Below are 288358 nucleotides of genomic sequence, written 5' to 3' on the forward strand. Positions count from 1 at the left end.
AAATCCACGACATGTGTCTGTAAGAAGGGGACTGACACCAAAGTGGTTTGGAGAGGAGAACAAGAGTGAGAGAAGTGGGTCTGATAACAGAATCTGTGGGAGCAATGTGGACTCAGCCTTGTGGAACTATAATCTCTGCTGGCTCACCCGAGAACTGCAGATGGGGTCAGGCCTTGCTGGGGAGCTAAGGGGGCACCCCAGTTGGACTGGGTTTCTACTGGTGAAAACAAGAATAAAATTGAGTGCAGCAGGCATGGCTGAACATGGTTACATATTGCATCAGCACAGGTGTGCACTGTGACAGTGGAGTGACAGACTGGGCTTAACTCCAGTGAAAGCCAGTTTGTATGTAGAACAGGCCAGACTAGGGCTTGACTCTCACTGAACTATGTGAAAGCTGTGTCTGGGCACAGACCAGGTAGCATTGGGCTATAACAACCAACAAGAACCAGAATGGGTGTGGCTGATTGAGCAAGGCCACTGTTCTCATCATGACAGGAGGTGGACAAAATCAACTTGGGCCAATGACCCACTGGTTTGCGTGAGAACTGCCACTGGGAAGAGACTCGATGGAGGAGCTTGGGAAACTCTTTCATTGAGACAGAGACCCTGCAGGTGAGTGCAAGAAGCAAGGCAAGGAGCAGCCCAGACCATGCCAAGTTACAGTACCCGCCAGCATCCATGTGGGTCAAGTCCACAGACAGACCAATCTGAGCCAGCACATAACACCCACTGGCAGATCAGAACCCAGGGCAGTGGTCAGGAGGAGCCAGATCAGGCTGTAACATCAACCAGTTCACATTAGGACCGAGACAATAATCATGCTGGGCTGGGATAGGCTGCAGCACCCACCAACAGGAGCTGGAACAGGGGGCAAATTAGACTAGGCCAGGCAGTGCAATAAAACTGCGGATGCTGAGGTGATAATTTGGGAAGAATAAAGTTCAGACATGCTGCAAAAAGGGATCCTACTAAATAAAAATGTGCAACATTCATAATTTTTGTTTCTCTCCAAGAAAAGACCTGAAAGAATGTGTGTGGTGATCAGTTATATAAATTTTATTTCCTTTTCTGTGGATTTTTATTCCTTAAGGTTAAAAAAAAAAAAAGATAACTTGGGACAGTTACCATAGCATAGTGTGCTAAGCTTCTATCTGTAGCTGTATGTCCTAGCTGCTCTATTTGAATCTACCTCCCAGTTTACGACCTGGGAAAGCAGTGCAGGATGGCTCAAGTCCTTGGGTCCCCACACCCACATGGGAGATTTCAAAGAAGCTCCTGGTTCCTGGCTTTAGATTGGCTCAGCTCAGGCCATTGTGGCCATTTTAGGGAGAGAACCTCCGGATGTCTCTCTTTTTCTGTGTCTCTCCTTCTCTCTATAACTCTGCCTTTCAAAAAAAAAAAAAATGCCCTGTTACCACTACCCTGGAATCTAGAGTATATCTAGTGAACATCATCCAAGAACACTTAGAATTCTTTATCATAAGCTGAATTGAAATATTTGGAAAATTGAGTTTATATCTTTTACCTATTCCAAACTTATTTGTCAGGTATTTAAAACATCATTTTCTAATTTGTATGATATTTTAAAATTTCTGGTCTGTTTTTAAGTGCTTATTGACTTGTTTGTATTTGCTTGATAGGCAGAGAGGGAGAGCCATCTGTCGACTCACTCTTCAAATGTCTGCAGCCATTAAGACTGCACCAGGTGAAGCTAGGAGCCAGGGCTGCCCTCCTGGAAGCACACTGGGTGGCAGGGATTCAAGTACTCTAGTTGTTACCAGCTGCTTCCCAGGCACGTTAACAAGAAACTGCAGTGTAAATAGGTGGCACTCAAGCCCAGGCACTCCAATATAGGCAGGGGTCCCAAGCAGCAACTTTAATTCACTGCAACACCACGCCTGCTCCTGCTCAACCATTTTTTAAAAATATCTTTTTTTTAAATTTTATTTTTAATGATGTTTAAATAGTTGATCAGGGTGGGAAGGGTCGAGGATCAGGGGATAGTGGGCAAGACCACTACACATTTTCGTTTTCTTCTTCTTGTATATGGAAGAGAGGAGGATACAAGAGGAGAAACCACGCCAAGTCTCCCAACCGCTGCATTACCTGGGGGATGGGGAACTGCCACCCGATGTCATCCCAGGGTCCCCATTGTGAAGCATTTTCTGAGGGTTCTGCTCATGTGGTTTCAATCGTTCTGAGATGCGGCTGATATTACCACTTCACAGATGAGGAAATCCTTCCAAGGTGGATTGATTGTCATAGTCCACCTCCAAGTCTTCAGTAGCCCAGGTATTTGCTGTCAAGCTTCACTGGGGTAGCTGATCAGCTCATTCTGCCCTCCATCCTCAGCAATCCAATGGGTGCTGTGGCCCAGCTCAGCCCCACCCAACACACACTCAGCCCAGACATACCACACAGGGAGCTGTAGCCCAGTCACAGCAACCTGCAATAACCCCCACAGGAGTGATCCCCTCAACTCTGGTTCCTGTGCCTGCCAGCATATCCTGCCCAACCCTTTTAAAATTAAACCTTACTCATGTCTTTTTTTTTTATTACATCATGAGTTTGCCCAAACCATTTTATTCTTTTTTCTCTTGGGCCTACCGAGATGGCTCGATGGCTAAATCCTCACAGTGTAAGCATCAGGACATCATATGATGCCGGTTGTTGTCTCACCTACTCCACTTCCCTTCCAGCTCCCTGCTTGTAGCCTGGCAAAACAGCTGAGGAAAGTCCAAGCCTGGGACCTTCCACGGAAGCCTCATCCACGGAAGAGACCCAGAAGAATCTCCTGGCTTTGGATCAACTAATCTCTGGCCCTTGCAGCCATTTGGTGAGTAAACGAGAAGATGGAAGATCTTTCTATCTCTTTCTCTCTGTAAATCTGCCTTTCCAATAAAAATAAATACATGTTTTTTAAAAAAATACATTGTATCTTCCCACCTCCACCCTAGCTTGCAGTCATTACCTAAAATGAGGATATCATAGGGAAATGATACAAAAGGATTTGCAAAGGATTTCAATAGAACAAAGGAATGAGTTGTCATTCCAATGTATTAGGGCAATTCATGCTGTCATAAAAGGTGTGCCCGGTAACCTTCAAGAGTGGAAAAGACTGTTGCTATGTGTTTCATGATGCCAAGGAGAAAATTGACATCTTTAAAAAGAAATATTTCTTTGCTATTTTATCTGTTGTAGAGAGATCTTCCATACATTGGTTCATTACCCACACTGGGCCAGGGTGAAGCTAGGAGCAATAAACTCAATCATGGGAAAACTCACCAACCTAAAAAGACGGACAAACTCTGGAATCACCAGTAGATGGAGCACAACAGACAGAGGGCTGGGTTCATGTTTAGAAAGTCAGTAATCAGTGATGTTGCAAGGAGATGCAACAGTCATCTGTTCCTTCAAGCATGATAACATAGAGAAGTATGAAAGCTGTGGAATTTCTGGTTTCTTGCAGAAAAACTGGAGTTCTAACCACTGTTGGCCTACCTTCATACATGTGACACCACCAGCCTGAAGCAAATAGCTTACTTCTCTGGAAAAGACAGGTATCCTTAGCTCACCACAGTCCTCATTTTATCACCTCTACTCATCATGCCCACCTGTCACTTGTAGGTATTTAGATACTGGCTTGAAGAATTCTGTGTAGCAGAGGTGAGGCAGTATTGGGAAATATGTCTCAGGAGGAAAAGGTCAGCTATGAAAAAAGAAATGCAGGCCTTTGAAGATCCACTGTGACAAAAAGAAATCACCTGCTCTTTACATCTTGCCAAAGAATATCCTGATCCTGACCCTCTGACCTCTGAGGGCATTGTGCCTTCATTATGTTGAAAGAGGCAAGATCCGCCAGCCCGAAATATGGTGCTACGGCATATGATGGCATATACCTATTTTTAAGTTTTCTTAATGCCCCGTAGGTTCAAAAGATCACTCTGACCTTGCAAACACCAGGATACCATATAGGCGTTAGTTTGTGTCCTGACTGTTCAACTTCCCATCTAACTCCCTGCTTATGACCTGGGAAAGTAATCAATGATGGCCTAAAGTGTTTGGACACTGCACCTGCATGGGAGACCAAGAAGAAGCTCCTGGCTCCTGGTTTCAAATCAACTAAGCTCTGGCTGAAACAGCCATGTGGGGAGTGAACCAGCAGATTAAGGATCTTTCTGCCTCTCCTTCTCTTGGTAAATATACCTTTCAAATAAAATTAAATCTCTAAAAATAAATAAATATTTACTTATTATCTTGGAAAGCCAGATTTACAGAGAGAAGGAAAGATAGAATGGTCTCCTATCCAGAAGAAATAGAAAGTTTGGAAACAATGATCACACCCACTTCTCCCTAATGCTAGATCCTTCCTATGCTGATCAACTATGTAAACATCATCTAAAATAATAATCAAAAAAAGAAAAAGAAAGATCTTACATCCATCTGCTGGTTCACTCCCCAAATGGCAACAATGACTGGAGCTTAGCCGATCTTTTTTTTTTTTTAAGATTTATTTATTTGGGCCTGGTGGCGTGGCCTAGCAGCTGAAGTCCTCGCCTTGAACACCCTGGGATTCCATATGGGCGCCGGTTCTAATCTCCTCTTCTCTGTATATCTGACTTTCCAATAAATAAATAAATTTTTTTTAGATTTATTTATTTATTGGAAAGGTGGATATATAGAGAGGAGGAGAGACAGAGAAGATCTTCCGTCCGATGATTCACTCCCCAAGTGACCACAACGGCCGGTGCTATGCTGATCCGAAGCTGGGAACCAGGAACTTTTTCTGGGTATCCCACACGGGTGCAGGGTCCCAAGGCTTTGGGCCGTCCTCAACTGCTTTCCCAGGCGACAAGCAGGGAGCTGGATGGGAAGTGGAGCTGCCGGGATTAGAACCGGCACCATATGGGATCCCAGTGCGTTCAAGGCGAGGACATTAGCCACTAGGCCAAGGCCTTGGCCCTTAGCCGATCTTAAGTCAGGAGCTTCTGGGTCTCCCAGATGAGTGCACAGTCCCAAGGCCTTGTGTCATCCTCTGTTGCTTTCTCAGGCCACAGGCGTGGAGCTGGATGAGAAGCAGAGCAGCCAGGATACAAACCAGAATTCATACAGGATTCTAGAGGTTGGAGGTGGAGTATTAGCCAATACAGCCATTGAGCCAGGCCTAATTCTGATTCTTAAAAACAGAAAATAAGATTCCTGTGAAAGATGTCTTCACTATAGAGCAACATTCATATCATCAAGGACAAGAACAACACACCTTGTTAACCTAAACTTTATCTTCCTAGTCATTTATCCACTCAATTAACTAACCCCAGTTCAACCTTCTTTTCCTCACCACACTTTCCCAGTTTACTGCTCTTTGTCCAACTCATCTGTACCAGACCTCTGTCTATCTTTCAAGTGATCCTAACTGGGTCTTCATTCTTTTAGGAGGGCTCCCACACCACGTAAAACTTGTGTTAAATATATATCTGTATACTTTCTTCCTATCAATCTCTCCTATATCAATTTAATTCTCTGGAATAGCAAGGACCCCAAGAAGATGCAGGTAGAGTTTTGCTGCTTATACAATATATTTGAGAGATTTGCATTCTGTGCATTAACTAAAGAATTAAACTAGATGGATAGCATTTTATTCATAAAATATTTTCCAAGAAAATTCATCAAAATGGGCATAATTTTCTTTATGTGTTATATCTGGTGTTCAATATCCTTGGGTCAGATTTAGAACAAATTTAATCACTCACAAGTAGTAGAAACTATAATGTCCCCAAAGGATCCGCAGCATCACCAACTTTGGGCATTTGTTGTTGGCACATCGTATTCCCCTTATTGCCCATATGCCTGGGTTCAGGAACTTCTTCCAGGTCTCCCACATGGGTGCAGGGTCCCAAAGCATTGAGCCGTCCTTGACTGCTTTCCCAGACCACAAGCAGGGAGCTGGATGGGAAGTGGAGCTGCTGGAATTAGAACCGGCACCCATATGGGATCCTGGCGCGTTCAAGGCGAGGACTTTAGCCGGTAGGCCACGCCGCTAGGCCCCATCCATTCATTTTTTGAACTCTGCTCTTAGATCAGTTGGTGGGTGGGTTGGTGGATGGGTGGATGGTGTTAAAGTAGATATCAATACAGGATCAAATATACAAGGAATTTTTAGTATAGGCCTATTGTGTTCCACACACTGTGGTAGGTACTAAGGCTTAGCTGGATGTGAGATGATTTGCTAGGAGCTGACACCACGCAGTGTCTTACTGCAGGGCCCAGATCCTCCTGTTGTAATTCATACTGTAATTAATACTCTACATTATTGTTATCAGATAAGTGTTCATAAATTTTCCTCGTGACATCATATTCTGCTTCAGCTCCTTAGGCCAAATTTTATTACATAATCACATTGTACATATTCCTGTGCCCCATCATGGCAGCCATCTGGGGGAATGAACTAGTAGATGGAAGAATTTAGTTTCATACGATTATGAAAGCTCTATCATACCCCTTTCTCTTGTGTTGGTAAGACAATATATACATTTTTGGCTAATTTGAGCTGCTATTATCAAGAAAGGCAGCAGCTAAGGCATAGGCCTATGTCCCCAGAGTATTCCTTTAACTCAAGAGCAGGGAACCCAGCTACATTTGCCAGCCTGGGACACTCCCATTTGCAGGGTGAGTGGCTACTGGAGTTCCCAGCAAGAGCTGAGGAAATCCTGAATGTGCAGAACCAGCCAAAGCTGCAAAAGAGAATCTGGGCTGAGATTCAAAGGCAGGGTGTCCATAAGGACTAGATAACGATGCTAGTCAAAAATTTAAAGATGATAGGAGCACTTATTATGTGTCACACATACATTGTGTACGTGTGAGAGAAAAGTTAGTTAAAACCTTACCAATGGGCCTGGCATAATAGCCTAGAGGCTAGTTCCTTACCTTGCATGCCCCAGGATTCTATATGGGTGCCAGTTTGTGTCCTGCCTGCTCTACTTCCCTTTCAGCTCCCTGCTTGTGAACTGGGAAAGCAGTAGTGAACAGCCAGAAGCCTTGGGACCCTGTACCCATGTGGGAAACTGAAAGATGGTCCTTGCTCCTGGATTTGGGTTGGCTCAGCATTGGTCATTGTGGCCACTTGGAGAGTGAACCTGCACACAGAAGATCTTTTTCTCTGTCTCTCCTTCTCTCTGTAAAAATCTGACTTTCAAATAAAAATAGAACCTCTATCAAAACAAAACAAAACAAAATTACTAATAAGCTCTCTTCACCCCTGGGCCTACATTTCCTCCCAGGGGATGAGCATGCATATACCCTGCAGCTGATAAAAAGTATTTGGCAGTTCTGATATAGAATTGCAATTGTATCTCCAAGGTGAACTACTAAAAGAGAAAAGAAAGAAGCAAGAAAAGTATGTAAGTCATGTTCCTATTTGTGAACACCTGCCCATCCTCCCGCTCAGCTACTGTGGATGACTCAGCCAACTCTTTAGTTTCTCAGTCCTTAATGTCTTGAATTATAATTACCTTATATAAATATGACTAAAGAAAAAAAATATATGTTCATGCTAACTGATCTCATTTTAATTATGTGACCACAATCCTCAAGTGGGCCCTCAGCCACCTAATTTCACTGGTTAAATACATCACTCACCACCCCCTAGAAAACCACTTCACCCCAATATCTAACTTCCCCTTCCACCCCAGCTTTAAGCTGATGAATCCTTTCTGTTTCACTATGAATATGAAAGGAACCCATCAGATTTACCACATCCTCACTAATTTAATCTACTGACTTTCCTCTCTCTCTCTCTTTCTCTCTTTGTCTCCCTACACTCTGTCTTCCCATTTACAGTAGATACTTCATTTAAGTTCCTGCTGAGGCCTTTGGGGTGGTGGCTCTCACCACTTTCACCTAAATGGCTGGATTTTGATTTTGAGAACCCATAAATTCAAGAAATAGAGAATCATAGAAAAGGACATACAAATGCAGAAGGGGACAACAGGCAGGCATAGTGGCCTCAAAGTTTTTCACAAGGAGATCAGGTGGGTTAATAAACAAGATGAGGAATGCTGGAGATCTTGATAATTGCCATGCCACTAGCTCAACCTGAGCAAGTTGCCTAGAGTCATGAACTTGGTAGGGGCAAAGGGAAGACTCAGACATGGCCAGAAAAAAAATTATCCACTGTTGGATGTCATCTATAACATATCCATGAATTAATCAGTGTTTTTACAAGGAACAGAACTCCAACTGAGGTAAGCAGAAAAGAATTTGATTAAAAACATACTGGTAGCATCTTCCGGAGGGCTTGAAAATCACTTTTGTATCCAAGAACCTAGCTTCAAATCGGAGATGATCACACAATAGGACTTTTTCACAACCCTAGCTCCATACTGTACACTGTCCTTTCCTGAATAAGTTGCCTTGTCCACAGCCCTTGGCTAAAGGAAGGTGTGGGAGCCAAGGCTATGGCATAAACAGAAGTGGCTCCAGCTGGGCAAGTCAGAGGGCCTGAACCAAGAACTGTAAATCAGGGCAGTTACTGTGGCACTGTGGGTTAAGCTACTGTTTGGGATACTTTCATCCTATACTGGAGTGCCTATAATCAAGTCCCTCATCCACTTCCAATCCAGCAGATAACGGCTCAAATGCTTGGGTCCTTCCCACTCAAGTGGGAGACCTGGCTGGAGTTCTAGGCTCCTGCCTCCAACCTGGCTCAGCAATGGCCAGGTTGAGGAGTGAGCCAGTGAATGTAAGATGTTTTTTTCTCTCTACTCGTTTCTTCTCTTTCTCTTCAAACAAAACTAAAATGAACAATAGAAAATAACATCATAAGTTGTGTTTTAAAACACATACATAGAATGAAAGATAGATTGACCCATAAACCTCTGAGTAGTAGGCATAATAAAAATTATTTAAAACCATCTGGCTTTCTGTATCTGAAATCTTAAGTCTGAAAATTGGAAAATGCACCTGTTGACAGGAGAAGATATGAAAAGATACATATATAGAACAGAGAAGCAAAATCCTATTAGCAAGGCAATAAATAACAAGGAGCAATAAGCTTGTGTTCTGTAGGAAGGCAAGTCTTACATGTCTATGAAACTCTCTTTAAAATTTGTTTATTTGCCTGTTTATTTATTTACTTACCATTTGAAAGAGTTACAAAGAGAGTCTTAAAGACATTGGGAGTTTTTCCATACACTGGCTCACTCCCCAAATAATGGCAATGGCTTAGCCTGGCCAGTCCGAAGCCAGGAGCTGGGAGCCAGGAGCTGCATCTTCCTCTGTCCCCCAAGGCTACAAACAGGAAGATGGATAAGAAATGGAGTATGAGCCAGGCACAATAACCTAGCAGCTAAAGTCCTCACCTTGCATGTGCCAGGATCCCATATGGGTGCTGGTTATAATCCTGGCGGCCTGTTTCCCATCCAGCTCCCTGCTTGTGGCCTGAGAAAGCAGCTGAAAATGGTCCAAAGCCTTGGGCTCCTGCACCTGCATGGGAGACCTGGAAGAAGCTCCAGGCTCCTGGCTTTGAACCAGCCCAGCTCCAGCCGCTATGGCCACTTGGGGAGTGAATCAATAGATCAAAGATCTCCACTCTGTCTCTCCTCCTGTCTGTATATCTGACTTTTCAATAAAAAATAAAGTAAATCTTTAAACAAAACATAAATGGAGCATCTGGGATTTCATCGGTACCCATATGGGATGCTGGCACTTGTAGACAATGGGTTAATTTGCTACCCCACAGCACTAGCCCCCAAATTCTCCCCCTCTTCACTGTTGCATGCACCCCGTCTGGGTGATGTCTATGAAAATTATTAACATTTTAGTTCAAAATTTTCCCCTTCTCCCACCTTCTATTAAGAGTTCATTTTTTTTTTTTTTTAGATTGGTTCCTAGGTTTTTGTTTGCAGAGTACAGCTGGATGAAGGATGAGGAAACAGCATCTACAAGACTGAAATTTTCTTGCTATAAAGAACATTGAAAAAAGACCAAAAGAAATGTTAAATGTAGAAGAGCTTTCAGCTATTCAAACTAGATTTCCATTGTTTCATGTTCAAAGTTGAGGATCAGGGCCTGGCATGGTAGCCTAGTGGGTAAAGTCCTCACCTTGCATGCGCTGGCATCCCATATGGGCAGTGGTTCCCATCCAGCTTCCTGCTTGTGGCCTGGGAAAGCAGTTCAGGATGACCCAAAAACTTGGGATCCTGCATCATGTGGGAGACCTGGAAGAAGTTCCTGGCTCCTGACTTCGGATCAATTCTGCTCCAGCTTTCACGGCCACTTGATTAGTGAACCAGTGGGCAGAAACCTTCCTCTCTATCTCTTCTCTCTGTATATCTGACTTTCCAATAAAAATAAAATACATCTTTAAAAAAACTGAGGATCAGGCAAAATCCAACAGCAGCTTCATAATGGTGAAGTATATGTACAAAGAGTGGCAAGATTTTTCATGTGCTTTCTTTCCAGTATTCATTACATTTGGATTGCTAGCTAGTTCTTACACTGTGACACAGAGACCAATTTAACTCAATCTAACTTGATCAACTGAGTGCATGATCAGTGGGCACAAGGCATAAGGGGATGGCAGAGGCAGTACCCACCTCAAATGCGCTGTTGTGGGACTGCAGGTGCCCCAGTAGACAAGACTGGGACCAAACCAGAGCAGCTAGGGCCCCTCCTCAGGGGGTGACACCCTGACTTCTGCTTTTCCAAGTTTCCAAAGAGACCCCAGAGCTAAAGCCCAGGAGTCCATCCTATTAAGGTTGGTCTTCTAAAAAGGTAAAATAGCCAACGGCATAAAAAGAAGATTTCTGCCCTGTCAGATCTTTCCCTTGCCCTTGTCTTAGAAAAGATCCAGACAAAAACAACAATCTTAATGCTCCAAATGCTGGTTTTCTAGGCTAGGAGATGAGCAATGCTAATGTGAAGACTGGGAGCCCAGAGGGGGAACACACTGGGGTGGGGCAGCAGAGCAGCGGTAGTCCAGGGCCAGGAAGGCTGTAGGGAACGGTAATGTGGCCTTAGCACCATGGGGTTGGGGAGCAGAGTGTAGATGACCTACGCCCTGCCCCAGCACCCCTGCCTTCCACTGGTTCTGGGGTGCCAAGGGCAGGTAATGTGCAGGTGTCAAGTCCACACACCATGCTGGGCTAAGTTCCCCTCCAGCTGTTAACAGCATATTTCTCAGGTAAGCATTTATAATGCCTTCGCTTGGAAGGGTAGCCATGGGATGTGGAGGGAAAGGGTGTTAACAGGTTGGAATGAGAAGACAGAATACTCTTGTCCCAATGCCTCTGTGGATGAGAAGAGACTAAATCCCGCAGACTTTAGCCCTGAGGCCTAGAAGATGACCAGATGGAGCCAGTCAGGGACAGACAGCTTGGTGGAATGCTCCTGGATGGAGGGAAGAGGCTGAGAGTGTAGCACAGCTTTCTGTCCTGGGCTATAGCCACTCGTGACTGCCTGGGCAGTGGGTAGGAAAACGCATATCTGGTTCCAGCCCTCAGGAAGATGGCATCCTTCCCCTGTGGCTACCTATGAGTGGGAAGGTAAAGAGTACAAGTGACAGATGAACACAGAAAGGGACACGGAGCTGTAGCACTGGTCTGGAGCGGACAATGGGATAAGACACTATGATTGGTCCTGCTTGCACCTTACCAACACAGACATCACACTTAGACCCATTACGGCTGAGCCAAGACTCTCCCTCCTATGGCCCACCTTTGCACAGATTCAAGGGAACAAATGATTTCTAAGGTTTGGAAACTCCTAGAACCTGGACAGTTCTAACAAACTTGCTGGCACTGAGATGCTGCCCTCTAGAGCCACTGGCAGGTGCAAGAGTTAAGAGGGAGGTGGGTTCTGAGGAAGAGGTGGACAATGGCTCGAGACCATTGGGCCCCTCGCATGGAGTCTGCTTACCATAGTTAGAGCTTACATTTGTGTAGGCCCAACTTCCACCTGCCTGTCTGAGTGCCTGGGTGGATAGAGGGCAAATATTGGGGTTAGGGAGAAAAGAGGAAGGGAGAGACAGGCACTTGGAGCTGGGAAAGGAGGCCCTGCCATCAAACCAGAAGGAGCTGCAGGAAACCAGGGCATAGGCAGGCTTCTGTGGTCTGCTGGGAACATGATGATACCAAGGGAAACACGAGTGGAAGCAGTACAGTCCCATTGAAAGCTGTGGACAGCAAGAGAAAAGGATAGGTGGAGGTGAGATGTCAGGGCCCTCTCACAGTCAAGCCTGACTGTGGCCATGGATGCCAGGGCATAGAGTTTGGGGACATTTTTTCTCCATTTGCTTGTGTGCAGGGAAGCAGCTGCCCCAATGGGAAGGCAGGGCAGTGGGCATAGGAGGAAAGTGCTAGAAAGGTGATGGGAACGCAGTCTGTGAGGAGGCGAGAGAGAGGAGGGCCCAGCCCTCACTGGCAGTTCTGCAGGGCCTCTGCTAACAGCACCCCCAGTCAGCCCAGGAGAGAAGACAATGCAGCCCAGGGCCCAGGAGAAAAGGCCAAGAGCAGACAGGGTTAAGATGGGCTCCATGTCCTGCTGCTCAATGCCTGATGCCCAGGGCCAAGGGGTTGCTGCTTTTCGTGGGACAAGACGGCCCCTCTTGGTCACACAACAACTAACTTTCCTCTCAATCCTATGTTGGCTTAGGTAAAACAAGAAAGAAAAATAAACACAGAACAAGCCCTCTCCCCTTCTCAAGAGGCCAGAGCAGAGAGAAGTGGTGCGGTTGGGTATTGGGGAGTTCCTTCCCCCAGGACTGGAGGGCGAGAGGAGCCCAGAAAGAGGGGTATTCTGGGCACCACTGCTTCAGGATTATGGGCAGTGGCAAGGGACACAGGGGGTAATTCTGAGAGGAGTCGCAGTTGGAACGCTCCTAGGGGACTACGCCCCTCTGTGTGCACCCCACACCTCCCTGCTCAGGACACATATGTTCTCCTCTGTAAGACATGTTGACACTAAGGGTGGGCACTGAAAGGGTGAGTCCCCAAGAGTGAGAGATGACTTGTCACAGTGTGTCACATTAGGTGGTATCATGACATCATGGGTGCAAAGGACACACCCTTCACTGCAAAGAGAACACAGGGGCAGCCAGTTCAGGACACCCTGTCATTGTGGCGATGGTCCGGATCACAGCATAGGGCCCTAAGCAGTGTGGGGGACACACCCACGCCCTGGACACTTGATTGTACATTGTGGGAGATGGTCCAGCAGGCAGAGGGCAAGGTGTGCTGACCTCCCAGGCACTTAGATACCCTTGAAAGACCCAGCCGTGGCCAAGACAGCTTCTCCCTAATAGAGCTTTGGGCTGGGGTGGCTATCCAACCATGTCAGAGTGCAGGAGGAAGCAGTCAACCTCCTATTCCTCCCTGTGAGTGCTGGTCAATCACAAATGGCAGCATAAGGAGCTGCTCCCCAGAGCTCTGAGTCCTGGTGTGGCCTGGGGCTTCCAGTAGCTCCATGAGAATATCCACAGCAAGTCTTCTCTGGAGTTCTGGGCAAACCATGGTGTCTTCCAGGTGGTCTGAGGCCATAGTCAGCACCCAAAGGAGCCTGGCAGTTTCCCTTTTTTCAGAGGAAACCCCCCTCGCCCCCCCGCCATATTCTCCATGGGGAGGCAGGCCTTCTCTAACTTGAATTGGGGAAGTCTAACTTGAATGACTGAAAGCTCACAGCCTTTTTTTTTTTTTAAAGATTTATTTATTTTTATTACAAAGTCAGATATACAGAGAGGAGGAGAAACAGAGAGAAAGATCTTCTGTCCAATGATTCACTCCCCAAGTGAGTGCAACGGCCGATGCTATGCCGATCTGAAGCTGGGAACCAGGAACCTCTTCCAGGTCTCCCACATGGGTGCAGAGTCCCAAAGCTTTGGGCCTTCCTCGACTGCTTTCCCAGGCCACAAGCATGGAGCTGGATGGGAAGTGGAGCTGCTGGAATTAGAACCGGCGCCCATATGGGATCCCGACGCATTCAAGGTGAGGACTTTAGCTGCCACTAGGCCACGCCGCCGGGCCCAAGATTTATTTATTTTTATTACAAAGTCAGATATACAGAGAGGAGGAGAGATAGAAAGAAAGATCTTCCGTCCAATGATTCTCTCCCCAAGTGAGCGCAACAGCTGATGCTGTGCCAATCCGGAGCCAGGAGCAAGAAACTTTCTCTTCCAGGTCTCCCACACGAGTGCAGGGTCTCAAAGCATTGAGCCGTCCTTGACTGCTTTCCCAGGCCACAAGCAAGGAGCTAGATGGGAAGTGGAGCTGCCAGAATTAGAACCGGCGCCCATATGGGATCCTGGTGCATTCAAGGTGAGGACTTTAGCCGCTAGGCCATGGTGCTGGGCCCGCTCACAGCCTTTGATAGCTGGCCCGCCCACCAACATCAGATACTCTGAACATCTGCCAGAGTGAACACAGCTTGGATGGTCAAGTAATTCATTGCTATGTTACTTGATTTGTAAATACCTAAACTCCCAAACTTTTTAAAAGTTAAATTTATTTTATTTTATTTTATTTGAAAGGCAGAAAAACAAACAGAAAGAGTGAGAGACTGACAGAGGAGATCTCTCACCTGCTAGTTCACTCTCCAAATGCACACAACCACCAGGGCTGAACCAGAATCAAGCCTGGATTCTGGAACTCTCTCAGGGCCTCTTCCTGCCAGCAGGCACCCAAGACTACTTAGGGGCACACAAGACTACTTTGGCTGCAAGAACCACCAGAGGCAGTCTGATCAAGCATGTTTGTTTATTGTAAACGAACACAACTTGTATAGACTAGGAAAGAAGGCAGAAGGACAGTCCTCCCACCCACCAATGACACTATAACTCGCTAGAAGGCATATTTTTATCTCTCTGAGCCCTCCAGCCTAGTCACAGATCACCTTCTGCACACACAGCTGGAAGCTGTGCCTCAGATCACATTCACCACATGTGGCTGGCACATAGACTGTGGGTAGCATTTGACTTTTTAGTTTTGCTTATCAAGAAAGTCCCAGCACAGCTTGTCCAAAGCCAGAGAAGCTGGGGTGCAGCCTACCTCTCTCGCCTGTACACCCAGTGATTAAGTCAGGTTGAGGTCTCAGTTAGCTGAAACCATTGTCAGGGGTTCCCCAGGGGACACTACGTGCCCCCCATAGGCTAAATCCCATAGGTTAATCAGGCAGAGACCCAGGGGAGATTTCCCACAGAACTCCATCTAGGTCTCCCAGGTAGATGACAGAGACCCACGCATCTGAGCCATCACCTACTTGCTTCCCAGGGCATACACTGGCAGGAAGCTAAATCATAAGTGAAGTAACCAGGACATAAATGTAGGATGTGGGTGTCCCAAGGGCTGACTTAATTGCTGCTTGCAACACACCAGGGCCAACTTCCTCATTCTGTAGAAATCTGTCACTGTCCCAGTTTCCCTCTCTGGGCATCTCTTTCCTTATCTGTGACACAAGAATAAAACCTCTCAGATTTTTGTGTGAGCTTTCCAGTGAAGCAGAGGTAAAACAGCACCAGGCACAAAGATGCCTGTGGTTGTGATCTCCTAAATGTGATCTCAATGTGATCTCCTAAATGTGATCGTTCTATACAGGAGAAATCCCAAGGACACAGGGTGAGGCATCCTGTTCCAGGGTGAGAGGCAGGATGCAAAACCAGGTCTCCAGCTCCAAAATCCACCTCTTTTCACGTTTTTTTTTTTCATGCTTATTTCTTTTCACCTGCTTGAAAGGCAGACTAAACAGAAAGGGGGAGAGAAGGAATAAGGAAAGAAAAAAGAGGTAGATTGGTTGATCAATGGATTGATTGATCTTTCAGCCAATGGTTTCCTCCCCAAATGCTTCCAACAGCTGTTGTTTCTGGGTGAAACCAGCACCCAGAAATTCCATCCAGGTTTGCCCCGAAGCAGAGACCCAAGCACTTAAGCCATAATCTGCTGCCTCCCAGAATGGGCCAGGCTCTGAAGGAGCACTTGGGTATAGAGTGTGTGCATTCCAACCAGCGACGTAACCTGCTGTGCCACACGCCTGCCCGCAGAGCACCTTCTGCATCACTGCATTTACTTTGCAGTGCTTAACCCAGTCCCAGCATCATGGCTGCCACTGCCTCCAGAGAGGAGTTCCAGAGCTCTCTGGTTACCGTTAGCTCCAGATTCAAACTCTTTCGTGCATCCGAATAGCTAACCCTGGGCATGTGTTGGAAACAGGGTCATCTGCTCTTTTATGCTTTTAGAGTCAAAAATGATTCCACTTCATTCAATTCTCACATTTCTCCTAACAAGTGAATGTGGAAGCTGAGCAGCCAAAAGAAGGACAAATGTCTTACTGGGTGTTTTTTTCTCAAGGAGGAAGTGAGCTTGGTGGCTAGGGGCGGTGTGGATTCAGGAGCACAGAGTCTGGGCTTCTGCTACTTACTGGCTACATGCCTGTAGGCAAAGTACGTACTCTCCATGCTCTGCTTCCCTCATTTCTAAAATGGTGATAACCATAGCTCCCTCCTCACTGAGTTGTCATGAGGATTAAAAATCTTAATAATATTTATTTGAAAGGACTTATAACTGCCTGGTCATACTAAGTGCTATACAAATAGTACATAAATATATATGCCATGGGAATTTTTAAAACATTTTCATTTTTGCTGATGCATAATAATTATACCTATTTATAGGGTAGAGTGTGGAATTTCAATGCGTATAAGTAACATATGAGAATCAGATCAGAGTAAGTGGCACAGTCATCCAAAGATCTTCTGTCCAATGATTCACTCCCCCAAGCGACTGCAATGGCTGGAGCTGCACCTATCTGAAGCTAGGAGCCAGGAGCTTCCTCCAGGTCTCCCAGGCAGGGTACAGAGTGCCAAGGCTTTGGGCTCTCTTCTACTGCTTTCCCAGGCCACAGGCAGGGAGCTGGATGGGAAATGGAACATCTGGGAGTTGAACTGGCACCCATATGGGACCCCAGCGCATGCAACACAAGGACTTTTAGCGGTAACACCGAGCCCAAAATCCTGAGATTTTTAAACGAGAATAATTTCACCATCTAGTTTGTGTTCAAGTAATATGTTCAGTTACATTAATATGAAGTATATATAACAACTTTAAAACTTTGTACAAGGGAGAAGGGTGGGGAGTGGAAGGTGTATTTATAAACACAATTGTTAGGTAGTTTTCAATACCACCCCTTCTACACACTCTGGTCATACAGAACTTCCATTGAGGATACTGGATGTCTCTACTCATGCACCTCTGTGGAGGTCTGACTCATGTTCGGCGTCCTTCTAAGATTTCCTTCCATGGTCTGCCTTGTCCTGAGATGTCCTTCCTTTCAGCCCCTCACCAAACACTGTGGGTGTTCAGTGTCCATGCTGTGCCTGGGCCCAAGACAGTCAGAGGATCTCATAGGTGCAAGCAGCCTGCCTTGCTACCCACACCAATGAACCAGGCAGGACCTCTGCTTTGAAGTCACTCACACATCCGGAGATCTCTGCCAGCTGACCCTGATACCAGCTGTTTTGTGATATATAACAATAGTTCTGCTTTCATGTGGTTCTCTAGCATAATCACCCACATCTCTGACCACAAACATTCAGTTATGACTTATATTGTGCCAAATAGAAAAAGAACCATTTCCATACAGTAAGTTATGTTAGCCCAATATCCTATGTGATTTATTTAGGTACATTTTCCTACTTAGAGCCAAAAAGTTTGTTTCTAGAAATATTTTAAGCTGCATGACATTGTGGAGAGTATCCCTAACCAGAAGTCAGATGTTTTAGAATTTGATCCTGGTTCTGCTCCTGTGACAGTGAGGATGAACTGTTTCATCCCTCTGGGTCCCCACCTACTCTTTGATGCTTTTGTTGGGGGCAGCTAGTTTTGATGTACTCTGGATGAAAAGCGGGTTTCTGCTGAATCATTGCAGCATCAGCAATGGACACCAACTAGCCCAATCCCTCACTTTACAGAGCAAAGCAATGAGGGTAGCTGCGATAAAGTGGCTCACCAAGGTCAGACATCCAGCTGAGTTCAAAGTAAAGAGTATGGGTTAGAGAATTAGGTTCCTTGTTTGCCAGAATCCAAGCCATTGTGTGCTTGTTGGTTATTAAGTAAAAGCAAACAATATCGTGTTTTGCCTAATACACAGCTTTTTCATTTAGACTGTTCCCTTTGAAGAAAATAAAGTCTTTATATTTCCTGTGATTTGCTTTGAGGTAATATAAGCTATTATATTAAGTTGTTTGTAATAACTAAAAACTGTGAAAAGCTTTCAAATTATTTGATGCAAAAAAATTGAGAAAAACTTCCTGAAAGATAAAACTTTCATAATTTTATAATTCAACAATAAGCTTAGCATGCAGAAAAAAAGGATCTAGAATATGAATAGAATATCCTACTCATAACAGGATTTCCCTTGTGAGAGAGAACCACAGGAGAAATTTTTCAGGAATGTTTTTTTCCTTTTTTAAGAATTAAGAGATGGTTTATTAACATAGTATAATTAAGGTTCCTCTGCCATACACTTTATTCCTACATAAATATTCTTCATCTAAAGATTGTACACAAACTTTGATCTTGTCTACAATTGGGTTTCACCTGAACCATCCAATTTATTTTTATTTTTATTTATGTTCAGACATAAGATAGTCTTGGCATCATGTGTTGTGGTGCAGCTAGTCAAGCTGCTGCTTGATGTCCATATCTCACAGCGGTGACCTGGCTGTTCCACGCTTCCACTCGTTTGCTGACAATACATTCAGGTTCTTGGCTTCAGGCCACCCACACAGGAGAACTGGATGGCATTTTTGGTTCTTAGTTTCAATTTAGACTAGTCCTAGCTGCAATGACCATTTGAAGAAGAAGCCAGTGGGCAGAAGATGAAAGTCTCTGTCTCTTTCCCCCTCTCCCTACCTGTCACTTTATCTGTCAAATAAATAACTAAAAGAACAGTCTCAAAGCTCTGCATGACCCATCCTTTATTTCAGCCAACCCACATCTGAATATGACCTACAAATGCTTCTAATTCAAATTCAGTCTCTTCTGTAGGGGAGTGATGATGCTATCATGTTAGCTGCTGGTAACAGTCTACTAGACCTGTCTTTCCAAACCAAACTAAGCTCCAGAGCAAGTTCTCACCATCCTCTCAGGTCTTCTCCCTGGTCCCCCAGCTGAATGGTGGGTTCACCATTCAGTCCCACGTCAAATTCCCTTTGCTTTGCCTTTGGGTCTCCTGTAAGACCTGTGTTCAACCATTCCCCTCTCTCCAGACTCACTCCAGCTCAAGCAGAATATCCTGCTTCAGGAGTCATTCCCCAGGGACCCCCTACTGGACCTGCCATGAACTAGTGATAAGGAGATTATTACATCCATAACTGCCTTATTTTGACCCCTGCCTAGGTATAAAGACAGGGGAAGCAAATCAAATACTTGTTTCAAGTCCCTAGACACAGCACTTGGAGAGCAAGCTTTAGGTTCTAAATTGGAAACCTATTCCCATAAGACAGAGGGTGTGACAAATGTGGTTGGCCTCTAATAGAAGTTGGAGTGTTACTACAGGGGGTGCAGGTTGTAGCTGTGCTGCTCCAAGGCTGATCTAGGACCCAGCAGCACCAGGGACCTAGTTAGAAAGTTACAACTTCAAGCCTCACCTCAGGCCTATTCATTTGAATCTACATTTGAGGAAGAACCATTGCCCAGGCAACCCTTGTGAGCCTCCTGTCTTAGCTGTCTGAGATGGTCATAAACAAAAAACCACAAGCCAGGTGGCCTGAACATGTATTTTCACAGTTCTAGGAGCTGGAAGTCTACAATCAAGGTGTCAGAGTTTCTTTGGAAGACCCAACGAGATAGCCTAGTGGCTAAAGTCCTCGCCTTGTATCCACTGGGATCCCATATGGTCACCAGTTCATGTTATGGCTGCTCCACTTCCCATCCAGCTCCCTGCACGTGGCCTGGGAAAGCAGTTGAGAACAGCACAAAGTCTTGGGACTCCACACCTACATGGGAGACCCAGAAGAAGCTCCTGATCATCTCAGCTCCAGCTGTTGTGGCTGCTTGGAGAGTAAAACCAGCAGATGGAAGATCATTGTCTCTCTGTAAATCTGACTTTTCAACAAAAATAAATACATTTTTAAAAAGTTCCCTTGGAGGCCTCTCTGCCTGCCTTGCCTATGTTCTCAGTGGTCCTTTTTCTATAAGCACACATCCCTGGTATCTCTCTGTGGGTCCCAATCTCCTCTTCTTGTAACATCAATCAGATTGGCTTGTGGCCCTAGTAACTTCCTTTTAATCTAATCACCTCTTTAAAGCCCCTATCTCTACACAGTGTTCTAAGGTCAACTGGGTCAGGCTTGAACATATGAATTTGAGAGGGAGGGTAACATAATTCTGCTCAAAATCCTAAGGTAGGGATGACCTGAACTGCTCTTTCCTTGAAAGTACTCCAGAGTGGTCAGAGTTTGTAAGACAGATTTTGGCCACCAAAAATGCACAGAGGCCAAATACCAATTTACTTATTGACATGGAAAGACACCTGAAGGGTGGATACCCTTCTTATTCCTCTGTTGGCTTACCTGGAAAGCCAGTGCCAGCCCAGGTCATCAGGAGAACTGGGCATGTTTACCCAACTCTCTAATGGCCACCACTTCTCTAGAGACCTTAATGCACCCTGCAGTTTCCACAGTGCTACCAGCCTGGGCCCCCTTCTATTCTCTGCTTCTACTTCCAAAAAGCCATTGTGTTTCTCTCATTTTGAGTAGGTCAGGAGGTGCTTCCTGAAACACACACACACACACACACACACACACACACTCCATATTGTGTTATAGCCATAGACATGATCTTATTCAATTTTCACAGTAACACTATGTCCATTTGATATATCAGGGTGCTGAGGTTCTGGGATGGTAACTTGTTTATCGCCACACATTTGGTAGTCAGAAGTCACAAGTTGAGCCTGCTCCACAGCCCTGTGGCTTTAGATGCTGTGATTCAAAAACCAGCCCTGGGCCCTTTCCTCAGGCAAGCTCCAAAGCTGCCTTTGCAGCCTGTTATTGGCAGATGTTGTGGCTCAGTGTTTTCCTGTTTCTGAGCGTGGTTCATACGCCATGTGTCAACCTCATCCTTGTGATTTCTATCTTTTTTCATCATCACTAATTAAGAGTTGTTCAAAAGCTTTCATGGTCTTAGGCATTTTAATTTTAATTCTCCACGTGCAGTCTCTGTCTGAATACTCTTCCTTAAATGACCACATTTCTAAGAATATCATATTTCCTTTTGAAAGAGAAGTAAGTCACACACAGGTGCTGAGGCATTTGTTTTAGTGCTGGAAGCCAAGGGGTGGAGATCCATTTTGCTCAGTTATTTACCAAGCACAAAATCTGAACAATCCATGCCCTGCTTTCACGCTTCACAGATCAAGATAAAATTTTTCAACTAGAATAAAAATAAATCACAGGGAATTTAATCCATGTGTCTATATTGCTCAGTGTTGAATGCCTACAGTTTTACTCTCTTTTAATGTCTTTGTAAATTTTAAAATGCTAAGATTTGAGAATTTTTGCTGCTTAAATTTCAAATCATGGACATGCATATCAGTTATTAAATGGCAATAGAAAAGAAATTTAAAAGTCTTGCATTCCAATTTTAGTTCAACCATTGACCAGCTAGGTTATTTTAGGAATGCTACTTAAATTTACTCAGCCTTGGGGTTGGTGTAGCGTGTCTCTGGCTGTTCTACTTCCAATCCAGCTCCCTGCTTATGAGCCTGGAAAACAGCAGAGGATGTACCAAATCCATGGGCCCCGGCACCTTTCTGGGAGACCCAGCAAGAAGTTTCTGCTTCCTGGTTTAGACTGGCTCAGCTCTGGCCATTATGGCCATTTGGGGAGTGAACCAGCAGATGGAAGACCTCTCTGTCTGTCTCTGCTTTTCTCTCTGCAAAATCTGTCTTTCAAATAAAAATAAATAACTATTTTAAAAGTTTATTCAGCCTTATTTCATTTTCCTAGTTAAAAACAAAATGGGTTAAGGAGAGGCTGTTTTGGCACAGTGGGATAAGCTGCAGTTTGGCACTTCCATCAGTCCTGCCTCTGTTTCCAAGCAGCTTTCTGCACCTGGGAGGCAACTGATGATGCCACCCATGTGGAAGGCCTGGATGAAGTTCCTCGCTGACTTCAGCCTATCCAATCCCCACCCCACCCCTGCCTTTGCAGGCATTTTATAAGCAAACCAGAGGATGTAAGATCTCTGTTCTTCTCTCTCTTTCACCATGCCTTTCAAAGAAATAAACAATCCAAAGAAATTTTTAATGAGTTAATAAACTGTCAGAGCAGAAGTTATCTTTCAGAGATTCATATTGAATAAAATCATATGATGACTAGGATTTGCTCCAAAATTATTCAAAGCAGCTGGGCATACAGTTAAAACAAGACTATGTATTGATAATTGTTGAAGCTAGGAGGTAAGCATACGGAGACTCATCATATTCTATTTTACTTTATGCTTAAAATTTCCAATTAAAAGAATTAAAAAATGCCTCCTAGATGTTTGTATTTTGTGTATTGAAACTCATACAAATGTGAGTTTTAAGCATTCATTATGTACTGTGGCTTGAAAATGATTTTGTTCCCAAACTCATACAAACAGTGTAAATCTCAAAGTCCTAAATTAATGGTAGTAATAGGGGGAAAACCTAATCCAATTATGGTGTTTAGGAGGCGAGTCTAGGAGGGGACCCTTAGGTCACTGGGGGCATGCCCTGGGAAGGAGTGAGAGATGTGGTTTCTCTCTCTCTCTCTCTCTCCCTCCCTCTCTCTCTTTCTAAGATTTAGTTATTAGAACAGCAGATTTGCGCAAAGAATGAGAGACAGACAGAAAGATCTTCTATCTACTGGTTCATCCCCAAATGACTGCAATGGCCAGAGGTGGGCAGATTTGAAACCAGGAGCCAGGAAGTAAAACCAGTCTCTCACATGGGCACAGGGTCCCACGGTTTGGGACCATTCTCCATTGCTTCCCCAGGCCACAAGCAGGGAGTTGGAATAGAAGTAGAGTAACCAGGACTTGAACCAGCATCCATATGGGATCCCGGCTCTGGCAGGGAGAAGATTGGCCAGTAGAGCCATTGTGAGAGACTTGGTTATTGACACCTGAGTTACCCTTCCTTCCATCCCCATGCTCTCTGCCTCCTGCCTCCCCATGTGATCCTCTGCATGTGTTCTGCCAAGCCATCTACTGCCAAATCAATGAAGCCACCCAATTTTGGACTTGAAGTTGTGAAACTGTGATCTAAATATATCTTTTCTATTTGCAAAGTTAGCTGCTTCCTATATTTTGTTGTAGTGACAAAAAGCTGGCTAATATACTATGCGTATGACAGATGGCCATTCAGAAGAGTGTAGTTAAGCTACCTAATTGTGTTCTCAGTCATTTTGAAGATAAGGAAAATGACAGAGAATCCAAGCAACTCACCCAGAGTTACACAGATAGTAAGTTCCAAAGCTAATGTTCAAACCCTCATGACTTCCAGAGCCCGAGCTATGTTACCTCTCACTTGGTAAGCATCTGAGTCATTAACCATAAATGTTTTTGTGTTCTAAGTACACCAACCATCTTCCTAAGTGTCTTCTGTATACTATCTATAGCTTATTTGTTTTTTCCTTTTATTCCTTACGTCCACCATTTTAAAATATCTATCCTAAAAGTTGCAGAAACAAATTAACAACCCTGAAGCATAAAAGAGTACTGGAACAAAACTAGATTAGACAGGGGGAAAGATCAGTAAGGCTGGAAGAGGCCAGAAGAATCATTTTGGATGAGGTGCTTATTTATCAGCCTTGAGAAGCTGATCAAATGTCTGGACTGTCGGACCAGAGAAAGCTCATCTACCATAACCCCTGCATTCCTTTTCCAGAGTACTGTGAACCCCTTGGAAGCCATCAGTGAAACCCCAGTCTGTGACCAGAGGCCAATTAGAAAGTAGGAGGATTGGGCCTGGCGCGGTGGCACAGTGGTTAAGGTCCTCGCCTTGCATGCCCGGGATCCCATATGGGCGCCGGTTCTATCCCCCGGTTCTATCCCGGCAGCCCCGCTTCCCTTCCAGCTCCCTGCCTGTGGCCCGGGAAAGCAGTCGAGGACGGTCCAAAGCTTTGGGACCCTGCACCCGCGTGGGAGACCTGGAAGAGTCTCCTGGCTTCGGATCGGCATAGTATTGGCCATTGCGCTCACTTGGGGAGTGAATCATCGCACGGAAGATCTTCCTGTCTCTCCTCTCTGTATATCCGCCTTTCCAATAAAAAAACAATAAAAAAAAAAAAAAAAGAAAAGTAGGAGGATATTCTGCTGTGCAGCCTACTCTGTGTAGGGAGGGAAGCCAAAATCTGGAATGTAAGGGAAAGGCACAGGGCTGTCTAAGGAAGACACTAATGGCCACACTGCTCTTATTCTGTGATCCAACCTGGGCATTTAGCTTTTTTAAATTTTTAGTCACTTTCAATTATTTTTTTATCATTTTAATTTTATGGTACAATTGCATAGGGTTTGGAATTTCCCTACCCCAACCCCAAATTCCCACCCCTGGCTGATTTTCCCCCATATTATTACAATAGTACAGTCCTTCATAAGCAGTCATAAATCCATCAGTCTGTTATTTAAATGTGTCCTGACATTGCGGGTATAGACAATGTTAGGCAGTCCAGCATCCTATTATCAAGATATATCCAACAGTTTCTTTGGGAATCCATTATTGATTTGGAAGTAGCAATGCATACTGCATTGTATCTTCACATCTGGATCTGATAATCTCCATTACGCCATCACCATAATTTCCCTTAAACAAGAAGCCATGAAAGAAATTCAACAACTGAAATGAAGTAAAAAGAAAAAATTTGCAGCACCATGTAGTTAAACAACATGCTACTGAATAACCAACATATCTGTGAAGAAATCAAAAAGAAAACACAAAATCTTCCTGAAGAAAATTATGCTACTGTGTGATCTACGAGTCAGTGAAAAATTTGAAAAGAGAAAAGAAACTATTTGGAAGAAATGAAAATAAGAACAAAAACATCAAAAAACATGGGATGCAGCAGAAACAGTATGGAAAGGGTTATTGATCTTACAATTTGCAATGAAGGCTGCCTTATATCAAAGAGACAAATGGTATTTGTCCTTTGGGGATTGACTTATTTCACTGAGCATAATGATCTCTAGTTGGGATCATCTTCTTACAAATGGTATAATTTCATTCTTTTTAATAGCTGAGTAGAATTGCATGGAGTAGATGCACCACAATTCCTTTAACCACTTCTCTTTGGATGGGCCTCTGGGTTGTTTCCATGCTTTTGCTATTGTAAATTGTGCTGCTATAAATATAGGATTGCAGACACCCTTCTCATATGCAGTTTTCATTTGCTTTTGATATATCCCTAGGAACGGGATAGCTGGGTCATATGGCAGGTTTATTTGGAGTTCTTTAAGCACTCTCCATACTGATTTCCATAAAGGTTGTACTAGCTTACACTTCTACCAGCGGGAAGAAGGATACTCTTCTCCTCATATCCATGCCAGCAGGTGTTGCTAGTTCTGAATGTAGGCCAACCTCACTGGAGTTAGGTTGAATGGGAATTTATCTTAAGACAAAATTCTTACTATCATTATTGGCATCACTAAAATATCTACCTAAGAGAAGGGTACTTGGCACAGCAGTTAGCTGTATTCTTAGGATGCCCATATCAAATGGTCTGGGTTCAAATATAACTCCTACTTCCTCATAGTGCGAACACTGAGAAACAATGGTCATGGCCCAAGTAAACTGGATCCTCGATGCCCAAGCAGGAGACCTGGATGGAATTCTAGGCCCCTGGCTTTACCCTGGCCCAACCTCAGCTTTTGTAGGTTATGGGCAAGTGAACCAGTAGATGGACATGAACCAACACCCATATATGATCCTGGCACTTGCAAAGAGAGGATTAGTAAATTGAGCTATAATGTTAGTCTCTTAGGGTTAGATTTCTAAGTAGTGCTCTTACTTTTCAGTTGAGTCACGTTTGGCCTGCTCTCTAGGCAACACATCAGCCAAGTCTGTAAGGCTGGCTAATTGCTAGCAAATAGCATTTAAGGAGAAGAGGGAAGCCTGGATCTGCAAAATTTGCAGGTGTAATTATTTCTCTCATTGCCAATTTTAGCCTGTCCCTGAGAGTAGAACTGGGTGGAGAAGTGCAGTTACTGCACACTATTATATAGAATTGCCTCCCTAGATAAAATAGAGTTAAATAATCCCCAGAATATAGATAATAGTAAAATGTTACAAAATAACTAGTAAGTGGTGAGATGTTAATTTTTTTTTTTAACTTGAGAGCACAGAAGTCAGCAGACAGACATCCCATGAACTGGCTCACCAGCTCAAATGCCTCTACTCACTGGGGCTGTGTCAGATCACAGCTGTGTCCCAATCCCAGAGCTGGGAACTCAAAGCTACATCTCCCAAATAGGTGGCAGGATTCCAAGTGCTTGAGCCATCACCTGTTGCCTCTGATGACACCCATCATTAGGAGGGTGGAATTAGGAGCAGAGCTGGGATTCAAATCCAGGCACTTCAACTTCAGATACAGCCATGCCAAACAGCATGTTAAGTGATAAACCAAATTTCTGACCTGGACTTAATCAGTTTGGCTCACTTTTTGGCTTTTGTTTTCAACATAAGTTATTTAACTTTGTGTTTGCCTAAGTTTATATTTAATATTGGTACCAGCTCAAAAAATTCCTGAAAGGTCATCAGTCAGCTTTTGGGGGACATTATGAACCAGCTCTAAGATAGACTAGAAGCTAAAGTTCTGTATACTCTACTATTTAAGTAACAGTGCCAGTTAAGTGGTTATACCAGCAGATATTACCAGACCTAGCTTAGGGATTTGTAGCAGTTTTATCATGACAGCCCATTTCATTCAGAATTAGCTTCCTATATATCATAAAGACAAAAACATACGTTGAATTGACACATAAATTGGGGAGATTTGTGAGTGCAACATACATAGCCTTAGAAAAACTGAGAAGAAAAATTTCTTCTCAATTATAAAACCAGTGGCTCGAAAATGCAGCCATCAATAGATCTGAATAGGTTAATCCTCTCTCTCCAACTTCCGACATCCCCTATAGGCTCTGGTTCATGTCCTGGCTACTCCAGTTCCCATCTAGCTCCCTTCTTATGGCCTGGCAATGCAACAGAGGATGGCTCAAGCCCTTAGGCCCCTATATCTATGTGAGAGAAGCTCCTGGATCTTTTTTTTTTTTTTTAAGATTTATTTATTTTTTTATTGCAAAGTCAGATACACATAGAGGAGGAGAGACAGAGAGGAAGATCTTCCTTCTGATGATTCACTCCCCAAGTGACTGCAAAAGGCTGGTGCTGCGCCAATCCAAAGCCGGGAACCAGGAACCTCCTCTAGGTCTCCCACACGGGTGCAAGGTCCCAAGGCTTTGGGCCATCCTTGACTGCTTTCCCAGGCCACAAGCAGGGAGCTGGATGGGAAGTGGAGCTGCTGGGATTAGAACTGGTGCCCATATGGGATCCCAGCGAGTTCAGGGCAAGGACTTAGCCGCTAGGCCATGGTGCCGGACCCAGTTCCTAGATCTTGGCTTCAGATCAGCTTGGCTCTGGTGATTGCAACCATTTGGGGAGCAAACCAGCAAATGAAAGACCTCTCTGACTCTCCTTTCTGTAAATCTGCCTTTCAACTGAAAACAAATAAATCTGGGCCCAGCACAGAAGCCTAGAGACTAACGTCCTCGACTTGAACAAGCCAAAAATCATATATGGGTGCCAGTTCATGTCCTGGAGGTCCTACTTCCCTTCCACCTCCCTAGTGGTGAACTGGGAAAGCAATATAGGATGGCCCAAAGCCTTGGGATCCTGCACCAGCATGGGAGACCCAGAAGAAGCTCCAGGCTCCTGGCTTCGCATCAGCTCAGCTCCAGTCATTGCAGCCACTTGGGAAGGGAATCATTGGATGGAAGACCTTTCTGTCTTTCCTCCTCTCTGTAAATCTGACTTTCCAATAAAAATAAATCTTTAAAAAAAATAGCAATAATGAGATGCTGTTACATGCCTGTAAGAATGGCAAAAAGCTCAAACACTGACAATAAGTACTAGTGGTGCAGGAGGAATCTTACTCATTGCTAATGAGTATGTAAAATAGTACAACCACTTTAGAAGACTGTGGTACAACAGGTTAAGCCACCTCCTACAATCTGGTGTCTCAATTGAGTTTCAGCTGCTCATCTTCCAATCCAGCTCCCTGTTAATGTTCCTTGGAAAGCAGAAGAGAGCCCTAATGCTTTGGCTCTGGTATCCAACTGGAAGATCTGGGACTCCTAGCATCAGAGACTGTAGCCATTTGGGATATCAACCAGGGGATGGGAGATCTTTCACTCTGTCTCTCTCTGTAATTCTGCCTTTCAAATAAATAAATAAATCTTGGACCGAACAATGACCCAAGTCCATGAGATCCTGGACCCACATGGGAGAGCCAAAAGAAGCTCCTGATTCCTGGTTTCAGATCAGCTTAGCTCTGGCCATTGTGGTCATCCAGTGAACCAGCAGATGGAAGATCTCTTTCTCCTTCTCTCTGTCTCTGTATTTCTGACTTTCAAATAAGCTGTCAAGCTATTAGAAGACACGAAGGAACCTTACATGTATATTACTGTGTGAAAGGGACTGATCTGAAGGACTACATACTGCAGTCATCCCTCGGTTTCCATGGGGCATTGGTCACTGGTCACAGGACACACATGAATACCAAACATTGGGGTCACTCAGAGTTTTACATAAAATGATGCAACATCTGCATGAAATCTATGCAATCTCCTCACATATTCTAAATCACCTCTACATTAATTACATCACCTAATAAAATGTGAAGTATACTGTATTCTTTAGAAAGTAATGAAAAGAAAAAGGCATGGGTCCGGCAGAGCAGCCTAGCGGCTAAAAGTCCTCAGCTTGCACATGTGGGGATCCCATATAGGCACTGGTTCTAATCGCAGTGGCTTCCCTTCCCAACCAGCTCCCTGCTTGAGGCCTGGGAAAGCAGTAGAGGATGGCCCAAAGCCTTGGGACCCTGCACTGGCATGGGAGACCTGGAAGAAGCCCCTTGCTTCTGGCTTTGGATCGGCTCAGCTCCAGTCGTTGTGGCCACTTGGGAAGTGAACCATTGGACGGACGATCTTCCTCTCTGTCTCTCCTCCTCTCTGTATATTTGATTTTCCAATAAAAGATTAGTTAATTAAAAAAAAGTTTGTACAAGTTCAATACAGTTCAGTACAGATGTTGGGTTTTTTTCTTAATATCTCTATCAGTGCTTCGTTCAATTCATTAATGTAGACTCATAAACAGAAGGGCAAACTGTAACTGACATTCTGGAAAGAGGTAAAACAAAGGAAACAGTAAAACTATTAGTGAATTGCAGGGCAAAGCAAGGTGGAGGAGGAATGAATAAGTGGAGCACGTGACATTTTCAGGCAGTGAAGATTCACTGCATGATACTAACGGTAGACATATGTCATAATCCATTTGTCCAAGCCCACAGAAGGTACAACATGAAAAAGTAAACTACAATGGAAATCATGGGTGTTGAATGACAATGATTTATCTGTGTAGGCTTACCAACTATAGCAAACTATAACAAACCAAAGAAACAAAACTATAACTAAACAAACTATAACAAACATCTCAATCTGGTGCAGGGTATTCCCAGTGGGGCAGTGTTGTGGGGTAAGGAGTTGACTAGCACTCGTTAAGCTGAGCACCTACAAGGAATGGGCTTGGGACTAGAAGCACCTGGTCTCAGCTGTACCCAATATGCGCTAATGAGGGTGTAGGGTAAAGAGAAAACAAGAAGTAGGTGAAAGATCAAGAGAGGAGGCAATAAAGGGAGGCCTCCAAGAGGCTTCCAGAGAGACTTTCACCATCACTGGTCTCCTGTCTGTGCTTCATCCCTCAGATCCTCCACCTGTCCACGTTACTGGCACTGCAGGTCGGAACAGGGCAGCATAAGCAGGTGTCAGGACAAAAAAATGTATAGGAATTCTGTACCTTTTGATCAAGTTTGTTGTGAACCAGAAACCTTCTTTAAAAAACAGTCATTTTGAAAAAAAATGTGCACCATGATGTGTAATGATAGACAAGCAAGTTAAAAAGCCATAAATATCACCTGCTAGTATGTAATTATCAAATAATGGAAAGTAGGACAACACAGCGTTGGTGAGACTGTGGGAAAACACAGTTGTTTATCCTGCTGGTAGGACTGTAAATTTCTATAGCTGCACTGGTAGATACTTTGGCTATATCTCTCAAAATTACAAATAAGTGCACTTTTGGGCCTGGCGGCATGGCCTAGTGGCTAAGGTCCTCACCTTGAACGCGCCGGGATCCCATATAGGCGCCGGTTCTAATCCCAGCAGCTCCACTTCCCATCCAGCTCCCTGCTTGTGGCCAGCCTAAAGCCTTGGGACCCTGCACCCATGTGGGATACCCGGAAGAAGTTCCTGGATCCTGGCTTCGGATCGGCATAGCACCGGCCTTTTGCAGTCACTTGGGGAGTGAATCATCAGAAGGAAGATCTTCCTCTCTGTCTCTCCTCCTCTATGTGTATCTGACTTTGCAATAAATAAACAAATCTTTAAAAAAAAAATAAGTGTACTTTTGACATATTTATCCTGGAAATAGGCTCTTCTGCACATTAAATAATGCATGTACAAAGCACCCACTGCAATGATTTTTGCAGTAGCAAAAGACAGAAAACAGAAATCTATGCCTTTAAAAATCATAGTACAAATAAAATAATCCTGAGAATTAGAAAACTTTGTTAATTGATAAAGAAGGATCTCCCAAATGCCCTTAGCAGAGATGTGGCATTGTGTGTCTACCTGTTTTTTTAAACTTTAAAAAAGAGCAATGATGAGAATATATTCACACCCCTATGTCTGAGTGTTATCTATGTAAGGAATAACTCAGGAAAGTTACATAAGAGATTAATAGTGACAGTTATCTGTCATGTATGAATTGAACAGAGGAGGGATAGGAATAGAAAAAATATATTACCCTTTACATTTTAAAAAATATATTTCTAAAACATGTAGATTTGTTATGTAGCCAATAAGATAAACCTATGACTATAAACATACACAGCAAAACACGAACATAACCTATTCTCAAGTAAGTATGTGCCATTCCTATTCAATAGAAAATTCCAAGTAGGTTTACTTTTCTCATAATCTTAGAATTGAAAATTCAAGTGATCTTAAAGATATGCATTTATACAGATGCACAAATGTGCCCACATACATATATGTACAGATAGATGGGACTTTAGAAAGAGGCATAGACCCTCTAACATCTGGGAACTGGCCTGGTTGTCATCAGCTAGGGGATCTTGGTGTCACTTTGAACTGGCCTCACAATCATAGCTCCTCCTGGCCATGAAGCTCACACAGAGCATCAACACCAGACAAGGCCATTCTCTGTGACCACGGCAGAAGCACAAAATCTAGCCTGAACATAGATGAAACATGAACTGTCTCAGCACAAAGTACCAAACACATTCTTCTCTTGTCTAATGAATGGCGGAAGCTGCTCTGACAATTGCAGTTCTAACCTCACGGTAGCCTCCCTTCCTGGTAGGTAGGATCTATTAAGATACGCCAACAGAATCGCTCCTGCTTTCAGACAGCACCCAATCCAAAAGGAACCTCCTCTTCTCTGCACCCTTTTCCCAAATCTCAAGTCCTCACTGAGTCCTTTAGTAAGCGAGTTTTTCTTACTGAAAGACACAACGATTCTCCATGGTGTGCGTTCTCTTCTGCAGTGAGTCATAAACCAAACTTGGCCAATTACAGGAATGTTCTTGATGGCCTGTGGCTGGAGGGCAGGCCAAAAAGTTCCTGGGATTTGTATATTTTTATAAATATATCTAGGATTTATATACTTTTTAAACATTTATTTATTTTTATTGGAAAAGCAGATATACAGAGAGGAGGAGAGACAGAGAGGAAGACCTTCCATCCACTGTTTCATTCCCCAAGTGGGCACAATGGTTGGAGCTGAGCCAGTTTGAAGCCAGAAGCCTGGAGCCTCTTCCAGATCTCCCACGTGGGTGCAGGATCCCAAGGCTTTGGGCCATCCTCTAATGTTTTCCCAGGCTACAAGCAGGGAGCTGGGTGGGAAGTAGGGCTGCCAGGATTAGAACCAGCTCCCATATGGGATCCCAGCATGTGCAAGGCAAGGACTTCAGCCACTAGGCTATTGCGCCAGGCCCTGATCTGGGATTTAAACATTTGGCTCAAATGCAGACTCAAATCTGTCCTAGCCAAATCAGCCTATAACCATCAGGGACAAGCTGCCAAAGGTAGGTGAATTTCTATTACTGTGAGAGCCATGAGGCACCTCATTAAAGGGTTTTGAAAGAGGGCAGAATTTGGGCATAACTGAGGGAAGTAGAGCTTTGTACAGGTTCAAAGTCAGACAGGGCTACTTACAAACTGGTAAAGTGGGTGTGGACTGCTGATAGACCAAGCATGCAATCCTTGGATACTGTAAAGATAAGACATGGAGGGCCCAGAGGCGTGGCCTAGCAGCTAAAGTCCTCGCCTTGAACCCACCAGGATCCCATATGGGCGCTGGTTCTAATCCCAGCAGCTCCACTTCCCATCCAGCTCCCTGCTTATGGCCTGGGAAAGCAGCAGAGGACGGCCCAAAGCCTTGGGACCCTGCACCGTGTGGGAGACCTGGAGGAAGTTCCTGGATCCTGGCTTCAGATCGGCATAGAATCAGCCGTTGCACTAATTTGGGGAGTGAATCATCGAACAGAAGATCTTCCTCTCTATCTCTCCTTCTCTGTATATCTGACTTTGTAATAAAAATAAATAAATCTAAAAAAAAAAAAAGATAAGACATGGAATGCTGTGCCCAGAATTTATTCAAATCTTTGTACCCAGGTTGGAAATCAAGGCAGCTTCCCTATGTATAAAAGATCAGAACCTCTAGGAAGAAGCAAGATGTTTCCCTTTTACCAACACAATTTCAAGCAAACTGTTGGGTTGTAATTTTGGAAAACAAGGTCTCACAGTGAGTAAGAAAGCATAACTACTCAAAGTAGTATGATTACAATACTGCCACAGCAGTGGATCTTTGACGTCCTTGAGAGAAACGCTAGTTCCTGCCACATTTGCAGCTGGGCTTATCTGGGCTCCCAGCTTCATGAATGGCACGACAGATTTACTGTCTCGAGATTCCATCCATGTCTCTCTCTGTGTATTTTTACACCTTACCTACCTCAACTATAAACTGGAAATAATAACAATACCTATGATATAGAAGTATGGTAAGAATTAAACGCTTGTATCATTCATAAAGAGGCTAAAACAGTACATGGACAAAATGCATGCTCAAAAAATGCCATGGAGGAGGTAGGGAGGAAGAATAAAATCAGGTCCAGAGAAAGGCTGGGCTTTTTTGTGATGTTTCAGAAGGTAGATCATATCCAAGCTGTTAATACTGATAAACACTTATTTGATCCTTCCTGTGGTGTCTGAGTCATTTCATTCTGAGCATTTTCTAAGGCTTTTCACAGTCTTTCCCTTCCTGTTGTGCTATGAATAATTGAATCTGAATGATTAACAATCTAATCCTCATTTACTGTCATAGGTTAAAGCTGCATTCAAATGGAGCCAGTTAAGTAAGATATCTATTATGATCATTTAGGTAGAAGAGTTTTAGTCTCTGATTATGCATCCTTGAAGAAAAATTATATTTCAGCCTTAACAGTATTCATATCCTTTGACCACAAAATTCTATTGAGGGAAAGGTTCCCATTAATGTTTTTTTTTTTTGAGAGTTTTCTGTTTTGTTTTTAATTTTGACAATCTTTACATATTTAATTGGGGTTAAAAAAAGGTTCAAGGCCTAAAGGGGGATATAGAGGAAGAAGCCCCACCCAGTTTCCCACCCACCTAAGTCCTGGATGTGGGGCATGCTCTGAGATACTCGATCGAGTGGTTCCAATAGTTCACCATTCATGGGTCGCTGCCAGTCTCGCCACTCCAAGCACGATGTGGTCGTTGAAGAGTCCATTGATTGACACAGTCCCTTCTAGAGTCTCCATTTGCCCAGTTTTTTGCTGCCAATAGATAGCTGAGGTTGTTGCTTGACTTGTTCTGTCTTTTCTTGGTTAGGACTCTGAGTCCGGTGTCTCGAATGGGGAGATCCTCAAAGAAATTTTGAGGTATTCCCAGTCCAGATTCCTGCGTGTTCCAGCAAGCATAGGGCCCAGCACAGTCCATTGCCCCGATCAGCTGGTGGTTGCAGTTGCTGGGTCGGTTCGGTCTCCACCCATGTCCTCTTGTAAACCGGCCTGGTTCCACCCTGGACACACTTGGCCCTTGCACATACCAGTAGGAGCTGCAGCCCAGTCAGGGCAGCCCACAGTAACCCCAACCAGGCCCACCCCCTACCCTGGCTTGCCAGTATGTATGGCATACTAGTCCAGTCTGTCCCAAATACCCTTCTGATCATATACTTGCCAACAGGTGTTGCAACCTACTTCCATCCAACCATCTCATCCTACCGTCCCTAACGGATATTGTTGGGTGTCTATCTAGCCACCCCAGCCCCTGTCCTAGTTCCCATGCCCTCCCGTGGAAGGTGATGACCCACGAGGGAGGAGCCCACTATTTCCCTCCCAGGTCGCTCCCATTCCAGTTGTGCCCTCTCCAGTTGACCCTGTGGTTCAACTCGACATGTCTAACCCTTTGTACCAGCTTCCGCCAGCTGATGCTACAACCAAGCCCCAACATCCCTCTCCTACTCTGATTGTAGCTTGTACCAGTGGGAATAGTCAGCCCAGCCTGGCTTTAACCCAATCTGGTCCACATGAGGTGCGCAGGTGCTGTGTCCCTGCCTGGTCTGGTCTACCCCCTACCCAGCTCACGCTCCACAGTGTAAGTTGCTGTTCAGCTAGGGAACCACCCCTTATTCCCCTGTCAGCTCTGCCTCCTCCCTTCCTGGTTCTCACGTGTGCTAGTTGGGTGCTGCGGCTGCATCCGGCTCAGGCTACCTCACCTTGGCATTCCAACTTGTGTGTTGCTTTTGTCACGACCAGACCTGGTTCGACCCACACTCTGTTCTGGCGTTCAGATTTACCAGTGGATGACATGAACAGATTCAGCCTGGTCTGCCCCCGACCCATGCCAAATGTATGCCAGTGGGACACTTTCCATGACCTCTTGGCTGTTACCTTCCATGTTTCTTGCGCTGACCTGCGGGGTCTGTGTCCTGCCAGAGGAGTTGCCCGGGCTCCTCCATCAGAACCCCTCCATGTGCCAGGTTTCATGCATACCAGTGGGTCCATGTGCCAGTTCGCCTCTTGTCCTAGCAGGAACAGTGGCCTTTCCTAACTGGCCATCATCCCATTCTGGTTCTTGCTGTAGGGTGTTTCAGACCAGCCACGGTCGTCCACACTCCCATATAACTCGTATATGGCTCAGTTGGGGTTGGGACCTAGCCTAGTCTGTCCCACATCTACCCTGGTACTCCAAAGCGCCAGAAGGTGTTGCGGTCTGGCCTGGCCCGGTACGTCTTTTTCCAGTCCACACTTGTGCCAAGGGAGACGACGACTGTGTCCAGACCCAACCTCAGCCCCATCCACCTGTCATGACCCCTGCCTTAGACACCGTGGCTCAACTCTGTGCTTAATGTGGATCAGTTAGAGCCAAAACCAAGCTGGGCACGTCCTGAGCTGCACCCTGTGTTCCAATCATGTTTGTGGACTAAGGTTTGCTTACTCCGAACATTTAGGTCTCAGTCCCACACTTGCATTAAGGTTTCATGTCCCGGTTCCTGGGAATCACCAGAAATTAGTGTCTCACCTACGCTAACGCTGGTCTTACTTATGGGTGTCCCTAAGCAGCTATATCATATCATCAAAACCCCAGAGCTCGCCACTGGGTGGCCAGCAGGTGGAGCCTGGCACCACTTGGTGCACTGGCCGCCCAAGGCCTGGGTCTCTGTCCCCACCTTGTGGCGGGGACTGTGGCTGAGACCCCAGCGGGGTTCCATCCGGCAGAGGCGCCCCCAACAAGTGCCACCTTGATGGGGGGTTAAGCCTGCCCCTTGTCCTGAGACTGGACCCACCCAGGTTCCCATTAATGTTTACACTATCTACCAAAACATTATTTGTAATGGTGGAAAATTGGCATCAACTTAAAATATGGTGCAAGATGATTCTATTAATTATCGTATTCAAACGAAATGGGCTATAACTGAATGGGAATCTTTTTTGTTTGTTCCTTTTCATTTTTTTAACTTCATGTGGCCATTTTTTTAAAAAAAGATTTATTTATTTATTGCAAAGTCAGATACACATAGAGGAGGAGAGACAGAGAGGAAGATCTTCCATCCAATGATTCACTCCCCAAGTGAGCACAACGACTGATGCTATGCCAATCTGAAGCCAGAATCCAGGAACTTCTTCTGGGTATCCCACATGGGTGCAGGGTCCCAAGGCTTTGGGCCATCCTGCTTTCCCAGGCCACAAGCAGGGAGCTGGATGGGAAGTGGAGCTGCTGGGATTAGAACCAGCGCCCATATGGGATCCTGGTGGGTTCAAGGTGAGGACTTTAGCTGTTAGGCCACACCTCTGAGCCCCTCACGTGGTCATTTAAAAAATATTTCCAGAGATGAGTTTTTGACCCAGAAGTTTAAGTCTTCTCCATTTAAAATACCTGCACCCCATATCAATGTACCTGGTTGGAGTCCTGGCTACTCTACTTCCTGCCATTGTGGGAGGCAGCAGATGGCGGCTGATGTGCCTGGCTCCATGCCATCCCTTTCGGAGATCCAGATGGAGTTTGAAGTTTCTGCTTCAGCTTTGTGCAGTTCTGGCTGTTGCTAGCATTTGGGAGATGACCAATAGGTAAAAGATTTCTGTCTCTGTCTCTTTGTCTCTGCCTCTTCGTCTATCTCTTTTTTAAATAACATGAAAATCAATCAAAAATATTCGAGATAAAATAAAAAAGATTTGAATTTATAAGCTCCTGGAAAAACACTTATACAACACTTTCATTTTTAAAATCTAAGCCATAAAATTAGACCTATAACATGATCACAACAAATAGGCACACAAAATCTAGGTATGAAGCATAATGAGAATAGACAAAAACATTAACGGGCTGCAGTGGGGAGGGCGCTGTTTGACACAAACAGAATCACTTCTTGAGGACTAGCTCAATTGGCTAATCCTATGATTGCATGTGCTGGCATCCCATATGGGCACTGCTTCATGTCCTAGCTTCTGTATTTCCCTGCTTGTGGCCTGGGAAAGCAGTCGAGGATGGCCCAAAGCCTTGGGACCCTGCACCCATGTAGGAGCCCTAGAAGATACTCTTGGCTTCTGACTGATTCAGGTCCAGGTATTGTGGCCACTTGGGGATTGAACCAGTGGGTAGAAGCCCTTTTTGTCTCTCCTCTCTGCATATCTGGTTTCCCAATAAAAGTAAATACACCTTACAAAAACTCACCTCAGACTGCCTGCATTCCATATCAAAGCGCCAGAGTTCAAGTTCTGGCTCTACTTTCATTCTAGCTTCTGGTTAATGCACACTGAGAGGCAGCAGGTGACAGCTCAAGTACTTAGGTCCCTGTCATCCACATTAATTTCAGTCTCTCCCAGCGTCAGCCTGGCCCAGCTTCAGCCCCTACAGGTATATTTGCAAAATGAACCAGCAGATAGAAGATTGATCTTTCTCCCAATCCTCTCTTTTCCAAATAAAATGAAACTAAATTTTTTTTTTCAAAATGTTAATAGGGCTGTCTTTGGTTGTGGTGTATGAAAGAGATGGAGTTTTTTTCCTTTATTCTTTCCCCATTTTTGTATTTTCCAATTACCCTGTAAGGAGCCGGCTGTGTTATGCTGTGTAACTCTTAGAACCCTGAGCAATAGCACCTTCATGAAGAGTAGCTGTGCTGTGCAGGAAGGAACAGAATATCAAAGGGATGGCAGCCACATTGTCCCAAGAACTACAGCGGTATTCATCCAAAGCTAATTGATGTCAAACAATGTTTTTCCAATGAAATTATTCCCTTGCTTAGAATTTGGAAAAGTTACTGAAATTCCAAGTCCATGAAAGTTGAAGAGAAGGCCATAGCAAGAAACTAAAAATCAAAAGGATCTGCCAAGCTTTTAACCTTCGGTTTGACAATATGCATAAGCAAGGGCTAACACCAAAGAAAGTGCTGATTTCCACTTGGTTCATCTCCCCTCACCCACATTCCAGTAGAACAACAAAGGTCAGAACCCTAACCTGTAGGGGTCAGGGGGGTTAGCTGTCTTATTGCCAAGGAAGTCCTGAACAACTGACTCTGGCACTTTAAGTACTCTGGGATGGAGCAGGAGGGAAGGAAGTCAGAGCAGAAATGTTCTTGAGAACCAAATGTTGAGTCAAAGTGGAGAGAATATCTTCAAGTTTCTCTTCACTTCCCTTTTCTGGCTCCACAGAGGCCCCTACAAAAGGCCACAGAGACTTCTGAGGGCCTAGCATTATGTTCCAAGTGTCAGGATTCCATATGGGTAATGGTTTGTGTTCTAGCTGCTCCACTTCTAATCCACTTCCCAGTTTACAGCCTGGGAAAGCAGTGGAGGATGGCCAAAGCCTTGGGACCCTGCACCCCCTTGGGAGACCCAACAATTTCAAAATTTTTTGCACTAAAATAAATTAAACATTTCATTTTTTTTTTCATGAAATTCTCAAAGTCTGCTTGAATGTTAATTCTATCTTCATGAAACAGTTTGACGGGATTCAAGGATAAGCCCACATTTCACATCAGAGTACTTGGTTTTGACACCTGGTTCTGGCTTATGACTCCAATATCTCAGACCAGCTTCCAATTAATTCAGACTTTTCGAAGCAACATTGATGATTTAAGTAGTAGGGGTTTTGCTAGTCATATAGTGACCTGGGTTGTGTTCCTATCTCCTGGCTCCAGCCACAGTTCAGCCCTCAACATTGCAGGCATTTTGAGAGTGAACCAGAGAATAAGCTCTCTCTGCTCTCTTCTCTCTCCTTTCTTCTTCTCTCTTCTCTCTCCTCTTTCTTCTCCTTCTTCTCCTTCTCCTCCTCCTCTTCTTCTCTCTCTCTTTTCTTTCTACCTTTCAAATAAAATAAATCTTAAAGAAAAAACTCAGCACGGTGTGATCCCTTCTCTCCCTCTCTCCCTCTCTCTAACGCTCAAATAGACTTCTTAAACTATCAATTCAAATACACTTCACCTGCAAATACATCTGGGAACTATTGCTACAGATAGGCTCATAAGCGTGGGAAACAACATACACACTGGAGTCTTTATTCATTGCTATTCCATGTAACAGCAAACAAAAGATTAGAAACCACTTTAAAAGTAAAGGAGCAACTAAATAAAGTATGGGGGTAGGCATCACGGTGCAGTGAATTACAACACAATGTAGGATGCCTAAATCCCACAGGGAGTTCTGACTACTCTTCACTTCCAATTGTAGTCCCTTGCCTTTGTGCACCTTGGGAGGCAATAGATGATGACTCAAGCGCTTGAGTTTCTGCCACCATGTAGAAGTCCTGAATGGAGTTCTTGGTTCCTGGCTTCACTTTGGCCTGACTATGACTGTTGTAGACATTTGGGGAGTGAACCAGCAAACTTGGTACGCCACTTGGCCTTTTTATTAAATAAAATTTAAAAAGAAGTTTGATATAAACACCCATACACAAATACTATGCAGCCATTCAGAAGACATGTCAATAAAGATTTTTTAACAGAATTTTTTTTTCCTTTTAAGTTTGAGAGACAAAGAAGTTCCCATCCCCTGGTTTGTTCCTCAGATGTCTACAGTCGCTGAGGCTGGGCTAAGGCTAAAACTGAGAGCTGAACTCAATCCTTCCACGTGAGTGGCAGGAGCACAGGAGATTCACCGAACACTGCTGCCTCTCAGATTCTGTAGAGCAGGAAGCTGGAACCAGAAGCCAGAGCTGTGTTATGTACCCAGATATTCTGATATGGGATGCCACTGTCTGAGCCTGTATCTTTACCCCTCGGGCAAATACATCTCCTTATTGTCAGATTTTAAAAGCAAAAGTAGAACAGTCAAACTTTGATAGTAAGAATAACATATATCTGTTTTTGTTTAATAATAAAAGGATACTGGGTGCCTGTTAATATAGTTTTTTCTTTATACATGTTTTGAGATCGTTTGAACTTTGAACTAGTTTGAATGTGTTGTGGAAGTTAAAAAAAAAACAAACAATAAAAAAAATAGACAAATCAATATGGGCTCTGGTTCCAGACTGGCTGAGTTTAAAGCCTTCTGCATCACTTGTTACTTGTGTGGTCTTAGGGAAATGATACTACCTCATGTTTGTTTCCTCATAAGTAACATTAGTGGAGAGTGATGGTACTGATTTCAGAGAATTAAAGGAAACCATGCAGATCAAACACTTCAATAAACTGCTGAGATTCCGAGCCACACTTCAGGGCTCAAATCCTGACCCTACTTTTCTCAAGTTTTGTGATCTTAGGGAAGTTATTCAGTCTCACTTCCCTCATTTTGAAAATGGGGATAAAAGAGTATAAGAGAATTAAACTAGTAAATACTTGTTCCGTGCCAATAATGGCACTTGGGACACCGTAAATGTTATTTGTTAAACACTGTATCTTTATTTAACACAAATATGAATTGTTACTACTACAATGTCAACATTTTGAAATAAACCCCACTTTCTCACTACCTTCCAGAATTTCCTTACCTACTTTATTCTCTTTCTTTTTCTTTTTTAAAGATTTATTTATTTTTATTGCAAAGTCTGATATACAGAGAGGAGAGACAGAGAGGATGACCCTCCATCCAATGATTCACTCCCCAATTGACCACAACAGCCGGTGCTGCGTCGATCCGAAGACAGGATCCAGGAACTTCCTCCAGGTCTCCCATGCGGGTGCAGGGTCCCAAGGCTTTGGGCCATTCTCTACTGCCTTCCCAGGCCACAAGCAGGGAGCTGGATGGGAAGCAGGGCTGCTGGGATTAGAACCAGCGCCCATATGGGATCTGGTGTGTTCAAGACAAAGACTTCAGTTGCTAGGCCACCGCGCCGGGCCCATTACCTACTCTGTTTTCAGCCATGTTCTTATACTATCTATAATCCTACTAATATACTGCATCTGTGGCTTGCCTTGTTATACCCATGGTCTGGAGTGCCAATTCCAATCACGGCTGCCTGAAGAATGCTAACTGTCCTTTGAGATCCTACTTAAAGCCTTCCTCACAGAAGGTGGCTGTCCTCTCCTCTTGGCTACTGCACCTCCTTATTCCATTCTGGCTCCGCCCCACCGTGGCTGTTCCTGCTCCTGTAGCTGCCAGAAGACAAGGAAGGTAGTAAGAAATGCTTAAATAGAACACCAGCATTTTGTGCCTGTGAAGAGTTTCCAAAACATAAGCACTTTCTGTTGTGATCTACTTCAGTTAAAGTCTCAAGAAAGCACAGATCAGGGATGCTAAAGGAAGTTAGGAATGCAATATTTGGGTAGTTGGAAGGTACTTTCTTTGAAAAAGCAATCTCGGGGAGAGGGTTTGGGGAGGGGTAGGGGCAATCCCAGTACCTATGGAACTGTATCACATAATGCAACGTAATAAAAAAAATAATAATGAAAAAAAAAAGAAAGGAAAAGCAATCTCCTTTCTCTTCAATGTTCTGGACTGTTAAGCATTCTTTTTTTTTTTTTTTTGCTTTTGTTCTGCCTTCTACCAACATGGACCTAGCTCCCCCTGCTGGATCTAAAGTCATACAATTTTTTTAAAAAAGATTTATTTTCATTGGAAAGTAAAGAGAAAGGAGATACAGAGAAAAAAAAAAATGTTCCATCTGCTGATTCACTCCCCCAAGCGGCCGCAACAGCCGGAGCCAAACCAATCTGAAGCCAAGGGTCAGGAGCCTCTTCTAGGTCTCCCATATGGGTGCAGTGTCCCAAGGCCTTGGGCCATCCTCTACCGCTTTCCTAGGCAACAAGTAGGGAGCTGGGAAGGGAAGTGGAGCAGCTGGGACATGAACTAGAGCTCCTATCAGATCCCGGTGCATTCAAGGTGAGGAGTTTAACAACTAGGCTACTGCGCCAGGCCCAAAGTAATTTGATGCTTTAAACATCATTGTAAAGGCAGGAAAACAAAAGTTTTTGACATATTTAAAATGCTATCTAGAGGCAAGTATCTGATCCAGTAGTTAAGATGCATGTTAACACATGAGCACACACCTCAAATTATGAGGGTTTGATATCTGGATAACTCCTGAATCCAGCTTCAGACCCATGCAGACCCTTGGAGACAGGGGTCATGGGTCAGGTGTTTGGATTCCTCCCGCCTCCGTCGAGAAAGATCTGGATTGAGTTTCCAGCACTGGTTTCCAACCCTAACTGGGGGTTTTTGTTTGGAGAAGTGAATCAGCAGATGGAAGCTTGCTTGCTCGCTGGTGCACGTTCCCTCTCTGCTCTCAAATAAATAAAATAATTAAAATTCTATGCAGAGTTTTCATCAAGGTTCTTACTACAGATGCCATAGCTGTGGCTAAGATGATCCAACACTGCCATAATGACTGGCTGCACAACAATTACAGTTACCTCATATATGTGGAGGAAGAGGTGTGGCTTTGAAATCCAAGTTCAGAACTAATGGCCAGAAAGTCCAATTTGATGACAGTTGTAAACCTGGCTCTGTTTGATTGTTTTACCATCTGTGGTAGGAATGTGAGAATACTACCAGTTTCCAATTATCACTGAATTGTTTGAGTTATCAGTGAGCAGTTAAGGACTAAATTCTACATGTATGGCAATATTCCAGGCTCTGGGAAAACCAAAAACATTACAGTGTTCCTCCTTCAGGAGTCTGAAGTTCTAAAGAGAAAACGGAGGTTACACACAGTGTTTACATGGCACCTGACATACAGCAAGGGCGCTACAAGCATTTATACATGTTTTCATCCAATAGTTGAGCTTCTGCATAGAGCTCGACTCTGTGATTCCAGGCCCTATAGAATATTTTTTACAATGGATTTTTTTACTAATCTACCAACACCATGAGAACAGGGATCAAATTTTATCTATGTCCCATCCCCAGTTCTCAGGATTAGCATATCTGAGACAGGAAAGGTGCTCAATACATTTTGTTAGGTAAATAGTATTGCTTTCTCTCATTCTTTTTTTTTTTTAAAGCTTTGTTTTTTTTATTGGAAAGTCAGATTTACAGAGAAAAGGAGTGGCTGCAATACCAGAGCTGAGCTGATCCAAAGCAAATTCTTCCGGGTCTCCCACACAGGTGCAGGATCCCATGGCTTTAGGCCATCTTCTATTGCTTTCCCAGGCCGCAAACTGAACACTGGATGGAAAGTAGAGTATTTGGGACACAAACTGGCACCGATACAGGATCCCGGGGGAGAAGAGTGAGGACATTAGCCACTACACTACCACACCAAGCCTCCTCTCTCATTGTTAAAAAAAGCAAACTTATATATACCTCCTCAGGTCTGGCACAGTAGTGGCTAACATCCTCGCCTTAAGGAACTGATGGCTCTGGGCATTCTGATGTCAGCAAGGACACTGTCCATTTGCAGCCACCTGACATGCCACCAGCAGTGTCCTCTTTTACATTGCAACCAAGTAAGAGCTTAAATCTTAGAAGGTTCTAGTACTAGGAATATGACACTTGAAATACAACCAGGCACTAAATGGTTCTGAAAAGCTGTGTAAGCGATAGCCTAGTAGCTAAATCCTTGCTTTGCATGCACCAGGATCCCTTATAGACAACAGTTTGTATCCTAGATGTTCCACTCCCCTTCTGGCTCTCTGCTTGTGACCTGGGAAAACAATGGAGGATGACCCAAAGTCTTGGGACTCCACCTGCATGGGAGACCCAGAAGCAGCTCCTGGTTCCCGATTGGCACTGCTCCAGCCAGTATGGCCACCTGAGGAGTGAATCAACAAATAGAATATCTTTCTTTCTGTCTCTCCTTCTCTCTGTAATTGTGTTTACAATAAAAATAAATAAATCTTTATATGTATATGTATTTATATATATCCTGCAGACTTGCATTCACTGATTTGCGTAATCTAAGTAAGCTCCCTGTCTACCTTCTCTCCTCACCTTTCTGTGATCATTGCTCTTGCAGGGGAGAAAAGTTCTTCCTTCACCCTTTTGTGTTTAGCTGCTGGAGATACGCAAATCAAATCAAACCAACAAAGGATACACTAGTAAGGCTAAGACAAAGAGCAACATGCATACATTCTGGAAAGCCCATAGACAAGGAACTCAAAGTTGAGGTTTGAATGTGGGGTTTACACAGCTAATTCACTAGAGGCACAGGAGGAGGAAGAAAACTCTTAGGAGAAGGGGAAACTTTTGGGGGAGGGTCTGGTTGTAAAGCAGAGGCAAATGGGTTTTTAGAAATACAAATGGGAGGTAACAAAGTTTGTTAGTGTTCACGCTCACAGCTATGAGTGGTCTTTCTGTTTTCGTCAGGACCCTAGCATTGCCCCAAAGATTCCTTGTTCTCAGAACTTCTGCCTTCAGTCCAGTAAGGAAGGCTCTGAGAAGGCTTCTTTCTGTGTCTACTAGATCTCAAATGTCTCCAACATAAATATCTCATCCTCATGAATATTGTAAGAGACTCTAAATCCTTTGCTTAAATCCAGATTTTTACTAATCCATAAGCTAAATACGTAAAGGCTTAACAATATAATTGAGGAAATCCATCCCAAAACATGAAACAAAGAGGAGTGAAAGGCCCGGCGCAACAGCCTAGTGGCAAAAGTCATCGTCTTGAATACAGTGGGAAAGCAGTCAAGGACGGCTCAATGCTTTGAGACCCTGCACTCGTGTGGGATACCCGGAAGAGAAAGTTTCTGGCTCCTGGCTCCGGATTGGCACAGCATCAGCTGTTGCGCTCACTTGGGGAGTGAATCATTGGACGGAAGATCTTTCTTTCTATCTCTCCTCCTCTCTGTATATCTGACTTTGTAATAAAAATAAATAAATCTTGGGCCCGGCGGCGTGGCCTAGTGGCTAAAGTCCTCACCTTGAATGCGCCGGGATCCCATATGGGTGCCGTTCTAATCCCAGCAGCTCCACTTCCCATCCAGCTCCATGCTTGTGGCCTGGGAAAGCAGTCGAGGATGGCCCAATGCTTTGGGATCCTGCACCCATGTGGGAGATCTGGAGGAAGTTCCTGGCTCCTGGCTTCGGATCAGCACAGCACCGGCTGTTGTGGTCACTTGGGGAGTGAATCATCGGATGGAAGATCTTTCTATCTCTGTTTCTCCTCCTCTCTGTATATCTGACATTGTAATTTTTTTTCCTTTTTTTTTTATTGTTATTAACATTGTATTATGTGATACAGTTTTATAGGCACTGGGGATTCCCCCCATCCCTCCCATACCCCTCCCCCCATGGTGGATTCCTCCACCTTGCTGCATAACCACAGTTCAAGTTCAGTTGAGATTCCTTCATTGCAAGCATATACCTAGCATAAAGTCCAGCATCTTATTGTCCAGATAAGTTCAGTGGCCTCTTGGGGAGACCTTCTCTGGTCTGAAGGTAGAGCTAACAGAGTAAAGTTCCGGTCAGTTAAAAGCCCCAACAAAACCTCAGCATCAATATACAACATTATGGAATTAATTGACATAGCTGACATTGTAATTTAAAATAATAAAAAAAAAAAGAGGAGTGAAAGCTTTTGAAAGTGCTGAGTCACTGTGGTCAATGGGAGTATTTTCAGGAATTGAGAAAAGGGAATTAATGTTACATAGGAGAATCAGAAGAATTTTATGCAGTTTTTGAGTAAAGTCATTTACTCAGACATCCTAGAAGATGGAAAAAAATCCAATAACACAGTGCTTGCCCTCAGAGTTCATAATATTTTAGGGGAAGATGGACAACTAGCAGGTGAAACATTTTAAAAAATTGCAAAATGTTGGGCTATAAAGAAAATAAGGAGGGTGCAGTGAGAAAGAATAATGAGGTAGGGTGGGCAGGGAGCAGTATCAACTTGGGGAGGATGGGGAATAAGGTTAGGATGTCTCTAGGGAGTCATCGAGAAGAAGCTAATGAGAACACACCTATCAGAGAACATTCCAGGCTAAGAGAAGAACAAGTGCAAAAGCCCCTGGAGAAAACTTGGCAGTGGTACCAGGAAGCATTGGGGAACAGCTTAAGAAAGAGTAAGGGTGGGGCAGGTTTGCAGCAGGAGTTGGAGGACAAATGTTAGAAGCAGTCGAGTATAAACATGAATTCCAAAGCGAGTCTTGTTTATGTAAAAAATAGTCAACAACAGTACTTACATAAACATCTATTTCAACACGTTTTGTCTTTTATGTTAAAAAATTAAGTACCACTTTATATATGAATATATGCATGCAAACATGTGATCAAGGATATAGTTTACAAGTTTCCAGAAGACTCATCTATTTATAGAAATATATAATGTAATAAATTAGGGAGTTAAGTAATTGGGGTAGAGGTGAGGAATCAAGAAGCTAAAGAAAAGTAAAATAAGCTAAAGCCAATTCTTTTGAAGCAAACCAAAGAACACACTATACTAACATACATTAAAACATTGACAGGGAGATGAAATTAAAGGATGATCTTATTTAGGCACAAAATATTGTTGAAATCCATGCATAGCTTTTTCATAAATTATATTTTGTGAAAATTATATTTTTATAAAGATTTCTTGTATGCATTAATTTCAAAATATTTTTGCATCAAAAGAAAATTATCTTATAATTCAATTTTCATCAATTTTTTTTGAAGTACCCTCATATAATCTTAAACACATTCATAGCTGTATATATGATTCTGAACTCCCAGGGATAAAGTTGTAAGGGAGTGTGGACAATGTTAAGATTCAATCTCTGATAAAAATGAAGTTCTTCTTTCTTTTTTTTTAAAAAAATTGGAAAGTCAGATTTACAGAAAGAAGAGACAGAGAGGAAAGATCTTTAGTCCACTGATTCACTCCCCAAGTGGCTGCAATGGTCAGAGCTGAATCAATCTGAAGCCAGGAGCCAGGAGCTTCTTCCAGGTCTCCCATATGAGTGCAGGGTTCCAAGGCCTTGGGCTGTTCTCATCTGCTTCCCCAGGACACAGGTAGGGAGCTGGAAGTTAAGTGGAACAGCCAGAATGCCCATATGCGATCGTGGCGGATACAAGGCGAGGAGTTTAATAGGCCACTGCATCAGGCCCCAAATTATGTTATTCTTAAGAGAAGTATAGTCCTTTGGTAATGAGTCCCAAGAGAAATTCCCTCTGTTACTCTATGACACAGTGGTCAAAGTCCTCAACACTACCCCTACAATAAAGACAATAGCAAGATTCCTAAGGCCATCTCCTGTAACTAGTTTCACTGCATAAAGTCAAAACACAAGTCAGTAAAAACCATTTTTTTTTGTAATTGTTTTGTTTGTTTCTTTTAATGGGAAAGGCAGATTTCTCTCCTGCAGGGAGGACGGAAAGATCTTCAGTCTGCTGGTTCACTCCCAAAAGGCTACTACAGCCAGAGCTGAGCTGATCTGAAGCTAGAAGCCAGAAACTTCCTCTGGGTCTTCCATGAAGGTACAGGGTCCCAAGGCTCTGGGCTATCCTTCACTGCTATCCCAGGCCTGTTGCAGGCAGCTGGATGGGAAGTGGAACAGCCAGGACACAAACCAGTGCCCACATGCGATGCTGGTGCTTGGAGGTGGAAGATTAGCCAATTGAGCCATTGCATCAGCCCCAAAAATAATTCTGCGAAGACCAGAGGCAATGCTTATTCTAATAGGTTAAATCAGGGATATTTCAATTATTTAGAGAAATAGATGAATTAGTTATTCTTCATGCAATTCTCAATGCATATTATTTCTTTCACTTGAGTTTGTGAAGAATAAAGAACAGCAGATAATTAAATTTCATTTGGTAACTAGAATGGAATACAACAGGCTTTGACAAGCAGTGGACTGCTACCTTTTCAGAGCAGTGAAGAATCCAACAACACAATAGCTCAAAAGAAAGTCCTTCTATTGTCCCTGGAAAATGAGCCTACGTTAATACGTGTGAAGGCAAGATTTTCCTTACAAAATAGACCAGAACACATTTGAACACAGGGCAAATGATGATTCAGGCCCCAAGTGTCATCAAGGTCATTCTAGCCCCAAGTAGTTATAAGACCACCTTAGGGGACGGTCTTTGAGGTTAAGATGACATTTGGGAAATCTACATTCCTTATTAGGGATGCCTGGGATCAAGGCCTACCTCTGCTTCAAACTCCAACTTCCTGCTAATGAACATTGTAACAGACAGCCTATGATGACCCAGGGATTTGCATTTCTGCCACCCCTGCAGAAGGATCAGACGGAGTTCTGGGCTCCTGGGTTTAGCCGGGCTGCATGAGCTGTGGTATTTGGGGAGTGAGCCAGAGCATGGAAGATGTTTTTCTCTAGCTCACTTGAGATTTCTCCCTCTGTAATTCTGCCTACAAATAAGCATTTAGAAAAGAAAAAAAAAAAACTGACTTTCTGGATAATAAATGCTATACAATCTTTTTGACAATCTGTCAGCTAAATATTGGAGGACAGTTACCAAATGCAACATTGGAATGCAATAATTGATTTCAAGCCATGCTTTCTGCTAATAATTACACGGTGCCTGCTGAGTGGTGATCCACAACATCAAGGCAAATAATCAATACAAATGGTCTTCTGAACAAAAGACCACTAAGGAAGTTCATCCACAGGTGATTTCAATTCATGAACAGCGCATTTTGAAAAAAGAAGAAGCTTTCTGCCTGAATCAACAGTTACCTGATCGGTTGACAAGATAAGGACTGACTGGCTGGTTAACCAAATTTGCTGTGGGTTCAATCAACTGCATTTCCCGGCCTAGGTAAGGACAAGTGTGTGCAATTATCCATATTTCATCCTTGGGTGAAAGGGACCTTAGAGTCATCTTGACTGTATTGAGAATGACACATCTTCTGTCAGAATCCTGCAACACCCAGCCTCTTAGCATGTGTGAGGGGGAAATAATCCACTGGTTAAGCCATTGAATGTCCAAGTTCATGGTCACAGCAGGCTGCATACAATCAAAACAGCCTTTAACTAATGCAGTCAAAAATATATTTGTACTTCTCTGTGACTGAGATTTTTTTATTTGTAAGATAAAGCTATCATGAGCACTTACCTAAAATTGGCTCTAACAATTAAATACGTTAATACATGTAAAGTGCTTCCAGCCACGTCTGGCACAGTAAATTCAATCCATGTTATTTTCCTTTCTTAATTCAAGCCTTCCTAGGCAACAAAAAGCAAACCCCATGCAGGTAAGTCAAACTTCTTTTCAGCATTCCAACTGTAGTTAAAAATGATGCCACATTTGCGTGACAGTCAGCACTGTGCTGACACACACCCATTATTGTAGTTTCAGTATGTTCCTGAGTCATTTGGGTGGTCCTACACATACTCTAAAATTGTTCTGATTCTCCAACCTCCGTAGCAATGTTTGGCAAACACTTTTGAAGCTACTAGAGAATGGAGTGGAGGGGGTATAGAAGGGTGAAGAGGGCCTGCCACTATGCATGTGCTAATCCTATCCAGGGATTCTTGTTCTCATTTGTCATCCTAAAGGTAGACTCTATTCACTTGTAATTGGGTTTTTCCAAGTTTGGTTTCACAATAATCTAGTGCATTTAGGGACATGTTAGAAACATATTTGCAGAGTCATTCCTAGAAAGCAGAAAGACAGGAGAGCCAATGTCATGGCATAGTGGGTTAAGCTGCCATCTGTGATGCCAGCATCCCTTCTGGTCACCAATTTGACTCCTACCTCCTCTTCTTCTGATCCAGCTCCCTACTAGTGTGCCTGAGAAAATCAGCAAAACATAATTCAAGTGTTTAGACTCGTGTTGCCCACAAAGGAGCATTGGAAGAAGCTCCAGGCTCCTGCCTTCTACCTGACCCAGCACTAACCAGTACAACCATTTTGAGAATTAAAACAACAGATGGAAGATCTTCCTTTCAGTCTCTCCCTCTCTCTGTGTAACTATGACTCTTTTTTTTTTAAAGAGAGATTTATTTTATTTTTATTGGCAAGTTGGATAAACAAAGAGGAGGAGAGACAGAGAGGAAGATCTTCCATACATTGATTCACTCCCTAAGAGGCTACAATGGCTGGAGCTGAGCTGATTCAAAGCCAGGAGTCCAGAGCTTCCCGCAGGTCTCCCATGTGGGTGCATGATCCCAAGGTCTTGGGCAGTCCTCAACTGCTTCTCCAGGCCACAAGCAGAGAGCTGGATGGGAAATGGGGCCACAAGGATTAGAACTGGCGCCTATATGGGATCCTGGCGCATTCAAGGTGAGGAATTTAGCCGATAGGCTACCATGTTGGGCCCTAACTATGACTTTCAAATAAAGAAATATCTTTTTTTTTTCTTTTTAGGTTAGAAAAAAAGCAGATAAACATTTCATTTCATCTATTTTTGCATTCTTCATCAGTCATCAGGTTAATGGGCGATGTTCAGTCCACATCACTGAATTCCACATCCCAGGAAATCCTGATCAGTTGCCTAGGTTTCCTCCTCCTCTGCTTGTTGTCCATACTTTGGGTAACTGCCCTCTCAGTTTGTTCAGAAACCACTCCTAGGATGGGCCAACAGGAATCCAGAACCAGGACTCCACAGAGCTGATCTTCCAAACTGAACCCCTGAAGAATTCCTTGGAGAGCGGGGTTGGGTGTGTGAGGAGTGGAGGGAAATAGCTTCAGTCTTTTAACCCTCTACTTGAACTTCTTTTTTAAGATTTTTCTTTTAAAGTCAGATTTACAGAGAAGGAGAGGAACAGAAAGAAGATCTACCATCCTCCAGTTCACTTCCCAAATCACTGTAAAAAAAAAAAAAAGTTGAGCCAATCCAAAGCTGGGAGTTAGAAGCTTCTAGATCACCCACAGGGTGGGCACAGGGTCCCAGGGACTTGAGCCATTTTTCGCTGTCTTCCCATGTGATAAAGCAGAGAGTTGAATCAAAAGTAGAGCAGGCAGGACACAAACCAGCATCCATATGGGATGCTGGTGCCACAGAGTAGAGGATTAGCCTGTTGAGCCATGGCAATGGCCCAAATTTAGCCACTCTTACAAATGTAGGAAACAAGTCATACTTGTATTAGCAATATCTGTAACTTTGTCATCAACAGGCATCTCAGATATTTCTGTGCCAAATTACATAGTTAAGGGGTGAGAATTGCAGGCTAAGCATCTGCCTGCAAAGCTGGCATCCTACATGGGAACCAATTCAAGTTCTAGCTGCTCCAATTCCAATCCAGATCCCTGCTGTTGCAGGGAAAGCAGGAGAGGATGACCTAAGTCCATGGAAACTTGGAACCATGTGGCACACTGAAATGAAGTTTCTGGATCCTGGCTTCAGCTTGAATCAGCCCTGGCAACTTCCAGTCACCTGGGAAGTGAATCAGTGGATAGAAGTGCTCTCTTTCTCCTCTCTGTAACTCTTTCAAATAAACAAATCTTTACCACTCCCCCCAAAAACTTAATATTTAACTCATGTTTATATTACTAGGAACCATGGTTGTCAATCCTGCCATTTGATCTCTCTCTATATATATATATAAATAGATAGATACATTTTTCTAAAATTGGAAAGGCAAATTTAGAGAGTGAGAGAGACTGAAAGATCTTCTGTCTCCTGGTTTACTCACCAAATGTCCACAATGACTAAAGCTGAACTGATCCAAAGTCAGGAGCCAGGAGCTTCTTCTGGGTCTCCTACATGGGTGCAGGGTCCCAAGGCTTTGGGCCAACCTCTATTGCTTTCCCAGGCCACAAGCAGGGAGCTAGATGAGAAGTGGAGCAGCCAGGACACAAACCAGTGTCCATATGAGATCCTGGCACTTGCAAGGGGAAGATGTAGCCATTGAGCCATTGTGCTGGGCCTGATCTTTATACTTTTATTTATTTTATAATTTTTTAATTTAAATTTTAGTTTATTTGAAAGAAGTATCATCTAGACATAGAGAGATCTTCCTTCTTCCATATCCTTTAGCTCACTTTACCAATACCCACAGCAGCTTAGACTGAGCCAGGCTGAAGCCAGAAGCCCACACTTTCAAGCAGGGCTCCCACTTGCAAGGAAGGGAATCCAACTGCTCAGAGCCATCATCTGCTGCCTCTCAGGATGCACATCAATAGGATGCTGGACCAGAAGCAGAGGAGTCATTTACATCAACCCATCTGATACGGGATGCAGCAGTCTAAATGCTTGTGGGGAGCAGCCGACCCCACGTGTATGTTAGGTCGTCACAAGATGGCGTGGCTGAGGGCCAGGAGGTGGGATTTGTCCCGCCAGCAGGTAAACAGGAAATCACAGGGATAGGGTAGTGATTATGTCATTGCTACCGGCCTATCAGGTAGCACCCAATGGACCCACGGGGAGAAGTGATTGGTGGAGAACTGTATATAAGCAGCCCGCTTTCGGCAATAAACGTTTTCGTTGGCCTGCCCCTTTTCGTTCGTCTCTGCTTTCTTGTTCGCCTGTTCGTTTGTATGTGTGTCCGTGTGTTCATTCAGTGTGTGTGTGCCAGTTGCAGTGGCGGTTCCAGGCCCTCGAGATTCCTCATCATTTTAGGGTCGCCGCAGGAAGGTGACAAATGATGATTTAACTGCTATCCCAAATGTCTACTGAAGATAGTTTTACTTTTAACATATTAATAATGGGGACACAGTGCAGTGGCCTAGTGGCTAAGATCCTCACCTTGCACGTGCCAGGATCCCCTATGGGCACCGATTCTTGTCCCAGCAACCCCACTTCCCATCCAGCTCCCTGCTTGTGGCCTGTGAAAGCAGTGGAGGATGGCTCAGAGTCTTGGGACCCTGGACCTGCATGGGAGATCTGAAATATACTCTAGGCTCCTGGCTTCAGATCGACTTAGCTCCAGCCATTGCAACCACTTGGTTAGTGAACCAACAGGTGGAAGGTCTTCCTCTCTGTCTCTTCTCTCTGTAAATCTGGCTTTCCAATAAAAGAAATAAATATTTTTTAAATGTTAAAAAAGCAAGTTATTATATTCCACAAGCTGATTTAATATTTTAAGAACTATATTGCAATGTAATTAGTTTCCAGTTGTAGTTGAGCTTTGCATATGAAAACAATCTACCTAGTGAATTTGTATACTTCGTGTAACTGCCGAATAAGTCTAAGGTACAAAAAAGGGAAGCTTCCAGGTTAATAGTTTTGACTCTTGCCTCATACTATTTTTTTTCTTTATTCACCCTCATCTTTAATCGTACAACAACTAAACTGATTACAATCAGACTCATTGAGATGCCATTCCTTAGGATATGATGGTAGGATGATTAAAAGCTCAGGCAGTTGAATCAGCTTGCCCTGTTCCGCCACTTAGTAACATGTGACCTGGCCAGATTGCTTAACCCTTCTGTGCCTCCTATCTTTAATTCCTAAATGGGAATTAAAGTTATTCCTCGTAAGGTGGCTATGAAGATTAGATGAATTAATATTTTAAATCTCTTAGTGCCTAACCTGCAGTAAAGCTCCAAATATTCTCTACCTTGCCAAGTATCTGTCACAGCTGTATGATATTTCTGGGGACTGAAGAGAGAACAGAATACACTAGCTATTCCTCTTAGGAGTCACAGCCTACACATATTACTTTTAAGATACATGAAATAGATATCTTATTTTAAAGCACATAAAAAATATAATTGATAGTTTTCTCATGAAAATTTTCCAGTTTAATTTTACATTTTATGCAGTAACTTTCAACTGAACTTCAGGGGACCTGGCATAGTAGCCTAGTGGCTAAACTTCTTATCTTGCATGCACCGAGTTTCCATATGGGCACTGGTTCATATCCTGGCTGCTCCACTTTCCTTTCAGCTCCCTTCTTTTGGTTTGGGAAAGCAGTAGAGAATGGCCCAGTGCCTTGGAAACCTGCACCTACATGGAAGACCCAGAAGAAGTTCCTGACTCCTGGCTTCTGATCGGCTCAGCTACAGCCTTTGCAACCACTTAGGGAATGAACCAGAGGATGGATGATTTTTCTCTCTGTCTCTCCTTCTTTCTATAAATCTGATTTCCAATAAAAATAAATAAATAAAATAAATCTTTTTGAAAAAAGAAACATTTGAAAATAAATAAATAAACACTCCAGAAGGCCAGAACTGTGATGTAGTGGGTAAAGCTGCAGCTTGTGTCTGCGACACTGGTATTGACACTCGTAGTACAAATGTTTGCCAGCTTGTGTGCTGGCAGCTCCATTTCTAATCCATACCCTGCTAATATCCTTGGAAAAGCGTGGACCTTTGGTACCCCCCCTATGAAACCCTTAGGAAGCTCCTAATTTATAATAGCTATCTATAGTAGCTCAGTCCTGGCTATTGTAGCTTCTAGGGGGTTGGAGTGAAATGTAAACCAACAGACGGAAGACTTTTCTCTCTGTGTGTCTCCTCTTTCTCTCACTCTGTAACTCTTTCAAATAAATAAACAATTCCTACATGTATATATATGTATATATACACATATATATACACATATATACATATATATACATATATACATATATATATATACACACACACACAATAGCTTCAGTAGCAATACAACTGATCTTGCCACTGGTCTGCAAAACAGGGTTGTCTTTCATAATTCATACTCATTTCTAAACCCTTTAAGAGGTGAATGTTTGCTGTGTCATTTTAATGGAAAAAGAAAAATATAAAATGTAAATGCAAGCCATTACACTCTTTCACTCATCAATGATTAACTTCCTACTGTGCTCCAGGCACTAAATGCAGAAGAAAAGTTAGTGAACCAAAGTCTCTGCTGTCCTTGAACTTATAATCTATTGTGGGAAGGCAAACAACTAAAATAAGAAGAAAAAGTATCAGGTCAATGGTCAATATTCACAGGGCATCAAAAAAATTTCAATAGGGTAGCCGTTTTCAAAAGTTTACTTCTTAGGCCTGGCAGCATGACCTAGTGGCTGAAGTCCTCCCTTTGAGCACACCAGGATCCCATATGGGTGCCATTCTAATCCCGGCAGCTCCACTTCCCATCCAGCTCCATGCTTGTGGCCTGGGAATGCAGTAGAGGACGGCCAATGCTTTGGGATCCTGGACCCATGTGGGAGTCCTGGAGGAAGTTCCTGGCTCCTGGCTTCAGATTGGCATAGCATAGGCCATTGCGCTCACTTGGGGAGTGAATCATCGGATGGAAGATCTTCCTTTCTGTCTTTCCTCCTCTCTGTATATCTGACTTCGTAATAAAAATAAATAAATCTTTGAAAAAAATAAATAAAATAAATTGTACTTCTTTTATTATTATCATTTTATGATACATTTCCATAGACCCTGGGATTTCTCTTACTGCTACCCCAAGTCCCCTCCCATTCCACTAAATTTCCCTATATGATTACTGCAGTAGAGTTCTTCATAAACAGTCATATGTCCATCACTGTGGGCATGGACAATGGCAGAGAGTCCAGCATCCTATTGTCAAGATATTGTTAACAGTTTCGTTGGGAATCCATCGTTAGTCTGGAAGTAGCAATGCATACTGCATGGTATTCACATCTGGATATGATAGTCTCCATTACACAGTTACTATACATTCCCCTTAAATGAAAAGCCACAATATAAAATCAACAACCGGTAGAAAAATAGAAGTATACAACACCATGTAGCTAAATAACATGCTACTGGATATGATAATCTCCATTACACATTTACTGTACATTCCCTTAAATGAAAAGACACAAGACAAAATCAACCACAGGAAGAAAAAAGAAATTAACAACACCATGAAGTTAAATAACATGACACTAATTGACTAATGTGTTGCTGAAGAAATGAAAAAGAAAATCAAAAACTTTCTTGAAGAAAATGCTGTTATTGTATGATCTAGAAGTAACTGATTTTAATGAGAGAAAGTGTTTTGAAGAGATGAAACTAAATTAAAAAAAAAAAAAACCCATGAGCTATAGTTTCCGCTGATCTTTATTGGTGAGAAATGTCTCCTGTAGGCAATAAATAGATGGATTTTGTTTTTTGATCCAGTCTATTAATCTATAATGTTTGACTGATGAGTTTAAACCATTTACACTAAGGGTTAATATGAATAAGTGGTAATTTGGTCTTGTCATTTTAGCAATGGACTGTTCATTGATTTAGTCTTCTGATGTTATTTTCCTGTGATGTTCTTCACATTTGCCTTTGGTTTTGGTTGGTGCTATTCCTCTTCTCTATCAAGAGAACATCCTGAAGTATCATTTGTAGGGCAGGTTTGGAAGAGGCATATTCTTTTAACTTTATTGTGGGGGAATCTTATTTCATTTTCAAAGACAAAGGAAAGCTTTGTTGGATACATTATCCTAGGCCAACAATTTTTCTTTTCTTTTAGAATTTGGAATATGTCATTCTCTTCTGATCTGTAGAGTTTCCTATGAGAGGTCTCCTGTGAGTTTAATTGGTATTCCTTTATATATGTCAATTGATTTTTTTCATGAGCATATTTGAGGATCTTTTCTTTATATTCTATTGAAGAGAGTTTGATTATCATTTGTCGTGGTGAAGATTGCTTTTGGTAAACCCAGCTGGGAGTTCTGTGTGCATTCTAGATTTTATTTCCCAATTCTTTCTCTAGATTTAACAAAAATTTCCCTTATTATTTCATTAAATACACCGTTAATCCCAGTTTCACTTTCTGCACCTTCTAGTACTCCCATAACTCAGATTTGGCCTATTAATAGCGTCATTCAATTCTTGAATCTTTTTTGGCCTGATCCAGTTCTGCTTCCAGCTTCTTGTTTGTTTTCCTTAGGTGATAGGAAATATCTTCTGAGATTTTTCTTCTGCTTGCTTCATTCTATTTTGGAGACTCTCCACTGCACTTTTAATTTGCTCCCCTGTATTCTTCATTTCTAATTTATCAGCTTTCATCTGATTCATTTCCAGTGTGACATATTTCTTTTTTTTTTCCTTTATTGATTACATTGTATTATGAGATACTGTTTTATAGGTACTGGGATTCCCCCCACCCCTCCCCTAGCCCTCCCCCTATGGTGGATACCTCCACCTTGTTGTGTAACCACAGTTCAAGTTCAGTTGAAATTCCTTCATTGTGAGCATATACCAAGCATAGAGTCCAGCATCTTATTGTCCAGATAAGTTCAACGGCTTCTGGGCAGACCTTCTCTGGTCTGAAGGTAGGGCCAAAAGAGTAAAATCCCGATCAATTAAAAGCCCCATCAGCAGCAATATATAACGTTATGGAATTAATTGACATAGTGTTGAGTAAACAATATGTTAAAATTACATGTAAGTTCTTAATAACATCCTGTTACTATTTCAATGACATTTTAACAATTGAGGTGCAAAACTGTTTTAGGAAGGGTATGCAGAGAAATCTTTCATACCGTGGTGAAGAGTACTTAATCTTTGTGTTCTACCTAGTAAGGTATCTGTGAGTCCATGCTGACCAATCTTTCCTTGTTGTTCTCTGCTTATCTATTCCAATTTGTGTGTGTGTGTGTGTGTGTGTGTGTGTGTTTGGAGCGACCCTGATAGTCATTGCAGAGGGTGGGGACGCAGAGCTGGAACTAAGTAAGGACCAGAGAAAGCTCCTCTCCCTTGTCCTGAAGGAAGTTTACTGTTCTTCTGATTCTGAGGACCACTCAGGGTTCCTGGCTGTTGTTCCAATGACCCTGGATCCTATGAGGAAGGATTCGGGCTTCTTCCATCCCATGTAGTATGTCCAGAAATGGGGGAGGGATGTCCTCTGAGTTCTCGGCCTCCGAAGGCATTCCAGTTCCCCGTAGTCTCTTTGGCAGTTGTGATGTAGTCGTTTGTGCCCATTCTGATAGTCCTTGTTGGGAATCCAGGAGTCTCTACAGTTGGGATACAAGCCTCCTCCTGTCCTGCTGCTCCACTCTGGGGCTCTCCTTTATTCTGTGCAATAGATTATTAGGGTCGCTCATGATTCCCCCTGTAGTGTGTAACATATTTCTTAAACTCCTTAAATGCTTGCTCTACATGCTTCTCATTGTTGATAAGAAGTTTTATAACAAGTGTTTTGAATTCTGTATCCTTCATTTTCTTGATGTCTTCCTCAGTTAACTCTGAAGTTGTCAAAGGCTTTTGCTCCTCTGCAGGGGAGCGTTCAGTAATATTCATTGTGCCTTTGTCTCTTCTTTTGCTCTTGGTCATTGTACTTCTGGTCAGCAGATTCTTCTCCTTTGGCACATGTTTCTAAGCTGTGTCACCCACAGGTCTACAACTCAATTTCACTTATTGTTGTTGGCACACAGCTCTTTGTTTGCAGTCACTTGTGCCACTCTCTCCAACGAGTTCCAGGTCTGGGTTCTTATGTTAGATTTCTACCTTGGCCTCTGTAGTGCCAGCTCCTGGCTCACCACTCTTCATCTTCTGTGATACCATGCTGATGCTGCACTGTTGTCTGCATAACCTTTCTTCCACTTCCTGTTAGAGCAGTTCTCAGGATTAGGGAGATACCAGGAGTCTTATATAGCTAGGTTGGTTGGTGGTGCTGATCTGGCCGTTAGGTGTGAGGGCCACACGGACCTATTTTGCTTTTTTTTGTTTGTCTGTTTGTTTTTAAAGATTTATTTTATTTTTATTGGAAAGGCGGATATACTGAGAGGAGAGACAGAGAGGAAGATCTTCCATCCGATGATTCATTCCCCAAGTGAGCACAACGGCCGGTATTGTGCCGATCCGAAGCTAGGAGCCTCTTCCAGGCCTCCCACGCGGGTGCAGGGTCCCAAAGCTTTGGGCTGTCCTCGACTGCTTTCCTGGGTCACAGGCAGGGAGCTGGATGGGAAGTGGGGCTGCTGGGATTAGAACCAGTGCCCATATGGGATCCTGGCGCGTTCAAGGCGAGAACCTTAACCACTACGCCATCACGCTGGGCCCCACACGGACCTATTTTGACCTGTACGATGCCACAGTATTTTCCCATGGGACCAGTGCAATGCACTGAGCTCATTATTTTGCTCCCAGCTCAGCACATGTGCAGCTCACTGTTGTCCCTGCAGTCTCACAGCCTTTGCCACGCTGCACAACATGTTGCCTGATGTGCCACTACTAGAATTCTTGATCTGCTGGCTCTCAGGTCTGACCTGAAAGACCTATTTTGGGTGGAACCTGTACAATGCCACAATGTTGCAGTTCACCGAGCCAGAAATGAGTTCACTCCCAGCTCAGTGCATGCTCAGTGTTGTTCCATAGCCTTCGTCTCCCTAGACAAAATGATGCTCAATTCCCCTCTAGGGGGTGGACTGGGCTGTGAAATCCACCCTCTTCCTGCACCACCCATCTGGGACTTGCTGCATGAAGGGCAGTTCTTTGTCTGGGTTCACCTTCTGAGCTCCCAGAGAACATCCCTTCCCACCTTGTTGCTGGTATAGTTTGGCTGCTGGTGGAGTTCTGATTACTGTTCGCTGAATGTTGCTGGGGTATCAGTCACTGCAGCACCACATCGTTGTGTCCACTGTTTTCCTGTTTTGTCAGTCTCCAGGTGCCCCTCTGCTGTCGTTCTGTCCTCTCCTATTTCCTGGAGTGTGCCCTGTCTGTTTCACCCTGGCTAATGTTTCTCCCTCTGTTTAAACATGTCCTTACCCTTTTCTACCATCTTGATTTTTCCTAGGATAGGTATTTGATGCAGAAGTTAAGCAATTACACTCATTCTATATTAAAGCACATGGTTGGAGTCCTAGGTTATACCATTTCCAATCCAACTTCCTATCAACATAGTGCATGTGAAGCAACAGATGATGGTGTGACTGTCTGGGTCCCTAAAACCCACATGAGGGACTGGGCCTGAGGTCTGGACTCCTGGCTTCTGCCAGGCATAGCTCCACCTGTTTATAGCATTTAGAGAGTGAACCAAGGGATATTAGATCTCTATGTATCTGTTTCTATGCTTTATAAATTAAAAGGAAGAAATGAATTTTTAAAAATAATGTTGCTAATTTTAAAAGTAATATGAGAGGTTTTCAGAAAGTTCATGGAAATATGAAAATATACATAAGTTTCATTTTTTTAATTGGAAAATCAGATTTACAGAAAGAACAGACCAAGATAAAGGCCTTCTATCCTTTGGTTCACTCTCCAAATGGCCACACCAACTGGTGCTGAGCCTATCAAAAGCCAAGAGCCCAGAGACTCTTCTTGGTCTTCCACATGGGTGCAGGGTTCCAAAGCTTTGGGCCATCCTCTCCTGTTTTCCCATGCCACAAGCAAGGAGCTGGAAGGGAAATGGTGAAGCCTGGATATGAACCAATGGTGGTCTTATGGGATCCAGGCACATCCAAGGCAAGGACATTAGCCACTAGTCTCTAGTGCTGGGCCCAGATTTCCTTTTTTGACAAGCAAATAATCTTTTAACTATTTTTTTTTTCCCCCACAAGCTTTATAAAGTAGCCTCATACAGAGAAATTAGTAGTGATAGATTAGTTTCCAGGAACTAATATCTAAGTAGAGTTCTGAAGGAAAAAAAGGAGCCAGCTAGACAAAGGACATTCCAAGTCAAGGAATAGAGAACAGAGGTCATCACAGCATGACTGAGCTCCTGTGTCTCAGCTGTTTGGGACTGGCCAGAAGGCTGCTATTGTCCAGAATACAGCAAGGAAGTGTCATGGTGATCCAGGAGAAATCAATAGGGTCAGATCTTACAGGGCTCTGTGAGCAAAGAGAAGATATGTCTAGGAGCAAGGGCAAGTTCTTGGAGAACTTTAACCAGATAGTCAGGTGATATGATTTCACACCCCAAATCACTCCATGTTCTGCATGGGAAACCAACTTAGGAGATCAAAATTAGATGCAAGAAGATCAGTTAGATGAGGGTGTGGAATAAGGCCCCAACAGGGAGATGACAAGTGCCAGTTGAGGCTTTACATTATATTTTGGAGGTAGAGCCAACAGGATTTGCTGATTGGAATGTGAAAGAATGAGAGGAATTGAGATGACTCCTGACCAATGTAACCAGGCTGACCAACGGTGATGATCACAAAGATGGGCAAATCTTTTGGGGATAAAGGGAAGGAAGGGTATGGCACAGGTACATGGCAACACAAAGTTCTCAATTTGTACACATCTAATTAGACAGATTGAGTAGCCAGTTACATAAGTCTAGAGTTCAGAGAAGTCAGGAAGTGAAGATGTAAATTTGATAACCATGGGCCTAGAAAAGGTACCTAAGATAAGATCTCATGAACCCACCTAGTAGAGAAAAGTTGGATGAAAACAAACAAACAAAAAAACAAAGGAAAAAGGATGAATTCTCTCCTATCTTTGCAGGTCTGATAAAAGGGAAGGAGCAACTGAAAGGGAAGAGAAGCAAAATAAGGTAGAACTGGTGTCCTGGAAGCCTAGAGAACGAAGCACTTCCAGGAGGAAGTGCTAGCTAAAGTTAAAACCTGCTGAATACTGATAGAATTATGATTCCTTATGAAGGACTACACTATTGTAACAAAATGGGAAAAATCTGACGGAGGGTGGGAGTTTGGGAGGGAATCCCAGCCTATACAAAATTGTACCACATAATTCAAAATTCAAAATAAAAACATATTTTTAAAAAAACCTGCTGAATGGTCTGAAATGATAAGGATACAGAAGGGCCCTGACTGGCAAATTGTGGGTCATTACTGACTAGATAGGAGACATTCAGTATATAAAGGAGATGAAGCCCTAATGAGGTGAGTAAACACAGTCAGCAAACACATGGGCAATTCTTGCGAATTTTGTTAAAATAAAAAGAGAAGCAGGCAGAATCTGGAGCAGGTAAAAGGCCATGAAACAATGGAAAGTTGTGTGAGGAGGGGAGATTTAGTGAGGACAAACAATATAGGGAAACTGTGAGGACAGAAACTTTGCTGTCCACTCTCAGGAAAGTCTCTCAGGGAGAAACTAAGGACACTAGCGGTAAAAAACAAAACAAACAAACAAAAACACTAGTAATGTTGAGCAATATGTCTGACATTGAGAAACAGCTCAGTAAATAAAAGGAAACTGCAATTACAAAACAATTGGAAAATACTCTGAGAGGTAATTTTGAATGAAATTTAGCAACCGGCTGTTACTATTTCATAAAATGTAGATATTATTGTTGACCACAGTAACCACTTTTTAACATTAAAAATCAAGACCCATGATAAAGACAAAGTTAAAAACAAATCTGCTACTGTATTGATGTGAAAGAATCGACAAAACTCTACAAATTTAAATGACTTTCAGTTATTTATTTATTTAAAAGATTTCTTTATTTTTATTACAAAGTCAGATATACAGAGAGGAGGAGAGACAGAGAGGAAGATCTTCCGTTCAATGATTCACTCTCCAAGTGAGTGCAATGGCTGGCAAGGTGCCAATCCGAAGACAGGAGCCAGGAACCTCCTCCAGGTCTCCTATGCGGGTGCAGGAACTCAAAGCATTGGGCCGTCCTCGACTGCTTTTCCAGGCCACAAGCAGGGAGCTGGATGGGAAGCAGGGCCATCGGAATTAGAATCGGTGCCCATATGGGATCCCGGTGCACTCAAGGCAAGGACTTTAGCCATAAAGCCACCATGCCAGGCCCTCAGTTATGTATTTAATCTGTCATTACTGCAAATATTCAATTCCACTTCTTCCTAACATGTATCCTTAACTTCTGCCTGAAGCACCGTTCACTTTCATCTTTATCCTTCAGGGCCACTCCAGGAAGTTGCCCTTGCCTTGTCCTCTGCTATGAGGGCAATTGCTCCTCTTCCGCTGATACCAAGTCCAGGTGTAGTACACCTTTCTGTCACAGTGTACTGACATCTGTTTGTGTATCATTTGTATTTTCCACTCAGAGTCAAGACTCTATGCATTGGGCCTGGCACAATGGCCAAATGGCTAAATTATCCCTTGCAAGGACCAGCATCCCATATAGGCACCAGTTCATGTCCCAGCTGCTCCACCTCCCATCCAGCCCCCTGCTTATGGCCTGGGAGAGTAGTGGAGGAAGGCCCAAAGCCTTGGGATCCTGCAACCATGTGGAAGACTCAGAAGAAGCTCCTGGTTCCGGATTGGCTCAGCTCCAGCCATGTGGTCACTTGGGGAAGATGGACTATCTCTCCCAGTCTCTACTTCTACACTTGATCTTAGCCAAAAGGCTGAGAAGCGATTCTCAGTCTCTACTTCTATCTAATCTGCCTTTCCAATAAAAATAAATCTTAGTTTAAAAAAATATTCAGGTTTGACACAGTAGCCTAATAGTTAAAGTCCATGTTTTACATGTGCCAGGAATCCACATAGGTTCGTATCCTGGATGTTCCACTTCCCTTCCAGCTGCCTGCTTGTGGCCTGGGAAACTAGTAGAGGACAGCCCAAAGCCTTGGGACACTGTACCTGCATGGGAGACCTGGGGGAGGCACCTGGCTTCAAATTGCTTTGGCTTGGTCATTGTAGCCATTTGGGGAATGAACCAGTGATAGAAGATCATTCTCTGTCTCTCCTTATCTCTAAATCTTTCCAATAAAGATAAATAAATCTTAAAGAATAAAATGTTCCCAGGATCAACAAGAAGAAATAGCAAATTTGGAAGCAATGAATTCACCCAATTTTCCCTAAACCTCAATCCTTCTTACCCTGATCAACCATATAATCATTATTTAAACAATAACAATAATAAATAAATAAAATGCTGCACACACATCTTGCTTCTGCTTAAAAAGAGGTTCTATTCATCGTTTCCTTTGTACCCAGCCCAGATCCTGGCGGATTTCGGTTGGTGTTTATTGGACTTAACTGAATCAGAACTGTGTTAAAGAATTCTGGACTCAAGTCCTTGAAGGATTGACAACTTAAACAATCCACTGCAGCTTTATAACAGGTCTGTGACATGAGCTGTACATCAGCATGCCAGCTTTCACCAGTCCCTTGAGTCTGTAAACTCCATGCACTTCTTGAGTTGCTTCATAGACTTTGCAAATGAAACTTTTTCATCTATTTTATTTTATACGTACAGTAGCAGATATGGAGAAATGGAGTTCAAGATAGAGAGCACTTCACTACCGTTTCAGTCTTTAAATGCCCACAATGGCTGGGACTAGGTCAGGATGAAGCTAGGTACCAGGAACACTATCATGGAAGTGGTAGGAACCTGTTTGAGCCATCGCTGCTGCTTCCAGTATTAGCAGGAAGCTGGAGCCAGGAGCCAAAGCCAGGAAGCAAACTCATGAACTCTAATACAGGAGGCAGACAGGACAAACAATGTTTGCTCCTCTCTTCGCCTCCAGCCCCCCTCCCTTTTTTTTTTTTTTTTAATCATTCAGCTTTCTAACCAAAACATGCTAGCATTCAGTACAGTATGCTTTATGTTGAAGAGACTGAATTCTCTTGTACTTCCTTGTTGTTCAGTTTGAAATTAATGTGTGCTCATGGTAACAAAGCCAGCTGAAGGAAGGTTTGTATAGTAAAAAGAAAGGCTTCCTCCTACTTACAGGTCCTCTAGAGAAATGTCTCCTTTCCCAGTTTTGTGGTTATCCTTCTGGAGATAACCTTTGCTATCACCACACCATTCTGGGGGAAAAAAAATGACTACTTTCAGACCACAGATTTTTGGCAATTTGGTACTTTCAAACCAAGAGAATATAATGCAAATCACTCCACAATGGAATTTCCCCCTTATTGGTACACCATTTTAACAGCTATTCAGTATTTTATTTTATGACATCATAATCAATGTATCCTATTAGTTGTTGTTTTCATTCTTTTCCTGCCTGATCATCTTTTTGTCTACCTGATAATTGTTTTTAAATTAATTTGTTTTTGAGCATGGTACAGCAACCTAGTGGCTAAAGTCCTTGCCTTATGTGCACCAGGATCCCATGCAGGCACCAGTTCATATCCTGGCTATTCCGCTTCCTTTCCTAATCCCTGCTTGTGGCCTGGGAAAGCAGTCGAGGATGGCCCAAGCAAGCTGATACAATGATGTTTAAACAAATATTCCTCTGTGTGTGAAAAATACATATACAGTATTTTTTCACCAAACTGCAGCAATATGGCAGAATTCAACAAACTAAATTTATCAATTTTCAAGAAATGACATATTACCTCTTCAAATTTTCTCATTGAACCAATGATGTTCCTCTAGCTACTCTCAGCTGATCACAGAATGGCCAACAGTAAACCCCTGAATATAGGGAATTCAGTCATGCCCTAGTATCTTTGCACACCCTTTTTTTTTTTACATTTATTTATTTTTATTGCAAAGTCAGATAGACAGAGAGGAAGAGGAGAGAGAGAGAGAGAGAGGAAGCTCGTCCATCCGATAATTCACTCCCCAAGCGACTGCAACAGCCGGTGTTGTGCCGATTCGAAGCCAGGGACCAGGAACTTCTTTCTAGGTCTCCCACGCTGGTGCAGGGTCCCAAGGCTTTGGGCCGTCCTCAACTGCTTTCCCTGGCAACAAGCAGGGAGCTGGATGGGAAATGGAGCTGCCAGGATTAGAGCCGATGCCCATATGAGATACAAGAATGTTCAAGGCGAGGACTTTAGCCACTAGATCACCACGCTAGGCCCTGCATACCCCCTTTGTATTATCTGCAATATTCTTTCTCTTGAGATGTTCCCAGGGAACTTCAAATACACTTACCTCAAGGGGCTGTCTTCTTTGCGAATGGTGGGCAACTACTAGGCTGAACTCTGGTCTGAATCACCTGCTGGTATTCATCCTTTTGTATATTCTGTCTCCTTGATTATGGAGCAGGCTTATTTACTCACTTCCAATAGAGAATGACAGAGGTGGCAGCATATTGCTTTTAACATTAAGTTATGGGGGCCCAGCGGCGTGGCTCAGCAGCTAAGGTTCTCGCCTTGAATGCAGTGGGATCCTGTATGGGCAACGGTTTTAATCCTGACAGTTCTACTTCCCATCCAGCTTCACTAATTTGTGGGTCATCCCTGTGTAGGGGACACATATGTTGTGATTTTCTAAACTTGTGCCATGCTAAACTTCTCTATATCATTCCAATTTTAGTGTATGTGCTGCCAAAGTGAGCACATCCCAAATATCTTTAAAATATATATATATGTAACTATGCTGGCACACTGGTATAGTTAACAAAAATTTGACGTTGGACTCAGTGCAACAGCTTAGTGGCTAAAGTGCTTGCCTGGCATACACCGGGATCCCATATCGATGTCTGTTTGTGTTCTCTTTGCTCCACTTCCCATCCAGCTCCCTGCTTGTGGCCTGGAAAAGTAGTAGACGCTGGTCCAAAACCTTGGAACCCTGCTCCCACGTGGGAGACCCAGAAGAAACTCCAAGCTCCTGGCTTCAGATTGGCCCAGCTCTGGCTGTTGCAGCAACCTGGGAAGTGAATCAGTGGATGGAAGATCTTCCTCTCTGTCTCTCATCCTCTCTGTATATCTGAATTTGTAAAAAAAAAAAAAAAAAAAAAAAATCTTAAAAAAAAATTGGAATTGGGCCTGACACTGTGGCCTAGTGGCTGAAGAACTCACCTTGAACGCACCAGGATCCCATATGGGTGCCTGACAGCCTCGCTTCCCATCCAGCTCCCTGCTTGTGGCCTGGGAAAGCACTTGAGGACGGCCCAAAGCCTTGGGTTCTTGTACCCGTGTGGGAGACTTGGAGGAAGTTCCTGGCTCTTGTCTTCTGATCGGTGCAGCACCAGCCATTGCGGCCACTTGGGGAGTGAATCATTGGATGGAAGATATTTCTCTCTTCTCTCCTCCTCTTTGTATATATCTGACTTTGCAATAAAAATAATCTTTAACAACAGCAACAACAACAAAAAGGCAATAACCAGGCCCAGAATACCGAACAGCTGCTGGCTGCTTTTCTCCCAGCAGTGTAAACTTGCCTAGGAACAACTTACGCAGTTGGGGAATATATAGATATATAAAGATATATATATATAAAGCATATAAAAGATTTATATATATATATAAAAGATTTGCTTATTTATATTGGAAAGGCAGATTTACAGAGAAGAGAAACAGATCTTCCATCTGTTGCTTCACTCCTCAAACGGCCGCAACAGCTGGAGCTGGGCTGAAGCCAGAAGCGAGGAGCTTCTTTCAGGTCTCTTATGTGGGTACACGGTCCCAAGACTTTGAGCATCTGTTGCTTTCCCAGGCCTATGCAGGCAGCTGGATGGGAAGTGAAGCAGCCAGAACATTAACTGGCACCATATGGGATATCAGTGCTTAAAGATGGAGGATTAGCCAATTAGGCCATTCGCATCCTGCCCTGAGCCTTATCTCTCATTTCTAGTTATCCAAGAATTTGCTGAAGTACTCTCATAGTTACGATGTCTTTTGCAAAGCTCCAGTTATCACTAAGCACTTCCCTAGAGAGCTACAATAATCTCTAGACTGGGCTGTTCAACTGAACCGGCTCTAGCCCCTTTCGAATCCATTCTGCCCTCAGCCCCACGAAATGTTTCTAAAACACTACTCTGATTTTAAGCATTGAGAACTTAAACTCTTTCTCCTTAATTTAGGACAAAGACCTAAACTCTTCCCACAGTCTCTCAGCCTGGGTCTGATCTGTAAGCCTCACTGTAGTGTCTCTAGCCACTTCCCTTTGTTCTCAGCACAACAACCAGGCCTTTCAGTTCCTCAGATGAACCCTGTTCCTCCCTCCCTTTCTGTCTTGGCAGACACTGTCCCCACTGCTTGGGGGTGATTTCCCACCCTTCCTCCACTGCTTTTCCATATCTGCTCAATGTCATTGCCTCAGGTAAGGCTTTCCTGCCTTATCACAATTCAGATTAACCATCTGTTTAGGTGTTTCTTCCCTGTGGGTCTCCAAGCTCTCCCTGGTGAAGAGACCTCTTGTCATACTCACCACACTGGGTGAAGCATAGGAAGTTAGGTTTAGAGGCAGGCATTTGATGTAGCAATTAAGTACCCAGGATGTCAGCATCTAACATGGTAGTGCCCAGGTTCAAGACCTAGTTGCGCATTTCTTCCAGCTTCCTGCTGTGATGTATCAGGTAGTGGCTCAGGTGGTTGGGTGCTCTGGCTTAATTTGGCCCAAAGGTTGTGGGCATTTGGAGGATAAACTAGTGGTTGGGAACTCTCTTTCTCTGTCCGTCAAAAGAAAAAAGAAATAAAGGAAGGAAGAAAAAGGATCAATACTTTTTTTTTTTTCTGAATCAACTGCAAGACAGACATTTCCTCGACTGCTTTTTTTTTTTTTAAGATTTTATTTCATTGGAAAGTCAGATATACAGAGAGGAGGAGAGACACAGAGGAAGATCTTCCGTCTGATGATCCACTCCCCAAGTGAGCGCAATGGCCGATGCTATGCCAATCCGAAGCCAGGATCCAGAAGACAGACATTTCCTTTACTTCGCATCCTTTCATCATTTACACATGAAACTTTCTGAGTTGTCATCCCCTATGAGGGAGTTATCTGTCTTAGATAGTAATCTCTGACTTCACAACTTTTAAATTGTGTAATGCAGTACTTTGCAGTGTGTCTTCAATGGGGTAGGGATGCAGTGTTGGGGAAGGAAATAGAACTACTTAACACCAGCCTTTGGTAACTTTGGTACCATTAGCCTGTGGGGGGCAGTGTGAGGTTAAAAGAGCACGAGCTGCGCAGGTAGACCCAGATGTGCATCCCTGCTGTATTATTTTGTAGCTGTGTGACTGTGGGCAAGTTCTTTCCTCTCCACTCCTCAATTTTCTCAGCCTATGAAATGAAGATATAAGAACAATACTGTGGGCCCAGCGCAATGGCGTAGCGGTTGAGGTCCTTGCCTTGAATGCACCAGGATCCTGTATGGTTACCAGTTCTAATCCCAGCAACCCACTTCCCATCCAGCTCCCTGCCTGTGGCCTGGGAGTGCAGTCAAGGATGGCTGAGGGCTTTGGGACTCTGCACCTGTGTGGGAGACCTGGAAGAGGCTCCTGGCTTCGGAAAGGCACAACTCCAGCAGTTGTGGTCACTTGGGGAGTGAACCACTGCACAGAAGATCTTCCTCTGTCTCTCCTCCTCTCTGTATATTCACCTTCCCAATAAAAATAAATAAATCTTTATTATATATTAAAAAAAAGAGAACAATACTGTTGGGTTTTTGTTACACTGGCATCCAATATGGCTACCAGTTTGAGTACCTAGTGGCTGCCCTACTTCAGATCAAGCTTCCCTACTAATGCATCTGAGAAAGCACTGGAAGATTGGCCCAAGATCTTGCACCCACCTTGATAAAGCTCCTGGCTTCAGATCAGCCCAATCTGACCAGTTACAGCCAAAAGGGCAGTGAACCAGCAGATAAAAGATCTGCCTTTTCTTCTCTCTGGAACTCTGCCTTTAAACAAATAGATACACCTTTTCAAAGAAGTTATATTTTATGATTATTAGAGGGACTCAATGAGATAATGCTCATAAACACTAAGAACAGAGCTTGGCCTTAGCTATTACTGAGTAAATACCAGATGAATATCTAAAAATAGCTATTTTTAACTGTGGTTAAAACTAATTTTTAAAAGAAAAGTGCTCCATTTCTCGTGTGGTTCTTGACGAAGCTTGCAAATATTTACAGTGAAGTTCTGTGTGGGAAGTCACAACTGAAACACTTAAAATCCAATGCCTCCTTCTCAATTCTTTATTTCTACTTTAAATTGAAGCCAGTAGGAGAAAAGAGGGGAAACAGTGGTCAGCTAAGTTCTGGTTGGCTCCAGTTTACACTCTGACACGAAGCACACTTGCATTTTCATAAGCCATTACCAGGCAATTGAGACACTAAGGAGGGCCACCTGTTGTTTTTCTCCTGTTCCCTAACAGCAACCCTTCTGCTTGATAAAAGACTGTTAAACAATGGACAAGCAAAAGCTGTAATAAAATAACAAAGGCAGAACTGCCACAAGGAAGTTCACTTAGAACTAGGGCTCTCTGCTCCTGGGGCTCTGGGAAAATATTTCTCACACTGGAGTATAGGAAGGAGCTCGCAAAAATCCAACAGTTAATCTTCCCTGAAGACTCAGTGTTCCCTCCAGGCCCCTTCCCTCTTCCTTTTGTGAAGTCACATTCAGTTCTGGAACAGAAGCTAAGAAACCAGCCAGCAGATAAACTGCCTCCCTGCCTCCCCTCCTGCCTGCCTTTAACCTTGTAAAAGAGCTGCCAATTCTAGAAATTCCTCTTTTGATCAGAAGATAAAGCAGAACAATGCTGTGGAGCTAAGTGGATTCCTAAGGGACATTCTTCCAGGGTGTGTAAAGCTTGTGTGGAAGTGTGTGTGTACCGGAGGTGGGTGGGGGTTGGGGGAAAGCTGGGAGGAGGAAGGGTGGCTGGACCAGAGCTGGCAGCCCATAGCTACAAGGAATAACCACACAGTAGCTTCCAGACTCCCCTCCCACGCAACAGAAATTCCATGTTATCTCCCAATTTCCAGTGAGCTGTGGACATATTTACAGTGGCTAGAGGGGACTCTCCTGCCCTCATCCAAGAAAAAGGGCAAGAAACCAGGTGCTATCTTTCTCCTAATTGCTGGAAGTAAATCTGTACTTCTCCAAGAGCTTTCTCACTGTATACAGAAAAGCCAGCCAACACCTCTTCTATGGGGAAAGGGCTTAATGAGAACACACACACACACACACACATTTAACTAGGAATTGCAGGCTAAGTCAATCGACTGCAAACTGGATTATTCAATTCTGAAAGGCAGCACAACCCCCTTCTTACTCTTTTAAGGGATAATTATAAAACCCGACAGAACTGGATTTGAATCCTATTTCTGTCCATAGGCTGTTTGTGCCTCAACTCCATCTGGGTCACTTTTCCTTTCTGCTTCCCAGGGTGTTAAGATGTTCAAATCTACCATTTGAGGGCCAAGTGCTTTACAAGCATAATCTCATTCAAAGCTCATGAGGAAGGTATTATTATAATGGAGATTTATGTGAAAGCGTTTGGTAATGTAAAATGAGCCGTCTGGCTGCGAGTTATTATTGTTGGGCTATTTTCCTTACCTGGCTGTTTGGAGGATTAAGCGAGACTGACGTGAAAGCGCAGTACATACTACCAAGCACTTTGCGTGGCCCACGTGATGGGCTAATTACACTCCCGACAGCACTAGGTCCACCGTGTGGAATCGGTAAATGCAGGTTGGAGGGAAACAATTTTAAGTCTTGCCTTTTCTTTTCAGTCTTCCAATCACAGACTATCTCTGCACAGCCTGGAGCCAAGACCACAAAACTGGGAGCTGCAGCCCGGATGGAGGCGGGAAGCTGGCCGGCGGGGCTGCCTCGGGGCCTCCTCACCCGGCTCGGGGCTGCGGGGAAGGACGCCCCGGGAACGTCGCGGGACTCCGGCCTCGTAGGCAACAGCTCCGGCCTCCGGCGCGCTCCCAGGCTCCGCCCACCACCTCAGGTAGGCCGTCCTCTCGAGCCAATCCTCCTGAAGCCTGGCGCGGAAGGCGGTGCTTGCGCCCGGAAGTGACGTACGCTGCTTGGCTGGCCGCGGAGTCGGTCGAAGCTCTCGGCGGCGACTGAGCCAGCTGAGGAGGGAAGATGGCTCGGGCAGTGGCGGCGGCTACTCCGGCTGTGGTGGAGGTGCAGGCTCGGGCAGCGTGAGGTGAGGAGCTGTCTGTGCGCCTGCGCCCGGTACCCTGGACACGGCGAGGGTGGAGAGAGGTCTCAGGACGGCAGGGTCCCTGGTCGTGGTTCCCAGTCCCCCTGGGTGCTCGCCGTTGACCCTCCGTCCCGTTCCAGGCGCTGCCCAGCCCGACTCGCCTCCCTCCGGGTCTTGCTGCCGCTCGGGCCGTTGGCAGCTGCCCCGTGGGAGGTACGGAGGGGCCCGCGAGCCCACCAGGCCCCTGCTTGTAGGTGGTGGGACTTGATGAGGTTGGTCGTGCCCCCAAAGGGGAGAGGAGACCACTCCTTCGTCCCCTCGGGACGGGGGTTCAGGCGCTGGGACCTGTCGCATTCCCGGTGTGTAGTTGTTGTACTGCTCAGGGATGGCTCCTTGTCGTCACCTCCCGTCCGGTGTCCGGCTTTGGGGACTCGGGATCCACATTCTTCTCCCTGGACCTCCCACCTCCCTTCCCGTTTCCTTCCTCCACCCCACCCCCTGTTTTTGCCGCGAATCCACTTGCTTTGGTAAAATAGTAGTATTTCAGGGTGAATTTAATGCATCATATTTCTGGGGGATGGTGAGATAAAAAACATTTGTTTAATTCTTCTGGGTTTTGGAAGAACAATAAGTAATTGAAGGACAGAAAAAAAACCCCAGATACTTATTTTCTTCGCTAAATTGTTTGGCTTTAGAAACGAGGTTTTCCAGCTCTGGAATTTTTTCGAAAGGGGGGCTGTGGGTGGTGGTGTGGAAATAGGAACGGAGGAGGGAAATGAAGCAGGAGAAACGAAGCGAGGAGGGAAGTCTGGAGATAAAAGGTGGCAGAGAGCCAGAGATTTTTCTTTTTTTTCCCCCCCCCCCCCCCCATAATGGCCTGGGAGAAGTTGAGATTATGTTTTGCATTTGAACGGTAGGTGTTTGTAGAGTGAAAGAAAGGAGACTTCGCTTTGAAAAAGGTTACACAGTAAAGGGATATTCTAATATTTTTCCAGGGGAGTGGGGGCGTCTGGCAGAAAAGCTCTGCTGGGGAAAAAAGTGTTTAACTGGTTGGAGCATCAAAGGCCACAGGGTAGGAGAGAGGCCAGAGCCAGAAGGCTAGTCTTGGAGAAGTGCTGGAGACGAGGATCCCAGGGAAGCCGTCCAGGACAGACTTTGCACCTTTGCCGCCTTGGCTGGTGATTCAGTCTGCACAGGAGGCTGCCTTCGCTGCCCGGCACCGCTGGGCTCCTCGCTGGGGCAGCACATTAGACGGAAATGCCTTAGTTGTGGTAAACAGACTTGGAGAAAATCGGCTTGTTTAATATTAAAACAGTGCCTGACTACTGAAAAACGTTACAGTTGCATGAAAGAAGAGATTTTATTATTTGTTACCCCAGATTTAGTTCAAAAGTGAATTTTGTATTGGAACAGATGACATGACTTGACTAATAGATTTTGCTTAGGAAAATCTGTTGGTATTTGCGTTTTGTATGTGTGTTGCTTGAAGTTTTCTTTGCGTGTATTTGATTCATACACAAGTTTCACAGTTTTTTTATATTTAATGGAATAAATGTTTGCATTTTGGAGTTGCAGAAACTACTGTCATTTTCTGTAGTTAACTGCAACTCACAGTGGCATTCTAAGATTTTGGATTAATTGAAGATTGCATCGATTCCCATGTTCAGAAAGCTTCCATGTAGCAGAATGTCATACACTTTGTAAATAAACACATTCCATAAGTGAGCTTACTCCTACGGAGTGTCCTTTTTCCCAGGAGCTCAGACTCCGTGTCAGAGCATCAGCCAACCTTTCAGAGCAGCAGTACTGTAAGATACATTAAACAATCTTTTGTGACTTTTCTTGGATAATATATAAATAATCTATTTTATTACTTTTGCATAATCCAAAAAGAATTTAATGCTTTTAAATGAAAGTGTCTTAGTGCTGTGTAGGCACATAGTGGGTGATTTGAATTGAGAGTTTTACCAAAGTAAAGCTAAAAATCGACCCTCTGAAAAATGTGTGAGTACTTGACAGTACTTGGCACAACAGGATTTGCAGGGATAGAAAAGGAGTAAGGCAGTGCTTGTCCTCTGGCAATTCTCTAAGTGGTCTGGGAAGACAAACATACGCATTATATGAGCATGCTTACAAAGGCTGTAGTGGATCCAGAACGCTGAAATGGTGCAGGCTGGAGAGGCAGCAGGCGTGATGAGGAGCATCACGATACTGAGATTAAGGCTGAACAAGTCACTTTTCTTCCATTAGTGGGGGTGGAGTGGGGAAAAGTGATCAGATTCTAGGTTTTGCTCTAACACTGAGTAGTGAGAGAATCTAGCAAACTGCTTATTGCTTCTGTTATCCATTTTGTTATTTAAGATTTAACCATATCTAATGCTCTGCTGTCCAGTTGACCCATTAGGTAAACCTAATGGGAATCACATATGTAAGGGACTTTGCAAATTCCTGCCCCCTGGATCTTCAAAATTGAACATGTATTTTAAATGCTTAGGATACATCTCAACTCGGCATCGTCACATTAGCTATATGTAGCTAGTACCTATCATAGTGTGCAATGTAAATTTAGAGTATGAGAATTCTGCCATTCTATTTTTTGGTTTCTTCTTGAAAAGGAAAAGCAACTTTTATGAGAAATATGTTACTGGTATAGTTTTTGATTATGTTCATATATTATATTTCTTGTGGGCATTGTGAACATACTTCGAAATATTAATGAGTATCTTTTAGGATATTTAGGGCTAAAAGAATCTGTTAAGCCACACTTTTGCTTTGTTTTATGCATTTTAATGATTTAAATGATTTTTAAATCATTTTCCACTATAATCTGCTGATCCTAGACTAATGGACTCAAAAGAATGCACACTTTAGGCAGTTAAAAGGATTGCAAACCATCTCTTTTGGTTTTCACAAAATTTTAAATGCAGATACTTGATTGCAAAAGCAAATATGATTTTGAAACATTCTTGTAAAGGATTAGAAGAAGGTGCTTGTTGACATAGCAGCATTTGTTTTTTAAGATTTTTTTTTTTAATGGAAGTTAGAATTACAGAGAGAAGCAGAGACAGATAAAAGAATCTTCTGTCTACTGGTTCACTCACTACTGCAATAACTGCCCGAAGTCAGGAACTTCTTCTGGGTTTTCCACATGAGTGCAGGGTCCCAAGGCTTTGGGCCGTCCCTGACTGTTTTCCCAGGCTGCAAGCAGGGAGCTGAATAGGAAGTGAAACAGCCAGGATAGGAACTGGCACCCATATGGGATCCTAGCCAATGCAAGGTTAGGATTTAACCACTAGGCTACTGTGACAGGTCTTGGTTTTTTGGTGGTGGTGGTTTGGTTTTTTTATTGGATTTATTTATTTTCATTGCAAAGTCAGGCCGATATTAAGAGGAGAGACAGAGAAGAAGATCTTTGTCCGATGATTCACTCCCCAAGTGACTGCAACGGCTGGAGCTACACTGATCTGAAACCCGGAGCCAGGAGCTTTTCCAGGTCTCTCACGTGAATGCAGGGTCCCAAGGCCTTGGGCCGTCTTCAACTGCTTTCCCAGGCCACAGGCAGGGAGCTGGATGGGAAGTGGGGCTGCTAGGATTTGAACTGGCCCCTATATGGGATCCTGGCGCATTCAAGGTGCGGACTTTAGCCGCTAGGCCACTATGCCAGGCCCCATGGGCCCTGTTTTCTTAATTTTGAGATAGTGTGTAATTGATATTTTTACTGTTAAATATTAGGCTTACTATTAGTCTTACAATGCAAGAATTAGATTGCAAATATTAATAATAATATACTGATTTTTACTCACTTGAACTGGCTTAAAGAAAAACACTAAATAGTTGCATTAAAAATAGGTAAGAGTTATCTAGAAAAGATGTTTTGAATGAAGGATTTGGAAGGATTCCATGATGGTTCAAGTACTTGAATTCCTGCCAGCAGCATGGGATACCTAGATGAATTTATTGTGACCATTTGGGTGGGTGAAGCAGTGGATGGAAGCATTTATCTTTCAAATAAACACATCTTTTTTTTTTTTTTTTCTTAAGTTCAGATGTTAAGTTCAGTAGTAGGAAGATGATGATAAAATGTTCAGGGCAATGTTATTTTGTTGCATAGGAAGGAAAGACTTGGAAAACTTGATAAGGGAAAATAAAGTATAGGTTTAAGGAAGAATTTACAAAGCTCATATGAAATGATGGGGATAAACTAAAGGTGAAGTAAAAGATGAGAATAGACAACAACTGCAATAGAGTTTATAGGTCAGTGGTCAGAACTTCTGTATGTGCAGTGCATGAATCAGGAAATCTTAGGCCACGAATTCTTTATTGCAGTAGATATGTTAGATCAAGAGAGCTGAAACAGATGTTCATGACTGAATGAGCAGCAATATAATACTAGCGCCTGTTATGAAATAGGTAAGGAGTTGAAAAGGAATTTGTGGGAAGAGAAAGGAGTAGGCAGTTTTAGTAGATTTAAAAATTTTGTGCTGGTGCTGTGGCACAGTGGGCTAATCTGCTGTCCTGTGGCATTGGCATCCCATATGGGTGCTGGTTTATGCTCTGGCTGTTCTGCTTCTGACCCGGCTCTCTGTTTATGGCCTGGTAAAGCAGCCGAGGATGGCACAGGTCCTTGGGACCCTATACCGTGTGGGACACCCAAAAGAAACTTCTGGCTCCTGGCTTCGAGTCAGCTTAGCTCTGGCCACTGCAGCCATTTAGAGAGTGAACCAGCAAATGGAAAACTTCTATTTCCCTTTTCTCAAAGTGTAAAAAGCTTCCTTTGAAATAAAAATAAGTAAATTTAAAAGACAAAAACAAAACTGGGGAATCCTAATGGAAACATGCCATTTTTCAAAAAAAGGTACTTCTCTGTAAAAAGAGAAAAAATAGTTTAAGAAACTACCAGTGGAAGCAGAAGAAAACAAATATTATATAAAGATCTATTGTTGAAAGAGCAGGAAAAGTAAAGACAAACAAAGGGTGGTTATTTGGCCTAACAGTCGATATGCTGATGAAGATACTGACATCCCTGGGACAGGTGTCTGCTGAGCTTGCTATGCTGGCACTGCTGATTGGATTCCTGGCTGCTTTACTTCTGATCCAGCTCTTTGTTAATGCTCCTGGGGAAGCAATGGAAGATGGTCCAAGTACTTGGGCTCCTGATATCCACTTGTGTAATCTGGACAGAGTTCCCAGCTCCTGGCTTCAGCTGGACAGGCAGTTTTGGCCATTTGGGGAGTGAACCAAGGGTTGAAAGGTGTCTTTTCTGTCCTAGGAAATGAATGTGAAGAAACTGCAGAGAGAAATCAATGCAAATTTCTTTTTCTGGCAAGGTGGGAAAATAACATATTATATACTTACTTTTGAAAATGTCAATCTAATTAGGGAACAGGAAAATGCTTCTTTCAGATAGTTTATATGTATTTATGATAGTTTTTCATCACTATAACAAAATGTGAGAAAATCCTTATGGCACAAAGAAATTTATTCTGGTGAGGCTCACGAGGTGGCTGCACTGAAGCTTGTATGAAGGGACCATCGCATGGTGAGCCAGGAAATAGACAAGCTCAGTTCACCTTTTATAATCAGCCGTCCATCCAGGGCTACCCTGTGAAGGCATGGAACCAGTTACTTGGGACTTCCCACTGGGCCCACATCCTAAACATCATAATTAGGTTAAGTTTCTGCCCTCTGAGTACCATTAACATAGGACTTGGTATTTGAAGTCCTGATGAAGGGTGGATTTTTTTGGTATAATGGTTAAGATGCTTCTTGGGATGGCTGGATCCCATAATAGAATGCCTGGCTCTGTTCTGGGCTCTGTTCCCGATTCTAACTTCTTACTAATTGTACCATGGAAGATAGTAAGTTATGGCTCAAGTGGTTGAATGTCCACAAATGTTAAAAACCTAGAATGAGTTTCTGGCTCTTAGCTTTGGCCTGGTCAGTCCCACCTATTGCAGGCATTTGAAAAGTGAACCAGTTGGTTTTTGTCTGTTTTGCCTTTCAAATGCATAACTGAAAATTTTTACAACATCTGTGAGGTTGGGAGACAAATCATATGTATTCATCAAGTAATATATATGGTGTGGTTTAGTGTATCAAACTTTTTTCACCTCCAGTGCTGCGTTGAAAAAAGGTGTTGTTTGTTACAAGGAAATGTGAAATACCCTAATTTCACCTGACTGATTCTGCCATTTACCAGACTAGAATTCTGCATCTATTATAAAGCATGACATGACATTGCAGTTGTTCAATTTTCATTTTTAAAGTCATACTTAAGATTAGTAAATTTGATCTGTGTTAGGTACATGATATGGTTTGTAAACTTTGAAAAACTAAGACAGTTGTGTAACTGCCACAAGTACAATTAAGATTTAGGATATTTCCATCACTCAGAAATTTGTTTCTGTCCCGCAGTAGTCAGTCCTTTCTGCCTGCCCTACAGTCCTGGCAACAACTGATTAGTTATTTTACTTACCCTTTCCCAGAATGCTGTATGAATTGGACCATCCAGCACGTTACTGCTTCAATCTGACTTCTTAATATATTCATGAAATTCAGTAAGATGATTCTTTCTAGAATTGTGAGCACAAAAGTGAGTGCAGTGGCCAGTGCTGCGCCAGTCTGAAGCCAGGATCCAGGAACCTCTTCTGGGTCTCCCATGCAGGTGCAGGGTCTCCAAGCATTGATCCGTCCTTGACTGCTTTCCCAGGTCATAAGCAGGGAGCTGGATGGGAAGTGGAGCTGCTGGGATTAGAACTGGCACTCATATGGGATCCTGGCGTGTTCAAGGTGAGGATTTTAGCCACTAGGCCATGCTGCTGGGGCCGTAAAATTGTTTTATTTATTTTTATTATTTTAAGGGTTTATTTATTTTTATTGTAAAGTCAGATATACAGAGAGGAGGAGAGACAGAGGGGAAGATCTGCTGAGCGATGATTTACTCCCCAAAGCAACAACAGCCGGTGCTGCACCAATCAGAAACCAGGAGCCCAGATCCTCTTCCAGGTGTACTATGCGGGTGTAGGATCCCAAGGCTTTGGGCTGTCCTCGACTGCTTTCTCAGGCCACAAGCAGGGAGCTGGATGGGAAATGGAGCTGCTGGTATTAGAACCGTCACCCATATGGGATCCTGGCGCGTTCAAGGCAAGGACTTTAGCCACTAGGCCACAGTACCGGGCTCTGTTTTGTTTTATTTGAAAAAATATTTATTTATATTGAAAGAGAGAGACAGTGAGAGGGATCTTCCATCTGCTGATTTACTCCCTAGATACCTACAATGATCAGTACTATACCAGGTGAAGCTGAAAGTCAAGAGCTTCATTCAAGTCTCCCGCATGAATGGCAGAGGCCCAGACACCTGGACCCTCTGCTGCCTTCTCAGGCAGTTAGCAAGGGGCAACATTGGAAGTGGAGCAGCCAGACATACCAGTGCCTATGTTACCTGCTGGTATCTCAGATGGCAATTTTACCTACTATGCCGCAGTGCTGTGCCCCTGTCTCTTGTCCCCTCTATCCCCCAAAATGCCCACATCTGCCTGGGTGAGGCTAAGGGAAAGCCAGGAGCCAGGAAATCCATGCAGGTTTCTTATGTGGGTGGCAAAGGTCCAGTTGCCTGGGCCATTTTCTGCTGCTTCACCGAAATTCATAAACAGGAAGCTGGGTGGGAAGCTGAGGAGCTCTGGCTTAACCCATTGTACCCCAGTAAATTATTTCCTAGAAAATTTAAAGAAAATCTGTGAAGCAAGTACAGAAAATTGTTGTGACCCTAGATCTGATTATTCCTGTTATTTATGTAATTAGATTTCTTTGCTGATTGTCAAAATTAAGTATGAAAGTTGGAAACTGAAAGGTTCCTGTAAGAATGATGAATTTATACTACTTTTACAGTGGTAGATTATATGTATCACAATCTGTCATTGTATCACTTATTATTTTTTTTAAAGATTTATTTATTTTTATTGGAAAGGCAGATATACAGAGAGGAGGAGAGACAGAGAGGAAGATCTTCTGTCCGATGACTCACTCCCCAAGTGACTGCAACGGCCGGTGCTGCACCAATCAGAAACCAGGAACCAGGAACTTCTTTCCAGGTCTCCCACGCGGGTGCATGGTCTCAAAGCTTTGGGCCATCCTCAACTGTTTTCCCAGGCCACAAGCAGGGAGCTGGATGGGAAGTGGAGCTGCCGGGATTCGAACTGGCGCCCATATGAGATACAAGCATGTTCAAGGCGAGGACCTTAACCAGTATGCTATTGCACCGGGCCCCAATGTAGGACTTTTAAGTGTACAATTCCATGAAGCAGTTGTGAACCTGTAACCACTGTGTGTTTCCAACATTTCCTTGACTCCATACAGAAACTCTATACCGTGAACGAGTGAGTGTCAGTTCCCTCTTCCCTCCTTTTTTCTGCTTTCTTTTAATTCGTATATTCTTGATATTTATATGTAAGTGGAATTACACAATATTTGTTCTTTTATATCTGACATGTTTCATTTAACATGTTTTCACGGTGTTTCCATGCTGTAACACCTGTCATAACTTTTGTGACTGGAAAATGTTCTATGTTACCTAATTTTGTATTCTTTTGTTGATGGGCATGTCTACCATTTGGCTATTGGAAGTAATTTTGCTATAAATATTAGTATTTAAATATCTGTGTCCCTGTTTTTAGTTCTCTTGCGTTTATATCTAGGAGTGGAATATCTGAGTCATAGAGTAATTCTGCTTTTAATTATTTTGAGGCAACACCACAGTGCTTTTCAAAGTGGCTAGCCCATTTTATATTCTCCTGCCAGCAAAGTGTGAGGGTTTGTTTTCTATATCTTATTTCTCCCCCTCTCTCCCTCTTTTTCTCTCACCCTCTTTTCTTCTTTTGTTTTTCTTTTTTTCCTCTTCCCCTTCCCTACTTCCCCCTTTTTCTGTTAAAGCTTTTAGAGTAGATTTGAAGGGGTATTGTAGTTTTGATTTGTGTTTTCCTAATGACTGATTTATTGATTTTTTTAAACATTTGTTGCACTAAGCTTTTTTTAATTTTTAAATTTTAAACCAAAATTGATTTTTGAATTTTTATTCAAGGAGCAGAGAGGGAGAGAAAAGGAACAGAGCTCCCATCTACTTGTTCACTCTACAGGTAACCCTTGGAACCAGGACTAATTGCTGGGAGACATGATAAGTCTAGACCTCCCACATGGGTTACAGGGACCCAATTGTGCTGTCACCTCTGCCTCCCAGGTGGACACTAGCAGGAAGCTGCAGTCAGGAGCCCAGTGTCAAATTCAGATACCCCAATGTGGGACGTGGGCATCTTAACCACTAGGCTGATTGCCTGCACATATGCAAATTGTTTTACCAGATGTATTTGCTGGGCCCGGCAGCGTGGCCTAGTGGCTAACGTCCTCACCTTGAACGGGCCAGGATCCCATTATGGGCGCCAGTTCTAATCCCGGCAGCTCCACTTCCCATCCAGCTCCCTGCTGGTGGCCTGGGAAGGCAGTCGAGGATGGCCCAAGGCCTTGGGACCCTGCAACTGTGTGGGATACCTGGAAAGAAGTTCCTGGCTCCTGGCTTCAGACTGGCGCAGCACTGGCCATTGCGCTCACTTGGGGAGAGAATCACCAGATGGAAGATCTTCCTTTCTGTCTCTCCTTCTCTCTGTATATCTGCCTTTCCAATAAAAATAAATAAATCTTTTTTTTAAAAAAAGATGTATTTACTTATTTGAAAGCTAAAGTGGTGCTGCTGGGGAAGATGGGGTGAGGGGGGAAAGATACCTTCCATCTGTGGTTCATTCCTCCCCAATGACTTCAACAGACAAGTCTGCGCCAGATTAAATCCAGCAACCTGGAACTCCATTCTACCCCATAGGTGACAGGGGACCAAATACTTGGACCATTTTCTGCTACCTTCCCCACACATTAGTGGGAAGCTAGGCTATGAGTAGTTGGGACTTGGCACTGCAATAAGGTAGTGTTGTCATTGCAGGTGACACTCAGTGTGTGTTTTAAACTATCCATTATACATTAAGCACATATGTAAACTTTAAAAAAAATATTTATTTTTATTGGAAAGGCAGATTTATGGGGAGAAGGAGAGACAAAGGTTTCCCATCTACTGGTTCACTCCTCCAAATGGCCACGACAACCAGAGCTGAGCCAATCTGAAGCCAGGAGCCAGGAGCAAGAATTCTTCCTGGTCTCCCACATGGGTGCAGAGTCCTAAGGATTTGCACCATCCCTCACTGCCTTCTCAGGCCTAGTGAGGAGCTGGATAGGAAGTGGAGTAGCTGGAACATGAACTAGCGCCCGTATGGAAACTCAGTGCTTAGAGGTGAAAGATTAGCCAATTGAGGTAACATGCCAGCCCCCATATGTATAATTTTATTCAGCCTTGAAAATGCAGTGACATATCTACCTTTTACAGATGAGAAAATTTAAAATAGCAGTTAATGAGAGGGAAATCCAGTATTTGAGCTCATTTTGTTTTCTCCTGTACCTATCAATCTTTTGTAAAACTAACAATTTCATACAGTGTTGATGTAATACAGGAACAAGATTAAACAGTTTTTTTAACCATAGAACTTGATGGCATTTGAAGACCGATTTCAGAAATAGTCATGTTTTTCTTTTTTATCATTACTGCAACTAAGCTTCATTTTTTCCCTGACGTCATCTATTGAACATGTAAGCCTATAGCATATCACTTAACACAGAAGCTTCACTGTTATTTGTCGTGTTGGAACTGGGATAATGTCAAAGTATGTTTAATGACTCATGTGAAATGAATGAAGAGTAAAGTAGTCCAAAGTTCAGTAATTATCTTCACAGAGTGGTACTACTGTTAGGATTTTGAGTTAGATTGAAAACTGCTTGGTTGGTCAGCACATTGACTTCAATACAGACGTTGTGACTGTGCTCTTCCCAGACACATGCAGTGGTACATATATGCAGACATCAAAACTTGTTCTGATGGGATGCCCTGTGTGTGAACCTCGTAGGAAAAGAATGTTGCTTCTGAGGGATGGAGATGGAGTAATAAGCACTACTCATTAGACTTCTGTCTGGTCTTGCTTTTTGTTAACGAATGACAATTAGATGCCAGCACTGTAAAGGGAGTAAAGCCATTGTTTGCAGTGCTGCCATCCCATCTGGTGTTGGTTCTAGCCCTGGCTGCTCCACTTCTTTAAAATCCAGCCCCTTGCGAATGTGCCTGGGAAAACAAATGGAAGATGGCCCAAGTGCTTGGGTCCTGCTACATATACAGGGTTACTGGAAGAAACTCCTGGCTTCAGACCGGCCCAGCTCTGCTGCAGCCATTTGGGCAGTGAACCAGTGGAGAGAAGATTTTCTCTCTGTTTCTCCCTGTTTTTGTAACTGCCTTTGAAATAAATAAGTCTCTTTAAAAAATCAGTCAACTTCTTACAATATTGTGAGGTACTTTTTAAAAAAACGATCCAGGTGGATGGAAGGTGAGAATTTAGCCACTAGGCTGTCGTTAAGGGTGCTAGTATGTTTGAACACTGTAAATTAGATCATATGAATGTCTGAGTTTGAAATCAACCTTTGGCTTCTTAATACTTCTATCTAGTAACTAAATATGGTAGTATGTTTCCTTCTCCCCAAGTATATGAAGTTTAATTATAAAAGGTCTGCTTGGTGATAGAGAATTTTTCTTTTTTGGAGAGAAAAGTTTTGATTTTTAAAAAATTTTAATTTGTTTAAAGGGCACAGAGAAGGGTGTGGGGGAAAGAGATATCAGTCTGCCATCAGATGCCTGCAACAACCAGGACCAGGGCCAGTTCAAAGCCGGGAGCCAAGAACTCCATCCAGATCTCCCATTTAGATAGCAGGGACCCAACTGCTTGCCCCATTGCCTGCTGCTGCCTCCCAGGATGCACATGAGCAGGAAGCTGGGATCAAGAACAGAGCCAAGGCTCCTTCCTTGATACACTGATATGGGCCGTGGGTTTTCAAACTGTTGTCTTTATTGCTGGCCCAAACACTTACCACGTCTGAGAGCTTTTATAAATGTGCTTAACCAAATGGGTAGTTCCATACATTTTGCTAAATCTGTTTGATTAACTTTGACCATTAATTGAATTTAATTCTTTAGTGGAGATAAGCTCAGAGTTAGCTAGACTTCAAAGTTTGAGGGCATAGCCCATCAAACCTTATTAGACCTCACTTCGTTTGTGACACCAGTGACAAAATGGAATAGGAATTCACAAAACCACCTTGGTTTGACAACTTGCGAAAAGGACACATAGAACTCATTAAGTCTGTTATGCGCTCATGGCTGGGGAGCTCATAGAACATTATCCAGGAGGGCTCCAAACATGGAGCTTCTTGTATTATCTCCCTGTGGAGTCTGGATGCATTACTCTCTTGGTATCAGTTTGTAACGAAATGTTTGCAGGATTACCAATCAGAGAGGATCAGCTGAGGTTAAATGTTTAGATCTTTTTATTTGAACTTAATTGCATAGGCACTGATTGGTGGGTTGCTTACATGGTTAAACTCAGTCTACAAATTGGATATGTACTGAGACTTCAGAACTCAAAGCCTGCACCCTGAATCACATTGTTGACTTTTCTGATGGTTGGCTAGCCAAATTAGAAAAAAAGACATACCTATCAGATATGATTTAATAACCTCCCAGAGAATAAGGGTAAAAGCAAGACATTTTTGTTTGTTTGTTTTTATATTTATTCATTTTCATTGGAACAGCAGATTTACAGAGAGAAGGAGAGACAGAGAGAAAGATCATCCATCCATTGGTTCACTCCCCGAATGACTGCAATGGCCAGAGGTGGGCAGATCTGAAGCCAGGAGCCAGCAGCCTCTTCTGGGTCTCTCACATGAGTGTGGGGTTCAAACATTTGGGCCATCGTCTATTGCTTTCCCAGGCAACTGGTATGGAGCTGGATGGGAAGTGGAGCAGCCAAGACGATGCCCATATGGGTTGCCAGGGCTTGTTTGAAGCACCACGATCTTTGTTTACATAAGGTCATAAGGTTGTCAGCTGTGTTAGGTAATGCTGAAAGTTTTATCTATAGCCAGATTGCTCTGTTGAACTCAAGGCCGGTATCTCTGATCCCCAAACTGACATGAACTAAGTGTTCAAAGTATTTCATGATAATAGTTGTTTTGGTCTGACCATAAAGGACCATGTGGCTCTGAGAAGAACAAATCTCAGAATACATTTGTGTTTGGTGACTTATTTGTCATATTTAAGATGCCTTTAATTTTTTTTAAATGACTTTGTTTTTTGTTTGTTTCTTTTTAAGATTTATTTATTTTTATTGGAAAGGCAGATATACAGAGAGGAGGAAAGACAGAAAGGAAGATTTTCCGTCCGATGATTCACTCCCCAAGTGAGCGCAATGGCCAGTGCTGCGCCAATCTGAAGCCAGGATCCAGGAACTTCTCCCGGGTATCCCACACGGGTGCAGGGTCTGAAGGCCTTGGGCCGTTCTCGACTGCCTTCCCAGGCCACCAGCAGGGAGCTGGATGGGAAGTGGAGCTGCCAGGATTAGAACTGGCGCCCATATGGGATCTTGGTGCGTTCAAGGCGAGGACCTTAGCCGCCAGGCCACGCTGCCGGGCCCTAGATGCCTTTAATTTTTAAAATAAAATGAGTTAACAAGAGTGGATAAAAATGTATTTGTATTATCTCCTAGAGTAAAACATTCATTTTGAATGAGGTATATTTTTTTAAATTACAGCAAAGGTTTACTATAGAAAAAGAAATAATCTTAAAAATGGACCTAGATTGAGGCTGAGACTTCTCAAAGATAATTGGGGCTGTGGTTTTATAGGAGTTAGTCTAGCTGTGGGGCTCTTGGTATGTGTGTTTTAAGATTTATTTATTTATTTGAAAGGCATGTTTACCGAGAGAAAGAGAGAGAGAGAGATCTTCCATCTGTTGGTTTACCCCAGCAGAGGGCTGAAACAGCTAGAGCTGAACGCTGAACAGATCTGAAGCCAGGAGCCAAGAGACACTAATGGTCTCCCATATAGGTACAGGTCCCAATCCTCTGCTTCTTTCCCAGGCCCTAAACAGGGAGCTGGACTGAAAGTATAGCTCCTAGGACACTAACCAGTACCTTGATCTACTACACACACTAACCCCCCTTGGTGTGTTTCTGAAGTTACTTAGTATATAAGCCTATGGCTGTTATCATATCCATATGCAGTTTTTAAAGTAAAGTCCTTATTTATTTTAAGATTTATTTATTTATTTTGAAAGGCAGATTTATAGAATGAGAATGAGAGACAGGAAAATATATTCTATCTGCTGATTCACTCCCCAAATGGCTACAGTGGCCAGATCTGAGCTGGTTTGAAATCGGGAGCCTTTTCTGGGTCTCCCTGCATTCAAGGTCCCTAGGCTTTGGGACATCCTCTACTGCTTGTTCAGGCCACAGGCAGGGAGCTGGATGGGAAGTGGAACAGTTAGGACGTTAGTTGGTGTCTATGGGAACCTGGTGCTTGCAATGGGAGGATTTAGCCAATAGAGCCATTATGCCAGGCCCTTAATGTAAAGTTCTTTTTAAAAATGCTTATTTATTTACTTTAAAGGCAGAATTTCAAGGAGGGAGAATAAAAGAAATAGTTGGGATTATGAGGCCAGGCCAAAGCCCGGAGTCAGGAACTTCATCCAGATCTCCCATGTAAGCTCTAGGGCCGTCTTCCACTGTTTTCCCAGGTGCATTGGCAGAGAACTGTTTCAGAAGTTGAGCAACAAATAAAAACAAGAAAAAACCAAAAATAAAAACAAAAAAAGAAGTGGAGCAGCCAGGATTGGGATGACAGTATTGGGGGACAGTGAAGGCAATTTGCATCTTGTCTCATGTCCAAGAAGAATTTCTTTGTGGATAGAGACAGGACAGTGGACAAAGCAAGGAGTTCTTTTTTTTAGAAACTTCCTGCTGCAGCAATCAGGAGGGGCCTCTAAGGGAAGAATACACTTGAATGTGATATTTTTATGTACTAGGAAATATCTAGTAATATTGAGGGAACTCTACAGTGAAGAATTGCTTCCTAAATTTGATCTATACAAGATTTATTTATTTATTTAAGAAATACTTAAATGAAAGATTTCTTCTTCCAGGACTACAGTACTGAGGATAGAACAATGAACCAAACAGCTAAGTCCCAGCTTCATGGAATTTACAGGATAGAAGGCAAAGACAGACAAGAAACAAAGTAATTAATATATGGTCTACTATTCCATCAGAGGAAACAGAAGAGCAGAGGCCCCAAGTTAGGAGCCTCAGTATTTGAGGTACAAAAAGGCCAGTATGACAAGAGCAGGGGAGAGAGTTATTGGAGAGGAGTGATAGGGGTTTAGAGATTAGACAGTCTGGGTGGGCCGTTGTGAAGATTTTATCTTTGCTGTGAGAAAGGTGCTGTCCAGAATTCTGAGAAGAATGACATGAGCTGGGCTTTTCAAGATGGCTGCAGCTCCAGCTTGGGGAGAGTTTGAAGCGGGAGGGTGAAGGGATGGCAGATGCAGCAGACAGACAGGTTGTGAGAGTCTTTCAGTAACCCAGGGCATTGCAAGAGATGATGGCGAGGTGGTCTAAGATGGAGACATCAAATGCTTTGCTTCATAAGTATTTTGAAGGTAGAGCCTGTCTGATTTTATGTACATATCCATTACCATTTGATAGAGCCACCACCGAACATTGCTGCCTTCTTGACAAACTAACTAAATAGAATTAAGAAGTAAAATAAGTTTACCAGATACACATAAAATGGTGAGAGTGTGCAACAACTTCTCACTGATTGGAATATTTACTATTTTTTAAAAAATGGTTTACTTGTACTTTAAAATGCAACAAATATTTTAGTATAAATTGATTGTTCCTGTTATGTGCAGTGTCTCTTGATTCACATATGGTGAGAATTTAGGAAACTATATTTTGTAAAGTTCTGTTTATTTTGCAATTTTACTCTTTCCCTATGTCTTCATGAAAAAGGACAGTGTTCTTAGTTTAGACTATACATTGGCAACTGAAAAAAGCACAGTATAGCTCTAAATTTTTTATGACCTTCAAGACTGAACTTCTTATAATCATATAATTTGCCACACATGGTAAAAAACAGGCCCATATAGCAGCTGTTCTTAGTTATTTTTCACTTACAGTGTATTATGTAGTTATGGAAATATGGTATTTCAAATATGTAGGGAGTGGATTCTTGTGAAATAATACAGAAAAGTACATAAAGCATGTATGGTTATTTAATGACTAGCTATCAAATAAACGCTCATGTAACTCAGGTTAGGAAGGAGCACATGGCTGGTAGCTCAGAAATCTCCAGTGTATTTCTCCTTGATCACAACTCTCCTTTCCTCTTAAAAACACAGAATGCATGGCCCAGTGCTGTAGCCTAGTAGCTTACGTCCTTGCCTTGTACTCACTGGGATCACGTATGGGTGTAGGTTTTTTTTTTATATAATATATATTTTTTCAATTATGTTTTGACAATCTTTACATAGTTAATTAGAGTAAAAAGGTTCAAGGGCAACAGGAAAATGGGTAAGAGTATTATTTTTCCCAAATTGTTTCCTTCATGTTTAAAGGAGGATATTAAGGGAGAAGGCCCACCCAATTTCCCTCCCTCCCCAGGTCCTGGGTGTAGGGTATGCTCTGAGGTTCTTGCTCAAATGGTTTTGATATTTCAGCAGTTATGAATCGTTGCCAATCTTGCCACTCCAACCACTATGAGGTCCTTGAAGATTCCACTGATAGTTAAAGGCCATCATAGAGTCTCTGCCCCGTGTTTCGCTGCCAACATATAGCTGGGATGGCTGGTTAACTTGTTCTGTCTTCTCTCTTTTCCTGGTTAGGGTTCTGAGTCCAGCATTTTGATTGGGGAGATCTCCAATGAAACTTTGTCTGACTTGTTCCCAGACCACATTCTGGTATGTGCTAGCAAGTACAAGGCCTGGCACAGTCCATCAGCCCAATCAGCTGCTGGTTGCAATCACTGGGTTGGTTCTGTTTTCACTCCCGACTTCCACTGGAACCAGTGGGTGTTGCAGTCCAGCCTGGTACTGCCCAGCTCATACGTGGCCCTCGCATAAACCAGTGGGAGCTGCAGCCTAGTTGGAGCGACCCGCAATAACCCCCACCAGGCCCACCCCCTACCCTGGTTTGCCAGTATGTGTAGCAGTAATCCAGTCTATCCCACACCCCATTCCACCCCAGCCGCTGTGCTAGTTTTATGCCCTCCCATGGAAGTGGTAACCCAAGAGGGATGAGCCCACTATTTCCCTCCCAGGCCTCTCCCACTCCCAGATTATGCACTGTCCAGATAGTTCTATGGTTTGACTTGACAGAACTGGCCATATACGGGTGTAGGTTTGTATCCCAGCTGCTCCACTTTCCATCCAGCTCCCTGCTTGTGGCCGGGGAAAGCAGTAGAGGTTGGCCCAAAACCTTGGGACCCTGCACCCATGTGGAAGATCCAGAAGAAGCTTTTGGCTCCCGAGTTTGAATTGGCTCAGCTCTCACCATTGTGGCCACTTAAGGAGTGAACCAGGAAATGGATGATCTTTCTCTGTCTTTCCTTCTTTGTAAATCTGCCTTTCCAATTAAAAAAAAAAAAACCAGAATGATAAATTGATAATCCTTTCCTTCACAGATTTACTCTCCTGTAGGCATATTGTCGTTTTTCCATGTTTTGAAATGAATAGGAATTAAATATTTAATGTATTGTCTGATTTGCTCAACATATTTTAGATTTTAGTCAGTTTTTTTGTGTGTAGAGCTCTACTTTGTTTATTTACACTGCTTTATAGACTTACTGAAGGGTGGGTATTGGGTGCATCAGTTACGGAATCAACGGAATCATTTGTGATGCCCACATCCCCCACTTATTTCAACTTCCTGTTGATGTACAGCTGGAGAGACTGTAGATGATGGTTCAGGTTACTGGATCTGCCACTCACTTGGGAGACTTGAGTTCCTGGTTCCTGTTTTCAACCCGGCCCAGCCCCAGCTGTTGAGGGCATTTGGGGAATAATCCAGCAGATGGAACAGCTCCCTTCTGTGTCTCTGCTTTTCAAATAAGTCAATGAAAATCTGTCTTAAAAATAGAATCCACTGGTTTCAGTGGCTAAATCCTCACCTTGCACATGCTGGATCCCATATGGGTGACGGTTCTAATCCCAGCTGGCTCCACTTCCCTTTCAGCTCCCTGAGGCCTGGGAAAACAGAGGATGGCCCAAAACCTTGGACTCTGCACCAGTGTGGGAGACCCGAGCTCCTGGTTTTGGATCAACTCAGCTCTGGCCATTGTGGCCTCTTGGAGAGTGGACCAGGGGATGGAAGATCTTTCTCTCTGTCTCTCTTCTCTGTAAATCTGCCTTTCCAATAAAGATAAATACATGTTTTTTTTTTTTAATATAATCGAGTAAAGTTGATGTAATTTTTAAGTTATCTAATTTTTTTTGAGATTTATTTATTTTTATTTGAAAGAGTTGCAGAGAGAGAAGTAGAGACAAAGTGGGATTTTCTGCTGATTGACTTCCCAAATGACCCCAACAGCCAGAGCTGGGCCAGTCCAAAGTCTAGAGCCAAATCTTCTTCTGGGTCTCCCACATGGGTGCAGGGTCCCAAGTGCTGAGCCTCTCCTCAGCTGCTTTCCCAGGATGCTAGCAAGAAGCTAGATTTGAAGTGAAACTGCTGAGACTCGAGCCAGTTCCCATATGGTATGCTGGCAAGAGGCTTAGTTTGCAACATCATGACACCAACTCCAGTATTTCGTTTTTGTATCTGATTCCTGCCACACAGTTCCAATGTGTAAAAGTGATTTTTTGGTATGATATTGAGATATGTCTGGAGACTGGATGTTTTTAGGTAGCTTCAGGATGGACGCTGGTTACCTGAGAAACAAAGGCAATGATTAGGGGTTTGTTGACAGGAGGGTTGCTGGAGGTTGAGTTAATTGTCAGTGGCCAGTGATATAATCAGTCATGGTTCTGTAATGGAGCCTGCATGAAAACCGTTAAATGTTAGGGTTTAGAGAGCTTCTGAGTTGGTTACCACATCAAGGGCTTCAGAGGGTGGAGTTTGCAAACTCTGTGCAGTACTGTGCCTTGCCTTAATGCATCTCTTCCATTTGTTCGTGACTTGTAGTATTTACAATAAACCAGTAACAGCAAACTTAGCATGAGTTCTGTGAGCTGCTCCAGTAAATTACCTAACCAAAGAAGAGTTTGTGGAATCCTCAATTTGCAAGTAGGATGTATGCATTGATAACCAGGGAAGCCAGGAATGATATGATGCTCATCTGAGGTGGGAGCAGTCTTGATCTGAGGCCTTGAACCTGTGGAGTCTGATACTGTTTCTGGTTAATGTTACAAATCAGTAGTGTTGAACTTCCTACAGTGAAAAATACCCACACATTTGGTGTTGGGAAATGTTAGGGGTAGACACACCATGTTTGGATCAATGAAGATTTGGATTATTTCTTGTTTGGCCTGTAATGGACATTAAGCACATACTTGGTGCACAAAGTCTGCTTCTGTAGTGTGTGTATCCTCGGTGTAGTCACTAGGTTGTAGAGTTATGAGAATCTTCAGCTTTCCTTTATGACCTCTGTTTTCTGAAATAACTTTACCAATTATATTTATCCCAGGAGTGTGTATGTTTCCATTCTTTCTTGTCTTCATCACTTGGTAATGTGTGCTATTAATTTTTTTCCAATGCTGTAGGAGTATGTGTATCTTGGTTTGGTTTTAATATAAGTTTCCTTGTTTGCTAATATAATTAAGTGGGTTTTTTGGCATTTATTGGCCATTTGGATTTGTAGGGTTCATGTCTTTTGCTTAGTTTTCTTTTAGATTGTTTTTTCCTATTTTAGAGGAGTTATTTACAATAGATTTCTTTCTTTCAGTATATATTAGCGATATCTCCTATGGTTTTTTTTTTTTAATATAATTTTCTTTGGTATAGTTTTTCTTTTTTTTTTTTTTAAGATTTATTTATTTATTTATTTTTACTTGAAAGTCAGAATTACAGAGAGATGGAGAGATAGAGAAATCTTCCATTCACTGCCCAGTGGTGTCCAAGCTTCTGGCTCCTGGGACTTTGAAGCATCCCAGCTCCAGCTGTTGTAGCCATTTGAAAAGTGAACCAGAGAATGGAAGATCTCTCTTCATTCTCTCTGTAACTGCCTTACAAATAAAAGTAAAATCCGCCCCCACAGAAGGGAATGGTATCTTACATTCTTTACTTATTGATGTATTCATTCAGCAATTGTATTAAAAGTTTGAGAGTAAAGATGAGGAAAATAAGTGCTTTTGTTTTGTTTTTTAAAGATTTATTTTTGTTGGAGAGGGAATTTACAGAGAGAAGTAAGAGAGATCTTCCATTTGTGGGTTCATTCCCCAAGTAGCCACAACGGCAGGACCTGAACTGATGGGAAAGCTGGAAACTTCTTCTGGGTCTTCCACACGAGTGCAGGGTCCCAAAGCTCCGGGCTGTCCTCAAATGATTTCCCAGGACATAAGCAGAGAGCTCGAAGGAAAGTGAAGCAGCTGAAATTTGAACCGGTACCCATATGGAATGCTGGCTCTTAGAGGTGGAGGATTAGCCAATTGAGCCAATGCACTGGTCCCAAAACAGATGTTCTTATCCTCAGTATAACTGTAAATTTTCTAGTCATCTGGAGATTCAAAATTAACTCATCAGTTGATGTATCTAAATATCAGTGTTAACAATCATGATAAAATTAAAGGAAATAATAATATATATTAACAGAAAAATAACTGTTTAAGAATAAGGAAAACATGGGCCCTGCGCAGTGGCGCAGTGGTTAAGGTCCTTGCCTTGCACGCCCAGGATCCCATGTGGGCGCCGGTTCTATCCCAGCAGCCTCGCTTCCCTTCCAGCTCCCTGCCTGTGGCCCGGGAAAGCAGTCAAGGACGGCCCAAGACTTTGGGACCCTGCACCCGCGTGGGAGACCCGGAAGAGGCTCCTGGCTTTGGATCGGCATAGCATCGGCCGTTGCGCTCACTTGGGGAGTGAATCATTGGACGGAGCATCTTCCTCTCTGTCTCTCCTCTCTGTATATCCGCCTTTCAATAAAAATAATAAAAATCTTAAAAAAAAAAAAAATAAGGAAAACAGAGCCTGGCTCAGTAGGCTAAATTTCTCACCTTACACACACTAGGATCCCATATGGGCTCTGGTTAGTATGCAGGCTTCTCTGTTTTCCCTTCTAGCTCCCTGCTTAAAGCTTGGGATATCAGTAGAAACTGGCCCAAGGCCTTGGGACCCTTTACCAGTGTGGGAGACCCAGAAGAGGATCCTGGCTTCTGGCTTCGGATCAACTCAGCTCTATTGGTTGTGGCCACTTGGGAAGTGAACCAGCAGATGGAAGATCTTTCTCTTTGTCTCTCCTTTTCTTTTCTCTATAAATCTGACTTAACAATAAAGAAAAATAAATCTTTTAAAAAAAGATTAAGGGGCCCGGCGCGGTGGCGCAAGTGGCTAAGTCCTCGCCTAGCACGCCCGGGATCCCATATGGGCGCCGGTTCTAATCCCGGCAGCCCCGCTTCCCTTCCAGCTCCCTGCCTGTGGCCTGGGAAAGCAGTCGAGGACGGCCCAAGCCTTTGGGACCCTGCACCCGCGTGGGGGACCCGGAAGAGGCTCCTGGCTTCGGATCGGCATAGTATCGGCCCGTTGCGCTCACTTGGGGAGTGAGTCATCGGACGGAAGATCTTCCTCTCTGTCTCTCCTCTCTGTATATCCGCCTTTCCAATGAAAAAATAATAAAAATAAATCTTTAAAAAAAAAAAAAAGATTAAGAAAAACGGTTTATATTTATTATTATTATTTTTTTCTGTTGCAGACAGAAAAGTGTATTTGCGAAGGGACCAGGTGAGCAAGGAGGGGAGGGAAGGGGAAGCACCTCCGGAAAGGAAGCGAAAGGGGAGGGAGAGAGAGACACCAAAACAGTTTATATTTATGATGAATAAATTATTAACTTAGACATGGTTTCTGCTTAACATATAAGTATACTATGGTAAGTTATCTAGATTTGAATTATGATTCCACTACTGTCTAGCTGCTCTGAGTTTATACAGATTATGTAATTTGTGTGCTTAAGTTTCTTCTCTTGTTAACTAGTTACTTCATGAAATTTGAGATTTAAGCTACTTGACACATTGTTCAAACACTGCCATATATTTATACATGTATATACAGATAAGAATACGTAAATATTTGTTGCAGTTTTGTCAAACATTTTTCAGGATTACTTCATTCTAAGACATTTTTTAAATGATGGTGTACTAGTCAGTTCCGTGGAAGTACTATAGTTTGTTTTTCACTGAGGTTCATTTTTGTTTTGGAGGGGGAGTTTCTGTAATTGTGAATTCAAATCATTGTTTCTTCGTTTTCTTAAGTATCTTTGAATTTTTATTAGGACTGATTGGGTTTTTATCCTCCCTGAGGTTGAAATTTAAATTGTAAATGAAAGGCTACCACAGATGAAGCCAAGAGCTTTTAAATTAATTCTTCTATTTTGAGGGTATGCTAATGATGTCCAGAAGTTTAGCTGAATAGTTAATTGCTCTCTTTTGAAGACTTTTAAAGTAGTTACAGCCTATCCTCCTTCACTGGGTTTATGTTGGGAAGATTTTGGCAGATAATGTATAATTGTCTTTCAAAAACTAGTTACATTGTCCTTCTCAGCTTGAGGTAAGGGAACATTGGCATTGAAATTTTCATTTTGAATTAATATGGGAGAAATTATTTCCTGTTAGATGGTTGCCATTTAATGAAGTTTCATTTAAGAAAAATTAATGGAGCGTACCAGTGCAGCAGCCCCCGAAAAACAGCTGAAGCACAAGGTTCCTCTTGGACTGGCTTTTTGAATCCTTTATTATTCTGTGAGTGTACATGTGTGATAACCTCTTAGAAAACTAAAATGTGGTCATCTAGGTGCAAATAGCTCGCTGACCTGGCTCAGTTGACTTTAGCAGCTATGTCTTTGGATATCGTGCTCTAGAGGTAAAGGAAATATAAATTGGTGATGTGAGAAGCAAGACCATACTCAATGTTAAACTGTATTTCAAGCTGTTAGTTTTACACCTTTGTCAGCAAATTAGAATTAACAGTCATTTGAAATCTTTAGAACCGGTACATTCTCCAGTGAATAGACTTTAAGTACATTTTATAAAATCCAGATGCAGGACAGGTATTAGGGTACAGTGAGTTAATCTGCTGCATCCTAACAGGTTTGAGTCCTGGCTATTCAGACCCAGCTGACTTTGGTGTGTCCCAGCCCCAGCTGTTGTGGACATTTGTGGAATGGACTAACAGAAGGAAAATGCATCTGTTTGTCTCTGTCTTACAAATAAATAAAATTTAAAAATTATTACTACTATTACTAATAGTAAAATAAATAAAAATAAGCAAACATTTTTAAAAATCCAAATACCTCTTTTGTATCAGTGCTGTATATAGTTTATTATAAAATATGCCGTCTGGAATGAATTTTTTTTTTATAAGATTTTTTTTTTTTTGGTTGGAAAGTCAGATACACAGAGAGGAAAGACAGAGAGGAAGATCTTCCATCCATTGATTCACCCCCATGTAGCCTCAATGGCCGGAGCTGAGCCAGGATCCCGGAGCTTCTTCCGGATCTCCCACGTGGATTATGGGTCCCAAGGCTTTGGGCCGTCCTCGACCGCTTTCCCAGGCCATTGGCAGGGAGCTGGATGAGAAGCAGATGGGGCTCCAGGGACACGAACTTGTGTCCATGTAGGATCCTGGTGCATGCAAGATGAGACCTTTAGCCGCTAAGCTACTATGCTGATCCCTATCTATTTATATTCTTAAAGATTTATTTATTTTACTTGCAATTCAGAATTAGGCAGACAGACAAACAGAAGGAGAGCTTCCATCTGCTAGTTCACTCCCCAGTGGCTACAACAGCCCAAGCTGAGCCAATGTGTAGCCAGCAGTTTCCTTCTGGTCTCCCACATGGGTTCAGGGGCCCAAACTTGAACCATTCTTCTCGCTCTCCCAAGCCGTAAGCAGGGATCAGAGTGGAGCAGCTGGGATGCAAATCAGCACTCATGAGATGCCAGTACTGTAGATGGAAGATTAAACTACTATGCCACTGTACCAGCCCCTATGTAAAGTACCTTTAAATATGTGAAGATTTCTGTGTACTTAGGCAGCTTATTTTGGACTGTTGGAAAGACGCATATATTCATATTCACTGATTCTGTGTTAATCATGATTTGTTCATCATGGCAGAAATTTATTTTTAGCAAGGGATTTATGTATTTACAAAAATTAAAGACTGGCCCTAGGCCTGGTTGGATCAGATCTTAATGGAATATCCATAATCTGCCAGTCTGCATTCGCCTGTCTTGGTTTGGTTCGTAGGCAGCATCTCTTCAAGAAGCAAGAGGTAGCCACAGACTGCCAGGCTCACATCTTCCCATTTAGCAACCCCAGGGACAAAAGTCCTTTCTAAATAGTTCCTACAGAAGTCCTGGGTTAACGGATGAATCAGGCTTGGATCCTCTGGAGTTGTACGGAACAGGAATTGTTCAGTCCTATTTTAACTGCAGAGGATATGGGGAGATAAGCAGACTTCCTAGGAAATGTTATGTTCTACCTCTAGAAGCAAGGCTGCTGAGCCTGCAAAAATAGCAACTTTATAAAATTCGAGAGAAAACAGTGATGAAAATTTTTGGTTATGTTAAAAAGGATGAATTCTGGTAAGAACTGCTTAGGAAAAATTTCAGAGAGGAGGCGGCATTTTAATTGGACTCTGAAGAACAAGTAATGCTTTTCTTTGTTTTTAACTAATTTATTTTCATTATCTTTTTTTAAAATTACATTTGATTTTATGACAGTTTCATAGGCTCTGGGATTCCCTCAACTCCTCCCCATACCCTCCCCAAAGTAATGTTTTCCAAGACAGAATATAAAGACAGGCATTTCTAGGTCATTCTATTGAGGAGTTTGGCATTGAATGAAGAAAATTAAAATAGAAGCTACTGGAGTCTAAAGGGAAATTGTTGAAATTCCCCTCTCCCTCAACATGATGAAAACAAGTAAGGTTTTTTTTTTTTTTTTTTTTTTTTAATTTAAATGCCAGAGGGCCAGGAGTAAAGGAGAAGTTGACAATACAAAGGAAGGGGTCACTGATAAGGGTGTTGATCAGCATTCAGTGGAGGTAAGGAGTATTGGTGGAAGAGGCCTTGGAAGATTAAATTTTTTTTAGATTTTTTTTTTTTTTTTTTTTTTTTACAAAGTCAGATATACAGAGAGGAGGAGAGACAGAGAGGAAGATCTTCCATCCAATGATCCACTCCCCAAGTGGCTGCAAGTGCCTGTGCTGCGCCAGTCCGAAGCCAGGATCCAGGAACCTCCTCTAGGTCTCTCAACGAGTGCAGAGTCCTAAGGCTTTGGGCTGTCCTTGACTGCTTTCCCAGGCCACAAGCAGGGAGCTGGATGGGAAGTGGAGCTGCTGGGATTAGAACCAGCGCCCATATGGGATCCTGGTGCATTTAAGGCAAGGATTTTAGCCACTAGGCCATGGCGCTGGGCCTGGAAGATTAAAACTTAATTATTTGAGGATAAGTGAACTATTCCAAGTGATTCCTTGGCCTAGTGTTTAGTTTCAGCTCATCTGAGTACTTTCTTTTGCTGCCTTTCCCATCTTTGGTACTCACGTGGCCATAGCGATCTGGAATGTTTGTGGACAGTGTCGCGAATGCCAAGCCCGGTTACTCGAACAAACGCCACAAGTCAAGAGAATGGATGCTTGCAATCAAGCCTTTATTCAAGCGGGCACACACAAAACAGGATAGGGGAAGCCACCGAGAGCGCCCTTGACTTCGGTCTCGTGGAAGTCTGCTGGGCTTTTTTTTTTTTTTTAGATTTATTTTTATTATTTTTTCATTGGAAAGGCGGATATACAGAGAGGAGAGACAGAGAGGAAGATCTTCCGTCCAATGATTCACTCCCCAAGTGAGCGCAACGGGCCGATACTATGCCGATCTGAAGCCAGGAGCCTCTTCCGGGTCTCCCCCGCGGGTGCAGGGTCCCAAGGCTTTGGGCCGTCCTCGACTGCTTTCCCGGGCCACAGGCAGGGAGCTGGAAGGGAAGCGGGGCTGCCGGGATTAGAACCGGCACCCATATGGGATCCCGGGCGTGCAAGGCGAGGACCCTTAGCCACTTGCGCCACTGCTGGGCTTTAGTTCTGGCCTAGTGGGAACCTGCTGGCTTCAGTGACTGGGAAAAAGGCGTGAGTTTTTATACACTTCAGTGGGTCAAGCAAGCAGTTGTTACGTTTTGATTGGTCATTACATGTTATCTATCAACAATACTTGCTTTCTCTTAGTTCTGAGAAACATGTTTTTTTACATTTACATATTTATCAAGACACAATTTCTTCTTTTATCATTTTTACCATAACTTGTTTTTCATGACATGCTTACGTACATTAGAGCTTCTTAACAGGAGTGATAAGAGAGGGCTTACGTACATCGGAGTTTCTTGACAGGAGTAATAGGAGAGGTGGCCCCGTTTCACCAGTAGTTTAGGAAGATGGAGTCACCTCTGCTCAAAAGCTCCATCATATATGCTATATGCATTATTAAATCACAGCATAATTTACATAAGAGGTCTATTATTATAGCTATTTCTGGGTCATCAATTTCAGACAAAAGTATAGTGATATTAAGGATATAATTGAGGTTATTGATAATGTTACTTTCCATAACTCCCATAGATTCATTTTTATATACACACATATTAAGCATATATTGATGGGACACCAAATAAACACTTACAACCAGACTGTTCCTAAGGCCGGATGGTCTGAGATGATCATTCAGGACTGGTGTTTGGTGTTTGGGCTTTTCTATTCGTTCTTTCAGGAAAGTTTCTTAATATCCATTCTTAGAATTTCAAAGGGTCACCTTTTCTACAAGTCCCAAAGCCTACTCAGATCAAGATTGTAAAGAACTAGGTTCCAGCACAATAGCGTAGTGGTTAAAAGTCCTTGCTTTGCATGCACCGGGAACCTATATTGGCACCAGTTCTAATCCCTGCTTGTGGCCTGGAAAAGCAGTAGAGGACGGTCCGTAGCCTTAGGACCCTGCACGCACATGGGAGACATGAAAGAGTCTCCTGGCTCCTGGTTTCTATTTGACTCAGCTCCAGCCATTGCGGCTACATGGGCAGTGAATCACTGGACAGAAGATCTTTCCCTCTGTCTCTCCTCCTCTCTGTATATCCAACTTTCCAATAAAAATAAATAAATCTTAAAAAAAAAAAGCAAGAGCTTTTTTATTGGAAAGTCAGATTTACAGAAAGAAAGCTCTTCTGTCTGCTGGTTCACTCCCCATGTAGCCAAAATGGCTGAATCTGAGCCAATCCAAAGCCAAGAGCCAGGAGCTTCTTCTGGATCTCCCACATGGGTGCAAGGTCTTGAGGCTTTGGGCTGTCCTTGATGGCTTTCCTAGGCCACAAGCAGGAAGCTTAATGGGAAGCAGAGCAGCCAGAACACAAACCTGTGCCCATATGGGATCCTCACATGCAAGTTGAGGATTTTGCCACTAGGCCACCATGCCAGGCCCTGCTTCAGCTCTTTATGGGAAGAGCAACAGTCACATCATTAAGGCATGTAAGCAAATTCTACCCATTCTATTCCTCATACAGTTTGTCGTGAACATTTTCAGTTGTGGTAGCCAGGTGGGAAGAGTTTCAAAGTGAATACCCATTTACTTACTGTTTAGAATCTACTGATTTTTTTTTTGAAGATTTGATTATTTATTTGAAAAGATACAAAAAGTTAGAGACAGAAATCTTTAGATGAACCATAGGTTCACTCCCCAAATGGCTACAGTGGCTGGAGTTTTGCCAGGCCAAATCCAGAACCCCAGACTTCTTCCAGGACTCCCACATTGAAGGGCAGGGATCCAAACAATGGAACATCTTTCTCTGTTTTCCTCAGACCATTAGCAGCGAGCTGCATCAAAATTGAAACAGCCAGAACATGAACCAATACCTCCATGGGATGCCAGTATTGCAAATGGCAGCTCTACTGCCATGCCATAGTCCTAAAATCTACTGTTAACATTTTATTGTAACTGGGCCCAGAGCAAAGGCTCAGTAGTTAAAATCCTCACTTTGCATATGCCAGGATCCCATATGGGCACCGATTCATGTCCTTGCAGTTCCACTTCCCATCCAGCTCTCTGCTTGTGGCCTGGGAAAGCAGTAGGGGATGGCCCAAAGCCTTAGGACCCTGTACCTCCTGGGAGACTTGAAAAAAGTTCCAGGCTCCTGGGTTCTGGTCAGCTTTTTCCTGGCCCTTGTCGCCACTTGGGGAGTGAACCAGCAGATGGAAGATCTTAAAAACAAAAGCCCACATTTTGTTACACTTGCCCATCTTCTACATTCTCATCTATTGCTTTTGTCAGTTCATCTAATCTTTTGATGTATTTTGAAATAAATTATAGATATTTGTACTTTCCTTCTTTAATATAAAGTTTATGTACAATGAAGCATATGGATTTGGAGTATACACATGCCTGTTTTGTGTTCTACCATAAAAAGGAAAACCTTCTAGTAGCTTTTTGGAGTAATGTAATGGCATTCCTCTAAAGATTTTATTTATTTGAAAGGCAGAGTTACAGAGAAAGGGAGAAACAAATTTTTTCTGTCCATGGGTTTACTTTACGAATGGTCCATGGTCTGTCTGGGCTGAGTCCCACGGAAGACATCTGGAACTCCCATGGATCTCCATCTGGATCTCCCATGTGGGTGCAGGGTCCCAAGGCCTTGGGCCGTCCTCTACTGCTTTCCCAGGCCACAAGCAAGAAGCTGGATGGAAAGCAGAGCAGCTTGAACACAAGCTGGTCGTCTTATGGCATCCTGGTATATGCAAGGCGAAGATTGAGCCACTGAACCGTTTCGCCAGGCCTGATAGTTTGATGTTATAACTTGGTTTAATTGCAGAAAGTCATTAAAACAGTCACATGGCTTTTTCTATAATTTAACCCTTGAGTGAAGTGTTCCAGTTACTGATAACTAATAACTCACTTTTGTCCTATCTTAATCTGTTACATTATACTTTTAAAATGTCTCTAGAATAATTGCTTAATCAGCTTCATGTGATATCTTGATGAAATAATATTCCTTATTTTATTGATTACATATTGGCTGCTCTTACTGATGATTGGCTTCTGAGCTATTTAAGAAATAAGACTGAAACCATGTTGACTTGCTGTTTGCATAATATTAAACTCTATATGAACTCTTAAGAAATATGTGACTGCCACTTAAGTTGTTTCATGCCAGGAATTCTGCTAGAAGCACCACTGGTTAACGGAAGCCACTGTGACAGCTCATATGAAAGCTTCTTCATTTTACTGTGCCCACTTTTCTGTTAAGTCAGGAAATAGGTTACAGTCATGAGTGAGGGCAACTCAAAAGATTCATGGAAAAGTAGACTTGAATTAGGAGTTTATTTTTGTACATAAGATTTGAAAAATCTATGAGTAACTTTTTTTTTTAATTGGAAAGGCAATTTTTTAGAGAGAGGAGATTCAGAGAAAAAGATCTGTTCACTGATTCACTCCCCAAGTGGCCTCAATGGTAGGACTGAGTTGATCCAAAGTCAGGAGCAGGGGCTTCCTCCAGGTCTCCCATGTGGGTGCAGGATCTCAAGGTTTTGGGCCTTCCTCTGCTGGTTTCCAAGGCCACTGATGGGGAATTGGATGGGAAGTCAAGCAGCCAGGATACGAACTTTCACCCATATGGGATCCTGGCTCATGCAAGTTGAGGATTTAGCCACTGAACCATCACACCAGGTCTGCAGCTTTTCCATAGTACACACTTTTAATAACTTTTAAAGACCTCTCATATCCATGGGTTTCAGCTTTTTCTGCAACAGAAAAGCCTCTTAACTTCATATGTGAAAATTTCTATGTTTTTTTGTTTTTATGATTTACTTATTTACTTCAGAGAGCTAGAGAGAGGGGCAACGAGAAAGATCTCCCACCTGTTTCGCTCCCCGGATGGTTGCAACCTCCAAGGGGGCCAGGCCAAAACCAGGAGCCAGTAGCCAGAAGCTTCTTCCGAGTCTCCCGTGTAGGTAGGCAGGGGTCCAAGTACTTGAACCACCTTCCCCTGCTTTTCCTGGGTAATTGACAGAATGCTGTATTAGAATTGGAGCAGTTGGGACACTAGCTGGGGTCCATGTGGAATGGCAATGTGACATAAAGAATCTTTACCAGCCAAGCTATAGTGCCAGCCTTTTATGAACTTTTTGAAGTACACTCTTAACTTCTAGACGGCTTCTTTAACCATGTAGTGTACATGATATTAATTGTTCCTTCACCTACATTTCACCCATCTGTTCATTTCGTTTATTTGGTAGTGAATTTTTAAAAAGATTTATTTGTTTTTATTGGAAAGTCAGATATACAGAGTGGAGAGACAGATAAAAAGATCTTCCATCTGCTGATTTCACTCCCCAAGTGACCATAATGGCTGTAACTGCACTGAAATGGAGCCAGTAGCCCAGAGCTTGCTTCTGATCTCCTGTATCACAAGGCCTTGGGCCATCCTCTACTGCTTTCCCGGGCCACAAGTAGGGAGCTGGATGGGAAGTGGAGCTGCTGGGATTAAAACCAGCACCCATATGGGATCCCGGGCATGCAAGGCGAGGACTTTAGCTGCTAGGCTACCATGCCAGGTCCTGGTAATGTATTTATATAAGTAGTTTCAAATTCACGATCATATGGTATAGGTCGTGAATAAAATGCATTTATTTGTGTTTTGAAGATCTGATTAAATGTTATATTTATTTTTGTACCTAGGTTTTCCTGTTTTGGGAGCTGTGAGATAAAAAACATTAGGGGAAGATTCATTCTTCTTAGTGGACATGGCTCAGATATCCAGCAGCAATGGATTTAAGCAATGTTCATCTTCATCCCTGGAACCAGTAAGAACGAAGGATGTGGACAAAGAAGAAGCTTTACAGATGGAAGCAGAGGCTTTAGCAAAACTGCAAAAGGACAGACAAGTGACTAACAATCAAAGAAGCATTGAGTTGTCAAGCAGCTCACAGGAAAAGGCACAAGTTTATAACCAAGAAGATTGTGATCTGATGGTGTTTCCTGAATCAGAGTCCCAAAAAAGAGGAGTAGATATTGATGTGGAAAAGCTCACTCAAGCTGAACTTGAGAAACTGTTATTGGATGAGAACTTCGAGCCTAGAAAAACACCTGTGTCGCCAGTTACTCACGTTCTGAGCCCTTCGTTTTCAGCGCAACTTTATGTTGGATCTACTATTCAAAGAGGACAGTGGCCACCTGGATTATCTGGGCCTTCCAGTTACACTTTACCTTCTATTTATCCTGCAACTTACAGTAAACAGGCTGCATTTCAGAATGGCTTCAATCCAGGAATGTCTACTTTGCCATCTACAAAACCCATATATTTAAGTGTTCCAGGACAGTCTCCATATTTTTCATATCCTTTGACACCTGCCACGCCATTTCATCCCCAGGGAAGCTTACCTGTCTATCAGCCAAGAGTCAGTCCTGAAATGGCAAAACTGTTTGATAAAATTGCTAGCACATCAGAATTTTTAAAAAATGGGAAAGCAAGGACTGATTTGGAAATAACAAATTCTAAGGCTACGACCAGCAATCTACAGGTCTCTCCAAAGCCTGAGGGTATCAGTAAATTTGAATGGTTAGACTTGGATCCTCTCAGTAAACCTAAGGTGGATAATGTGGAAGTATTAGACCATGAAGAGGAAAAAAGTATACCAAATTTACTTGCAGAGGATCCTTGGGAGGCTGTTCTTCTTGAAGAAAAATCACCAGCAAGTTGTCACTTTGAAAGAAAGGTGAATGGAAAGTCTCTTTCTGGGGCAACTGTAACAAGAAGCCAGTCCTTAAATATTCGAACAACTCAGCTCGCAAAAGTCCAGGGCCAAATTTCTCAGGTACTGTCTTTTCTTAATAAATTCTGACACGTGGTACAATAACACAGAGTTCATATTTTTGTGCCTAAGTTGTTAGGAAAAAGAAGTATTTTCCGTTTTGAGCCTTGTTTATTTACTCCTAGTTGTGCTCTGATTCTTAGATTATGTGGCAAATGATTAAATGTTATTAGGTCAATTTATAAATTGTTTGCTGGAAGGACATTTGGCCTACTGGTCAAGCCTTGTGGCTAAAGTCCTTGCTTTGCATGTGCAGGGATCCCATATGGGCTCCAATTCGTATCCTGGCTGTTCCACTTCCCATGCAGTTCCCTGGTTATGGCCTTGGAAAGCAGTAGAGGACGGCTTGAAGCCTGAAGACCCAGCACCCTGTGGGATACCTGGAAGAAACTCTTGGCTCCTGGCTTTGTATCTGATCAGTAGTGGCTGTTGAGACCACTTGGGAGTGAACCAGTAAATGGAAGATCTTTCTGTCTCTCATTCTCTCTGTGAAAAAAAAAAAAAAACTGAGTTTCCAATAAAAACTTTTTTTTTTTAAGACAAATGCAATTTGGGATACCATTATTCCATGTTGGAGAACCTAGCTTCTGACTCCATTATCCTGCTAATGTAGACCTTGGGAGGCAGTGCACCCAAATACTTGGGTTATTATCACCCATGGGCAGATCTGGCACGTTCTAGACATTTGGGTAGTGAACCAGTGTGTGTGCGCGGGGAGACAATACTCTCTCTGTGCTTCTGAAATAAAAACTTAAAAATTGATTGCTATTAATATTATCTTTTCTAAGATTATAAATAGAGTTTCAATCAAAGATCTGGCTGTGATTGAGAAGCAATGAAGATAGTTGCCTCTCTATCTACTCATTATGTAGGATCCCTTCTTTTTGTTCCTTAGCTCTTATTTTTTCAAGTAAAATAGATAAGATGAAGGATGCAGCAATAGCCTGTATTGTGAAGTGGTTGAGTTAGTTTTACTGTCTAAAAAAATTACCCAAGGGGAAGTAGAGCAAGATGTTTTCCCTTGGAGGAGAGACAGTAGGACTAATTTTTTTTCATTACACTCCACAATTGCCGATTTGTGATTTGCTCTTCTGATAACCTATGAATCCTACAAATGTTCAAACTTGATTCTAACCTTAGCATGAATTGCATCAATTAGCAAATTAGATCAGCACTAACGCTACATTTCAGGCAATAGTAGTAAAATAGCATTTAATAAAGGCAGTTTACATGTCTGAGGGGATGAAGGTTTAGGGGAAAAAAGTGTTTTGGATGCCATGATCAGAATCCAGAAAAAGAATGCTTTCAAAATGTATTCTATTCAACTCCCACTAAGAAATATATCCAATTATGTTCTCTAATACTTATTTTCTCTAATACAAACTTTATGAAATAATTTCTTAGTAACTTTTTATTTGAAACCACAAGGTAATTTCAGAAGTTGAAATAATTAGGAGAATCTGTGACATTATTTAATTATTTCCTTCATTGTCATTAGTAACTAATCAAAATAACAACTCAAAATAATAACTCAAATAATAAAAATAATTCTAAAAATAAAAATAATAACTCAATAATCATCATTTCCTAAAGTATTTGAATGGAGAAGGGGAAGCTTGAATTCAAGGATCATTGGTAAAAACAAAAGGGAATAATATTCCCGGAACTAGAATTGCTGGATTGTGTGGGAATTCTGTTTAACTATTTGAGGAACTACCAAACTTTTTCCAGAGGGGCTATCCTATTTTACCTTCCTGGCAACAGGAGGATATTTTTTTTTTTTAAGATTTATTTAATTTTATTGCAAAGGCAGATATATAGAGAGGAGAAACAGAGAGGAAGATCTTCCGTCCGATGATTCACTCCCCAAGTGACCACAACGGCCGGTGCTGTGCCGATCCGAAGCCGGGAACCTCTTCCAGGTCTCCCACGTGGGTGCAGGGTCCCAAAGCTTTGGGCCGTCCTTGACTGCTTTCCCAGGCCACAAGCAGGGAGCTGGATGGGAAGTGGAGCTGCTGGGATTAGAACTGGCGCCCATATGGGATCACCGGCGCGTTCAATCGAGGACTTTAGCTGCTAGGCCATGGCGCTGGGCCCAACAGGAGGATATTAAGGTTCAAGCTTCTCTATATTCTCTTCAAAGCTTGCTGTTGTTGGTCATTTTTCATGATAACCATACCAATGGATATAAAATGATTCCTTATTGTAGTTTTGACTTACATTTCCTTGACAAATGCTGAGTATTTTTTCATGTGATTACTGACCATTAGTGTATTTTTTTTGTGCAATGTCTGCTTAAATTCCTTACCAAATTGGATTGTTTATAACGGCTTTATTCATAATAGCCAAGAAGTAGAAGCTTTCTAAATGTCTATTAAACTAAGTGTGGTGTATGCATACAATGAAATACCATTGACTCACAAAAGGAAGGAAGTCCTGCTAAAACATGGATACAACTTGGAAACATGCAAAGTGAAGGAAACCAGATTAAAAACACCTACTTCCATTTATTTGAAATGTTCAGATAAGGAAAATTCACCGAGCAAGAAGGCAAAGTAGTGCTTGTTTAGGGCCTTAGAGCTAGGAGGAAATTTGGAAATATTGCTGCTTGTGTATAGGATTTTTTTGGGGAGAGAGGTAATGAAAATTTTCTAGAGTAAGTTAGCAGTCATAGTTGTACAACTTTACAAATATGCTGTAAGCCACTGGATTACACATTTTAAAATGGTGAATTTTATGTTCTGTAAGTTTTCTCTCTTTTTAAATTTTTTTCTTTTTGTTTTTATTTTTCTTCTTCTTTTTCTTTTCTTTTTCTTTCTCTCTTTTTTAAAGGAAACACTGATCCCTCTAATTTTCTCAAGCTCTAGGGTCCAGGTTATTGCTCGATTCACATTTGGGTCAATGTTTGATCCCTCCTCAACCATAAATCTCTTCCTTTTTTAGAAAACAGTTTGTTTTATCTTATTTATTTGAAAAGCAGAAAGAAAGAGAAGCAGGCAGACAGAGATCTCCACTCCCCAAAGCCTGCAGTAGACTGAGCTCACCAGGCTGCAGCCAGGAGCCAGGAGCCAGAAAGTCAATCTAGGAATTTCACATGTGAGGCAAGGAGTCAGGTGAGTCATCACCTACATTAGCAGGAAACTAGGGTAGAGAGTGAAACTGTGTCTTGAACCCAGGCCCTCTGACATGGAATCTTGGTGTCCCAAATGGTGTTATTAAACTTCTATACCAGATGTTTCTCCCTAGATCTGTTTTTATAGTAAGCTGTGAGAGGAAATAATTTATGTATGGTATCATGTAGTCTCTTTACAATTGTTTTGGAAGGGCGTCTGCCTAGAACCTGAAGCATTCAGGGTATGGAAAATTGCAGTTTTGATATCAAAGAAAAGGAAGCAAATTGCAGTTTTGATATCAAAGAAAAGGAAGCTGCTGTTCATTCATGTAGTGGTCTGAGCTTAGGGCCAAACCTTGAACTGGTAGAAAACAAAGCCCTTGATTTTCTAGGCAACCCAGAATCTGCACCCAGTTCACCTTCAGACATTTCCGTGACTTAAATATCAGTTCTGTATGTATATGTAATAGCCACAATACGTAGATTATCTTGAAGTTAACATAAAAGATCAATTTATTTCATTGTCTGTATTTTTTTTAAAGATTTATTTACTTTTATTGGAAAGGAAAATTTATAGAGAGAAGCAGAGACAGAATGATCTTTGGTCACATGATTGGAACTGAGCCTATCGGATATTAGGAGCTTCTTCTGGGTCTTCCACGTGGGTGCAGGGTCCCCAGGCCTTGGGCCATTGCTCCAGTACTTTCTCAGGCCACAAGAAGGGACCTGGATGGGAAGTAGAGCAGCCTGAACACGAACTCAGTTCCCATCTGGGTCCCAGGTACATGCAAAATAAAGATTCAACCACTAGGGTTATGGCACTGGACCCCACTATCTATATTTTAAATTCTAGCTTTGTTGAAAGGTCAGCTGCTAACTATGGAAAACAGATTATCACAGGTAGGTTATTGCAGTTAGCATCTTAAGCAAGTTGAGGTTTCTAGATAGATGGGTTATAAACTATTCATAGATTCAAAACCTAAGAACTTATAAGCTTTTTATCTATATTGTACATGTTTAGATTGAGCTTTTTCCTTTTTTTTCCCTCTAATGTTTATCCAATTTTTTTGTATCCAAAAGGCAGAGCAATGGACTGAGAGAATCTTCTATCTGCTGGCCCACTCCCCAGATGTCCATAGTAGCCAGACCTAAACCAAATAAAATTCAAGAGCCTAGAGCTCCATGTGTGTGCTATACAGGGCTGACATGGAGCCAAGTACTTGAGTTGTCCTCTGCTACCTCCCAGGATACATAAACAGGAAGCTGAGTCAGGAGGAGAGTAGCTAGGACTCCAGCCAGCACTCTGATTTGGGTGTGAGCATGCCAAGCAGTGTCCTAACGTGCTGTGCCACTACACCTGCTCCCTCCCTGAAAAACAAGAAAGTCAGTGAGACGACTGATGCAGTGAGTTCAAAAGAATTCTGTGCAGTCACAGTAGTCTATTCCTGAGGAAACTGACCTGCAAAGAAGTTAATAAGCTATTACTACTTCAGTGTAATAATGAGTGTAGGTAGTTGAGTTAAACTCATATTTTAGAATTGTATACTGAAAAACTTATAAATGAAATGTAATTGTTTTCTTTAGTAGAATTGAGTGAAATATTGATGTCTAGGGTAATCATAGACGAAACAGGATTGTGCATGTTGATGATAAGTGTTGAAGCTAGTAGTAGATATGTGTGTTTCCATTATGCTGCCTTGCTTTTTATTTCTGTTTGAAAAGTTCCAAAATAACAAGTTTAAGGTCAAGGAGACAACCGCAGAACTATTTGTAAAAAGCAAAAAGCAAAGCTCTGGTATTCTGGTATTAAAAGGCTTTCTCCTCTTTTCCCTCTTTTTTTTTTTTTTTTTTTTCGTTTTAGCTTAATTGATAGATAGTACATGTTGTTTGGAAATAATAGGTTCCAATGATAGGGATATTCAAACATGGGTCAGAGGGTTAGATTTCTAAACTTGGTTGTGTGTTCCAGTGAGCTGCAGAGTTTAGACCTACTAAACCCTGATTTAAAGGTTGGAGCTGGTGTGTGTGTGTGCATGCATGTGTTTAATTTGAGGAGAGATTTTTTTTTTTAAACATTCCTTGAATGATTTTGATACACCTCATCTTCTGCCATTCTGACCTTTGGCTCCTCTTGACTAGATGACTTCATACTTCAGGAGCTTATTAAGTTGTGAAGGTAACAAGACAGATGGCAAAGTATAAAAACGATATATCCTAGGAACAGTTTCTTTTAAACTTCATAAACCATAGCTTACTAGGTTGCTTTTATTGCAACCTAGTTGCAATAAACTAACGCATTTATTGCAAAACTCAACTTGCCATCCTGCTGCTCATTTTATTTAGATTGTTCACTTCTGGTTCAGCACGGCTGGCTCCTCCCTTTCTTTTGGTGGGGGCAGGCATGACACCCATGTACTTCTTCCCGTATTCCAGTATGATTGATTTCAAAATAAACATTTTTTTTTAAGATTTATTTTATTAGAAAGTCAGATATACAGAGAGGAGGAGAGACAGAGAGGAAGATCTTCGGTCAGATGATTCGCTCTTTAAGTGAGCATAACGGCCGGTATTGTGCCGATCCAAAGCCAGGAGTTAGGAACCTCTTCTAGGTCTCCCACACAGGCGCAGGGTCCCAAGGCTTTGGGCTGTCCTCGACTGCCTTCCCAGGCCACAAGCAGGGAGCTGGATGGGAAGAGGGGCTACCGGGATTAGAACCGGCACCCATGTGGGATCCTGCTGCGTTTAAGGCGAGGACTTTAACCTCTAGGCCAGGCCCCAAAATAAACATTCTTTAAATTCCATTTTTTTGTGGGCTTTTTGGGGTACACTTACACTTCTTTTCCTGCCCATTTTAATGCTTGTCATAGTACCATCTTGATATTTTCCTTATTTACATGTGCTTTCAGAGAAGTATCTTGCAGGAATGTTAAGGATAGATAGTCTCCTAAAGACAGAAAAGATTTGCCTAGCAAGGTTTGGGTGTTCAGGCCGTATGGCTGCTGCAGAGAACTGTTACTTGCTCAGTTCTAGGAATTACTTAATTGGGTGGCTGAGCAGGATCCTTTTAATCAGAAACATGTTCCTAAACTTTAAATAAAGGATTTATAGTGATAAGCTGATTGGTTGTTACAGACATGAACTAAAGCCAGGTAAGAAAAATAACATGACTTGGTCAGCTGAGCAATCAGGGCGCCACAGCTGGATTCCCTTAGTGTAGTAGATCAGCAGCTTTACTATTCACATGTTGTCTGGATTGAGGTGATTTGTTCTGGGTCTGTTCTTTCTTTCTTTGTTTTCTTTTTTTTTCATTGGAAAATCAGATTTTTTTTCATAGAGAGGAGAGACAGAGAGAAAGATCTTCTGTTGATTCACTCCTGAAACCCGAAGTGGCCACAATGGCCAGAGCTGAGCCACCAAAGCCAGGAGCTTTTTCTGGGTCTCCATGCAGGTACAGGGTCTCATGGTTTTGAGCCATCTTCTGCTGCTTTCCTGAGGCCACAAGCAGCAGAAGTGGGAAGTGAACTGTATATGAACTGGTGCCCGCATGGGATCTCGGTGCAAGCAAGGCAAGGTTTTTTGGCCACTAGGCTACTGCACCGAGCCCTTGAGCACAGTCTTAAATGACATTAACTACAGCCCAGTTGGAGAGATACAATTATTATTAATTTCATTGTATTCTGCCCCATTAGACCCTCATCTAATAATCATGTTTGAGAATCACATTCTAAGAGAATCATTTTTTTATTATATCTAAGAGAAAAGACTAGATTATTCAGGCTTTAGAAGTTATAGCACTTAAAAACTCTAGAAAAGTTTTGTGGTATTGGAGCAGGGGTGGTAGTATAGTGGCTATAAGTCCTTGCCCTGCATGCATCACGATCCTATGTGGTGCCGCTTCATGTCCAGGCTGCTCCACTACCCTTCCAGCTCCCTGCTTGTGGCCTAGGAAAGCACTCAGGGATGGCCCAAAGCTGTGGGACCCACACCCGAGTGGGAGACCTGGAAAAAGCTCTTGGCTTCTGGCTCCTGGCTTTGGATAGGCTCAGTTCCAGGCATTGTGGCCACTTGGGTAGTGAACAGGAGGGTGAAAGATCTTTCTCTCTTTCTTTCTCTCTGTGAAAAATGCTTGCCTTTCTGAAAAAAATACATAAATTCTTTTAAAAATATTTTTAAATTATTTATTTCTTTATTTTGCCTGTCCCCTCTCCCCACTGAATTTCCCTATATTATTACTATGGCGTAATTCTTCATAAACAGTCACATGTTCATCATTGCAGGTATGGACATAATACATACATCTTAGAAATATCTTTTAAAAATTAAAGAATGTATAAATCTTAAAAAGAGAGAGAGAGATTGGAGGTATGCTTGCCTGAAGAAGGGAGCAGTGATTGAATATGAATTACTCTGCAGCTGATTTTCTCATAAGGGATCCAATTAGTTAGATTGCATAATTTCTGAGGTTGCTTCAAGCATAGTATTTGAAATTGTAGAAAGTTTTGTAAAAGAAGAAATAGAATTCTTACTTTTGTGGGTTTTTTGGCTTTGTGATTTTTTTTAAATTTATGTTTTGGACATAGATGTTGAAATACTAAAATTCAAGATATTAAATATAATTAAGAATATTACTTAATGCTACATTAGATAGCAGTTTGTGTTAAATTTTAAGAGATGAGTATTAGGTCCTAGTGTGGAAGCCTGGCAGCTAAAACCCTCGCCTTGCACATGCTAGGATGTCATACTAGCACTGGTTCTCGTCTCGGCAGCTCTGCTTCCTATCCAGCTCCCTGCCTGTGGCCTGGGAAAGCAGTCGAGGAGTACTCAAAACCTTGGGACCCTGCACCCATGTAGGAGACCCCAGCAGAGTCTCCTGGGTTCTGCCTATGGATTGGCTGAGCTCCGGCTGTTGTAGCTGCTGGGGGAGTCAGTCAATAGATGGAAGATTGTCCTCCCTGTATGTCTGACTTTCCAATAAAAAAAAATGAAATCTTAAAAAAAAGACAAGTGGTAACAGCTGCTAAAAGTTAAAATATATTTCAGAGCTTTAAAAATTTTTTAATCTCATTTATTTATATATTTTTTCTATGAATTGATGGACTAGTTTAACATGAATTTTAAGTCTTGTGTCCCCAGAAATAGAACAAGTGAGTAGTCAATTCATAAAGGCAGCTTTTATGTTTCCATCTCCATAGAGAAACTTGTGAACAGCATTCTATAATGTTAGTAATGATTGCTCTCAGTTTGTAAACGTAGTTATTAAAACCACTTGATTAGAGGTTTGATCTAAACCTGTTATTAAAGAAAAGATTTTTATATTCAAAGAAATATTCTAAGCCGATTTTTAATGCTTTCATCATTTTGTGAGTATACAAGAAGATAAAAATTGGTTTTACCAAATGGGAGGAAGTAACAAAACATTAGTAATAAGCCAAAGTTGGCAAAGTTTGTTAGCATGAAATGTAGTTTTTCACAAACCATTTGTTCCTATATACAGATATTTCCCTGAGACACATATTTCTCTTTGGGAAATAATGTTGCAATGCCTATTCTTTCTAATTGCATACTTAATGTTCATTTCCTGTAAAAAAACAAAACAGAACTGTGCTTTGTGGTAAAAACTGAAAAGGGCATTTTCTTCTCACTCAGCAAGCTGCTTCCTGCTTCCTTTTAGTGTCTTCTGTGTTTTTAATAACCTAAATAAAAGAGAAGCCACAGTACTTAAAGCTATATGTTCTGGCAATTTGTTTTTATCAGACTTTTATTTACTATAAGTTTAGACACTCAGAGAAGATTTCACAAATTTTAGTTGTGAATAAATTGTTTTCTGAAAGGTTTTGCCCAAGTTCTAGAGATACAGCTTCTTTGTAAAAGGTCACGGTTTTGGCATTATCCTCATTGGTAGAATGTCTATCATTATTTTAAAGAGGAGGAATATTAAAGTACAGTTTTTATTATTAATCTGGGTGTATTTGTTTCACTTATTTAAGTATCTCTGTAAAGTAAAAAAACAAAACAAAAAAAGAGTTGTTACCAACTGTTTTTCTGAATTTAAGTGCATTTAATGATGGAAGTACATTTCTTGAAAACTTAATGCGTGTTTCATCTGTCTTCTGGGGAATATGCCAGGAGTCTTGAGTGGGCACAGAGCTTTTCCATACTTTTGTGCCTGCTTTATAGAGTAAGTACCGATACCTTTTTGTGAATTATATTAAGCCTCCACCAATTTCCTTAAGCCCCAAACCTAACTCTGCTACCTTTCCTTCATAGATAATCTCTGTACTTTCTTTCCCTTTGGTTTCTTTTCCGCTTCCTCCTTTTCTTCTTGACAAAAACCAGACAGGCAGATAGAACTTCCATTTACTTTGTTGCTCCCAATTTTCCCAGTTGTTGCTGGGCCAGACCGACATCAGGAGCCAGGGACTCAATCCCAGGTCTTGCATGTGGGTGGAAGCAGCCAGCTCCTTTATTTGTCGCCTCCTAGGATATGCATCAGTAGGGATGTAAGTATTCCATCCCTACTTTTTAAAAAATATTTATTTTGTTGTTATTGGAAAGTCAGATATATAGAGATATATAGTCAGATATATGGAAAGATCTTCCATGTGATGATTCACTCCCCAAGTGACTGCAACGGCCAGAGCTGAGCTGTTCCAGCCACAGATGCCAGTTGCCCTTAGGTCTTCCATGGAACCATATGGGATCCTGGCATGTGCAAGGTGAGGACTTTAGCCGCTAGGCTACTGTACCAGGCCTCTGAACAGATTTTATCAGCTGTACTTGCTTCTGGTAACATTAATACCAATTGTCAATTCATATTCATTGTCCGGTTTTTTTTTCTGGATTTTCAAGAATAGACTGCATCGTTTTCTTTCAGTTTGAAAACTGATTTTATTAATTTGAAAAGCAGAATAAGAAATCTCCCATCCACTGGTTCATTCCCTAAATGCCAGCAGTGGATGGAATGGGGCTGGGATTGGGCTGGATCTGGACTAGGACTGGGCCTGGCTGAAGTTGGGAACAGTGAACTCAATCCAGGTGTCCAACTGTGGTGGCAGGAACCAAGCAACTTGCCTCTTAAGGTCCACATTAGGTGAAAGCTAGAATTGGAAGCAGGGCCCAGATGTTTAACCCAGGTACTCTAATATCTAATATGTGATGTGGGCATCTTAATTGCTAGACCAGTGCGTACCCCCAGAATTTGTAAAATATAAAGATGATTGTTGAGTTATGCCAAACTAAAGGTTATTTACAGCATTACGCCCACAAAATTAACAGTGCTGTTTCTCATTGTTTTTTTCTTTTTTGTAAAGCTTTATTTAGAAGGTGGAGTTACAGAAAGGGAGAGAAATAGACACATCTATTTGCTGTTTCACTCAAATGGCCTCTATGTTTAGGGCTTTGTCCAAGTCAGCAGCCTGGAATTTCCTTCTTGTCTCCCATATGTAACAGAGGCCCAAGCTCTTAGGCCATCTTCCGATGTCTTCCCAGACACGTTAGCAGGGTGTTGAATCAGAAGTGGAGCAGCTGGGATTTGAGTCAGAATTCATGGGCTGCTGCTGTTGCCAGGGAAGGAGACTTAATTTGCTGTGCTACAACACCAACCACTCTCATTGTTTGTAAGTTCTTTTTTCAGACTTGTTTGGGGAAAAGGATGGCATGGTGATTTAAGCATGTGGTTGTGAGATCAGATTTTCTGGGTTGAAATTCGAACTCTGCTGTGCGACTTACGTGAAATGATTAACTTATGTGCCCCATTTTTTTCATCTATAATGTGGTGATGATCAAGCTGATCAAGTTTTTTGACAAATGACTGAATGAATGCCTGTAAATATTTAATATAGAGTTTGACACATATTAAATGCTTAGTAATTGCTAGATATTTTAAAATAATACTAATATGAAAACATTTTGATAATATTAAATATTAATGTTACTACTATTTTTAGAGGATTATTGAAATGGAAAGTGTCTAACGTGATTTCTAGGACAAGTTCATTGTATTATGTCAGTGAATTTTAATTTGTTTTTAAAGGGGAAAAATATTAACCAAATTGAACTAAGGGTATGATTCATAAAGTGGATATAAAAATTTATTCTTATCCTCAAGTAGTTTTCTTCATATTGGGTACATAAAATAGGATGTAATGATATTATGCTCTAGCTTAGTACATAAAGTACTGATGGAAAGAATCGCTTCATACTGAGTAATCAGGGAAGGATGGTAGATGGAATGTATTTAGTTGGGGTTTAAAAAGCAGTAGGTTGGGCCCGGCATGGTAGCCTAGCGGCCAAAGTGCTTGCCTTCCATTCACTGGGATCCCATATGGGTGAAGCTTCTAATCCCGGCAGCTCCGCTTCCCACCAGCTCCCTGCTTGCGGCCTGGGAAAGCAGTCAAGGACAGCCCAAAGCCTTGGGACCCTGCACCTGTGTGGGAGACCTGGAAGAGCTCCTGGATCCTGCCTTTGGATAGGCTCAGTTCCTGGCCATTGCAGCCACTTGAGTGAATCAACAATGGAAGATCTTTCTCCTGTCTCTCCTCTTCTCTGTATATCTGACTTTCCAATTAAAAAAAAAAAAAAAAGCAAAAAAAAAAAAAAACCAACACAGGCTTTTGACTCATGTGGCAAGAATGGTTAAAAGGACAAAGCTTCAGACAAATGGTCAGAATCAAGACAGCATGATTTGTGTTTTATGGGAAAAGGAAATGATTGAAGCTAGCTGGAAAGTGTTTGGGAAGTTATAGGAAATAAGATTGTATTAGATTATGGAAGGCTTGACATAAAAGATCAGAGGAAACTTTTCCTGCACTGCCTTTTTTGGTAGCATAAATTAGTGACGCATGCCTGGAAACTATAGGATTGATGTCAGTCTAATGGAGAGGTAGCATTAGTTCAAGCAATATTTTTCAACATTTTTAAGCAGTGTAAAACAAATGAAGGTGTTAAGAAAAACAGCAAAAGCTTAGCAGAAGTATGGTTTTCTTGATGAAAACAAGTGGTTTTAAGAGTTAGTCCATGGTGGTAAGCTGTTTGATGAAATAGTGTAAAGAAGCTATAGAGACATTTTGTTGAATTAAGAACTTTTTCTGTTTAATGAAATCCACTTCCTGTAGGACGCACTTTCTATTCCATTTCAATTGATTGTCACTGAAGAAGTTAAAATTCAGTGAGGAAACAAGAACACTATAATGTGGGCTTCAGATGTCTGAGGGCTATGGAGCTGGGTGCAAATTCGAGTGGGCTTTCAACTGTTTTGGTATTTTTAGTTCTGTTGTTTTAGTTAGTGCTTTGGTTACAGAGTTAAGTTGAAGAGTGGCCTGACTTAACTGGCTCTCCCCAAGGAACCCTGTTATTCTGGGCTGCAATTTTGTAGAATTAAAAGTGATTTTCCTCCCAATGTATATATCACATTTTAGTTAGAAGACTGTTACTTTTTGAAAGAAGGAAATTCGAGAAAGAAGCAGTGATTAAGAGGAATCAAGATGCCAAAAAATAGTGCCTGTAAATTATAATATTATTACAACCTTTAACAGCCTGTATCACATGCAGTAAGATATTGTTATGTAACCAATGTACCAACAATCAGTGAGAGTTAGACTGCTTCTGGTCTACATCAAAGAACTGAAAAGCCTGATATGCTTTTAATGCCCTGTATTAATTATGTAATGGGTTGTGTTGCCAGCCGCATCTGTATGTACTGGCCACATGCCGTACCCAAAATGGCGCCGGCCGGAAAAGCCACACCTTGGTTCCTGGTGGAGAGTTACGTAGCTTTCGCGGTACTGCGCAGGCGCCTAGCGCATGCGCAGTGAGCTGCGGCATGGCCGGCGCATGAACACTGGGACTGACGAATGCACAGAGCAGGTTGGTGGGGCGGGTGTGGAACCACAGAGTTGAGCAGGAGGAGGCCTGTATCCCAACCCTGGAGACTCTCGGATCCTCACCAAGGACTATATCCCAACTGCAAAGCAGGTCACAGGGAATTGGAGTGACCTCGTAGGCTGAGAACTCTGAGGTCATCCATTCCCTATTGGATCTCCTACATGGGATAGAAGAAGCCCAGATCCTTCTTCACAGGATCTAATGTCATCGGAACAACAGCCAGGAGCCCTGAGCGGTCCTCATACAGAAGAACAGTAAACTTCCTTCGGACCTTGGGAGAAGAGCTTTCTCTGGTCCTTATTTAGCTCCAACTTGGGATCCCCACCCTCTGGCAGTGACTATTCAGGGTCACTCCAGAGCTTTCCCCCCCACCCCAAATTAGATCAGATAGACAGAGACCACCAATAAGAAAAGCTTAGAACCAGACAGGAAACAGTCAGCTTGTACTCACATATACCTTACTAGGTAAGACACAAAGATTAGTTACTCCTCACTAAGGCATTGAAGATTTCTCTGTACACCCTTCCTAAAACTGTTCTGTACCTCAATTGTTAACATATGCCTTGTTAGAGTTATAAGCCTGTTTGGATAGCCTAAAATTCACCAAGTTCAGTAAAAATCATGCTTAAATACTATAAGCTGCTAAATATAAAAATGAAGATAGACAATGAGGCAGCTGAATAGAACCCTATGACCATCTTAAGGTGTATAGCAGCTGGTGGTACATAAACTTAAATTGAAATGTCAATGAACTAGTCACATGATGTGGTTAAGAACTTGAACTTTCTAACATATTGGTCACTCAGTATCATGTCAGTTAACTTCTTAATGTTGTAAATTGTTGTTGAAGTTGTGTTGTGTGTTTTCATTGGAGGGGATGATATTCTGCCAGCTCTACTTTCAGACCAGGGATGGTCTCCCAATGAAACTATTGAATTTATCTGGACAATAAGATTTTGGAGTCTGCATAGTTCATGCCCACAATGAAGGAATCCTGACTGGACATGACTGTAAAAATATGGAGGAATTCAATATGTGGGAAGGGGTTAGGGGAAACCCAGAGCCTATGAAACTGTGTCATAAAAAGAAATTAAAAAAAAAAAAACAAAAACCAAGATGGTAGAATAGGGTAAGGACACACTTAAACAGACGAAGAAATATTTAACCAGTATGCAGCAGAGAGGGCACATTCCATGACATAGGAGAGGACAGAACAACAGCACAGGGGTACCTGGAGACTGAGAGACACGGAAAGCACAGGGCACAATAGTGTGGTGTTGCAGTGACTGAAACACCAGCAGCATTCATGGAGCAGCATTCATGGGAAGGGACTTTTCACTGGGAGCTCCGGCGGTGAACCCAGACAAATAATTGCCCTTCGTGCTGGTCTGTTTGATTTGATCAAGAGCAGAGACAGAGCAACAAGTCGCAGATGGGTGCTTCAGGAACAGGGTGGATTTCACAGCCCAGTCTACCCCCTACAGCTGACTCGGGTGCCATTTTGTTTAAGGAGGCAAAGGCAAGGGAAAGGACTGAACATACACTGAGCTGGGAGTGAACTCATTTCTGACTCTGCGAACTGGAACCACATGGCATCCTACAGGTTCCATCAAAGATAGGTCCACGTAGCCCTCAGACCTGGCAGACTGCAGATCAAGAACTCTAGTAGTGGCACATCAGATGCCATTTTGTATGGTATGGCAAAAGTTTTAAGACTACAGGGACAACAGTGAGCTGCAACATGAGTTCTCACCAAGCTCAGTGGATTGCACTGGTCCCACAGAAAAATAATGCTGTGACATTGTACAGGTCAAAATAGGTTCATGTGGCCCTCAGACCTAATGGCCAAAATTTTCTGGAAAATTAGCACCATCAACAATCTAGCTATATAGGACACCTGTTGCCTTCCTAATCCTGGGACCTGCTCTAACCAGAAGTGGGATAAAGGTTGTACAAACAATGGTGGAGCCACAGCACAGTGTCACAGAAGGTGGAGACTGGTGAGCCAGGAGCTGGGGCTACGGAGGCCAAGGTGGAAATCTAACATAAGAACCCAGACCTGGAGCTCGCTGGAGAGAGTGGCACAAGTGACTGCAAACAAAGAGCTGTGTGCCAACAACAGTAAGTAAAATTGAATTGTAGACCTGTGGGTGACACAGCTTAGAAACACATGCCAAAGGAGAAGAATCTGCTGACCAGAAGTACAATGACCAAGAGCAAAAGAAGAGACAAAGGCACAATGAATATTACTGAAGACTCCCCTGCAGAGGAGCAAAAGCCTTTGACAACTTCAGAGTTAACTGAGGAAGATGTCAAGAAAATGAAGGATACAGAATTCAAAACACCTGTTATAAAACTTCTTATCAACAATGAGAAGCATGTAGAGCAGGCATTCAAGGAATTTAAGAAATATGTCACAGTGGAAATGAATCAAATGAAAGCTGATACATTAGAAATGAATACAGGGGAGCAAATTAAAAGTACAATGGAGAGTCTCCAAAATAGAATGAAGCAAGCAGAAGAAAGAATCTCAGAATTGGAAGATATTTCCTGTCACCAAAGGAAAACAAACAAGAAGCTGCAAGCAGAACTGGATCAGGCCAAAAAAGATATTCAAGAATTGAAAGACACTATTAATAGGCCAAATATAAGAGTTATGGGAGTCCTAGAAGATACAGAAAGAGAAGCTGGGATTACAGTTGTATTCAATGAAATAATAAGGGAAAATTTCGCTAATCTGGAGAAAGATTTGGGAAACAACATCCAAGAGGGGCACAGAACTCCCAACAGGCTTGACCAAAAGGAATCTTCACCATGACACATGATGATCAAGCTCTCTTCAATTGGACATAAGGAAAGATCCTTAAATGTGCACGTGAAAAAAATCAGTTGACATATAAAGGAATGCCAATTAATCTCACAGGAGACCTCTCACAGGAAACTCTACAGGCCAGAAGAGAATGGAGCGACATATTCCAGATTCTAAAAGCAAAAATTTGCTGGCCCAGGATAACATATCCAGCAAAGCTTTATTTTGTCTTTGAAAATGAAACAAAAATTCTTCCACAATAAAGAAAAGTTAAAAGAAGTTGCCTCTTCCAAACCTGCCCTACAAATGATACTTCAAGATGTTCTCTTGACTAAGAAAAGAAATAGCACTGAACAAAACCAAAGACAAACGTGAAGAACATCCCAGTAAATTAGTGACAACAGAAGACTAAATCAGTGAACAATTTGTTGCTAAAATGACAGGACCAAATTACCACCCATTCATATTAACCCTGAATGTAAATGGCTTAAGCTCAATCAAGCATCATGGACAGAAGATTTTCCTCTCTGTATAGCTGACTTTCGCATAAAAATAAAATCTTAAAAAAAAATTTCTGCTCTATTATTGGGGACCTACATGAGCTTGATCTCTTCATTTTCTTAAGACAGTGCATAAACCTTGAATTTCATTTGATATGTATTCACTTTCTAAAATGTAACCTTCAGTACAATTTTGAACAGAAAAGTCTTTAGCACTACTAATTAATACAATCTGTTATTGTTACTAATACAGTCAGCTTCTACACTTGAGCAAACAAAAGCCGTGAACCTAAAGCAAGATTTAGTTGGCATTACTTTTACAAAGGTGGAAATTAATAATTTAAAGTTTTGTTGCTGATATAATTAAGCTTCCACAGCTTTGTATATCTTTTCATTAAAATTGCATTTGTTCAATGATATGTAGTATTTTGGGGATCTTTCAGTTTTAAAATAAAAACACTTTTTTAATTACAGAAAGACCCAAATGGGACCAGTAGTTTGCCAACTGGAAGTTCTCTTCTACAAGAAATTGAAGTACAGAACGAGGAGGTGGCAGCTTTTTGTCAATCTATTACAAAGTAAGGAATTTTTCTTTGCAAATTGTAAATTTTTTAAATACTCATTGAAAAAGCAGCTTGAAAACTTTATTAATACTAATTCATAAATCTAAAATTTTGTTTTCCTTTGGCTAAAATTTGAAGTCAACTGTAGTTGATTAGCACATTATCACAAACTACAGTTGAATATCTTTACTTGTTTTCTGAATAGTTAGATGAAAAAAAATTGAAGTCAGGCGGCACATTTCTGATTGTCTTTTAACCAGGTCCTTTATTAATAAGGTTTATATATAGATTTCAACACATTTGGGAAATGCCTATTTGTAGTATTAATATTTGTTAGCATTCAACATATTCATGAGGTGGTAACAGGAAAGATTAGGAGCACAAATATATTCTGCAGATTAGAAAAAGACATTCTAAGATAATAAATATTTCAGTCTTCAGTATGTGTAATAAATATTCATTATAAGTAAGGAGATCCAGAGAAGATACCTACAATGCTTGCTCAGCTGTTTAGCAGCAGTGCCAGATCTCCTTTGCCTCTAGTTAACTGTGTTTTCCTTTTTGCTGCATCACTGTCTTGTTAGGGCTTATGTTGAATATACTGGAAACCTATCTTGAAGTGACTGAAACCAGGAAGAGCCATGTATTGGCTCACCAACCCAATTAGCAGAAAGAGGAAGGATGGGGCAGAGTTTAACAAGATCCAGGAATTCATATACTGTATATCATATCTTCTCCCTTCAGACTTTTTTTCACTCTTTTCTTTCTTCCTCCATGCACATTAGCTTCATTTTCATTTGTTGCAGATGGGGCTTCTGAAACCAGAACTAAAGCCACTGGTAGCTTAAACTTCACGCATATAATAATGATCTTATTTAACAGAGAAAAAATGCAGTCCTCTCAGCCAGCCAGATAGCAAATTTTATGGCAAGAACAGTGGAACAATTAACACTGTGCCTGCAGGGATGAGATCTGCCACTTCACCATTTGGAGATTTATTCTGAATCTAGAGTTTTCCTTGGTGTGGTCTGCCTTACGCATATCAGTGTTTGGAGTTCTCAATCTTTTTGGGGTATATACATCATCTTAATGTTAAAGACCTTAGTAACATTTAACTTGGGTTTTTTGGTGTTAATGCTTCATTAAAATTCAACTTCCTTTATGTTACCTTTTAACTAACACTTACTTTCCCTAGAACACTTGGGAGGTGACTATAAATGGAGCGATTTTTCTTGGCCTATGTTATTCATAACTGGCTTGTTTCTTGAATTTTTCAGGAGGCATTTAAAAAAGAAGGGACATTTATGTGAGTTAATATTCAAACTGCATGCGTTAGAAATTAGTTCTGCCATCATGCCATTGTGTCATGGTTTGGAAATAATTTGTATTTTTGTTTCCTGTTTCTTAAATTTTCTTCCTAAAACAAGCACTACATAACTTTCTGTCAGACTGTGTTGAGTAACTGCTACATTACAGTTTGACAATTTGAAAATTTGGCTTCCTGGATTTTCTTCTCCTCCTACATTTGACTGTTTTTATTTTTTGTAATATATGAGGATTCATTTTTTTTTTAATCTTAACATTTATTTATTTTTCTTGAAAGGCAGATTTACAGAGAGGAGGAGGAACAGAAAGAAAGCTCTTCCACCTGCTGGTTCCCCAATTGGCCACATTGCTTAGAGTTGTGGCAATGCAAAGCCATGAGCTTCTTCTGGGTCTCCTTGTTCCTGGCGTCAGATTGGTTCAGCTCTGGCCAGTACAGCCAATTGGAGAGTGAAGTAGTGGATGAAATATCTTCCTTTCTGTCCTTCCTTCTCTCTGTAAATCTACCTTTCCAATAAAAACAAAGAAATCTTTAAAAAAAAAAATGATAAAGAAGAAGAAACTGTCAAGATATTTTTGCTTGTAGTTAATATTAGTCTATGATTAAAATTTCCTAATCATTAGGAATAGGGCCCGGCTTGGTAGCCTAATGGCTAAAGTCCTCACCTTGCATGCGCTGGGGTCCCATTTGGGTGCCAATTCATGTCCCAGCTGCTCCACTTCCAACCAGCTTCTTGCTTGTGGTCTGGGGAAGCCATGGAAGATGGTCCAAAGCCTTGGGACCCTGTACCCACATGGCAAACCCAGAAGAAGCTCCTGGCTCCTGGCTCTGAATTGGCTCAGTTCTGGCCTTTGTGACTAGTTGAGAAGTGAACCAGTAAATGGGAAATCTTTCTGTCTCTCCTTCTCTCTGTAAATCTGGCTTTCCAACAAAAATAAATAAATGTTTAAAAAGCAAAACTTAGGAATAGTTAGTTTTTTGTTGTTTTTGTGAAATAATTGAATTAATCTTCTGAAGGATTTGGTACTAATTTATTACTACATATTTTTATTTTTTCTTTTCTTTTGATTCATATTTATCATAGTTGATTAAGCTCATTATATCTGCAAGTTATAGATTCAAATTAAGTTATTTTAAGTATGCTAAATACCAGCAAGCATTTTTTGCTGTTTTATGTATGAGCCTCAGGATGAGAAACTGCTCTGTACTTGGTCTTTTTTTGAATAGCTTTCTAGTCTCTTTTCTTCATGCATAATTCAGATCTAATGTTTCAGCACTATAATAATGTCGGGCTTTATATCTACACCTAATTAATTTTGTTTTAAACAATACTAAGTGTACTCTTTCTTGAAATGATGTTAATCCAATTAAAATCTTTTAAAATTTTCATTTCTGTCTTCCTCTGGCCTTCAGTGTTAGGTGATTTGGTTATCTATATAGAAGTTTAGCTTGACTGAGCACATGGTAAGATTTTAGTGGATACACGCAGATAATAAATTTCCTGAACTATGGAACCCACAAAACAAACGTGTATTCCATTAGTAGACCTGAAACAAATGCGAAGGCTGGAACCTGTTTTTCAAACTACAAAAAAAAAAGTCAGTTAAAGTAAATGCACAAGTTGAGGACAGCATCAGTGCCCCCTTTGGTTCTGAGAACGGCAGTGCTGGCTGGAGATGAGCCATACACCATGTTCATTATATTGAGAATTCCACCACCTTGCTTTTGTGAATGCCGTGAATACCTTCACATGTTCTTTCACTTCTCCAAGGTTTAGACATCATTTTGGAGGGATGAAAAAAAGCCTTTGTGGTGCAACAAAAACCTGTTGTCTTTGTTTATTTGTTTTTGTTTTTCAGTACCCAGAACCAAAAATAATGTTTGTAAGGAAAAAAAATTGTTAGGGAAAAAAACTTTTTTAAAGGACAAACTTACCTCTGCCTTTTACAATTTGGGAGCTAAATTTCCTATATTGGTAATTCATTAAATTAAAATCAATGCTATTTGGGGTAATTGTACTGTGTGGCATAAGAGTCAGAAGCAGGGAACCTCATTTAATGCCGTTTCTCCAGTGTATGCTTGGGTAATGTTGATGGTGTTACCAACATATCCTGGCAGGAATTCATCTCTTCCAGTCCCTAGATCCTTTTTATTTAAAAGATAAATGCTGCCATTTGGAATTTTTGATAGATGTTCATTTGTTGTAGGTCTTCTAGAGTTGGGCAATCACAGAACGGACTGGCTATAAATAAACATGTGAAGCCTTGTTTAGGGCTCTCAAATGCAGCTTTCAAAAAAAATTATTTGTTTGTTTGTTTGTTTGTGGACAGATTGAAGGCCAAATTTCCATATACCAGTCACTGCACAAATCCGGGCTATTTGTTAAGTCCAGTCACAGTGCAAAGAAACCTCTGTGGAGAAAATGCTAGTGTGAAGGTCTCCATTGAAATTGAAGGATTTCAACTACCAGTTACTTTTACCTGTGATGGTAGGTTTGGTGCTTGCCTTTGGCATTTTGCTTTGCTCTGTTTAGGAGGAAAGTGTTTAAAATGCAATGTTTATCATTCTTACTTGAAGATTTGTATTTATTTAGTTGAAAGGAATAAGAGAAAGAAAGTGAGTTCCTGTCTTCTGTTTCATCACATGCCTCAGTTATTGGGGCTGGGCCCAGGGGCCAGAAATGTTGAGCCAGGTTTCGTAGTTGAGTGGAAGAACTCATTTACGTGAAGTGTCGCCAGTGCTCCCCAGGTCCACATTACCTGGAAGTTAGAATTAGAATACAGAGCTTGGTTCCAAACCCAGGCATTCTACTGTGAGATCCAGGTACAACCTAAATACTAGGCCAGGTGCTCACTCCTTATTTTATTAATAAACCAACTTTGTAATCATCAGGTGTTCTTTCCTAAGAGTGTGCATATGATAATTTTCTGGTTAGGATTAGTGGAAAAAAAGGTTATCTTTTAAATACATGTTCCCTGAAAAATCAGTGACACTTGGCCTGAAAGTTATAATTATAACCTAATTCTTTCCCCCTTCCCATTTTATGTCAATTCGTAAATGCTTATTTATAAACTACTGGATATTAAAATTCCAAATATCTTGCCAGGTCCTTTTAGAAAGATAATGAATTATTCGGCCCGGCGCAGTGGCCTAGTGGCCAAAGTCCTTGCCTTGAATGCACTGGGATCCCATATGGGCGCTGGCTCTCATCCAGGCTGCTCTACTTCCCATCCAACTCTCTGCTTGTGGCCTGGGAAAGCAGTAGAGGAACGGCCAAAGCTTTGGGACCCTGCACCCGCATGGGAGACCTGGAAGGGGCTCCTGGCTCCTGGTTTCAGATTGGCTCAGCTCCAGCCATTGCGCTCACTTGGGGAGTGAATCACTGGACAGAAGATATTCCTCTTCGTCTCTACTCCTCTCTGTATATCTGCTTTTCCAATAAAAATAAGTAAATCTTAAAAAAAAAAAAAAAAGGCGGGCCCGGCGCCGTGGCACAGTGGTTAAGGTCCTCCTCGCCTTGCAGGCCCAGGATCCCATATGGGCGCCAGTTCTCTCCCGGCAGCCCTGCTTCCTTTCCAGTTCCCTACCTGTGGCCCGGGAGAGCAGTTGAGGACGGCTCAGGGCTTTGGGACCCTGCACCTGCGTGGGAGACCCAGAAGTCTCCTGGCTTTGGACCTGCATAGCATTGGCTGTTGCGCTCACTTGGGGAGTGACTCATCAGACGGAAGATCTTCCTCTCTGTCTCTCCTCTCTGTATATCCGCCTTTCCAATGAAAAAATAATAAAAATAAATCTTAAAAAAAAAAAAGGCAAGCGCTTTTTTATTGGAAAGTCAGATTTACAGAAAGAAAGCTCTTCTGTCCACTGGTTCACTCCCCATTAGCCAAAATGGCTGAATCAGCTAATCCTGGCTCCTGGCTTCAGATCAGCACAGTACTGGCCATGGCAGTCACTTGGGGAGTGAATCATCGGGCCGAAGATCCTTTTATCACCAAAGTCTGTAGCACGTTTTTTGTTATTATTTTTTTTAATATTACTTCTTTCAGAGTTTTTTGCATTTTACAGTGTATGTTATTTTAATGGGACTTGAACAATTTTGACCCAAGAATTACGCAATTTTTTTACTTTGGTGGTTATAACTAGAAATATTTCCAATGCTTGGATACTTTTTTTCTGGTTCTCATGCTTTTGGAGGCCTTATAAAAAATAGAAATCTGAAACAGAAATATTAGCCAACAATAGCAGTCAGTCTTCTAGTTTTTGAAAGAAACATTGTTTTTTAAACATATTTCAAATTTTAGATGGGAGATCTTGAAAGAACTATAAAACCATTTTAGATGGGCAATCTTATATAACTAGATACGCAGTAAACTAAGGTAGTACTGAAGTTGAAGAACAAAGTAATTGATTATTTATGAATGCATGTCTGTTATGTATATCTCTAATGAGAAATATCAAAGTTAGTTTAAATGTAAAATATTACAAGTGTTAGTTGCAATGTAAAATATCAGTAATTTTTGAATACTTAAAAATATTTTGAATGTATTATGTTAATATTATTACAATTAATTTTACCTCTCTTTTTTCAGTGTGACCATTAGAAAATTTTAGCCTGCATTTGAGATGTTTTACTTTTGTTTTACAGTGTTGTCTTAAAAGTCATACAGTATGGATAGGTATACCCTGAGTGATAAATAAGCAAAATGGAAATAATGGTTAACTCTTTTACAGTGAGTTCTACTGTAGAAATCATTATAATGCAAGCCCTTTGCTGGGTCCATGATGACTTGAATCAAATAGATGTTGGCAGCTATGTTCTGAAAGTTTGTGGTCAAGAGGAGGTACTGCAGAAGTAAGTTTATTCACTTAAATACTTAATAACAGCTTTGGAAATTTCATTTTTAATGACTTAAATTACAAATGCTTCAAGTTAAATTTATATTCCAGAAATACATTGAGTCCTATTTAATTGCTGCATTGGGTTTATAAGCTTATGTTGAAAAGTCCTATGTCTAAAATAATATAGTAATAAAATTTCAGAGATAAATAAGATATAATATTCTTCAAGAACCTAATAGCTTCATACAGGAAGATTTTTGTGCTATTAAATTGATAGTTACATCATTCCATACTCTATTTTCCTTTTGTACTGTTCTCCATTGAGTATTGTTAACTCTGCATACAGTACTCAGCTTGTTATTTCCTTTTGCTTGCCAGAACACCATTATTTTTTTTCTTAATCAGGTAACTTTTTTATGTGTAGCATTTAGTCTAGTTGTTTTACAGATCTTATTCTTAGGCCATTGGAAATGTCCTTACTCTTCTTGTTTTCTTCTTTCTCTTTGCTTTTTGTCTTTCTTCATATAGAATGATTTTTTTTAAAATGTTAGTGTTTGGTTAGAAAATTCTCTTATTTTACCGTTCTCTTCAATATCTATTTTATTCCCTACCTCTACAATTTTTCATTTGACTAGAATAGTACTGTGAATAATTACTGTTTCTTAACAGTAATCATTGTCTTGGAAGTCACGAACATATTCAGAACTGCCGAAAATGGGACACAGAGATTAAACTACAACTATTGACCTGCAATGCAATGTGCCAAAATTTGGCTAGAACAGTAAGTGTATACCCCTTTAAACTGACTTGAGTTAGTTGAATTTGAGTAATTCTATTTATTAGCCATTTTTAAGTTTGCACATTTTCTAAGATTCCTGGATTAGTCTGGAGTTATCAACTTATCTTCAACAAAAGTCTTTAGCAGCTAATGGAAGGTAAGTTAGCACATTCAGAGCTAGAGGTATATTGAACGTCAAAGTGGAGAAATGAAAATTGAGTATGTTATAAAATAGTTTCACAAGAGTGAAAATGTCAGGAAAAAGGAAAAAGGAAAGATTTTAATACTATGAGTTGGGGAAAGAAAAAGTTAACGTGTACACCAAATGGAACAGTTATTTTTTCACAAGATGAAAGCTGTTATTCTGTTTTAGAACATTTAGTACTTTCTTTGAGGTTAAGGCAAAGTAAAATGCAAGTTTAGGCATTGATTTACTGTATATTAAACTTTCCATGAATTTGAAAGTGAAGATTTGCTCTCTGAAGAAAATTATTCATTTGTGAGTATTTTGGATGAAAAAATATCAGCCATTTCCACTTTTTTGTTTGATCTTTACTCTTTGGTGGAATTTATTTCAGTTGGGTGAAAACTGTTTTATGAAATTCAGTACATTTTGGTAATTAATGGTAACTTCTGTTTTCACTTTCCTAAGGGATGATGATTTTTCATAATATGGAATGGCAAAAGAGGCTGGTGCTTTGTTTTTTGGGAGATGAGAGGGAATGGAAAAAAACTTGATGGTATCATTGGAAAAAGAAAGCAACAATTCAGATGATCTCTTTCCCATCTGGTCCCCACCTTTATTTGATTGCCAACCATATTTAAAAGTGTACTCTATATTTAGAACGCAAGTCGTTTTTGCATTAAGAGTTATTTATAGATCAGAAACTAGACTTAAAAAGTATTTTATGTTTTCCGTTTCAAAACCAAATCAACCCTTTTTTTTTTCCAGAATATTTACTTACTTTTTTTCTGAGTCATTTATAGATAATGGCTAATTCTGATGAAATTTTATGTTTATTTTATTTAATTCTGAAAAATCACTTCCATCATGTTTAATCATATTTGATTTAGAAAAATAAAGGAGCAAAATGTATATCTCATCTTGACATGTACACTTGTGTGTTTAGGCGGAAGATGATGAAACACCTGTGGATTTAAACAAATACCTGTATCAAATAGAGAAACCATATAAAGAAGTTATGACAAGGTAATGTATCTGAAGATTTTTACACACATAAAAATTTTTTGGTGATTTAAACAATCTTTTTTTTTTTTAATGTAGTATCCTTTAGCCACAATGATGGTTCTTTGTTTCAGACATCCTGTTGAAGAACTCTTAGATTCCTATCACAGCCAAGTGAAACTTGCTCTTCAAACAGAAGTAAGTCTTGAAAACATTTTGCGTAATGACTTAGTCATTATTCTTTCTTTTTCTATTTTAAATTCTGGTGATGACATTGGATTAAATATTTTGAGACATTTTAAGTTACATTGTTGATATTTGCTGTCTTATTTTCTGACCTACTGACTAACCAGAATTCTCACTAATGCTGGAGTCCACGTGTTTACTCCCCTTTAGTTTTATTACTAGAAGGAATCTTCTAGTTAAATCACATTTCTAGGAATCTTACTATATACTAGGTACTTGAGCTTTAAAAACGAATGACCACATCCCTGCCTATGAGCAACTTGAAAATTAGTGATGGAGAATTTAAACAATATAGCAATGTGGTATCATAAAATTAACATACAGGGATTCGTTCGAGTTTTTGATAGAGCAAGAAAGAGTACCTTACCCGGTTGAAATGTTCAAGGAAGGCTTCCTAGGAGGGGTGGTTCTTGAGCCAGCTCACAGTTGAGATTGTGAGTTAGTCAGAAGAAAGGTGAGAACAGAAAACAAACAAGCACACAGATGTGATCATTGTATGGAAGTATGAACAGTTCTGTATTAGGGTGTAATGTGTGAAAAGAAAATTAAGAGTCATAGTAGACATAACTAAACCAAAGTTATGTCAATTTATAATTTGTAATCCATGTTAAGGAGTTTTACTGTATCTTCTAGGTCAGGGAGCCATATTCGGCCTTAGTCCACTTTCTGTTTCTGTGAAGACAGGTTTTTGAGCATAACGTAGTTTGTTTACATGTTGTCCTTGTTGTTGGCATTTGTATTCCAACAGTAGGAACTGAAACAGAGACACTATAACCTAAAAAGCCTACATTGTTTATTGCTGGCCTTTTCATAGGAAAAAAAGGCTAAGCCCTACACTAGCTAACTAAGGTACTGTTAGGCAAGGATTAGAGGGTAACAGGGGGTGACTGACTTACTTAATCTTAGACTCTGAAATCACTCTGACCAAACTGTAAAAGTTTGATTTAAGGCGACAGATTTGGTTTCAGAGTTTTGTGTGTGTGTGTGTGTGTGTGTGTGTGTGTGTGTGTGTGTGTGTGTGTTTAAGATTTGTTTTTGTTGGAAAGGCAAATTTACAGAGAGAAGAGACAGAAAAAAGACCTTCGATCTGCTGGTTCACTCCCTGAATGGCTGCGTCAGTTGGAGCTGATGACCCAAAGTCAGGAGCTTCCTCTGGGTCTCTGGGCACAGGGTCGCAAGGCTTTGGGCCATCCTCCTTTGCTTTCCCAGGTCATAAGCAGGGAACTGGAAGGGAAGTGGAGCAGCCTGGACACAAACTAGTCCCATGTGGTATGCGGGTGCTTGGAAGTAGAGGATTAGTCAGTTCAGAAAATGTCCCAGCTCCGTGTTTTTTTTAATTGTTATTAATTTACTTATTTATTTAATTATTTATTTATTATTGGAAAGTCAGATTTACAGAGATGAGGAGAGAGAAAGATCTTCCATCCACTAGCTCTCTCTCCTAAGTGGCTCCAACGGCCGGAGCTGAGCCGGTCAGAAGCCAGGAGCCAGATACACTTTGCACCCATATGGAATCCTGGCGCGTGCAAGACAAGGACTTTAGCTACTAGGCTATTGGGCTGGGCCCCCCATGTGTAGTCTCAGTGAAAGATAATGACTGTGTTGAAACTGAAAAGGAGGAAACTAATTAACAATATTTGGGGTATAAAATTATTATTTGGGGAATAAAATTGGTAAGATTTGGTTGGTGATTGAATATAAGAGGAAAGTGTATAGGAAGACTTCCAATTTTTTAGTATATAAGCATATTCTTACATTGAATATCTTATTACTAAAAATCTTGTCATGTGTGGCAATGAAAGAAGGAGACCATACTCCTTGCCTCCAAGTAATTTGTTTTGTAGTTGGTGAGATAGGCTATCAAATAAACTAGGAATATGCGCACGTGCACATGTGCTTCAAAGTGTTCACGAATAAATTGAATTAAAAGGTAAGTTTATTTTAGTGGATAAATTTAAAATCCATGATAGATTTTTGATAATTCACAGTCTTCATGAACTTTTTGAAGAGCCCTCATATACATGGGTTTCAGCATATCTTTGCAGCAAAAAGAAATCTCTCACCTTTCCCTTAAGCTAGCCATCCTTTAAAATTTACTTCTTTATATTTGAGAGGCAGAAACAGAGGTAAAGAAAGAGGGTTCCATCTGCTGGGCCAGGCCAAAGCTGGGATGCTGGAATTCCATCCACATATGTCATGGAGGTGATAGCAACCCAACACTTGAACCATCACTTGCTGCCTCCCTCAAAAGTGAAGGGAAAGTGGATCCAGGACTTGAAACTCACGGCACTGAGATAAGGGGACATGGGTGTCCTTAATTGGTGTCTTTTGTTGTTGTTGTTTTTGTTTTTAAGATTTATTTATTGCTTTGAAAGGCAGAGTTACAGAGAGAGAGAGATCTTTTACCAGTTCACTACCCAAGTGACTTCAACAGCTGGAGCTGGACTGGTCTGAAGCCAGGAGCTTCTTACTGGTCTTTGTGGGTTCAGGGACCCAAAACACTTGGGCCAGCAGCTGCTGCTTTCCCAGGCATATTAGCACATAGCTGGATTAGAAGTGGAACAGCGAGGGCTCTAACCAGTACCCACTAAGCCAAATGCCCATCTCTAAATTTAGTTTTTAATTCCATTTTCTGTGAATGCTTTGAAGTGTCATTGTGTTAGTATTGGGTGGGGTATGGATATGTGGATGAGAAAGAGAGGTAAATAATAAGTGCTAAGTGAGAGGGAAAAAGGAGGAAGATAATATTGAAATTTTGAATAGAGTGTTCAGAGAAGGCCTCGTTGAAAACATGAATGGTAGTGAAGAGCTAAAGGAAGGAGAGGGAGAAGTAGCATACCAGGAAGAAATTTATATGGTCTGTTTAGGCCTTTATAGCTGCAATAGAGTGAGGGAGACAGGCAAGAGTAAACCAATCTGCTGCTGCCAGGGCGGAATGAATGGGGTTTGGAGAAGGGATGACATATAAGGAGAAAAGAAAACACAGAAGTTTTTTGAAAGCAGAGCAAAGAAATCCTGTCTCTGAGAGAATGGGGTCATTACAGTGCCTGTCCTGGTGACATTTGTTTGTGGAACAGTACTTTATGTTAATTTCATTCATTTGTGGATCTACTGAATTATCTGCATCCCAACCAGGAGGTCCTCAGGCGGATCATCGCATGCTCTGAGGGTGGAAGAGAACAGAACTTGCGTCCAGTCGTCTTAGGAATGTGTGCTGCCTGGGGCTCCGGCCTTGCCAAGCTTGGCCCTTGTCAATGCAGCTTTCATTCTCAGACGTTTGGCACTAGTTCTCTGTCCTCCCCTGGCTGCTGCTGTCTCTTTAATGACCTCCATCATCTGAATTTAGTAGCTTAAGAACAACACCTGCCTCTGAGCTTCATCAGCTTTTGCCCACTGCTGGCGTGTGTGCATGCAGAGTGTTCTAGGCGAGTTTGTGCTCAAAACAGTGTCTACCTGCGTCACAAATCAACAAGGCATATGTTTTTCAGGAAGTGGAGAGGAGATTGCACGTACAAGTGGTGACGATGTAGGACTAAATTCTGTGGTGGAATTTGAAGCTAATGTTTAGAGAACTTATCTATAGATTGGCTGTGGAATGTGAAGAGAGAGAGGGATTTATGGTAACTTTCAAAATGTTCTATCTGAGCAGCTGGAATTTTCAGTATGAAAACTGAGAAGTAGAGATTTGAGGAAGATCAAAAATTCAATTTTGGACATTATATTTGAAATGAATGTTATGCATCCTAAAAAGATGCTGAATAGGCAATTTTTAGGGATTTAGCATTTTCTGTCGGCGTTCCAAGTTAGAGGGAATAACTTAGGAAATCAGAATGTAAACCATATTTTGTAGCTATGAGATTACATGAGATCAACAGGTTGATCAGTGCAAGTGGAAAAGTTAGTTAAATAAAGCAAAAGATTGCACATTCCTCTGCAGTGGCCATACCATTTCTGTTTTTCTTGTGACAGAACTACTTAAAGTTAACTGGTTTTGTAATATTCATTTCCTGTTTTCCTTTTTTCCCATTCTAATCAGGCTTTCAGTCTTAGCACTTCCCTGAACTGTACATATTTAGATCAGCAAAGACATCTGTGATCCCAAGTCCAGTAGTCAGCTTAGTCTTTATTTTTCTCAACCTTTATGTAGATTTGTATGTCTGTGCTTTTTAAAAATTTTTATTATTAATTGACAAAAAATGGTATTTGCTTTCAGTGTACTGTGTTAAATTTTGATATGTGCATATATTTTACAGTATCAAATAAAATAAAAGTTTAGCATGTCTATTTCCTGGAACATTTCTTACTTCTTTATGGTGAGAACATTTAAAATAACTTTTTAAAAAATGATTTATTGGACCCAGTGTGTTAGCCTAGTGGTTAAACCCTCATCTTGCACACACCAGGATCCCGTATGGACACCAGTTCGTGTCCTAGCTACTCTGCTTCCCATCCAGGTCCTCCGCTTGTGGAAAGCAGTAGAGGATTGTCCAAGGCCTTGAGACCCCATACCCATGTATGTATAAGACCAGAAAGAAGCTCCTGGCTCCTGGTTTGGATCGGCTCGGCTCTGGCAATTGTGGCCACTTGGGGAGTGAACCAGTGGATGGAAAATCTTTATTTTTGTATCTCCTTCTTTCTGTAATCTCCCTTTCCAATAAAAAATAAATTTTTTTTTAAAGATTTATTTTTATTGCAAAGTCAGATATTCAGAGAAGAAGAGAGACAGAAAGATCCTCCTCACTCCCTAAGTGACCGCAGCTGCCGGTGCTGTGCCAATCCAAAGCCAGGAGCCAGGAACTTCTTCCAGGTTTCCCACTTGGGTGCAGAGTCCCAAAGCTTTGGGCTGTCCTTGACTGCTTTCCCAGGCCACAAGCAGGGAGCTGGATGGGAAGTGGAGCTGCTGGGATCAGAACCGGTGCCCACATGGGATCCCGGCACACTCCAGGCAAGCACTTCAGCCACTAGGCCACACCGCTGGGCCTGGTAAAAAAAAAAAAAAAATCAAATATATATATATTAATTGTCCATATTCTGGCTCACTGCCAATGAAGCCACAATGTCCAGGGTTGATCCAGGACAAAGCCAGGAGTTACAACTTAAACTGGGAATCTGACCTGGGTGGTCAGCAGGTGCCGAAACATTTGGGTCATCTTCCACTGCTTTTCCCAGGCCATTAACAGGAAGCTGGATCTGATGTGGAGCAACTTGGACATAGCTGGCACCTGTATGAGATGCTAGAATCAGACATCTACAACACTGCAAAATCCTTTCTGCTGGCTATTTTGAAATATATAGTACACAGTTTCTAGCTTAATCACTCTACTGTGTAGTTGAATACTAAAACTTATTCCTCCTCTCTCTCTATTATTTGTTACAATAGATTCTTCCTTCTTAAACCGTGTAATTGACCTCTGGGATATCATCTTGATTTTCCCACTTGCTTTGGGTCCTCCGTTTCACTCTAACTTGTAGGCTTTTTTTTTTTTCCATTTAAAATCTCTAACTCTCTGACCACCTACACCCCAAAATGTCACCAAGGCTCAGTTCTGTGGTCTGTTTAAGTTCACATGCTAGGACATCTTAACATATCTTTATGCTACTGACTGAAATGTGTATATGTGGCCTTGATATTTTCCCCCAACTCCAAATAAGAATAGCCATTAATTAATATCTTTATATGAATGTCCAATTAACTGACATCTCAAATTTAAGATGTATAGACTGAATTTTTTATATTGTCCTTTGTATCTAGTTATCCTTTAGTCTTTTCTTTTTTAAAAGTTTTTGTTTGTTTTTGTTTAATGCAAGAGCAGTTTTAGAATCAGAACAAAATTAAGAGGAAGGTACAGAGTTATCCTATATAACTCCTACTCCCAAAAAAGCTCTATTACTTCCCCATAACAGTTGGCAACTCTGTCCTTCCATTTATTCAGGTCAAAACCTCAACATCATTTTTGACTTCTCAAGTAAAAGATCTTTGACATTTCCATATTCAGTTTAATTCATGTCAGCTTTACCTTGAAAATAATTCATTGCGTGACTATTTTTCTTCAGCACCAGAACTGTAGTCCTAGTCATTCACAGTAGTTCCTTACTAATCTCTCATTGCCTGCCCTGTTCTTCTATAATATCTAGTCCACAGGCAACTGAAGTTACCTCATTTTAAAAATAAACTACTACACCAGGCAGTAGCTTTCGGTTAAGATGCTGATTAAGATGCCCACATCCGAGGGCCAGTATTGTGGCATAGCACATAGAGCAACTCTTTGTTACAGTGGCATCCCATGTGGGTTCTGGTTCATGTCCTGACTGTTTCACTTCCAATGCAGCTCTGCTGATGGCCTGGGAAAGGCAGCACAGAATGGGCCAAGTATTTGGGTTCTGGCCACCCATACAGAAGACTTCAATGAAGTTCTTAACTCCTGAATTTGGCGGCCAAGTGCTAACTGCTGGGGCTGTTTAAGGAGTGAACCAGCAAATAGAAATGTTCTGGGAAAGCAATGGAAGATGACCCAAACCTTTGGGCCCCTGTACCCATGTGGAAGACCCAGAAGACACTACTGGCTTCAAACAGGCTCAGCTCTGGCTGTTGCTGACATTTGGGAGTGAACCAAGTTTTTTTTTTTTTTTTTCCTTCTTAAGGATACTAAATGCAGTGTCCTAGATTGTATCCTGGAAAAGAAAAAAAGTACAAGTGGAAAAACTGGTAAAATCTGAGTATAGTCTGGAGTCAGCTTAATGTATTGGTATTAAATCTTACATTTGTCTTGACAAATGTAACACACTTATGCAAGATGTTACTTAACCCAGGTTCTCTCTCTCTTTTTTTTTTTTACTTTTGATGTTTACACAGTTGACCACAGTGAGAAGAGTCGAGAATCAGGGGAAAGTGGATGGGATCATTGTTTGCAAATTTTCTTTCTTCTTCTGTATCTGGGGAAAGGGTGAGGTTAGAGGAGAAGCCACAACCAGCCTCCCACATGTCTCAGTACCTGGGGTTGGAAAACAGCCACCTGATACCATCCCAGGATCCCTGATGTGGAGCACGTGCCACGGGTTCTGTTCAGGTGGTATTGATTGTTCTGAAATGCTGTCGATCTTATCGATCCAAGGATAAGAAAATCGTTGCAAGGTCCATTAGCTGACTTAGTGCACCTTAGAGTCTCCACTTGCCCAGATACTGGATGTCAACGTTTGGGTCGGGTAGTTGACCAATTTGTTCTGCTCTCCTTCCTCTGCTGTGGCACTAGATGTCCTCTTTAGGTCCCAATGAGCTGCCATAGCCTCCATTTGCATCTGGGCATGCTGTCCACTGCACCATCTTAGCCACTGAGGAGGCCAGTTCTGACACATGTACTCCACAGTCAGACCACAGATCGTGTGGTTCTTCTCGTGGCTGGAGTTCTGAGTCCAGTGGTTCAGTTTGTGGGATCCCCAAAGAAACTTTGTCTGACTTGACTCAGACTTGACTCTTTCGTGTGTTAGCCAGTACAAGTACAACTTGCTAGTAATATATTAGTATTAAAATCTTACATATGTTTTGACATGTGAGATGTCGCTTAACCCAGTTTCTTTTAATATTATATTGGAATTCTGTGTAGTATTTTTAAAATATATACATCTAAGATTTTTCCAACTAACGTTTATTTTTAAGGAAATAAGAGCAGAAAACACATGCACAATGAGAAAAGCCCAGAGCCAGAAGAGGGTCTTTTTGAAAGAAAATAAAAATTTATAAGTTCTTTGGGTGGGCATTTAGCCTAGCAGTTAAGATCAGTCTGTCTCCTGTGTGGGTAGGAGAGGACTTAGTGCTCGGGCCATCATCTGCTTCTTACCAGTTCACAGGAAGATGAGTTGCAAATAAGGTGAGACTTAGTCGGAGGTACTCCAGCATGTGGTGTCCGCCACAATGCCCAGTCCTTTCCAGAATGTTTAATCAACATAGCAGTCCCATATAACCCAAATCAAGATTCTCACATTCTAAACCAATGTACCTCTGTCTAGTGCCTGGCTCTAGTTCCTGGCTCCAGTTTCCTCCTAATGCTGGTTTCTGGAGTTAGCAGTCAGGACTGAAATAACTGGATTCCTGCTACCCTAGAGTGGGAGTCCTGGAACCGTTCCCAGTTTCTTGCATTGGCTGGGCCCCGTGCCAGCAAATGCCCACGTTTGGAAAGTGAACCAAGTATTTGCTCCCACTAAAATGATTTTTCTCCAAATCCTGCTTACAAGTCTTACTACGTAGAATTCAAAGCCTTGCCCTGATTATGGCTTCAAGGCTTTGCCCAGACTGTCCCCCACCTCCTAATCTGCCTGCTTTCTTTTTCTGGATGATTTTCTTTCAAATATTGTCAATAGGAGACCTATTGACCTTACTGTTCTCCCTTGAACTTACTGTTCTCACTACTGCTCTTTCCCCAGAAATTTTTTTGCATCAAGTTTTGTGCCCATTGTCATCAGAGCGCTCCTCACTAACCATCTTATCTAGAATAGAGACTTGGCATCATTTGTTCAGTGTATGCATACAATTCATTGATTTTTACTTTTTAGAAAATGCAGAGTTGTGATTGTCACAACCTAATTTTAAAACACATGTCTATATATATGTCTGTTCTTTTTCCTGCTTTATTGTTCAATTTTTCATTGTATGGCTATACAAGGATCATTTAAACATAAGTTGATGATATTTTGATTATCACAAATCATGCCCGTATAAAGATTCATGTATACGGTTTTGTAGATTATGTTTTAATTTCTCTCAAATAGATTCTAGGGAGAGGTCAGGGAGTTTTTATTGCCCCTAACCTTTAGTATTCTAGGGATACGATATAATTCATTTGCTAAAATGAAGTTATGATGGCAATAGGGTTTTTTGAGGTAAGGATTAATGGTTTAGTTTATTATTCCAAGGGGAATAGTGAAGATTGCTGATCAAGGGCAACTGAAAGAAATTTAAATGGTGTAGAGATTCCCACTGGAATTGAGAAAGTTTTATCTTTGTAGTTCTGAGAATTTCTTAGATATTTTGAGCAGTTTGGTAGACGTCTTTTGAGCTCAAAGGACAATTAGTTCACAATGAGGGTGTGTAGGCTTTAAGCAAAGGAGGTTGTGGTTAGGGTATGGTTATGATAAGGTTCTAATAGGGTTGGTTTGAGGTTGAAGATATTGCAGATTTTCTACATAGACATTTATGACTGAGGCTTTTTTATAGGAAGTAGAGAATGAGATTATCTAAAGCAAAATTTGACATGCAATGGGAAAAATGACTACATGTTAATTAGTAAGTAATAGCTAATAAGAGCACTTTATGGCAGAGTTGGCTTATTGTGGTTTGCACACCAACTCTGTCCTGCTGCCTGTTTTTGCAAGTAAAGATTTATTGTACATAGTCATGGTTATTTACGTATGGATGGTCTCTGTTGTCATGCGCCATTTGTAGAGTTGAAATGGATATTTAGGTCCATAAGGCCTAAAATTTTTATTAGTTGGCCTTTTAAGAAAAAAGATGACCAATCCTTCTGTGAGTCCTGAATTAGCAGGTGTATGAAGACTACCATCAGCTCTAGGCTGGGAAAAAATGAACAGTGAAGCAACTCTATGGACTTGATAAGACTTTTCCCCCAATCCCAGACTGAAATTCAGATTCTTCGGAGAGGAGGTTATAGCTATCACAGGAACACATGGCTTAAAATTGGCAAAAAATACTTGAGAGAGAACTTTAGGAAGAACTGTCAGAAAAAGAGGAGAATTTGGATTAAGGGCACAGATAGAGTTGGTCTTTGATAACCTCGGGTTCTTATACTGAATTTAAAAAAAAAAAAGGATTGGTATGCTGCTTCCTGCTTGTTTTCAGTGGTCCTGTAGTGCCCTCTATTGACAGATTTAAGATTGTGTCAACTGGCAAAGAAATGAAGGGTCTAGCCCTAACAACAGGAAGGAAAGCAGAATATAGAGTGAAAGACAGCAGAAGTGTTAGCAAACTAGAGAACTGGAAGGCAGACCTTAAGGCCCTGAGAACTGTGGGGTGGCTGGGTCTTGGAGAAAATGAGGTTGTTTCATTTAATCTTGAAGGTGAAAGGAACACTCAGTTTGTTATAGCTGAGCCTCAAGGGTGGAAAAATATAAATTTTTAAGGGTTAGTATGGTGCTGAGTTTCAGTCCGTTTTAATAGTACTTGCCATAAAACTTTTATGAGTTGGGCCCGGCACCATGGCCTAGCAGCTAAAGACCTCACCTTGAAAGCACCGGGATCCCATATGGGCGCTGGTTCTAGTCCCAGCAGCTCCACTTCCCATCCGGCTCCCTGCTTGTGGCCTGGGAAAGCAGTCAAGGATGGCCCAAAGCCTTGGGACCCTGCACCCGCATGGGAGACCTAGAGGAAGTTCCTGGCTCCTGCCTTAGGATCAGCACAGCACCAGCTGTTGCAGTCACTTGACGGAAGATCATCCCCTCTGTCTCTCCTCCTCTCTGTGTATCTGACTTTGTAATAAAAATAAATAAATCTTTAAAAAAAGTTTTGTGAGTTCATTTATTATGTGTAAGGGTAATTTTTAATGAAAAATTCTTAAATTTAAAACTTACACCTGGGTGACTTTACAGTGCATTTATGTATGATAATTAATTATATGTGGGTATGATAAAAGCAGTTGATCTTTGTATATAGAAGCAAGTGATAAAGTTGACTCATTTCCCATCCCGGTCCCCAGTGCCAGCCTCTGAAGAGCTTAGTCAATATCAGATTTTTGTAGGAGGGATAGAAGGATTGCTTTCATTGTGGAAATTATTCCAAAATGAGAGTAAAAGTCTTTTTAGTGATTTAGTAATTTGCTTATAATTTGTTTTATTTTAGATTCTAATATGAAATTACATATGAATAATTGTGTCAGTTAAAATTAGCCTTGTTTTTTCCTACTTTATTTTATGAAAAGCTATGATAGTTTTTTTAATTACAAAAGAGTAAAAATTATCTGTTCTTAAGCACAAGTAAAATGTCTGAATTCCAACTTCATTGGTGAAATTAATCTTTTAAATTCCACATGCTTAGTTTTTTTTTTCTCCTCTTTCCTTAATTCACTTTCTATTTTAAAGAACCAACACCGAGGAGTAGATCAAGTAATTAAAGCTGTGAGAAAAATCTGTAGTGCTCTAGATGGTGTGGAGACTCCTGCCATTACAGAGTCGGTGAAGAAGCTTAAAAGAGCAGTTAATCTTCCAAGGAGCAGAAGTTCTGAAGTAAGTGTTTTTAGTAATTGCCATTCTATTATATGCAAGTATATGCTTAAGTGAGCGTCTGTCATTTACACTGGGAAATTTTGCCTTCTGCTGGGCAAATTTTAGCATTTTAACTTTGACTTTTTAAATTTTTAGTAAATTATTTGAGAGACAGAATGAGCTCACGTTTGCTGATGCACTCCCCATAATAGCTAGATTGGTGAACTCAATCAGGACTCCCAGTCTATATTAGCATGAAGCAGTAGTCAGGAGTCCAAATTGAGTGTCACAGCCAGATGTTGTCATATGGACAATGGTCTCTTAACTGACAAACTATTAGTACAGATACCAGTGTGGTGACTTTTACTTTTGAGTTGATCACTTCTTTAGTTAGGTCGAGGATCTCTTAGTTTGGAGATGGACCATATTGGAAGAGCTTTGTGAGTTTCTAGCTAAGTTGGTTTGACGTTCAGAGATAGAAACTGAACTTGGAAGAGCTGGAGAGTTAGCTGCCACTTACCCCTCTGGATGGAAATATCGATTGCCAGTCGGGGAGTTCTTCAGGCCATCTCCCTTTCCTGTGAAAGCACCAAGACACCTGCGCAGCAGAGGCTTTTCCCCTTGCAAGCGGCCAGGTAGCCCCTCTGCTTATTAGAAGCTGTTGCTTCTAATGAAAGCCATACCTTCTGGTGTTTCCATGGAGATTTTATGGATGTTTGCATCTGTAGCAGAAGGATGAAAGAAAAGGTAGATCTCATAAGTCAGGTTTAAAGTAAGGTAAAGTTATGTTACTTAGACTATATTCATTTTTACTGAGATCCTATCTATGTTATATGGCAATTTTTGTTGCTCTTCTTGTATGCCTCTTTTTAGAAATTAATATATATGAAATTTTTCTGCTATCCTTGTCCTAATGTTATATGAGGCATTTATTCATTTTACTCAGTAGATAAAAGTAGTAGAGTAGGTGGCAGAGGAGTTTAACTTAAATAATTGGTAAGAGCCTTTTTGAGTCATTAATAAGAGTTCTAGATTTTTTAAAGGATATCCTTTTGCAATTATAGAGCAACTAATGAGAAATAAAATATTAGCATTTTTATCACTTGTGTTTCAAGTTAACAAGGCAGACAAATTGTAGCAATTTTCAGTTCTAATTTTCTTGATGCTAAAAATCATGCTTACCTGGTTTGGGATTTTTTCTCTTTGCATTCTTCACTGTTAGCTTCATTCCAATGCAACAGTGCAGTTTGTACTGAGAAGGGTTTCTGTGAGACAGCATTTAATTAACGTTTTATATTGTATGACTTGTTTGACTGATGTTTCCATCTGTGCAGGTGACTTCATTGTCTGGCGGGGACAGTAACAAGAGTTCGGCTGGAGGTATGTCTTTAAATTCGTTAAATTTTTGCATTATTATTGCTTCTGCATAATATAACATAATTAGCTTTTTTTTTTATATGTAGGTTCATTAAATCCTGAGAGTCCCATTCAAGTGAGCATGGACCAGTTAACTACAGCAATTTATGATCTTCTCAGACTCCATGCCAGTTCTGGCAGGAGCCCTGCAGACCTTGCCCAAAATTCTAGGAACACCAAGGAAGCATGGACAACAACAGAACAGCTCCAGTTTACTATTTTTGCTGCACACGGAATATCAAGTAACTGGGTATCAAAGTAAGTAACTGTTCAGAAGAAAATATGAAAGTTTAAGTGTCAGGAAGCACTGTTATCTTGGTGCTTAGATGGATATACAAGAATCCTTTTTTTTAAAGGCATCCATTTTTATATGAAAGGCAAAATTACAGAAAGAGGAGGGGTGACAGATTTTCTTTCTTTCTTTCTTTTTTTTTTTAATTTATTTATTTTTATTACAAAGTCAGAGGAGGAGAGACAGAGAGGAAGATCTTCCGTCCAATGATTCACTCCCCAAGTGACAACGGCCCGTTCTGTGCTGATCCTAAGACAGGAGGCAGGAACTTCCTCCAGTTCTCCCACGCGGGTGCAAGGTCCCAAGGCTTTGGGCCATCCTCGACTGCTTTCCCAGGCCACAAGCAGGGAGCTGGATGGGAAGTGGAGCTGCTGGGACTAGAACCAGCGCCCATATGGGATCACGGTGCTTTCAAGGCGAGGTCTTTAGCTGCTAGGCCACTGTGCCAGGCCCAGGCAGAGAGATTTTCTATCTGCTGGTTCACTCCCCAAGTGGTCGCAATGGCTGAAGCTGAGCCACTCTGAAGCCAGGAGCCAGTAATTTCTTCCAGGTCTCCCTAATGGATGCAAGAACTTAAGCCTTCCTCGACTGCTTTCCCAGGCCACAAGCAACAAGCTGGATCAGAAGTGCAACAACCAGGACTTGAACACATGCCCATATGGGATGCCAGCACTGCAGGAGGACGTTTAGCCTACTACACTATGGCAACAACCCAATAATCACTTTTGTGGGGCAGATATTCATGTTACAGTACCTGGTTGAACCCTATCTCCCTGCTTCTGATCTAGTTTTCTGCTGATGTGCATCCTGGATGATCAGCTGATGGTACAAGTGCTTCAGTCCCTGACACTAACAGGGAGATTCAGATTAAGTTCTGCACTTATTTATTTAGCTTGCTCAGAAATGGCTTTTGTGGGTATTTGAGGATAGAAATTTTTTTTTAAGATTTATTTTATTTTTATGGAAAGGTGGATATACAGAGAGGAAGATATTCCGCCTGATGATTCACTCCCTAAGTGGCTGCAACAGCTGGAGCTGAGCCAATGCGAAGCCAGGAGCCTCTTCCAGGTCTCCCATGCGGATGTAGGGTCCCAAAGCATTGGGCCGTCCTTGACTGCTTTTCCAAGCCACGAGCAGGAAGCTGGATGGAAAGTGGAGCTGCCGCGATTAGAACCAGTGCCCATATGGGATCCCAGGCGTGCAAGGCGAGGACCTTAACCACTACACCATCATGCCATCCTTTCTTTTCCCTTTCCTTTTCCTTTCCTTTTTGCTTTCCTTTTTGTCTGTCCTTTTTTTTTTTTAAGATTTTTCTTGGTGGGCCCAGAGCAATAGCCTAGTGGCTGGAGTCCTCGTCTTACATGTGCTGGGACCCCACGTGGACACTGGCTCATGTCCCAGTTGCTCTGCTTCCCATCCAGTTCCCTGCTTGTGGCCTGGGAAAGGATGGCCCAAAGCCTTGGGACCCTGCATCAACATGGGAGACCCAGAATAAGGTTCCTGGCTTCTGGATTCAGATCAACTCAGCTCTGGACACTGTGGCCACTTGGGGAGTAAATCAGCAGATGGGAGATCTTTCTCTCTGTATCTGCTTCTCTATGTATATCCTCCTTTCCAAGAAAAATAAATGAATCTTTTAAAAATAAGTTTTCTTTGTTTTTACAAAAATTGCAGATATTTTAAGTTGTTCAAATAAAACCTATCTGAATATACACAAAAGGTAGGAAACTTAAAAGAAGAAATTATGCTAATTAATAAATGAATTTCAGACTGTTCTTTTTTTCTTCTTTTTTCTTTTTTTTTTTTTTATTGATTACATTGCATTATGTGACACAGTTTTATAGGCACTGGGATTCCCCTCGCCCCTCCCCAACCCCCCCACTCCCTCCCCCCGTGGTGGATTCCTCCACCTTGCTGCCTTACCACAGTTGAAATTCAGTTGAGATTCTTTCATTGCAAGCATCTACCAAGCATAGAGTCCAGTATCTTATTGTCCAAGACTGCTATTTTTTTCTACTTTTCCTGTGGAACTGGGGAAATTTGAAAACAGAGCTGAATGGCACTAGACTTCTGGATGTTTTCCCCATTCATTTTTAGTTTAGCACTTTATAATTTATTTATTACTAAGCTTTTAGTTTTATTTATTTGAAAGACAGAGGGAGAGATAAGAGAGAGTTTTTTAGTTTGCTAAATCACTCCCCAAATGCCTGCAATAACAGTGGCTAAGCCAGGAACTCTGTCCAGGTTTCCCAAGTGCGCGTGCCATTGTACACTGCCTCCCAGATGCTAGCAAGAAGCTGGATTGCAAGTAGAGGCAGGATTTGATCCCACACTCTGATATGAGATGTAGAAATCACAAGTAATGACTTCATCTGTTGTATGGAAATGTCCCTTATATTAAATTTTTAATGTGATCTTTTCATTATAAATTATTTTTTCTTTAATCAGTGGTATAAAAGCATAGCAATTGTGAGGATTTGTATCATGGTGTAGTGGTGTATCATGGTGTAGTGGGTAAAGCTGGGCTGGTATGAAGCCTGGAGACAGGATCTCCTGGATATCCCGTGTGGATGCAGAGGCTCAAGAGCTTGGGTCCTCCTGCATTAGTTTCCCAGGCTATTAGCAGGAATCTTGTCAGAAGTGGAGCTGCTGGGACTCCAACTGGCACCACAGGGGGAGGCTTACTTGCTATTTTGCCACAGCACTAGCCCACAAAAAATAGCAACACTATTATTAAAGAACAGATATCCAAAAAACAGTCATAATGAATATGGAAACAAAACTAGTAAAATGAAATAAATAAGGGCAAATGTAATAAAATTGAGGAAATTGCCAAGGATAGTTATTTTGTGATCCCAAAAGATTTAAAACATTAAGATTTAACAGTAACCTAGGGCCTGGCATGGTAACCTTGTGGCTAAATCTTTCCCCTGCATCTGCTAGGATCCCGTATAGGACCTGGTTCATATCCTAGCTGCTCCACTTCCTATCCAGCTCCCTGCTTGTGGCCTGGGAAAGCAGTCAAGGATGACCCAAAACCTTGGGACCCTGTACCGATGTGGGAGACCCAGAAGAAGCTCCTGGCTCCTGACTTTGGAGAGGCTCATCCCCAGCCGTTTTAGCTACTTGGGGGAGTGAACCAGCAGATTGAAGAGCTTTCTCTTTGTATCTCCTTTTTCTGTAGAATGACCTTTATAATAAAAAAAAAATTTTTAAAGTTTACTTAGCATATATGAACAGAAACAGAGTAATGTGTTATCCCCACAGTAAGATTATTAGTAGGATATAATTATTTTTAACTTGTTGTTGTTGTTGTTGTTGTTTTTGTTTAACTCCCCAACTGCCTACAACAGTTAGAGCGAGGAGGCCAAGCTAAAGCCATGAGCCAGAAACTCCATTCACGTCTCCCATGTAGGTGGCAGGGATCCACTTATTTGAGTGAGCACCTGCTTTCTACCAGGGTGTACATTTGCAGCAAGTTGAACTTGAAAGTAGAACCAGGACTAGAATGCAGGCACTCTGGTGTGTGGTGCAAGAGTCCCAAGTAGTATTTAACCCCTAGGTCAAACACCTGCTACAGAATACAGTTCTGTTGTTCCTAAGGCTCTTAATTGTATGTGACTAGCTCTGTGCTTGTGGAAGTTGGAGCCAAGTCACTAATGTCTGATAAGAATACAACAGCACCTGTCACCATGGTAGGAAGCCTCCCAACAGAGAAGGAAGCTCAATGAAAGTCAGGCCTATGCACGATTTAAATATGCTTAGCTATTTCTCTGACTTAGTAAAGAAAAATGATGCCTAAAGAGTAACATTTATATTCCTTTTCTCTGGGATTCATCTAAAAACGAATACTTTGTTTGATGTTATTCAACTAAAACCTAAAGCCAAATACATTATGGTGCCCCTATAGACTGGAATCTGCTGCAAATGTTCCTCCTGTTATTCCTTTTGATGTGTCTGTTCTCTGTTCTCATAAAATTTGAAATGATCAAAATTTACATGAATTTTTAAAAATTTATTTTTATTACAAAGTCAGATATACAGAGAGAAAGAGAAACAGAGGAAGATCTTCCATTCAATGATTCACTCCCCAAGTATCTACAATGACTGGAACTGACCCAATCCAAAGCCAGGAGCCCTGAGCCTCTTCCAGGTCTCCCATTCAGGTACAGGGTCCCAAGGTTTGGGCTGTCCTTGATTGCTTTCCCAGGCCACAATCAGGGAGCTGGATGGGAAGTGAAGCAGCCAGGACACGAACCGATGTCCATATGGGATCCCAGCGCATTCAAGACAAGGACTTTAGCTGCTAGGCCATGGTGCTGGGCCCTAGATGAATTTCTAAAGATTGAAATGAATTAGGGGCCTGGCATGGTGGTGCAATAGGGTAATCTTCAGACTATAAGTGTTGACATGCAGTGGGTGCGCCTGTTCCAGCCTTGGCTGCTCCACTTCCGATTCAGCTCTTTGCTTATGGCCTGGGAAAGCAGCAGATTAGACCCAGTTGCTTTGGCCCCTGCAGTCACAGTCACATAGGACACTTGGAGGAAGCTCTTGGCTCCCAGCTTCGGTTCCACCCAGGCTCTGGCGATTGTAGCCATTTGGGGAGTGAATCAGGGTATGAAAACCTCTATTTCTTTCTCTGTAACTCTGACTGTCCAAGTAAAATACATAAATCTTTTTAAAAAATGAAATGAATAGTGGTCAAATTTTGTCAGATTTTAACCATTTTGAAAGAATTAACATTGTATACTTGTATTTGTTAGCTAACTTATATTATCAAGACAGAAATACAATTAAAATCTTTTTTTTTTTTTTCAGTTACGAAAAATACTATTTGATGTGCTCTCTGTCTCACAACGGAAAGGATCTTTTTAAACCTATTCAATCAAAGAAGGTTGGCACTTATAAAAATTTCTTCTATCTTATTAAATGGGATGAACTGTAAGTGAACTTTTTGGCCTTCTAATTCTTTGAGTGTACCCTATTCTTTTTTCCGTGGATTTTAGCACTGCTTACGTTGAAGTTCATTAAGTTGTCTAATCGATGTCTTAAGGTTTCTTCTAGATATGATTCTGTAAAATAGATAGAAATTCTCATTAAAATGTCAGATAATGCTTTTAACTCTGTATATTAGTACCTTGCAAAAATATGCCATTAATTCTCTTTGGCAAGTGAAAAATGTAAATTTATTTGTAAAAGATTCTAGCATGCTGATATAACATTGCTTAGTATTTTTTTCAGTAACACTATATAAGACTCTTTATTCTTGATTAACATATATCCAAGAAAATTAAAACCTAATGATCTTAAATTAATGTAAAACATGATATTATACACTATGAATTATTCTATTTTGTTTTTCAACTAAGGGAACTGTATCATTACTTTATACAGCTAGACAGTTGTACAACTTTTCACTATTCCACTTTTATTAAATGCTGCTCTGTTTTCCTTTATTATTTAAAATTACAAAAATGTCTGAAAGCAATTAAATAATACAAAAATTTTTAACAGCTTAAAATTTATTAGAGTAGGCATTATTGAGTTCATATATTCTTTCAAACTTAAAACAAATCACTGAAATATATAAATATTTGTGTATATATGTGTATGCTTATACCCCTAAACAGAATACTCATTATCATTCTACTAGTTGGTTTGTTAAAGAAATAAAAATGGCCACTGTTATTTTGCCTGGTAATTGACACTATATGTCTTAGGTAAAGATGCTTGCAAAAAGTTATGTTTTGTAATTCTATATTGTTAACAAAATCATTTTTAGTAATACAGGTTAATGAAACTTGATACCTAGTTTTAGGTTACCTCTTATTAAAGATTATTAAGTCAAATAAAGTACTTAACATGCTTTTACTTTAAAGCTTTAAGCTTCATTTTCTAATTTGGCTTTTCCTTCGATGTATTTTCTCTTCCTATAGAATCATTTTTCCCATCCAGATATCACAGTTGCCATTAGAATCACTTCTTCATCTTACCCTTTTTGGAATTTTAAATCAGAACAGTGGAAGTTCTCCTGATTCTAATAAGCTAAGAAAGGGTCCAGAAGTTTTGGGCAGAGTTTCTTTACCTCTTTATGACTTTAAGAAGTAAGTAGAATGGTTGTTTTGATGGATTACTATGGCCATATCTTCACATCAAAACTAAATGGTAACACACATGAGTTAAAGATCTTTGTTTTTCCAGTCTGATAAGAAGAGGTGAGTTCAGAAATACACAACAGAGGAAGCCAAAGTAATTTTCTGTAGGATTGAATGGAAGATTGTCACTATTCAGATTAAAAGCAACAGGCAATGACTATTCAAGAAAAGTACTGTGTTGACCTAATACCATGGTCTTAAAAAATTTCCGTGATAATTCACACAAACGTGCACAAAAAACTCCCAATTTTGTCTATTACCTGCCTTTTTTTTCCCCTGACTCTACTATATTCTTTAATGTTATGGAACACTGCTCATTAATCTCCAAAATCCCCATGTATGTAAAACCCCCTTTTTTTATTGAAGATTTTGTTTGAAAAAGAGAATTACAGAGAAAAGGAGAGATCTTCCAACTGCTGGTTCACTCCCCAAAATGACCTCATCATTGAGGGGAGTGCCAGATCAAAGTCAAGAGTCGAAACTTCTGAGTCTTCCACATGGATGCAGGCGCCCAAGTACTTAGGCTGTGTTCTGCTGCTTTCCCAAGGACCTTACTGGGAGCTATATTGAAAGTTAGAGAAACTGGGACTACAACCAGTACTCAAGAAACTGGGACTAGAACCAGTACTCACAGGGGATCTCAGCACTTCAAGTAGTGACTTGTGCTGTCTAGTTCTTTTCCTTCGCGGGAAAAGAAGTGCTTTTAAATGTGTGATTAAACACTGGATTTACTGCGATAACCAACATATAGCACTCACTGTGTGCTGGGCATTAGTCCTCTTGCCGTACACACACACTTATTCTTCTTACAGCAACTGAGAAGAGTTGTTGTTATGAACCCCTGTTTAATCCGGGAAATAGGTACCTCATAAAGTGCAGAGGTGAGTATTTTTCCACAGCGGAGTTAGCTAGTATAGGTGGAGTTGGATTTGAACCAGACAACCTGGCTCCAGGGTCCGTTCTTAACTATTATCCCATGTTACTCAGACTTATTTTATAAAAATATATTTTATATATTTAATGGTTGGAATACTAACATTTTAAATTCATTGCCATGTGAATCTAGAAAATTATAATTTATAAAATGAAAATTACAGTGTTTTTTTTGTTTTGTTTTTTTATATTCATGAAGATTTCTAACATGTGGAACTAAACTTTTGTATCTTTGGACTTCATCACATATAAATACTCTTCCTGGAACAGCCCCCAGAAAAGGATGCGTCATGGAAAGAATAGTGCTACAGGTAACGGTATTACTGGAAATCTTAGAGAGGCTTCAATTTAGATTTCTGTCTGAATAGTAGATGTTATGATTTGGGTTATTATTAAAGAAACCTACCTTTTTTTAATCTCAGCTCTTCAATTTAAATATCAATATACTATTTCCTATTTCAGAAAAACAAGCAAGCATTCATTCTCCCCAGGCCATAAATTCTATGTGCATTGAGAATTACCAACAGTGACAGTTATTTTCAGCAAAAACCCACAAATCAACAATTTGACATTTAATCAAACCTATGATTGCTAAGAAAAATCAATTAAATCACAGCCGATGTGTAGACAATAATCTTTTTTTTTTTCTAGGTTGATTTTCCTTCTCCTACATTTGATATTATTTATACAGCTCCTCAAGTTGACAAAGGAATGGTACAACAATACAGCTTAGATACACTGGAGAGTGATACAAAAGGGAAACTTCTGGACATTCTTCACAGAGACTCATCACTTGGGTATGCTCCATTTATTCTGTTTTCCCTGAGTATCTCCTACACTGCAAAGCCCAAGTTCAGGAGTTATATTAAATGCCCACTTAAGTTCATGATTAGCAGTGCTCTTGGTGTGGTAAGTTTTCTATTTTAAGAAGTTTTAAGAAGTTTTCTATTTAAGAAACTTCATAGTCTTCATAGACTATATGATTTCTAGAAGTTTAGAAATTTCTACTAGTTAACAGCAAAAGGCAAAACTGGCAGTATATTTTCAATTGATATTCATGAATTAATTTCCTTACTCTGTGAAGAACATTTTTTTTAATGGGAAAGTGAGATATCAGAGAGGAGGAGAGACAGAAAGATCTTCTGTCCGCTGCTTCACTCCCCAAGTGACAACAGTGGCTGGAGCTGAGTCGGTCAGGAGCCAGGAGCCTCTTCCATGTCTCCCACACGGGTACAGGGTCCAAGGCTTTAGGGCCATCCTTGACTGCTTTCTCAGGCCATAAGCAGGGAGCTGGATGGAAGTGAGCAGCTTGGATATGAACCAGCACACATAAGGGATCCCAGTGCAAACAAGGAGAGGACATTAACCACTAGGCTACCACGCCAGACCAGGGGATTTTTTTTTTTAATATTTATATTTTTTAAGATTTACAGATTTACTTATTTATTTATTGTTAATAACATTGTATTATGTGATACAGTTTTATAGGTGGTGGGATTCCCCCCACCCCTCCCATAACCCTCCCCCCATGGTGGATTCCTCCACCTTGTTGTGTAACCACAGTTCAAGTTCAGTTGAGATTCCTTCATTGCAAGCATATAAGGGAATATTTTTAAAATAGGATATGGGGGGCAAGTTGTTTTTTTTTTAAGATTTATTAGTAGTGAAATATTTCATCCATGTAAACATTTGTTCTTAAGCATAAAGCAATTAGAATCTCCAAAATAAGTCTTTTTCACTTTGAATATTCCTCAGTTCAATAGCATAATCACATTCTAAAATTTTATAGTAGCATTTGTTCTTTGTGTGGCATTTGATTTTACTTCTAAGAACTGGATGAAATCCTCGCTGTCACTTAGGGTGAGATCTACTTATGCAAACTCTGATGCCTTACATCTATTTTGTAGCTATATATATATTATATATATTATAATGTATTCTAATATATATTATATATAATAAATATATATTTTATATATAAATAATTTTTTTAAGATTTATTTATTTTTGTTAGAAAGGCATATGTACAAAGAGGAGAAGAGATAGAGAGGAATATCTTCCGTCCAATGATTCACTCCCCAAGTGAGCGCAATGGCTGGAGCTGAGCCAATCCGAAGCCAGGAGCCAGGAGTTTCTTCTGGGTCTCCCATGTGGGTGCAGGGTCCCAAAGCTTTGGGCTGTCCTCGACTGCTTTCCCAGGCCACAAGCAGGGAGCTGGATGGGAAGCAGGGCCGCCAGGATTAGAACCGGCGCCCATATGGGATCCCAGCACATACAAGGCAAGGGCTTTAACCACTACACTATCACACCAGGCCCAGTATATTTTTATTGTACTAAGACTGTTTCATCAAGGCAGAATGATTTATTTCCATCTCCAAATTAGGATTAATTAGTGCTACTTGCTGCATATTTTATTTTTCTATTGCAAATTAGTATTAATGGTTTTACTAAGTAGCTGTCCCAAATGAATGAATAATCATTGGGATTATAACTGTCATTATATCACTGATGAGTAAATTGAATCTATTATATGTGCAGACTTTCTAAAGAAGATAAAGCCTTTTTGTGGGAAAAGCGTTATTACTGCTTCAAACACTCAAATTGTCTTCCTAAAATACTGGCAAGTGCTCCAAACTGGAAATGGGTTAATCTTGCCAAAACTTACTCATTACTTCACCAGTGGCCTCCATTGTACCCTCTCACTGCATTGGAGCTTCTTGATTCAAAGTAAGTCTTTATGTAGTATTTCCTATATTCTGTTGTTGTCGGTGTAAGGAGCATAGTTCCCTTTTTAACTTTTAAAACAATTCAATACAGTGTAAATGATTCCATGTACAAGTATTTATACAATCAGCTTTTACATTGAAATGATCGAAAAAAGCATTTCATGAACAAAGTTTGAATAACTCATTACATTTTCATGATGTGAACCAAATTTAACGCTTCTAGATAATTGCCAAACTGGATCTGTATAGGCTTATAAGTCTGTTTTTTCCTAACAAGAGAAGAAGCACACTACTTTTGAATTTAGAGTTATTTGAATATTCTTTGTGAGCTTGGGATGATATTGTTTTCAGAAAATATAACTTAATAAGGATCACTATTTAAACCTTGATTTTGTGCTGTTCTAGATTTGCTGATCAGGAAGTGAGGTCTCTAGCTGTGACCTGGATTGAAGCCATCAGCGACGATGAGCTAACAGATCTCCTTCCTCAGTTTGTGCAGGTCAGCTTTTGCTAGATTCACTCTCTGCTTATTCTTCCAGTCTTTTTGAATAGTAAACTTGTGTGGAGGGACTCCCTTCTTTTTTTTACTAAATGTCATAGTGTGGTAGTGTTGAGAAGTCATTGCTTGTAGATTTAATGTTTTTTCCACTGTTGTCATCTGTCCCTATTTAAATATTGCATATATGCCTATATTGTTAATTCTCAGACTTTTTAATGTCTCAGAACAGATTTCAGCTTTTGACTTTTTTTTTTTTACTAGCCAGCAAACCATGATTCGTTAGTATGATTATTAAGTCTGTCTTTTGTACTTCGTTTCCTTGATTGGCCCGTGTTAATTCAGTTTTCATTTTTGTGTCGTCTTTTACCATTGACTAAAACGTGGTTTATATAGTTTCTTTTGGCCATTTTATGTAACAATTTATTATGGATTTAACCCCTGATAAATCTTTTTTTTCCCCTAGGCTTTGAAATATGAAATTTACTTGAATAGTTCTTTACTGCATTTCCTTCTGTCCAGGGCATTAGGAAATATACAGATAGCACACAGTTTATATTGGTAAGATTAAAACTTTATTAAGTACTTTATTTCCATTTTTGGAGCTTCTGTGTTTATAAGCCTGAAAGCTGGGGCTGGTGTTAGGTTATAGCAGTTGAAGCCACTGCTTAAACCATCACATATCAGAGCACTAGTTTGAGTCCTTGGCTGCTCTATTTCCAGTCCAGCTCCCTCATGGTGTAACTGGGAAAGTAGGAGCACACGTGCCTCTTATGGGAGAGCCAAATGGCATTCCTGGCTCCTGGCTTTGAGTTGATCTGGCCACAGCCATTGTGATTAGCTGGGGAGACAGCCAGCAAATAGATCTCCATCTCTCCCCACACTCCTCTCTCTGTTACTCTGACCTTCAAATAAATAAATCTTAATGTCTAAAAGGTATGCCCAGAATACTTAGTATGGATATTGAATGTTTTGTTGACTGACTTTATTTTATATCTTTAGAAATTGCATCAAAAATAACAAACCATTTATTGTACAATATGTGGTCTGTTATAGCTCTGTAAATAATTTTAATTTGCTTCATAACTTAAAATAACTTTTTACACATTAAAATTGAGCTTGTTAAATTAATTTTTGAGAGAAGCTCATCTAGTTCACAACAGTGGCTAATATAAATATTTTGCTGTTAGGCTTCTCAAGGATGCTCTGCATGATGCACAGTTTGGGGCCCGCTATGAACATGTTTTGGGTGCTCTCCTCTCAGTAGGAGGAAAAGGACTCAGAGAAGAACTTTATAAGCAGACGAAACTCGTTCAGCTTTTAGGAGGAGTAGCAGAAAAAGTAAAGCAAGCTAGTGGATCAACCAGACAGGTATGTACCCATAAAAGAGAATGTAAATGTTTTGACATGCTGACGAATTAAGTTGTTACTCTCTCTCAGCAGATTCTCAATAGACTAACAACGCTGGCACTTCTTTGGGTGGGTAGAATTTACGAAAAGTTTCACAGCCCGACTCAAAATAAGAGGAGCACTGTTTACCTACCATGTTTTATAATCCATTTCTGACTGAAACTGTTCTCCAAATATTCTTTTGCAGTATCTTGTTTATAAATTTTTTTTGTGATTATGAAAATATGTATTGATACTTACTTATTTTAAATCCAGAGAATAAAGTTTGTAGAAAAAAAAATGAGGACTTTAGAAGTTCTTTTTCCCTGTAGGCATCTGTGGTTAAATTCTTGCTGTGTGTTCTTCCTAGTGGTCATTTTATCATTTTTATTTGAAAGGCAGAGTTGCAGAAAGAGAAGGAAGATACAGAAAAAAAGGGAGAGGGATCTTCCAATCCGATTCACTTCCCAAATGGTCAAAATGGCTAGACCTGGGACAATCTGAAGCTAGGAGCCAGGAGCTTCTTCTGGGGCTCCCACGTGGGAGCAAGAGCCCAAGGACCTGGACCATATTCTGTCCTGCTGCTTTCCTAGGCCATTAGTAGGGAGATGGATTGGAAGAGCCAGGATATGAATCCCTGTCCATATGGGATACCAGCACCACAGAGTCTTACCCATGGTGGTGGCCCCAAATCCTTTTTTTTTTTTTTTTTAAAGTTGGAAAGGCAGAATACAGAGAGGAGTTAGAGAAAGATATTCCATTTACTGGTTTATTCCCCAAGTGGCCACAAAGGCCGGAACTGAGCAGATCCAAACACAGGAGCCAGGCGCTCTTCTGGATCTCCCACATGGATGCAGGGTCCCAAAGCTCTGGGCCATCCTCTGCTTTCCCAAGCCACAAGCAGGGTACTGAATGGAAAGTGGAGCATCCAGGACATAAAAAGGCGCCCATATGAGATCCCAGCAGTTGTAAGGCAAGGACTTTAGCCACTAGGCCTCCACGCTGGGCCCAGCTCTCAATCTTGGAAATTTTCTTTTAATTCTATAGAAACAGAATTGCATTACACCGACATGTCTAACCATACACATTTAGTTGTTGTTGTTTTTGTTTGTTTGTTTTTTGAGGTACAATCTGAAAAATACTGTAATTTTAAAATATGTAGGTATTTATTTATTTGAAAGGCACAGTTAAAGAGAGGGTGGGGAAGGTGTCTGCCAGCTGTTGATGCACTCTATAAGTGACCTCAGTTCTTGGAGCTGGGATAGACCAAAGCCAGGAGCCTGGAACTCCATTTGGGCCTCCTGTGGGTGTCAGGAGTCCAAGCACTTGGCCATATTCTACTGTCTTTCCAAGCATGTAGCTGGGAGCTGGGTTAGAAGTTGAGCATCCAGTGGTTGGACTGGTACTCATCAGGGATGTTGGCAACCCACTGTGCCAATGCTGGTCCCAGTGCTGCAGTTTTAGTAATACTTAATTTTCCTGTTCACAGATACAATGTGTATTTCTATGTATTTGAGTATTTTTAAATTCTTTTCAATAGTTATACATTTTTCCCCCAAATAGTGCTATAATGAACATTGGTATATAACCTTTTACCTCTTGCTTAGTATTTTTTTAACATGTTTCTATAGAATACCTGCTTCAAGAACTCTGCACAATTTTCTCTGACTAGACCTAATAAATGAAATCTTACATCTTATTTTTGTTGAATTCCTCTTTCTGTTAATGAGCATTAACATTTTCATTTATGTTTTAAATGTATTATGCTATGTTTATACCTTTACCTATTCAAAGTTTATTTTTACAATAAAGATTAGTAAGAATTCTTTTTGGCCATTTGATAGATATATGATTTATGACTTATAAGCACAGCATAATTTGTCCTCTTAAAAAATAAACATTATAAATACTTACAGTATCAATCTCTTTCCATAGGTTGTCCTCCAAAGGAGTATGGAACGAGTACAGTCTTTTTTTCTGAGAAATAAATGCCGTCTCCCTCTCAAACCAAGTCTAGTGGCAAAAGGATTAAATATTAAGGTGACAAAATACTTACAAATGCATAGATTTTAACATGAAACGTAGGAAAAAGACCACTGGGCAGGTATACTTAAAGCAAACAAGGATACATTCTACATAGGTTGACTATAAATATGTGTATTTGTGAGTAGCATCCTATTCATCTCAACATGCTTTTACCTAACCACCATTCCTAAAAGAAAAACTGTAAAATTATGTTCTTTGTGTTTTGTTTATTTCATTAAATTAGTATCATTGTCTTGAATTAGCATTTTAGGTTTTTGTTTGTTTAGTCAGGGCCAGGCTGTAGCTAAGAGTCAGGCACTCCATCCTGATCTCCCAAGCCTGTGGCAGGGTCTCTGCTTTCCCAGCCTCTTAGCAGGAAGCTGGATTGGCAGAATAGTCAGGGCTCCAGCTAGTACTCTGAAATGGGATGCTAAACCTCCTGTGCCACATTGCAAGCTCCTGGTTGATCTCATTGTAAAATAAGGTTTAATTGTGCTAATAAAATTATGAAAACTTTTATAAATATTTGATTCCATGGCTAATAATTATAATAGTGCTAAAAGTAAGAGAATGAAGATCTCATCCCAGATCATAATGAGTTAGGAGTATTACAAGACTTTGGGGTCTCTGAGGAATTAAAGGAATTAAAAGCTTAAACTAAAAATTTTTGTCCCAAGTTTGAAGTTTTGCTTCTCTGTCTAGGAAGATGTTTTACTTTTTCTATTTAAGTTTCAAAAAGTAGTTTACTTATATATGTATAAGCATATTTTTGTAAAAGTATATATACATGTATAAATATATGTATAATATGCCAAATAATCTAGAAATCAGTTCCTGATTTTTATTTGCCATAATCCAGAGAAATACAGGGAAAATGCCTGTTACACAAATGCCTATAAGCCCATTTTTATTCCAGTGTTATCTTTCTTACACTTAACATGTTGCATTTGTAGTCATGCTCCTTCTTCAGTTCTAATGCTGTGCCCCTAAAAGTCACAATGGTGAATGCTGATCCTATGGGGGAAGAAATTAATGTCATGTTTAAGGTGAGCAAAATAAACTTTCCTTTGCTCAAATTCCTTTCCAAAGTTATAATTCTGCATATTTAATATTTAATGAAATTGCGTGATTATGAAGAATCAGTGTGGTTGCACATGGCCCTGCTGGCTGAGCATATTCATTACTGCAGACAATACCTTCCACATAGACTTGAATGTGGTTGGTGCCCCGAGCCTTGCAGTACAAAATGGCACAATCATGAGCTGTGGCACTGCATTTTGGAAACATAAAATTATCTGTAGGGAGCAACAGGAATAGGTTACTACAAAGTAATTTATTGTCTGTTAAGATTCTGTTTGTCCTAATCATAATTTGTATAGTTTGCAGAAAGTATGGAATGGTTTTAGTTTAATTCAGTGAAGTTCATGAAGATAATTTCTGTTGAATCACATATATATTTGATATCATTATATAGCAAGTTCCCATATAATCAGATCTGGTCTTGGACTCTATTTTTGTTTTAAAACAGTACCACTCCTTTTGATTATAGAAATTTTATGTTCAATCTACTTTATTCTTCATAATTTTCTTGGCTACTCCCAAAACATGTCCATAATTATTTTACCCAGTGTTAAAGGAGAATGAAAAGTTGTTGGGTTCCAGTTATGGAGGGGTTTGGTTTTGAGGTGACTAGCTCCATAGACAATTCTACCATGTCACAGAGAGAGCTGGTATACACTTTACCCCTGTTTCTCCTCATGGTAACAGGTTACATCATTATTGTGCGATATTATAATCAGAATGCTAGTGTTCATGCATCAAGATGTAGGGGATCTCAAAGATCTCCAGGTCGGTTGCTTTTTTTTTTTTCAAACAAATAGATCTCATCCGCCCTAAAATTCAACATTTTAAATTATACAGAAGAATTTCATTTTTTCTAGATAAGACGATTTTATTCACGTTGTGCTTCACACTTTTAATATTTCCTTCTCTTTGACCCTCAGCTTTTGTAGTATAATCTGTTGTCTTTAGGAAGGGTACAGCTTTCATCTTGTTTCCTTGATTCCAAGGTTGGAGAGGATCTTCGTCAAGACATGCTAGCTTTACAGATGATAAAGATTATGGATAAAATCTGGCTTAAGGAAGGACTAGATCTGAGGATGGTGATTTTCAAGTGTCTCTCAACCGGCAGAGATCGAGGTAAGTCCATTACCTATCTTGATATTTTCAGTTTTTGATTTTTTTTCCTGTTACTGTAGCTCACAAGATAGACTGCTCTAAGTACCCTGACACACAGTAGGCACAGTAGTTTCTTTTTAAATTTAATGTTATTGTTGATTCACTTGTTCAAGATTAAATCTCCTTTTTTTTAAGATTTATTTTATTTTTATGGCGATGTCAGATATACAGAGAGGAGGAGAGACAGCAAGGAAGATCTTCCGTCCAATGATTCACTCTCCAAGTGACTGCAACAGCCAGTGCTGCGCTGATCCAAAGCCAGGAGTTCTCCGGGTCTCCCACGTGGGTGCAGGTTACCAAGGCGTTCGGCTGTCCTTGATTGCTTTCCCAGGCCACAAGCAGGGAGTTGGATGGGAAGTGGAGCAGCCGGGATTAGAACCAGCGTTCATATGGGATCCCGGTACGTTCAAGGAGAGGACTTTAGCCACTAGGCCAAGGTGCTGGGCCCGTTTAAATCTCTTAAAAAGAGCTCTGTGCAGAGCCCAAGAAATGCTTTGCAGTATCCACGCATAGCCAGCTAATAATTTACCCAGATGAGCTTTTCAACTTACAAAGTCCCATCCACTGTTAATCTCTTCACATGGCTGCAAAAGCTAAAGTTGGGCTGTGGCCAAAATGGGTGCTACAAACTCAGTCCAGGTCTGTCATGCAGATGGCAGGAACCTAATTGTTTGAGCCATCACTTGCTACCTACCTACCATGATGCACATTATCAGGAATTGAAATAGGGCCCGCTGCGATGGCTCAATAGCTAAACCCTCACCAGGATCCCATATGGATGTTGGTTCGTGTCCCAGCTGCTCCCCCTCCAGTCCACCTCCTGGTTTATAGCCTGGGAAAACAGGGATGGCCCAAAGCCTTGGGACCCTGCACCCACATGGGAGACCCAAAAGAAGCTACTGGCTCCTGGGTTTGGATCAGTTCAATTTCGGCCATCCCAATCTCTGTCTCTCCTCTGTAAATCTGTTTTGTGTTTCAATCAGAACTAAATAAATCTTTAAGAAACAATAATAGGGCCCGGTGCAGTAGCGAAGAGGTTAAAAAGTCCTTGCCTTGAACATGCCAGGATCCCATATGGATGTTGGTTCTAATCCCAGCAGCCCTGCTTCCCATCCAGCTCCTTGCCTGTAGCCTGGGAAAGCAGCTGAGGATGGCCCAAAGCTTTGGTGTTCTGCATCTGGATGGGAGACCTGGAATAAGCTCCTCGCTCCTGGCTTCAGATTGGCTCAGCTCCAGCCATTGCGGCCATTTGTTGAGTAAACCATCGGACAGAAGATCTTACTCTCTGTCTCCCCTCATCTCTGTATATCTGCCTTTCCAATAAAAATGAAATAGGAAGGAAGGGAGGGAGGGAGATGTAAAGATCCCAATTAGTCCACTCTTCCCCCTTTCACCAGCCTGCTAGGCTTTGACTGTTTCCTCCAGTCCTTTGCCCAGACCAGGTATGTTTCCTTATCTTTTATTTTGACATGACTGCATTATCTTATACAAAAAGATAATCTTGAAATTATGGCAGCATATACATATATTAAGTATCTAGATAACTTGAATCAGTTGAAAAGTTTATCTCAGTGTTCTTTCATATCTGTTTTCAATCTAAAGCATCCTTTTTCCAAAATAAAACTGCTTTGTACAGACATTGTTACACTGCAAGTTAAGCTGCTGGTTTAATACATCTCCATACTGAAATAGAAAAACATATCTTATAAATAACTTTACTAGTGAAATCAATCTAGTTTCTAGTTTAAACTGGTTTTTCTTTGGGGCTTAGCACATTCATATACAGACTACAGTCTCAAGTAGTGCAAATCAAATCTTTATGTATTGGGTAAATTTGAAAATAAAAAATAATGTTGATGATTTACATCTTCTAGCATGGCCTGCCAAATTTTGAGAATGATAATTGCTAGCTGGCATCTTATATTGGAGATTGGAAGCTATAATTTAAAATGTTTTCACGTACATTAATATTTTTTGTTAAAGGCATGGTGGAGCTAGTTCCTGCCTCAGATACCCTCAGGAAAATCCAAGTGGAATATGGTGTGACAGGATCCTTTAAAGATAAACCACTTGCAGAGTGGCTGAGGAAATACAATCCCTCAGAAGAAGAATATGAAAAGGTGATTAGCCTGTCTCCTTTTTCTAAGTAACTGTGTCAAAAATATATTATGAAGGTTTTAAATGATTTCAGTTTCTAAATAGACATTTAGTCTAAATAAGAAAAACTGTTGAAAAGCATATAAAGTAGAATGCATTTAATAGCAAGAATATTACTGGAACCAATGTTGAATTACTCAGAAAAATATTCCATGCACTTAAAGGTCAGCAAAACAAGTGTTTTTATAACTCACAATGTTGTAGTTCCTGAAGATTTTGGAAGAAGTTACGGAAGTGAGTGAAAATAGCTGCATCATGTGGTAGTTAAGATCAGGGTTTATGAGCCAAAATTTCTGGGCTTGAATTTATGCTCTAAATTCCCTTACAGGGTTTTGGGCAACTTATTTAACCTCTTACTGCCTTAGTGATTGCTACAGTAAAATATTATTGCATATATTGTGGTGTTATGGTACATACATGTCTATAATAGTATAAAAATTTTAAATGGACTAAATAGGTTATATATAAAGCACTGCATAGGGAATATTTTATAATTCATAGCTCTTATTTTAGGAAACGTCAACTATTGTTTTAGTCTCAATTTGAGTTATATTTGAGGAGTAATCAATCTCTTAACATAGTAATGCCTTCTTAGTATTTTTTTTTAAAGATTTATTTATTTTATTGGAAAGTCAGATATACAGAGAGGAGGAGAGACAGAGAGGAAGATCTTCCGTCCGATGATTCACTCCCCAAGTGAGCATAATGGCCGATGCTATGCCAATCCAAAGCCAGGATTCAGGAATTTCTTCTGGGTCTCCCACATGGGTGCAGGTGTCCCAAAGCTTTGGGCCGTCCTTGACTGCTTTCCCAGGCCACAAGCAGGGAGCTTGATGGGAAGTGGAGCTGCCAGGATTAGAACCGGCGCTCATATGGGATCCCGGGCGCATTCAAGGCAAGGACTTTAGCCGCTAGGCCATCGCGCCGGGCCCCTTCTTAATATCTTAATTTGGCTTAAGAAAGACTCAAGAACACTTAAAATAATGATGTAAGCTGACCCCAATTTAAGTGTTGACATCATTCTTTAGAGACAATTAGCTGCTGGCTCTCTGTGGCTCTTTTAAACTGTAAGATTGTGTCCTTTATGACCTGGGAAAGGCAGTGCAGCAGAGGCCAATATTTGTGTATTGTAATATTGGTCCTTCATAAGTTTTTTATCACACATTAGCTGTCAGTTAGCATGTGGGGAAAAAACTTTGTTGCATTTTGCAATAGTACCTCATAGATTTACTGTGAAATGTGAAGAGAAAGAGAAAGGTGTTATTTGCAGTATTAACAAGACTGTTACTGTTTCAGATAAAGACATTCACTTTTTGTATCTCACTGTGTCCTTCCGTATGGTATTTTATTACTAATTCTAGTAGTTCTCAAGACTCACAGGACTTCTTTAACTACTTAAAGGCCCCTGAGATATTTATAGGTGACAAATACAGAATCAGCAAGCAGGGAAGCAGAAGACATTAGTCTTTATAATTGGATGCTTTCGGATGCTTTCTTTATACGTGTCCTCCCTAACAGAAGAGTACAGGTTTTTCTCCTATCCAGATTAATTTTGTTCCAATGATATCATTCGTGGTAAATAGTTGAACCTGCAGAACAGTGTTCTACAAATATACTTAAAAGCTGTTCCAGGACAATGCCTACCTCATGTACAGACTGGCAGGATCCCTGTCAGGTAGAAATAACACTGGAGAAAAGGACAGTGATGACCTATAGAAGGGAGTTTTTGTTTTTGAAATGGAATGCGCTGGCTTTTATTACTGTAACCCAGTTTATATACCTGTTGGTAGAGTGAATTACAGCAGTATTTTTAAACAGTGATGAATTACTCTTCTTTTACAAATAATTCCTTTCTTAAATAATCTTATGTGTTTGTTACAGGCTTCAGAAAATTTTATCTATTCTTGTGCTGGATGCTGTGTTGCCACCTACGTTTTAGGCATCTGTGATCGACATAATGACAATATAATGCTTCGAAGCACAGGACATATGTTTCACATTGACTTTGGAAAGTTTTTGGGCCATGCACAGATGTTTGGTAGCTTCAAGAGGTATTGCTGTTGCTATTATGGGCTGTGACTGAGTTTTGCTTTTGCTGTCTCTGAGCAGACGGGTGGCAGATAGGCCCAGAGAGATAACTTACGGTAAAGAATGCACAAAGAGTCTATGCAAACGTTGTGGAAATGAATTAAGGCATATTTTACTTGATGCAGGCTGTGGTTGCTTGCATCTGTTAGAAACAATTTCATTTGTGTAATGGCAACCAGTACAGATTTTTTTTTTCTCTATATGTATTTATAATTAGTGTTTGTGCTCTCCTTGGAATTGTGAATTTATAAATAGCACATTGAGAGAATTGCAGTGTAAGTTCTAAGTAATGAAATCATTATGTGATGACTTTTCTTGAAAATGTGATTTTTTTAAGCATAGAAATTCAAAACTACCTAATATGAAGTTTCCTAGTTGGAAATTTGTAGAGTTCCAAGAGACGAGTTTAATATGCCCTATAATAGTTACAGCACTGTTTGAACATCTTTTGTAACTAATGCTTTGCTTGTACTTCATTTTGCATAGGGATCGGGCTCCTTTTGTGCTGACTTCCGATATGGCTTACGTCATTAATGGCGGTGAAAAGCCCACCATCCGTTTCCAGTTGTTTGTGGACCTTTGCTGTCAGGCGTACAACTTAATAAGAAAGCAAACAAACCTCTTTCTTAACCTCCTTTCACTGGTAACTATTCTTGACAAGCATTTAAATAATTTTATATTAATGCATTTGTGTTTCTAAAAACATTAATTTTGTGATTTTCGAACAAATTTACGGTTGTCATAAATGTCAGCTACCTGATTATACCTTTGTATATCATTTGTTAGTAAAAAGTAAAAAGACAAAAACCAAGAAAGCTCTGCTAGGATTATTGTGACTAAAATTGATACAGTAATAAAAAAACAGAGGCCTTAAAATGGGAAGCCTGCATGTCACAGCTTTTATGCCCTACCCTGGCCTGGATCGCCAACACACGGCTTGGATGCCTTGGCCTTGACTGTTCCCATTTGTGAAATCATCACGTAGGTCTCCAGAGCACCAACAAACTCCTCACAGCTGCAGTTATTTTCTTGGTTTTAACTGCTTGACCAGCTTTCAGGGAGGTTGGGGAGCAAAAATGTAACCATTTTTTTTTTCTCTTCTATAGATGATTCCTTCAGGGTTGCCAGAACTTACCAGTGTTCAAGATTTGAAATATGTTAGAGATGCACTTCAACCCCAAACTACAGATGCAGAAGCAACAATTTTCTTTACTAGGTCAGGCATATTTAAATATATTGAGAAAGCAGTTATAAGTTGGCCTTAATTAATTTTACCTTAGTTTGAATAAATGTCATATCAAGAAAAATATTTTTTTTAAAGATTTATTTTTTTTATTATTATTTTTTTATATTGGAAAGGCGGATATACAGAGAGGAGAGACAGAGAGGAAGATCTTCCGTCCGATGATTCACTCCCCAAGTGAGCCGCAACGGCCAATGTTATGCCGATCCAAAGCCAGGAGCCTCTTCCAGGTCTCCCACGCGGGTGCAGGGTCCCAAAGCTTTGGGCCGTCCTCGACCGCTTTCCCGGGCCACAGGCAGGGAGCTGGAAGGGAAGCGGGGCTGCTGGATTAGAACCAGCGCCCATATGGGATCCCGGGCATGCAAGACGAGGACCTTAACCACTTGCGCCACTGCGCCGGGCCCGAAAAATATTTTTATATATAAAATTTTTTGCAGGGAAAAAGTTATGATTAACAGTAAGTTGTCAAAAGTTTACTGAGTAAATGCAAAAGATTTGTAATAGTGCTTTTAAAAATAATTTCTCGGTCCCAGTACAGTAGCCTAGTGGCTAAAGTCCTTGCCTTGTATGCCTGGGATCCCTTATGGGCACTGTTGGTTCATATTCTGGCTGCCTCACTTCCCATCCAGCTCCCTGCTTGTGGCCTGGGAAAGCAGTTGAGGACTGCCCAAAGCCTTGGGACCCTGTATCCACATGGCAGATCTGGAAGAAGCTTCTGGCTCCTGGCTTCTGATCAGCTCAACTCCAGCTGTTGTGGCCACTTGAGGAATGAACCAGGGGATGGAAGATCTTCTCTGTCTCTTCTTCTCTCTGTAAAATCTAACTTTCCAGTAAAAATAAATGTATCTTAAAAAAAAAATTTCTCAAAATATCTCAAAGCTTAGTATATTATTTCAATTATAAAAAAATTGCTTGTGACCTTTTTCTGAGAAACATGTTTTCTGCAGTGCCATGTACTTCTTTAAAGCTTCTTTCTAAAATTATGTGTTCTAATCTGTTCTTCAGAATTCTGTCTTAACAGTTGGCATGGATATCCTCAGTGCTTAACAGCCAGCTCTGGGACAGTATTGTAGTACAGTATCCCTTATAGATAGCATAGTGCTTGAACTATATGTACTAACGACTGGCAGTTGTGTTTGTCATTATAGCCTTAAAAGTAATTTTGGGGGAAAAGATATTCCAAAATTCTAGTGACCAGGTTGCTACTGCCACATCATCCTAATGCCACATGGGGAAGGCTGAGGACATGGAGCTCATGTTCTTTTTTCTCCTTTTTTTCTTGCCTTCTTCCTCGCAGTGAAAGAGTTATAACACACTGCACTGCACTTCTCTAGTCTCAGCAGTCTGGGCTGAAATGATTGGAAGGAAGCTGACTTTTATACAGCCTTCCATACTAACCCCGACAATTTAGGTATAGATGAGTTCTGTTTGCTTTAAAAATTCTTTGGTTTCCCTGGGCAAAATTACAAAGCAGGCGTGTATTCATCTACTTGGAGTGTAGACTTGCTGTGGGCTTAATCCATAGCAGTTGATTTCCTCACAGTTTTGTTGTCCCAGATTAAGGTACTAGTGGTTCTTGGTGATGGCTCCTTTCTCAGATTGCAAATGACTACCCTCTCCTTGTATACTCACATGATAGTGCAAGTGCAGACTCTGCTTTTGTCTCTGCCTCTCAGGACACTTCTATAGGATCAAAGCTGTACCTTTATAACTTCATCTAACCATAATTACTTTTTGACCCGGTCTGTCTCCAAACATAGTAACATTAGGACGTGGGGTTGAACATAAAAATTGGAGGGAATACAAATATTCATTTATTTTGTAGCAAAGCGCAAACCTGTGTTTGAAATTTTCTTCTCATTTTGATTCTCCTACTTTCTGCATTTCTATACTCTTTTTTTCTAAGTCTTTGTTTCCTTTGTAAGACTAAAATGTTTTTGCCAGGCCTTACAAATTGTGTCCATCAAACTTCCCACTCTGTTAAGACTTCTTTTCCCAACTGAGTGAAAATTTGATTGTTTAAATGGGCCTGACCCTAAATTCTACTATTTAATAGGAAATAAGTTTCCAGTAGTTGTCACCTCTGGCTTTGTTATAAATGAATAAGATAAAAATCATCTTCTCAACATTGTAAGAACCATCTTCTGTCTAGTAGTTGCTAAATTAATCTTTGATCCAACAAGGTTCAAGAAAACCAAGTGTCATTTCTTGTACTAAAGTTTTTTGTTGGGAAGAAATGTATTTTAACAAGCCTTTGGCCTGTAGAACAAAGGGAATTCCTGACAAAGAGAGTTGGCCTCCTCATTAAAGGAACAGAAGTGTTCTTATTATGTTAAAAAAAAGTAAGCATGTCTTCATGAGTGTTTTTTGGTAACAAGCCCTCTGATTATTCCATAGGCTGATTGAATCAAGCTTGGGGAGCATCGCCACAAAGTTTAATTTCTTCATTCACAACCTTGCTCAGCTACGTTTTTCCGGTGTTCCTTCTAACGATGAGCCCATCCTTTCATTTTCACCAAAAACATACTCCTTCCGACAAGATGGTCGAATCAAGGAAGTCTCTGTCTTTACATATCATAAGAAATACAACCCAGATAAACATTACGTAAGTTTGATTTCAATATTTGTAGACCATTGATGTAATTACATTACTGTTACCCTTTGTGCTTCCCTCTGCCCAAAAGTTCTAAGCATTTGGCAGTGGGCATTTGGCTTAGTGGCTAAAACACCCACATCCCACCCATACCTGAGTGTCTGGCTTCAGTACCTACCCCGGCTTTTCACTTTGTCTTCCTACTAATGCAGACTGAGGGATTTAGCACTAATGATTCAAATGATTGGGTCCCTGCCACCATATAGCAGACCTGAATTAACTTAATGGCAGCTGGTGAGTGAGTGAAACAGCTCACAGGAGCTTTCCCTGTCACTCACTCCCTCTTCCTCTCAAATACGTAAATATATTCTTAAAGCTCCAAGCATTCTTTCTACTCAGGCTTGTTTCATAAAAAGGGTGATTGAAAAGTATGCAAATATAATTGGAACATCTCTAGTTTTTAAATATATGTGTTTGTTTGTAAACTTGCTTTGTACTGAGAACTAAATGATATTCTTCTCAGAGGTAAGGTTATACAAGTATTGCTACTCTGTTTTTCTCAGTCTTTTATCTTTAATTTTTTCTTAATTGAGAGGTTAAAACTTGCTTCTAACAAATTCAGCCAATAAAGAAGTATACTGAAGTAAAAAGTGTGTATCTTCTGTTCTGCTCTCTGGTAAAGTACTATCCTCACAGTTTTAGAACCGAATTGTGACTATACCTTCCTGTCCTTGAGAGTGGGACACCATCAGTTTTGCTGTTGTTTTTCACCCTAGTGCTGATAGTTTTGTTGGGTAATACTTTATAGCACTGTCCATTTTAAAAGTAGTAATCTTTCTGTATTTTATCTTAATGCCATTTTACTAAGTGGATCATTCTTTCCCTAATGGCTTATAATGCTGCCTTCACATATATACTAAGTTTATACATATCTGAGCTTTCTGGATTTCTAAAGGTAATGTATGAATCTATATACCTGTATATTGTATTTCAAGTACTGTAACTTCATAATAGATTTTCAGTAAAATAAGTTTTCAGTACATTTTTTGCCTTTGTCCTTTTTGAAATTAGTATTTTCATTAGAAATACACTACAAATGGAAAGAGCATTTATTGTATGAACTTCCACTTTCAAGTTTTCTATCTCATCGATGATTATCATCATGCTTAGACTGTAGTTACATGAGCTATAAATTTCATGACTTTTATATTTACTATTTCCAATTGCTGACATGTTACCAATTTTAAAAATACTTGGAGAGGAACTTTCTTTTCTATTAGGAAAGGGGAATTTATTATAAATGTAATGCATTTGGGTATGTGATTTCTTTTCAGATTTATGTAGTCCGAATTTTGAGGGAAGGACAGCTTGAACCATCATTTGTCTTCCGGACATTTGACGAGTTTCAGGAGCTACATAATAAGCTCAGTATTATTTTTCCACTTTGGAAGTTACCAGGGTATGTACCCATCAATTGTTAATCCTTTTTTTGTAGGAAATGTTTATAAATATGGATGAAAACCTTGTATTAACACAAAGATTCTATGGACCACATCTGACTTATTTCCTTTGTATCATAAGGACCTAATGCAGAACTAGACATAGTCAAGGAATTGTAATTCTTGTTGAGTGAATAGGCAATGAGTATCTGTTCAAGATATTAAAATATGAGATTTGCCAGACTTGTAGATTTATTTGACTTTGTAATCTTCTGTACCAAAGTAACTAACACAAGATAAATTATAATCTTTGTTTTTAAAAGTCAGATGCTAAATGGTTACAGAAATCATGAGAGCCCATCTGATCTCTGATATAAAAAACTGAAGCAACCATTGAAACTGTTCATTAAAATCTTAGTGCTTACTTTTGTATCTGGTATCCTTTGGGAACTCTCAATTTTAATGCAACTCAGTGAACAATAAATTTCCTGGGTCAAATGATTCATGTTCTTTACAGTCTGGGTTTCACAAGTCAGCTGAGGCAAAGCATGATAGTATGTTTCTGTATGTAGTCCTCATCTTTTTCATTGCCACTACTGTAAGTGGAGTTGAAGTTACTCTTCCAGGCCTCGTGTTATCTGTTATTGGTAGGTTTTACTGGTATCTATGGATGATTAAGTGATAATTTTTGTAGATAACAGATCTGGTAAAATATTTTCACAAATATAGAAATTGAGAATAATAGAAAATAAGTAATAAGCACAGGAAATGTATAACATTCATATTTTGGCCTATAGCTCATAAAGGTTTAATTAGTAATTGAACAGTTTTATCACATGTACTTTGAAGAGAAATCACAGAATTGATTTATAATAGTTTAAGATTTCTCTCTTTAAGTATGTATAAGCAAAAGTGTATCCTAAGTATGCATTGTACTTGATGCTTCAAGATGAAGTGATTTAAATCCCATGTTTTTGTTCTGTAGTTTTCCTAATAGGATGGTTCTGGGAAGAACACACATAAAAGATGTAGCAGCCAAAAGGAAGATTGAATTAAACAGTTATTTACAGAGTTTGATGAGTGCTTCAGCGGATGTGGCAGAGGTGAGCTTCCTAAATAAGAAATAATAACATACTGTGCTTCTTGTGCTACACAAGGTTTCATGAATCTTTTTTTTCTCTTCAATCCTAGTGTGACCTTGTTTGTACTTTTTTCCACCCTTTACTTCGTGATGAGAAAGCTGAAGGAATAGCTAGGTCGGCAGGTGAGCTTGTCTTTTTTTTGTCATGATGTGTAAATTGGTATCTTCTCAGTGAGAATGTAGTAGTGACAGTGATCTTACTTTGCTGCAGTGAAAATAGGAACATACGACGGTGCTTCAAAAATGAATGAAAAACAGAATTAAAAGATGGTGCTCGCTTCGGCAGCATATATATTAACATTGGAATGATAATATATGCATTTTCTGTGAACTTTTTGAAGACCTCCCCAAGCCAATCAATTTCTAGATGAATTTAACTTCCCTATAGAAGTAAAAATCAGTTGCCTGTGAGGTTCTTTGCTTCCCCCCACCTTGCCTCATGCACTATCCCAGGAAGTAAATGCTTTTTGTTACTGCTCAGACAGAATAAACAAGAAAATATTTTTGTTTTCAGATGCTGGTCCCTTCAGTCCCACTCCAGGGCAAATAGGAGGAGCAGTGAAATTATCTGTCTCTTACCGAAATGGTACACTTTTCATCATGGTGATGCACATCAAAGATCTTGTGAGTGATCACAAACAGGGTTGATTGTAGAATAAGCCTATACTTACGTAGGAAGCATTACTGTTAAGGATTGCTTTTCTTTATAGGTTACTGAAGATGGGGCTGATCCAAATCCATATGTCAAAACATACCTACTTCCAGATACTCATAAAACTTCCAAACGTAAAACCAAAATTTCACGGAAAACAAGGAATCCAACATTCAATGAAATGGTATGTTAAAATCGTTTCTAGTAAGTTTTTTTTCCTAATTTTTTTTTTGATTTGTTTATTTTTATTGGAAAGTCAGATTTACAGAAAGATCTTCCATCCACTGGTTTACTCCCCAAGTGGCTGCAAGAGCTGGATCTGTGCCAATTCAAATCCAGGAGCTTCTTCTGGGTCTCCAGTGCTTTCCCAGGCAACAAGCAGTGTTCCGGTCAACTTAGCCGGTAGCATGGACACGGCGAGGGTCAGGGAGTCAGACACCGACAGGAGACCAGTAGTGGTGGAAGAGATCTCTCTTGGCCTCCCTTTATTCAGCCATATATATACCTTTCCCCCAAGCCTCTAGCAGAACAATAGGATGCTAATGAGTCTGACAGACAAGGTCAGACAAGGTCTTTCTTTTTTGCAAGATCATTTTATTACAATATCTTACCTCACTTTCTTCCTTTCTCATTTTAGCTAGCTATTTTCATCTTAAGTTTTACTGCCATGTAATTTCTGGTTCTTTATTTTTATCCAATGATTGCATCTATTTTTGTGCATCTCTGTCAGACATTAAAAGGAACTATAAAGCCGTCTAACACACTTATAATACAGAACGCACTTCAGAAGTATTTAAGCAAATTCCATCATCGTGACTGATGTCTCATTATAGTCACTCTTTGGTTAATATTTTCACCTGTATTTCACTTAAAATATTCCAAGAAACCAACAAACTTTAATTTATAATTAATTACTTCTTTCTTCCTTTCTTGTAGCTTGTGTACAGTGGGTACAGCAAAGAAACCCTCAGACAGAGGGAACTTCAACTAAGTGTACTCAGTGCAGAATCTCTGCGGGAGAACTTTTTCTTAGGTGGAGTAACCCTGCCTCTGAAAGACTTCAACTTGAGCAAAGAGACAGTCAAGTGGTATCAGCTGACTGCAGCAACTTACTTATAAACTGGTGAATTTCTGAGCTTTGGAAGCAAGAATAATTATCAACTTGTGTGTCCATGCACACACACTGGTGAACTCTGTATAGTATTTTTATACTTGAGCACAAATTATAAATACTTGCTGAATTATAACATATTTGTTGGACCAACAGTCACATAACTAATTTTTATGAGTTTCTGAAAGCCATTGCTGTCTAAAAGTCATTATATTGAATGCTGTAAACCCTACATGTAATATGTAATAGTAAGTCCTCAAAGGGACTTCCAGATCATACCATGTCAGTTTCGCCACCTCGTTGTGTTGTTTCCCATACAGACATAGCCTGTTTGTTTTCCTGGATGCACCTTCTACAGCCTTTACCACTGTGTATGCTCACAAACACCAAAGATGCAGAATGTTACCATAAAATGCAGCTGCTAGTCACAGGGCTGAAAAGCAAAGCACAAGTAGATCACTATCTTAAGAACTACTATGGAGTTTGTAGACCTAGGGAAAAAAATACACTGTTTTTCTACTCATTGTTAAAGCCTTCTCCAGAATAAGTGCCAATCACTAAAGTTGTAAATAATGGTGCCTTACTTTATATGCTTCCCTGGCACTTCATTCTGATTTCTTTCCTGACTAAAGAAGTAGTTCTCACTCGTTTTCAGTGAAATTACGTACTAATGTTTTCCCCACAAAATGATCATTTTTCTACTTGTGATGTGTGATTTACTTTAGTCATTTTTGTTGCCCCATGACTAAATGAGATTCATTGATACAGTTGTATACTAATTTCCATCATTCCATTATAATCCTACATTTATTCCCAGACATGTGAACTGCAATTTGGTCACACCACCTCTATATATCTATATACATCACTCCCTATATAAACAAATGCAAGTTCTTCAGCCATGTGCCCTTTTTCCCGTTTGCTACAAAAACTCCTGAAGTAGAGAAGACTTCATAGGAGGCTCAGGATAAGGATTCTAAACTCCAAACCTCTATAATAGTTCATCTTTGAAACTGTCTTACATTTATAAACATTGTCCATTCATATGGATTGTTGTTTTCCATACTATGATATGAAATCAGAGGACAGGATTAAAATTATTCAATAGTAACCATTAAAAATAAGATTTGTTTTAGTTTTTCAATGTCAGACATGATTTTGTTTAAATATAGGTGTATATATAGTAATTTTCATGGTTAGAATAAAAATTCAGATATTTTTTAAATGGTAATAGAGATCACAGCAATCTGGTTGCTGTAAGAAAACCAACAAAATATGCATTGAAAGGTACCATGAGAGAAAGGACAATCTCCAGTTCAACTGCCCAGAATAGATTTTTTTTTTTTTTTTAACAAACTGTGCAAGGGTTTGATGTTAATGGTGATACTTGCAAAGCCGAAATGAGAGTGAGGATCTATCAGTGCAATGGCTTAAAGGCAAAAAAAATGAAAAAACTTGAATTTTTTTGGTGCCTAACACTAATGGTCCATTTGTAGGAAAACCTATGAGTAGGATATATTAATGTCTGTTTTTTTTATGTTGAAATGTGTTGTCTAATAAGTTAATTAAAATATATATCAAAGCTCCACTCTTTGCTTTTTCCACATACAGTTAACTCTTGTTAAAATGTCTGAGCAGCTTTGCAAATGTAATATAGCACTAGAAATTTTCACTGAAGCTTTTGAAATCTAACTCCATTCCATGAGTTGTCAGCCACTGTAAAAAAAAAAAGAGAAGTGTACTGTCTTGGTGTAAGGTCATGATTAATTGGACTCAACATGGACTGCCTTTTCGCAGTCTGTTACAATAGTGTCTTTTCATACAATTAGAGCCTAGACTATGTGAAATCACTTTTTAGTTACAGGAAACCTGGAATCATATCTAAGAGTATATATTAAGACTAATGCTGTATAGTTAACAAGAGGTCAGAATAAGTGGTAATATTTCTCTTTATTTAATTCATTTTGTGCCTTCTTTGGTCATTAAAATATCCATACATTTGTCTTACATGTACCTTAATATAAATTATTCCTTTGTGAAATGCTGGTCTGCAGCCCAAACCAAAAAAAAAACAAAAAAAAAAAAAACAAAGGAGGGCAGCCTCTTTGCACTACCACTGCTACTCAAACAATTTTAAATGCCTGAATTTTCAAACATTTTTTTAAAGGCTTAAGGTTAAGCAAACTAAAAAAAAAAAAATTTAATAAGCAAACTGGCCAAGACACTAATTTTTTGTGTATGATCACAATATTTTATTCTTCTCTTTATTGAGTGAAAATAATTATGTTACATATAAATTCTCTACCAGAAGCTTTCTCCTTCCCAGTGTTTAAGGGTTTGAAGATAATGGTTCACTCCCAAGGACCTATTGTTTTCTCTGCTGAGGAACTCAGTGTAGACCTGGCACTGGTGTCTCTCACTCCCTTTTTATGAATTTGTAGATAGCTGAAGGTTCACAGACCATTGGTTATGTACAGTGAGGCTTCAAAACATTCGTGGGAAAATGGAATTAAAAAGTAATGCACATTTTCTTTGAATGTTTTGAAGCCCCCTCACATTCTTTCTTCAAATTAAAGATGTATAAAAGTTTCCTGTATCTTGCCTTAAATGTGTTAACTATTATTTCTAGAATTCAAGTGTTGTGTTTTTAAAAAGAATATCCTCACTTTCGTTAGACTTCAGATCCAGAAGGCTGACGCCCCACTACCCTAATCCATAGATGAAACTCACATGCTGTTTGACTAGCAGTGCAAATATGAACTAGTCTCATCTATAAGAACCAAATACTTTAATTATATTAAGATAGTGCATAAAGATGTATAGTATTTTTATTAATACTTTAAATATATTAAGTGGATTGAATGTGACTTTATAACTGTACTATGATTGTATTAAAATATTTCTGGAATAAAGAAACTCTTCTATCATTTCTTTCATTGTTGAAATAATTTTTGGCTCCAAAGTATAATGTGAATTTAATATTATTGTTCCTTGCATATCACTCAGGCATTTATTCAGTCTAATTATTCCTAAATTTCAGAATTAGCCTGTCAATCCTAAAAATGCCACATAGAGAGCCTGGTTTGTGAAGCTCAGGGAGCCTGGTTCTGTGAAGGTCTGCAATGCTGCCACTCTGCTTCATCCCCAGCAGCTTTTTAGATGTGAAATGTTTTTGTGAATACAGTCCCTGGCCTTGGGTATTTTACTTAAATAATCAGTACAGCAACGAACAGCCACATCACAGACCTGTGTAAAGAAATGTTTGGCGTTGCTGGTATCCTATATGGGCACCAGTTCGTGTCCTGACTACTTATTTTCCAATCCAGCTCCCTGCTTATGGCCTTGGAAGGCAGTGGAGGATGGCCTAAGGCGTTGGGACCGGACCCTCCTACATGGGAGACCTAGAAGAAGTTCCTGGCTCTGGATTGCCTCAGCTCTGACCGAACCTTCATCCTAGAAAGTGAGCATGAGGTTGTGCTTCTCTGATCCTAGGATGACATGCAAAAGGATGCAAAAATCATGGAATATCAATTACAACCAGTTCTTGCAATGAAAAACTGAATTCCCGTCAGACAGATTTTAAAGAAAAAAATCTTTATTGCATCCTTAGTCGTTAAAAACCTTATTCCGCAAATTTCAAACATAGAAAATCAGACAATATAATTAACTCCACGAATGAACAACTTATCACAAAGCTTCAGTGATTATTAGCTAAGACTGACCTCATCAGATCATTTTAAATAAAATCTATTTTTAAATCTAGGATTCTTAAATCTGTGGGTCAAGAACCTTCAGTTCTTAATATTTGGTAGCCTTTGTTTTGTTTTTTTTTATTTGAGAGGCAGAGTTAGAGAAATCTGTACACTGGTTTACTCCCCATATAGCTGCAATGGTCAGGACTGGGCTGGACTGAAATGAGGAGCTTCAACCTGGTATTCCACATGCGAATAGGAGCCCAAGGATCTTGTACCATTTTGTGCAACTTCCCCAGGCACCGTAGCAGGGAATTGCTTGGGGCGTGGCACTCAGGATTCCAGCTCCGTGGGCAGCAACTTTACCTCCTGTGTCACAGCACTGGTCCCTCTACTAGCTTCAAATGCTGTATTTGCTGCATTCTACTTTTCTTTTGGAACTCAACAAATGTATATTAGGCCTTCCCAATTTTATCAATATCTTTGGCTTCTCTCCACCTTTCCTTATTTTCTTTTTCCAATGTCTACTGTATTCTCAGTCATTAGCTGTGACAGCTTTTCCAATGTACTTCTTTTGTTTAGCTTTTTAATCCATCAAGTTTTAAATTTTAGCTATCTGATGTAGCACAGCCAGTGATTCCACCATCTGCATTCCATGTGGGAGCTGGCTTCCCACACTGGGAGACCCAGCTGAAGTGGCTCCTGTTGGCTGGCGTCAGCCTGGCTCAGCCTTGGCCCTTGAGACAGTCTGGGGAGTGAACCAGCAGGTGGAAGATCTGTTTTGCCCTCTCTCAGTAACTGTGCCTTTCCAATAAATTAAAAAGGTAAAGATTACACACACAATGGAGGGGAAAGACATTTGAAAATAGTACATCTGATTAGGATCTAGTAATCAAAATATATGATGAACTCTTACAACTCAACAATAAGGCAACCCAATTTTAAAATGGTCAGAGGATTTTAAAATGTTTCTCCAAAATAAACATTCTCCAAATACATATATGTTCAACATTAATCCTTAAGGAAATACAAAGTCATGACTTCACACTGGCTAAGTCGGCTAAAATGAAACAAGGAAGCACTGGCGAGGACGTGAAGGAATTTGTTTTTTGTTGTTGGTGGTGGTGATTTTTTTTTTAAGATTTATTTATTTATTGGAAAGTCAGATATACAGAGAGGAGGAGAGACAGAGAGGAAGAGCTTCCATCCGATGATTCTCTCCCCAAGTGGCCGCAATGGCCAAAGCTGTGCCTGAGGTCTACTTCTGGGTCTCCCTCGCAGCCGCAGGGTCTTCTTTCCCAGGCTGGATTAGAACCGGCGCCCATTCGGGATCCCGGCATATGTGCAAGGCAAAGACTTCAGCCGCTAGGCTATCACGCAGGACTGGCCTTGGCAATCTTGCTCCCCAAACCCTCTCTTGTCGGTAACGTACTGCTTGTGACCAGGGCCACCAAGGTCTAGTTCAAACTCCCTGACGGAGTCTTCACCATCAGAGACCTCTGGTCTGAGAGATCCGGGCTTACAAACAAATGGAAGAACTAGCGGGGCTGCAGCCACAACCATTACCTTCAGTTGTTGCACTAGTAAGACGATGGTGGTAGTGCGGACTCGATGCAGGGTGAGGAAAGCTGAGCGATCGAATGCTGAGGTAAAGCGCGGCACTGGCGAATGAATGAACACTCCTATGCCGCTGCTTTGTAATTCCACCGGCTTACCGCAAGTCCACTCCGGGCCCAGGATTCGAACCCGTGTCCGAGTGGCAGTCCCGCCTGTGTGGAGGGAACTTTGATGGGAGGCTGCAGTCACACCCGCTTTCCCGCTCTCGCCCGGGACCAGCTCGAACGCCGGGCACGCCGGGAACGACTGAGGGAAATGCCTCCTCCCCGCAAGGCATGTCGGGATATGTAGTCTCGCGAGCGCAGTGGCCTGCTGCGCAGCGGAGCTCCACCTCCTGCGTGTGAGGTCACTTCCTGCGTACCGGGTGGCTTCTCGCGGCGTTTCCTGTCTCGCTCTCTCTCTGCTGCCTGTCCGCCGCCATCATGGGTCGCATGCACGCTCCCGGGTGAGCTCGGGCTGCTGGGCCGGGTGCCTGGGCTGCTGCTGCGGGGGTCGGGACGGGAGGAAAGCGGGTCAAGGGAGGAGGTGCTGAGCCGTGGGGACCCGGGCCGCCATCTCACCCGCTGTATCTGTTGTAGGAAGGGCCTGTCCCAGTCGGCACTGCCCTATCGCCGCAGCGTCCCCACCGTAAGTAGCACGCGGGGGCCGGGCGGGGCCGGGGCTGCTGTGCTCGCCCGCCGTCCCCTTCTTCTCAACCCCCAGGACCCCTCTGCTCTTTTCCGTAGTGGCTGAAGCTGACGTCCGACGACGTGAAGGAGCAGATTTACAAACTGGCCAAGAAGGGCCTGACTCCCTCCCAGATCGGTGAGCGCGCGCGGGGGGCGGCGGTGGGGAACAGGTAGAATTTTCCAAAGATGGCAGTAAGCCCTGGCTGCGTGGCCTCCCACGCGAGCACCTAACGCCGTGCACGCAGTGGGTCCCACTTCTCTACCCCCGGTTTGCACTGGAGGCCACAGGTGTCCCCCTTGCCCGGTGGCACAGCTGGTAAGTGTAGCTGTAGGGTTTGTTCCTACACGACGTGAAGCACCCTCAGCCGCATACTGTGTGCGCCTCAACTCCGCGAGGCGCTCTATCAGGGCAGGTCTGCCTGCTGCGTGCTCTTGAGGATGCCTGGCGGTTTTGTTGTTGTTGTTTCATAAGGCATAAAATGCCTGTCCTTTTAAAGCTTGTGGTGTGATGGAGGTGTGACAAAATAATTAAAATAGTGAGAATTTATTTGAGGGTTAAAGGGAGGAACATGCCGGGTTTAACAAGAGTGGTAGAAATTCCTCAGGCTTAGTTTTGCTAACAGAACAAGGGTAAATGCAGGGCTCCGGTTGCTGAGGTCAGCTGTATTGGGCATGCTCACTGTGATGATCGTCTTCCAACATTCGCAGTTTCCACCAGAAAGATTCTCCTTAGTGTTGGGCAAACCTTCCTTGGATGTCTGAGTGAGCAGTCTCGTGCAGGTTTCTGATGCACAGAAAGCCCTCCCATTGGGGAGTCGTGGCATGCTGTGCTGCAGCCTTTTTCGCGCTGGAAGGTCACACAACACGTCTCTTTCAGGTGTGATCCTGAGGGATTCCCACGGTGTCGCTCAGGTGCGTTTCGTGACAGGCAATAAGATCTTGAGGATCCTGAAGTCCAAAGGCCTGGCTCCTGATCTCCCTGAGGATCTGTATCATTTAATTAAGAAAGCCGTTGCTGTGCGGAAGCACCTGGAGCGGAACAGAAAGGTGAGAAGCAGAAATAACTGCTGGGACCAACTGTAGTTGCTGGGACAAGTTCCTAACAGGAGTGGATCTTTGCTGTTAATTCCCCCCACCCAGTGCAGGCTACCCAGTTGCTTAGACACGTGATCGCATTTTCCGGGGGTGTTTCTTTTCCAGCCCATTCCCATCAAGTCTTTGCAGAGAAGCCTCATATTCCCCCCACATTCATCTAAGCAACCCTCTCATTCTGCTCCAGAATGTTGGCTAATGTTTCATTAGAATAAGTGCTCTGTGGCCCTCCCATTTCCTTCCTCAGTAGCTGTTTGGTAGTCGTTTGTATGGAATGGTTTTTCTTAAATTGTTTCACAATTATCTTTAGGATAAGGATGCCAAGTTCCGTCTGATTCTGATAGAGAGCCGCATTCACCGATTGGCTCGATACTACAAGACTAAGCGGGTCCTCCCTCCCAATTGGAAATAGTAAGTATACCTTTTTGTCAGGGGCTCCAGGAATTGGCCAGATAGTAGGTACTAACTCAAAGGACTTATCAGTAAATATTTTACACTCTAAGCTTGGCCATAGCAGGGGGAAAGCAGCCATGAATGCATAATCAAATGGTCCGGCCTGCAACAAGCTCTCACTTCCTTTGGATCAAGAGTGAAGGTTCACTTCTGATCTTTGCTTCCAGATGTTAGCTTGGTGTGGGTTTTTGCCTGAATTGCTCTCTGGTGATTGAGGCGCAGTTAATCAGAAAGGTTTTTCCCAGCGTTGGCCAGTTCTTGCTTGACACAGTGTGCTGCGCACAATAAAGTTGATTGACTCCACCACTTGATGCTCTTCCCCCTGTAGTTGGTTTAATTTAGCCATCTCTGAATAGCTTCCTTAGCAGGCAGGTTGTGTGAATGAATGGATACTGATGAACAGTGTTAATCCTGATTTCCTCACACCCCTCCCCCCCCCCTTTTTTTTTCCTTTTCAGTGAGTCATCCACAGCATCTGCCCTGGTGGCATAAATTTGACTCTGTATTCAAGCAATAAAATCATTGTTTGAAAAAAATGTTGGTTTGTGGGATTTTTTTCCTTGTTTAAAAAAAAGTATAATATGTGTTGGTGATGGATGTGTGTTTTGGATTTTTTGATGGGGAATTCATGTGCTTTCATAAGAAGTGGTAATATACGGTATTAATTTTCAACTTTTTACTGCCCCTAAGCTAGTTTAAACCGCATAACCTGATTGATGGTTCCTGTGCACAGAGGTGTTTTAAAGATAAAATTTTACTCGGTTTCACAGAAAATTTTTCTTTTTAAAATTTCACAGAAAACTTACTAGGAAAAAGTGTGCACTCATTTTGAGGGCAGCATTATAGAAAGCACACTTCATTTGCTAACTTCCTCCAGATGGCTACAGCTGCCAAGGCTGGTCCAAGCTAGTCCCTAGGCCATCTGATACTGACTTCCCAGATCCAGGATGCTGGAGCAGAAGTAGAATAGCCAGCCTCACACCTGTGCTCCAGTATGGGTCGCTGGCATCAGCAGCTTAACATGCATGGCCCTTCCATGAACTTGTGGAAGGAACCTTTTAAGGCCCAATGAAGCTTCAGGACAGTGTCGCTGAAAGGAGAATCTGGTACAGAGAAACCTTGGATACTGAGGAAGAGGTGACAACAGGGAACAGGAAGTGAGCACAGTTCTGTCTTGGGCCCAGAGTTCTGGAGAAACATCAGGTTCCTGGACTTTGCAGCTTATTGAAAGGTTTGTTTTATTTATGTGATGTAGAGTACCTTAGTGGTGAGTGGCTATGTGCAAGTAAGGGAAACTGAAGTAAGTGTATTACCCTAATCTTGAACATTAGATAACTTGAAATGGAGAATTCCTTAACTTTTGATTTCTTTGGGCTAGGACCAAGAACTGGGAGCTAGGTATCCACACATGAGTGACAGGGAACCAATTACTTAATCACCCCTGCCTCTTGGGTACCCATTAGCAAAAGCATGTTAACTGAACTGGAGATGGGAAGTGAAATCTGGGAATATAGAGAATGCAGTTGTGTAGTAAGCCCTGGTTGGTTTCAGATTTTTTTTTAGTACTTTATTTGACATAAGCAATTTCCTTAAATTAAGCCTTATTTATTAGAAAGTCAGAGAGGAAGATCTTCCGTCCAATGATTTATTCCCCAAGTGACTACAACAGCCAGAGCTGAACCAATCGAAAGTCGGGAGCTTCTGGGTCTTCCACTCGGGTGCAGGTTCCCAAGGCTTTGGGCCATCCTTAATTGCTTTCCCAGGCCACAAGCCGGGAGCTGGATGGGAAGTGGGGCCGCTGGGACATGAACCAGTGTCTGTAAGGGATCCCAGGACAGGTAGGGCTGGTACTCGAGCTGCTGGGCTTGGGAAGGTTGATTACAGAGAAGAAAGATATCTTCTATCCACTATTTCATTCAAGTGGTCACAACTAGTCTGAAGCCAGGAGCTTCTTCCAGGCTTCCCAGTAGTGTAGGGTCCCAAGTCTTTGTACCATATTCTCTACTATTCCAGGCCACAAGCCAGGGACTTGGATGAGAAGAACATTTGGGACACAAACTGGTGCCCATATGGGTACTGGTGCTTGTAGGATGTGGAGTTAGCCAGTTGAACTATTACGCTTCATCCTAAATCAGTATTGTGTATTTCTGGCTCTGTGACAGGTTGATGAAGTTCCATAGTTGCCATCCTGTAAGATACATGTTAAAAAGTTAATGATTACCTTATTTTCCCATTTGTTTATTAAAGCTGACTTACTATTATGTTTAATGAGATCTGAATTTAATCAGGAGATCTTTCATTTTCTCCACAGGAGAGAAATATATCTGTGCTCATGCAAGTTTGACCAATGTCTTTTGTGCCCACCATGGTGCACTGTAACAACTGAATTAGCTAAATGAGGACTCAACCTAGCTATTTCCATATGGGATTCAGGCCATTTAAATTGCTAGAATAAATGTGGCATAATATTTTTTATTGCTCATAAACTCTTCAGCTTCTATTTGGAAGTAAATGCCATAAGCTTGTGTTTGATTTGTATCCTTGTTACATAGTCATGGTTATCTGGTACATACTGGTCCTTCATAAATACATAAAAGCACATAAAACGGCAGACCAAAGCAGAAAACCCAGAAGCTTGAGTCTCCCCCATGGTTGGCAGGAGCCCAGTACGTAAGCCATCTGCTATCTCCCACAGTGTGCATTAACCATAATGTGCCATAATGCCTGCCCCTGTTAATTTTTCTTCCTCTAAAATGAAAGAATTCTTTTTTTAGAAAAAAGATTATTTATTTATTACAAAGTCGGATATACACAGAGGAAAACCCTCTGTCTGGTGATTCACTCCCCAAGTGAGCGCAACAGCCGGCTGGTGCTGTGGCAATCCAAAGCCAGGAACCAGGAGCTTCTTCTGTGTCTTCCACGTGGGTGCAGGGTCCCAAGGCTTTGGACCATCCTCCACTGCTTTCCCAGGCCACAAGCAGGGAGCTGGATGGGAAGTGGAGCTACCGGGATTAGAACCGGCATCCATATGGGATCCTGGCGCGTTCAAGGCAAGGACTTTAGCCACTAGGCCATGGTGCCGGGTCCCTAAAATGAAAGAATTCTTATCTACTGGTTTTCTCCCTAACAATAGCCAGGGCTAGGCCAGCGAAATCCAGGAGCCAGGAACACTGTCCAGGCCTCCTACAGGAGTGACAGGAACCCACACTTGGGCCTTCATGTGCTGTCTCCAGGTATGTTGCTAGGCAGCTGAATAGGAAGTGTGGAGCAGCTGGGACTCAAACCAGACACTGCAGTAGGAGTGTGGGTGTCCCAGCGATTTAGCCACATGTGCCACAATACCAGTTCCCATGAAAGGCTAAGCAGTATATAGAAAGAGCTCTTGATTTGCCAGTTCCGGGATCCATCCAGGTAATCTAAATATGCAGGCCATCTGCTGCTGCCCTGTGTGCAGTAGCAGGGAAGTGAATCCAGCGTAGTCGCTGGGACTTAAACCAGTGCTCCAGTAGGGGAGTCCAGGGTTGCTGGCGGGAGCGTAACTTGATGCAGCAACGACACCTAGCCTCCTATTTGTAATTGGTAGCTTGTTTCTCTTGGTGCTATTCTCCATCCAGGACCTCTCACCCGTGGCTCCACGTGAGACAGGTTTCTCTGGAGAACCACACTTGGAAGGCTTTGCACTCGCCAGCAGTGTGGGGTTCTTGCACCCCCATGGCCAGTGTCCCTCTTTCCTTGGTGACACTCTAGTGTCTTCCCTTGAACCTCGCTGCTTCTGTGTTTAAATCATTTATACATCTAGAACAAATATTATCTGATGCCCAGAGCTAGGTGTGAACTGGTCTCCACTTCCCTTCTTGGATCTCCATAATACCTGAATTTTTTATTCCAGGCTCAGCTTTTGATCTTGGTAGCCCAGTTCCCCCAGATGGCTCCATATTTGTGAAATGGCAATTCATTCTTGAGCCAGAAGCCCTTTTCTACTTTTTTCTAACATCACGTCTCTCCCTGATCACCAAATCTTCTTGCACCACTTCACATTAACACTGTTGTATAAGTCATCTTGCCCTGGCTATTATTAAGAGCCTCACTGCTGTCTTGCTGGACTCTACCCCCAGGTCTTCTCCATACCCAGTAACCCAGAGTGATCTTTTAAAAATGCAAATCATCTTGGCCCACATTCTCAGGAACCCCCAGTGGCTTCCCAACTCAGAAAAATCTAAAAATCCTTACCGTGGGTGGGCATTGTGGTTTAATGGTTAAACCACTGCTTGGGACTCCTGCATTCCAGATGAGTTATCAGTTTAAGTCAAAGCTACTTCACTTTTTTTTTTTTTAATTATTTTTAAGATACTTATTTGAAAGGCAGATTTGCAGAGAGGAGACAGGGAGAAGTGTTTTATCTGCTGCTTCACTCCCCAAGTGGTTGGAGTTGGGCTGCTTCAAAACCAGGAGCCTGGGCTGTTCTGGTTCCTCTCGTAGAGGGGTCCAACCACTTGGGCCCTTTTGCTGCTTACACAGGTTTATTAGGGAGCTAGACAGGAGTGGAACGTCTGTGACAAATTAGCCTTGTGGGATACTGGCACCACAGGCACTAGGCGCAGGCAGAGACCTAGCCTATTTTGCCACAGCACTAGTCTATCTTTTTTTTTTTTTTTTAAGATTTATTTATTTTTATTGCAGGTAAAAGATATACAGAGAGGAGGAGAGACAGAAAGATCTTCCATTCGATGATTCACTCCCCAGGTGACCACAATGGCCAGTGCTGTGCCAATCCGAAGCTAGGAGCCAGGAACTTCCTCGGGTCTCCCATGTGGATGTAGGGTCCCAAGGCTTTGGCCTGTCCTTGATTGCTTTCCCAGGCCACAAGCAGGGAGCTGGATGGGAAGTGGAGCTACTGGGATTAGAACTGGCGCCCATATGGGATTCTGGCACCTTCAAGGCGAGGCCTTTAGCCACTAGGCCACTGTGCCAGGCCCTCTTTTTTTTTTTTTCCTTAGATTTATTTTCTATTGGAAAAGCAGATACACAGAAGGAGATACAGAGAAAGATCTGTCCACTGGTTCACTCCCAACGGGCTGCAAAGCAGGGGCTGAGTCAGTCTGAAACCAGGAGCCTCCCCCAGGCCTCCCACATGCAAATGCAGGGTCCCAAGACCCTGGGCCATCCTCTACCACCTTCCCAGGCCACAGGCAGGGAGTTGAATAGGAAGTGGAGCAGCTGGGACACAGACTGGTGTCCACTGAGGATACAAGGCAAGGATTCAGGCACTGGGCCATTGCACTGAGCCCACTATGTAAGTGTCTCACTCAGCTTCTTGCTGTTGTGTCCTGGGAAGCAGCAGATGACGGCTCAAGGTCTTGGGTCCCTGACACCTGCGTGGGAGACTTGGATGGAGCTCTGGGCTCCTGGCTTCAGTCTGCCCTGGTGCTAGCTGTTGCAGGTTTTTGGAGAGTCAAACAATACATAGATTTTCTCTTTGCCACTCTATTTTTCATAGATGAAAAAATTGCAAAGTAAATTTACCATGCTGTACAAGGAAGTACCAGGAAATTAGGTGGGAATAATCAAAGAAGTTGAAGAGTTCACCAGTGGGACAGTTTTTGTATGAATTATTGAGCACCACAGAACTTACTATGTGCAGGTCCTTGGGAACCATGCAACTTCTGGGCTGAGGAGTGCAGGGCTTAGTTCCCACAGCTGCTAGGGCCACCTGGCAAGCTGAGGCCCTCATCTGAAGCTCCTCCTGGATTGTGCTGTTTTGCCAGTGCCTTCCATTAGCCACATTTCAGAAAGTCAGAGGCAGGCCCAGCACAGTAACCTAGTGGCTAAAGTCCTTACCTTACACATATCAGGATCCCATATGGGCACCAATTCTAATCCTTGCAGCCCCACTTCCCATCCAGCTCCCTGCTTGAGGCCTGGGAAAACATTCAAGAACAGCCCAAGGCCTTGGGACCCTGCACCTGCGTGGGAGACCCAGAGGAAGAGGCTCTGGGCTTCGGATTGGCACAGCTCTGGCCATTGCTGCTGCAATGTGTGAATCAATGGATGGAAGATCTTTATCTCTCCTCCTCTCTGTATATCTGACTTTGCAATGAAAATAAATAAATAAATAAGCTAGAGGCCAAAGGACTTTGGTGCAATCTTTAAGCACCTATTGCAGCAAGGTGCTAAGCGGACCTGGAGGGACACATGGGAAGTCCCCATAAAGAACCCCTGTGCGCTGGCCTCCAGCAGCCCCTCTTCCTCTCCTACCCTTCCAAGTCACCTGCAGCTTTCCATACAAACTTGTTAGAGCCTTCTCCCTACCCAGAAGACTCTTGTACTAGATGTCTGTGTAGCTGGCACCTTCAGTTAGGTTCCCCCAGGCAGGATTAGGTTCCTAATCTTGCTGTTTTCAGAGGACTTAGCGCCTCCTGGTGCTTTGATTTTTTTTTCCCCCCATCTACTGGTTTACTCCCCCAGTTGCCTACTGTAATGGCTGTTTGGGGCTTAGCCTTCAGTTTGGGCCTTTCATCTATATGGCAGGGAAGAAAAACACTTGAGCCATCATTTGCTACCTGCCAGGTGCATCTGCAGGAAGATGGATCAGATATGGAGGGAGGACTTGGTCTCAGGCACACCAGTGTGGGACAAGGCATCCAAAGCTATGGCTTTGATCCACTGTCACTCACCCCTAACCACTGCTTTAATTTTTTATATTTGTTCTACAGGGTGTTCAGTGAACTGTTTCCATTACAAAGTCACCTTGTAGTTTTCTTGAATTTCCTGTATTTGCTTTCTGCAGCTCATTCGTTGTGTATTAGGTTTTCTGAATTGAGCCTCTAAATTTCTCGTGTTCTACTACCAGCTCTTCATTTCTTTCTGAGAAGCTTCAACTTTTTTTTTAAAGATTTATTTTTTATTATTATTTTTTTATCATTGGAAAGGCAGATATACAGAGAGGAGAGACAGAGGAAGATCTTCCGTCCGATGATTCACTCCCCAAGTGAGCGCAACAGCCAATGCTATGCCGATCCGAAGCCAGAAGCCTCTTCCGGGTCTCCCACGCAGGTTCCCAAAGCTTCGGGCCTTCCACGACTGCTTTCCTGGGCCACAGGCAGGGAGCTGGAAGGGAAGCGGGGCTGCTGGGATTAGAACCGGCGCCCATATGGGATCCCGGGCGTGCAAGGCGAGGACCTTTAACCACTTGCGCCACCGCGCCAGGCCTGAAGCTTCAACTTTTTTTTTTTTTTTAAATTGCTGTTTTGTGAGATTCATTTTATTTGATTTTTTTTTTAAGATTTATTTTTATTATTTTTTCATTGGAAAGGCGGATATACAGAGAGGAGAGACAGAGAGGAAGATCTTCCGTCCGATGATTCACTCCCCAAGTGAGCGCAACGGGTTGATACTATGCTGGTCCGAAGCCAGGAGCCTCTTCCGGGTCTCCCACGCGGGTGCAGGTTCCCAAAGCTTTGGGCTGTCCTCGACTGCTTTCCCGGGCCACAGGCAGGGAGCTGGAAGGGAAGCGGGGCTGCTGGATTAGAAACGGTGCCCATATGGGATCCCGGGCGTGCAAGGCGAGGACCTTTAACCACTTGTGCCACCGCGCCGGGCCCGCTCTGAGTCTTTTTGTTTGTCTTTTCATTTAGAAGTTGTTCTTGGGACGGTTTGGTGACAGTTCCAGGGGGATATGATTGGAGATTTGCTTGATTGTATACAGGTGCAGTTCCTCTCCTCAGCTGCTAGGTGGCAGAGTTGCTATTGCTGATGGTGCTAACATTATTTTCTGCCTAAAAATTCTTATAATTTAAAAATTACTCTCACATGTAAAAAAAGATATATGTATATATATACATATATACATACATACATACACATACATATATATTTGAAATGTGAGAGACAGAGCTCTTTTATGTGGTGGGTCATTCCTCAAATGCTGTAATAACCAAACAACCAAAGTTGAGTCACGCTAAAGCCAGAAGTCCTGACCTCCATCTGGTTCTCACATTACACCATTAAAAAAAAAATTTAGTTATTTTTATGCAAAGGCAGATTTACAGAAAAGAGAGGCAGAAAGATTTTCCATCTGCTTGTTCACTGCCCAAAAGGTATAATGGCCAGAATTGAGCTCATCTGAAGCCAAGGGCCAGAGCTGCTTCTGGGTTCCCATGTGAGTGCACAGTCCCAAGGCTTTGGGCCATCCTTGACTTCTTTCTCAGGGCACAAACAGGGAGCTGGATGGGAAGTGGAGCAACAGGTACACAAACCAGCACCCGCATGGGACCTTGGCACCTGGAGGTGGAGCTATCATGCCAGGCCTACACTCACTCTGGGATCAGCATTGTGGCACAGTAGGTAAAGCTGCTGCCTATGACATTGATGTCCCATATGAATACTGGTTTGTGTCCTGCATGGTTAGCGTCTGGTTCAGCTCCCTGCTAATGCCCAGGGAAAAGTTAGAAGCAGACAATAATCGATCTTCCATTCCCTGGTTCATTCCCTAAATGGCTGTAATAACTGAAGCCAGGAGCCAGGGTTCTTGGTCTCCCACTTGGAGGAAGGGACGCATGCCATGTGGAACATCTTTTGCTGCTTTGCCAAGGTGGAGTAGCTCAACTCGAACCAGTGCCAATATGGGATGCTGGCATTGCTTTACCTGCTGCATTACAGTGCCAGGTCCTAAAGGATGAAAAAGGAGCATGTTTTTCACTTCTGGGTGGTAGTTGTTCCTCCCTAATGGGTGTAATATGAAAGACTGTCATGGGGCTCCACATAGTGAAAGAACAGAGCCAGGAGCACAGGAACACCCAGGAAAGGCAGAAAGCAGCCCAAACACCACACAGAGGGGGAGCTGGGCTAGGGCCACTGGGGGCTGTGTCCTGAAGGGCTGGAGGTTGAGCACATGGGTATGCCAGGGGTGTGTGTACTGCCATACCTAGTGGGGAGGACTTGGGGTGGGGCAACTATTGAGGGCTGGGGGTGCAGGGTGGTCCTGCCTCACCCTGCACTAAGTTCTAGAAGCAGACAGACAAGAGAACCCTGGGGCAGCAGGGACAAGCGTTTCCAATCCCAACTGTCTGGGCGCTGGCCTATGCTTGCCTGAAGGTGGGAAAATCAGGTGTGCTGTGAGTCATTTTCTGAATGCTGCCAGCCCGCCCATCTCTTGATTTAGTAACATTCTCTAAAGTGACATCAGCCCTGGCCCTTTGCCTCTCCTCTCTCATCCATCCATTTATCATCAATCTGTCCGTCTAACCAACTGATCTACAAGTATCTACTGAGTCACATGTCAGGTGCTAGTCTAGGCTTTGGGATACAGCAGTGAGCAAACCAGATGTGGTGCCTCCCCTCACGCAGACCGCAGGGTTCTGGGGAAAGGAAGAGTTGTCGCATAACCACCATGTAAGTGTGCTGAGGGCTGAGGGGTGGTGTGCCTGCTACTGCAGTAGCCTCGATGCTCAGTGGTACAGGCATGTCCAGTGCAGCAGAGAAGACTTCCAGAGGAAGTGGCTCCTGGGCTGTTACCTGAGGAAATAAGAGAAGGGAGGAGGAGGAGAGGGCAGGATGCAGTGTCAGGGGGGCAGGTGTGGCTGAGGGAGGATGGAGAGAGCCTGCAGGTGCCAAGCCTACAGGGATGTGCAGCAGAGGAGACCCCACCTGTGGTACCCGCTTCTCACATCAGAGAGCCTGGGTTCAAACCTTGGCTCTGGTTTTGATTCCAGCTTCCTGCTAACATGCACCTGGCAAGGCAGCAAGTGATGGCTCAAATACTTGATCCTGCCAAGTGGGAGACCCAGATGGAGTTTTGGGTTCCTGACTTTGGCCTGGTCAGGCCTGCATTATTTATATGGAAGACCTTTCTGTCTCTCTACCTTTCAAATGAGAAGAGTGAAAGGAAACTGATAAAAGTTTTGAATCAGCCTCACAGTTGCACATACTCTGTTGTTGGCTGTGTGAAGAATGGAGGAAGGCACGTTGAAGGAGAACTGGGCCTTGTGAATTTGAGAGGTCAGGGATGAAGGCATGGCTGGAGTCCAAAAGAAGGGTAACTGTAGCTGGGACTAGAGAAATATCTGAAAAGTGAGTTTGTCAAGACATGGGTGGGGTTGGTTATGGGGAGTGGGAAAGAGAGGAAAGGAGACTGCCAGTTCTGTCCTGGGCCACAGGACAGGGAGGTACAGTCACTGAGGTCAGACAGTGGGAGAGGACAGCCTGGACAGCACACTGTGACGTGATTTGGGGCATGTTAAGAGTAAAGTGTCTGTAATGGGCTAGTGTTGGGGCATAGTGCGTTAAGCTGTTTCTTGGGACACCAGCATCCCACATTGAGTCCTTGCTTCTCTACTTCCAATCCAGTTTCCTGCTAATGTAACTGGGAGGCAGATGACGGTTCAAGTAATTGGATCACTGCCACACCCATGGAGACCCAGGTGAAGTTTCTGCCTCCTGACTTCAGCCTGGTGCAGATCCAGCTGTTGTGGCTATTTCAGAGTAAGCCAGAGCATGGATAGTTGATCTCTCTCTCTCAAATAAAATGGAAAATAAAGCAATCCTATCAAAATGTCAGGCTGTGCTTATATGCAACCAGTTGAGTCCTTCTGAAGGCCACCTCAGAGATTTCTGAGGCCAGGGCATAAAAGGCTTTGTTGAGTGGAACACCACAAGCAACAGGTCTTCCTGCTACGAAGGAAGCCCCCGCCTGGTGCAGGGGCTCCAGGAAACAGCCTCTGTGCAGCTACCGGACAACAGCCGGTCCCGCCACTGGACACACGAGTGAGGACATGCCATGGGCCTCCTCCCTCCAGTGGAGACCGTAGGCATTTGGGAGGAGAGACAAGCTGCCCTCGCTGTATTCTTGACCTATGCAATCCATGAGCAGTCAAATAAGCATTCTAAACGACTGTGTTTTGAAGTCACTAGATTCCCAGCAAAAGCCCCCGGGGCGTTTTGCTGAGGTGGGAGCAGATGGAGGAGCTGCGCAGTGGTGTTTGCTGCCTCTCTCCACTCCCCCCAATGCCTAGTTCCCACCTCCCCACCTTCTGCAGCTGAGCTGTGTGCAGATGGAGCTGTCTCTCCAGGCGGGACTGGAAGCCCCTGGGAGGGCACAAGGCAGAAACAGTCCTGCTTGCCTGGCATTCCCCGTGCCCAGCAGCAGCTGGGCCCGGAGACAGCAGCACTTGCTGGACACGTGCCTTTGGTCTGCTGTTTACTTCCCAGGCAGGACTGCCAGCGGTGGGAATCTCCGGCTTCTTCCCAGACACAAGCAGGGCTGGGAGGAAGTGCTGGTTGGCTCCCACGCACAGACATATGATTGGACTGTTCTGACGAATCCATCATTTTGACATTTTTGACTGAAACAGTGATTGATTGAAAATGACTGTTTGCCAGTTGCTGGATTTCCCCCCTGGATTGTTGGCTGTCTGCTTGATTCATAAGGCATTTTCCAACTCTAAGGTTTCTGTTTTTAAAAGCATTTTATCCATTTTCAGAACTTTCTAGTTAGAATTACTTTTAGCCTATTTTTTTTTTGTTATTTTTTTTATTGGAAAGGCGGATATACAGAGAGGAGAGACAGAGAGGAAGATCTTCCGTCCGATGATTCACTCCCCAAGTGAGCCGCAACGGCCGATACTATGCCGATCCAAAGCCAGGAGCCTCTTCCGGGTCTCCCACACGGGTGCAGGGTCCCAAGGCTTTGGGCCGTCCTCGACTGCTTTCCCGGGCCACAGGCAGGGAGCTGGAAGGGAAGCGGGGCTGCCGGGACTAGAACCGGCGCCCATATGGGATCCCGGGCATGCAAGGCGAGGACTTAACCACTTGCGCCACCGCGCTGGGCCCATAGCCTATTTTTTTTCCCACAAATTTTCAATATTTCTAATTGTGGAAAGTTGCAACTGCTTCCAGTTATAATTGACTAGTGGATTGATTAAATGGATTAAGATATGCAAAATATACAATGATTCCATTTTTTAAAAAAATAATTTTGGAGGCCTGTGTGGTGGCAGAGCAATCTACTCCTCTACCTGCAGGCACTGGCATTCCATATGGGCACTGGTTTGTGCCCTGACTACTCCACCTCTGATCCAGCTCCTGTTTATGGATTGAGAAGGCAGTGGAGGATGGCTCAGGTTCTTGGACCCTTGCACCCATGTGGGAGAGATGGAGAAAGATCCTGGCTCTTGGCTTCAAATCAGTTCAGCTCTGGCCATTGTGGCCATTTGGGGAGTGAAACAGTAAATGGAAGAAATGGAAGATTTCTCTCTCTCCTTCGCTCTATAAATCTACCTTTCAAATAAAAATAAGTAATTCTTTTTTTAAAAAAAAGATTTATTTATGTTTGTTGGAAAGATGGATATACAGAGAGGAGGAGAGACAGAGAGGAAGATCTTCCGTCCACTGGTTCACTCCGCAAGTGACCACAATGGCTGGAGCTGAGCCAATCCGAAGCCAGGAGCCAGGAGCTCTTCTGGGTCTCCCACACGGGTGCAAGGTACCAAAGTTTTGGGCCATCCTTGACTGCTTTCCCTGGCCACAAGCAGGGAGCTGGATGGGATGTGGGGCCACTGGGATTAGAACCGGCGCCTATATGGGATCATGGTGCGTGCAAGGATAGGACCTTCAACACTACACTATCGCACCAGGTCCAAAAAATAAGTAATTCTTGTTAAAAAAAAAAGTCATGTACAGACATACAGATTATCTCAAAAGACATCACTACTGCCTCTCTAGCAGGAGGCAGATACTAAGATTCTCCCGGAAGGCTTTTCAAACTCATATTCCCAAACTCTACGTGGTTAAGGAGACAGCTAGGGGTGGGGAGCGGGTACGGGCAACTGCACATACATTTTTATCAAAGGCTTCCCTAGCAGTCCCTTGTGCAGCTGGGATGGGGCCACTGACTTGGAGCCACGGAGAAATACAGTTAGGAGGGGGAACTATAACGAGGAGCTCATTCTGTGTCCAGCTAAGGTGAGGCTCTGAGAAGGCACTCGCTTGGGATCCCACTGTGAGAGGGATGGTGAGGACCTGAGCCCATGGCTGTGGGCTCCTGGCCCAGTCGCCCCTTTCTCTTTCCAAGTGAGAGAAGATACTGTCTCTCACTGGGATTGCAGGATTTGTTTGATTTTCTCTTCCCACGTCTCTATTTCCTGATGTTTCTGTAAAAGTATGAGTTGCTTTTGGCACATGATGAAAGAATTCTATGAAAGGCATTACAGCTGGCATCACACACACAGGGCAGTACTTCTTGCCCCTACAAAGACAGGTTCTGTTAGGGACACTGGCTCTGACTGAGGGTCATCCAATTCTTTTTTTTTTTTAAGATTTATTTATTATTATTTTATTGGATATAAAGATATACAGAGAGAAGGAGCTACAGAAAGATCTTCTGTCTGCTGGTTCACTTCCCAGGCAGCTGCAACGGCCAGAGCTGAGCCAATCTGAAGTCAGGAGCCCGGAGCCTTTACTGGGTCTCCCATACAGGTACAGGGTCCCAAGGCTTTGGTTCATTCTCGGCTGCTTTCCTAGGCCACAAGCAGGGAGCTGGATGGGACTAGAACCAGCGCCCATGTGGGATCCCAGTGCATGCAAGGCAAGAACTTTAGCCACTAGGCTACCCATGCCAGGCCTGTGTCACCCAGTTCTTAGCACCAAACCCAGGGTCCTAATGCCCCAGGTCTGGCTCACTCAAGGGGAGCAGATGCCAATGGGGGAGAGGCTGACTCAAGAGAAGAGGTACCCAGGGCATTGGCTCTTGAGCCACCAGGAAGCCCCATTAGGGACAATGGGGACCTGGCCAAGGCTCAGCTCAAACTCCTCTCCAGTGATTATCAGGGAATTAATCAATGAAACAGCACAGGATCAGAAAGGGAGCGCAGAAGGACATAAGCCTCCTGCAGGCAGGCACTGGGGCTGTTTGGTGCTTGTAGCTACACATCACAATAGTGCTTCACACACGGAAGTATTAAGTTAATATTTATTAGTCAAATGCATGAATGAAGGCACTAATGGTAGGAGGAAAGGAAGGAGACAGCAAATGTTTCAATGGAGAAAAATAGTAACTTCTTTTAAGATTTATTTATTGTTATTGGAAAGTCAGATTTATAGAGAGGAAGAGAAACAGAGAGATCTTCCATCTGCTGGCTCACTCCCGAAGTGGGTACAAATGGCTAGATCTGACCCGATTTGAAGCCAGATAGGCTGAGTCACATATAACACATACGCTACAAGCTGTGCCTCCGCTCATATTCACCAGTGTGGCTGGCAGCAGAATGTGGATGGTATTGGACTTTTTAGAGTTGCTTATCAGGGACGTCCTAGCAGAGCTCATCCAAGGACAGAGAAGGGAGACGGATGCAGCCCACCACCCTTGCCGCATGCCCAGTGAACAGGCCAGCTGAAGTCCAGGTGCTTGGAGTCATCACCTGATCCCCCTCAGGATGCACATTAGCAGGAAGCAGGATTGCAAGTGGAGGCAGAGCGAGCCCTCCAGTGTGCAGTGTGGGGAGGGAGGGGGGTCCCGGGTGGCAGCTTAATCCACTGCCTTCCTTGAGTCTTTTTAAATTTTAAAAATGTACTGTTTTTTTTTTTTAAGCTTTAAACATGTATTACTCTTTGCATTAGAAAACTAATTTAAAAGATGAAAATAATTACATAGCTAATTTTTGCACACTGGCCACAAATCCATGGCAGTGTACTCCGCATTTGACCCAATGGTTAAGGTGCTGTTTCAGTGCTTGTTTCAAATCCTGCCTTCTCTGCTTTGAGTCCATCTTCCTGCTAACATGCACCTGAGGAAACAGCAAATGACGCCTCAAGTACTTGTGTCCTTGCTACCTCTGCGGGAGACTCAGAGTGAGTTCAGGCTCTTGGCTCCAGCCTTGCCCAGTTCTGGCAGTTCTGAGACTCTGAGGGCGTGAACCAGTGGATGGAAGATCTCTATTTCTGCCACTCTGCCTTTCACATAGAAATAAGGAAGGCTCATTCTCATGTCGACCCTCCAGCTCCTTCGCAGAGGTGAACAACTGCTCCTGGGTGTCTTTTTTCCCCATAATCACATCCATGGATCTGGGGGTGCGGAGGAGGGCCTTCTGCTCGAGCTGCTTCAGTCTGAACCCACAGACCCCAGACAGTCCGTGACAGCAGCATTACTCAAAGGCTGGTCTGGGACGGCTCCCAACAGACTCACCTGTTGGGGACTCACTTTAATGAATGCAGAATCTCAGGGTTCACAGCACAGAATCTGCATTCTGACAAAGTGCCCCTGTGAAATTCTGAGAGGTGTGGGCCTGACTCACCAAGCACAGCCTAGAGGGAGGTCCACAGTGCTCCGGGTCCAAACTCCAGCCCCTGGCATGGAGTGAGTCACCCCCTCACCCCACCCAGCTCCTGGGCAAGCATCCTAAGAATCTTCCTAAGAAGAAATAAGCCCTCTGTGTGTGTTCCAGTCAGGTTTTATAAGCCCCAGTAATGTTTAGGAGTTTCTTCATATTAAACTTATATGTTCCGGGCCCGGCGCGGTGGCGCAAGTGGTTAAGTCCTCGCCTTGCACGCCCGGGATCCCATATGGGTGCCGGTTCTAATCCCAGCAGCCCCGCTTCCCTTCCAGCTCCCTGCCTGTGGCCTGGGAAAGCAGTCGAGGACGGCCCAAAGCTTTGGGAGCCTGCACCCGTGTGGGAGACCCGGAAGAGGCTCCTGGCTTTGGATCGGCATAGTATCGACCGTTGCGGCTCACTTGGGGAGTGAATCATCGGACGGAAGATCTTCCTCTCTGTCTCTCCTCTCTGTATATCCGCCTTTCCAATAAAAAAATAATAAAAATAAATCTTTAAAAAAAATAAAAAAACTTATATGTTCCTCATTAGCTTATTACTAAACATTTTTTTTAAAGATTTATTTTATTTTTATTGCAAAGTCAGATATACAGAGAGGAAAATCTTCCACCCGGTGATTCACTCCCCAAGTGACCACGATGGCTGGTGCTGCACTGATCCGAAGCCAGCAGCCAGGAACTTCCTCCAGGTCTCCCACACAGGTGCAGGGTCCCAAAGCTTTGGGCCATCCTCCACTGCTTTCCCGGGCCACAAGCAGGGAGCTGGATGGGATGTGGAGCTGCTGGGATTAGAACTGGCACCCATATGAGATCTTGGTGCATGCAACGCGAGGACTTTAGCTGCTCGGCCACCATGCCAGACCCTATTACTACACATTTTACTATATATATTTTTAAAGTTATATTTTTTAGAAAGGATTTTTTATTGGAAAGGCAGGTAAAAAGAGAGAAGGAGATACAGAAAGATCTTCTGTCTATTGGTTCATTCCCCAGGTGGCTACAATAACGGGAGCTAAACTGATCTCAAGCCAGCAGCCAGGAGCCTATTCTGGGTCTCATATGCAAGTGCAGGATGCCATGGCCTTGGACCATCCTCTACTACTTTCCCAGGTTATAAGCAGGCAGCTGGATGGAAGTGGGAGCAGTGTGGAGACAAATTGGCACTCTTATGGGATCCAGTCAGATGCAAGGCAGAGATTTAGCTGCTAGACTATTGCACCGGGCCCTTAATATTTGTTTTTTAATTTCCAATTTCGTATTGTTTGAAGCCTGTAGAAAAGTTACAAATACTACAATGAATATCCCCACACCTAGAGTCACCCGTTGCTGACATTTTGCCATATGTACTATTTCTTTTTAAAACCAGTTTGTTTTCCTTTAAAGGCAGAGTAATAGAGATCTTACACACACACACCCCTGTCACACAGGCGTGCCTGTGACTGCTAGGGAAGGCCAGTCTGCAGCCAGGCACCCGGAATTCCGTTCACGTCTCCTACCCCGCTCCTTGAGCCAGCGCCTTTGAGGGGTGCATTAGAAATTCAGAGCAGAAGCAGAGGAGTTGGGCTGAAACCTGGTTCTCGATGCGGGACACAGACATCCAAAGTGGTGACTGAACCACTGCACCAAACCCTGGCTCTTCTCTCTTTGCTTTAAAAATATAAGTTTTTTTTTTTAACCATTTGAGAGTCCAGTGCAGAAGTCATGACACTTTGTTTCTAAAGATCAGCATCGTCTCCCAAGAATGGGGACATTCTCCTATATAACTGCAGTGTAATCCTTGTAGGGAATTTATCATTGGCACTTTAATACATAACTTATACTTGGACTTTCTAAAATTGCAGACAAAGGAGAGACTTTATTGGCCAAGTGAACAAGTAAATGTGAAAAGGAAGGGGAATGTAATCGGCAAGGCTAAGTGGATTCTTTCTTCAGTACAGAAATTAAAAGCTGGGAATCATGGGCCCGGCGCAGTGGCTTAACAGCTAAAGTTCTCACCTTGAATGCGCTGGGATCCCATATCCCAGTTCTAATCCTGGCAGCCCCGCTTCCCATCCAGCTCCCTGCTTGTGGCCTGGGAAAGCAGTGGAGGACAGCCCAAAGCCTTGAGACCCTGCACCCGCGTGGGTGACTCAGAAGAAGCTCCTGACCCTTGTTTTCAGCTCGGCTCCGACCATCGCGATCCCTTGGGGAGTGAATCATCAGATGGAAGATCTTCCTCTCTGTCTCTCCTCCTCTCTGTATTTACCTGAATTTCCAATAAAAATAAATAAATCTTAAAAAAAAAAAAATAACCGGGCCCGGCGCAGTGGCGCAGTGGTTAAGGTCCTCGCCTTGCACGCCAGGGATCCCATATGGGCGTAGGTTCTATCCCGGCAGCCCTGCTTCCCATCCAGCTCCCTGCTTGTGGCCCGGGAAAGCAGTCGAGGACGGCCCAAAGCTTTGGGACCCTGCACCTGCGTGGGAGACCCTGAGGAGGCTCCTGGCTTCGGATCTGCATAGCATCGGCCGTTGTGCTCACTTGGGAAGTGAATCATGGGACAGAAGATCTTCCTCTCTGTCTCTCCTCTCTGTATATCTGCCTTTCCAATAAAAAAAATAATAAAAATAAATCTTTAAAAGAAAAATAACCACCCAGATTTTGAAATCTGAGAAGGTGCTCTAACTAAACCTGGAGACAAGACTGCTAAAAGAAATATGCAATTCTTCATTAAACCCTGGATGAAGAAAATGGAAAAATAGCTATAAAAGGCATTACTGGGGTGAACACTTTGGCACAGCAAGTTAGTTAAGCTGTTGCTTGGGACTTCCGCATCCCATATTTTGGGGTTAAGTCCCCCCTCCCTGCTAATACATCCTGGGAAGCACCAGATGATGACACAAGTGCTTGGTCCCCTGCCCTCCATGTAAGAGACCGACTGAGTTCTGGGCGCTCACCTGTGGTAAGCATTTGGGGATTGGCCAGGGGCTGAAAGATTCCTCCTTGTTTTTTCCCAACTCCATGACATCCCATTTTTCACCTGTAAATGTGCATACTTTCTACAAGAAGACTGCCAATAAGACAAAGGGGGAGCTTTAACTGCCACAAGTACTTATGGTTAGAGGTCAGAAGTTACAGATTCTGTCTGTCTGGGGCACAAACGTCTCCTTGGAACCTCAGACAGTACTTCTGCCCCCTCCTTTCACAGAAGAAGCAGAAGGCCAAACAAAGGTCACCTCTAAGGCTCCAACTTCACACTTTTCTGCATCTCTGACTTCTCCCTTCTAATTCAGGCACAACCTGAGCTGCAGGACCTTCAACGGCTCTCCCTGCCAGGGGTGTGGTGGCACGTAGGAGCTGGCCAGAACACAGGGGACACGGAGCTTCTAGGGGCCCAGGCTGTCCTTACCCATGGGTCTCTCACGCTGGTCCCTCAGCGACTTTCCACTGTCTCTTCACCCTGCCTTGGGGATGAACAGTACAATCTAAGAACACCCTAGATGCTCTGACGTTCTTCAGTGAATAGAAAGGCCCAGTAGCTCTTAAGAGCTGAGGTGGGTCCTTGCACACAGTCACATTACCTGACAGGTCTTAGTGGGGAACCGATGTACTCTCCTGGAACCCCTTCAGTAATGCTCCATGATTAGCATCCCTGCTTTCACTTTATACGTCTTGAAAACTGATGCCGTTACAACTGGCAGCATGTGCCACGTGGCTCCTAACTCCTCTGACCACACCACATTGTAATCAAGGAAAACCCTATGTAGAGTTCCATTTCAAATTACTTGCTATAATGTCCAAATTGCTTGCCATTGGAGACCTGTGGCTAAACTACTGGCATGTTGCAGCTGGTAATGTGTGCCACAGCAGGTTCATTTGCCACCTGAGGCAAATTCCAAATTCCCATATTAGAATGCTGGTTTGAGGGTCCAGCACAGTAGCCTAGTGGTTGATGTCCTTGCCTTGCATGTACTGTGATGCCATATGGCTGCCAGTTTGTATCTCAGCTGCTCTACTTCCCTTCTGGCTCCCTGCTTGTGGCCCGAGAAAACAGTGGAGGACAGCCCAAAGCCTTGGGACCCTGCACCCAAGTGGGAGACTTGAAAGCAGCTCCTCGCTCCTGGCTTTGGATTGGCTTACCTTTGGCCATTGCAGCCACTTTGGGAGTGAACCAGTGGATGGAAGATCTTTGTTTCTCCTTCTCTCTATAAATCTGACTTTCCAATAAAAATAACTAAATCTTAAAAAAAAAAAAAAAGAAAGAATGCTGTTTTGAGTCCTGGCTGCTCCACTTGCGGTCCAGCTCCCTGCTAATGCACCTGGAAAGCGATGGAAGCAGGGACAAGTGCGTGGGCCTTTTCACCCTTGGGAGAGACCCAGATCGAATTCCAGAATCCAGTTTTTGGCTTAGCCCAGCCTGGCTGTTGAGACCATTTGAGAGGTAAAGCAGCAAATACGAGATTCCCTTGCTCTCCTCTCTGTTTCTTCCCCCTTTGTCTCTTGTTCAAATAATTGTTTAAAGTAGGGGCATGTTTATGAGAAGAGGCATTTCCCCCTTGAACTTAACTGTTGTGAGGTGTTTCCATGTACTGTATGGCACCTAAATCAGTAGACGGTGGTTTGTAAGTGCTTTGGGATGTGGGTCTGCTGAAAAATCAGACAAATAATCTGGTCCCTGCCATCACCAGGTAGCACAACCAAGTACATGCTGAGCAGGCAACAGGGTGTCCCAGGCTAAACCTTCACTGCGAAGCATCAGAAGTGCGGGCTCCCATTTCCCTGTGAGTCTGTGAAGCTGACTGAGGCTGGCTGGTGACAGAAGCAACAGTAGGGTCTGAGCAAGCCAGGCACGTGTTGGATGTGTGTGTGTGTAGGGGTGCTTCTAGAAGGAAGGGACACTCCCTTGGCCAACAGCAAGGTGTCAAAACGCCATGGCAGTACGGAGAAGGTCCCCCTGACACGGGCATCCCAGCTGGGATCCAACTGGGATATGGTGCAAGTCTCATCAAGAAGGTAATCCCACACAGTGTAGGAAAGGGCATCCTTCTAGCGGATGTAATAAGCCAGACAGGGGCTGGGAGGAAGGGCGGAGTGAGCAGGGCTCACATGCGGTGGTGGTGGTGGTGAGAACAGCATGATGTCAGGGCCTGAGTGCGGGAGGAAGGTGCATTCAGGTGGAGGGAGCGGTGTTGGGAGGGTGGCTCCCTGGGGAGGTTGGTCAAATGAACACACACACACACATAAGGCAAATATAGATATGGCTCATAAGAACAACGTTTGTCACCCTGAGAAAGAGAGTGAGCTCCAGGGCCGTACTGGGATCAGAGGTGTTGGTGTGAACTTGTGGTTTTCATATTCATCAAGCTTTAGCTAAACATGAAAAAGCTAGAACTAGAAACATGCATGGAGCTCTCTCCACTGAGAAGATCCGAGAACAGCGCCGACTGATAGCCAGAAGCACGCCCTGTACTCAGGTGTGGTTTCTTTCTTCCTTTTTTAAATATTTAGTTATTTTTGTTTGAAAGGCAGATTTACAAATAGAAGGACAGAGAGAGACAGAGAGAGAAAGAGATCTTGCATCTGTTGGTTCACTCTCCAAATGGCTACAATGGCCAGAACTGAGCTGATCTAAGTCCAAGGGCCAGGAGCCAGGAGCCTCCTCTGGGTCTTCCATGTGGTTGCAGGGTCCCAAGGCCCTGTGCCATCCTCTGCTACTTTTCCAAAAGTGGAGCAGGCAGGACACAAACCAGTGCTCATGTAGAATTCTGGCATTTGCAGGTGGAAGATTAGCCTGTTGAGAAACTGTGCTGGCCCCAGGTGGTAGTTTCTAAATAGAAGAACTGAGGCTTCTAGGAGATACTACTGCATCAGAAGGGTGTAACATGAGCCCTGAACACCTTACTGTAACAGAAAGCCAGGATGCCAGGGACCCTGTCGAATGAACACAGGAGCCAGCCCAAAGGGTACACCCTGCCTGAAGCTGGGACATTTGTGCAGCAAAAGAAAGTGATGGTAACATCATGCACTTATACAGATAGGAGAACTAGATTGAATATTTGATGAGGAATGGGTTACTCACATAGTTTCCCTTGTATGTTTTGCAAGAGAAAATGAGTAACTGAATAGTAGAGAAGCCAGGCAGAAACCACACCAATCAAATGATCAAAGTGAGCATGACACTGCGCTGCACTGCGGGCTGTCATGGGCTTGCTACACGAGGCACTGACACTGCAGCATCAGCCACGTGATGCTGCTGACGATGGGGTGTACTCCAATCCTAAACACAATCCAAATGTGGGACATGCTACAAAACAACTGGACCATACTATACAGAAGTCAACTATGAGGTCCTGACGCAGTCGCCTAGCAGCTAAAGTCCTCGCTTGCACATGCTGGGATCCCATATGGGCGCTGGTTTTAATCCTGGCAGCCCTGCTTCCTGTCCAGCTCCCTGCTTGTGGCCTGGGAAAGCAGTGGAGGACAGCTCAAGGCCTTGAGACCCCGCACCCATGTGGGAGACTGGGAAGAGGCTCTGGGTTCCTGGCTCCAGATCGGCTCAGCTCCAACCATTGTGACCAGTTGGGGAGTGAATCATCGGACAGAAGATCTTTCTCTCTGTTTCTCCTCTTCTCTGTATATCTGACTTTTCAATAAAAATATAATAATTTAAAAAAACCAGCTATGAACATGTTTCTCTCTCCCTTTATCCATTCATCTAATTCATTCTGCTTCTCCAGAAAGCCCTGAGTAATGCACTTTCACTGCCCCAGGAATGTCTCCTGTGGGGGCTGCTTGCTTCCTGCCATCACTGCTGTGGGCACCAGGGGGTGTAGCATTTAGTAAGCACCTGGGCAAGGCCTATACTGTCTTTCCTGCCGTGTCCCTGCCTGCAGAGGACCTATTTCTCTCAAATACCAGCAACTCCTGAGTGGGGACCATTGATTGACACCCCAGGATTTTGCCACATCTACTGCCAATAGGTGCTCACACATAAGAGCAAGGCCAAGCCCAAGGTCACACAGCTTAGTTACAAGGCAGCACCTTGAGTCAGCCCCAGTTCTGAGCCCAAAGTCCATGCTCTTCTATCAGGCCACGCAGTCTGCTGGATGGTAAGGCAGACTTTTTATAGCAGAGTAATGAATGAAGGCTTACTCGGAAGCCGAAAATTCTTGGGCACCTGTTTGATCAACTGAGTTACATTCTAATTCAGTTTTGAACAGTGAGCATTTTGCATTTGAATTGATGGCTTTGTGCCATGTATATCAGCAGAAATAAAGTCCTTACCCAGGACCAGTCAATGGAGTTTCTGGGCTGATAGCTTGTTTGGTCACAGGTGTTGGTGATTTTTCCTGAGATAATTAGGTTGGAAAGGCCCTGGATAGGTGTCGAGAGAAGGGCTGGAGTCTGGCTATTTTAAATAACCAGCACATGGACTTGGGCAACCCAGTGACCTTCTTTTAAAATGGGGATAGGTGGGTCTGGCGTGACAGCCTAGTGGCTAAATCCTTGCATTGCATGCACTGAGATTTCATACGGGCTGTGGTTTGTATCCCAGCTGCTCCACTTCCCATCCAGCTCCCTGCTTGTGCCCTGGGAAAGCAGTGGAGGACAGCCCAAAGCTTTGGGACCCTGCACCCACGTGGGGAACCTGGAAGAAACTCCTGGCTCCTGGCTTCAGATCAGCTCAGCTCCGGCTGTTGTGGCTACTTTGAGGAGTGAGCTAGTGGAAGATCTTAATCTCTGTAAATCTGACTTTCCAATAATTTTAAAAAATGGGGGTAGGGGGCTCTTTCTGTCATCCTTCCGTGCTGTCACAATGGTGCACGGAAATGTCCTGGTTGATGCCCGAAGAGCATCAGCAATGCCAAGAGAGGCAAACACCAGCTGCTCATCAGTGTCCAAAGCCAACATCTGCTTCCTCGCTGTGATGATGAGGCACGGCTATACCAGCGAGTTTGAAATCATTGATGATCTCAGAGTTGGGAAAATTGTTGTGAACTTCACAGGCAGGTTAAACAAGTGTGGAGTATCGGTCCCAGATTGGGCATACAGCTGAAAGATCTAGAAAATGGCGGAATAATCTTCCATCATGCCTCTCGGTTTCAATGAACTGACAACTCCAACTGGCATCGTGAACCATGAAAAAAGACCAAACAACAGGAGGGAAAATCCCAGGATTCTTTTTCTAGACATGTAACACATGATATAAACAAAGGCTCAATGGACACACCATAGGCAGAGTGCCATGGCCTAGTGTGTAAAGCTGCCACCTTTAATGTCAGCATCCCATGTGGGCACTGGTTTGAGATTTGGCTGTTCCACTTTTTAATTAATCAATTGATTGATTGACTGATTTTTATTGGAAAGCCAGGTTTTACAGAGAGAAGGAGAAACAGAGAAAAAGATCTTTCATCCACTGGTTTACTCCTCAAGTGGCTACAAAGGCTGGAGCTAAGCAATCTGAAGCCAGGAACCAGGAGCTTCTTCTGGATCTCCCACGCGGGTGCAAGGTCCCAAGACCTTGGGCCATCTTCTACTGCATTCCTAGGCCACAAGCAGGGAGCTGGATGGAAACCAGTGCCTATGTGGGACCCTGGCACATGCAAGGTAAGGATTTAGCCACTAGGCTATCACACCAGGACCAGCTGTTCCACTCTAATCCAATGCCATGCTAATGCACTTGGGAAAGCAGTGGAAGATGGTCTAATTGCTTGGACCCTTGCACCCATGTTGGAGACCTGGATGAAATTCCTGGCTCCTGGTTTCTGCCTGGCCCAGCACCAGCTGTTGCAGTCATTTGGGGAGTAAATCAGCAGATGGACATCTCTCTCTTCCTCTTCCCCTGTAGCTTTGTTTTTCCAATAAAATAAATAAATCTTTAAAAATGGGGATGGGCCCACCGGTGTGGCCTAGCGGCTTAAGTCCTCGCGTTGAATGCGCCAGGATCCCATATGGTTGCCGGTTCTAATCCCGGCAGCTCCACTTCCCATCCAGCTCCCTGCTTGTGGCCTGGGAAAGCAGTCAAGGACAGCCCAAAGCTTTGGGAACCTGCACCCATGTGGGATACCTGGAAGAAGTTCCTGGATCCTGGCTCCGGATCTGCATAGCACCGGCCATTGCGCGCACTTGGGGAGTGAATCATCAGACAGAAGATCTTCCTCTCTGTCTCTCCTCCTCTCTCTATATCTGACTTCCCAATAAATAAATAAATCTTTTTTTAAAAATGGGGATAAGAGGCAAGCAGTTAAGATACTATTTGGGGGCCCGGCGTGGTGGCGCAAGTGGTTAAAGGTCCTCACCTTGCACGCCCGGGATCCCATATGGGCGCCGGTTCTAATCCCGGCAGCCCCGCTTCCCTTCCAGCTCCCTGCCTGTGGCCTGGGAAGGCAGTCGAGGACAGCCCAAAGCTTTGGGACCCTGCACCCGCGTGGGAGACCCAGAAGAGGCTCCTGGCTTCGGATCGGCATAGTATCGGCCCGTTGCGCTCACTTGGGGAGTGAATCATCGGACGGAAGATCTTCCTCTCTGTCTCTCCTCTCTGTATATCCGCCTTTCCAATGAAAAAATAATAAAAATAAATCTTAAAAAAAAAAAAAAAAAAAAAAAAGATACTATTTGGGATGCCCATATCCCATTTCAAGGAGACAGAATTAGAGTTCCATCTCTTTCCAATTCAGCTTCCTACAAATACACGTGTTGATCAGAATGACTCAGGTGCTTGAGCTGCCATCACATCTGTGGGAGACTCAGTCTGTGGCCTGAAGCTTGGGTCTGGCCCAGCCCTGGCTACTGGTGAGCACCTGGGGAGTGAACCAGCAAATGGACAATCTCCCTCTGCCTTTCAAATAAATAAAAATAAATTAATTAAAATTGGGATAAGCCCTGCCTGTCTCCTAGAGATGTTATAATTAGAAAGAAGGTGGAAATACACTTTCTGGACCCTGTGCGGTGGCCTAGCAGCTGAAGTGCTTGCCTTGAACACGTCAGGTTCCCATATGGATGCCAGTTCTAATCCCGGCAGCTCCACTTCCCATCCAGCTCCCTGCCTGTGGCCTAGGAAAGCAGCCGAGGATGGCCCAAAGACATGGGATCCTGCACCCGCGTGGGAGACCTTGAGGAGGTTCCTGGCTCCTGGCTTTGGATCGGCGCAGCACTGCTGTTGCGGTCATTTGGGGAGTGAATCATCGGACAGAAGATCTTTCTGTCTCTCTTCCTCTCTGTATATCTGACTTTGTAATAAAAAAAAAATAAATTTTTAAAACAAAAAAATCATTGAATCTAAGGCAGTTAATAAGATGATAGACAACACACTTGATTCATAAAAAAAAAAAACACACACTTTTTACAAATCCCATCCCTTTAGAACCAGTGCCAGTATTGCTAATTGTACACAGTTGAGCATGATGTAAATCTCTCCCCTTCTTCCACCTAAAAAAGACAAGGGAATTCATTACTTTTTTTTTATGAACTGGAAAATGTGCCATGACCATGCAATGGCCTGGGGACACTTCAAGTGTGTTTGTGTGTGACCAGTCATAGGATGTATCAGTCCCAAAAAGAACTGGCACAGCATCTTTGAACTTAGATTTAAATGTTATTTTTTTTGCTTAGAGAATACCCTTCCTTAATTTTATAGGACAAAAATGCAAAAAATAATTCTCTGAGGCATGCTGGCTTGGGGATGATAGCAGTGGTTATTAACTGAGAGTACATTAGAATCACCTGGGGACATTTAAACACCGTCAGCATCACCCAACACCAATTACACTGCTTGGGGTAGAGCCTGGCTTTTTTATTTTATTTATTTATTTTTTAAACTCTTGGGTAATTCTAATGGGTCATAAAATCTATAGGTACACAAAAGGGAAATATGAAAAAGCTAGCCCAGTGCTGTCCTACAGAAACACAATGTAAGCCACAAAGTGAGCCTATACATGTAACTTTACTTTTGTGTACTAGCTTAATAATATATTTTAATAACCTCATATAACATAACCAAAGTATAATTTTAACAGGTAATCGGTATAAATCATCATAAATGATATATATTACCCTTTCTTCCTGCCAAGTCTTCAAAGTCCAGTGTGTATTTTATACTTAGAACACATTTCAGTTCCTAGAGTTCAGACCATTTGTGCTCCGTGTGGCTAACAGCTACTGTTTTAGGGCACTGCAGAGCCACACTACACAGTACAGACTGGTTTTTTTTTTTTTTTTTTTTGAAGACGTACTTATTTTTATTGGAAACTCAGCTTTTACAGAGAAAAAAAAAACGATCTTCTGTCTGCTGTTTCACTCCCCAGGTAGCTGCAATGGCCAGGGCTGAGCCAATACGAAACCAGGAGCCAGGAGCCTCTTTCAGGTCTCCACGTGGGTGCAGGGTCCCAAGGCTCTGGGTCTTCCTCTGCTGCTGTCTCAGGCCACAAGCAGGGAGCTGGAAGGGAAGTGGAGTAACCAGAATACGAACCGGCATATGAGGTTCTGGCATGTGCAAGGTAAGAACTTTAGCCACTAGGCTACCGCCCCAGGCACACAATACACACATTTTCCCATGTTCCCATAACTGCAAAAACTTCTAAATGTTAAAAGGATAAAATGTATGCATTGTTTTTATTGTCGCTTTTATATATGCATATTTAAACATAAACCAAAATGGTTTTATACAGTGTCTTTCAGTAGTTTTTGTTTTAGATTTATTTCATTTTATTATTGGAAACTCATACAGAGAGGAGGAAAGACAGAGAGGAAGATCTTCTGTCCATTGACTCACTCCCCAAGTGGTCACAATGGCCCAGAGCTGTGCCGATCCAAAGCCAGGAGCTAGGAGCCTCTTCTGGGTCTCCCACATGGGTGCAGGGTCCCAAGGCTTTGGGCTGTCCTAGACTGCTTTCTCAGGCCACAAGCAGGTTTCTAGATGGGAAGCAGGACTGCTGGGATTAGAACCGGCATCCATATAGGATCCCAGTGCATGCAAGGCAAGGACTTTAGCCACTAAGCTACGGTTCTGGGCCCTTCAGTATGATTTTGTCCATTTTGTCATGGAGGGTTACCTATATTAAAGGGGGAAAGTGTCCAATAACTGGCTACTGTGTAATATTGATTTTGTGATTTATCTTGATCATGAATTCTCTTATTAACTATGAGTTTGGGAGTGTTCTCTACTTTTTCTCTCAAAGTCTCATTTCCTCTTGAGAGTTAATGTATTTCTGTTTTAAGTCTTACTGTAAATAAGATAACCAGATATTTTAGTAACAGCATCAATAATAGGTGTGGTTTTCTCCCTTTTTGGTGGGAACTTGCTTAATGTTTCATGGTTAAAGAATGGCTTTGTATGTCTGAAAAAACTCTCAAAAGAAACTTGTGGGCCCGGCATGATGGCTCAGTTGGCTAATCTTCTTCCTGCACATTGCAGGATCCCATTTGAGTGTTGGTTCATGCCCTGACTGCTCTATTTCCCAGCCAGCTCTCTGCTTGTGACCTGGGAAAGCAGCGGAGGACAGGCCCAAGCCTTGGGACTCTGCACCCGTGTGGGAGCCCTGGAAGAAGCTGCTGGCTTCGGATTGGCTCAGTCCCAGCCGTTGCAGCCACTTGGGGAGTATAATATAAGTATAATATAAAACTCAGAAAACTGACACAGACACAATGTCATTTTGTGGTGACTGTCAATTGTATAACCATGACGGCCACCTAGCTGCTCTCCAGGTCGAATTTCCTGGGGCTTTTCCTCTATGGCGTGTCTTCCCACTCCCCGGCTCTGGTAACCACTGAGTACTTCCCTGTCTCCTTTTGATTTTCAGAATGTCATGAAATGATATAATGTACAAACTTTTTTTTTTTGTAGGAATAAATTTATTTTGGTATAGAGTATTTCAAAACTTATTTATACTTTTTTCACAATATACATTTTCATAAGACTTTTTTGTTGTTATTTTATGCAGATATTTATTAAAAATAATGCCAGTTCACATCAACCGCTGGCGAGTCTGAGCACCAGCATAGAGTGTGGGTCAGGCCAGTTTCGGTTGCAATACATACCAGTGCACATTAAGGAATGCCAAGGTGAGGTGAGCCGTACCAGATGTGGTTGCAGTGCCCAAACAGCACATGTGAGAGGGCAAAGCTGGCAGGGGAATGTGAGCTCCCAAGCTGGACAACCACTCCCACTGGAGAGCATGAGTCAGGATGGGGGCAGACCAGACCAGGCAGCGCTACAACACCTGTGGGCCTCATGTGAGCTAGATTGGGGAAGGGCCAGGTTGGGCTGACTGTTCCAACTGGTGCAAGCAAAAATTAGAGTGGGTGAGGGTTGGTTGGGCTTTGCCACATCATCAGATGGCAGAGGCTGGCACTGGGGGCAATTCTGTTAAGTTAAATGCCAGAACCGCCCGGAGAGTACACAATCCAGAAGTTGCAGTGGCCTAGTAGGGAGATAGTGGGCACCTCCTTTGTGGGTAACCACTCCCACAAGAGAGCACAAAAGCCAGGACAGGGGCAGGGGTGGCTAGACAGAAAGGCACCTGCCAGTACATGTGTGGGCTGTATAGTAGGTTGATTGGGTTGAACTAGGCTTCAATGCCCACTGACAAGTACCAGAGCTAAATGCGATATGGAACAGACTGAACAATCCTGCGGGACATACTGGCATGCATGGGAACCAGGGTAGGGAGCAGGCCTGGTGGGGGTTATGGGGAGTCACCCCAACTAGGCTGCAGTTCCCACTGATTTACATGAGGACTGAGTATGAAGTGGGAAGGATCAGGCTGGACTAAAACAGCCATTGGTTCAAGTGGAAGACAGGGCTGGAAACGGAACTGACCCAGCAATTGAAACGACCAGCATGTGCATAAGCTGATTGGGGCGACAGACTGTGCTGGACCCTGTACTGGCAAACTCACTCAAGAGTCAGGTTTGGGATCATCTCAGACGAAGTTTCCCTGGAGATCCCTCCAACTGAACTGCTGATCTCAGAACCCCAACCATGAAGAGACTATGTCAATCAGTAGATTCTGAATAGGTTTCATCGTGATTGGAATGGTGAGACTGGCAGCAATTCAGACCTGGTGAACTATCAAAACTGCTTGAGCAGGACCCTTGGAGTGTGCCTCACATCGGGGACCTGGGATGGGAGGGAGGCAGGGTGGGGCTTCTCCCTTTGTTTTTCCCCTGACCCCAGATACAGGGAAAAAAATGGTTAGTGTGGAAACACTGGTATTACCCACTTTCCTGTAGCTTTTGACCCTTTGTATCCTAATCAACTAAGATCATTTAAAAAATAATAACAAATAAATTAATTTTTAACAATAATGCTAATGCCCTGGGGAACAAATTCAAAGGATCTTTGTAGCAGACTTCATTGTAATTACCTAACTAAATAATAAAGACTTATTTTAACTTACAGAATTCATCTTCCCTAAACATGTTTGGTCAGCAACCTGGGGCGAAGCTGGTCTCCCCAGGTTTAATCAGGACCCAGAGGGATTTCTGTACTGAGCGCCCCTGCACCTGCCATGGTGCTGAAAGAAGCCACACTCAGGGCACAACTGGGTGGTTAAACTGTTACAAATGAGCAAAAGCCCATTGAAGATTTTTCTTTTTTCTTTTCTTTTTTTTTGTAAGTGTTATTCCAAAATGCTAGTTTCTAGCAGCAAATGTATTCCCCTTATTCCCGCCCCTCCCTATTTCTTAAAGTAAACTTGAACTTCTGTGGTGTAGAAAGACGTGAGGGTGAATCAAGTCAGCCGTTGGACAACTGCTTACCCAGACTGTGGGAGCGTGAGTAAGGCATCAGATGGTGGGACTTTCTCGTAAGCATCTGATTCTATGCCGTAAGGGGTCTGCACCATCTTCACCGCAGATTTCCCGAAGAGCTGGCGCTCTAGTCTATCAGCTGCCCCCAGAAGCCTGCGTTGGGCTTGATGACCGGTCTCCGGCCTTTACCCAGCGGTAAGCCTCCAGCAGGCACACGTGGTGGAATTTCATCAGGTAAGCAATGCACAGATGGCCGAGCGGCTCACCCCCGCAGAGCAATGCACGAAGGTAGCCCCTTGCTCTCTGCTCACGCTGTGGATCTTGTCGGCCACGGTGTCAAAGTGCAGCCCAATGGGGATGTGAGGCGTGTCAGCCAGAGACACTTTAATGTACTCGAACTGAGGCCAGTAGAAATTGGGGATCTTGATGGTCACATTCACGATGCACGTAAAGAGCCGAGACTCTAGCAAGTCCCGGTTGGAGGCCACACTGCCTCTGCCAAGGAAGAGCGAGGAGGTGATCTGAGCCATGTCTCCCACATCTCCCTCGGTAAGCATGCGAGGAGTCGTGAGAGTCCGCAGCAGCGTGCTGTGACCTCGGGAGCTCATGCAGAGCCCAGCAGACACACGCGCATGGTCGCAGGGCAAGTGACTGTTCTGTTCTCCTCCACGCAAGACTTGGAAGGCAGCTTCCTTCTTGATGAGGGCTTCAGGGAACACGTGAGGTAGCCCTTGGCCTGGCTGGAGAAGGTCCTGAGTGAGCTGGTTCCTGCTTTGGAGACCCGGATAAAACTCCTGGCTCCTGGCTTCAGAATGACTCAGCTCCAGCCTTTGCAGCCACTTGGAGAGTAAATCCTCAGAGAGAAGATCTTCCTCTCTGTCTCTACTCCTCTCTGTATACCTGCCTTTCCCCCAAAAAATTAAAAAAAAAAAAGATCAATCTTTTCTTAAAAAATAAAAAGTCCTTGCCTCACATGTGCCAGGATCCCATAGGGCCTCTGGTTGTAATTCTGGCAGCTCTACTTCCCACCCAGCTCCCTGCTCGTGGCCCGGGAAACAATTGAAGCTGGCCCAAGGTCTTGGGACCCTGCACTTGCCAGGGAGACCTGGAGCAAATTCTTGCCCCCTGGCTCATTGCAGCTACTCAGAGAGTGAACCAGCAGGTGGAAGATCCTTCTTTTTGTTTCTCCTCTCTGTCCTGGATCAGCCAAGAGTTGAAGTGGCAGAGCAATGGAAGAACCTGACCAGAAACAGAGCCAAACTTTTTAAATAGTTGTTTTTAAAGATATATTTATTTTTATTGTAAAGGCAAATTTACAGAGAGAAGGAGAAAAGATGGAGATAAAGATCTTCCATCTGCTGATTCACTCCCCAGATGCCTGCAATAGCCAAAGCTGAGCTATTCTGAAGCCAGGAGCTTCTCCTGGGTCTCTCATTCAGGTGCAGGAACCCAAGGCTTTGGGCCACTCTCTACTGCTTTCCCAGGCCATAATCAGGGAGCTGGATGGACAATACAGCAGCCGGGACTTGAACTGGTGCTCATATGGGATCCCAGTGCTTGCAAGATGAGAATTTAGCCATTGAGACATTGCGCAAGACCTTCAGATGGACTTATTAAAAAAAAGAAAAAGAGGCTCAGCATAATGCACCTAGGCTGTTGTACATGTCCATGTTGCACATGGCATGTGCATATGCCCAGTGAGTCCATGGTAAAGATACACCATAGTCGTTTAATTGTCCACTTGTAGGCCATCTCTTGGTTTGTTTGTTTCCAGTATTTGCCTATTACAAATAAAGTTGCTATGAAACATCATGTGCAAGCTTTTAGGAAGACAAATGGTACGCTTCTCTGGGGTATATGCCTATGCATTAACTGCAGTTGCTGAGTCACATGGTAAGTGCTTGTGACTTATTTTTAAGATTTATTTTATTTTTATTTGAAAGGCAGAGTTAAAGAGAGAGGCATTTACTCCCCAAATGGCTGCAATGGGCAGAGCTCGGCAGATCTGAAGCCAGGAGCCAAGAGCTTTGTCCAGGTCTGCCACATGCACACAGCAGCCCAAGGACTTGAGCCATGCATTGCTGCTTTCCTAGGCCATAGCAGGGAGGTGGATCAGAAATGGAAAAGCCAGGACTCTAGAACCAGAGTTCTAGCATGCTGAGGCTTAGCCCACTATGCCACAGTGCCAGCCTCACATTTAGTTTTTACAAAAACTACCAAAATACCACACAAAATGCTATACATTTTCACTAGCAGTGAATGATTATGTATGACTTTGCTGTATACTTACCAGCATCTGCTCTTACTATTTTTTAAACTTCCTTTTTTTTGAGATTTATTGATTTTTTTTTTTTATTGGAAAGTCAGATTTAAAGAGAGGAGACAGAGAGAAAGATTTCTACTTGCTGGTTTCCTCCCCAAATGACTGCAATGGCCAGGGCTAAGCCAATCTGAAGCCAGGAGCTAGGAGCTTCTTCTGGGTCTCCCACACAGGTGCAGGGTCCCAGTGCTTTGGGCTGTCCTTGACTGCTTTCCCAGGTCACAAGCAGGGAGCTGGAAGGGAAGTGGAGTAACTGGGATATGAACTGGTGCCCATATGGGATCCTGGCACATGCAAGGCGAGGACTTTAGTCACTAGGATGCCATATTGGGCCCTGCTCTTACTATCTTTAATTGTTGCTTCTATTACATACATTTTAAAATTAGTGATGGGCATTGTGTCTTTATTAAATGTCTTTTTGGCATTTATTGAGATAATTTCATTATATCCATCATTGGAGTTGCTGCTGGACTGTATTCTTTCTCTCTCTCTCTTTTTTTTTTATTGTTGTTAACTCTTTCTCTTTTAATATGCGTGTTTTGGTGTGATAGCACAATTGGCAATCCTATTCCTGTAAGTGCTGACATCCCATATGGGCAGCAATTCATGTCTAGGCTGCTCTGCTTCCCATCCAGCTCCTTGCTTGTGGCCTGGGAAAACAGTGTAGAATTGTTCTAAGCTTTGGGACCCTGAACTCATTTGGGAGACCCATATGCTGGCTCCTGGCTTAAGATGGACTCAGCTCTGGCCATTGTGGCTATTTGGGGAGTAAGCCAGCAGATGGAAGATCTTGCTGTCTCTACTTTCTCTACGTAAATCTACCTTTGCAATAAAAATAAATAATTTTTTAAAAAGTAAATATAGATGTTTTGGGGCCAGTATTGTGGTGCAGTATTTATTTAAGCTGCTGCCTGTGTTGTCCCATATAAGCACCAGTTTGAGTCCTGATAGCTCCACTTCTGATCCAGCTCCCTACGAATACAACTCCCTTAGGAAAGCAGAAGATGGCCCAAGTCTTTGATCCTGCACCCACATGGGAGAGTGAGATGAAGCTCCAAACTCTTGGTTTTGACCTGGTCTACCTCTGGCTCTTGTGGCCCTTTGGGGAGTAAACCAGTAGAGGAAGACAGCTCTCTCTGACGCTGCTTTTCAAATAAATAAAAAAAAATCTTAAAAAAGAAATCTAATTTTCTTGAGTTAAAAATAATAAATATACATGTTTTAATTTGCATCTCTTTATTTTTATTTGAAGAGCAGTGAAAGAGGAAAGAAGAGAAAGGGGAAAAGGAGGGAGAGAAAGGAATCATATCTGCTGATTTATTCCCCAAAGTTGGGACTGGAATGGAGTGCAGCCAGGAACCTGGAGCTGCAGCTGAGGGTTCCGCATGTGTGTCAGGGACCGAAATGTTTCAGCCATCACCACTGCCTCCCAAGGTATGCATCACTGGGAAGCTGGGAGTGGCAGCAAAGCAGAACTCTGGGAGCCAGAAGAGATGCAGGAATCCCAAGCAGCCTTTTAATTGCTGTGTCCACCATCCACTCCCATAAGTTTTAAATGGCACAAACATCAGTGTAAAAAGGAACAGTGGGACAAATAAACCTCTCACCATTACTGCCACAATTTTCCAGCCTGGAAACAACCATTATACCAGTTCCTTGATTTTTTTTTTAAGATTTATTTTTATTGGAAAGGCAGACTTACAGAGAGGAGACAGAAAGATCTCTGCCCAAATGGCCATATTGGTCAGAGTTAAGTCAATCCAAAGCTAGGAGCCACGAGCCTCTTCTGGACCTCCCATGTGGGTGCAGGGTCCCAAGGACTTGGGCCATCCTCTACTCTTTTCCCCGGCCATCAGTAGGGAGAAGTGGAGCAGCTGGGACCAGTGCCCATAGGGGATGCTGGTGCTTTCAGGTGGAGGAATAGTCTGTTAAGCCACCGTGCCAGTCCCCAGTTCCTTGCCCTTTAATCTAGGACGACTCACAGTGCTGGTACCCCACTGCACACAAAGTCCTGCACCTTGCCTTTTCAGCAAACACCACGCATCAGCCACGTCAGCAGCATCACATTCTGTTGAGGGGTGCTATAACTTAATTAACCAGTTGTTTGGACAGTCAAGCCGGTTCTTTCCAGACTTCGGGAATTATGGACCGTGCTGCAAAGACTGCTCCAGCACACAGGTCTTGAGTTCCTGCGTGAGCACCAACGCAGGCGCCAGCTAGTGGAATGGCCAGGTCAAAGGTATCCGCATTTACATTGTAATAGCTGCTGCCAGATTGCCCTCCAAGGCTGAAGCTTTGTGTGTGTTTCCCAGAAAAGTGAATGCATGAGTTTTACTACATGCCTAAGGCATGGAAGTCTTAGACTCCAGAGGCTGAATCATTTTATAACCCTGGCAACAAGGACAAGAGTGTCTTTCTCCACAATGTGAGTCTTTGCCAACCTGACATCTAAAAAAAAAAAAATACTATTTCATCTTAATTCCAATGTGCACTTTTCTATTATGAGCAGTCAGGTGTCTTTTCATTTGCCTGCAGGCCACCTTTATGTTAGCTCTGTGCTCACATCTTCACCCATCTACCTATTTTCAATCAGTGGTAACAATTTACTCATTTGAAAGGTAGAGTTACAGGGAGCAGAAGAGAAGAAAGGGTGAGAAATCTTCCAGCCATTATTCATGTCCCAAAAGGTCCAAGGGCTGGGACTGAGCTGGGCAGAAGCCAGGAGGCCAGAGCTGCTCTTGTGGATGGCAGGGGCCCAGGCACCAGGACCATTAGCAGGAAGCTGGGTAGGACTGGAACACCCACTCATGGATGATGCCAGCATCAGGGGTATGGAAATAACCACTGATCCACACTGGCTCCAATTCGGTGTTTAACAACATGAGCACCACCTGCCTGCTCTCATTGGGAGATGAACCTCCTCAGGGGCAGCAGGCTTTCCCAGCCCTGTGTGGACGCCTCCACTGTCAAGCAACTCCCTCCTAATCCACAGGACTGCTCTCTACAGGAAGCCCCGTCTGCTCCATATCCCGCATCCTTCCGGCAAGTCTTGCTTCTGGTGTGGTGCGGGGTGGCGGGGGTGCTCAATGGGCATCCAGCCCTCAGGGTGCAGCCCAGTTCTCCTGGTCCAGGGCATCCTTTGAGCAGTGCATGCCCACACTGCCTCGAGCCTCGCTTTCAGGTAAGCTTCCACCCACGAACTGGGGCCCAAGCACCTGAGAGGTGGGGCCTACACACTTGCCCAACGCTGGGCCTGCCAGCTGCAGCTGCTGCTGCTGACTTGTCTGGGGTGTGGGTGCGCAGTGTGCGCCACTCATTTGGCATTTACCGAGTCAGAAGCGGTTTCAGGTGCTGGTGTGCGTTGGACCCAGGCCCTCTTTATCCATCCCATTGAGGGGGGTGGGGCTCCGGTGGGAGAGAGGAGCAAGCACATTTACAACAAAGTAATCTCAACAAATAAAAATACCAAACAAATTAGCGGGCGGGAATGGGAGGGGTGGGGAGGTGGAGGGAGAATAAGCAATGAAGAGAAAGGGGAGGCATACCCGGCGCAGAGGGGCCCTTAGAGGGGATCCAGGTCCCCCAGCCAAGTGGTCCGGCCTGGCTGCCCCTGCCGCAAGGAATGGAGGAAGCGCAGCCCAGCCCTCAGCACCCCGGTGTTCCCTCCCGGGGCTTGAACTGAAGGCAGCAGCCAGAGTCGCTGTAGCCCGGGGCCGTGGTAGTGGTGCAGGGAACTGCACCCAAGCGCCCAACGTGCGCCGGTGTCCAGCCAAGCATTTCGCACCAATGTCCCTTCAATAAATCTACACAGTCACCCCGGGCAGACTTTATAACCAACTTTATCTGACCGAAGGAGTGCGGGGGCGGGGAATGCGCCGGGAACCTGTCCGGGGTTCCTAGGATCAGCCAGAAACTTAGGTCCTGGCGCGCGCTTGCAGGGCACCTGGGGGCTCGGTGCGCCCACGAGTTGGCCCGTCCTGGCCGCCCCCGCCCAGCACGGGTCTGCGGGGCCAAGGGGCGCTCTCCGCCGGCGGGCTGGGGGGCGGGGAAGGCGTGGGGACAAAGGCCGCGCGCACCGCGCTCGGCCGGCCCCGAGCGGCGGCGGACTCCGGACACCAGGGCCCCGAGGAGCCCCGAGGAGCCCCGAGGAGCCCGCGCGCCGCCGGAGCTGCCGGGCGCGTCCCGGGGCCCCGAGCAGGCCCAGCCCGCCGCGCCCCCGGCCCCGCCCGCGCCGCGGCTCCCGCCCCCTCCCCCGCCCGGCGGCGGCCCCGGCTCCGCGCGCGGCGAACATGGCGGCGACGGTCGGGCGGGACACCTTACCTGAGCACTGGTCCTACGGCGTGTGCCGGGACGGCCGCGTCTTCTTCGTCAAGTGCGGCGCGGGAGTTGCGGGGTGCGGGCGGGAGCAGGGGCGAGGCGGCGGCGGCGGCGGCGAAGCTAACAGGTGCACCTTTTCTCCCCGCAGTGACCAGCTCCGCTGCACGACCTGGCTTCACCCGCGCACCGGGGAGCCCGTCAACTCAGGCCACATGATCCGCTCAGGTGGGCTCCGGGCTGGCGGCTAGGGGTCAAGGGGAGCGCACAAGGCCGCCCAAGTTTGATCGACTTCTCTTGCGTTTCCTCAGACCTGCCCCGCGGCTGGGAGGAGGGCTTCACGGAGGAGGGAGCCAGCTACTTCATCGAGTGAGTGAGTCTGGGCCCGCACAAGTGCTGGCGCACCTGTGCCGTGGGGGGTCTCGCCGGAACCCGGGTTGGCGCCCCCTGCCTCTCCTGGCGCGCGGGTCCGGACGAGTTGGCGCGCAACGCGCCGCGGCTGTACTCGGCTGGGTTTTGTTTGCCCGAGCTGTGTGGCGGGCTCGGGACGGGAGTTGGGGGGCACGGTGGGTTGCGCATCGCCGTTGGCTGGACCCGGCCCGCTGTAGGGTGGACGGGGGGGGGTGGGGTGCGCGGCAAGATTGGGATGGACACACCCCCCACCGGGTGCAGTGCTGCGCCGCTTGGCAGGGTGCGGGCTCCGGGCTGGGCTAGATGGCACTGTGGAGGAATGGAATGAGGAGGGTCTTGGGGCCTGCAGGGCTGTGGTGCTGCTGGGGCGGGGGGGGAGGCAGAGGATGTCGCTAAAGAGGCTTTCTGTCAGGCTGTGTTCTGTGGACAGCAGTAGGAATCGTACCCACACTCCTGCCCCAGGTCCTGCTTCCGACCTGGGGGTGGAGGTAGCCGGTGGGCACATATCCTTCTGGGATCACGCAGCGTCTCTGGTGTAGCGCACAAGTCTCAGTGCAAAGCCTGGGAGCCCTTAGCACCACCTGCTGATTCCCCAGGCCGGGTTACTCTGTGGGACCGGACAAGGGGCTGTGAGAACCAGGCCTGGAGCAGGCAGTGCAGGCGCCTTTGAGACTCTCTCCCGCTCTGCCCGGGAGCTCTGAGAGGTCACAGAATGCCTTTGATCCCTTGCCCCAATGCCTGGCATTGCCGCTGCGCTGGGTAAATGTTTGTCCTCTGAATGAATGAACCAGCCAAAGATCTGGGCCCTGGTCTGAGTGTAGCACTGGGTGACTGGGTGTGTTCTGGGGTGCTGTGAGTCAGAAGGCATCTCTTGGAGGTACTGTCAGGTAGTGTGGAGCAGGGTATCCAAAGGCACTCCCCTCCCTAGGCTTGGCTTTGCTGTAGTGGTTGAAAAGCTGATGGGTGAGATGTATTCTCACTCCTCAAGGAGATTGCAGTCCAGTGGGGGAGGGAAAGGAGCAGCAGATAAGGAAACAAGTAGGCATAATATTAATGGTAACTACTATGCTGAACGTTGGACTGGGAGATCAGGGGCGGCATTTCCAAATAGGTGAGGTCTGAGCTGGAATCGGATGAGAAGGAGCCATCCTGTGATGGTGAAGTCATCCTGCTTTGGGAAGAGTGGACAGACAGCTAGTGTCAAAGCTTAAGGCATCAAAGAGCTTCAAGTTCAAGGAGCAGAGACACTGAAGGTAACATGAGATAGGATGGAGGTAAGAGGCAGGTCCGCGGTACAGGCTTTAGGAGCCCAAGTCAGGTGTTTCTAAGCGTTACTCTAAGAGCCATGAGACATCCCTGAGGGTTATATTTCAGTGGGGTGTGACATGGTTTGGTTTGCGATCACCTGCTATAGGGAGGTGTTAGGTTGGCTGTTCTGGGGGGAGGCAGGAGAGCCCCAGGAGACAGTTGAAGCATCAGGTAGATTACCTGCACTGTAGCGTCAGCAGTTATGTCTCTAGACCTTGTTGGTTAATTGGATATTCTGTGGAAAGCCGAGTCAAGGGTGGTTCCCAGAGGCTTGAGCGTCTGAGGGGTTGGTGCACATGCAGGCTGGGGCAGGAGCAGGTTGGAGAGCGGGGAAAATGGAGACACTTTGCCATGTAATGTCAGAGGTGAGTAGTCAGTAGAAGGATGAGGAGCACAGAAATGTTCATGGGAAATGCATTGTATGAAGAAACCCTGCATGGATTTCACGTTTTGGCAGGGGTGGGATAAATTAGCATTGTCTTTTAGTTCCATTTTCTGCAAAAATTGTTGAGGTACCATGGTATGAGTCTGAAGCCTGGGGGAGGAAAAGGCCTGAGAAGGGTTCCTCGAATATAGCCATGGATCTGATGAAATCATGCAGGCAGAGAGGGGGGCAGAAAAGAGGAGGCGACCTCTGTCTTAGGGCAGCACAATACATAGGGGGTTAAAGGGAGAGGCCAAGCCAGCAGGGCTGAGAAGGTGGGAGAAAGCCCAGAAGGCTTCCTGGAGGAGGTAGAAGAGAAATCACAGGCTGAGGACATGGATCGGGAAGGATGGTCAGGCCCTCTGGGTGGCTGCATGGTAAAGGCAAATGAGGCCCTTGGCTGTTGGTGGGAAGGATGTGTGCTGAGGAGCAGCTCGCTTTTGTTAAGTGGAATATTGTGGTCGTTCTGTTGGGAAGTGTGCAGGGATGTGGGGCAACAAGCCAGCAGATTGGGCAGTCACGGAGCTGTGTTTCTGAACTGGTGAGAGGGCTGTGGTCAGGGCGGATGTCTCATGGTTGTACCATGGCTGGGTCCTTCACCTGTGGGGTCAGTAAGGCTGCGGTGCCCTGGAATGTTGCTCACAGCCTGTCTAGGGCCCTTGGGAGTGTGTGCGGGTCTCTGAAGACTGCAGTGATGCCTCATCCCTTGTGTTGACCCCCTCCATGAGCTACTGGGTGGTTATACTACAGCAAGTCTGGTTCCCTATTCCTCAGGGCTTTAATTCCTCCCAGGCCTGCAGGAAAGCAGTGTGCCACAGTGTCCCCTGCAAGCCATATGAGAAGGCTGGGAGCCAGGGTTTGGCGCAGTATGATTTCCTCTTTCTTATGTTATAATTTCTTGAGGGATTTTTGGTTTTCGGAGTAATTGTTTTCCTTATCCCCACATCAAAGATGTTTTGCTTTGGTCTGCCTTCTTAGATATGTTCTGAATGAATGATTTGGGGAAATGAGAAGGTCCTCTGGTAGGATGTCAGAAGTGCTATGTGAAACCATGTGCCAGCACAGGTGGTTGTATTTTTCTGGGTGGATCTTGCTCAGGGTAGTTGTGGGAGACATGTAGGCTGTGTCATGGCTCCTGATGTTTAACAGCTGTTTAAAACTCTCCAGAGACCCTTTGTTGCAGCAGAGAGCCTTGAGTGAAGACAGGTGGTTTTATACTTGCTTTCTGTACTTTGGGATTAATTCTTGTGTTACTGAGGGACAGTGCGAGGACACCAGAGCCTCAGGATCCTACCCTAGATGATGCTGACACCTGCTTTCAGACTTCTTTCCCATGGGTCCCTTTGCAGGTAGCAAGGTATGATAGTTGTTGTGACAACACACACTGTGTCATCAGCAACAGCACCAGGAGTGGCAGAGATGGTGAACGCATTAGCCTGATCTTCCTGGGTCCTTTTCTGTACCTACCACTGAGCTGCTTGTCACAGCAGCTTACTGAGGCTGGCACTGTTGCCAATCCGATCTTAAGGCTGTGGAGACTTGCTAGAAATCCTGGGCATTCTGACAACAAACTGTGACCTTCTCTTACCGTTTCCTTCTAACAGTCCCCAGAGCTAACTGAGCAGGACTTATGCCTCTCCTCTCTTTTGTTTTGATGATAAAACTCGGGTCCATGAAGGTTCAGTGACTTGGCTGTGGTGTTAGAGCTGGGACCAGACAGTGGGGACTGCAATCTGTAACCACAGACCGTCTCTACAGAAGATGGCAGTCTGCTGTGCCCACCGCAGTGCTATAGTGGTAGTTCCGAGTGTGGGTCACAGGTGGGAGGCAGAGAAAGGACTTGCTGCCCGTGTGTCATTGCTCTCTCTTAGACTGCTCAAGGGCATGCCCCTTTTCTGTTCCTGGGGACTGTGAGCTGCCCTGGAAAGCACCTTCGGCGAGAACCCTGGATATCCTCTGCTGACTGGTGGCGGGGGTGTGCCTTACTTGTAAAAAAAAAAAAAATAGGAAGATATCAGTAATCTTTTAGCAAACCCTCCTTGGCAGACATAATCTGTTTTCCTTAATGATTATTTAATTTGAAAAGCAGTTACAGAGCCCGACACGGTGGCACAAGTGGTTAAGGTCCTTGCCTTGCACGCCTGGGATCCCATATGGGCGCAGGTTCTAATCCCAGCAGCCCCTCTTCCCATCCAGCTCCCCGCCTGTGGCCCGGGAAAGCAGTCGAGGACGGCCCAAAGCTTTGGGACCCTGCACCTGTGTGGGAGACCTGGAAGAGGCTCCTGGCTTCGGATCGGCATAGCATCGGCCATTGCGCTCACTTGGGGAGTGAATCATCGGACGGAAGATCTTCCTCTCTGTCTCTCCTCTCTGTATATCCGCCTTTCCAATAAAAACAAAATAAATCTTAAAAAAAAAAAAAGAAAAGAAAAGCAGTTACAGAGAGAGATAGGTAGAGAGAGGTCTTCCATCTATTGATGAACTCCACAAATGGGTGCAAAGGCTGGGACTGGATCAGGTCAAAGCCGGGGGTTTCCTCCTGGTCTCCCACATGGGTGACAGGGGCCCAAGTACTTGGCACCATCTTCCGCTGCTTTCCCAGGCACATTGGCAGAGAGCTGGATCAGAAGCAGAGCAGCCAGGACTTGTATCAGTGTTTGATAAGGGATGCTGGCATTGCAGGTGGCAGCTTATATACCACAATGCCAGGTCTAACACCTGAAAGACATGAAGGGAGACCTCCAGAAGAGTCCTGGAGGACTAGAGTGCTGAGTTCAGTTGCTCTTTTGGGCTCCTGGGGCTCTGTGTGGCTGGATTCTGCTATAGCAGTTTTCCCCCTGAACAGGCTCCTGTGTCAAAAAAATGAGTGACAGAGAGGAAGGACCTGTTTTTCCTTCCTGGGCCAAGGATGCTCCTGTTCTCTGCCTCTGAGTTGTTGACCCCAGCCAGGGCTGGGCGCTGCACAGGCACTTGGCAGGAAGCAAAAAGCCAGGCAGCTAGGAATGGGCCTGGCCAGGCTGCTACCGAGGCCCTGGCTATTTGGATGTAGGCACTTGCTGTCAGGTGGGAAGGTGGCCAGTGGAGCCTCAAGCAGCCTTGGAGCATCAGCACTCTGTGGCTCGTGGCCATTGGATAGGCCCCCACTCCCTCCCTGGCTGTCTGACTTTGGCATTGTCCCTTGTGATTTGGTTGCAGGGTGCTGGCCAGAACCAGCTGATTGCACAAAGCCCTTTCTGGCTCCTTCTGGGTCCTTTCTTAGCATTGTGGCCTCAGGATCATCCTAAGTGCTATTTTCAAGGCTCAACTGCCTATTCCTCTACCTGCAAGCACTAGTATCCCTTGGGCACTGGTTTTTGTCCAGCTGCTCCACTTTTCATCCAGCTCCCTGCTTGTGGCCTGGGAAAACAGTGGAGGACGGTCCAAAGTCTTGGGACCCTGCACCCGTGTGGGAGATCTGGAAGAAACTCCTGGCTCCTGGTTTAGGATAGGCTCAGTTTCAGCCGTTATGGCCATTTGGGAAGTGAATCAGTGGATGGAACATCTTTTTATTTCTCCACTTTGTAAAACCTGCTTTGCCAATAAAGTTTTTTAAAAAATCTTACGAAAAAAATTCATGCCATTCTCCTTTTGTACGCCCGCCCCTGAGAGGGCAAGGAGACTCTTGGGAGAACTGTTCCAAGGCTTGGGGCAGGGCTGACTGTTCTCTCTTTGATCCTTTGGCCTGAATCAGGTCCTAAAGGCAGGGCAAGCAAGGTTTCAGGCCCAGTGCAAAAGAAAGCACAGGGCTCTCCTTGTTCATAACACGGTACCAAGGAAAGATGCTAACACAGAAAATGGGTTCCTTTCTCTTTGTTTTTTCCCTTAGTGTGGCATAGTTTTCAAAAGTTACTAATTGATGTCATTTTAAATAAAGAAAAATTGAAATTTTAAATTCTTAGTATGAATTTTAGAGTTTAACGTCTCCATTGTGAAGTGTAATATCTTAAACAGTGTCAGGGCATTTCCTTGTTATGATGAGTCACCTCAAACCAGTCCCATCCTCAGACACCTCAGGTCCAGAATGCCTATGTGCAGGCCCCGCTAGGAAGGGGTCAAGAGCAGTTAGGCCCAGCAGGGCTTGGGATCCAGAGGCTGGAGTTAAGAGCCCATCCTGTCGACTAAAGGAACCAGGCATGAGATTAAGACTATATAATGCTTTGAGAGGGTTACCCCTCTGGAGGCTAGACAAAATTCACAGGGTATGTGTTTTGTTTTCAGCAACCTGTTTTAAAGTCTGAATCTCAAGGGAGAGGAGAGAACTTAGGAAGTGAAGCTTGGGACCCCAGTCAGCTGTAGGGCTTTAAGGGCCTTAACAAAAGCCAGGGAGTACCGGACAGCCCAGGAAGCAGCCCCCTTGAAGTTGAAGTCACCATCACCATGGACTGTCTCCCAGGCCATCTTCTGAAGGGGTCTGTCCTGGTTACATTTTCCGCTCCATTGTTAAGCTTGATGTAAGTGAAAGTTGTCTTATAACTTGCCAACCTGTTGATTGTTTCTTATTGAGGTGCCTGTGGGAACTTTATCTTCAGCCTGGGGGTAGCAATTGCACACAGACTGGCTGGCCGCTTACATGTACTTGAACTGGAAATTCTGCAACCTCTTGCCATTGAAGTTTAAGGAAAGGCTCCCCCAGCCTGGCAGGTGTTGGCATGGTCTCACACTGTACGTTTCTCTTGCTGATTATTCATCCAGTGTGAAAGCAGGTTCATGCATTTAAATGTTGGGTTCTATAGGAAACAAATGTTGTATTCAACGACAAAGGAAGGATTAGGAACAATGATCCTTGCCTCAGTCTCAGAACAACCCCCAAAAGGATCTGGAAACACTTTTCCAAGGAGAACGGTTTGCAAAGTGTTTCTTAAGCCCTGAGGCGGGGGAGCAGTAGATATCAGAGAGGTCAGGCGTGTCCCTGCACCTCACAGGGCTGTGTGCCTGCAGGAGCTAGGTGTAGGCTTCTGCTGCTTTGGTGACATTCTTTCCAGTCGTGTCTGATAGTTGCAGGAATTTAAGTGTGGGGCTTCCTAGGTGGAGGACTTGGGGAGGTTATGGAGGAGGGCACGTTGGGATGTGGACTGCTTGGTGATGCCACGAGGTGTTCTGTGTCTTTGGAGGACAGGCTGGTTTGGGATCTTCCCGCTGGGTGTTGGGCAGCAGCGTCTCAGGAAACTGGCACCAAACTGTCAGCAAACATTGGCAGGGTGCGCGTAGGGCAATATGGTTCTGTTTGCCTGTTGTTTCCAAACGGCTGTCAAAACATTGGCTTTTCAGTTTTGTGAAACAAGATGTGTTTGGAACTGATGTCTGGTTGTTTATGGAGTGTATTGTCAGCACGATCACACATGTTGCCTGGTCTCTGGGCTCAGCTGGGGTCAGGGATCTTCCTGGGAGTTGCACACCGTCCACCCACTGTCCTTCCAGAACTCAGGGCATGTTCTTCCCCTACTCCAGGGCTTCTCGGGCTTTTAGACCATGGATTTGATGACAGCAAGGCTGGGGGCTAGCTCCCCCAGGAACCCAGGGGACAGGAAGTACTATCCACATGTGGCTTCTGTCTAAAACTTCATGCCGGCTTTACCTTCTCAGCCTAATGTATTGTATAGGCTTCTGCCTACCGTCCCTCAGATAAGTGCTCTGAAAAAATGGGCTAGGTATCTTATTTGCTTTTGAGTTTTCCTTAACCAGAAACGTGTATCCCAGAGGGGCCCAATTGCCTTCATAAGTCTTGGATGGTAGAGCAGTATGTGAAGACCACTTGGGGCAGGGAGGACTGGGTGGGGAGGCTTTCAGAAGTCTCTGGGACTCATAGTGGATCCTGACGAAAACAATACCGCATCTTCAAGATTTTAATAAGGTAGGGAGAGAGGGGAGTGGGATGGAGATGGGGGATGGGAAACGGAGTAGAAGGAGGAGTCAGTATGGTGGTCCAGCAAATTAAGTTGCCATCTATAGTGTGGCTCCCCATATGGGCTCTGGTTTGAGTCCAGGCTGCTCCACTTTTGATCCAGCTCCCTGCTGATGTGCCTAGGAAAGCAGCGGAAGATGACTGAAGTACTTGGATCTCTGCACCCACACAGGACACCTGAAGATACTCGTGGCTCCTGGCTTTAGCCTGTAAGACTTACTTATTTGAAAGGCAGAGGGGAGAGAGAGAAAGAGAGAGATTGAGAGAGAGGAATGTATCTTACATCTGCTGGTTCACTTCCCAGTCACTATAGCCAAGACTGGCCTAGGAGTTTCATCCAGATTTCTGACATGGGTACAGGAGCCCAAGTGCTTGGGCCATCCTCCACTGCTTTCTCAGGTGCATTAGCAGGGAGCTGGATCAAAGGTGGAGGAGCCAGGACTCAAACGCCATCATATGGGATGCTGGCACTGCAAGTGACAACTTTACCCACCTTGCCACAGTGCTGGCCTCTGGATTGTCCTTTGCTTGGACTGACCTGTGCTGCCCACAGTATGTCTCTTGCCCAGCCTACTCATGGTCCCCTGGGTTGCAGGACTGAGTTTTCTTGACACTGAGGGCACAGTATGGTAGCTCTGTCACACGAAAAAAAGGCAATAAATCTGTGTCTCCATGATCATGTTTGCTAGCTTCTAGATTGGCCTCCCTGATGTTGGTGGGTTACCTACTTCCTCACCAGCCAAAGGGGGTCCATTGTGAGGATGACATGAATTAACTGATTGACAGGATTCAGCAAGTGCCAGGCCCAATAAACGCTAGCTTCTCCCCATACATTCACACGGGCTTGAGGTAGACATAGAGTCTGAGTCCTGGTCATTTTCAGCTGCTGCAGGAGAAGTCTGGTGGCCTTGAACTAGATTTGTCTAGATCTGACAGGAACTGCATAGCCATTATAGAATTAACAGGATGTTCTTGGAAAATGCACATTGAAGTATTTTCTCTTGAGTGATTAAGTGGTTTTGGGAAAAAATTGCACGCACTGGGATCCAATATGGGCACCAGTTCTAATCCCAGAGGCCCTGTCTTCCCATCCAGCTCCCTGCCTGTGGCCTAGGAAAGCAGTTGAGGATGGGCCAAAGATTTGGAACCCTGCACCTGAGAGACCCAGAAGAAATTCCTGGCTCCTGACTTTGTATCAGCTCAGCTCTGGACATTGAGACCACTTGGGGAGTGAATCAGCAGATGGAAGGTCTTCCTTTCTGTGTCTCCTCCTCTCTGTGTATCTGATTTTCTAATTTAAAAAAAAATTTTAAAGACAAAGTTAGAAAAAAATTTCGATTTGCTGATTCATTTCCCAGTGAAACTCCCTGCTGGTGCACCCAGGAAGCAGCAATAATCACTCAAGTCTTGCTACCCAGCAGGGGGCTTAGATGGAGTTCAGGCCTGTGGCTTTAATGTAAACCAGGCACACCTGTTACAGACATTTGGGGAGTGAACCAGGAACAGAAGATCTGTCTCTCCTTGTCATTTTTCACATGCATAAATAAATTTTAAATACTGTATAGCCTTGCCATGAAAGACCATGCCGTCCCATGAGCACAGGCAACTTGTCTAGGTGCAAGGGTCCAATGACCAAGAGTACAGCGTAAGCCATGTGAGGATGGCTTCCGGTACCTCTTTCCAGGCACATTTAGGGCTGCGCAGATGTGGCTTGCTAAGCCAAGCAGCTGTCTGGTGATCAGCTCTGACTGCTGAAGGACAGACCCATAACGTGGCATTTCACAGGTCTCAGGTGTCACGGTAATCTTGATGTTGGTTGGAAATGCATTCATGCCATTTAAATGATGGTCTGTCTGCACTTTGCAGTAGGCACTGGAGGCTGCATAGAGTTATTAAAAGATCTCAAGGCCAGAGTATCCCTGAGGAACCTGGGACTTGAACCTGAATCTTCTTGGCTCAAAAATTTATGTGATTTCCACGATGGCATGTGATGCCTCTAGTTCTCATTGCTTGGCTCTGATTTTCTCCTTCTCTTTCTCCTTCTTCTCTCCCCCACCCCCGGGGGATACTGTGGGGTGGGGAGAGAGATCTTCCATCTATTGACTCACTCTCTGCATGGCTGCAGTAGCCAGGACTGGGCTAGACTGAAGCCAAGAGCTTCTTTTATATCTCCCATGTGGGTGCAGGGGCCCCAAAAGTTAGGGCCAACCTCCATTGTTTTCCCATGTACATTAGCAGGGAGCTGGTTCCGAAGTGGAGCAGCAAGGATTTTAACTGACGCCCGTATGGGAGACCAGCACTGTAGGCAGGATTTTAACCCATTACATCACAGTGCTGGCCCCAACGCTGTTCTGTGGATCTGTCTGAAAGCTGTTTCTCTGCATCTTCCCTGATGACAGGAGCTACTTCCCCTTTCCCTTGGGCCTCTCTCAGAAACTCCATCCCCACAGGACAGAAGAATGGCCCCTGGGCAGGACAGTGGGAGATCCTTGGAGCTCTAGGGGAGTGGACCTCATTCAGCCGGGGCATCCTCCCATCTGTCCCCACCACCCACTCCCCACATCACACAGATGTCAGCTGACCCCAGCTTAGGGACTGACAAGCCTCTTAAGCCTGCTTAGAGCCAGGCTGTCTTTTAGGTCATGCCAGAAGTTTATATCCAACATCATGGCCAATGTTCTCAGGGTTTCTTGGGAGCTTTTTCTGCCAAGGAAGAGCCTTCACCCTCTCCAGGTTCAAGAGCTTGGAGTTAGCAAGGTGTCTCTTCCCAGGGCTGCTGGCTGCCTCCTCTGCCGCCTGCAAACCCTCTGCCATGCAGAGAGTGCAGTGTGCCTGGGGAAGGTGCGGGGAGGGGGGGACCGGGGGCATATGTTGGGGAGCAGAAGTCCCACTCCAACTCTGTGCCCTATGCCCTGGCCCCTGGCTATGCCTTCTCCTGACTGCTCTCCTCCTAGGCAAAGTGGAAGATGAGTTGTCCTTTTTCTGGGAGGGATAGAGCCAGAGCAGTGGCTCAGATAAATTCAGTAGCCTGTGCAGTATGGGTAGCGGAGTTTCCCAAAGCTGTTCCCAGATGGAGCCATGGGCTGCCTTGAGAGGTAGCGAGGTGAGCATCTCACTGAAGGAGCAGGTCATGGACTCTGCGTGCTTTAGGGCAAGGATTCAGCTAATCCACCAGCAACTTTTTTTTCACACTGCGGTCTTCACACTGGGTGCCAGGGAGAGAAACACAGCTAGCTCCCCATCTCTGTCTTTTGGAGAGGGCCGCTGGACAGCATGTGTGAGAGGATCTGGACTAGGCCCTCCCGAGGGAGGGGAGAGTGAGGAAGGTGAAGAAGGCCACCATAGGGAGTGTGCAGCGGTGGGCGCCCATGAGGGATGCCGCAGCCATGTGAAGACTGGGGACAGGCCCTGCAGAAGTCCTCCACTGGTGGCCTGACTTCAGACTGCAAGCGTTCCTCCATGTCTGCCTGAGAGGTGGTCCCATGTCACACAGCAGATCTGAGTGCCAGCTGAAATCCTAGCTCAGCTCCCAGTCAGGTCCTTGAGACACTGTGTCTTCAGATGTGTCTTCATCTGAGAAATGGGGACAGTGGGGTCTGACGTGGTTACCTAGTGGCTAAAGTCCTTGCCTTGCACACACCATGATCTTATTTGGGTGCCGGTTCTAATCCTGGCTGCTTCCCTTCCCATCCAGCTCCCTGCTTGTGGCCTGGGAAAGCAGTCAAGGACAGCCCAAAACCTTGGGACCCTGCACCCATGTGGGACACCTGGAGGAGGTTTCTGGCTCCTGGCTTTGGATCAGCTGAGCTCCGGCCATTGCAACCACTTGGGGAGTGAATCAGCAGGTGGAAGATCTTTCTGTCAATCTGCCTTTCTTTTATTAGAAGGTCAGATATAAAATGAAATAAATCTTTAAAAAAAAAAAAAAAGAATGGGGCCAGGGACTCTCCTGCCATCTCAGAACAGTGCTTGGCAACCTATGCGTGCCATGCAACCTTTAAGGACCTGTGTTGTCTTTTGGAAGCCCCTTCCTAAAGTGAACGGAGGTACCTGTGTCCTTTCTAGGGAAATCTCTCAGGGTTGGGCTAGCCTGCAGGCAACTTTCCCAGGTGGGAGACTTGTCTTGAAAGGGAAGTTGGGTACTAAGTGGTTGATGCCTTTTTAAAAGGTTTAAAAAGACCCCTTATCTGGAAAGCCCTGTTTGGTCATGCCCAGTCAAAGCTGGAAGTGAGAACTCAATGTACGTCTCCCATATGGGAGGCAGGGACAGGAAGCCAGAATGGGGACCAGAGCCAGGCACTCCTGTGTGGAATGTGGAGTCTGAACTGTAGGCCAAACACCTGGCCCTGAGCAGTTTAGTTCTTCAGGTGGCCACGTTTTATTTCCGTTCCATCCGTGCCCCAACCCCTAGGGCTCCCAGGTGTTAGTACGGATGTTTGCACTGCCTAGCAGGGCTTCTAGCTCTTTTTTTATTTTGTGTGTGTGTGTGTGTAGAGGGGGACAGTCCCTTTGGTGCATGTATTGGAATACTTCGCAAGGAGCAGAAAGGGTGAAGCTGAGTTACAGTGGCATTCTAGAACACTGAGCCAGAACCTTCCCAGTGATAGGGGTGGGGGTGGGGCTGTACAGGTGATTCTTACCTGCAGCTCTGAAAGCGAACTCCGTCTCAGCTCAGCTTCCCTGACGGCCTAACAATGATGCAGTTTTCTGCTGCCGATTTAATCTGCAGCCCCTAGCGTGATGGTGTTACACTGCACCTAGTAGGTACTCAACCTTGTGAGGCTTTCATTAGAAGGAGAATGTCTGTGTGTATTGGTCAGATGAAACTGTGTGAGGCCTTCAGAGTCGATGGGCTGGGTACAGTTGTCGGCTCGTCCCCACCCCCCTCCCTGAGCCAGGTTTCTAGGGAGCTTCTTTTCCATTGGTTTTCTCAATTGAGCCAAGGAGTGTGCTGCTCTCACCTCTACCCAGATGCTGTTGCCAGTCCCTGAGGAGGCACTGGTGGCTCATCTTGTGGATGACCAACGCATGGGGATTTTGTCTGCCTGCAGCAGAGGGAGAGTTGGACTGGCAGTTCCACATGTCAAACCTCTGGAACAAGGGGATGACCTTCCTAAAGGCGGAGAAGGATGAAGGGGGACAGGTGGTGCCAAGTGAATGGCGCTGACAGCCAAGGGAAGCAAGCAGGCTGCAGTGAGGGGGACAGTGGAAGTGCTGCCAACTCCACCAGTCCCATCACACAGTGGTGGCAATGGGTAAGTCAGAGAGGTGTCTGACGTCGCCTCCTTCCCTGAGCAGGGCCTGGGGGATATGGGGAGCCGGTGCCGTGAACAGCTCGCCTGCTCCCTGGGGGCCGAGGCAGGGTGGGAGGAGCACTCTGACAGAGAGCCATGGCCTGATGGATTCCATGTTGGCCGTGGCTCTCCCCAGTCAGGCAGACGTAGGACGGAGAGAATTGATTGGAGCTGGGAGGAAATTTGGGTCTCTGGGGTGTATGCAGGAGGGATGCCCCAGAATCAGTGGTCAGGAACCAGGCGAGGAGAAAGGATTCCCTGCCCTCTAACGGAATGCGCTGGGGAAGATATTTTTGTCAGCACATTTTAACTTGGTGATATGGAAAAAAAAAAAAAGAATGTGAAACCAAATACCTATAATCACTGTACCATTAATGCATTTCCAAAGGGAGTTGGTGGCACCCAAAATTACATCCATTTACTGAGACTTTGAATAATTACACATTTTTAGCCCTGGTGTGTGGGTGGGGGCTGCCGAGAGCTCCGTGGGCCTCTGCCGTCACTCTTTCCAGCCCTCCTCACCTGGGAATGCGTGGAAGGCTCTGTGGGCGTGGCACCGCGGGGTTTCTTTGGGGGAACATAATTGGCTTCCTGTTCTGTGAATAGACGGATACTCCAATTGGAGCCCCAGATACAGTCTCGATTCCCCGAGCTGCCTGAGTCTGAGGAGCCTGGGGAGGGGAGAGACACTGTGCTTGTGTGGCGGAGGACCTTGCCGGCTGCCTCCTGAGTCAGTGGCAGGTTCTGAGGCTTTGCCCTTTCTCCTTCAGCACCATTGGATCCTGCTGGGCGCTGGGTGCTAGTAAGCTGAGCGCTGGGGCAACAGGGTTGTCTTAGTGAGAAGCCCATTGTTTCATTTTGCTTATTTTGTGGCTGTTTACCTAGCGCCAGCCACGTGCACCTGACTTCACAGACACGGGCTTCTTTCCTCCCCATGCCAGGCTCACAAGGCAGGTACTGTGATCATCTCATCTTACAGGGGAGGAGATGGAGGCGCCGATAGGGGAGGTGAAGGCTCCCAATGCACAGGTGTGAGATAGCAGAACCAGGGTGCCCTGCAGCCCTTCAGTGAGGTCACCTCAGTCCCTGTGCCTGGCTTGGCCTGTCTCCACCATGCTCCCTGCTGGGCCATGCAGCGGGCCATGTGCAAGGGTGGTCCAGGCTGCATCTTGTGGAAAGGCCACACCCAGCTCTGAGCCTGGCTGAGGGAGGCCCTGGGGTCTTGGCTCTCTTGCCAGGCAAGTAGAGGAAATCCCCTGGCTGGTTAGGGCCACCTGAGCTGTTCTCGCTGCCGTATCTGGAGGCCAGAGGTTCTTTTCCTGGGCTTATCCCAAAAACTTGTCTCTCTGTAGGGTCAGAGTCCCCTGCCCCAGCCACACACTCAGTGAAGTGCTCCTCTTCCTGGTGGAAGAGTCGGCCTTTGGAGGAGCGTTAGCATCGGAGAGCCCTGTTCTCATGCTTTCTTGTGGCTTTGAGAAGGTACTTGCTTAGTAGCTTGTCCTTGGACATTTCTGGTGGGGGGTGGGGAAGGGAGCTGTGGGTGGAGCAGGTGTTTTTCTTTCCCCATAAGCATATCAGGAGTATTGTGACGTGGTTGTAGTGAGAGCAGTGGCACCTGGGTAGGGACAGAAATGTCCTAAGGAGCAGAGAGAGGATAGAACACGGGAACCCCTTGGCTCCTGCTTGGCTGAACCTGCTTGCTCCAGCCTGGGACCTGGCTGAACCTGACCAGGCTGGTGTCCATGAGGCTGAGAATCACACCCAGATCTAGCTTTTATAATTCTTATCAATTTATTTGTATTTTCAAGGCAGAGATGGAGAGACAGAGAGCCATCTTCCAGTTGTTGGTTTATTCCCCAAGTGGCCCCAATTATTGGTGCTGCAGACAAAGGACTTAACCTGCCATACCGCGATGACAGTCCTGAACTTGAACTTTGGGCCAAGCACTGCGTGGCCCAGGAGACTCTGCCTGACTGAGACCCTGATTTCTGGCCTGCTGGTTGTTAGCAGTTCCCTGACTCTCTTGTTCTGCCCATCTAGAGCGAGATGTGACTCAGACTTGCCTTCCTGCAGACTCTTGGACTGCAAGGTGGCTCCCCTTCTCTGGATGGCATAGCTGGCCTCATGTGCAGGTGTCAGGGGAAGGGAGGGGAGGAGCTGCTCCTCAGAGAGCGTCCATTGCGCTTGACCTCTCGCATAGCGTCGTTGTTGCCACTGCGCACTTTACACGGGGCAGCTATGTGAGCCACAGGATGGGGTGCCCGACTGTTGGTTGTGGAGCTCAGATGGGTTTTATAGGGAGTAGAGGAAAACAGAGCCATGCTGGTTTTTTTTTTTTTTTTTTTTTTTGCAGAGATTAAATGAGAACATCTGTGTAGTACTCAGCTTCCAGCGCAGATTTTCTTCTCTGTTTTCATGAGCATTGATCTCTCTTTTCTCTGTAATGGCTATAATGGTCCAGCTATATCTGGATAATTCCTTGACTTAGTTCCTGCAGGGTTCTTGTCTTCCGGTATACACAGAAGGCACCTGTCTGTACTGCCCAGCTGGTTCAGAGACTCAGTTGTGGGTCTTTAACAGAGTTGTGTTCCATATCCTGTAGGACTGAATCAAAGGTGAAAAACATCCAAGTTCCCTTGCTGCATCCTAATGATGACCTTGGCTGTCATTGCTGTGGGCTGAGACAGTTCGGTGTAGCTATAGCAGAGATCACATCTGACGTGAACGTTGCCTCACTTTACCCTGGGGCAAGGGAGAGAAGGCTCCAACAAACAGAGACTGGATTCAGCTTAGAATTTCTGTAGCCATTTTGGCTGTGTCCCTGGCCTCCTATTTATTATTCTCTTGAGGGTGGACACCAGAGAGCTGGTAAGGCAAGATGTCCCTGTGGCTACAGGTGATGGGATGGAATGGTGGTGTATGATGAAGTGTCAAGGTAAGTAGCACAGGTGCCACACAAAGAGGGACATTTAAGGAGTGGGGTGTTGCAGGGACTGCATGAGTCAGGAAAGACCAGAGGAGCTGGGAAGAAAAGAGAAGTGGGTGCTCATTTGGGGGTCCATGTGTTTGGCAGATTTTCACTGAATGCTTGTTGCTAGGCACTGGTTATGGCTTGTGGCTATCAAGATAACCACAGCACAGAAAGGCAGAACAGCCTGTGGTTAGGAGCACGGGCTCTGGGAAAGGATTGGCTGGGTTTACCTCTTATACCCGCTGCTTGCTACCCTGGGTGATCCAGAGCAAATATCAGTATTTTCATATATAAAATGGGGATAATAATAATCGTGATGGGAATTAGATGAGATACTATGAAATAATCAGGACAGTCTAGGAAGCACTGCTGTGTGTCAGCTGTTGATTAGCGCTGCAAGCTTAGTGTGCTGGTAGGCGTGTTGTTTGTCATGTTTGCTGCTGTGGGGTTGCCTTCCAGAACGTGCCCAGTGAATCTTGCACCACTGGTGTCCTTGGAAGCTTGGGACCCTGCACTCCGGTAGACATGTTGCTGATGAGAGGTCGCTATGCACATAACTTAAGGGTAATATAAGAAGTATGGAAAGTGGGGCACAAAGGAGGGGTGGCCAGAGTAAGGTGGAGGGCGTGGAGCCACAGCTGGACCGTGAAGACCAGCAGGGGTTTGTCTGGTGTAAGAGGTCTGAATGCTGGTAGGAGAGGATGTGGCCTGGGCTTGCTGTGTAAGGACATGGCATGATCAAGGACACATGGACGGAAGAGGTTGCAGAAGGGACTGCTCTGAGGAGGAGGAGCTTCATCCTTCTGGCTGTGAGGGTCCTTGATAGGGGCTGAGGCTAGGGCATGGGAAGCCCTCACTGTGATTTTTTTCTTTTTAAGATGTATTTATTTTTATTGAAAAGGTAGATATACAGAGAGAAGGCAATACAGAGAAAAAGATCTTCTGTCTGATGGTTCACTCCCCAAGTGGCCACAACTGAGCTGATCTGGAGCCAGGGGCTTCTTCCGGGTCTCCCACACAGGCAAAGGGTCCCAAGGCTTTGGGCCATCCTCCACTGCTTTCCCAGGCCACAAGCAGGGAGCTGGATGGGAAGCGGGGCTGCTGGGATACAAACTGGCTCCCATATGAGACCTGGCGCGTGCAAGGTGAGGACTTAGCCTTTAGGCTACTGTGCTGGCCGCCCCCACTGTGATTTTGGGGGGGGCAATTAGAAGTGTTGGCTGTTTTTTGATGCTGGGCCTCCACACATACAGACCAGAAAAGGTAGGTAGGAACACATGTGGATACTCTGCCACCCCCTCCAGGAAGGTAAAGATTGGCCTCCTAGCCAGGAGGAGGCAGATTGTTCAAACTGCTGTCGCTTGGCTGTGTGGTGCTGGTGTGTGAGGAGTGGCCCGGTTATCCCCTGTGCCTGGAAGTACCATAGTGTCCTCCAAGGGAAGTTGCTGACAGCCCTGAGTCGAATCTGGTAGTCCTCACACAGTCCGACAGGAAACCTGGTTTGCAGCCCAGGCACATGGTGCCTCAGCTTCCACCGGCAGTATTGGCATGGCGTGGGGGCCGCGAGGAAGGAGGAGGAAGGACAAGATGTTGGGAAATTAATGGGTGTGTATGCTAAAACCAAGTGAAGACCGAGGGGGAAAAGCCTCTTTATAGTTGTCCTTATTCTCCCTGAGTTTGCCATGATCCCTTAATTATCTGCTTCCCTACATCCTCTGCCCGCTTAAGTCTCCCTACAAGAGGAACTGGTATACTGGGTAAAGCTACAGCCTGAGGTGCCGCCATCCCATATGGGTACCTGTTTGAGTCCTGGCTGCTCTACTTCTGATTCAGCTTCCTGCTTATATGCCTGGGAAAGCAATGAAAGGTGACCCAAGTGCTTGGGCTCCTGTACCCACATGGGAGACCTGTATGAAGCTTTGGACTGGCCCAGCCTTGGCTATTGAACCCATTTGGGGAGTGAACCCGTGGATAGAAGATCTTTCTATCTCTCCCTCTCTCTAATTCTGACTTTCAAGTAAATAAATATTTAGAATACAAAACTAGGTGAAAATGGTAGAAAAGAGAGCAAGTGGGGAAGCTGCTACTTTTCTTTCTGGGTTGCTCTCAGGTCTTTGGCACTGGGTTCTGTGGTTGATGATTGCTATGCAGGCTTTACCGAAGTCCTTCTGCAGGACGTTTAAACTTTAACCCAGGTGATGGGCATGACGAAAATGGTGACCGTGATGTTCACAAGTGTGTGAGGTAGGGCCGTCAGCACCTGCAGGCCTGGTGCTGTTTCCCTATCAGGAGGACATCCAGAGACAAGAAAGGAACTTTATCCCAGGCAGCTACTAACTTGTCCGGTGCTTATGGATTCGGGTGGCTCCAAGTTCATGTCCTGGGTGATCTGTGCCAGCAGCAGGGAGAGCTGCGGGAATGAGGAGAGCAGAGGTCTCCACGGATGCTGGCTGTATCTGACTGCCAGGAGCCTGGGCTCAGGTTTAGAATTCACCCAGGGGCCTCAGCCCAGCCTGCTGGAGTGCATACCCTGTGTGTGAGACAGGAGGGAGGGGCTGGGTCAGGGGCCTTCTTGAGCCTCAGGGCCCACAGGATCCGGGCAGGTGGCAGGGCAGCGCCGGGGTGGAGGAACATTCCATGCGATCTCATCAAATGTCACTTGGAGGCCAGAGAGAGCATTTCACAGCACTGAGCCTCTTCCTGTGACTGACACTTGTTCTAACCCTCAGCGCAGCCCTGAAATATGTTATTCCTCCCATTTAAAATAATGTTTCATTTACATATTTTCATTTTTTTAAAATTTATTTTTATTGAAAAGGCAGATATACAGAGAGGAGAAGAGACAGGAAGATCTTCCTTCTGATGAATCATTCCCCAAATGGCTAAAATGGCCAGAGCTGAGCCAATCTGAATTCAGGAGCCTCTTCTGGGTCTCTCACACAGGTGCAGGGTACCAAGGCTTTGGTCTGTCCTCAAATGTTTTCCCAGGCCACAGGCAGGGAGTTGGATGGGAAGCGGGCTACTGGCACTCATATGGGATCCTGGCGCATATAAGACAAGGACTTTAGCTGCTAGGTTACCGTGCAGGGCCTCATATTTTCATTTTATGTGAAGGAAATAGAGACAGAGATCATTCATCTACTTTCTCACTCCCCAAATTCCCATAACAGCCAGGGCTGGGCTGGGCCTAAGCCGGGAACTACTAGAATGCCATTTAGGTTTCCCAGTGTGGGTGGCAGGGACCCAAGGACTTAAGCCATTCTGTAGTTCTGGGGTTGGGCATTAGTAGGGAGCTAAATGGGGAGCAGAACAGCTGGGACTTGAACTGGTACCCTGGGATTGGAATTAGGTGTCCCAAATTGTTTTTTCTCCTCACCCCTTTTTTTCCCATTGGATAGGTGAGAACACAGGGTCCCAGGGAACGGCAAGGTCAAGGTCAAACAGCTAGAAACGGTCAGTATATTCTGATGCCACACCTGTTGGTCAGCTGTTGTGTGGCACAGCACATTTTACATATTCGTATTCCTGAATATGCAGTAGGAGCCCTACACTGGCCTGTCAGGATTCTCACTCACACACGAGGGACTGAGTGCGACCAGAGTCTGCAGCAGGGAGTGCTGAAGCCAGGATCGAGCCCACATTACCAGGCCGCCTCCTGCACTTCCTGCTGAAGGAGTTCTTCCCTATACCTTGAGGAGCCAGGGGCAACTTTTCCAGGGGCCCTCCCAGCCAGAGCTGAAGGCCTCCCCACCTCCCTCTGTGTACAGTCAAGAAGCCACCTGCCTGGGTCTCTGCAGGGACATTGTTCCTGAGCTTGCATGTACGAGCTGGAGCTTGTCCTTGGGTCTACCGCATGTGAGCCTCTGGCAATGACCAGGACCACCTGGCGTTTGGCACGTTGCCGGAAACTTCTGCATCTCATTGGTTCTCCTTTGTGGCCAGATTTCTGTTCAGGTGGCCTTTATGCTTGACTCTCAGTCTCCAGCATACTCTGTTCTGTTAGCACTACTTTCTTTTTACCCAGATATCCATTTAAATTTATTTATCTCTTCCCACTAAGATTTAATCTCTGTGAGCGTAAGGAGCCCTGTTTTAGTCAAGGCTATAAGCACTGACTGCTGAATATTGGTTGTAACAAGTGGATGCTCACCAAGTAACTGTGATTGTTTATTATCGGTTGGGTGAACACTTTGTAGTCTCTGTTGCTGGGACTCTGCCTGGCGAGCCGACTAGCCGGTTGGTGCCTCCTTGCTTTAGAGTCCCAGAGGCTGAGGGAGGAGCTGTACTCTGACTCAGGTGTCCCCAAAGACTCCTCTCCAGTTCAGGGACCACGTGGCATCTTTGTTTACATCTTGTGCTGGCTTCCTTTTGTAGCTGAAAACAGACATTCTCTGTCTCCCTGGTCCTCAGTGGCTTCAGTGAGTGCCTATGGGTTGGCTTACCAGCTAGCCACTGGGAGAGTTTGCTTGCCCAGTGAGTTCCCAGAGCCCACAGACACTTGCATCAGCCAGAGGAGTCGCTGGCCGCACTCCCCACGGAGCTGGAGCTAAGCCGTGCCCCAGACAACAGTGCAATTTGCAGTTCTGGGATGTAACAGACTGGAAGGAACACTGACTCTGTGTAGCTGTCTTGTTTAACTAGGTTATCGCTGTGAGGCTGTAAACTGTGTGCCCATTTGACAGGAGGGGGTAATCGAGTTTCAGCATTGATGGAACCAAGACTCCCACAGACTTTCAGAGCATTAGGAAGCAATGAAAGGTGTAGTGCAGAGGTTGGCACTAACTGGGACATACCGGAGTACCTGGGTTCAAGTGCAGGTCTGGTCCAGCTCCAGCTTCCTGCCACAGTGCGCCCTGGGAAGCAGCAGATGATGGCTCCAGTACTTGAGTTCCTGGTTCAGCCCAGCCCCAGCTGTTATGGGTTTTTAGGGGTATAGATGAGTGATCTCAACCTGCTTCTCTGTCTCCACCTTTCAAATAAATAAAATATATAGATATTTTGTTTTTTAAAAAGGAGTACCTTGGAAAGGCTCTAGAAAAAATCCACAGCAGGCCCTGAAAGACTGTCAGTAGTTGGGCAACTGGGACAGTGTGGTGTCCAGCAGTGAGTGGCACAGATGGTTTGTAAGTGTGGCATGGCTTGGCTTTGAGACAACCTTTTTTTTTTTTTTTTAAAGATTTATTTTTATTATTTTTTATTGGAAAGGCGGATATACAGAGAGGAGAGACAGAGAGGAAGATCTTCCGTCCGATGATTCACTCCCCAAGTGAGCCGCAACGGGCCGATACTATGCCGATCCGAAGCCAGGAGCCTCTTCTGGGTCTCCCACGCGGGTGCAGGTTCCCAAAGCTTTGGGCCGTCCTCGACTGCTTTCCCAGGCCACAGGCAGGGAGCTGGAAGGGAAGCGGGGCTGCCGGGATTAGAACCGGCGCCCATATGGGATCCCGGGCGTGCAAGGCGAGGACTTAGCCACTTGCGCCACTGCGCCGGGCCCGAGACAACCTTTTGAATAAACAGGCATGTGGTACGTCTTTTGTCCATTAGTTAACTCAGAATGGGGCGAGGATGTCTTTACTGAAGTGAAGCCACCAGAGAACTCTGGAGAGATCCTGCTGTCTCACTCCCCCATGTGGGACCTGTGCCATCTCAGTGTTACCAGGATCTTCCTGGCCACTGCTCAGCTAAGCATGCTCAGCTCAGCCCAGCTCCAGCAGCATCTTTAAGCAAACCTCCCCAGCTTTGGAGGTCTTATTGGTGCAGATGATGCGAAGGACCTGGGGATAGTGTTAGGGATAGTGCTGGCATGACTCAGTCTTGTCAGCCTTTTTGAGATGCATTGTTTCTGCTGCTCTCCAGCCCCTGATGGTGGCATTGGAGGTACTGAGAGAGGGGGAAGGTGGCCATCTTGCTCATGTACTTCTTTATCCATTACCTTGTATTTTCTGCCTCTCTTAGCCATGACAGATTGAGGCTACACAAACAAGGTCTTCAAGGCATTCACAGTCCAGGGCAGGGAGGTAAACCAAAGATGCTATTCCAGATGATAAAGATCTTGGTATAAGAAAACGGAGAGGGCTGGAGCATTGCTACCTAAGACCAGAGACTTGCGTTCACAGCTCATCCTGATTCAACCACTTTGACTTTGGGCAAGTTCCTGCTGTGGGCCAGGTACCTCAATATTTTGCCTCATTTATAGTTCAGAACAGTGTGATGAGGTCACAACTGTTTGCATTTTGTAGCTGAGAAACTTGGAACTTGAAGAGGAGGAATTTGTCCGTGGCTAATCAGCAAATGGCAGAAGGGGTGGAAGCCGTGTCTGTCTCCAGAGTCCTGCAGGCCTAGTATGGCAAGCTGAAGAGGAGGAGCTTTCTCTGTGGTCCTGCATGGTCAGGCCCCTCTGGGACAGAGGTGGTTGCTGGCCTGGGTTTGGTAGAATCAGCAGGATACTAGGACCACCCAAGATGTGAAGTTTTGTTTCATGTTGCAAAGTTACCAGAAGTGTGGGTCTTGTAACAAGGCCTCATGGTCATATTCTGGGACCACCCTTTTAAGGAGGTGGTCATTTGGAGCCCTTCTGAGAGGGTGTGTGTGACAGGCACACCTTTCTGAAGGAACAGAGGGCAGATTTCTCACAGGAAAGAGAAAAACCATAGAGACAAGGGTGCTGGCTGTAAGTACCTCAGGGGCTGTCACATAGGAGAGTCACATTCCCATAAAAGCCATGGAGAGAAAGGTTTCAGCTCCAGGTTTGCAGCAGAGCTGCCTGAAATAGCTTGGTATGTGGTGAGCTCCCTGACATCAGAGATAATCAAGCATGGGATGGAGGAGGAAGGAAACTCTGCCTAGGCTTTCTGACTCCAGCTGTCCTCTGCTGGGTGTGGCTGCCAGGGAGGGAGTCCCAAGGAGAAGTGTCTGCTTGTATCTGTTCATGCTCCTATCTCCACAGCCGGTTTGCAAGGTTGCATGAGCCCCCAGGAGTTGAGAGGAGAACACAAAATTAGAAGAGGTTCAATTAGAAGGCCTGGATTCAATTCCAGGCTTGACCCTTTTTCAGCTGTGTGACTTTGAGTAAGCCAGTTGCCCTCTCTGGAAGGGGGCTGAGTCCATCCTGGCCATATAGGACTTTTGTGGGATAGTGAGCAAGGAAGTGCTTTGTCAAGGAGACGGGATACAGACAGAGGTTATTAAGCACAGTGCTGGCATTTGGGACTGTAATCAACTTTGAGGAGCCTGGCCTGGAAAATATCACCGGGTGGTGACCCAGCACCTACTCTGTGCCAGGGGTGTGGTTCTAGCTTGCAGGGCTCTCTGCAATACTTTGCAATAAAATGAATTCCTTGACGGTCACAGTACATGAGATAATGCCCAGCCCTCATTGCCAGTTGCACGTAAGAGGCAGGAGGAGGGACTGATACGAGTGTTGAGAAGAGAGGGGCCCAGGAAGCCTTAGTGAGGGAAGAGACATTGGAGTTGAGCTTAGATAGGGACTTTGTCCTGCCAGACAGGTGGGCAGAGGTTGCAGCAGAAGCAGAGGCCTGGAGGAGGCTAGGGCATGTGGGGTGAGGATGACGTGGGGGAGAGGATTTACAGGAGATTGTCCGGAGGGAGTAGGGTGTCCCCATTGGGCTGGACGGCCTGTTAGCAGCTTTCATGAAACCTGTGACTGAGTACAGTTTGAGGGTGGAAATTCAGGTCATCATGGATCAGGGAAGAAACTCAGATGACAGTGAGGCCCAGAAATGGGCAGGGGGCTTCCCAGCAGGCGTGGGGGACAGGCTGAGGGTCGAACAGGTGCCCATGCTTCATTCAGGTCTTGTTCTACAGTGCCCGGCTCTTCCTGGTACTGCCACCTGCCAGGCTGGCCTGTCTGAAGGAGGAGAAGCAGGAGCGAGCAAAAGGTGTGTTTACCAAAGGGGCTGGCTGGGCAGGTCTCCCTCGAGAGAGAGGAGAGAGGAAGTGAGGCCAAGGTCTGCTCAGCTGGCTCAGGTGGGTGGAGTCAGGTCTGGGCCAGCCACTAGCTGGGGAGCTTTGGGGTTGAGGGAGCACCCTGGCCCTGGGGTTGAGGTTTCTCTAAGGCTCCAGGTGGGAAGGAAGGGGGTGGGGCGGGGAGTGAGAACTGGGGTTGAGCAGATTAGAGTCCACACATTCCTTCTTGGGAGATTAGGGCCAGGGAGATTATGGGAGGCTGTCAGAGGCCTGTGAATTTCCCATTTGGGGCAATTAATTTGATGGATTATAAAACAACTCACTACTTCCTCTTCCCACTCCAGGGTGCAGCTGGGCTGGGCTGGACTGGCAGTAGGATGGCCTGGAAAATGTGCCCAAGAATGTCTTCCCTGGTGCTCTGCACTACCTACCTGGGCTCCTTTGTTAAAACTTTGTTCAGGGCTGCGGCAGGACCCACCTCTTTCCTGCCTTCCTTCCTTCCTCGTGTGGGGAAGTACACACAGCCTCTCCAGGATGCTGTTTTGGGTACGGTGGGCAGGGTCAGGGCGGGGGAGGGCTGCCGGGTCCCCGAATGAGGTCATGTGCCTAAGGTTGCTCAGGTCACTGGGACTGCAGCCAGCTCTCCGCATGCCCAGGTCAGGGATGCTTCTTGCCCCGTCTAGGGTGTTCAAAGTGAAAGTGAAATAAATAGTGATCTTCCTGGCTCCTCTCCCCTGAAATCCTCCTACCTCCAGCCTGTCAAGGGGTCCCTGTTTTGATGAGGGTGTGTGAAGGGTGGCGTGGCTCTGCGGGTACCTCCCCTGGCAGACATGCAACATTCCCAGGGGAGTTCTCACCAGGCTACGCTTCTCCTGAGGCTGTTGAGTTGTGGACACTTCTTTATGTTCTGTGTGTGTGTGTGTTTAATAAACATAGCTAGAGAGAGGTCTTCCATATAATGGGTTCACTCCCCAAGTGACCACAACAGCTGATTCTGGGTCAGGTCAAAGCCAGGAGTCCGGGACTCCATCTGGGTCTCCTGCATGGCTGTTAGGGGTCCAAGTACTTGGGCCATCTTGCATTGCTTTCCCAGGCGTGTCAACAGAGAGCTGGTTGGAATGTGGAGCAGCTCAGTCTGTAACCAGTACCTGCATCTGTTGGTGGCATCACAGGTGGTGGTTTCTTCCACTGTGCCACAGTGCTAGCCCCTGAAGAGTGGCACTTCCCTGCTTGGTGGGTGTGTGCCCCAGCTTCCCCAGCTCACACCTCAGCTGGTGCTCCTGGCTGCCTACCATGACCCCACAGAGCCTCTGGGTGTTTCTGACTTGGGTTGCTCTTTACGCAGTCGGTGTCTTGTACAAACTCACCTCTGCCCTGGGCCCCAGCTCTCCTCCCACCCCCGTTTTGTCATGCTGAGTTGCTTGTAGGGGCCCTCGAGCTTCTGGGTCTGTTTGGACAGTTTCGACTCGCAGAAGCACCCCCTTTCCATGCTGGTAGCTTTGTGCATTCTTGAAGATTTCAACACCATTTTGAGTCTATCTGATCGTTCCTGCTGTGCCTTCGTGACGTGCCTTTCTTGTGCAAGGAGCAGCATTTCTGAGCCTGATGAGGTCCACGCCTAGAATGGCGGTAGCCATCTGCTCTGAGGTTTGTGGGCCAGCATCCGGTCTTGCTGCATCTCCCCTGTTTGCCCACCTGTGAATTAGCCAGAGAGTTACCCTCTAACCTCATCCCTACCTCTCAAATGAGTGTCTTGCAAAGAAAATCTGCATAGTTACTGTCAAGTGAATGAATGAATTAGCAGGTTCCCCCTGTCCCTTTAGACACCTCGAGGGTGTGATTGGCAAGTGCTGTGTCTCTTCCCTCCACACCCTCTCCCCACTTTAGTGCACCCGGGCATTAAATGGCTACTCAGCTGGCTCTCCTGTCTTGTACTGCTCTTTTTCTTTCTCTGTTTCTTTCTTTTTCTTAGGTTTATTTTATTTTTTTATTAGCAAGGCAGATTTATAGAGAGAAGAGCAGAGAGAGAGGTCTTCCATGTGCTGGTTCACTCCCCAAGTGGCCCCAACATCTAGAGCTGAGCCTATCTAAAGCCAAGAGCCTCTTCTGGGTCTCTCATGTGGGTGCAGGGTCCCAAGCTTTGGGCCGTCCTCCACTGCTTTCCCAGGCCACAAGCAGGGAGCTGGATGGGAAGTGGAGTAATTGGACATGAACCAGCACCCATATGGGATTCCAGCACATGCGTGGTGAGGATTTAGCCACTAGGCTACTGCACTGGGCCCTACACCTTCCCTCCCTCCCCCCACCCTTTTTACAAGTTCTCTTTCTCCTTCATGTGTTTATGAAATTTCTTCAAGACAGGGTCTTTCAAGTTTAGTTTGATGTACCTAGAATTTTTGTCCATCTTCACTCATGTTCCATATAAAGGAAGAACAAGACACTGAACTCTTTTTTTAAAAATTCTTCTAATTTGGTAATCTTTACATCTTTACGTAGTTGATTAAGGCACAAAGGGTCAAGGGCTACAGGAAAGTGGGTAAGACCATTGTTTCCACATTAATATTATTATTATTTTTTTCTGTATCCGCAGTAAGGGGAGAGATAAAGGCAAAAACCTCACCTAGCCTCCCACCCATCCCAGGTCCCCAACGTGGGGCATGCATGCAGAGCTGTTCTTGGTTACAGAGAAATCAACATCTCAGAACTGATCATTGTCTGTAAGTGGGCTAATGGATTCACCAACATCTGCTGGCCACCTGCTGCCTGCCCACCTGGGGCCAGGTACAGGACAAGTGAGTCAGCTTTTCTGAGCTTCAGTCCTCAGGAGCCAGCCAGAATCCCTATCCTGTAGGATTTTCTCTCTGGTTCACCCAGGAAGCAGTTACTGAGTTCTGGGTCACACATTGTTCTGAAGACTGGGACTCTATCTACCCTCAGGGAGTCCACATTTTAGTGCGAGATAAAGACCTCCACCAGCATGGCTTAAATATGTGCTCTTAGAGAAAAACAAGGGGCTGCAGGGATGGGCAGGGGCGGAGCCATCGGAGGAGGGTTATCTGCGGCATGTGAGTGGAGATGTCATCAAGCCAGAGTGGGCCTTCGGGGCCAGAACATTCCAAGAAGAGAACAGCAGACGCAGAAGCCTGCAGGCTGGCGTTGACGTGTTCCCAGACCCCTGAAGGAGCAGTAAGGAGGCCGGAGCTCGAGGAGGCTGGAGCGACTGGAGCTGTGGGAGTCGGAGCCATTCAGGACTCTGTGACTTTCACCCTGAGCCAGGTGGGTTCTCATCCAGGTCCTGGGTCTCTCTCGATTGATCAGGAGGATACTCGTGATGGTTGTACCAACGGACAGACCTGATCAAAGATGGCATGGGTGATAGGGTTAGTACAGGACCTGGCATGAAGTAGGCTCTCGCTAAATGGTAGTTTTGTTCTCTGTGATAATGCTAGGGGAAGGAGCTGGATATCAGCTGGCCTTGCAAGGCCTTGGCCCACAGCTCGGCCACCCTCTGCCCTCCCAGGAGCTCTAGCGTCTGGCATATTCTTCCTTTGTGAGCCGTCCATATGCTGGGCTAGGATATAAGACAGAGGCAGATGGCTTACCCTTGGCTCTTCCTTTCATAGTCTTCTATTCAGGGGTCCTGGTGAGGCCTGATGGTGGTGCAGGGGGAGTGCCACTGAGAGACCACAGTGCCAGGAAATCATCTTGCCCCTCTGGTGATGGCAGAGCAGCTGCCCCATGGAACTTCTCTCTCCTCTTCTGGTTGTCCGGTGGCCCCAAGAGGGGCTGGAGCAGGACCCCAGGACCCTTCTACCAGGGCTTTGGCTGGAGTGTGTGTCCTCCCTATCTCTGTCTTAGCCTTTATGTGAGGCTAGGTGGTCCTTGAACTGTCCATGATCCTGCTGACCCGCTTGCTTGGTGGAGACACAGCTGTCAGCAGTGCTGTCTAGACACATTGGGTAAGAGGAAACACCCCACTCCCTGACAAGGAAACCCCTCTTGTCACTGTGACATCCTTGGTAGAAACGTCCCTGCAGGTCTAAGTTGATTTCTCTGCTCTGACTCCTTGTCCCCTCCTCCCCCGAGCCCGTATTAGTTCCTTGTTCTAAAGTAGAGGCAGATGGAGTTCTCCTCCCTTGCCTTTCCCTAGTCTGCTCACTTGTTGCTGTGTTATTCAAGTTACTGCCTGGTTGGGGGTGCAGGAAAGCTCCACGGAATATAGGGGTCACGCAGGCTTGGTCATGAGCTGGGACTTCAAGAAGGGGAAAGAAAAAAACCAAACAGTAAAGAAGGCAGTGTCTTTCCATTAGTGGCTGGAACCCACTGAGTCAGGGTCAGTCCAGCAACGGTGGAGCAATTGTGAATGTGCTTCTGTGTGTGTGCAGAGGCAGAGAGAAAGGTGTAGAACCAAGGTACAACAGGTGGACTAGAGCCAGAGTATGTGCCGAGGGCCACTGGTGGCCTCCCCACAGTCGTGGATTTACCTAAGGTCAAAGCTACCTGGAAGAGTGGATTTTAAAAACTGTGGATTTTTTTTGGTGGGGGGCGGGAATGGGAGCGATGCAGCATCCTGGGGCTCATGTTTTCCTAAAACTGATGGATGACGCTTGCCTTCCTGCTCCCTGCTCAGGCCTGGAGTTATTATCCATGACTCTCCTTGGGACCTGTACAGACCAGAGCAAGGTCAAGGCATACTTCACACGTGCTGCCCACCCTGGACACAGTACCCCTGGGCTCCAACCCTTGCCTCCAGAGTACCCCTCTGCTGACTTGGAGTGCCCGCCGGGGGCTATAGCTGACTTTGACTTGCCCTGTCCCATAGGTAGCTGGACACATGGGTTCTGATTGGTGCAGGGGGTCTGCATTGCCAGCAGCCTGGACTCAAGCCCTGGGCCAAACACTCCAAATTCTTGGGGCATACAAATTTTCTAAAGGGGCTTGGGCTCCTTCCAGGACTGAACAGTTCCTGCCTCTGCCCCCACGCAGATGCTGTTTGTATCTGATTTTTATGTATTCACCAAGATACCCACCCGGCGTACTGGTGAGGGAGGGAAGGGTACCGGTCTTTTGGCCTGGCCCTATCACTGGTGATTTTTCAGGGAGAGCCGCTCTTACTGCTGGCATATGGGGTGTCCCTCCTCCGCCGTCTGTCTTTTCCTCGGGGTCTCATATGCTGAAGGGCCAGGCATGGAGCTGAAGGGCCAGGCATGGAGCTTTCTGTTTTGTCTTTAAAACAAGGCCAACGTGGGTAAACAGAGCGGGAGTTTCTGGTGCTATTGGGGAGGGCTGGGACCCTGCATTCCGGCTCCATGACAACAGGCTGCTCCATGCCCCTCGCTGGGCCGTGGGCAGTGGAGACAATGGGTGCTCTGTTGAAGTGCTGCTGCCGCCAGCCAGGGCAGAGTGTATTCTAATTGAACGTTTTCTACCCACTTCTTCTCTACCTCCTTCTCTTCCTCCTCATCTCTTCTCTTTACAGCCCCCTAGCCCACTCTGCGCAACCCCTTGTTGGGGCAGCCCATCCCTGTAGCCTGGTCTGCAGCATCACCTAAGGTGAAGGGTGGTGGCCTCAGCAGGAGGCTGTCCTCACTTGGACACCAGGTTGCCTGGGGCTTGGGAGCTTTGGCCCTCAGTGAGACCGGCTGGTTGGAATCCCATGAGAACTCTTCCAAGTGGAGCTGCTCCATGCCTCAGTCTGTCATCTGCGTATTGGGAATAATAACTGTCAACTCTTAGGATTGTTGTGAGTTTAAATGAACTTAGCAAATAGAAAGCACAGACAGAGTATGATACTGATGTGTGGGAAATACCCGATGAAGTCCATTTTCCATTTTATTCCATCATTTGAATGTTATGTCCTGATTCTCATCTGTATGCTGTTAGCCTGAAAGGGCTTCCTTTGACACTGCAAGAGAAATAATCCCTTCTCTCTCCCCACTAAAATACGACTTTATTATTCCCTGGCTCAGAAAGCCTCGATGAGAGTCCATTGACTCCTGAAGGAGAGAGGAAGTTGTGTTTATTGAAGCCCTACTGTGTGTTGAGTACTGAGCACTTGGTGCTCATTTAGATAAAGTGCCACGTGGCAGCTGATGTGTAAGACCCTTCTTTGACTGGCCTCATCTTTCAGGTCTCTGCCCTGCCACACACCTGCCTCCAAACCAAAGGAAACAAAAACATCACTGCCTCAAAGAATGACTTGTTCTCCTCGGGCGTCTTGTTGACTCATCCTCCTCCTGGTCTCTTTCTGTCCTGTGCCTTGGCCAGGTTTGGCCTGCAGGAGGGGGTTGTGAACCCCAGGAAGCAGACTCATCAGGAGCTGTTTGGGGCTTCCCTCACCTGTACCCCTGTGGTGCTAGCCTGAAAGGGAGATGCATGCCAGGCTCTCTCTTTGGCTTCGCTGCAGCACCCAGTGTGGTCCCAGGCACTCCCAGGTCACAGCACCTGTGTCACAGGCTTAATGAGAAGTTAATCCGCGTGAATCCTAGGGCACAGGGCCTGACACACTGGGAGGACTCAAGCTATGCCAGCTTTTCCTGTGTTGGGATCCTTCCTCCAGGTCTGCTGCGAGCAGCAGCATCTCTGTCTTGGCTCAATACTGGACTTCAGGGAAACAGGAATTGAAGAGAGTCTGTGGGTCAGAGAGGCTTAGATGGGGCCCCTGGGTTTAGCCTGGCACTTCCTGGGGCTGTTGGTCACTGTTGTAGCTCAGAGTCATTTCTAGAACCTCCTCTCATACTGTTTGTGGCAGGATCCCTTGCATATCAGCTGTTAAATGCACTCCCAGTGTGACACTTTTGGTGACAGCTGGGTAGCAGACACAGGGCAGCCTTGTGGAATGGGAACCCCTCCCTGTGTGCATACAGCTGCTTGCCTAGGGTGGACTTGCCTGCAGGTGGATGGGCTACTACATATGGAAAGAATGGGAAATATTCAAGCAGAGTTACTCTGACTAGACTAGCCTGAAAAACCAGTATCTACTTAAGAAGTGGGAAAAAAATTCTTCTTCCCCCCCATCTTCTGACATTGGGCCAAGCACTCAAAGATTTAGTATCTTTTAATGAGATTTCATTGAAATCAATTAAAAATAGTAAGAGGTCTTGGAAAAAAATAAATAAAGAAAAAAGAGTGGAAGGTTTTGGTTGTCATTTTATGGAGTGCTGATGATATCCCCTTAGCTGTCTCTTAATTGGCTTTAGGGAAACTGGGACAGCACCCGGACTGCGTGGTTCTGTCCCTGACCACATGACTTTGCACAAATTGGGCCTCAGCTTCCATTACTGTGAAATGGGAGTCATTATCTAACTGTACCAACCTCCCACAGCTGTTTTCAGGAGCTGAAGATGATGTGCTCTTGTGTGTTTAATGCATTCACTCATTCATTCATTCATTCAGTCGTTACAGTCAGCCTTTGCTGGATCTGCCTTGTCCTGCCCACGGATAGATAGAATGTGGTCTCTTTCATGCTGAAGCGCAGAGGTGGCAGTAAGGGCAGGGTGGCATGAGTGGAAGGACCTGAATCGACAGTGACAGGTGTTTCCTTAGAGGCACTTGTTGTCCTCTAATGTTCTTCTCTAATGTCCTTTGGGTTTTTGCTTCGGGGGACATAGGAGATGGGGCTGGAAATGTGCCCAGATGAGAAGGTGGGGTTGCAGAGCCTGGGGGGAGGGCCTGTCCAGTGGATCAGGCTGGGGTGGGTTAAGTTGTCGGGGTTGTGGCAGAATGACTTGAGTGGTATGCAGGATCAGGTTGGTACTTCACAGGTGAGGAAGGAGACCTAGCCAAGGGCAAGGAAACCCGGTGGAGGACTCCCAGGAAGGCCTGAGCTGTGGCGGGGTGTGAACATGGGGAAAGAGGAGGCACATTTTGTGTGTGTGGTTGTGTGCTCACTCAGGAGCATGTGTTGAGGAGACGGTGAGACTGTGGTGCACACAAAATTGCACTGTTAGTGAGGCATTCCAAAGTACAGGTTTCTAGCTGTGCCATCCTGTGACTCCCTCCTTTCTGGGTTCTAAGCAGACAAACTGCATAGGCGTGTGTCCAGGGATGTTCAGTGTAGCCTTGTTTATATTGCTAAGGAATAGCAAATGACCTAACTGGCCAGCAATTAGGAAGTAATTGACTAAACTATAGACACAGAACCGTCGAATGATGCTGCTCATCTGCTTTCCTGCGCACAGCATGACAGCTGGGTCTGCCAGGCGAAAGATTGGAAAATCCATGTGTGGCATCCAGCCTTCTACCCCCGGGCCATTCCTCTCTGACTCTGAAGGCCAGCAAGTTGGATGGCTAGGACTCGTGTCTTGTTTTGACCTGTGTGTGACTTTGTGTCCTGTGTTGCTTTCTAACTGTCCTGTGTCCGGCCTGTAAGAACAAGGGCCATGCCCTCTTCTTTCCTCCCTCATTTTCCTCAAGCAACAAGAGTGGGTAGTGGCTAATTACTGCAGAATTTAATGGAGGGACATGAACAAAAGGCCCTGTTATCAGCATCTAGGGATATTAGGCTGTAGTCTGATTCTCCCTCCCTCTTACACACAGGAACAGTGTATCTGCCTTTTAAACTGGAGTTGGGTGAACAAAGGCCTGTTCTAGAGACCTCCTGGCTGGAGGGGAGCAGGAGTGAAATCAGGCTTTGTTTCCTGTGCCTTTGGGAGCCAACCGGAGGTGAGGGGGGTAAGGTGTGCCCGCTGTCCGACCGGTTTTTATGCACCACAGTTTAGCCAGTGGGGTTTTGTTAAGGTTGCCTGGGGGAGGGGCAAACTTTGTCTTATGTCTCCTGGCTCCTGGACACTTTGTTTTTATCCTCACAGCTGACTGGAAACAGAGGAAACACAGATTTCTTTCCAACATTCATGGACTTAGGAAATTGAAAGATTATTTTGTTGCAAACATTTTTTTTGAATCTGTATTTTTTTTTAAGCAAGTTCATTTTCCATGAACTTTTCCAGTTGCCTTATATGCATGCATTTAAAATATTTGATGCCAAAACAAGTTTATCTTTTTACAAAAAGTGTGTTTGAGAGGCAGAGAGAGAGACTGAATGTTCCCGCCCGGTGGTTCATTCCCCAAATGCCCACAAAGCTTTGGGCTCTGCTCACCACACAATCCAGGCCTCCCACACGGTTAACAGGAACCCTGTGGAGTTGTCACCACTGCCTTCCAGGGTCAGTGTTAGCACAAAGGTGGAGTTGGGAGCAGGAGCGAGGAGATACACCCTGGTACCCTGATGTGGGAGGTATGTATTGAACTTCCTTCATGCAAGCTCTTAAATTCATTTTCCGTGAACTTGTCCTCTACCTCATTTTCCAGACAAGGGTCAGAGAAGCTGGCCTCCACTGCTCACCCAGCTAGGAATCAGTAGAGCCATGCTTTGGTCACAGGTCTTTTTAAAAATTTTTTTTATTTTTTATTTTTTCTTAAAGATTTACTTATTTTTCATTACAAAGTCAGATATACAGAGAAGAGGAGAGACAAAGAGGAAGATCTTCTGTCCAGTGATTCACTCCCCAAGTGAGTGCAACAGCTGGTACTGCGCCGATCCAAAGCTGGGAACCAGGAACCTCTTCCGGGTCTCCCACGTGGGTGCAGAGTCCCAAGGCTTTGGGCCATCCTTGACTGCTTTCCCAGGCCACAAGCAGGGAGCTGGATGGGAAGTGGAGCTGCCAGGATTAGAACTGGTGCCCATATGGGATCCCGGTGCGTTCAAGGCGAGGACTTTAGCTGCTAGGCCACGCCGCCAGGCCCCTGGTCACAGGTCTTAATTGTCTTCAAACCCATGTGCTTTGGTATAGTTGCCAGTCATGCCAGAACAGGGCTGAGCAAAGTTCCAGGCAGATAGGCACAGTTGCCCGTATGGACCTGATTTTGGGATGGTAGCACAGTAGGAATGGGGTAGTGGGGAATTATTATTTACTAACTGCTGTGTGTCCCACCTGACGTTAGACATGGAGGGAATGCAAAGAACTAGGGAGACACTGTCCTTGCTTGTGCAACCACCTGTTTGAAGTTGTTACCCGGGTATTTGCAGCCTGTAGGGAGGAGGCATGCATGGGGCCCAGCCAGCAGGAGGCCAGCAAGTCTGCAGAGGAACAGCTCTGGGCCTGTGGTGGGCTGGGCACGCTGTCTCCAGGAGGGACTGTGTGAACAGTGATGTGAAACTGGGGAGTCTGGGCTGCGGTTGGAAAGGGGGCATCTTGGAATTAGAGGTGGGTACTGATTGGAATGGAAAGCAGGCTGGTTGGTCGAGAGGCCTTGGACACCAGGCCTAAGAGTTGTGCTTCGCTTTCTGTCAGTGCACATGTAGGAGTTTTGAGAACAGAGTTGTTAAAGTGTGTGATTTGGTTTTGAGGTGACTCTTTGGGTGAGGCTACAGGGATGTGCTCCTTCCCAGCCCCACTAACCCCCTGAGTTGCAAGAGTGCGTAGCCCTGGGGCAGGTGGACCTGGGTGGTGGTGATACAGCCTCAGGTCGTGTTTTGGACCCTGTGATGGTCCTGCCAGGAGGAGCAGATTTAGCTCTGTGTGCTCGGTGACTCACGTGCATGAGTAACTGCATGTGACCAGGTGCATGGCTGTCCGTGCATGTTCCCAAGCCTGCATTGATCGAAATAGACACAATCTGCACCTCAAATCTGGCTTTGGAAGTATCTGTTATGCTGGGGAGGGAGGAGTGACAGAAGAAAACATCTCCAGTTGCGTAAAGAAAACTTTGGTCTATCGCCTGATTTACTCATTTATTTGAAAGGCAGAGTTGCAGAATCTTTCAACCACTGGTTCGTTGTCCAAATGGCTGCGATGGCCAGGACTGGTCCAGGGTGAAGGCAGGATCCAGGAGTTACGCTGAGGAAAAAAAGCCCATTGCAAAGGGTTACCTATTATATCATTCCATGTGTATAAAATTACTGAAATGACAAAATTATTGTAATGGAGAACAGATTCCTGGGCGGGGCGTCTCTGAAGTGATGAGACTGCTCTGTATCCTGGTTGTGGGGCAGATGTGTACGTGTGCTGAAATGTATGGCATGCATACACATCTGGGTGTCCACCACCCCACAACCAGGAATCTCCCTACCCTGGAAATAGTTTTAATTGTCATTTGAATCCAAAATTTCATCCCAAAACACCAAGTTGAAAACAAACAAATGGGCCTGGCGCAATAGCAAAGTGGTTAAGGTCCTCGCCTTGTATACCCAGGGTCACACATGGGTGCCGGGTCTAATCCCAGCAGCCCTACTTCCCATCCAGCTCCCTGCTTGTGGCCTGGGATGGCCCAAAGCTTTGCGACCCTGCACCCGCGTGGGAGACCCAGAACACACTCATGGCTTTTGGCTTTGGATTGGATCAGCTCCATCCATAGCGGTCACTTGGGGAGTAAACCATCGGATGGAAGACCTTCCTCTCTGTCTTTCCTCCTCCCTGTATATCTGACTTTCCAATAAAAATAAATAAATCTTTTTTAAAAAATGTGCAAATTAAAGTCACTGTGAGAATGTGATACTAGAGCAGGGACCTGTGAGTAGCCCTTTGATTGGTGGCAGCTGAAGGGGAGATCACAGCTGCCCCAGATGCTGAAGGATCTGACATCGGCAGGAGGGCCCCAGGGATGTTGGATGGTAAGGATGGTCCTGGGGGCAGGCATGGGAGATAAGGCAGAAGTGGGGAGTCACACAGGACCTTGCTGGTTTGATGGAGGGGACTGGAAAGAAGCCTGAGGTGAAGGAATGAGAGGGCGCAGTGGTGTGAAACCTGGAGACTGATGACGGCGTGGGCTCTGGACTAGGGTGTGGCCCAGGAAGCAGAAGTCCAACCTCAGGTCCTGACCCTTCCTCTGTGCTTGCCAGAGAACGATGTTTCCTTTTCACCCTGTACTCCAGCTACACATCAGGGCTGTTCACCATGATTCCTGTGCAGTTAACGGTAGTCCTCTCCCTTCCACTGAGTGAGAAACTCTGAGCTTCAGTCCTGGCAGTATTCAGTATTGGCTTCCGAACTCCTAGCAATTTTTTTTAAAAAAATTTATTTTTACTTGAAAGACAGATTTTACAAAGAGAGATGGGACACAGAGAGATCTTCCATCCAGTACCCAAATGGCTACAATAGCCAGAGCTGAGTGGATTCAAAGCTGGGAGCCAGGAGCTTCTTGCTGGTCACCCATGTGGGTGCAGGGACCCAAGGACTTGAGCCATCCTTCTCTGCTTTTCCTAGGCCATAAGCAGGGAGCTGGATGAGAAGTGGAGCAGCCAGGACATGAACTGGCATCCAAATGGGATGCTGGCTATGCAAACCAAAACATTAGCCTAGAGCACCACTGTGCTGGTCCCATGGGGCAAGTTCCCAGCAGTTTTAATCTGCAGGGCTGAGAACTATGTGTTTAATTCATGAACACTGAGGTTGGCTGTTTCATGCCATGGATCAGCATGAGTATAACCTTCAGAAGAGGCGCCACAGAACATGTATCTCACCTCTCTGTTTTCTCCCACGGCTGCTCTCAGAGGGGTGCTCAGGCTGGTGTCAGGCTGGTGGGCAGGTGGGGCATCAGAAAGCTGCCCTGCTGGGGTCTGACATCTCTGTACCGGAGGCCTTTAGTTGGGATTCTGACCCCCACGTCTCCTCTTTCTACAGGCCAACATGATTGCTAGTTTTGCTGTTGATAGCTTTCCAACAGCTCAAGTCCTGGCTCTCCAGAGGGAGTGGGGTTGGAAGGTAATATCAGAGCTGATTCCTGGTGTAACAAATGATCAGTGGAAGGTCCTGCTAATCTGCACGTAACCATAGCGTGATTTAGGTCCTAAAATGTTTCCAGACCTGAGCTTACCGTCTTTTCAGACCAAGCCTGTAAGGCACACAGCCCTGAAGGAAAGACTCTGAGATGGTCCTTGATGCAAGTAGGGATCCAGTCAGAGTGAACCTTTGTCCACTTTCTTTGCATAGAGCTGTCCAGGTTCATGCATCTACTCAAAAGCCTCGGGGCTTGCATTTCTTTAACAAAGCATTAATTTTGTTTTGGCAAGGCGTATGATCCTGACCTGGAGGTTTCTAGTTTGCCAGGCATTTACGAGGCTAGGCACAGACCAGGTATGCCTGGGTTGGTATGTTAATACCTGCGCAATAGAATGCTTGGAGGAATTTAGAAAACAAGAGGGAGGTAAGATTTCAACATATGCTAATATCTGCATTTTTGATCATGCTGATGCTTCAAGAATGTAGCTAGCCCTGACATCTTCCCTGAATGGCAGGGAAGTATTTTTCAAAGCCTGAAATACTTGAACTAAGTTGAATCTCTCACCGTAATTGGAGTGGTGGTAGTGGTACAGTGGTGTAGCTATAATAAGAGCTTAGCACACATGGAGTATGTCCTGTTGAGTCCTGGGAACTCACCTTAAGTGTTTGTTGCAGAGACAAACAAAAATTCCTACTGCTCATCGGTTGAATTAGTCGTGATGCCTATGTACAGTGGATTACTCTGCATCTATTTCTAAAAATGGTGCCTTAAAATATTAACCAAGGACATGGAAAATATCCCCCCAAACCATTAGTAGATAAAAGTATAAAGTGGGCTGTCATTTGAAAGTTCTCTATGAATGTTTAAATCCACACAAGTGCAAAGTACTATCACTCCCCCATGGTGAAATTGACTTGCCTAAGGATCACACAGAATTTTGAATGTGCGACCTCTCTAAAATGCTTATTTCTTTTATCTTTATGTATTTTAAAGAGCAACAGAGACACAGAGAGATATCTTCCTTTGCTGGTTACACCTCCTCCTGTTCTCCCATTGCCTGTGGTAACCAGGTTGCACCAGACTGATGCCCCCCTGGGTGGGAGAGACCCCAGTACTTGAGCCACTTTCTGCTGCAGAAGCAGAGCTAGGCCCTTTCCTGTGGATATGGGATACAGGAGTCCAACACACAGGCTTAGCCTACCTCATCACAATGCTCTGGGTTGTGGTCTTCTTAATTCTGGATCTTAATCCCTGGATCTAGGTCTTCTTAATTCTGAATCATCACCTTACTCTTCTGTTTTTGTTTATTAAAAATAGCAATTTAAAAAATAGCAATTAAGGCATCTTGTAGTTAAGGGCTGACTGCTGTGTTTAGACTGGAAAATACAAATGAGTCAGAGAGCCCTACTTGACACTCGTATTACTTTGTGCAACTCTTTACAGTTAGTAGAATTTTAAGGTATGTATAACTTTTTCATGAATTTATGAATACATATAAAGAGAAGACCTAAGAAGGACAAGAGTCTGCTGCTGTTTGTTTCATCTCTGTCCCATTGTTGTCAGTTTTGCCATGGGATCATCTTGCATATTTGGTTTGCTCCTGTAATTTGAGGTTTACCTTTTCCCAACTCTTCTACAGTGTGATTTCTAGTGGCCGTACAGTATCTGTTTATCATAATTGTTCTTCAATGTTTGGGCTTTGGAGTTTCGAGTTTTTTCCATCACTTTGAATGGTGTTGTTATAAACACTCTGATTCTTGTTGTTGGTAGAGTTTATTTATTTGAAAGGCAGAGTTCCAAATGGGAGGGCTAAATATCTTCCATCCACTGATTCACTCTCCAGATAGCTACCATGGCCAGGGGCTGGGCCAGACTAAAGCCAAGAGCCAGAAATTTCTTCCAGGTCTCCTGTGTGGGCAGCAGGGGCCCAAACTCTTGGGCCATCCTCTGCTGTTTTCCCAGACATATTAGAAGGGAGCTTGATTTGAAGTGGAGCAGATGATCTCAAATTGGTGCTAAGATGGGATGCTGGCATTGTAGGCTGCAGCTTAACCTGCTACAGCACAGCATCAGGACCCCAACACTCATCTTTGTGGACCCCTCTGGTTTTTCCTTCAGGATAGTCTTTGGAAGAGTCCTTAATGGATCCTGGATATCAGCATGTTGTAATGGACTCTCTACCTCTTTGTTTTGATACTTAAAATAGCACCTTGAAGCTGGTAAGGGGGTGATTATCTCAAAGCTGGTAAGGGGGTGTACAGATAGGAAGCTGGAACTTCTGGCAGTTACCATTTTTTCAAAATAAGACATTAGTAGTAGTGAAAAGAGATGCTTTAATCTAGAATCCGAGGGAGTGGTATGGGAGGTAGATTCTGATTGATTGGTGTTGATGTCTTAGTCAAAGTTCCTCGGAAATCTGTCTGTAACCTACACTGATGTCCTAGGTCTGCCATCTGGCCCCTCACAGAATGTGGTTTCTTTTTCCTCTTAAGTATTTTAAGAGTTTCCCATGTGGCTCTAAGTGTTCCCTTTTCCAAGTTAACTCATCTTTATTCTTCATGAAATGCAGTTTTTAGTTTATAATATTTTTTTCCCTCCTTAAGAGTTATTTATTTATTTATTTGATAGGCAGAGTGACAGGACGAGGTAGACAGAGATTGCCCATCTGCTGGTTTACTCCCCAAATGACCAACCAGGTAAAAACCAAGAGCCTGGAAACTCCATCTCTGTCTCCTGCATGATGGGCAGGGGACCAAGTACCTGTTTTATCTTTTACTGCCTTTTCAGACACATTGACGTAGAGCTGAAACAGAGCAACCGGGACTTAAACTGACACTCTGATATGGAATCCTGACATTAGAAGTGGCAACTTAATGTATTGTGCCACAACACTGGCCCCTACTCACTGTCTTTGACAAATTTTTCAATAATTCTTTAAAACGGTGTGTTTAGGTCCAGTAACCAGGAACATTGGGCAGTTCTTTTAAAAATTAACTCCCCTGCCTCAGCAGGCTTTAAACAACAGCTGGACGGATGGAAATCTTTTGTTTCTTTGAAGGGTAGAGAGAAAAAAAGGCAGAGCTAGAGAGAGATCCACCATCTGCTGGCTCACTCCTCAAATGCTCACAGTCATCGAGGCTGAGCCAGATTGAACTCTGTGTGGATCTCTGACAAAGGTGACAAGGACTCGGCCACTGGAGCTGTTACCTGCTGCCTTCCCAGGTTGCTGAGTAAGAGGCTGTGATCAGAAGCAGAGCTGAGACTCAAACCTAGGCCCTCCAGAATGGGATGTGGACATCCCAAGTGGTGTCTTAACTGTGATGCTCAGCCCAAGGTGGTGCTGAACTGGCCTTGGCCCTGTCAGATCCTAGTGCTCAAAGAGTGTGTTGAGGTGTTGCCTTCCTTCTTTCTCCCCGCCCCCCAGTTTTTCAGTTCTTCTAACCACCTTGTCAAGAGGAGAGACAGTCATTGACCCCAGATCTACACATCACTCCCCAGAGAAGGTTCTGATTGGCTCTGCTTAGGTCAGGAGCCCATCCTGGAGCTGGCCATGGTAAGTGATGGTTGCACTGTATGTGACAATATGAGCAAGGTATGGCTTCCCCTAGTGATGGGATGAGTGGTGTGTAGAAGTGAATACAATGTGCCAGGTAGTGACCGGCAAGCTCAGAAGTGTAGGAGCATCACCTCTCTGTTTCACTTATTAGAGTGCAACCCTGTACTACCAAGCATTGCCGCTCAACCTGACCTTTCCTTTTTGTTCTGCTTCTGTTGGGAGATTTTCAACTCAAGTTAGGATCTTTCAGCTCTATCCTGTTAGATTTCATACAGCTGCACTAGGCCTGGAGAATCAGCCTGTTGAGAACTTTCAGCCCTAATTCTGTCACCTGGCTTCCTGCCTCTCCCTCCTGGCTTGATGCCCTCTGCTGTCAGGTGATAGGAGGGCAATTCATGTTTAGGGTTGGGGTGGGGTGCAGTGGGATATGGAGGAGTAAGCCTGCTCTGGGCAGACAGCTACATTCCAAGAACCAGAACCTTCTCCCACTCTAAAACCCCTACAGCTCCCTTTGTATGGCCTACAGGGTCAGTCTTCTGGGTTCATGGTATATTGGAGGTGGCCAGGAAGGGCAGCAGGCAGTCTGTCAGTTGAGTCCCCGGACAGACTGAACTTGAAGCAGGAAGGATCCAGGTTAGTCATTAAGAACTTCTTGGCCTAGGTGGATCTGGGAGGAGGATTTGAGAAGGCCAGAGTAGATCCATTTCTGGAGGCTGCTGCATGCTAGCTTGTTCTGTGGGTATCCAGCAGGGCATTGAAGTCCCTCTGAGGCTTGTTGGGTTTGCAGGTCCTTGGCATGCAAGTGCTGAAAGTGGTGGTGGGAGGTAGGGGCTGGGCGGAGGAGGGGACTGCCAGTGGCTTTTGACCTGTGTTACTCTATTAAGGATCCAAACTGTGGTATTCAGCTGCAAAAACTGTTTTCTTCCTTTGTAAGCAAGAAACACAAAGCAGCCCTTCAGAGACGCGGGCAGGCGTGTGGCTGCTCTGGGTGTAGCACTGGGTGAGCCACCCCAGATGGCCTGGCTCAGCAGTGTCAGAGCTGTAGGGGGGCCTGGGGACCAGACCCCTGGAGGACAGAGGGGAAGCAAGAGGTCTGCCATGAAGGCCCAAGTGCACTGAGAAGACCCTGGAGGAGGCCTCGCCTAGACCTTGGCTTGCCTGTGAGTTGGACAAGGGTGAGGGATGGAGAGCAATCTTTTTCATGTGGCTCTGTGGGGATGGAGGGAGTCCCCTGTGTGCTTTGTGAGTCTGTGTCTGGATCTTATGGCCGCCTGTTAGGAGAGGGTGGCCTATGGCTGAATACCACAGTTTGGATCCTTAATAGAGTAACACGGGTCAAAAGCCACTGGCAGTCCCCTCCTCCGCCCAGCCCCCACCTCCCACCACCTTTTTCAGCACTTGCATGCCAAGGACCTGCAAACCCAACAAACCTCAGAGGGACTTCAATGTCCTGCTGGACATGGGGGGCTGTATGAGACCTCCCCTCACTTCATGACAACCTGCCTTGTCACCTAGATGCTTTCCCGTTAATACTGTCTTGTCTTTACCTGCACCTATATGCAGTAGGGTTTGGGTTTTGGCTTGGGCTAAGTTGCAGGGGAGGTGGGGGGATGTCTGTCCTCCCTCTCCTGCCCCTCCCCTGCCTATTGTCCCACTGTTCCTCTTTCCTGCATGCTTAAGAGAGGTTAGGGGCCAGGGTGGGGTGAGGCACAGGACAGGTGTGAGTGGCTTCCTCGTCTGCAAGAGCTTCTTGGCCTAGGTGGTTGGACCCTCTGTGGGTGGACCATCTTAGCAGTGGAGATCTCTCCAAGAAGATCTAGGGTCTTGTGCTGAGATTGGCACTGGTGAGGGGCAGGGTTAAGTAGCCAGCTGGCAAGTCTAGGTGTCAGATGAAGACACAGCATGAGTGCTTGTCTGGGCTCCCTGTGGCTCCTGCTCTGGAGAGCCATTTTGGTGTTTGGTGGAAGGCGGGGCAGAGGTGATGGGCTGTTCCTTCCTGGATTGAGGATGCAGAGGGCCCAAGGCTTCCTGACAGCAGGTGACTTGTGCCCATGCCACATCCTGGGTGGGGTTGGCCCAAGGAACTGAGGGCCTGGCAGCAAGTGGAACTGTCTTTCTTCATCGTCCACAGCACTGGCTATGCCTCAACAGCCCAGCTGAGGGTGGACTTGAACTATTGACAGCATGGCTCTTGGCTGCTGTGGGAGATCAGAGGCCACTCAGGAAAGATCCAAGCCACCGGGGCGGGGTGGGGCGGGGAGAAGAGTTGAAGGTTGCCCTCATGGAGTGCTTCCCGTGCCCATGCTGGGCTTGCCAGAGATGTTTTCATTTTAATGGGAATATTCTTTTCTAAACTTTAACCAGTGAAACCACAAAGCTTTGGCCAGTTAATACTGTACTTGTTGAGTTGCTGAGGTGAAACTAAACTGTCAATTTGAAAAACAAGGGAGAGGATTGAAAAATAAGACATTGGGAGCACATGTGTCCTAGAGCAATGTCCACAGTTCCTCTGGAATCAGTGATTTTTGTGCTGACAGGGAAAGTTTCACTGGCCCTGGCTCATCGGTGGGCCTTCTGGGCAGCCCCGGTGCCTGGCTTCTTGTCCCCAAGAAGTGACTTAATGAGTAAATAAGTCAGGGCTCTGTTCCATTTGCCACTTTGTGAAACCACACAGCTGGGACAGCTCTTCCCATGGTGGGGGTAGTCCAGGGACTGGCTACCTGAAGAAGAGAGCAGGGATGTATGATGCCGACTGATGCTGCAGGCTGGGACAGCCATAAAGCCTTCATGGCCACAGCAGAGCTGGGGCCCAGGGTGGGGGTCCAGTGGGGAGTGGAGTTTCTGTTCTGTTATCTGAGATGACAAAGTCCTTCTGCAGAGTTTGCTTTGGAAGGAGGGAAAGGTAAAAAAAAAAAAAAAAAATCTGTGAATGGAACATTTAAGGAGACTGAAACAAAGACTTCCTCTTGGATTTCCAGTGGTGTGTGTTACTGCCGGAGATTGGTCCCTTTCTGCTCAAGGTGCTGCTCAACCCCTTTCCAGTTCAGCTCCCAATTTCATTTGCACACCCTGGTCAGATGTCACTGACCTTAACTGCTCCGCCTGGGACCTGGTGAGCTTGTGGGTCACGGTGCAGGACCTGGAAATGAGCTCTTGAGGGCTGGCTGCAACCTGGCTCATTTACATATCCCACAAGGTGCCTGATGCTGGTACTTATGGAGTGCAAATGATGGGTTCTTAGAACTGAGAAACTGGTCCCAGCACTATAGCCTAATGGCTAAGTCCTAGCCTTGCATGTGCCAGGATCCCCTTCCAGCTCCCTGCTTGTGACATGGGAAAGCAATGGAGGACTGCCCGAGTTCTTGGGACTTCTCACCTGCGTGGGAGACCTGCAGGAAGCTCCTGACTCCTGGCATTGGGTTGGCTCAGCTTCAGCCGTTGCAGCTACATGGGGAGTGAACCAGCAGATGGAAGATCTTTCTCTGTTTCTCCTCCTGTCTGTAAATCTGACCTTCCAATAATTTATATAAATACATCTTTGAAAAAAGAAAAAGAACTTCAGGAAACCTGGAAACACACTCATGCATGCAGTGCACACACTCATACGCATACCTCTGTGGTCCTACCGAGTGTGTCCTTACTCTAACTCCACTCCTGCTCTTGTGCATGCTCATTCCTACCTGTTTCATTAAACAGGCACCTGAGCCGGTGGTTAAGATGTCAGCTGGGATTCCCACCTCCCATATTGGAATGCCTGTGTTTGAGTGTCAAGTCCAACTTCCTGCCAGTGGAGACCCTGGGAGGCAGCAGATGTCCTGGGGTTCTTGGGTCCCCAGCACCCACGTGGGAGAGCTGAACTGATTTCTTGGCTCTCAGTTTTTTGGCCCCATCCCATGCTGTTCCAGGCCTTTGAGGAGGAACCAGCAAATGGGAACTTGCTCTTTATCTGTGTGTCTTTCACTCCCTGACTCTCACATAAACATGTAATAGATTTCTGTAAGAAGAGCTAGTTCTCATATGTATCGGGCAACAAAATGCTGCCATCAGAGCCTACTTCTGGACTGGGATTTCCTCACAGCCACCCTGTGAAGTCGGTGTTGTACAGATGAGAAAATCAAAGGCTGAGACCGAAGAGCCTGGTGATGCCACTGCTCACCCCTAGGTGACTCGGATTCCAAAGTCAAGTTCTGAACTTTGGGGCATAAAATGTGTGACACCTCAGGAAAAAAAAAAAAAAACAACCCTTCATTCTCTTCTGTGCCCTGAATCTCTGCTTGTGGGCGGCTGCTTCTGATTTTCCCCAAGAGTAGGTAAGAGAGACCAGAGTAGGTCAGAGATCAGGGGTTAGGGAGGCAGGTTTTGTGTTTGTTTTCTCCAGGTTGCCTTGTCATTGACAACACAGTAAAGTCAGGAGGGAGAGAGAAAAAAAGAGGAATTGGTCAAGGTAGGAGGGTTTTTTTTTCCTTTCCCAATTTTTAAAGATTTGTTTATTTGAAAGGCCGAGGGACACAAGGAGATCTTCCATCTGCTGATGTACTCCCCCAGATGGTTGCAGTGACCAGGGCTGAGCCAAGCAGGAGCCAGGAGCTTTTGGGGCTCCCATGTGGGTTGAAGGGCCCAAGAACTTGGGTCATCTTTTGCTACTTTCTCAGCCATTATTGGGGAGTTGGGTTGGAATTAGAACAGCCAGGACTCAAACCAGGGCATATATGGGATGCTGATGTCACAGACAGTGGCTTTCCCGCTACACCACATGCTGGTCCCAAGGTAGGAATCTTAACTTTTTTGATTATGTATATCACATTAATAAATTCGTATAAGGGGCCAGCATGGTGGCAGAGCAAGATAAGCCACTGTGTATGGTGGCTTGTGCCAGCATCCCATATGGGCACTGGTTTGGATCCTGGCTGCTCCACTTTGATCTACCTCTCTACTAGTGTACCTAGGAAAACAGTGGAAGATGCCCCACATGCTTGGGTTCCTGTACTCATGTAGGAAACACGGATGAAGCACCTGGCTTCAGACCGGTTCCGCTCTGGCTATTGGAGCCATTTGGGGAGTGAACCACTACAAGGAAAGTATCTTTCTTTGTCTCTTTCTGTCTCTCCTTCTCATTCTGTAACTCTGACTTTCAAGTGAAAATAGATAAATCCTTAAAAAAGAAATAAATTTGCACATACTCTAACATATATGTGTATGTATTGATAAGCAATATACATAGACCTCTGTCAATGTGTCTATAAAATACATGCTTGCACATTTTAAACGTTTTTATTGAAAGGAAGATAGCTCCCATCTGTGGGTTCTCTCCGCACTGTCCACAATGGCCAGGGCTGGGCCAGGCCGAGTTGGGAGCTGTGACCTCCACCCAGGTCTCCCACACAGGCAACAGGGACACAAGGACTGAAGCCCTTGCCTGCTGCCTCCCAGGTACACATTAGCAGGCAGCTGGAATTGGGAGTGGCTATGTGATGTGAAGCCAGGCACTCTGGCACGGGATGCAGTTATCCCCAGTGCCATCTTGCCTGCCTCCACCCTCACGTGTTTCAAAGAATGAGATAGAAGACATGCATAGATCTTTTTCTGTTTCCTTTATCAACTGCAGTGAGCACCCTCGGGTCCTCAGGACTCAGTGCTCTGTTGGGTCCTGCGTGCTGGCTGCACCCTCCACTGGCAGGTGTTGAATCTCAGAAGCAGGCCCTCTCTGCCCTGCAAGCCTTCGTGTTCCTTGTCAGGCATTTGACATCTGTGATGTCCAAGGTCTAACTCTCCCAGCTGCTGCTGTGGCTGCCATCCTTACTGTTGCCTCTGAGCTCCGCTGTCCACTCCTGGGCTTGTGAATATCATGCAGAACATGGGAATGGTCTTTCCCTAGCTCAGGCACCACTCAAGAATGGACAGGCCTGGGGAGAAACTGGAGTTTTTTTTGCATTACTGGAGGAAATATAAAATAGTGCAGATGCTATGGAAAGCAGAGAAATTGTAAATCTAAACAGAATTACCACATGACCCAGCAATTCCATGTCTAGATATGTGCCCCTTAAAGGGGTTGAAAGCAGGGATGTTAGCAGGGATCTGTAACGACAGTGTTCACTGCATTGTTGTTCAGGTCAGTGAACAACAGAATGTAGTAAGAACATATAGTGAATAATATTTGATCCTGAAAATGCAGGAGATTCTGGCATATGTAATAATCTGAATGCCCTTGAAAAGAGTTATGCTGAGTGGAATAAGTGAGTTAATGTTAGAGGCTTCTATTCAAATGTGGAATCTAGAAATAGTCAAATACATAGAAACAGAAAGCAGATCGGAGGTCTCCAGGGGCTAGAGGCAAGGGAACTTCCTGTTAACTAATTATTACTGCAGTTCTGTTTGGGATAATGAAAAGTGCTAGAAATTGATGATGTTGATGATTGCACTGCATTGTCAATCTAATGAGAGAGAAAAAAAAAGAGAAACGAGAGAAGCTGGGCAGGGATGGTAGGACAGGTTGTCCATTCTTTTGCCCTCTGGTGCTGCCACCACAGATTGGGTAGCAGCCTGTCCCTGTCCTGCCAGACCCACATGCAACTGGAACAGAACACTGTGAGCACACCATAGCCATTCTGGCTGCCCACCCCCCAGGGCAATGGTCATCAAGATTTAGGCCACAAAGTAGGGCTACGTGTTCCTGGTCTTGTCCCAGTCCCCAGTCAGCTGGTGCCGTCTCTGGTACTGCCATCCTGCACCCTGTGATCAACCACACAGCTCCCCTGGCGCTCCTCTATCCGGCTTCTCAGAAGCTGTCGATGGTTTGATTCCAAGGACTGGAATCATGAAGTAGGGCAGACACGTTTCGTTAGAGTTAAATTTAGGGCTTAGAATCCAGAGGTGGCTGAAAAAAGCTGTATTTAATTTCTTGTCCAACATTAAAAGAAAGGAAAGAAAAAAATTCTAAGTTAAGCAAGGTGTGGGGAGCCTGCAGGTCCCTCATCAAACTGGAATGCATACCTCTAAAAATAAAAGATGCTGAAATTCAGAAAATACTCAATGTGGCTGTTTGAGCAGATGCTTGCTTCCATGCTTTTCTGGGTTTGTTGCCTCCATTCCTGCCTTTCACCCCTGTGTGGGAGCTGCACAAGGATGGGTGGATTATCCGTCTGCCCTCACACCCAGGGCTTCCCTGCATGCCAGTCCTTGTCTTGTGACACCTTGTCCCTGGGCACAGCATGGGAGACTGGACATGGGAAAGGCCCTGGTGACTGTCCCAGTGTCCATCCAGCTCTTTATTGTGTCCCCACCCCCTCCTTTTAAGGGTGGGCATCACTTTGATTATCCTAGGGTGGGGGGAGCCAGTATGCCATTGTGTGTTGTATTTTTTTTTAAGATTTATTTATTTTTATTGGAAAGGCAGATATACAGAGAGGAGGAGAAACATACAGAGTCCAATGATTCACTCCCCAAGTGACCACAACATTCGGTGCTATGCCGATCCGAAGCAAGGAGCCAGGAACTTCCTCCAGGTCTCCCATACGGGTGCAGAGTCCCAAGGCATTGGGCCATCCTTGGCTGCTTTCCCAGGCCATAATCAGGGAGCTGAATGGGAAGTGGAGCTTCTGGGATTTGAACCGGCACATTCAAGGTGAAGACTTAAGTTGCTAGGCCACACCACTGGACCCTGTTGTACTTTTGAGAACTTCGTCAGGGTCACCTAGTTACTAGTGCACCCATGGTCAAGTCCCTTGTCTTGGTCACTGATTTTTTTTTCTTGTTATTCCTGGGTGTTACACAGTTGAGGGTTCAGGAGAAAGTCTCAGGAATCCAAGTTCAAGGGTGGCTACCTAGGGCCACATGCAGGTGTCTGAGCTCCTAGGCCAAGTTTGCGTCTGTAAGGAGAGAGAGGTATTATGGCCTTTGGGGGGATGTTCTGTGGGACAGATAACCTCTACAGCTGAAAGATGAGACCATCCAGGCCTGCTGAAGTCTTGGCCACACCTTCAGGTGGGTGACACAAGCATTGCCTACCCATTTCCTAACTGATTAAGAGACCACCAATGGGGGACGTCTTACCTGTAGGTTCTCACCCAACAAGGAGTGGTCAGGGAACACTTAAAATCCCAAGACCCTTCCTCAAACCTTTGGTGTCTCTCCCTTCCTCCCTCCTATGAGAGGCACCCCCGATGCTTTCCCCTTCCCTCCCCTCCCTGCTCACCTGGTCCCTTCGCAAATAAACTTTTCTGTCTGCAACAGATTCCCGGCTTTTTATTTCTATAATCTGAGAAAAGAACCTACCAGGCTTTTCTGGTAACAAAGGATGCTGGGTACTTTTTGCACCTGCCTCCAAGAGCGTTTGTACAGCCTAACACAGCAAGCTTGTGAAGGGGTGCAGTGAAGATTTGAGTTAGATCAGGAAAACGTGGGCTTAGTGCCCCAGGTCCCATTGGCAGCAAGCAGTGCAGAGATCTGAACCCAGGCATCCTGCCTTCCAGCCCAAAGCTGTGCAGCTTCCTCTGCCTGAGATACAGCAAGGCCCATTGGGACTTGGGCTCTGCCGCACTTGCCAGTGCCTCTTGCTTTGGGGAAAAGGACAGAATAAAATTGCCCTTTGTCTTTCCACATCTTCCCCTTCTGCAATGGGGTGGATTGGGGGACCGCTAGTTCTATTTTGCAAATGCCTACTTACCCCTGGTGCCTTTTGGTCAAACCTAGCAAGAATGTGTCTGCCGGGGACCTGTTTATTGTGTGCCAGACTTTCCACAGCTGCTTTTACTTGTGTTTTCTCACAGCAGCCAATGGGGTCGGTATCACTGTTTCCAGTTTACAGGTGAGAAAACTGAACCGCAAGGGATACACAGCCAAGTCAAGTGGCTTAATCAGTGACAGAACCTCTCAATCCTCTCAATTTGATCTTGGGGGCAGGATCTATCTATACATCCCTAGAGGATGCAGTGGGGGAGGCTGGGGGTCTGAGGACCTAGGTTAAAACCACCTGTATCCTCCCATGGGGCAGGTGCACAGCCGACAAGGCTAACTACCTGGGATGGCTGCACCTTGGGTGTGGCCAGGGGCGGGTGCACGCTCTGGGGCCTCTTTTCTGGGCCACTTCTCCGGTTGCCTGTTGCCTGTGCCGGTAACTGTAAACTCTCCGGAAGCAGAGGGATACTCGGGGCCTTGGAGGGGCCCCGGCAGGTGTGAGAAGCAGGTGCTGTCCCATTGGAGGAGCCACGCTGAGCCTGTGCAGGAGCCCCTGAAGGATTCAGGGCTGCCCTTCCTGGCTGAATTGTGAAGATTCTGCGCTGCCTTTGAAGGGGCCATGATCTTCCTAGTGAGTGGCAGGGGAGCCAGCGGGGGATGGGGCGGTCCAGGCTGTCGTTGAGGAAACTGTGGGTGGGACTTGATTTTTCTAAAACTTGAGTTTGTGGTTGGGGTTTAGAGAAAGCCATGGCTATAAAAGGAGCAGGGATGGCTCAGAGCAGCAAGATCCTGAGGGCTCAAGGGAGGTGACCCTCCTAGAGGGATTCCTTTCTGGGTCCCAGGACTGGGTCCTTTACTTGGAGGAGGGATATGGGGACTGAGGCTCTAGGAGAAACCAGGAGTCTGAGGAGGAGTTGGGTTCAAGGAGTTGTCAGCCCCAGTGTGCCACAGAAGTATGGATTGCTGAGCTGGACGTGGAGTTTCCTCTCAGCATTGTTTCTGCCTGGAGGCTAGGCCTTGGGCTGGAGCTGTTACACAGTCCTTGTTGTCCTTATGTATTATTTAAGTACTATTCCTGCCAGCTCAGTAAGTGGCCTGCGGGTGTATATCACCTTGGGCTGCTTTCTTCTGGGTACTCTGCCTTCTCCTGTGTGCCCTTAGCACCTGCTGGCTTGCTGGGTACACTGGCCCAGACACTTCCATGCCAATCTCGTGTGACAGATGAGGCTTTCTGGAATCCCCCATTTCATGACCTCCTGCAGTGTCTGTCATTCCCATGTGTGCCCACCCCCTTTCCTGTCTTCCTTCCTGCTGCCATCAGTACTACAGCCTGCTTTCTTACTCCCACAGTGTCTGAGATCTCTGGAAACATGGAAGTATATACAGGTGGAGTTTGGAAATACAGATCTTCATCTCATCTCGTTCCTGTTTCCCCAGACCCCTGCCCCCTGACTCTCTGGCATTGGTACTTTCTGCTTGGCATGTGGACCCTTGAGGATGATAGCCCACGCTTCTAGGGCAAGTGGGGCTTGAGGCTGCTTTGGCTGTGGAAGTGGTGGTGGGCAGGCAGGGGGTGGGGGAAGGCACCACAGGCTGTACTGTGCACAGAAGGAAACGCATGCCAGTGTCCAAGAGTGAAAGGGCCCCAGGGTGGGCTGAAGAGCCCGTCAGAGCTTGGGAGGGAACGAGAGTGAGCTGGACGTGTGTCCCAGTGGTGACATGCAGGACATGAGCATGCGCAGTGTGTGTGGGAACGGAATGCACAGGCTTGTGTGAGTGGGAACAGGGTCTGTTCATCCTTGGTCTGTCAGGGGCTTCTTGCACGGACAGATGTCTGGTCTGAAAATCCAGCAGTCTGAGCTGGGCTCCACCTGTGGGCTGGGTCTCAGGAGACAGGCCGCTCCTCCCTGACCTGCAGGTGCAGTCCTCCCTAACTGCTTAGGGGAGCCCTCAGCCCCCTCTGTCCAGGAGCCCCACTGTACAGCAGAGCTCCAGCCAGCAACCACACACTGATAACCAAAGTGTTTTCTTCCTTGGGGGCGTTAATGAAGGCCGATTAGATTTCAACTGAGTGGGCCTTTTGTTGTGCAAGCCTTTCTAATCAAGGCAGTTTCAGCCTGGCTTTAGTTGAGCCCATTCAGGCTCAGGATTTGCTTCTGTTACTAGAGTGGGTATTCAGCCCTGAAGTCATTACTTATGGTCCTACTGGGTTTACTCAGCTTGGTGCCTCCCATGGACCTCACCCTTGTGGGGTGCTGAGCCTGGAAAGTGAAAACCCCAGCTTGTAGACACAGTCTCAACTCTGCACACTTTCTTCCGTATTCACAACATTTGCTGTCTTCTCCTGAGGTAATCTGGCACCAAGAAGACAGCTTTTTAAAAAATATGTTTTTATTTTATTTTACTTTTATTTTATTTTATTTTATTTGGAAGTCAGAGTTACAAAGAGATCTTCCATTAGCTGGTTTACTCTCCGAATGATCACAATAACTGGAGCTGGGCCAGTCTGAAGCTGGGAGCCTGGAACTTTTTCTGGACCTCCCACGTGGGGCCAGAGGTCCAAAGCCTTGCTTGAGTCACGCTCTGCTGCTTTCCTAGGCTGTTAGGAAGCTGGATCAGAAGTAGAGCAGCTGGGACTTGAACCAGCACTGATATGCTGGCACCACAGGCAGAGGATTAGCATTCTGTGCCAGCCCGAGGAAGACAGGCTGTGAATTTCCTTTTTCAGTTGTCATGTTTCTCAGGCATTTCAGTCATTCCGGCCCTTCCCACTATCTGGAGGGAGACTGAAACCGAATCAGCTCAGGTCAGGGAAGCCAGGCTTGAGAATGACTGAGGTGTGGCTGGGAGCCAGTCACCAACGTGAAGGATCCGGACTTTCCCCCAGCCCGAGCCTTGACACTTCCTGGATGGCAGCAAGTGCTGCTGGCACTTCAAGGTTAGAGCGTTCACGTCTCTTTTTCTTTTCCTGTGTTTTGTCAGGTTATATCTGCTGTGTAATTTAAGAATTAGAAGAAAATAAGGCAGACAGTAATCCCTACCCCAGTGATAGCTAAGTGATATTTCCTTTCAGATTTTTTAGGGGGTATTCAAAATGGTATTGAGGTCTTACTTGCTCTACACATAATTGTATATACCTTATACTTGCAAAATAGTTGTTTCCTTTTCATATAGAAATAGTGCATATTTGACTGCAGGAATTTGGAGGGTACAGTGGGAATGCACAGAGAAAAGCAAACATCAGACTCATTATCCTTTCAGCCAATGATAAGCCCTCTTTGTGGCTGTTTGTCTATTTACTCTGCTGGGTTCTTTTCTCATGCAGATGCCCACATAATTGCTCATGTAATTGGAATCAAGCATGAACATTTTTTGCTTAAAATTGCCCCTTAAGTATAGTGTTTTGATACAGTTTTCCTCAAACATGACGTTTAAAATATTTTTTGAGATTGAATTCATGCAGCATAAACCTAACTATAGTTTTGACAGCAGAGAGGGCACTTCTATCTCCTTGTTCACTCCCCGAGTGTCCAAGAACAGTTGGGATTGGATTGGACTGAAACTGAGAGCTGGGACACCATCCAGGTCTCCAAACTGGGTGGGTGGCACCCAAGAACTTGGACCTCACCTGCCGCTTCCTAGAGTCCGCATTAGCAGGAAGGTGTAATGGGGAGCTGGGGCTGGGGATGAAGCCAGGTGTGGACGTCAGATGCCTTCGTTGCTAATCCAAACTCCCACCCCAAAGCATCATTTTAAAGACTTATTTTTATTATTTTTTCATTGGAAAGGCGGATATACAGAGAGGAGAGACAGAGAGGAAGATCTTCCATTCGATGATTCACTCCCCAAGTGAGCGCAACGGGCCGATGCTATGCCGATCCAAAGCCAGGAGCCTCTTCCGGGTCTCCCACGCGGGTGCAGGTTCCCAAAGCTTTGGGCCGTCCTTGACTGCTTTCCCAGGCCACAGGCAGGGAGCTGGAAGGGAAGCAGGGCTGCCGGGATTAGAACCGGCGCCCATATGGGATCCCGGGCGTGCAAGGCGAGGACCTTTAACCTCTTGTGCCACCGCGCCTGGCCCCCAAAGCATCATTTTAAAGTGAACTGTTCAGTGGCACTGAGCACACTCACAGTGCAGTGTAACCTTGGCCCCTCCTAGTCCAACTTCCTCTACTCCAGGGTAACACCCCTCACCTGCAACCAGTCCACCTTCTGTCTCTTTTGATTCCTTTCTTGTCACTGTCTCAAATAACTGGAGTCCTGCTTGCAATAGGCTCTTCAGCGGTTGTATCTTGTGCCTTTGCTGAGTTAGCTAAACAGGTCTGTATGTTCAACACCAGGTCCCGCTGTCATGGAGCCGGTGACCTGTCCTACACATAGTGTGATTTAACTAGTCCCTGGCTGTAGACATGGTGTAGCTTCCAGTTTTTAAATGCCTGTACATAATAATGTATAGAACATCTTTGTGCCTAAGCCTCTTTTTGTATCTCAGATACTGAGAAAGTGTAGACTTGACCATCCCTATGTAATGGAGTTTGAATGTGCTTGTAAGGCATACTGTATTGTTACCTGAGTGAGAGTCTCTTACCTCCCTGTTGCTCCTTTGAAAGTCTTATCTCATGCATCAAGGCTCTGCCTCAGCAAGGGTGACTAATGCTGCTGCCTAACCCCAAAACGTGATAATGCCTCACACTACACAAAGGTAGCACTTAAACCCACCACTTCCGTTGAGATAGTCAGGATTGTCCAGGCAGTCTTTCCTGAATCCTTCTGTTCTCCTCACCTGCAGAGACTGGTTAAACTGCTTTCCAAGGCCTTGGCAGACCTGACCAGTGCTTACGGAACTCAGGCTGCCAGAATCTTGGGTCAGGGTGTCTCACTGTTTCCAGTCTCTCACCCAGGGCAGGTGAGCCCCAGGGTGGACCTGGCTGCCATGCCCTGTGGGGACAGATTGGTACATAGCAACCAGTAGGCTCCAGGCCTTCTGCAAACTCTTAAGACAGGCAGGATTTTCCTTTATTTATATCACAAACCTGGGTTAGGTGGACTTAAACCATGAGCTACCTCTGAGTCTTACTATGGCAGTGTGAGTATGGGACTGGGGGACACAGACACTGGACCAGCTGAACCAAGGTCTCCTCCTGGCTGGGTCCATCTGTGTGGCTGTGGACAAGGTGCTGCCTGCTCTGGGAATCTGAGCTCCACGCTCTACGTGGATGTTTCCCTGGTGGGATTTCCACTGCCTTTGCAAAGGATATCACTACTGACTTCCCTGTGGGTCTGTGGGCATACTCACACACATGCTATTCAGGGTGAATGTCCAGTGTGCATGAGTGTGACCCTCACTCCTTTTCTAAATGGTCTCTAACCATTTCCCATAATCTTAGATGCCTTGCATGGCCTGTGAGTTCAAACCCTACCTGAACTTCTGCTGGTTGTCTGGCAATATCCGCCTCGGACCCAGTACTCTGCTTATGACCTGGGAAAGCAACAGGAGATGGCCCAGGTCCTTGGGCCCCTGCACCCAAGTAGGGTACCTGGGCGGGAGCTCCTGGCTTCAGATCAGCTCAGCTCTGATCTTGGTGGCCATGTGGGCAATAAACCAGTAGATGGAAGATTTCTCTCTTTGTCTCTCCTTCTCTCTCTGTTTATCTGCCTTAAAAAAAAAAAACCTCAAAAATCGTTAGAAAAACTTATATTGAAGATTTCCTGTGACCTTTCAAATAATTTCAGTGTCCTTTGTTAGTAGCTTTATAAACTGCTCACTCCAGTTGTATTGGGTAAGAGAATATTTAGTAAGATAATATTTATGGTGATGTTTTATTTAATGATTTTTGTTATTATTTAGCAAAGTAATAAGACTGGAAACCCTACAAATCCCTCTTAGGCTGGGAAGTTTCCTTGGTCTTTGTGCTAAGTTTGCTGCTTCTCTATGAACTCCCTTGTTCCCTTTGGCTCCCCAAATCTGGTGGGCAACTGGTGGGTAGGGGGGGTCATTGTCTGAATTTTCAGTAAGATTCTATCCAAAGACAGAGATATCTCAAGCTCTGGTTCACTCCCCAAAGACCCATAACATTCAGGGGTGGGCCAGGGCAAAGTCGAGAGTCAGGAAACTCAATTCCAGAGACAGAGTTTGGGAAATGTGATGGTGGGTTGGGGATGGTAAGGGGATGTTTGATCTGGGGCTTAAAGGAGGAACTTAAGCCAGGGTTCTGCATCAGGGGAAGATATTTGGGAAAAGGTATTCCATGAGGAGTAGCCATGTGCACACTGGCCAGAGTTGTACAAGGCTCAGGCTGAGGGACCATGGCTAAGGTATAGGGCCAGGCTGCCTGCACAGGCATGGCAGCAGGTCATGGCACAGCCCTTGAGGACTGGGTTGGGAGGGCCCTCATCCACCGTGCTTAGGAGTTGGGGGCTCTTGTGTATTCTACATTGATTTTTTTTTTGTTGTTATGAAAAAAAAAGTTTGCCTTGTCTTTGCAAAGGAGAAAAGGGAAGTCTTTTCTTTGTGGATATGCACGCTGTGCTTGTCCATTTCTTTTCAACTCCCTCTTCTGCTTTGCCAGGCACATTATCAGAAGACTGGACTGGAAGTGGAGCAGCCAGGACTCAAACCAGTGGCCATATGAGGAAAGGGAGAAAGTGGGATTTGGGAGGAGGAACCAACAGGAACAGGGCTTGGAGGAGTGACAGGTGGAATGTGGGGACAGCAAGGGGTCAATGATAGCTGGGTGGACAGATAAGCAGTGGGCTTTGGTGAGGAGGGCTTGGAAGCCCAGCTGGGTGCTGAGGTCCTGCCTGCCTCCCCCAGGGTCTGTGGTGCTCTTGCTTCTTGTTGAGGGAACCCCAGGAGCTGGAGCAGGGCAGCAGGAAGGCTTCGTGGAGGAGGCTGGGGGAGTCAGAGCCCAGAGCCGGTTCTACAGCACTTCCCTGCGTCTCTTCTGGATGTGAGGAAGTGCTTCTTTGTTTTTCAAAACACCTCCAGTCCCTGTGAACTTGCTGGAGAGGCTAGGGGTTGTGTGCATGGTGCATGCGGGTGCTTATACAGATACTGTCTTAATCCATCCTCCTCCTTCTATTGCCACCGCCTTCCTGCTGGGAGGGACAGTCTGATGCGTTCCAATGCATGTTATTTCTAACTGACTAGAAAAAATTACAATTCAATGTGATGTGTTGATATATGTATGCACCACAGAATGGCTACATCAAGTCTTTAACATATGCAGTATCTTGCATAATTAGGTTCTTAGAACACTTAAAATTTAAAATTAGCAAATTCCTAAACATTCTAATATGTTGTCGTTGGATATGGTCTTTAAGATGTACAATTCTGGCCCAGCGTGATGGTTCAGTGGCTAAAACCTTTCCTTGTAAGTGCTGGGATCCCATATGGGTGCTGGTTCTTGTCCATTTGGGATGCTGTGACACAGGTGGTAGCTTTGCCCGCTGTGACACAGTGCTGGTCCCAGTACTACATTTCCTTTGTCCATTAGCCTCACTGAGTAACACTTTGGTTGATTCCACATCTTGGCTTTTGTGAACAGTGCTGCCATGTCAGACTCATTTCATGTCCTTTGCGGGTGTATCTGGTGGTAGATGGCTTGGACCCTATAGTTCTGTTCTGAATATTTTGCTGAATCTCCGTATCATTTTCCATAAAATCCCCACCAGCAGTGGGCAAAGGTTTCTTTTTCCTTGCATCCTGTCCAGCACTTGTCATCTTTGATTTTGTGGATGACATCTTTATAGACATGTGGAAAGCTCTTCAGAAATTTTACAGCCACTAGTTGAGAAAATAGTAGCCTCATCAGTGGTCATTGAGGACCTCTCAGATGACCCAGTGCACTCACCTCATCCCGGGTTATGAAGGGTTCAGAGAAAGCTGCTGTGGCTGCTCGTGGGACGAAACAGCTTAAATGACATTCTTGTCCTTTCCCCCAGGACTGGTAAACTCCTCACCTGGGGTGGTGTTTTAAAGGCAAGGCTGCGTACGTGTGTGTGTGTGTGTGTGTGTGTGTGTGTGTGTGTGTGTGTGTGTGTGTACAAGCACTTGAACCTGCTGTTAAGATTGGTGTTAAGATGCCTGTTGGGAGGCCAACATCTGGTATCAGAGTGCCTGGGATCAAGCCCTGTTTTGTTTTCAGTCTTCCTGTGAATTCACACGCTGGTAGATAGCAGGTAATTGCTCAAACACCTAGACTTCTGCCACCCATGCGCGAGACCCTGATGGAGTCCCTGGCTCCTGTTTTTAACCTGTCCCAACACTAGCTGGTGTGGGCATTTGAGACACAGACGAATGGATAAGGGATGTGTCTGGCTGTCTTTTTCTCCCTCTCTGCCAGTGTGCCTTTATAATAGAATTTTTAAAATAAATTTTTTCTTTTAAATTGCAAATAAGCTTGCTCTGCTCGGGTCAGCCGGGAGGGTACCTCAGAGCAGGCTCTGCCAGAACTTTTCTGTGTGCCCTGGGGAGGGTAGCTAAGCAGCCCGACCGAATGCTCATTAAGACCACCAGCAAGTTGGGGCCTGTCAGTGCTCTTACTGCTCTTAGGCTGTTCTCCATAGAAATTTCACTTCAAAACTCAGAGCCTTCAGATGTCCTGATTTACCAGTCTAATGAGGTGCTGAGCGGGGCTCTGAGGGCAGGTTTGTGGCACCCTCTGTGCATGCTGATTCTGTAAGCCTCTGGGGACACCCTACATGTGAAATAGCTTTGAACATGTCAGGAAAGTCAGCTGAAATACATCCACGTGCCAGTGACAGCTGAACCCCCAAAACACTGTGAGCAGGTCCAAAGCTCTCTCTCCTCTCGCTTTGTGCTTTGACATCCTGCCCTGACAAGTGTGCTGGTGAGTGCCTGTTTCCAATCAGCTCCCCAACATACCTGGTCTCTGCGTTTGGGGAGCTGGCCTACCGGGACAGGCTGAGTCCCTGCTAGGCAGCTTGTTTGAGAGAATTCACCAGGAGAAAATCAGACCTGGGCTGCTTGGGCACTGCCTGCCCTGGCCCTTGATGCCCACCTCTCTGTCTCTAGAAGGAAGAGGTGACAGGAGTCAGGAGCAGCCTGGGGGAAACAGAGCACGAGTGACTCCACAAACAAGCAAGGAACTTCCCTGCTGACGCAGGCTCCAACTCCCAACACGTGGGAGCAAACCACAGGCGAGCCTCCCAGCTGGATGTGGCTGAGCAGGCTGTGATTAGGAGGCAGGGAATGTGTTTTCCCTCAAAACAAAGAGCTCCAATTACCTAAATGAGAGGGCGCGGCACAGGCTGAAAGCACCAGACTCTAGAACTTTGACTCCTGACTGCCTCCCAATGCGGACCTCTTCCTGAGCACAGATCCCCAATTCCATTGGAACTCTTCTGCCTTTTGGCACAATGGCTTCTCTCCCTGCAAACCTGCTAACTGTAGGACTTTTCAACTGATGTGCTCCCCTTGTGCCCTTGTGCCCCCTGCCTCCAGAGGGTGCTAGGTCCTCTGAGGTCATTGTTTTTATCTGCTCCCTGATTAGGAACTTTATCTGTGTCTATCTGATGAGAGCCAGTGATCTAGACCCCTTTCTCGTCCTATTTGACATCACCCACCCACCCATCCACCTATCCACTCATCATCCATCCAGTGCTTACCAAGCACTGCAGGGCTTTGTGAAGTTCCCAGGTATGCAGCTACTTAAGACAACAAGAGATCCTCTCATGAAGAACCTATGGATGCTGCTGGGGAAGGCAGACAACAGCTGATTCCAAGGGCTGCAAGATTGTGGAGAAGGGGCAGCTGGGTAAGGGGTGGGCCGAATCCACCATGCTCATCTGCACCATCTGCGATGAGCAAAGATGCTGGGAAGAAAACTAGCAACTGACAGTGTTAGGAGGAATCCTAATAAATTTCCTGCTTTATGTAGACCTTCTCTAAGTCAATCTTGATTCAGCGTGTTACTTCTCAGCCTGAAAGTCCTCAGCTCCAAGTTGGGTAAGGTATAACAAAGACATCATCCTCCTAGGATTGTTTGTGTAATGTAGCGGATGAATGTTGACTATTGTAATTATCAAATCATCAGAGAGGACATTTTCTCCAGGCGCCTTGAAGGAAGGAAGGTTACTGAAACTGCAGAGAAAAGCATCTCCAACACTTTGGTCAAGGAGAACGTGGCCGTTCTTCCAAGCCTGTCCTCTGTGACAGGCCTCGGTGCATGTGAGAGGAATGACACCAGGCGCTTTAGTGAAAAGAACCCACTGACTGGAAGCAACACCCTGTTCGGTCATGTATGAAGTTTTACACATTGGACTTTTAAAAATTTTTCCTTTAAGAGAAGCATTTTAATTCTTGCAGGGGGACTTGATTCGGGCATTCTGGAAGACAGATATTGCCAGAATCACCAGGAAAATGTCTTAAGAATAAAAATCCTGGGGCTCTGCCAAACTCACTGGCTAGTTCTGGGAACCAGAACAGAACTCCATGGCCCAGGCGCAGGCCTAGTTTCTGCTGGTGCTTTTCCTGGAGGTGTCTGGGTGATCCCTAAGTCCGAAGGAGTGGGCATCTGATAAGGAGGTAAGTGTGCCCAGCTCTCTGTGTGTGGCCTCTTGTTTTGATAGCAATCCCTTCTCAGTCCCGCTCCCTCACCCAGTGATTTAGTAAGTCACTGCAGAACATTATCTTTCAAGCTTGACGTTGATTTGATAGGACTTGACTCTAAAATAAGAAGTAAGAGCTTGTGCTTTGGCTCAACAGCAAATTCTTGCTGTTCGAAAGCCTCGGGTTTTGAGCTCTTGGTATTTTTTCCTGATTCAGGCTGAAGGGAGATTGGCCAGATATTTCTAGTGGGGACTTGGGAGCTTTAGGTCTGTGCCACCACCAAAACATAGCCACTAGTCAGGTGTGGCCACTGAGCACTTGCAATGCAGGTGGTTTGGCTTAAGATGGGCTGTGAGTGTGAAATACAGCCCCAATTCCAGAGAATACTAGTACAATTTCTCAAGAACTTTTATATCAGTCATATACTGAAAAATGATGATATTTTGGGTATCTTGTATTAGAGAAAGTGTATGATTAAAAGCAATTGGGCAGATTTCTTTTTCAAATTGGCTAGAGGCAGATGTTGTAATGCAGCATGTTAAATCACCACTTGGGAGTCCTTGGATTAAGTCCTGGTTTCTCTACACTTTGATCCAGCCTCCTGCTAATGCGGCTGGGAGACAGTGAGACAGTGAGCTAATGATGGCCCAAGTACTTGGGTTCTTGCTACCCACTTGGGAGACCTGCATAGAGCCCCTGGCTCCTGCTTTCAGCATGGTTTAGCTCTGGCTGTTGTGGGCACTTGGGAGTTAACCAGAAGATGAATGATCTCTTTCTGACCTTAAATTCACTTTAACTTTCAAATGAATAAATGTTTCTTTTTAAAAATGAAGCTATTAGAAAATTTGGCTTATAATTTACATTTAACAAATAATTGTTTTGAAAGGCACAGAGATTGGCCCATATCTTCCATCTGCCCATTTTCTTCCCCAATGCCTGCAATACCAGGGTGGACCAGGCTGTAGCCAGGACCCTGGAACTCAATCCAGGACTCCCACACATGGCAAGAACTGAAGTATTTGAGCCATCACCTGTTGCCTCTCAGGGTTTGCATTTACAGGAAGCTAGAATTCAAAGTGGAAGAGCCAAAACTTAAACGAGGGCTTCCAATATGGGATGCAGGCATCCCAAGTGATGTCTGATACTCACACTGTTTGCATTGTATTTCATTGGACAGCATTAATTTGGATTTTAAGTCAATTTGGGGATTAAAAAAATTTTTATTTACTTTTGTATGAAAGGTAGATTTTTACAGAGAAAAGGAGAGACACAGAGAGGTCCATTCACTGGTTCACTCCCTAAATGGCCATAACAGCCAGAACTGGACTGGTCCAAAGCCAGGAAATGAGAATTTCTGGGTCTCCCCAATGGGTCTCAGGGTCTCAGGACTTGAGCAATCCTCTGCTGCTTTCTCAGACCATAAATAGAAAGCTATATGAGGAATGGAGCAGCTGGGACGTGAACCACCATCCATATGGGATGCCGACACTGCAAGTGGAGGATTAGTATGATACAGCACTGTACCAGCCCCGGCTTTAGGATCTTGATTTAACTGTTCGTTTTTATCTGTTTGAAAAACAAGAGCACAGGGGAAAGTGAGAGAACCAGTGATCCTGGCATTCCGTCCAGGTCTCCCAAGTGGATGGCAGAAGTCCAAGTGTTTGAGCCAAACTCCACTGCCTTCCAAGATGCATTAACAGGAAGATGGATTGGAAGCAGAATGATCCAGACTCTACTGGCACTTACATACGGGATGTGGGTATCAGATCATGGCGTCCCCTGCTCCCCCTCAGCACCTACCCAGCTCTGCTAGGTTGGAAAGGTTTACAATGTTGTTTGCAATTTCAAATGGAAGGCCTTGCATTTGAAACACACAACCAGAACAGTTGTTTTGAATCATTTATGTTGACCTTGAACAACAGCAATGTTGTTATGACCGGTCCTTTTCTTTTTATTTGTTTTTTGAAGTGTGAATTTTTTGAAATGTGATCTAAAGGATGCTTAATGGTTTATCTATGATTTTCCGAGATAGTCTTCTAACATCTTGGATGGGGAACGAGAAGGAAATTGCCTAAGTGGAGAAATCGCTCTGCTCAGATTGCGTTTTTATTGCAGCACCGTGAGGCGCAGAGATAGCAGTTTACCGTGGACCTACAATTCATTTATCAACCATCAGGCCACACTGTGAAACGCAATGAGGGTGCCGCTTGCACTGTTCTTTATTATTGTGGACCCTCTGTCTGGTACCCTCTTCCCTGGCACTCTGCCCTGGATGTTATTTCAGGTTTACAGTTGTGTCAGACCCAGGTGGTCATTCACACAGCACATTCAGCAATAAATGGCCAAATCGAAGTGGGGGCTGCCATTGCGTTTCTAAGTGGCCGCATTCCTGGGACTCTAGGGCCTTTACTCCTTATAATCTCGCAGTGAGGTAGACAGGAGGGCATTTTGCATCGCTGCCCTAGAAAGAACCTGCCCTGGAAAGCGTTTCTAGTAGCAGCCCATCTGAGGATCAGGTCCTCTGCCAGTAAGTGCTTGCATGGCCCCTGGAATTTTTCCTGCCATCTGGTTGATGGGCTGCATCCTGAAGGGGGGAGTAAGTGTGGCACAAAAGCTGAATCCTGCCATGCCCAACTTTGATTTTGGCCCTACAGGCTGTGTGATTTTGGGAAAGCTACTTGAGGGCTCTGTGCCTCAGTTGCCTCATCCATAGAATGGAGATAATAGAACCTGCTGAGTGTTAGCTGGGTCAATACTTGCAGGCGTTAGAACAGGGCCTGCAACTTAGTGAACACTTTCAGCACTGGACTCATTCACTCAGGGATGTTTATTGAGTGCCTCCTGTGTGCCAGGTGCTGCCCTGGGGCACAGTGGTGGACTTTTGGGAGAAGTTCTTTCAGGGGAAGCATTTGAGATAGGCTTATTGATCATAATAATCAGGGTTCGTGCCCTGCCTTCTGGGCCTTCAGGTGCACTGCTGTCTTATCTTAGGGATTTTGACAAGAGAGACTATTCTTAGGAGCTGTTACTGCAGAAGAAAACAAAAAGAAACCTGAAGCCTTGTATTCCTTTGCTAGCTCACCTCCTTCTTCCCTGTGGGCAGGCTGTGTCAACTCTCTGAGGCTTCACTGGCTCATGTATCAAAAAGCTAATAAATAAATGCTGCTCACAGGAGAGAGTGATAATTAAATGTTTTGAGCATTACCTGAGCTAACGGTCAGCTGTGGTGCGTGTGCTGGACATGACGGCTGCTGTTATTGTCACTTCCAGTCTAGAGTGTGTCAGGCTGCAAGTTCCAAAGCCTCCCTTCCCCTCTTACCCCACCCCCGCCCCGCTGGCCAGGCTGCTGGAGAAGTTGAGTGAAGGCCTCCTTCTGGTGCCCCTCTGTCCTTGGGTTAGATGCTTTTAAGTGCTTGGAAAGTGTTTCAGGAAAAGGCAGTAGAGATTCAGAGAGTCGGAGGAGCACTGGGTTGCTGGGAGATGCAATATGGTTCTCCTGGTTGGGGGTGTTCAGGCTTGAATGAGCCATGCATGAGCAGGGGTCACTATCAAGGATGGGTCTTGGGCATGCAGTTTTCCAGATGGCTTCCAGCTGTGAGATTATGGAGCCTTTGCTTGGGCACTGAGATTTGATTCATGAAGTCCTGAGGCATGATATTATATGGGCATCCTCGGGAGAGGGGGTTTCCCCATTTACGAAGGACACACTGGTGACCCAGGTGGGCAGCCTGCTGTTACATCTCCTCCAACCCTTTGCTTGGAGGCTGGGACTGGAGTTGACTTAGAGAGAGCTGCACCACTCCACTGAATTGTGGCGGGCACCTATGTCTTGGTGCCACACTTGGGTGTATATTTCTTTGTGGAGATGAGGTAGAAGGAAGCAAGTTCAGGACGAGGGGTAGGTGCAAGAGCAAGGTGTCCACAGCCTTGGGGAATGGGGAAGCCATGGCCAGCTTGTAAGTGTGATCTTGATCTTTGCTTTGCCATCCTGTACTTGAAAAAGCAGGGGCAATGAAAAGCAGAGGCAATGTTTGCTGTTTGCTGGATTTATTTGATTTTTTTTTTTAACAGTAACTATTTTTAAACACCGTTGGTTATCTTAAGCAATTTGTTTGCTTTTAGGAGAACCATCTTGAATTGTAACTCCTTATGAAGAGTTGTGACATTATGGGAAAAATCAATCGGGGGGAAGTGGAAAATAGGGGAGGGGAATCCCAGACTATATAGGATTGTACGATAAATTTCAAAAATAAAAATTAAAAATAAGGGGAAAAAAAAACTATCTCTTGGGGCCAACACAGTGGCTCAACAGGCTATTCCTTTGCCTGCAAGTGCCAGTGTGTCATGTGGGTGCTCATTCTAGTCCCAGTTGCTTCACTTCCCATCCATCTCCCTGCTTATGACCTGGGGAAGCAGTGGAGGATGGCCTTGGGCCCAGGCATCCCTGTGGAAAAGCTGGAAGAAGCTCCTGGTTTACATTGGCTTAGCTCTGGGCATGGCAGCCATTTGAGGAGTGAAGCAGAAAATGGAAGATATCTCTCTGTAAATCTGCCTTCCAAATAAGAAACATATATATATAATATATATTGTATATATTAAATAGATATTTATATATTAAATTATATAGAAAGATATTTATATAAGTAAATATACACATAAAATAAAAATATATTATCTATTTTATATTTATACTTATATTCATATAAATATATTTTGTATATTTTGTATATATTTTATATACAAAATATATTTATATGAATAAATATATAAAATATTTTTATATGAAACCATATTATATATAAATATATATATATATTTATATTTTAAGAGCCACCTCCTGAGCATCTGCCAGTCACCAGAAGGAGGATTGGAGCCCAGGTCCTTCTTGTCCTTTACCCTAATGGAGTCCTGTCTCCTGGTCCCTCGCGGCACCTGCTGAGTGCTGAGTGGGCACCTGCTGAGTGCTGAGTGCCAGACACTCCCCCCCCCCCCCCCCCCCCCGGGGCTGCAGGTACAGGGCTGAGAAGAAAACCAGGAGTTTTTCATTCCTGGTTGTAGAGGAAGAAGGTGACAAACGCACACACTCTCTGGAGGGTGGCCCCTTCCTCACGCCTTTTGCCTATGGCCCCAGTGGCTGGGGCTTTGGCTTTTACCAGTCTTGGGTCTCTTGACTCACCTCCTGCAGTGGAGTCTGGGTCCCATCAGATCTGGCTGTCAGTGAAATGCAGCTGTTCTTCGTTGCCCCACTGTTCTGAGTTACTGTGCCCGGACAGCTCAGGGGGTCCCCAGCCTCCAGGCCCCCACACAGCCCACCTAGGCCCTAAGCTAAGGCAGCCTTTTGTCCTTCCAGCTCTTTGTAGCCACCAGAAATCCCTCAGAAGGGAGACTTGGTGAGATAAGAGCGGGATCCCCTCTCTCTCTCACTCTTTCTTTGTAACTCTGCATTTCAAATAAATAAAATGAGTCTTAAATTGCTTACGGGCCCACCATGTCGGCCTAGTGACTAATACTCACCTTGTGTCTGTGCCAGGATCCTATATGGGCACCAGTTTCTTCATGAAGAGTAAAACTGGGAAAAAAGGAAAAAGAAGTGTGTGTATGTGGGCAGGTGACCATTCTAAACTATCTAGAAGGTAGATTCCCTCTAAGTGCAGTTCAACGGCTGTTGCAGAGCAAAAAATAACAGAGGGAAAGTCATTAGGGCAGACACATAATGCGGTCAGGTACCTTGGTGGAAAGCCCATATGTGCTAGAACACACGAGCCACGGGAATATGCTTGTGTGAAAATGGACCATGTCACATGTGTGTTTCTGCCTCAGGGTTGGCATGCCAGCCAGGGACACAGGCACCTAGTTCATCTTCCAGCTCAGCCCCTTACAATGACTGTTAGGAATCTTTGCATCCTGCCTCTATACCCTGAAGATCCAGGAACACTGGATGCAATAATAAAGTAGAAATGGGAATTTGAAATCAAGACTTGGGATAGGTAGGCATTTGGCCTAGCAATTAATATTGCAGTTGGAATAGCTGCATTGCATATGGCAATGCCAAAGTTTAATGTCCAGCTCTGGTTCCTGATTTCATTTTTCCTGATGATGCCTAGAAGGCAGAAGATGATGGCTCAAGTGGTTGGGTTCCCACCACTCTTGTGGAAGACCCCACGTGCAGTGCCTGCTCCCTGCTTCAGCCTCAGCCCAGCCCTGGCTGTTGTAGGGATTTGAGGGAGTGGACAAAAGAGAAGGGCTCTCTCAGTGTTGGTCTGTCTTTCTCTGCCTCTCAAAGAAAGAAGTTAGGAAGAAATTAAGACTAGGAAAATACAAGTAAGGAGAAGACAAACCACGGGTTGAGAAGTCTATAAAGATGTTTACATTAAGGGTCCTTGACATTGCTGAACCTCATATTTGAATTAGAACTTCTTGGCAGCCAAAAAAAAAAAAAAAAGGGAATGTTATGGATTGGATTGTCTGGATTTTACTGTTAGAGAAACATCCTTTTTTGTTAGGGGATACCCAAGTGTATTTTTAGTTAAGACCTTTTTATAAAAGGTTCTCTTGGGCCCAGCGCGGTGGCGCAGTGGTTAAGGTCCTCGCCTATGCACGTCCGCCCGGGATCCCATATGGGCGTTGGTTCTAATCCCAGCGGCCCCGCTTCCCATCCAGCTCCCTGCCTGTGGCCGAGGGCTTTGGGACCCTGCACCCGTGTGGGAGAGCCTGCCGTTGCTCTCACTTGGGGAGTTAATCATCGGATGGAAGATCTTCCTGTCTGTATATCCACCTTTCCAATAAAAATAAAATAAATCTTTAAAAAAAAAAAAAGAAAAAAAAAAGGTCCTCTTAAGCTTTCTTCTTTGTCTTGCTAACTCATCATGTGGCCCCTCAGGGCCATTCTGCATGTGGCTTTGTGCCTGACCATTGTCGCACTGACCACAGGTGTGCATTTGTGTCTACTTCTGTGGTTATTTTGAGGCTTGTATTTTCTGCTAGACTGTAAACCTCGTGAATGTAGGACCATGTTGTCCTCAGGCCTGGTGCAACTTTGGGACACTAGAAGTCCTTGGTAAATATGTTTGAACAATGAGTCTTGCCAAAGCAGCCAGGGATCTTATGTGACTGGTGCTTTCTCAGAAGATGCAGGCTGTTGCCAGGGTGCAAACCATCTCTTGTCCAGAGAGGCTGCCCTCCATCTGCAAGCTCGTTTTAATCCTTGGTACCCATTTGAGATTGTTCGGCACAGCTCCTGCATATCAGGAGGTGCCCAATATAGGCCCCATGCTTGGTAGGCACTTTCTGTGTGTTGTCAGTGGGTTTCATCAATGAGGGAGGCTCGGGGCACAGGTCAGGCCAACAGCTGGCCCAAGGTCGTGTTGCCGAGAGAGTCACAGCCGAGCCCACTCCAGGGCGCCTGCTCATTCCTCTGCGCCTGCTGTTTCTGAGTCGGAGCCACAAGTGTCCGTGTTGAGTTATGTGTTCTTATCACTTGGCAATGAGAGCAGCCCAGCAAGGGCATTTCTGGCACAGGCTGTTGCTGCCTTCTGACAGCTGCTGCATTCCAGTGTCTGTCAAGTTTGGGGCAAAGAAGGCCCACAGCAGGGGTTGGCAAAGGCAGCCTCGGGACTCATTTTCCCTGGTCTCTGCACACAGTGAATTGTGCTTATTGCTGTTGTCACACTGACTGCTGATGTGCAGGTGCATTATGCTTGGATCTTATTTTCATAAAAGCCACTGGGGAGAAAAGGAGTGCAGAGGCACAATCCAGGCATCTCCAGGAATAACTGGATCTGCCCACTGATTGAGGGGAATGACAGCCTGCCAGGAAGCACATCTGATGGTGCTTCCAATTCCAAATGTGTCAGGCATATGTTTTTAATTACTTTGTCTCTGTAGTCATTATCTTAATAGAGACCTGGGGTTCATTGTTAAAGCCGGTTTGGTAAGGTGGGCAAAATGTGGCCCAGTGTTGCCACCTAGTGTCTACCGTGTGGACCGTCAATGTTCAAAATAGTCAATGGCAATAAAACATGGTTCAAATCACAACATGCAAATCTTGATCTGCGTGTTCTCCCACAAGGTTGCATGGTCTCAAGCTGAGTACTAGGAACAGTTGGCCTCAGTATGTACCATAATATTACCGGTACTAGTGACTTCTGGGGAATTCAGAAATGCTGGAGGAAATGATATCCGCCCCCCCCCCCCGCCATCCGCAGCCCTTTGCTCCCCAAGAATCACCTGCCTCGAAAACACCTGCTGTCTGCACCGGGCTCTGAGTCATTGTACATCCAGGTTGATGTTGGTGAGCCCGCATGGTGGTGGTGCTGGCGGTGGCTGTGGCCGCGGTGTGTTCAGTTCAGTTCTTGGCCCTCCAGTCTCCGTGGATCTTGGCTCACAGCGGAGTCCTAGTTGTTGCCTGTCTGTGAACTCCCTGACAGCCGTCTGCCTCCTGCTTCTGTGTCTAGCACAGCAGAGAGGAACAGTGGGCTTCGACACACACCATCTCCCCACGCTGGGAAAGCCTTGTGTGCATGGCTTCAGAGTGAGTCTTACTCCACTTTCTCTACAGTGATCTTGACAATCAAGATGGAGTAACAGTTATCCAACCACATTCTGTGATTCCTTGCTTGAATGGGGAGAGCAACACCATCACTATGCAGAGTTCTCCCACTTTCCCCCAGAAATTATGGTTTAGGCAAACAGAAGGGAGCAGCATATGAAAAATGTAAGGTGCTAATTTTAACCAAACTCCCATTTTTATTTACATAAAGACATCAACATTTTGCACAAGTTCTTACCCATTTCTGAAAGCATTTCATCCCCTGAAATTTTTTTTAAAGATTTAATTATTTTTATTGGAAAGATAAATTTACCTTTCCAATAAAAAATATTGGAAAGACAGAGGAGAGACAGAGAAGAAGATCTTCTGTCTGTTGATTCACTCCCCAAGTGGCTGCAACAGCTGGAGCTATGCCAATCTGAAGCCAGGAACCAGGAGCCTTGATCCTCTTCCAGGTTTCCCACATGGGTGCAGAGTCTCAAGGCTTTGGGCCATCCTCGACTGCCTTCTCAGGCCACAAGCAGGGAGCTGGATGGGAAGCGGGGCCACCAGGATTAGAATCAGTGACCACATGGGATCCCGGCACTTGTAAGTGCTGAGGACTTTAGCCACTAGGCTACTGTGTTGGGTCCTATCTCCTTAACTTTTAAGTACTGCGCACAATCAACAACCTTTATTGGTTATAAGAATCTCAAAGTTTAGGATCCAGGATTGTGCACTGTCCGTCTCTCCAGTATTGCTTTATTTTGTTCCACAGTAGAGTAAATTCTAGGCAACGTATAGCAAAGGGGTAAACTACAAATAAAAGAAATATGGTAATCAGGATCAACACATAAGTATTGTATCAGGAGGTTGCACCTACAGGGGACAAGAACTGCTATTTCTGTTAAGCTGTTTGATTGGACAAGAATTTTTTTCTTTCTTTTTTAAAGCTGCTTGGAAGCTGTTCTCAGTTTTGGAAAGCTCTGTGTAAACATGGACTGTTTCATGTTCCTGACATTTCAGCTGAACTTTAAAAATTGCTTCCCTCCTCCCTCCAACCTCTACCTGACCTCCGGCACACCCACTTCCTCCTAGCCAAGGAGGTGTCAATACCCAAAGCATTTTATCAGGCAAAGCTGGTATCTTTCTGGAAACACCATAACCTGGGCATCAGCTGGGCTTTTGGGAAGCCTGGGTGTGCACACCTATTTTGGAAGCCCTCTCATTTTCATGGCACTTAGGCCCTTGGAGGTGGTTCCAGGGCCTCACACATGGATGGGGCTGTCATGATAGGAGGGCCAGAAGCAGGGGTGTTGACGTGGAGGTGGGATGCAGAAGTCCTCTTCTCCCATGTTGGCAGGTTGCCTGGTGGATTTCCTTCTATGGCCCCACTCCCAGTCTCTCCTCCAGGACCACGCGGGCTCATCCAGAAGTAAGGCCACTTGCACAGGTTCCAAGAATCTGGTCTGAGCACAGGAGGCCAACCCCGCTGCATTACAGAAGGTTAGAGGGCAGGCTGCTTTTGGTCTCGCCACTAAGTGTCACCAGCTGGGGGAGGCCAGTGGCCGGAGAGCTGCTCCTGGGCAGTTGTGGGATAGTGACTCCCCACTGGCTCCATTTCCTGATTTCTTCTCCTTAGTGGAGGCACCACAGCTCCCAGCCTTCGTGACTTCTCCCGGTGGACATCTGATAGAGAAGCCAAATGCATCCCTGCCAGCTGATTGGTTCTTTCTCCAGGCTTACTCAGCTCAGGAAATATCACTGGCATCCACTTAGTCGCTGAATCCAAAGCCCGGAAGTCACCTTTGTTTGCTCCATCATAAATCCCACCATCAGGTTCTGTTGCTTGGACCACCCAGATATTTGCAGAGCTGAATCCTTGTTAGCTTCTCACTGCTGCCACCACAGTCTTGGTCTTCTCACCGTGCTGCTGCAGGGTCTCCACACCTCCCTACTTCCTCCCACTTCTATTCCAAGGCATCCTGCTGGCATTGGAATCAGACTGGCTTTGCAGGCTGGATCCTTCCCTTACTGACTGTGATGGCCAAGTAGTCTAATCTTTCTTTGCCTTGGTTTTGTCATCTGTGAAATCAGAATAATTGCAGTGCTCAAACTTGAGGGTTTTCATGGGGATTCCAGGAAGTCCATATAAATTTCTTAGGGAAATTCAGAGCATGCAGTAAAATTTTAGGTTTTTATTGTTTTAGGTACTTATTATCCCTAATCCCTGACCTATTTCACATTAAGCCATCTTTTAAAAATCAAATCAAAGGGGATCTAATGCCCTGGCATAGGCTTAGCTTCTGCCTGTGGCACCAGCATCTCACATGGGTGCTGGTTTGTGTGTTGGGTTGCTCCAGTTTCAATCCCACTCCCTGCTTATTGCCTGCGAAGGCAGTGGGGAATGACTCAAGGCTTTGGACCTCAGAACACATGAGGGAGACCCTGAGAAGGGTTATGACTCTGGATCAGCTCAGCTCCGGACATGGTGGCATTTGGGGAGTGAACCAGCAAATGGAAGATCTCTGTTTCTGTGTAACTTTACCTTTCAAATAAAAATAAATCTTTTTAAAATTATCTTTTATCGGAAAGTCAGATTTACAGAGAGGAGGAGAGATAGAATGATCTTCCATCCGTTGGTTTACTCCTCAAGTGACTGCAAAGGCTGGAGCTGAGCCAGTCTGAAGCCAGGAGCTTCTTCCAGGTCTCCCACTTCGGTGTAGGTCTCAAGACTTTGGATTATCACCTGACTGCTTTCCCAGGCCACCAGAGGGAGCCGGAATGGAAGTGGAACAGCCTGGACATGAACTAGTGCTCATTCGGGATCCCAATGCATGCAAGGCAAGGACTTTAGCCACTAGGCTGTTGCACTGGCCCCAAAAATAATCTTAGGAGAAGCAAATCAAAGACAAGTTGGGATGCCCACAGCTTGTATCAGAGTGCCTGAGGCCGAGTTTGCTTCCAATTCCAGCTTACCACTAATGTGCCCAGGTAGTTGAGTTTCCACCACCTCCTTGGAGAATCCAAATTGGATTCTTGGTTACCAGCTCTGCCCCAGCTACGGGTCATTGTGGACATATTTGAGTGAACCTGTGGGGAAACACTAATTCTCTCTCATTCATCTCTTCCTCTTAAATAAAGGAAATAAAAACAATTTCACAAGGAAATCACAACATCTCTACTTTTGTTTAAATCCTTCCAACATCCTGTTTCTTTGCCAGTTGCCACCATGTGTTCCAGGGCTCCAGATAGCCTCTGCTAACCTGACTCCCAGCCCCATCTGTTACTGCCCTTCCCACTGGTCACCAAGTCCCAGCCTTTTGGGTCTTCCTCCTTGCCAGGCACACACTTGGCTTATTCCCACCTGTTCTTGTGCTGGCCTGCTCCTCCCCTGGGTGGTAGCTTAAAAGACACATCTTAAAGAGGTCTTTTCTGATGCCTACCCTTGACACCCATATAATTGCTCTTGTTTTCTTCCTTGCACACCTCAACAACTGAGATGATTTGTTGGCTTGTTGAACTACCTGCATTTCTGTTCTTCTGTCTCCTTGTCCATCTGCTCCATCTCCTGCACCAACAGGGCCTGCCTTAGAGAAAGCTCTAATAATATTCTTCAGTTAAATAGTGGTTGGTACTTCAAATTTAGTGTTTTCTGTGTCCCTTGCACCTACGTAATTCTGCTATTTAATCCTCATAAAAATACTGTAAGAGTTTTTAAAACTTTTCAATTGACATAATAAGTCTATATGTTTATGGGATATAGTATGGTGATTTGATATGAGAACAAGGAGGTTTTAAAAACTTCATGGGGGCCCGGCAGCATGGCCTAGTGGCTAAAGTTCTCGCCTTGAACGCCCCGGGGTCCCATATGGATGCTGGTTCTAATCCCGGCAGCTCTGCTTCCCATCCAGCTCCCTGCTTGTGGCCTGGGAAAGCAGTTGAGGATGGCCCAAGGCTTTGGGACCCTGCACCCGTATGGGATACCCTGAGGAAGTTCCTGGATGTTGGCTTCAGATCGTCATAGCATCGGCCATTGAGCTCACTTGGGGAGTGAACCATCAGACGGAAGATCTTCCTCTCTTTCTCTCCTCTCTGTATATCTGACTTTCCAATAAATAAATAAATCTTTAAAAAAAAAACCATGGAAAATTTGGGCTTTTAATTTTGTTTCCCCACAAATTTTTGGAAATTCCCTTATTCAATGTATAACAATAAAATCAGGGCAATTTGTTTTTTCAACCCCTTACACATTTATTTTTCTTATTGCAAACTTCTGTCTTAGGAATAGAGTTTTTGTTTGTTTGTTTGTTTGTTTTTTTAGTTTGTGTAGTTGAAAAGCAGAGTGAGGGGGAGAGAGATCTTTGACTCATTGATTGATTCCCCCAAATAGTTATAACTGCCAGGACTGGGCCAGGATGAAGCCAGGAGCTTCATCTGGGGTTCGCACCGTGGCAGGCAGAGGTCACTTAGAAATCCTCTGGGGCTAGATCAGAAGTGGGCGTAGGCCACAGACCTAGGCACTGTCATATGTTATATGGATGTGACAAGCACTGTGTCAACCCATTTTTTTTAAGTTAGCATACACTGTGTGTGTCCTTTTGACACTGCTCATCATGCCTTAGTCTTGTAATGTGGGATTTCACAAGAGCTACCAGCTGGATTATTCAAGCTTGCCGGCATGGATGTCACCTTAGTAAGGGCCCACAGGTGTGCTAGGCCTCCTTAGCCTTCTAGTTTAGGATTTTTCAAAGTGGATTGCCAACCACAAGCCACCACCTTACCTAAGGTGCTTGTTAGAATGCAGATTCCTGAGCTTACTTGCTAAGCCCAGGCAGTTGATTCCAGGGAGGTGGACCCCTTGAATGTGTATTTTTAACCCAGGATTACTCTGGTTAAGATGCAAGAATGAATATCACTGGTCATATGTGTGTTCCAGCTCATTAAATGTTTTATGATTAGGCTTTGCCCTTTGGTCCAAAAAAAATATATGCAGCTATTTATTTGCTTTGGTTGATTGATTTGATTAGTTGTGAAAACTCCTATTTGAATGGCTTTTGGAGTCCAACTTGAACACACGATTTATTTCCCCTTAATGATCCTTGGGCCCCAAGTCCCTGGTCTACATTGTTTTTTTGGGCAGTGTGTGTGGTGTCTCCAACTTGTATGAGCCAGAATACCTCATATCTGTTCCTGGGCTATTGCCTGGCTGTGTTTGCGTGTGTGTGTGTGTGAGTTTGTGTGAAGGGGGATGTCTGGTCAGCTCTCCTGATATGTGCTCCTGTTAGTTAATTATAAAATCCAGGCTTGTTTTTGCTCCTTCCTTCCTAGAAACAATTTAGTAGTAATAACATTCCCAGCAGCACTCCATGATTGTGTTTTCTCACACTGAAAAAAATGGGGGACCCCATGTTTGAAGACACAATAACAGTAAAGCCAGTTTGATTAGACTCTAGGTGGATTTTAAATGCAACCTGATGGCAGCTTTGTCTGGCTTGAAAGTCATGCATTCTATTTTGAGCACAGAATATGAGTATTTGCAATGCCTGGTAGGGAATTAAATGATTATTGCATTAACATGGCCAAATAATACAAGCATCCTTCATCTTTAGATCCTGTC

At 44.3% G+C, this 288358-nt stretch overlaps 2 protein-coding genes, 1 non-coding gene and 2 pseudogenes across 4 annotated transcripts; 4 read left to right on the top strand and 1 right to left on the bottom strand.

Annotated features, from left to right (window-relative positions):
• Positions 1-71579: 71579 nt before the first annotated feature.
• Positions 71580-173133, top strand: PIK3C2A (phosphatidylinositol-4-phosphate 3-kinase catalytic subunit type 2 alpha). Of its 2 annotated transcripts, XM_040989039.1 has the most exons (34): positions 71580-71675; positions 102544-103443; positions 103516-103679; positions 120454-120557; positions 124197-124354; positions 126598-126718; positions 127375-127486; positions 128614-128693; positions 128804-128867; positions 140001-140144; positions 141458-141503; positions 141587-141797; positions 146650-146772; positions 147768-147935; positions 149119-149230; positions 149571-149716; positions 151458-151646; positions 152051-152144; positions 152608-152702; positions 153332-153512; positions 155466-155570; positions 156509-156601; positions 157625-157754; positions 159777-159913; positions 161832-162001; positions 162525-162681; positions 163145-163254; positions 165679-165886; positions 167209-167333; positions 168299-168416; positions 168505-168577; positions 168969-169078; positions 169165-169290; positions 170043-173133. In XM_040989039.1, exons 2-34 carry the CDS (start codon positions 102609-102611, stop codon positions 170223-170225), a joined length of 4992 nt encoding a protein of 1663 aa, XP_040844973.1. In that variant the 5' UTR covers positions 71580-71675; positions 102544-102608; the 3' UTR covers positions 170226-173133. The 2 variants fall into 2 exon arrangements, with proteins under 2 accessions (XP_040844973.1, XP_040844972.1); XM_040989038.1 differs by having other exon boundaries at positions 102544-103679.
• Positions 173134-175898: 2765 nt separating this feature from the next.
• RPS13 (ribosomal protein S13) lies at positions 175899-178275 on the top strand. Its single transcript, XM_040989040.1, has 6 exons — positions 175899-175971; positions 176105-176153; positions 176252-176330; positions 177072-177241; positions 177597-177697; positions 178198-178275. Exons 1-6 carry the CDS (start codon positions 175949-175951, stop codon positions 178229-178231), a joined length of 456 nt encoding a protein of 151 aa, XP_040844974.1. The 5' UTR covers positions 175899-175948; the 3' UTR covers positions 178232-178275.
• Positions 176871-176960, top strand: LOC121162247. Its single transcript, XR_005884767.1, has one exon. It is a non-coding gene; the product is annotated as a small nucleolar RNA SNORD14 (small nucleolar RNA).
• Positions 178276-200851: 22576 nt separating the features above from the next.
• LOC121162106 lies at positions 200852-201224 on the top strand (annotated as a pseudogene).
• Positions 201225-207769: 6545 nt separating this feature from the next.
• LOC121162163 lies at positions 207770-208391 on the bottom strand (annotated as a pseudogene).
• Between the last annotated feature and the right edge of the window lie 79967 nt (positions 208392-288358).

This window comes from Ochotona curzoniae, unplaced genomic scaffold, assembly GCF_017591425.1.
Source record: "Ochotona curzoniae isolate NIBS_2020 unplaced genomic scaffold, NIBS_Ocur_1.0 contig_517, whole genome shotgun sequence".
In the NCBI taxonomy this organism is placed as follows: domain Eukaryota; kingdom Metazoa; phylum Chordata; class Mammalia; order Lagomorpha; family Ochotonidae; genus Ochotona; species Ochotona curzoniae.

Bases quoted from the DNA above. Each gene is read 5' to 3' on its own strand.
- PIK3C2A (XM_040989038.1), top strand. From the start codon at position 102,609: ATGGCTCAGATATCCAGCAGCAATGGATTTAAGCAATGTTCATCTTCA. The intron at 140,145-141,457 runs GTAAGTGTTTTT...CCATCTGTGCAG, and splicing joins CAAGGAGCAGAAGTTCTGAA to GTGACTTCATTGTCTGGCGG. The intron at 165,887-167,208 runs GTAAGTTTGATT...ATTTCTTTTCAG, and splicing joins ACAACCCAGATAAACATTAC to ATTTATGTAGTCCGAATTTT.
- RPS13 (XM_040989040.1), top strand. From the start codon at position 175,949: ATGGGTCGCATGCACGCTCCCGG. The intron at 175,972-176,104 runs GTGAGCTCGGGC...TATCTGTTGTAG, and splicing joins GGTCGCATGCACGCTCCCGG to GAAGGGCCTGTCCCAGTCGG. The intron at 177,698-178,197 runs GTAAGTATACCT...TTTCCTTTTCAG, and splicing joins CTCCCTCCCAATTGGAAATA to TGAGTCATCCACAGCATCTG.